This window comes from Schistocerca americana, chromosome 5 (assembly GCF_021461395.2).
Source record: "Schistocerca americana isolate TAMUIC-IGC-003095 chromosome 5, iqSchAmer2.1, whole genome shotgun sequence".
NCBI lineage: Eukaryota > Metazoa > Arthropoda > Insecta > Orthoptera > Acrididae > Schistocerca > Schistocerca americana.
Window position 1 is genome coordinate 269042651 of NC_060123.1, and position 288358 is coordinate 269331008.

Consider the following 288358-nt stretch of genomic DNA (forward strand, 5'->3'; position numbering starts at 1 on the left):
TTAATTGTGAAAAGTTTTGAACTATTTTCCCTGCTTATTAAATTGTTTTCTACTTCATTATTCATGATACTGTTTTCCTCTGTTGGCGAGTTCGCCATGTTAACAATTTCGTCATTCTCACTATTCATCATTTTTGCCTTTTTCGTCAATCGCGTAATCATTTACAAAACATACAAAACTCGTCACTATACGAAAATTACACACAATGAGACTTAATCTCCAACAATACCATTCACACGAACATTTCCCGACAAACACGCCTAACGAACAATTAGAACCTTCACAATTGCACAAAATTGTCAGACTTGTATACAAGACCTCAAAAATTAATTTCTGCCAATATACCATTAAAAGAATGACAATTGTCAAATCTACACATGCAATATAGACTACAATTACTAAACTACAAATTACTACAACAATACTACTGTCTGCTATTTTTACAATCAGAAGAATTCCAAGGGACGATCCGAAGCAGCGGTCGCCACGTACATGGGGGCTTAATTAAATATAATGCAAATAATTTTATTTTTTGTCGTTGTATGTCCGGCTACGAAGTCTCGTATCCGGTTGGCCCTGACTAGTATTACTCCGCAATCTGACTGCATAGAATAACAACAAAGAATGAAAGAAGATTTCCGTTAACACAATTAATTAATTAAGTCCCCAGCAACTATAAAACCTAGGAAACAACAAAACACAAGTGTAGCTGTTCTGTGTGTGGAAGTGAGATTCAACGTACACATCTGGCACGGTTCTTCCTCAATAAGACCAGATATTTTAAACACCATTTATACTGAAGTAATTAAAAAAACCAGAAATACTATAATTGCACATAGAAACCAGAAATACAGTCTAATACAAGAACACGAGCCAGATGCTTTGTTGACTGAACCTGTGACCAAGAGGCATTATTGTTTAAGAGATTGAAATAATGAAAAAAAAGGAATTTTTTTACCTTCATATATATTGACGAAAAGCACATTACAGCATCCCTAATCCAACAACATCTGGTGTCTAGCCCATCAAAACAATACTACTAGTTCTGAACAAGCACTCTCCAAGGGAACTTCTCAACAACGACTCACCACTGCTACATCTCAACAAGCACTGCCTACTGCTACTTCTCAATAAGCACTGCCTACTACGACTTCTCGACAAGAACTGCTAGTGGAGGCGGCTGAATAATACTCTTTGGCGCAACCTCTGGCGCTGTGGCTCAGTGTAGCCACCTTTCAACACGCCTTCCCCTTCACTGTCCAGCCTGTCTCTGCGGTATACATTCCAATCTGAGCTTAGGATTTCATTACTGTTTACGTCTGGTTTCAGCCAACTTTCTGTCCCTAGTACTATATGGGCGTGGTGACCGTTTATTAGTGAGAGCAGTTCTGGGACCTTTCTACAGACGCTCCTGCAGTTTACTATTAGCACATTAATATTGTTATTCCCTGTTGCATTTTGCCTACTCCTACCTTGCCGCGTCTCACGAGGCGTCTTGTCGGGCCTATGTAGGGAATTCTCTAACCTAAAAAAACCCACATGTGCACTCCACACGTACTCCGCTACCCTTGTAGCCGCTTCCGGCGTGTAGTACACGCCTGACCTATTCAGGGGGACCCTACATTTCTCCACCCGATAGCGGAGGTCGAGAAATTTGCACCCCAGATCTCCGTAGAATCGTCTGAGCCTATGGTTTAAGCCTTCCACTCGGCTGCAAACCAGAGGACCGCGATCGGTTCTGGGAACGATACTACAAATAGTTAGCTCTGATTCCACCCAGCGAGCGAGGCTTTCCGCCTTCGCCAATTCCGCCAACCGCCTGTACGAACTGAGGATGACCTCTGAACCCATACGGCCAACATTCCTGTCTTACACCCTTTTTAATCCGCACACTTTGTTTCCCCAAAGTTCTTGTGCATATTGTATATCACCTACTTTTTCCCGTAGTTTACCTATATTTTTCTCAGAATTTCGAACATCTTACATCATTTTACACTATCGAAAGCTTTTTCAAGCTCGAAAAGCCAAGTTATAGTGTTTCAAAAACCAGCCTCATGTTGTAAACCTAGGAGTATATTACAACCCCCTGTGTATCATTGGCATAGGCATCGCACGGAAAAAATCAGTCTTTTTATAGCGCGCACAGGTGTATTTAAGCAATCAATATTTCCATTGTGCGTGTGTGAACGGAACAGAAGCACCCACTGCAACGCGCTTCACAATGTCGTACAGAATACAGGTCTACATGTAGATGTACGGGATTCCCACAGCTGCAGCCTGAGAGGTTCCTTGCCCTTTTTTGCATGTCTCCTCTCATTTTCATCAATTTTATTAGTGTTCTACGTCATTGCACGGTAGTAACAGACGAGATAAGGTTACTACAATGAGATTATTTGTACTGAGAGCTAAAAAAATACTTTTCACTTGATTGCTAAAAATGTTGGGTTGCTTCCCTGGGTGACCTGTGCGAGACAAGCATCTTAGGACGCGCTACACGTCACTTCTGGCTGGGGGCTGCACTTCCCTGAATTCTGTGGGGTCCATACAACAGGCTTAAGGACCTGGCAGAACGACTGACGTCGGTCGAGTTTCGCCTGTTGTATGCAGGCCGAAGCGACGTGAAAGACGTCTGAGTGTGGCCGCAGTTTATGTGTTTACCGTTCTGGCGCGTCCGGATTGATTCTGAGAATACTTGTGGACCGTGCTTTGCTGGGTGCAACTGTCTGGCGCCGGATGGCCGGTGGTCCAGGCAGGTTGCTTTCGTAGCCGGTCAAACGGCAAGTTCAGCAGAGGCATGATTGGTCAACTTAAACTGAGGCTAGTTGACGTCATACAGCCCTGCTCGAAATTGGAGGGAACTGAATGCTGATTCGCAGTTTTTCAAGGAGAGTAGGGAGTAGAGCAAGTTGGCTTCGCTCTTGCGTTGCGCGGGCAGAGGATTCGGGGTCTGATCTTCGTCGGAATCGGACGGGCTTGCGACTTGGTCACTCTTTTTCGGTAGAACTTAGAATTCTCGGACAGCCTTAGTGGCCAGGGGTTGACACAGAGTTGCTGCACGGCAGAAGTCGGCGCCTACACCAGCAGGACGCTGCCTACCGACGGCGTGCTGCAGATTTCAGTTCTGGTACAGTATTTTGCGGCTCCGGCATTCTAGGACGCTATCAATTTTATACTGAATCCCTCAGCAGCACGCGCGCTCGCTTTGCTACAAGTCCACCTGGCTTGTTTCTCCATGTGATCCCATTTGAGCTCTCACTACTAACTGCGGTACTGCTATATAGTCGGGAGATTAATATTTGATTCATTAGGACCTCCAGTCATTATCGTCAGTATATTGCATCACAGAGAGTAGGAGCCCGTTGTTCTGGAGCCAACTCTTATTCTCATAATATTTCAGTATACCCTATCGTTTAACTTACTTTGTGTGTAGACAATCATGTGCATTTATATCTTGATGTATAATAAATCTCACTTCAATATTTAATCCACATATCCTTTCCTAGATATAGGCAAAATCCCATTTCCTGTTGTTTATTATGATAATTTTTTCTTTTTTAAGTAGATTACAATTTTTATTAAATTATTGTGAGTGCGCACTCCTTATTTTACCAACTAGCAGGCTCCACCATCATTTCCTTCCGTTACCGTTGTGCTCATAATTAATTAGCTGGTAGATAAGGAGGGGATCGAGTGCATGTCTCGTTCTCATGCAAAATTCGTCTGAATTAAAGAGGTACAAACTCTTCTCCATTCCGGCACCTCGCAAGCCAGCAAGGGCGCACAAAACGCACACTGGAGTTCTGTATCGTCTGAAACAGTTTTTCGTTCCAGGAGAGCGAGTGGTGAACTGGAGGTCCCGTCAGAATTTCCACCGCACTCCGACACGGCCGCTTCGTGGCAGAGGCGCGAGGAGAGGCGAGCCGAGCGCCGGGGCTATGATGGAGCGGCGGCGGCTGCGTCATCAGGAGGGCTCGTTAGGGCCGGCGGCCGAGCACCATCAGCCGCGCCGCGGTCGATACCAGATCATGACACGTGACGCAATTACGTGGGGTGGGTCGCGCTCCGCGCCGCGCCACGCCACGCAGCGCTGCCTCTGCCCTGCGCCACGCCACGCAGCGCTGCCTCTGCCCTGCTCCGCTTTGCTTTTATTTCTCCGGCTGTGCTGATCGGCCGCGCGCCTTTTCCGGGAAGCGGGCAGGTCTAACAACCGGCTCACCCCGACAGCCGGCGTCGAGCGCGTGCTGTTTTCCTGCCCAACTCCGCTCACATCTGCTCCACGAGTCGCCAGCAGCTCGGTGAATGGCAGCCTCGGCGAGGGCAGTGGGTTACTTCTTTTTTATCTACACCACTGTTGAAATGTTTTTGAAAAGAAATGTATGCTCCAACTACATTTCGTGTTTTTCGTTTACTTTAACATAAAATGCTGTTACCTGTTTTTAGGGTAATGTGTGCATCTCTAATGATTAATACACTCCTGGAATTTGAAATAAGAACACCGTGAACTCATTGTCCCAGGAAGGGGAAACTTTATTGACACATTCCTGGGGTCAGATACATCACATGATCACACTGACAGAACCACAGGCACATAGACACAGGCAACAGAGCATGCACAATGTCGGCACTAGTACAGCGTATATCCACCTTTCGCAGCAATGCAGGCTGCTATTCTCCCATGGAGACGATCGTACAGATGCTGGATGTAGTCCTGTGGAACGGCTTGCCATGCCATTTCCACCTGGCGCCTCAGTTGGACCAGCGTTCGTGCTGGACGTGCAGACCGCGTGAGACGACGCTTCATCCAGTCCCAAACATGCTCAATGGCGGACAGATCCGGAGATCTTGCTGGCCAGGGTAGTTGACTTACACCTTCTAGAGCACGTTGGGTGGCACGGGATACATGCGGACGTGCATTGTCCTGTTGGAACAGCAAGTTCCCTTGCCGGTCTAGGAATGGTAGAACGATGGGTTCGATGACGGTTTGGATGTACCGTGCACTATTCAGTGTCCCCTCGACGATCACCAGTGGTGTACGGCCAGTGTAGGAGATCGCTCCCCACACCATGATGCCGGGTGTTGGCCCTGTGTGCCTCGGTCGTATGCAGTCCTGATTGTGGCGCTCACCTGCACGGCGCCAAACACGCATACGACCATCATTGGCACCAAGGCAGAAGCGACTCTCATCGCTGAAGACGACACGTCTCCATTCGTCCCTCCATTCACGCCTGTCGCGACACCACTGGAGGCGGGCTGCACGATGTTGGGGCGTGAGCGGAAGACGGCCTAACGGTGTGCGGGACCGTAGCCCAGCTTCATGGAGACGGTTGCGAATGGTCCTCGCCGATACCCCAGGAGCAACAGTGTCCCTAATTTGCTGGGAAGTGGCGGTGCGGTCCCCTACGGCACTGCGTAGGAACCTACGGTCTTGGCGTGCATCCGTGCGTCGCTGCGGTCCGGTCCCAGGTCGACGGGCACGTGCACCTTCCGCCGACCACTGGCGACAACATCAATGTACTGTGGAGACCTCACGCCCCACGTGTTGAGCAATTCGGCGGTACGTCCACCCGGCCTCCGGCATGCCCACTATACGCCCTCGCTCAAAGTCCGTCAACTGCACATACGGTTCACGTCCACGCTGTCGCGGCATGCTACCAGTGTTAAAGACTGCGGTGGAGCTCCGTATGCCACGGCAAACTGGCTGACACTGACGGCGGCGGTGCACAAATGCTGCGCAGCTAGCGCCATTCGACGGCCAACACCGCGGTTCCTGGTGTGTCCACTGTGCCGTGCGTGTGATAATTGCTTGTACAGCCCTCTCGCAGTGTCAGGAGCAAGTATGGTGGGTCTGACACACCGGTGTCAATGTGTTCTTTTTTCCATTTCCAGGAGTGTATGTACTTCGAACTAAACAGAATGAAACACCAAATGCTGCGGGCATTGAGTCAATTAGAGCTTGGATGGCGTGTACGGGTGCAGCTGCCCATGCAGCTTCAACACGATACCACATTTCATCAAGAGTAGTGACTGGCGTATTGTGACGAGCCAGTTGCTCGGCCATCATTGACCAGACGTTTTCAATTGGTGAGAGATCTGGAGAATGTGCTGGCCAGGGCAGCAGTCGAACATTTTCTGTATCCAGAAAGGCCCACACAGGACCTGCAACATGCGGTCGTGCATTATCCTGCTGAAATGCAGGGTTTCGCTGGGGCCGGCCAGAGTGGCCGAGCGGTTAAAGGCCCACGACCACTACGGTCGCAGTTTCGAATCCTGCCTCGGGCATGGATGTGTGTGATGTCCTTAGGTTAGTTAGGTTTAAGTAGTTCTAAGTTCTAAGGGACCACAGCAGTTGAGTCCCATAGTGCTCAGAGCCATTTGAACCATTTTGATTTCGCTGGGATCGAATGAAGGGTAGAACCACGGGTCGTAACACATTAGAAATGTAACGTCCACTGTTCAAAGTGCCGTCAATACGAACAAGAGGCAACCGAGACGTGTAACCAATGGCACCCCATACCATCACGCCATGTTAAACGCCAGTATGGCGATGACGAATACACGCTTCAAATGTGCGTTCACCGCGATGTCGCCAAACAGGGATGCGACCATCATGATGCTGTAAACGGAACCTGAATTCATCCAAAAAAATGACGTTTTGCCATTCGTACACCCAGGTTCGTCTTTGAATACACCATCGCAGGCGCTCCCGTCTGTGTTGCAGCGTCGATGGTAACCGCAGCCATGGTCTCCGAGCTGATAGTCCATGCTACTGCAAACGTCGTCGAATTGTTCGTACAGATGGTTGTTGTCTTGGAAATGTCCCCATCTATTGTCTCAGGGATCGAGACGTGGCTGCACGATCCGTTATATCCATGCTAGTGGTACGAGGCCGTTGGGATCCAGCACGGCGTTCCGTATTACCCTCCAAAACCCACTGACTCCATATTCTGCTAACAGTCATTGTATCTCGACCAACGCGAGCATTGATGTCGCGATACTAGAAACCGCAGTCGCGATAGGCTACAATCCGACCTTCATCAAAGTGGGAAACGTGATGGGACGCATTTTTCCTCCTTACACGAGGCATCACAACAACGATTCACCAGGCAACGCCTGTCAACTGCTGTTTGTGTATGAGAAATCGGTTGGAAACTTTCCTCATGTCAGCACGTTGTAGGTGTCGCCACCAGCGCCAACCTTCTGTGAATGCTCTGAAAAGCTAATCATTTGCATATCACAGCATCTTCTTCCTGTTAGTTCAATTTCGCCTCTGTAGCACGTCATCTCCGTGGCCAACAGTGTAAATAGAGTAAGCTACGTTACGATAAAATATTTCCACGGTATATTGTGTTTGGACTGGTGCTGTTGACATCATTCATCCTTTACGGAACCATGTTACAAAATAATTAATATCTTTCTAAGAACGAATAAATATACGAACACTACATTATTCCCATTTTATCAGGCTGGTGCTTAATTTCGCTGCGTTTCCGTTTAGCACGCTTACTGGCCGATACTCATTTTTTATTTGTAGTTCACTACTCCTATTTGAATTTATATATTATCATTTTGTCTTTTAGAAATAATGAGTGGAGCTGTGGTCGCTATAAAATCGAATGCCAAGTGGAGAAATTGGAACATTTCCGACATATTGTTCAGCTTTCGTTTACGAGAGGAGTGATAGCAGCCCAGGCAGCCAGAAATATTTGAGCTGTGTATGGGAATAAGACCAGTGGACAGAGCACAGCAGGAAAATGATTTTCTCGTTTTAAGGAGAATCGTTTTGACATTAGTGACTCTCCACGTCCATAAAGAACTTCGGATTTTGATGAAGATCGTTCATACGCATTAATCCACAATAATCCCCGTCATTGTGTAAGTAGGCTGTTTAGGTTTTTATGTTGGTAACGCCACGTAGCGCTCTGTATGAAAATCACTGACTGCGCTTTGTGCAGTCTGTGGCTGGTTAGCATTGATGGAATATTCGCTATTGTAGTGTTGGGCAGTTGGATGTGACCAGCGCGTAGCGTTGCGCAGTTGGAGGTGAACCGCCAGCACTGGTGGATGTGGGAAGAGAGATGGCGGAGTTTTGAGAGCGGATGATCTGGACGTGTGTCCATCAGAGACAGTAAATTTGTAATACTGGATATTATTAAGGTAAATACATTGTTTGTTCTCTATCAAAATCTTTCATTTGCTGACTGTGTCTATCAGTAGTTAGTGCCTTCAGTAGCTAGAATCTTTTATTTAGCTGGCAGTATTTGCGCTCGCTGTATTTCAGTAGTTTGAGTAACGAAGATTTTTGTGAGGTAAGTGATTCATGAAAGGTATGGGATATTATTAGTTAGGGCCATTCTTTTGTAGGGATTTTTGAAAGTCAGGTTGCGTTGCGCTAAAAAATATTGTGTGTCAGTTTAGTGTTGATCAGAATAAGTAAATGGAGTAGTGTCTGAGTACGTTCAGTTTTGCTCAGCTGTTTGAAAATCAAATAACGTAAGGGGTTTATCAGCACAGTAATTCATTAATTTTTCAAAGGGGATGTTTCAATTGTACTGGATAAGTGGCAAACGTGAACTGTGATCACTGCACCATCGTGCGACTTTTGCATGCAGTGTGGAATGTTTAAAAATCGGGTTCATAGGTACTGCATTCTCTAAGGCAAAACCACAAAAAGCATTGACTGATCATACGTGCATTTCCTCTTACTTGTAATCAATTGGCTCGTGAACAACACCGACCTTTCCTATACTGCTTTATAACTGGTGACGAGAAATTGCTTCTTTTTGCTAACATAAGGAAGAAAGAACTGGCTGAGCCCAAACAAAGCAGCAACTCCCCGTGCAAAGACCTGCGCGCATCCACAAAAGGTAATGTTATGTATCTGGTGCAACAGCGACGGTGTGCTGCACTACGAAGTGCTCCACCGAGGAGTAGCCATTAGTACTCGCATTTTTTGTCGGCAACTGAGACGTCTCGCACACGCAATCCAAGAACAACGACCAGGAAGATTGTAAACTGATGCTACTTCACAATAACGCCCGCTCGCATTATGCTGTACTTACAAAAAATGCTATACAGGAGCTGGGTTTGGAAGCCATTACGCATCCACTTTGTTCACCTGATCTTGCGCCCTCAGTCTTTCACCTTTTCCAGCCTCTATCGAAAAATCTTCAGGGAACTTCGTTTCCGGATGAAAATGCGCTCCGAACATTTCTACAGTCGCGGAATCGGAAAGTTACCCCAGCCTTGGCAGACTATTGTAAATAGTGAAGTAGGATGTATTATTGATGACTAAAGTCTCTATTATGTGTATCTGTTGTGTTTATTAAACTCACGGAAAATTGTTACGAATTTATGCACGAACCTAATATAAGAACACTGCAATATGCCCTTTGTATTAATGAAAAGCAATGGTTACTGTTTCAAACAGGGCCATCGTGGACAATGACGAGAGTGCTTAAATTCACGTCTTTACCAGACAATAAGACGATTGGTTGGTTCTGTAGGAGATGCAGCTGGCTAAGTGACGAAGAGGGTACACAACAGACATTTACCAACTGGGCTGCAGCTTGGAGATGTGGGGCGTTGCGAGCCGGCCGCGGTGGTCTAGCGGTTCTGGCGCTGCAGTGCGGAACCGCGGGACTGCTACGGTCGCAGGTTCGAATCCTGCCTCGTGCATGGGTGTGTGTGATGTCCTTAGGTTAGTTAGGTTTAAGTAGTTCTAAGTTCTAGGGGACTTATGACCTAAGATGTTGAGTCCCATAGTGCTCAGAGCCATTTTTGGGGCGTTGCGTGTTTTGCGCCTCAGAGCTGGGAAGGGGCATACAATTACGTAGCACCACATACAATTCTCACTAGCAGACATTGCTCTCAGAAACAAAATGCTCACCGATCTTAGTCTTTCATCTCAACTTCGAAGCTTAGCAGTGACGTGTCTCATCGTAGGAGCGTACCTCCTCTACCATTAGACAAAGTTGTCAATTGCTTTTGTTGTTGTTGTGGTCTTCAATCCGAAGACTGGCTTGATGCAGCCCTCCATGCTACTCTGTACTGTGCAAGCCTCTTAATCTCCAAATAAATATTACAACTTACATCCTTCTGAACCTGCTTACTGTAGCCATTTTTGGACTCTCTTCACGATTTGTAACCCCCACACTTCCTTCAGCACTAAACAGGTGATCCTTTAACGTCTCGGAAAGTGTCCAACAAATTATTTTCCCCAGTTCTACTGAATATCTCCTTATTGGTTACGTGACCAACCCATCTATTGTCCAGCATTCTTTTGTATCACCACATTTCAAATGCTTCTATTCTCTTCTTGTGTAAACTGTTTGTCGCCCATTTTTCATTTCCACACATGGCTACACTCCATACGAACCTTCAGAAAAGCCGTCCTAACAAAATCTGCGTTAACGAATTTCTCACCTTTTCTCACCATTGCCAATTGACATGTTATATCATCTCTACTTCGGCCAACATCAGTTATTTTGTTGCTCAAATGGCAAAACTCATCTACTACTTTAAGTTTCTCGTTTCCTAATCTCATTCCCTTTGCATGACCTGATTTAGTTCGAATGCATTCCATTAGTGTTGCTGTTATTGATGTTCATCTTATATTCTCCTTTCAATACACTATCCATTCCGTTCAAATGGTCTTCCAAGCCCTTTGCTGTCTCTGACAGATTAACGATGTCATCCCAGAGTTTTTATTTCTTCTCCCTGAACCTTAATTCTTACACCACATTTGTCTTTAGATTCATATTCTGCTTGCTCAATCGGGGAAAGCCTACAGCTCTGACTACCTCCTCAACCACTGATTCCCTTTCTACATCTGCATCTACATCTACATTTATACTCCGCAAGCCACCCAACGGTGTGTGGCGGAGGGCACTTTACGTGCCACTGTCATTACCTCCCTTTCCTGTTCCAGTCGCGTATGGTTCGCGGGAAGAACGACTGTCTGAAAGCCTCCGTGCGCGCTCTTATCTCTCTAATTCTACATTCGTGATTTCCTCGGGAGGTATAAGTAGGGGGAAGCAATATATTCGATACCTCATCCAGAAACGCACCCTCTCGAAACCTGGCGAGCAAGCTACACCGCGATGCAGAGCGCCTCTCTTGCAGAGTCTGCCACTTGAGTTTATTAAACATCTCCGTAACGCTATCACGGTTACCAAATAACCCTGTGACGAAACGCGCCGCTCTTCTTAGGATCTTCTCTATCTCCTCCGTCAAACCGATCTGGTACGGATCTCACACTGATGAGCAATACTCAAGTATAGGTCGAACGAGTGTTTTGTAAGCCACCTCCTTTGTTGATGGACTACATTTTCTAAGCACTCTCCCAATGAATCTCAACCTGGTACCCGCCTTACCAACAATTAATTTTATATGATCATTCCACTTCAAATCGTTCCGCACGCATACTCCCAGATATTTTACAGAAGTAACTGCTACCAGTGTTTGTTCCGCTATCATATAATCATTTCGCAATACATTACATTTGTCTATGTTAAGTGTCAGTTGCCACTCCCTGCACCAAGTGCCTATCCGCTGCAGATCTTCCTGCATTTCGCTACAATTTTCTAATGCTGCAACTTCTCTGTATACTACAGCATCATCCGCGAAAAGCCGCATGGAACTTCCGACACTATCTACTAGGTCATTTATATACATTGTGAAAAGCAATGGTCCCATAACACTCCCCTGTGGCACGCCAGGGGTTACTTTAACGTCTGTAGACGTCTTTCCATTGATAACAACTTGCTGTGTTCTGTTTGCTAAAAATTCTTCAATCCAGCCACATAGCTGGTCTGATATTCCGTAGGCTCTTACTTTGTTTATCAGGCGACAGTGCGGAACCGTATCGAACGCCTTCCGGAAGTCAAGAAAAATAGCATCTACCTGGGAGCCTGTATCTAATATTTTCTGGGTCTCTGAACAAATAAAGCGAGTTGGGTCTCACACGATCGCTGTTTCCGGAATCCATGTTGATTCCTACATAGTAGATTCTAGGTTTCCAAAAACGACATGATACTCGAGCAAAAAACATGTTCTAAAATTCTACAACAGATCGACGTCAGAGATATAGGTCTATAGTTTTGCGCATCTGCTCGAAGACCCTTCTTGAAGACTGGGACTATCTGTGCTCTTTTCCAATCATTTGGAACCCTCCGTTCCTCTAGAGACTTGCGGCACACGCCTGTTAGAAGGGGGGCAAGTTCTTTCGCGTACTCTGTGTAGAATCGGATTGGTATCCCGTCAGGTCCAGTGGACTTTCCTCTATTGAGTGATTCCAGTTGCTTTTCTATTCCTTGGACACTTATTTCGATGTCAGCCATTTTTTCGTTTGTGCAAGGATTTAGAGAAGGAACTGCAGTGCGGTCTTCCTCTGTGAAACAGCTTTGGAAAAAGGTGTTTAGTATTTCAGCTTTACGCGTGTCATCCTCTGTTTCAATGCCATCATCATCCCGGAGTGTCTGGATATGCTGTTTTGAGCCACTTACTGATTTAACATAAGACCAGAACTTCCTAGGACTTCGACTTTTATGACTGCGTCTAGTTTCTCTACAATTTGTCAGTCGACGTATCAGTGTATCTGATTAGCATTCTCAAATTCTTTTAATTACCAACGAAATTAACTAACAACTTTCACAACTGTTTTGAAATACCCTCTTTTCCCTCCCTAAAACAGCACAAAAGAAAGGTTTTCTCTGAAACCATACCTCCGTTACGTCGAATTATGCGTTCTCAAATGTCTTCAGTCATTTTGGCTGTCTCCATTAATTAGCTCTCTCTTCGAGTAACACCTTTATTCTGCAAGTTATGTGTCTCTATGACCAAGCCAAGACACGTTACAACGCATATTTTCTGAGGCGTGCATTGAGAGCTTGGACCTGCGACTTGATCTTTAATGTTCTGACTTAATATGATTGTAATTTAACATGGAGCATTGAATTACTTCTGTATGACGTATTATTGTGTGGACAGTGTTAGATATTACATCTCGCTAACGAAGTACCTTATGGCAACCAGTTAATTATGAATGTTTGCGGTGTCTTGACGGAAGAAAATCGACAGATGTAAAGATAATTTTAGGAAGTGTGATAAGACCGTAAATGCTTACAAAATATCTAAATGAGGTAGTGAATAACATCTCAATCTCCGTGAGGCTGTTCTTAGATTACGCGGCCGCCTACAAGAAAGTGGAAACTGAAGAAGACGATAGCGAAGTGCAGGAGGACCTGCAGAGGAATATCGTTTGGTGCAGGAACTGGCGGTTGACCTTGAAGGTTAATAAATTTAATGTATAGCGCATGTAGTATTAGGTGTCCCCCAAGGTTCACTATTGCGTCCGACACTCTTTTCACTATATGTCAATGATGTATCATTTGTTTTGAGCTACTGTAAATACCACGTGTATGCTAATGGCCTTCAGTTATATCTTATATAGGCGTTGCCGAAGGCAGCAATGTATTCTACTTGTTTACATATCTTTGTATTTTTATACGTATGCCTATCCCAGTTTCTTTGGCGCTTTAGTGTACCTTGTATGAACTGATAACTTTCTCACAAAAGCAAATACGTCGCCAGTTCCTGATGGAATAACAGTTGGGTTCTACAAAGTCTAGTCTGCACCATTGGCCTCTTACTTTGTTTATATTTATCTCGAATCTCTCGTCCAGCGCAAAGTCCCAAGCGACAAGAAAGAAATCGGAGTTGGTTAGTTATATAAAAAGAGTGAAAGAACAGACGTGCAAATTACAGCCCAATATCCTTAACATTGGTTTGTTTCAGATTCCTTGAGCATATTCTCCGTTCGAATATAATAAATTTCCCTGAGAGAGAGAGAAAAGCTTCTGACCTCAAATCGGCACTGTTCTAGAAAGCATCGCTCGTGCGAAAATCAGCTTGCCGTTTTCTCACAAGAGATCCTGCGAACCATGGTTGAAATGCAACAACAGGATTAGTAACCCTAAATTTGACACGTTGCCACACTGCCGACATTAACGAAGCTACAAGTGTGCGGAAGAGGTATATGAGTGGCTCGGAGACCTCTTTAACTAACAGTACCCTCTACGTTGTCCTCGACGGCGAGTGTTCATCAGATACAAGGGTATCGTCAGGAGTGACAGGACTTCTATTATTTTCTATATACATAAGTGATCTGGCGGACAGGGTAAGCAGTAGTCTGCAGCTGTTTGCTAATGATGCTATGGTGCACGGTAAGGTATCGTCGTTGAGTGACTGCAAGAGGATACGAGGTGACGTAGACAAAATTTCTAGCTGGTGCGATGACTGATAGCTAGCTCAAAACGGTGAAAAATGTAAGTTACTGTAGATGAATAGGAAAAACAAACCCATATTATTCCAGTACAGCATTAGTTGGCTAAAATGGCTCTGAGCACTATGGGACTTAACTGCTACGGTCATCAGTCCCCTAGAACTTAGAACTACGTAAACCTAACTAACCTAAGGACAGCACACAACACCCAGCCATCACGAGGCAGAGAAAATCCCTGACCCCGCCGGGAATCGAACCCGGGAACCCGGGCGTGGGAAGCGAGAACGCTACCGCACGACCACGAGATGCGGGCTACAGCATTAGTAGGGTACTCATTGACTTCTTCACGTCGATTACATATCTAGGCGTCGTGCTGCGAGGAAATATTAAATGGAAAGAGCATGTGTGAACTGTATTAGGGAAGGGGAATGGTAAATTTCGGTGTATTGGGAGAATTTTTGGAAAATGTGATTCATCTGTAAAGATGGCCACTCGTGGGACACTAATGCGATCCTTTGTTGAGTGCTATTCGGGTGTCTTGGATTCGCACCAGGTCGGATTAAAGGAAGGCAGTGGAGCAATTCGATAGGTTCGAACAATACCCGAATGTTACGGAGATGCTTCGGGAATTAAAAAGGGACTCCCAGGAGTGACGATGACGTTATTTTCAAGGAAAATATCCAAAAAATTTAGAGAACCGGAATCTGAAACTGACTGCAGAAATATCCTACTTTCGCCAACATACATGTCTTGTTAAGGTAAGACACGACAAAATTAGGGCTCATACGGCAGCCTAATGGATAATCGTTTTTCCCTCGCTCTGTTTGCGAGTGTAACAGGAAAGGAAATGACCACTAGTGGTACAGGGTACTCACGCAAAGCCCTATACGTTAACTTACGGACTGTGTATGTAGATGTACTGTACTCTCCTAAACATGGCGATTGCCAGACTACAAGCCAAGAGTGCACAACGGTCATGTTGATGTTGAAATTCAAACTGCCTTTGAGCAACAGTCCATCTTAACAACTTGGTTCGGCAAGCAGTCGCTTAAAGCCTGGCCGACGCCTTGCGTCGCTGGTAAACAAGGCGAGTCGGGCTGAGCCGGCGTCGTAATCAGAGAGCCCGCCCAGGCCGGCGCAGCCCAGCGACCTCCGCAGTATTTGCCGGCGCGCGTCGCGTCGCGCCCGGGGCCCGTGTTTGGCCGTGATGTATGTTTGCCGGGGCGCCGAGATCAGTTTGTGGACTTAAGCTGAAATCATGACAGATGGCGGTACAGTCCCGGCCGGGCTGAATATGCAACGGGCCGCTGTCCTCTGTAAACACAGATACGCTGCTTCCAGCGCAACTCCGCTTGTTTGTGTTTTCCGTTCGCATTGGATCAGCGGACACGCGCTGCCGGCTTGGGGGCGGAGACTGAGGCGCCGTGTGGCCAGCGGACCGCCGTATCGTGACTCGACGAAAACAAGTGGCTCGGCAATAGGGGTGTACACTTCTGCGACCTTCGAGAAAATGCGCAGTCAGGCGATCGCTGACGTGGCGCCCAGAGTCTCCTTCCTCTTTCCTCGGGTGAAGAAACCATTACAAGACTGGCATTTACAGAAGGACGAAGAGGTAATTTTCGAGATTGAACTTAACTTGCAAAATTCTGCCCATAAGGTCTCCGACAACTCATCCATGTTTGGGAGTAAAGTGTGTTATTGAAGGGTGAACGTGTGGTAGGAAGACCTTCATGGTTGCAGATAGATTTTCTCGAGGTGAGATAGCGTTATGACTACCCCTCGATTTGCTATGCGTTCCCATCTGCTTGTTTGAGGCGTAATCGGAGTGAGGTCCGATCGGTCGCGAAATGGAAACCACTGTGAAAATCAAAACAGTATGATTTTCATGGCCGAGCGGTTCTAGGCGCTACAGTCTGGCATCACGAGACCGCTACGGTCGCAGGTTCGAATCCTGCCTCAGGCATGGAATTGTGTGATGTCAAATGGTTCAAATGGCTTTGAGCACTATGGGATTTAACATCTTAGGTCATCAGTCCCCTAGAACTTAGAACTACTTAAACCTAACTAACCTAGGGACATCACACACATCCACGCCCGAGGCAGGATTCGAACCTGCGATCGTAGCGGTCGTGCGATTCCAGACTGTAGCGCCTCGAACCGCTCGGCCACTCTGGCCGGCTATCCTTAGGTTAGTTAGGTTTAAGTAGTTCTAAGTTCTAGGGGACTGATGACCTCAGCAGTCAAGTCCCATAGTGCTCAGAGCCATTTTTTATTATTTCCTTCAGTTAGCTACACCTCCCTGTTGCTTCTTTGCATAATCGCCGTGCAGACGTAGAAATTTGTCTTAGCCTTGTACCAATTTCCTTATACCCACATCTTAGAAGGCAGCCGCCTGTGCTTTTTGCCAGTTCTCTACACTGCTCTGCACCTCGTTGTCTGTGCCAAAACGTTATCTTCATAGCCAGCGGTTCATGTCAGCAGAGGCGAAACTCAGAGGGAGCCATGTCCGTGCTGTATGAAGGGTGATTAAACACTTCCCATCGAACACGTTACAGAAGAATCTTCATTGCCACAGCAGAGACCGGCCGAGAATTGTCACGAAGAAGGACATGCATGAAAGTTGTGTTATGAGGGTTGCATGACATCAGGCGAAATCTGTCACCAGGCCTCGTATTTGGCGGGAGACACTTTATTCTAGGCACCTTCGCGTGCTCACCCTGCGCTCAGAACTGAAAAGAGCAATGTGACGCGACCGTTAAGCTTTATGGGATTTCCACTGTGGTTTCCATTTCACTCAGATCGGACACTACTTTCTGGATAGCTCTCGTATATCGTAATGAGCAAAGGGCTAACTTCTGAGTTATGCAGGTGGGACAGAGCCGGTTAGAATCCAGATGGTGATCAAACGATCGTTTGTCGGTACACTGGCTATCCTTAGTATAGCTTTTCGGTGGCTTCTACACCCGATTAGGCAAATTCTGCGCTGGTCCTCAAATTCCCGTTAGAGAATACAATAGACAAACAGCTAAATACGATACCGCACAGAACGAAGTTCACACGATTTACAGAGGGCACATACAACTTTCCTCCCGTAGGTTACCTTGACGCTCCTCTCGTCAGGAAGAACACCTGGCTACAAATTTAAATAATTAGAATAAACTTTGTCAAACCCTGAAAAATGGGACTCCGGAATAGACGGGATAAACGCTGCAGAAATGAAGGAAAGAAAATTTTTTGTAATGTGTTCCCGCGACGAGAGAATAATGGAAATTAGATCACGTCATTTATCAGGAGCAAAATTATTTTTGAGGACTTTAATTTTCATGCAGCTTCTGTCAATTTATAATCATTTATTTTACCATGATGACGGTAGTCGTTTGGTAACTAGCATTACGTGATGTAGGACACCATGACCTGTCTGATAATGGTGACCTAACAGACCTGCAGAATTCCTCAGAACACGCGTGTGAGAGTGACATAGTTTTTTTTTTCCTTTGAAGGACTATCTCACTTAGCAATAGAAAATAGTTTCAGTCAAACCAGTATAGTACTTCCTATATAATGCCGAGTCTTTGTATAAGACCCTTGACGATCACTAGATCTCATTGTTGTCAGTTTCCTATACTGACCAACATCTGTTGTACGTGCAGTGTAATCAGTGTTCAGCAGACCGGACTCCCGTCTTAGGCCCCAAGTCGCACTCGCAACGAAACATCACCAACTCGACCCCGTATTTTAAGGTTAAAATAGCACAAGTGCAAGATACCAACCGCAGCAATCGATCCTGCGAGGAAATTTGGGCTATTGTTCTGACAGTACGCAGTTCTGATCTTCTGCTAGTACAGCTTTTAAACACACGCGCATCGTTTGTCACTTGTTCCGCCCCGCTGCACGCGCTAAGGCCCAGTGGTGATACCTCTTTGCTCTGTCCGTAACAGAGGAGTGAATGAAAAGAACTGTCACCGTTTGGAAAAGTGGGAAGAAGGACAATCTGCCTTTCGAAACCGTCAAAGGGACTTTAAATTATTGAAACAAAAAAGATATCTGTACATGTGGAGTAGACACCTTGAAAACAGGGGAACGCATCAACAAAATCATCCCAAGCTCAACACGGTCTGTCTAGGTACATTTAATAAAGCATTCAAGAAAAAGCTGATGATACACAGTGTTACAGGAAAAGGGCGTTCAAGTCACAATGGAGGTGGGGCTAAAAACGGTTAAAGCACCTGCTGGATGAATGTACGCTTTCAGGAACAAACATGGTATTGTGTCTTGAAAAATAATCCACGTTACTAAAATTAAAAGAACTGGGTAATGAGACTACCATATTTAGTGCATGAGAAGAGTTTGTCGCTAAAATCAAAGCTATTGTGAAAAGGGTCGGTAGAAAGAATGTGTACACTATGAATCAGAGCGGTATTAATTTCGAAATCACATCCGGTCGATCTATTGCCAAAAAAGCGACGAGAGATGTTGACATAGTCGTGCAGTCCATCAGTAATACGACATACAGCTACACAGTAATGCCAACACCACCCGCAGACTGTCACTTGCTGTCACCTGTGTGGCTTTAAGAGCCAACCAGAACGTTTGGGGCGCAAGTAAAACAAAATTTGTTTCATATAGACAGTATTGTGGCAGTCGCATTTGCGTATGTGGCGACAGAACGTATTTTCTAAAATCGTGCCAGATGCCAGTAGAACTGTTTTAATTGTTGTTTCATTTTTCGGCGACAAAAGGTTGTCAAGGCATGGAGAGAACTAAGGAGAAGACACTGCAGTTTCCGTATTGACAATACTACCAGATGGAAGAAAGTATTGTCAATCTCTGGACATATTTGGCTTTTGCACGTTCAAGTGTTTTGTTCGCAGCTTTCCCAGACACGATTTCGGAGCGACGATGTGAACTTCGGTCAGCGTAACAACATCCTTCAAATGCAGCCTTTTTTTCACAGGTAGTTATGTACACCATTATTTTCTGTCAGTTTTCCAGTACGGTTGGTATCGAAGCGGCTACACTAGTGACCTGTTAGATTACTTTGAAGATCCATTGAAATATTGTTTTAACATTGGTAACGTGCTGTGTTCATTGTGTCAAAAGTGCACTATCTCTAGTGATATCTCTAATTTGAGCATTTCTAAGTTGCGATGAAGAAATACAATGTAAATCGATGAAACAAATGACTGTATTATTAAATAAGTAATGTAGCACTGTTTAATTACTAACGTTTCTTATTTCCTTTGGATTGTGAAGTACATTTACAGAAATTGAGGTATTCTTCAGTAGGAGAGTGTTGGTCATCGTTCCGCTGTATAGTACTTCGCATTAAGCGGTAGCGGTGTGGCGGAGCGAGTGCAAGCGATGTGCGCGTGTGTTTAAAAGCTGTTCTTTTAGAAGGTCGTAACCGCATACCGTCATAATAACGGCCCGAATTTTCGCACGGGATCAATTACTGGCGCTGAAATCCTACACGTGTGCTTTTCTCCTCTTGAAATACGATGTCGACTTTTTAATGTTTCCTTCTAAGAGCTCGTTCACTCAGAGGGTACTAAGAGGTATACAGGTCACAGCTTTTACCTTCGTGATCCAAGCGATGCCGAAGTCACCTACATGTCCACGAAACGTCAAGAGGATACCGCCTACAGCCTACATAACCTGTCGTCATGTTCTGCAGTTGCTTTCAATTTCCCTCATTTCTTTCTTTCACGACTGAATCGTACCCGAAGGAATTAAATTCTTAAACATTTCTTTCTAAATTAGTTTCATTAACCATAAAACCTAACAACCAATACTACGTACTCCTTTCCTCCGATTTAAATTCAAAATAATGTTTGATGCACAATGTATGTTAAGTGTGGTGCCAAATTTGGTCTCTTATTGTTGTGATGAAGCGGCACATAAAATGATCCCAGAATGAGATTTTCACTCTGAAACAGTGTGTACACTGATATGAAACTTCCTGGCAGGTTAAAACTGTGTGCTGGAACGAGACTCGAACTCGGGACCTTTGCCTTTCACGGGCAGGTGCTCTATCAACTGAGTTACCCAAGCATGACTCGCGACCCCTCCTCACAGCTTTACTTCTGCCAGTACCCCGTCTCCTACCTTCCAAACTTTACAGAAGCTCTCCTGCGAACCTTGCACAACTAGCGCTAGCACTCACAGTTTTAATCTGCCAGGAAGTTTCATATCGGTGCACACTCCCCTACAGAGCGAAGATCTCATTCTGGAAACATACCCCAGGCTATGACTAAGTCATGTCTCCACAATATCCTTTCTTTCAGGAGTGCTAGTTCTGCGAGGGTCGCAGGAAAGCTTCATTACTGAACGACGCGATAAGTTTGTTGATCTCACCTATAAATTTTCGAGCTGATTCCGCAGTTTTCTGTGTACCGTGAAGTTTACGTCTTTTTTTAAATTTCGTTGTCTTACGTCTCCCAATTCTGTAGCACTGTTTGACAGCCATCCATTGCTTCCATTGAAACCACAGTAATCAGCGTCGTATGAAGTCTGATGTGCATAATGTTTTAGATCACCTTCATGCACATCCTGGAAATCTTATCGAGCATTCTTGAAACACACAGACACCAGTTTGCACTCCCTTGAATCTCCGTTGTTTTTCTTATGCAGTACAAGGTCATATTGCTGCGAACTTACTCGAAATATGCTCGTAATTGTTCTGTTTCTAAGCTACGGATGATCTTCCATGCACGCAATTACGTTTAGCACCCACTCCTTCAACGACAATTGGAAACGGGATTAGTGACTGCCTGCACGACAAGGTTGATAACCTACAAAATACTTGGCTAGACGCCTGTTTCAATATCGCTTTCACTTGCGAAGCAAGTATCTTTATCATTGTACTCTTCATGTTCACCGTCCGCACAGTCGAGCGTCTACGACACCATACATTCTACTGACTTACCCAGCAGAAACACTAATATTTCATCTGCCACTTTCTTCTCACTCAGTGAAATTTCTTGGGTTCCCTTCTGACGATATGTCAACTTTTGCTGAAAGGGTACAGTACCGCCCGACATTGAAAATAGGTACAACATTCTTCGTTGTTGTTGTTGTTGTTGTGGTCTTCAGTCCTGAGACTGGTTTGACGCAGCTCTCCATGCTACTCTATCCTGTGCAAGCTTCTTCATCTCCCAGTACCTACTGCAACCTACATCCTTCTGAATCTGCTTAGTGTATTCATCTCTTGGTCTCCCCCTACGATTTTTACCCTCCACGCTGCCCTCCAATACTAAATTGGTGATCCCTTGATGCCTCAGAACATATCCTACCAACCGATCCCTTCTTCTGGTCAAGTTGTGCCACAAACTTCTCTTCTCCCCAATCCTATTCAATACTTCCTCATTAGTTATGTGATCTACCCATCTAATCTTCAGCATTCTTCTGTAGCACCACATTTCAAAAGCTTCTATTCTCTTCTTGTCCAAACTATTTACCGTCCATGTTTCACTTCCATACATGGCTACACTCCATACAAATACTTTCAGAAATGACTTCCTGACACTTAAATCTATACTCGATGTTAACAAATTTCTCTTCTTCAGAAACGCTTTCCTTGCCATTGCCAGTGTACATTTTATATCCTCTCTACTTCGACCATCATCAGTTATTTTGCTCCCCAAATAGCAAAACTCCTTTACTACTTTAAGTGTCTCATTTCCTAATCTAATTCCCTCAGCATCACCCGACTTAATCCGACTACATTCCATTATCCTCGTTTTGCTTTTGTTGATGTTCATCTTATATCCTCCCTTCAAGACACCATCCATTCCGTTCAACTACTCTTCCAAGTCCTTTGCTGTCTCTGACAAAATTAGAATGTCATCGGCGAACCTCAAAGTTTTTATTTCTTCTCCCTGGATTTTAATACCTACTCCAAATTTTTCTTTTGTTTCCTTTACTGCTTGCTCAATATACAGATTGAATAACATCGGGGAGAGGCTACAACCCTGTCTTACTCCCTTCCCAACCACTGCTTCCCTTTCATGTCCCTCGACTCTTATAACTGCCATCTGGATTCTGTACAAATTGTAAATAGTCTTTCGCTCCTTGTATTTTACCCCTGCCACCTTTAGAATATGAAAGAGAGTATTCCAGTCAACATTGTCAAAAGCTTTCTCTAAGTCTACAAATGCTAGAAACGTAGGTTTGCCTTTCCTTAATCTTTCATCTAAGATAAGTCGTAAGGTCAGTATTACCTCACGTGTTCCAGTATTTCTATGGAATCCAAACTGATCTTCCCCGAGGTCGGCTTCTACTAGTTTTTCCATTCGTCTGTAAAGAATTCGTGTTAGTACTTTGCAGCAGTGGCTTATTAAACTGATTGTTCGGTAATTTTCACATCTGTCAACACCTGCTTTCTTTGGGATTGGAATTATTATATTCTTCTTGAAGTCTGAGGGTATTTCGCCTGTTTCATACATGTTGCTTACCAGATGGTAGAGTTTTGTCAGGACTGGCTCTCCCAAGGCCGTCAGTAGTTCCAATGGAATGTTGTCTACTCCCGGGGCCTTGTTTCGACTCAGGTCTTTCAGTGCTCTCTCAAACTCTTCACGCAGTACCGTATCTCCCATTTCATCTTCATCTACATCCTCTTCCATTTCCATAATATTGTCCTCAAGTGCATCGCCCTTGTATAGACCCTCTATATACTCCTTCCACCTTTCTGCTTTTCCTTCTTTGCTTAGGACTGGGTTTCCATCTGAGCTCTTGATGTTCATACAAGTGGTTGTCTTATCTCCAAGGGTCTCTTTAATTTTTCTGTAGGCAGTATCTATCTTACCCCTAGTGAGATAAGCCTCTACATCCTTACATTTGTCCTCTAGCCATCCCTGCTCAGCCATTTTGCACTTCCTGTCGATCTCATTTTTGAGACGTTTGTATTCCTTTTTGCCTGCTTCATTTACTGCATTTTTATATTTTCTCCTTTCATCAGTTAAATTCAATATTTCTTCTGTTACCCAAGGATTTCTACTAGCCCTCGTCTTTTTACCTACTTGATCCTCTGCTGCCTTCACTACTTCATCCCTCAAAGCTACCCATTCTTCTTCTACTGTATTTCTTTCCCCATTCCTGTCAATTGTTCCCTTATGCTCTCCCTGAAACTCTGTACAACCTCTGGTTCTTTCAGTTTATCCAGGTCCCATCTCCTTAAATTCCCACCTTTTTGCAGTTTCTTCAGTTTTAATCTACAGCTCATAACCAATAGATTGTGGTCAGAGTCCACATCTGCCCCTGGAAATGTCTTACAATTTAAAACCTGGTTCCTAAATCTCTGTCTTATCAGTATATAATCTATCCGATACCTTTCAGTATCTCCAGGGTTCTTCCATGTATACAACCTTCTATCATGATTCTTAAACCAAGTGTTAGCTATGATTAAGTTGTGCTCTGTGTAAAATTCTACCAGGCGGCTTCCTCTTTCATTTCTTAGCCCCAATCCATATTCACCTACTACGTTTCCTTCTCTCCCTTTTCCTACACTCGAATTCCAGTCACCCATGACTATTAAATTTTCGTCTCCCTTCACTATCTGAATAATTCCTTTTATTTCATCACACATTTCTTCAATTTCTTCGTCATCTGCAGAGCTAGTGGGCATATAAACTTGTACTACTGTAGTAGCTGTGCGCTTCGTATCTATCTTGGCCACAATAATGCGTTCACTATGCTGTTTGTAGTAGCTTACATTCTTCGTTATTCTTGTCATAACAAGATATTTTTTGTAATAATAACTCAATTTCACTTAATACACCGAAGCCGGATACCAATGAGGAAATAATGACAATTTATTTGTTTAATTGATCACAATGCACTCCCACAAAATAAATCCCTTCATCCAATTTGGTGAGATCTGTAAAATGAATGAATGTATGGTCGTCTGCTAACCGCAGATAGTGAATGTGAATATATGATCATCTTTGAGACCATTCTTTGGTCACCTTAGGTGGAACCAAAGAGATGAAACTTACCGGAGCTTTGAGGGCCTGAAATGTGGCTGACCAATACGGTAGCATGGTCTTCCCCCACCTCGACAGAGGTGCGAAATGACCTGAAGAACGGCCATGTTTCAGCACTCTGCCGGTGGATCTAGTGTTGGTAAGACCTGTCTTAGGTGTGCTCCGTAAAGACAAAAGAGTGGAGACATGGTATGCATGTGAAATACTTAAGAGTAGTTTGGAATAATAGTTTCTCTATTTCAGGAACTTTTGGTAATCTTCGGAAGTGACCAACGGTCACAATGAAACCACGTGTAGCAATAAGTTTAAATACTTCCGAGTGCTTAATTTAAGCTGAATTACTAGCGTGTGTACTGTATGTTGTAAATATTTAAGAGCTGGCGTGTGCAGGACTTGAAATTAGAGACAGTACTTCCACGTGGTGAGTACTGTGTGAGTCTCAATCTGTGTATGAGACAAAGGATAAAGAGAAGTACTCGTCCATGGTATCAATTGAGGACTCGTGTGTGTGATGAATATGTTCTTAATATTACTTTGCGTGTTACGTTTCCGTGTGACGCTTGATTCAAACTATAATACTCAGCCGTCTATCCAGCAACGCCACTTGGCTTGCATTGCACAGGAAGACGTGCATATATCCTCCAGAGTTCGTAGTAGGAAAGAAAAGTTACGAAGTGGGGCAGTGTCGTGTGAAACTGGGATGAATTTTAATTGAAGTGGGAAAGCTGAAAGTGATGTGATTATAATGTTGTGACTATTCCTTGTTTTGTATTGTATGTTGCCAGTGTGATGTATTTCATGAAATTTAAGTATGTGTGGTTGGCATGGGAGAGTAACAAGATAGTTTCAGAGGCAGTGGGTTACGCATGTTCCGTTTTGTACCACTCGGTCTGGAGGAAAGTTTCGTGATGATGGGTGTGAGAGTCGAAGTGTGAGATATAGCAAAAGATCCACCATACTATCCAGAAAGTGCACTGTAGCGTTAAATAATTACGAGACCATAAGATAGAGAATCGCCAATGTAAAGCCATGCCCACTGGGTGGAATTTCTCATGTGTTATTGTTGTAGATTGTAGAATTTGTGTGTTTAGGTTATAGAATTTATCGGAATAAATAAGACAGTGAAAAAAAAAGATTGGTGGCCTTTTCCTTCGAATAGTATGTTGTCATGATACCCAGAATTTATAATGCGTGCGCCATTCATATTCAGTGCGATGGCCACGTGTTGATCAAAGCCGTTGAATAAGAAAGAAAATGTGGTATTGCCAGTGCGTAGTGAACAATCAGAGTTGTGTAAATTTTTAATAGTCAGATGTGAGTTATCCGTTTTCGTTGGTTAATATTCAAACAGGAGAATAATTTGTAACTTAATTGTGAGTACTAGAGCTCATGTTACTTGATAAATAAAAAATTAATCCACTCGTTTGGCAGACCGCTCATCTTGCAGGCCTGACCGCTTGATGCCACAGTATGAGCAAGGCATGTGGGTGCCTCTCACTGCAACTGTTGCTGTTGGCTCGCACTCAACGTGTTCCTTGTGAGTATTCAATAAGAAATATTCATAGATTCATTTCGATAAAGTGTTCACTTTACTTGTGAAACAATTTGAGAAAAATAATTTTATTATTTAAAAGAATTCAAATTCATTTGTTTTCCTTCTTTTCTTTAATCCTACTAAAAATTAGGTCAAGCGACCCATATTAAAAAATATGACCAATTTATTCTGCATAACTGAACAGTGCGTTCCATTGTAAGACAGGTGCGCCTGTACAGAAGAATGTATGTTTGGTAGGAAATCCAATTAATTTACATGACAAACGATTGATGAGAAGTACCCTCATTTAACAGTACTTTCAGTTACTGTGATTGGCTATTTGAAGTGTTAAGGCCATATAAGACTTACACTGGTTTGCATATCGTTTGTGTGATGCGCACGTAAACGTGGCAGGCAGATAACACTACCGAGCCCCAGCACATCACTCTCACAGCAGCGATCTTATAAGTAGCAGATTTCAGTGTGAATCACATAATGGCATAAATCCTTTCACGAATAGGTAAACTAAGATACCAGTGGGACTGGACATGTCAGTGGGTTGACTAAACGATAATGAAGGTAGCAGGAACGAGATCTGAGGAGTTGCCAGCACACCTTACTTTTATAAGAAGTTTTGGTTAGTACATAGTAAAAAGTGTCTTTGTACACTATGCATACGCAACACACAGGCAAGCGCGCGCGCGGACGCACACACACACACACACACACACACACACACTACACACACACACACACACACGCACACAGAATAGGCTACGCAGTGTACGATATCGGTTGTTGCAGAAGCTCTCTTGGAGATGTGGCTGACACAGCAGCTTAGTGACTTAATTGCAGCAGTACTGACAGCCGCCGTCGAGAACATCTGGCAGATGTATTAGCGGAGGACGGCTGCGACGGCGATGTATCGAATCTGGGCGGCTCTGCAGAGAGCTGGCGGCAATCATCCATCAGGCGCGTGGGCGGACTTTACATATTCAGGGGAATCTGCAGACACGGCGCAGCTCCGGCCGGTTATTGCGTTTTAAGAGGCGCAGATGGATTATGCAAATGGCGGCCATTAATCACGAGCGGCGCGTGGCGGAGGCAGCCGGGCTCCAACCAGCCGGCAGGAGCCAACTCTGTAAATAGCGAACTGCTGACAGGAAACCCGCACTGCGACTGCTGGGCTCTGTTGGAGTGGAGCGCGACGAGTCAGCAGCGATTAGCACATATCGTTTCTAATAGACTGACGGCAAAAATTAGCAACGCCTAGAAATAATTAATGTAGGGTAAACAAATGTCTGGAATACGTTTGTTAAGCTAACATTTTTAAGTGACTAACATTGCAAGTTCGCAGGTTAATGTAAATGATAGATAAGCCATTGCAAATGTGAAATGCTTGTACATTAGTAATCGGTGTAACTCCCAGGATGTTAAATGCAGCCGGCCGAGGTGGCCGAGCGGTTCTAGGCGCTTCAGTCCGGAACCGCGCGACTGCTACGTCGCAGGTTCGAATCCTGCCTTGGGCGTGGATGTGTGTGATGTCCTTAGGTTAGTTAGGTTTAAGTAGTTCTAAGTTCTAGGGGACTAATGACCTCAGCAGTTAAGTCCCATAGTGCTCAGGGCCATGTGAATCATTTTGTTAAATGCAAGCACGCATGCACTGTGCTGTACAGGAGCCTGGACTCACTTTGTGGGAAGGAATTCCACGCCTATGCAATTGGTCGGTCAACACAGCGACTACTAATATTTTTCGTGGATGATGCTGGAGTTGTCGTCCGATTGAAGACAAGTTTGGTGATTGGAGCTGCCAGGGCAACATGTCGACAGTCTGTAGAGCGCGCTGGGATACGGAGCGGTATGTGGGAGAGCGTTATCCTGTTGGAAAACACCCTCTACAGTGCTGTTAATCAACTGTAGCACAACAGCTCGAATCACCAGACTGACGCACAACTTTGAAGGCATGGTGCGTCGGATAACCACGACAGTACTCCTGCCGTTATACGAAATCGCACTCCAGACCATAGCTCCAGGCATGGGTCCGTTGTGTCTCTGCCGCAGACAGGTCGGTTGCTGGCCCTCAACTAGCCTACTTCTAATCAACACACGGCCATCACTGGCACAGACACAGAATCAGCTTTCACAGAAAACACAACAGGCCTCCACCCTGCCTTCTAATGAGCTCTCGTCCGGCACTGCTGAAGTCACAAATGACGGCGGTTTTGCGGTTAGCGGAATGCACGCTATAGGCCGTTTGGCTCAGAGCTGTGCCTGAGATAACCGATTTGTAACAGTTCGTTGGATCACTGTTGTCTCAACGGCTGCTCAAATTGCTGCTGGAGATACAGTACGATGCGCCAGAGCCATACACTGAACACGATGCTCTCGCTAGTGGCACGTAGCCGTCCGGAGTTCGCTCTTCTAGCAACCGTACGCTCTCGTGACCACCGCTGCCGGTAAACATGTGCAGTGGCTACGTTCATGCCCCTGCCACGTATTTTTTCAGTATCGCAAAAGCAACATCTAGCTTCTCGTAGCCTTATTGCACAATCTCGCTCAATCTTACCAAGATGTTGATAGTGACATATTTGTCGCCTTAAAGGCATTCTTGACTTACATTAACTCACGACGTCGAATCTCAAAGGTAACGCTCACAACCGTTATAGCGTGTATTTAACGCAAACCTGATTCGCATCCTCGTAGCGGCGCTCTTAACGCCACTCTTACGTGACTGGCTTCAAATCTGAATAGACAAAATCTCTCAGATATAGAAACACACCTACAACTTTCGTTTATGTCGCACAGCTGCTTCCTGGTGTTGCGTTTCTTTTTTCTTTTTTTTCCTCAGTGTATATCTGAATGAATATCTTACGCAGTAGATGTTACACAAGAATTTTGGTTTCTCGTCCACAGCGTACTAAAATTTAAGGAAGTTTTTCACCAGATGCAAACGTTGATGGAACATCATCAGACCTGAATTTGTAAACATTCCACATAGGTAACAGTCAGTTACATTTCGATTACTATAGACTTAAAAACAATTTTGATTATAAGTGTGAAGTTCTGTACACAATATTTTCGGCTTTTCTAGCACTGTTTTATTGCTGCATATTGCTAATAGTTTTCCCTTTCGTTGTTAGCACAGGCTACAGCCGAAAAAGCCTTGATGCCGCGTTTATACTCGCTATTCTTTCGAGTTTTACGGGCGCTTTCTTCGTTTATTTGGATTTGGTTTTGCTTGTATTTCACTCTAACTTTATGTTATTCAATACTTCACACCAATTTTAATGTAGGTGTATTTACTTTTATACTTTCTTTTTTGTGTTATTGTTTTTGATGTATTTAACAGGTATTACCAACATCGACAGTCTACGGCATCCGAGTAAATTTTCATCTTCCTGTTAGCGTCCGCGTTTTCATTGTTGCCACCACTTTTCCAAACATGTGTCTAACTCACGAGGTGTAATCACTCACGACGTATTTTTATGTTTTAAACGTTTCTTCTCTTACTTTTTTTGTAGCATTTCCTAGTTTCATCTCTTTCCCTCTGCCAACATTTCTACCACATACATGACTCCCAAGACCCGTATTTTAAAAGCATCGGTCTGTTCCATCTCAATTATTTCTGTCGACAATATTTGCTTTTTATTCCACACCAAATTTTAAAACATTTGTAACACTGAAAGGAGTGCATTACAGCTCATCACATCATCTCTGACATCGATTCATCATATACATAAGTTGTAATAAATTGCATTTTACAGCTCAGACAGATAAGAGTTGTCTGATATAATAGAGCCATGTGCTGTAAGGTTACGTTCAGGGGATATGTCTCGCGAAAACTGTAAAGAGGGCGTTAGGCCGGTAGTGCTTGATGCACATGTGTCTGCTGTTGGGATCGAGGTCTGCTTGCATACACAGTCTTGTGGTGTGCCGGATAGTGTTATATATGTGAATAGTATCTACACATAATTTCCTTCACTCTTTTTTGTATTTTTTGCTTCTGTGCAGTATCTATGTTTCGTCTATAATATCCTTATGATATATATCTACTGGGTATTTACTGGTGCGCTCTCCGCTCATTTGCTGTATTTCGAATGCCTCCAGCTATCCTTAATTGAAGTTAACCATACGTAGTTACCCTCACTTTGTGCATGTGAGGCAGTAGCGAGAAGATGCTAACATCTGTAGCTCAGGTCTTACTACCAACAACAGCGAAGGAGGGTCCGAGTTAGTTCTTCAAGATGCGTGCCCTACTGAATGGCATCATAAAACACGCAGAATGACTGGTTGGATTTAAGATAATCTTAATAAAAGGAATAACTAAAAAAAAACATATGGTAGTATAAAGCCGGTCTACTCTTCTCCATGGTTAATGTGTGACAGCAGGCATAATCCTTCTCCCATAGATCCACACAAAGTTTCATTCTCTGCACAGTTACATTCTACATAACATTTTTTTTATGATACGGTGCACCACTGACGGATTTTCCTACGCTTCAGACGTACGTACTTGTTGCATCCACTGAGCCTGTCGTTCCACCACTGCTTTGCACGCCGCTAGACATCATTACGCGAGCACTGCACGTGTGGATCCAGCGTCTGCGTTCCCAGAATCTTGTGAATGAAGCACTGTTAGGTCGTCTGTGCCCCAGAACGCAAAGCTATCGTGGTATAATGTGATGAGCAGCTGCCGAATGGGCCAGAGGAATTGATTTCCCACCCTGTCCTCTCGCTCGTGACTAAATACCGACAACACGCCGCGAGTTTGAGATCCTGGCCGGCCTGCGGAGTGGGCCCGCGTTCGATCCCCCGCTGCGGGGCTAATGTGTCGCAAATGGCCATCGGGCGCTCCTATGCGGGGACCGCGTGGCCCCGCCCGCCGCATTCCTGTCCGACACGCGCTGTAATCAGCACTCACGGGGCGCCCGGCCGCGGCCAGTCTATTGATTCCTGCGCGCCGCGGGCGGTCCCCTACATTAGCCTCACTTTTCTGCTTCCTGGAATGGGCGGAGACCGCCGAGTGCCCGCAGTCATCCTACTGCACCATTTGTACAGGGCAGGCAGTTGAATTGGAAACGTGGCAATGTCATTTGGTCGCTCCTGTCCTAATCTCAACTACATCATCGTTCATTAAGATTACACTCTTTTCACTGTGGCCAGGTGGCTCAAGGTTATTCGTCCCGCACTCCGCAGCTCATGTGACCACTTTCTCCTCAATGACTTTTACCCTCTCTCCCAGTACAATACGCATCACTTCTGCTGATATACAACAAATGTACGGGAGCGAGTCTACGCGATTACAGTAGAGTCTCGATAGTTCGAGGTGAACGGGACCGGAACCACCTCGGACTATCGAAAACTCGAACTATCGAAATTTAAATGAGAAAAAGAAATATTATGATATTGTAAGTAATACAGGTCAAAATATGAATTTTATTAAAAATAAATGTATTTACTAATGCATTTGCATTGGCAGAATAACAATAATTATTTACTTAGACAAGTAATAGTGATGTGTCTTTTGTTTGGCGAAGCTGCAACGTTTCCTCGCGGCAATGTCACGCCACCGTCTCAGGAGCAGTAGGTCAGTTGGTGTCTCCTCAGGCTGTTGTTCCACGTAGCATATGGCGGCCTCGAGTGCAGCGTAGCCATCGGTGTGACCCATCATCTGTGCAGCCTCTGAATCGTCATCCTCGTCACTCTCACACTGCGATGGAATGTTAACCATGTCACTTATAGAAGAGTATGTCACTTCCAACTGTTCGTCCGAATTTAACCGCTCGCTTACTGTTCCAATTTAAGTCTGTTTCTTCGCCAGTCATCAACAGTAACTTCACCGACACCATATTCTAGAGCACGTTTTTTGTCAAGTCGTCTTAGTGCTTCTAATTTCCTCTTTTTTGTTACAGCACTCATCTTTGTATGGTGTATAACGGAACACACAGTTAACAAACAAAACGACACACAACACTGTACAGTACCGGTACTGGCAACTACAGCAGCGTATGAACTCACCAATTTTGATCGGTAGCAGCCGGCAGCAGTCGGGGTGTTTCGTGCCATACTGACAACAGATGTTCGTGCAACAGGGCAGCGAGCTAATCGTCGGTGTTGATTGCATTGTTGTCTGCTTTGTCACTGAGCTGTACTCTCGCTATCTATCTTTTGCAATGATGTTTTCATTATTTATCATGTCAGTAAAAAAAAGAAAGTAGATCGTTGCAATTTTTTTTTTTAAAAAAAGAGGCTCGCATTATTGGAAACTCGAACTATCGAGACTCTACTGTATGTTTAAATTCTACTTGGAATTACAATGAAATGAATACCCCTGGTTGTATACAGGCGTTGATATAAGTCAACGGGGAGAGTTGAAAATGTGTGCCCCGACCGGGACTCGAACCTGGGATCTCCTGCTTACATGGTAGACAATTTATCCACCTGAATCACCGAGGACATAGAGAACAGTGCGACTGCAGGGAATTACCTGTGCCACGCCTCCTGTGAGATCCACATTCCCAGCTTACGAGGTGTGGCTAGAAAAAAACCGGACTAGTACTGGTGAAACAATAAAACGAATGCAATAAGGCTTAAAGTCGCGTGGCCTGTCACGTGACTCTCGCTCCGCCTACTGTTCGAGTTTCATCTGCCTCCTGCACTCAGTCTGCCCGTGGCGTCTGTTTTAAGTAGTTGACGTTTTGTCTGTGCGTCGGAAAATGTTGAGTGTACAGAAAGAACAGCGTGTTAACATCAAATTTTGTTTCAAACTAGGAAAATCTGCAAGTGAAACGTTTGTAATGTTACAACAAGTGTACGGCGATGATTGTTTATCGCGAACACAAGTGTTTGAGTGGTTTAAACGATTTAAAGATGGCCGCGAAGAAGAAGAAACTGAGAGCATAACACTAACGTATATAACTGTCGTATATATCACTCTAACGTTCCGTGAAAAAATCGGTAAACTTGTTCGACAAGACCGCCGTTTAACAATCAGAGCAGTGTCTCAGTTAACAAGAGTTGACTTGTTGTCTTGTCGAACAAGTTTACCGATTTTTTCACGGAACGTTAGAGTGATATATACGACAGTTATATACGTTAGTGTTATGCTCTCAGTTTCTTCTTTGTTTCTGTTATTTCAGCATTGTTTGTCTTTGCTTAAAGTTTTCTGTAAGCTCTAAATCCTTTGTATAAAAACAACCCCTTATATTCCAGGTACCTGCACATAAATATCTTTAACACCAACTCGTTTCCCTCTGTCATAGTCTTGTCGTCCACTTTGAGACACAAAAAATTAAAAGCAGCCTTAAATGTAACAAAAATAGAAAACTACTGGCCTACATTGCATTAATGCTGAATCAATCAAAAGTGGAGGGGCTACTTTAGAATTTTATTTCCTCCGTTTCTTAAATATGTATTGGAAGAAATGTTGTACACCTTAAGAAGTGAATACAGCTAAAGTAATTTCTATATTTGAGAAGGGCAATGGGAAGACACACAAAATTATGGAGAGATAAGTTAACTACACAATTTAAAATCTATGTGTAAATTCTTAATCAAAGGCTATAAACTATCGCTAATTCATTAATCCCAGAAGAAGAATGAGGCTTCACAAAGAGAAGTTCAGTTAATGATAATGTATTAATAATGAGACAAATTATTGAAAAATGTCGAAAACTTGGCTTAGAAACGCATTCAGCATTTCTTGATTTTGAGAAAGCCTTAGAGAAGGTAAACATACCTCTTTTGTGGAAAGTAATGGAAATAACAGGTTTCCCTAAACATCTTACTAATACCATAAAGAAACTGTTTGTAAACATAAAAATAGCTGTAAGATCAGGTTCGAAAACGTCAGATGAAATTTTATTAAAGTAAGGGTGCAAAATTCACACTGTTTTTTTTTTTCAAATGAACTTGGGCTAGAAAAAAAGTGTAGTGTTAGTTATTGAACGTCCATCACATACTCCAGAACGTTTTTTTTTTTTTCCTTTTTGGCCTTTTGACTGGTTTGTAGCTGTGCTCTGTTTTTCTCGAGGGAATAAGGTGGTGCAGTGGCGAGACAGTGGTCTAAGATTCGGAAAGATGAGGTTCAAATTCCCGTCCGCCCATCCAGATTAAGATTTCCCACGATTTCCCTGAATCACATAAAGCAAACACGGGAATAACTCCTATGAAAGGACAGGGCCCATTACTTTCTTCATCTTTTGGCAAGCCTAGCTTGTGCTCCGTCTCAGATGACCATTCCGTCGATGCACCTTAAACTCTAAGGTTCCTTTCCACATTTTTCTGTCTTTCATTTCACATTCGTACCTGCTGCACTAATTTACTAAGCTGCTACACGCCCTTGATTGCAATGATATTTTTTTTAGTTACACATCTTCATACAGAAGTGTTTGTGTATTTACTTATTTGTTTCTTTTTTTTGGGGGGGGGGGTGCCTTGTGACTATGTCTAGCAACAATGTGATCTCGGACTGCCGATTATTGCACCAGAAAGTGCTCTATGTTAACTAAGGTTTGGCGTTCGCAAGCTCTGGTCTGAAAGTATTGCTGGATTTTTTAAATTTTCTTTCCATTGTGCATGTGTGCATTACCATCATGGTGAAAACTCAGGAGTTAATCTCTAGAAAGAAAAACTGCAGTGAGGTTTTACATAACAAAGACGTAAGCAACAATGAAATTACGAAGAGATTAAACTGTTTGAAGTCAGCTGTCAGTGGAAATCTGCACAAGCTGATGGCCAATGGAAATACGAAAATTTACCACGAAATGGGCGTCCACGCCTTTCTTTGCCTCGGGAGGACAGGATACGTCGTCGAATAAGCCAGAAAAACAGGAGTTCCACTTCAGTTGAAATGGGGAAAGCATAGCAAGAGGCTACTAGAGTTGATTCCAACTCATCAGATGTCGTGAAAAGACTGTGCAATGAAAATGAATGCTAGAGTTGTCACAAGAAGCCATTTTTAATTGCTGCAGTGAGGAAAATAAGTCTGGCATGAGTTGTACTGCACATAAACTGGACAAGAGAGCAGTGGAGAATTGTGGTATTTTCAGATGAAAGCCGATTTCCTGTGATGAGTGACAGACCATACCTCGGATACTGACTGCATTGTGCGAAATATGATACGTTTTCCATCGGTAATGGTGTCGGAATCAGTGATGTACCAAGGTGTTGGAAGGGTGTACCTTGTTCAGCAAACAATAATCAGTTATCAATACGAAGTTGAGATCAGCGCTGCCCTCTGATGATCACTGCACGCCATGCTTTCCAGATGTGCAGTGGGTTTTCCAACAGAGTCTAGATCCATCCCTTACATAAAATGGTGAGTTTTGGTTATTTCATCTTTATAATACAATTTCCGAGGCTACTGGTGTTACAAATCGAATAAATCTATTATTTCAGACCCATTCTGTCATGAGTGAATTGGGCATCAGGAAAGTTCTTTTACTGAGAAACTCGGCAGACCTTAATCAAACTGAGAATTCGTGGTGACTTGTTGAGAAAGGGGTTCTGGAGATGTAGGCTGCAACAGAACAGGAGCTGTTGGAAGTGACTGTTAAAGTGTGGCATTGACATCACTATCATTAGGAAATTGATAGACAGCATGCCTGGCAGAGTAAAGGCAGTTTTAATAGCCAAGGGGCCTCCAACAAAATATTAACATCATTTGAAGTGTGACTACTGAATAATAAACAATATTTTACACTATGACCAAATTAAATAGAAATTTCATCAAAACATTCCATATTTAACTTCAGTATCAATGACGTGGCAAGTCACTGTACAGATGTGTACACATTGTTGACATATTAGCTCGAATTAAAGTATTTGAAAGAATCTTGTCCTTGATTATCATGTATTTTCTCACTTACAGACTGTCCTTCTTTAATAAATATTCGAAATTTCAAAGACGAATCTGTTTTTACAAGTTTTGTAGCAGAATCCTCAAAACTTTTTAGGGATGTGTAATACTTTAGAACAATAGTGTCCTGTATGTTCTGTATCTTTCTGGCAGTACCTGTACCCTCACTTTTCTCTGCAATACTCCTTACAATAAAACCAGCGCCTGCAAAGATAATTCCAGGTTATAATATTGAACATGGAACATGGAACATCAGTCAGCAAACACTCTGCTGCATAGTGAATGCTTCGTTCCAGAAACTATCCTCGAGGCTATGACTAAACCATTTTTATGCCATACCCTTTCTTCCACAAGATCTAGTCCTGAAGGGTGTGTAGGAGAGCTTTTGTGCAGATCGGAAAGCAGGTGAGAGGTACTTGCACAAATGAAGCTTACAAGACAGGTTACTGGGACAGTACCTGTCCGTCACCTGGTGTAGATGTAGCAATGTCACACTTCTGATATCAAATTGATATCAAATTAACTGAGTAATTAACTTAATTGATAAATTAATTACCCCTTGCCCTAACTGATCGGGGTCCCTCCCCCCTCCAATTCTAGGAAATCAGCGCTCCCCACCCCTCCCCTCTGGGAATCACCAGCCGTCTCATCTCTCCCCCTCCTATACACTCCCCCATCAGACATGGAAAAAATATTGGCACACAATCGCTCAGTCTGTGGTGAGCTGTGGGACTGGAAGCATATCACAACATGAAATGCAAATCAGTCAATTACACTGCAGAGGATATAAGAGAAGAGAGGAGCAGAAAATGTTGAATTGTGGTGCTTCAGAAGTATGCTGAAAGATAGATGGGTATAGTTCATGTAACTAACGTCGAGGTACTGAATAGAATTAATAAGAAAAGAAATTTGTGGCACAATCTCACTAGAGGAAGGGACTAGTTGACTTGTCACACTCTGAGACATCAAAATTAGTATTGAAAGGAAGTTTGAGTGACAAAAATGATAGAGGGAGAAAAAAAGAGGAATACAGTAAGCAGATTCAGAAGAATATAGTTTGCAGTAATTATTTAGAGATGAAGAAACTTGCATGGGATGGAGTAGCACAGAGAGCTGCATCAAACCAGTCCGTGGACTGAAGACCACAACTAAAATAAAAATAATATATTATTTATTTATAAAATTCAGTTTGCACATTCTATATTTAATCAGTTTGTTGAGGTGCTAGGAAAGAACTATTACAATCTGCACTGTTGGCAAATTTATTCAAGATGGTGGCAGTAGATGTGGCAAAATCACACTGATGATGCTACCTGATGACGTCACCTGATGATGTTATCGGCTTTCCTCCCTCCCCTCTTCTGCCCCCACTCCCCACACCCCTATCCGATTCCCTTCTGTTCTCAATCTGGAAAAATGGCGGATAACGCTTAGTCTGTAATCAGCTGTTGATGTGGAAGGACATGGGGTGTTCTTTTCTGTATTCCATAATTTTTAGGATATTATCATGTTAGAAAATGTTTCCTAAAATTTTTAATTTTGTGTGCGGAGACTGACTGACTTGGTAGATAATACTGCCATCAGAGAGCAGAAAACGTGATCTGGCAATACCACATCCTGTGATGTGATTGTGATATCATCAGTGAAAAACTGATGGGAAATGAATGTGTGTGTGCGTGTGTGTGTGTGTGTGTGTGTGTGTGTGTGTGTGTGTGTGCTTGTGTGTGTGTGTTTCACTCCTTGGCATCCGGGGGCTTCCTGGCCTAGTTTACAAATCCGCTTCAGAGGGCACTCGCAATTCAAGCTTCATAGGTTTCCTCCCCCCATTCCCTTGAAATTAGCAGCAACCACTGACAGCACTACGAGACGTTGTGTGATAACAGGACCTGAGTCACTGAAGTGCAGGGAAGAAGTGAAGTGCAGGGGAGAAGTTTCCTGCCGATCTACAAGTGAATAGCTGCTGGGAGACACATAATAATTGGTAGTAGTATTAAGACAGTGACACACTGTCCTAGTTATACTATAAATCACTCTCCCCTATACACAGGGGTCATGAAGAAATAGTATTGGCGAATGATACACACTTATCCACACTTACGTGTATTGGGTAATGAGAGACAATTATTCCAATTTACGAGTTGCTAGCCAACAGAAATGTGTTGCAAGCGAACAGAAATGTGGAAAATACATCATACGATATTTTTATGAAAGTAGTGAGTGGTATCCATAAAGAAACTGTATTTCTAGACGAGAAACTGCGTGCATTACTTCGGAATGATTTCTTGGGCACCAAGCGGCCATGATGTGAACTACTACATAGCAAAGTCGCATGAACATCACGCACGTGTTGTTGATGACTGGCGGAACTATCGATTGTAACGTGATTCGTGGTTCTGCATAAGGCCTCTCATCTGTCCCTCCCTTCACTCTTGGTTGGGACATGTCACAGCAGGACCATATGCTCTTGAGACATGCCCCATAGGATACAACACAAAATTGTGGCTGAACTCATCACATCCGATTCCAAGTCAAAGAAAAAATGTCTCTGTAATTTCCTATGACTCAAGCTAGGACTACACATTAAGCGACTCCTCAAATACGATCACATGCCCATAACAGATTTGGTCTGAGAACTGGTCTCTTGCAAACAGCACATGCAGCGGAGAGAGAGGTAATAGCTGTCGCAACTTGTTGAAGCCGAACAGTTTACCTCCCATGAAAGCTATTTTCTTTTGTAAACAAAATTCCTGCGTAGAACATCTCGCGCAAATCTGCTAACCATTAAGTATTCTGTCTTGCAGCTATGGCTTCAAAGACATTTTTGGAACACCTGGACTCTGAAGTAAATTACTTCTAAAAATCTAAACATGCCATAAATACTGACCTTGTCAACCACCCCATTCCAAACGTGTCTGTGCTCACAGACCTAGATTTTCACATGTATTCACTCTGTAGAAGTATTCCAACTGATTATTGCTAAATTTGTCACTGACTTCCAGATCTGGGCAACCCCAGCCCTATCCACCACTGCCCCTTCCCACTCTCATCCTCACCACTTCTCCATACCCCCTCTCCTCCCCTATCTGGAAATTGGTGGGAAAAGCTCAATCTGTGCTCAACTCTGCGTGTGGAAGCACTTGTGTGTGTGTGTGTGTGTGTGTGTGTGTGTGTGTGTGTGTGTGTGTGTGTTTTCAGTTGATGAGCTATTGGTCCTGGATGGAGAGGTCTGTAATAAAAGCATTACCTGTAAGCATTTAGTCAAGGACTGTATCCATTGCTTTCTGCACAAGATATGGAAAGAAATTATAGTCAAAGAATGTAAAAAGAATACTTTACGAGAAATAATGACGATGCAGAAGAATGATTGAAGATGCATTTCTCAACCGATGCAGACAGAAGGCGAACACAGTAGCTCACCAGTCCCAGCCGCCATCAGTGGAAGGTCCATGAAACGTCAGCAGCAGCTGAGTGTCAAGCAACTCCCAGCAGAATAGGAAGAAGTGAAGGGGGAATATGCCCTGCATAATAATATTACATCTATATCTGTTCCGTCGACTTCTCTAGTTGCTATTATTATTATCATCACACGTAATGTATCTTCTTCTTTTTTGTTCAGCGGCATAACCTGGAACTGCAGCAGTGGTGCCTTCCATCTTCTTTCCTTTTTTCTTTTTAGAAAATGCATACGACTGTCCTGTCTGTGTTAATGTTATTTATTCTGCTACCGGTTTCGGTCTTGAAGCATCATCAACAGAAGAAAAATTATCGCAGATTTGTCACATGTTATATATGCTCTGGCATATGGTACTACTGAAAACCATAATTTCCAATAAATGTAGTAACATATATCAAAGCATGTTCAACATGTGGTAAATCTTCGATAATTTTTGTGCTGTTGATGAATGTTTAAGACGAAACCGGTAGCACAATAAACAACATTGACACAGACATTACAGTGTTAATTATATCGTAGAATTCGTACACGCTGTTCACTAGCGCATAAACAAGATGTCCAGCCTTCCAGCTTCTCAGACCTGCAGCTGCACTACAGCCAAGCTTTTCAACACCTGTAGCAGCAGCAGCAATCTCTGGTATGTGTGATCCTGCAGAGGAACTGATCAGTGTGTTGGAGCAGCATGAGGATCGGTTATTGCCTCTACCACTCATTAATGAAGACAAAGTAAAGTACAGGTATACATATCACAAGTTGCGGAAGTGGGCCGGAGGCTTTCAGTTTCCGTAGCCACAATGTGCTAAACAGTATTGGTGGTGCACTTGGATTCTCAAACAGTATGACGCCAATCAGTACAGGAATCCAACATATGCACCATCCACTATACTGTGGCACATTGCAGTGATAGTGCAAGGACAGGGCGTGGATGTAGTGGTTGAGAAGATTTCATTAATCCCAGTGCATTACTACTACTACTATTCATTTCTACATATAATTTAGTTGTTAGTGGGTGCAAGCATCTGAATATAGGCATGGAAGTAGACAGTGACTGGTGGGTGGTGATGGCAATTGAAAGTGAGATGAAGGGTCCTAAAGTGCAGTTCACTCAGTCGAAATGGGAGAAGGGTTGTCACACAATGCCGTACTCCAGTGCTCAGATGAGTACAGAGTAAAACCATCTCTTTCTCCCCAAGGCATTAACTGTGCTGATCTGAGAGTATCATATCAATGTACGATGATGCAGCAATCAGGGAGAAATTTGGAGACCTTTCCATTTATTTGTGGTACTCTACTGTTACAAACTTATTTGGACAAAGGATGACGCTATCTCTTGTGTCAAAGAGACTTAACCACTAGCCACCATGTATACAAGCTGTATACAGTGATGTTCTAAACTATCTTTGTGTTTTGTGAATGATTTATAATAGGGTTTCTGTTCATGTATCCCTGCAGTGCCAAAGTCAGATACTATTTCCCAATATGTAAGGAATCCATCTGCATTAAATTTATGGCTTGAATTTGTAGTTATTTACAAAGAAACTGGTGGAGTTTAAGATATAACAGCGCAGAATACTGGTATACAGCTCCAAAATTCAGACAGTGAAATTGGTTCAGTTGACTCAGAATCCTGCCACTGTGCAGGAAAAGGTGCTGTAATAGTTCAAATGAAAACATAGTTGAAGAGCAGCTAAGATGTATCCACCACATATAGTCTCTTCATTGCAGAGTGCAAGACACACAGATATATCTCAACTGAACACTTAGTATTGCCTGCGGGAGGCATACAATCTTTCCCTCATTTCTCCATATGTAAGTGGAACAGAAAAAGGAACAAACTAGCAGTGATATAAGATATTCTCCACGATTTCTTGTATGCAAGTTTACTACTGACAGAGAATATCTTGGAGGAATACAACATCAAAAATTTTAATACCACACAGCTCACACTAGAAACTGCACATTATACCTGTGATTCCTGATGAATTGTGTTGGTGTTTGTATAGGAAAATGTACTATAATAATCCATACAGACAAGTGGGGCACTTTGGCTCAGTTGGTATAGTACCATACTGGCATATGTAGTAGTAGATTCAATAGATTCAAACTATATGCCCCTTGAAAGAATTCAGTGTGCTGTAGGTCCCCAACTACCAGTAGTATTCTTAGCCAGTTGTACCATAGCGACCCACACATTCTTTTGACTGATGGCAGTGTAGATTTTCTGATTAACACCCATTTCAGTGTAGACATTCTTGGTGTAATGGGAATTTGATACTGATGCAAACAGAATGTTAAATTCCATCCATCCCTCCTATAAACAGAATGTGATCTAATGTCTGTGCTGACACTGAATTTTTAAGTGATTTGTGTCATAAATTATGAGTGTTCTGTTTTATACATAAGGCATCTAAGACTTCCAGCAGATTTCTAGCCGCTACTCACCTGCTGCATCCAAGATTACTATCCATCAAGAACGAAGTCTCTGATATGAATTTTTAACATGTTTTTCTCATCTGACACTACAACATACTAAACTACAGAGTAGGAGGACCAGAATTACCCTGCAGATACTAATCTGCTTGATTCTATGTTTAGAATCCTTAACGTCTTCAGAGCAATGGAATGAGATGGGTGCAGCTTGTTCTCCTAAGTCTGTCAGAGCTACTCAAGTGCAATGACACTGTGTGTGGTACTCCCCCCCCCCCCCCCCAATTAACAAATGTTTCACTAAAACTACAGTATTTCATGTCACATACATGGATATGGACTCAATCCTAATTTTGAAATGTAACTTGCTTACAAAAACAAAATATCCAGTAATCATGTGGAGCAATGGAATCAGGTTCCAAATGACTGTCAGGGCTATTGAAGTAAACTGAAGCAGCGTAAGGTACTCCCTTCCACCATACACGAATGTTCCATTAAAATACAGTCTTTTGCATACTATGCATCAGATACTAATTTCCGAAATATAATTCCATATCGTTAGCATTTAGAAAGGATGAAACTATAACAATCCATTTCCACAGTTATAAATCAAAGATTAAATGCCAGATTTTTTGTGGAGGAAGATGTAAGCCTTTCTTGAAAATGTTATGTAGCCACAAATATCCGTTCTCATAAAAAAATCTAGTATTTTATTGGAATCCATAAGCAAGTAGTCATCTATAGAGAGGCATTTTAGTAGTACAGATTGGTAGTCCACTTCAGCATCCACCAGTTCTGTGTTTATTCCACATTATACCACATTCCATAGTCTGGGGCGTGGTGTATATTTGGAGAAATTGGTATGGGTGTAGTAAGAATGAAAAAAGGTATCTCAAGTCTGGACCACTATACCAGAATCTACACTGTTATAGTCCATCTCCTATTGAACCCATTTCTTATGCCTCTCCTCCTATACATCATGTTCAAAGTTAATGTCGTGTGTGTGTCTATATAACCAATGGCTCTGCTAGAGTGGTAACACTGGTTCCCATCAGATCACCGTAGTTAAGCGCTGTCGGGCAGGGCTAGCACTTGGATGGGTAACCATGCAGTCTGCTGAGTGCTGTTGGCAAATTGGGTGCACTCAGCCCTTGTGAGGCAAACTGAGTAGCTACTTGATTGAGAAGAAGCGGCTACGGTCTCAAAAACTGACATACGGCTGGAAGGGTGGTGTTAACCACATGTCCCTCCATATCCACATACAGTGGCCTATGGGGTACAAAGAAGGAGCCTCCTAGAAGATTGTGAGCCTAAAGACTGAAGACAGACACAATCGGGTGTACCCTGGAAACGGTGAAATATTTCACCGGCTAATCCTTCTAACACCAGATCAAGTTAAAGCCCAAAACCAAATTAACATCAAGATGCAACGGCCTTTATCAAGACCACCCCTTGTGACGATCTCGATAAATATTGAGGGATTCTCTAGTCATAAGAGTGTTTTATTAGGAGACATGTGCTATAAGCATAAATGCGACGTATTGCTGGTGCACGAAACACACCGGGGAGCCACCAGCCACAGACCTAAAATATCAGGAATGGATTTGGCCAGTCAAAGACCTCACGACAAGTATGGAAGTGCGATTTTCATCAGACCCGGGCTCAACGTAACATCAGCCACAATGACAGAAGTAAATAACATTGAAGTACTTACCATTCGCGCCCAGAAATTCTCTGTGACGTCTGTGTACAATCCACCAGATGTGGACTTTTGTTTTCCATGAACCAAACAATTTTACATATGGCCATAATAATTTTGTCATGGGCGATTTCAACTGCCATGGTGAAGATGGGGATATAATGAGACTGATGAGAATGGTATACAACCTGAATCCTGGGCTGACACTAATGGCCTACAACTCATTCATGACCCAAAACAGCCAGCATCGTTCAACAGCAGAAGATGGAGAAGGGGATATAATCCTGACAACATCTTTGTGAGTAGGAAGTTGGCAGCACAGTGCATGAAGCTTGTTGAAGAACCTATTCCAAGTACACAACACAGACCCGTCATTTGTGTTGTGAATGCCATGGTTAAACCAGAGGAGGTGCCTTTCCGAAGACGGTTCAATTTCAAAAAGGCAGACTGGCAGAAATTTAAAGAGCAATTGGACGAAGACATTGAGAAAATCCATCCTCGACCAGATGAGTATGGTAGATTTATCGATCTTGTGAAAGGGATCTCAAGGAAAAAAACATCCCAAGGGGTTGATGTACCCAGTACATCCAGGGTCTGACCGGCAGCAGCAAGGTCTTACTTGACAGGTACCAAAAGCTGTTCACTCAGGACCCCTTCAGCGAAGATACGATGGAGGCTGGAAAGGAACTAATGCGGGCTATTGCTGAGGATAAGAGATCACGGTGGTGCAAACTAGTCGTGAATCTTGACATGAAACAGAACAGCAAACGTGCATGGAAATTACTGAAAAACTTAAGTGGGGACCCAACTGACCACCAGCAGAAGAACAACAGGGTAACAGCAAATCAGATTGCTAGCCAACTTCTGAAGAATGGGAAAACCAAAGCGAAAAGAGAAAGGGAAAGAGTTATATCCCAAGAACAAAAAGATTACGGACTCCTCAATGCTTCAGTCACAGCAACCGAACTGGAAGACGCCATTCAGAGTATGAAACTGTATAAGGCCACTGGAACTGATGACCTTAGAACGAAGCAGATAAAACAGTTTGGGCCCAAAGCTCTAAACTGGTTATTACAAATGGTGAACACCTGTATTAAAGATCTGAATATTCCAAAACTATGGCGGCAGACGAGAGTGGTGGCTTTAATAAAACCTGGCAAGGAGATAAAGGACCTCAAAAGTTACAGACCAGTGTCACTTCTATGGCGTCTCTATAAGATACTGGAGCGGATGATTCTCAACTGGGTGGCAGAAACTGTAGATGGAAAGCTAATAAAGGAACAAGCCGGTTTGAGACCAGGAAGATCTTGTTGTGGGCAATCTGACGCAACATACAGGAGATGGGTTTGAAAAAAAATTAATAACTGGAGCAGTTTTCATAGATCTTACTGCTGCACACGACACGGTAAACCACAGAAAGCTATTGCGCAAATTATATCACCTCACAGGGGACTGTAGGTTGACGATGGTTATTTGTAGTCTTCTGCAGAATCGAAGATTTTGTGTCTTCCTAAATGTAAGAACAGTAGATGGCGACTGCAGAAGAATGGCTTACCACAAGGAAGTGTACTTTCTCCCATCCTTTATAATGTGTACACTAATGACCAACCGATACCTCAAGATGCAAGACTATTCATATATGTTGATGACACAGCTATGTGGTCCAGAGGTCCAATTTTGATGCAACATCTGGAAATCTCTCTAGAGCGCTTGAAGAACTGGCTCAATACTACGACGCCAATCACCTCAAACCAAACCCTGACAAAACCCAAGTATGTGCTTTCCATCTGCGCAATAGAGATACTGGAGTTGAGCTCGACGTTACATGGCAGGGTAAGAAGCTAAAGCTCTGTCCAACACCTAAATACCTTGGGGTTGTACTTGACAGAACGCTTTCCTTCAAGCAGCATTGCCAAAACACCAAGGCTAAAGTCTGCTCCAGGAATAACATCATCTGCAGGCTGACAAACTATGAATGGGGAGCTCAACCATCAGTACTGAGAACATCAGCACTTGCTCTGTCTGTTTCTGCAGCAGACTATGCAGCGCCAGTATGGGAAGCATCTGCACATGCTAAACAGGTTGATGTAAGTGTAAATGAGACAATGCGAATTGTTACAGGCTGTCTCAGACCCACACCAACGGGTAATTTGTACCTGCTTGCTGGAATTGCCCCATCCAAGATCAGAAGGCCGGTGGCAGCAGACGCTGAGAGAACAAAGAAAGAAACATGTTCTCGACACCCACTGAATGGACACGTCACTCAGGCTGGGAGGCTTAAGTCTAGAAATAGCTTTATTGCAAGAACCAAGATCCTTGACGGTTCACAGGAAGATAATAGAGTCCGTAAATGAGAGAATGAACAAACCGCCATGTAAATAATACCAAAAGAGCAAATGGCACCTGGAAACAAACTTCCTTATACAGTGTGGAGAACACCAAATAGGCTGAGGGCTGGTGTACCCAGATGCAAAACTAATCTGTGCAAGTGGGGACTGCTCACTAACGATGACGACGTTCTTTGCGGATGCGGAGAGGTACAAGACGAGGCACATCTGCTCATGTGCCAACTACTGCCGGAGCCCTGCAGTTTTGGTGATCTGCTACAAGCCAACGACAAAGCCGTAGCGGTGGCTAACTATTGGAAAAATAAAATTTGATCTGGACACGGAAAAGTAAAGTAAAGTTGCCTATGGGCTGAGGATGACACGGCGGCCAGTCGGTGTCGTTGGGCCTTCATGGCCTGTTCGGGAGGAGTTAGTTTTACCGCTGGATATATTTCGTAAACCACATCAAATCCTGACAAATCGATTCCACAGACCGAACGTGAGGAGAGGGGCTAGTGTAATTGTTTAATACAAACTATAAAAAAATGCACGGAAGTATGTTTTTTAACATGGAACCCCGTAGTTTTGTGTTAAAAACATACTTCCGTGCATTTTTGTATGGTTTGTATTAAACAATTACACTAGCCCCTCTCCTCACGTTCGGTCTGTGGAATCGGTTCGTCAGTATTTGATGTGGTTTACGAAATATATCCAGCGGTAACGTTAGGTGACTCACCCTATATATATATATATATATATATATCGGCAGGTATGACAGTTGCACACAGGACACACACACACAACACACACACACACACAAATTCCAGTAACTTCTGAAAGATTCAGAACAACCGCCAGGAACACCTTCAACTGTTCCACTGTCAGTCATCTTATTTTCACACCTTCAACTACTTCACTGCCCACCATGTTTGTTTTTACAGTTGGAAAACAGTGAAACAGTGACAGTGACAGTGACAGTGGAAACTCAATATATAGAGTTTGACACTGATGAAGATGAAGAACAAGAAAACGTAAGTGGAACATTATGTAAATAGGCACACACACAAACACACACACACACACACACAGAATTAATTAATTTCAGGTATAGAAATAACAATTTCAGATCGTAATTTTGGCTTAAACAATTTATCTACTTTACGGTGTAAGAGGTTGCGGATGACAAACTGTGGAACAAAACAGTCACTGTATTAACACAACACATCATAAAAACCACACCATGTGAGAAAAAGGTATGAATTATTAATTTATGTGTTTTTTCAAATATCTGCAAATACGATTTAAAAACTAATTGGTACATGTATACAAACAGTAAAGAACATTCATTATCTTTAACAGATTAGAAATAAAAGCCCACTGAAGATGCTGCAACTGCAGTGAAACATGTTTGGGTTAAAAAACAAAATTGTGTTTCGCTAAAGTCGGACCCTATCCAAAACATACGTATTATTATGTGATTCTACAGGAAGCTTTATTTTACACACAGATCCCACAAAGGCCCACAGTTAAAATAAAAGTACCTCGAAAGTGAATCAAATAACCTTAAGTTCCAACACTGTATGAGAGAGCAATCTCACGTCGTGTAATTTACGCGGATACTGGACTTACTCATTACCACCTGATAAGACAAAGGACCAAGTGTCGTGTAAAATTTCGAATTTCCTCTCCAGGAAGTTACTAGAACACCACTTATTTCGATGTAACGTACTGACTGGAAGTTACGAAGTACATAAACAAGAAGCGACCACAATAACATGTGAAATCACACAAAGAATCACGACATGATACTTGAATCGACGTCTTGGCACATTATTTAACAAAACGGAAACAAGGTACGGAAGGACGGTAATACAATAAGGGGCGGTCAGAAAGTTTGCGTTTGAGTGCGTTGCTGCGGCGTATAAGAAACGTAGCGAGACCTCCTTGCGGATGTGTAAGCACCGACGTATAGGCAAGGATATAGTGTAATATTCGTGTCTCTTCGATGCTCTTGTGTCAAATGCGGAAACGTAAACTATGGCGACAATATGACCAAATGCATGCAGTTAGTATTAAGTTACTGTTATTCTTTTCTTGGCTGCCGAAGGCCAAACACCGGTAGACATCCATCGGGGAATGGCAGATGTGTATGGTACAGCATGTCTGTCGAAAATCACCGCTGTGGAATGCTGCTGGTCGCGATTCGACACAAGACACCCCCAAATCGCAAATGTCGTAACGCAGAAGTCATGCCAGTTTAAGTGGGAGACACTGTACCACCTCCCCCCCCCCCCCCCCCATAGTCCATATTTCTCCCCAAGGCGATAATCATGCCTTCGGTCACTTAAAAAAGACCTCGAATGATCGATGATTCCTGTTGGAGGAGGAGGATAGTAATACGGAGGCGCGGACAGACGAAGGAGCTCTTGAGATTGTCAGGGGCATTGAGCAACACCTCAGCAGAGACACTGTGCGTGGTGTTTGGTGTTCACCAATATCAGGCTGCTTCCTACTCGCTGAAGGAGGTCAGCAGAAACGAGAAATACACGCCCTGGGGGTTGACATCAGGCAACGAGAGCTGGACTAATGTGACAAGCGTCGTAGGCTATACACGTTTTTCCCCGACATCAGGGAGCGGTTACGATTGAAACGTGCAAATTCGAACAGTGTGACCGAGTGGTTCTAGGCGCTTCGGTCCGGAACCGCGCTGCTGCTACGGTCGCAGGTTCAAATCCTGCCTCGGGCATGGATGTGTGTGACGTCCTTAGGTTAGTTAGGTTTAAGTAGTTCTAAGTCTACGGGACTGATGACCTCAGATGTTAAGTCCCATAGTGCTTGGAGCCATTTGAACCGAACAGTGACATGGTCAACTTCGTAGCTGGGCACAGCCCTTATCCAGCGCATTTGCAGCGCGTTTCGCTTGCTAATAGCAATGACCGCCATTGTTGGGAACATGTATCTCCAGTAGGTTTATCTCTTTATTGTGAGCGGTACAGCCAGTTACACAGGAACTATTAAACAAACAAACAGACCAAATCTGCAAAACTGAACACACTGTCTACAAAGAAATGAGAACGTATCGACATAGTTAGACAACAACGAGATGAGTGGGTTAGTTCAGATGGAGACTCCAGGGCAATGGATTCCTCTGATATTAATAACAATGAGGAGACAAATCAACAGTACCATGTACATGATGCATACACCACACTAAATTATGAAACAGTAATACACAGAGAAGTTAGAATAGAAACCTGTTAATCTGTTAACTAGACTAGTCCGTGACCGGTTGCTGCATCAGGCTCCACGTAAAACATTTAGCTGACTGCATTAACATACAAAAGCAAGTAATCTAGCTAATCGAAACGCATATGTTATAAAAACACTAACAAGGCGTAGATATTACAACATTTATGCGAGAGATGAATCAACCCGTGACATCCGAGACGTGAATTGCCTAGCGTAATACACTAACAATAGGACGCGCTGCCCAGGAACGTCCGGTTCGAGGACATATTCCGAGACCACCTCCCTGAGTATCGCTGGTGAAGAAACAACTGTTTTTCCTATTCTTAAAAATTAATGTTTCATTATTTTCCGTCTTCTAATTCAGTGTATTACAATTTCAAGAAGTAATCACACCGGTATCTTAAACAAAAAACGACAAAATACCTCAACACTGCCCTAAATCCACGTGGTGCTGCGTGGGCAACGGTGTCTGCAAACTCAGCTCCGTAGATAAATTGCGTTGAGCGGGGGGGGGGGGGGGGGGGGGGGGGGGTTATAGGTACCGACTACGTGAACTGAAAAACAGGCATATTCACTCTGGTTCGTAGATGGAATGATAGTGATAATGCTCACGAAGATTCTCCTTGAATGGTGTATCAACTCCGGACTCCACGGCCTTCGAACGGAAACCTCTTATAGCTCCATATACACTACGGGCCATTAAAATTGCTACACCAAGAAGAAATGCAGACGATAAACGGGTATTCATTGGACAAATATATTACACTAGAACTGACATGTGATTACATTTTCACGCAATTTGGGAGCATACATCCTGAGAAATCACTACCCAGAGCAACCACCTCTATCCGTAATAACGGCCTTGATAAGCCTAGGCCTCGAGTCAAACAGAGCTTGGATGGCGTGTACAGGTACAGCTGCCCATGCAGCTTCAACACGATATCACAGTTCATCTAGAGTAGTGACTCTCGTATTGTGACGAGCCAGTTGCTCGGCCACCACTGAACAGACGTTTTCAATTGGTGAGAGATCTGTAAAAAAAAATGTGCTGGCCAGGGCAGCAGTCGAACATTTTCGGTATCCAGAAAGGCCCGTAGATGACTTGCAACATGCGGTAGTGCATTATCCTGCTGAAATGTAGGGTTTCGCAGGGATCGAATGAAGGGTAGAGCCACGGGTCGTAACACATCTGAAATGTAACGTCCACTGTTCAAAGTCCCGTCAGTGCGAACAAGAGGTGATCTAGACGTGTAACCAATGGCACCCCATACCATCACACTGGGTGATACGCCAGTATGGCGATGTCGAATACACACTTCCAATGTGCGTTCACCGCGATGTCGCCAAACACGGATGCGACCGTCATGCTGCTGTAAACAGAACCTGGATTCATCCGAAAAAATAACGTTTTGCCATTCGTGCACCCAGGTTCGTCGTTGAGTACACCATCGCAGGCGCTCCTGTCTGTGATGCAGCGTCAAGGGTAACCGCAGCCATGGTCTCCGAGCTAATAGTCCATGCTGCTGCAAACGTCGTTGAACTGTTCGTGCAGATGGTTGTTGTCTTGCAAACGTCCCCATCTGTTGAGTCAGGGATCGAGACGTTACAGCTATGCGGATAAGATGCCTGTCATCTCGACTGCTAGTGATACGAGGCCGTTGGGATCCAGCACAGCGTTCCGTATTACCCTCCAAACCATCGATTCCATATTCTGCTAACAGCCATTGGATCTCGACCAACGCGAGCACTAATGTCGCGATACGATAAACCGCAATCGCGATAGGCAACAATCCGACCTTTATCAAAGTCGGAAACGTGATGGTACGCATTTCTCCTCCTTACGCGAGGTATCACAACAACGTTTCATCAGGCAACGCCGGTCAACTGCTCTTTGTGTATGAGAAATCATGTCAGCACGTTGTAGGTGTCGCCACCGGCGCCAACCTTGTGTGAATGCTCTGAAAAGTTAATCATTTGCATATCACAGCGTCTTCTTCCTGTCGGCTAAATTTCAAGTCTGTAGCACGTCATCTTCTTGGTGTAGCAATTTTAATGGCCAGTAGTGTATATATGTCTAGTGTCCACGTGAAATATGACGAAACCTCATTGAAACGATCATTATTTCCAGTTTTACGAATTACTGTGCGGAATTGACTGTTATAATTAAACTGAGATGAGCTACGTAATGACAAAAGTGATTATAAAGTTAAATGTCGTTCTCTCTCACGCAAGCATCACTTCACCCCAAATACCCGAGCAGCGGCGGCGGTGAGTTCCATCGCAGGCAGTGTGTTCAAGTCAGATGTTACCACCCAGGGCAATGCCACCTGGGCTGGAAGGTTTTGGACAGCGGCCCTTTGCCAAATCTTTTACCTGAGCATAGGCTATCCCACTTGGTAAGTGGTCACAGATTGTGATCAGCTCGACGGTCATTTGTCGTACTGAACACAGACAACGTGGCATCTTTGACCACACGAAATCCGATGTACGCGTGTGAAATGAACGAATGTTTACGATTCAAGCGAAGCTGTCTGTCTGTTCGAAAATGCCAAAGATGCATGTGACCTGTATTAAAATAGGTAAAATATTAAAATAGCACATAGCCAACATAGCAGTGACCTTTCAGGCTGTGCTCCAGACATACGCTTTCAATAACTTCTCTTCATTGATATATCAAAATATAGTACTAGTATGTATGCTGAAGAAAGCTTCCTTCCGCTTATGCGAATATAGTTTTGACATGAAAAAAGTTCCTAATCCCAGGCTACATTGATAATAACTTTTCTGTAGTATTTGTGATTGACCTCTCTTCGCAATAAAGCTCCAAAATCCTGGTGAAGAACCATTAAACAAATTTAACAGAGACAATCAGTAGATATCGGCCTGATAGTGAGCTCACACTGAATCTAAAAGTAGATCCAACATGGGTCTCCATTGACTCACTTCTTCTACACCGACAGAACCATCATCCGGCCTGAAATGTCATTAGCTTGTTACACCTGCACTAAGATATTATCAGTCTCATACAGACTATGAACAAAAATAAATAATTTGGAATTTTCATTCTTGTTGTTGTGATGACAGTTATCACTTTTGATCCATCTGTTTCCAACTGAATAAAATTAATTTTTGGTATCATATGAATTTTGCCTTTATTATTTGAAAGGCGTCAAAAGTGGCCTGAAATGCACCTTTTCCATTTTTTTAATACTGCCGATAGGCCATCTGAGGGCCACGGTCCGCTTTCAGTTCTTCATCCCCTGCTTTTCTGCCTTGGAATCCTTCCATTTTCAGTAATTTTTCCCGAAAGGCTTCTCTGTTGTCAATACCTTCTCTTCTCATATTGTTTCTTTCTAAATAATTTTTGATTTTGTTGACTCATTTGCTGTGGACGTCTTACCCTACAAATATTTGAAAGCCTTATCAGCTAATCTACTGTCTTGCAGTGGAAATAAATGTCCAAGAAACATGAGTCTTCTTCTTTTCATTACATTTTAAATATTATCGATTTTTGGTATATTTCAGCATTACTTCATAAGTTCTAATCTTCTGCTGTGTTTGTGGCTATACTTTTTTTACAGATTGGATATTGACCATTGTGGTAATAATAACAGCTTTAATCTGTACTTATAAATTTCGTATTTGCTGCTCTACAGTTATTCTTGTTCCGGTTTCAGTGCTATTGTTCCGGCATTCGAAATTTTATTTCCACAGCATTAGGCTATAAACACTCATTTTCCTGACGTTATCTTCTGGATGTTACTGCCAGCTGATGAAGTTTTGTCGTCGCAACTTTAACTTCGTGCCACGTATGGTTCAGGAGTCCTGCACGCGTTATTTTTCTATCGGCCAGATTCTTACTACAGCACCTCGTGAAGGCTGCCACAGCGTATGAGCCAATTTCAGCGCCACCTTTCCATCCTGGGACGAATAGGGGCGCAGCGTGTGGGTCCTCAAGCTGGCGTCCTCGAGGCGACGTGTCGGTCCTGCAGATATCATCGGGACACCCGCGGGTAGAGCCGCCATTATTTTAGTTCGTTACGCCAATTCCTGACGTGCCCCGCACTTCAGCGCACCTCACGCCCACCACAAGAATGTCCGTGGACAGATTTAAATTGCAAAAAAGGCCTGCTCCGTGAGTTCATGTCCAGAGCCTGAGATTTTAGCTGAGCCGCTCGTATGTCTCCTTCCATTCCAGGGTACGATTCAGAGTCCAGATACAGTGACCATGCAAGAGCGTGCAAGCTAGATTTATATCCATGAGATGCCAGTGCAATCACTAAACATAGTAAAAAATAAAAGCAGTTGAATTATGCTAGCGCTAAATGAAAAGTTAACTTTCAAACATGTGAAAATAGGGTCTGTTTTCCATGTAATGTGTAGAAGTTCGTCTGCCCAAGCAGATCATGTGAGCTCAGTTTATGGATGCATGACCTACGTAGGGAGGAAGACGCAAAAGGCACAAACATGGCGTGCTATGTAAAATACAGAAACGCTTTATCAGCATTGAAAACTGGATGCGGCGATATCTAATCCATAAATTTTGCGTCGGCTTCTTCGAGAAAGTCCACTACACTCCCACCACAAACATATTATTAGCATAAAAATTACCTTCAGTTGCTAGTGATTTCTTGTTTAGTAAATAAGAACCCTAAAGCTTCGTCTTTAGCTGCCATCAGATAATTATGGACACAAATCTGACAGGATGAAGCCTTTCACAACCGGATGATATTGCTGCTGCTAAAAGGGGTAGAAGGTCGTGGTCCACAAAACTCTATACCGTTCCTAACATGTCGTCGAGAACTGCACTGGACATCAGAGCTGCTGCTCCTCCGTTGACTGTTGCCGGCAAGACTCAACGGCGAAGCAGCTCCTCTGAAGATGTCCAGCGCAGTTCTGGACGAAACGTTAGGAGCAGAAGAGTTTCGTGGACTACGACATTATACGCGGAAAGATTTACCAGCAACAACATAAATGTGTGACAGTCGGGCCAGACGTATGTGTTTCCATAATTGTAGTGGCATCTGCAGGCAATCCTTACGCTTCGAAACAGGTCACGTAGTAAATAAAAAGTTGCTTGCAACTCAAAAAAAAAAAAAAAGCACTCCCTCGTCAGGCCACGAGTGGCCTACCGGGACCATCCGTCCGCCGTATCATTCTCAGCTGAGGATGCGGATAGGAGGGGCGTGGGGTCAGCACACCGCTCCCCCGGTCGTTATGATGGTATTCTTGACCGAAGCCGGTATTAATCGGTCGAGTAGCTCCTCAATTGGCATCACGAGGCTGAGTGCACCCCGAAAAATGGCAACAGCGAATGGCGGCTGGATGGTCTCCCATCCAAGCGGCGGCCACGCCCAAGAGCGCTTCGGTGATCTCACGGGAACCGGTGTATCCACTGCGGCAAGGCCGTGCTTGCAACTCAAACTTACTTTTATTCTTCTAATACGTTCCTCAGTCGAGGATGTTCCCTGTTCAAATAGTTTGTTTCTAATAGGAACGTCCACAACATCAAATCGGTAAGCGACAGGCGAGGAAGGAACGAATGACCATTCGAAGATACAGACTTCTGAAAGCTGCGGGTGGTCTTAAGTTTTGTCAAAATGGTGGAAGGCTTTTCACTTCCAGAATTGTTCGATGTGGCTATCGACTGACAAACTTCCAATTAGCTGTTGAGGTCCCGAAAGAAGCTGTTATGCTCATTTCACAGTGGTAGCTTATAAATGAATTACTTTCATGATGACGGGGAAACTCTTTCTACGTACACTTGCTAACTTAGATAATTTTACAAAATCCTTCTTTTTTATGTATTTTATGTTCTTAAAGGTTGCTACATTACCAATTTTCAGTATCCCATTCGACATCAAGTGACGATTACTGGTTCTTCAAGAAAATTAAGTTGTTGCTATTTTTTAACATCGAGGTATATACTAAGTGCCTGTAAACTCGTCGACATTAGAAAAGAGCGAAGAGTCATTTTATTGCATAACCATTAATTATAATTAACTGATTGTCGTCTGAAATATCTTTAAGAGAGGTAATGAAGACTTACGGGCCATCATTTTCTACATAATTTCCTTGCTTTTGAATTCAGTTTGGTCAAATTTCTACTAACTTCTTAACTGCAGAGGGAGAAAACTTCCCTTGGGAGCCTAGTGGCAACTGGGGAAGCCGTGCAATTAGTAGTCCACGGACACCCTACAGAATGAGTTACTGCGTTCCATTCGATTGAATTACAGCCTGCTCGCGTTAATTACGATTGGCGCTCCGTCTCTGTGGACGATTAGGGAATTCAATTAGGCTTTGTATCAGATTTGGAAGATGTGACGTTCCGTCCTATAATTCCGTTCCTGCAATAATCAGCACGTTTGACTGGGTGTTCTAGTAATGAACTGCATTTTAATGGTCATTTCACTCATACACCTGTCACGGCGAAGGCATTTACGAGACTGTCTATGGACATAAAATAAAACAGAAAAGTAAAACACCTTACAAGGAACTCCTTGAGTGCGAAGTCGCAAAAGTTCAGTAATATTTGCGGCATTCGACGCTCCACGTACTGTCTATCATGCAACAACAGTATTGGCCTCTAATGGCAACAGGAGGTGGGACTAGAGGCAACCAATGGAACGTTCAGCATCAGGCTACGGAGCGTAGTTGAACTGTCAGTAACTCGCAACAGCGGTACAGTGCTAGAGGTACTGATACAAAGTATAGCAATGGCAACAATAAAAAAAGTAAACATCGCATTATATCTATAACAACAGTTGCCAGATTTGACATATCGTCAGAAAGGAAGCCAAGGAATATCGCAGAGTGAGAAAAAAGTGGCAAATGAAATATTAACCTTTCAGTGAAATGCGTGGTGTTGCATACGCTCGACTTTGCAGACAAGGAACATGTGGTGTGCAATGATGATGATACGTGCTTAACAAATGAAAGTTATATTGAATCACTTGTCGAGAATGTAGTTCATCATCCTTGTCTGACGGGGAATCCACAAATCCAGTCTCCAGTGAAACGCAGTAAAGGACAATCGTTGTCCAAGGAGCGGGTACTAAACATAATTACGTACATGGAAGATCATCCACAGCCTAGCGAAAAACAGTTGAGAGCTGAGGAAAAGGCGCACTTGTTACAAAAACTGGTGTTTGCGCGTTTCAAGGATGCTCGATAAAATTTACAGGATGTGCATGATAGTGAGCTACTACGTAATGCTCATCAGATTGCGCTCTACATAGATTACAATAATTTCGAGGGATGCGGTGGATAGTTGCATAACTTCAAACGGTGCTACAGAATTGGAATACGTAAGATAAAGGAGTTTCCAACAAAGCATCAACTTGATAATGCTCAGTAAACTGCGGTATCGGCCTGAATACATCAAGATGAGGAAAAATGAAATTATCCTATCGTTCAGTAAGAATTTTGATTTAAACTATGACCAGTCGAATTTGAATAGGAAATAGATATGAAAGGAAACCTGGAAATTGTATCAAGAGAGTTGGACCCAGATTAACTAATGTTAATGATTAAGACATTCGCATAAAATTATGTTGCTGTTAATCTGGCTGGTAAATTGGCAGGAAAGTTACTTATTGTGCTCCGAGAAGTTGGAGGTGCTCTGCTCCCAGGATTCTTTCTCGTGTGCGTGATCCTGCGAGAGCAGTAGGGAATATTTACGTCACAGTAAGAGAACTTCAATCCTGCGAGAGCAGTAGGGAATATTTACGTCACAGTAAGAGAACTACAATTATTGTATGAGCAATGCGTTTGGCCAGTAGCTGGTCAAATTTACTTGCTTTTGAAACTTCCTGGCAGATTAAAACTGTGTTCCGAATCGAGACTCGAATTCGGGAGCTATGCCTTTCGCTGGCAAATGATCTACCATGTTTCTTCCTTTTTTTGTTTTTTGCTGGGAACAGGGTAAGTAAACAAAATATCTTTCTTTGTTTGTACAGTCATAAACACAACAGAAATGCCATCCTTTCGGCGGAATCAACATGAGACATTACACTCGAACGAGGGAGCGGAAGTCCTTTTTAACAAGGTGTCGGAAAAAATAATAACAATAATATTGAATTAAGCTAAGAGATGTGAGGCAATAGACGAAAAGGGAAGAAGGTGCGGGAGTATAATAAGACTTGAGGGCAACTGCACGGCAGGTGGAGCGTGGAGGCAGAGAGGGTAGGGGTCAGCATGCGGGGCGTGGCCACTGCGTCCCCGGCACCGCTACCGGGAAGAAGCGCCCAAAAGGTGGGTACAGTAGAGTTGGGGGAATCACCAGCGTGCTCTGGCATAGTGCGTAAAAGGAAGGAGGCGGTTATCCATGCGCTTACTCCACTGTGGGTTACGATACAGAAAGTAGCGCGGAGAGTCACAGATGTCAGTAAGGGGGGGGGGGGGGGGGAGGAGTGTCGTCCGTGTGTGGGCACGAGCCAGCTGAGCGGGGGTGACGTAAGGATCGAGTGTAGACAATTGGCGAAGAAGGCACGGTAGCGCCGCGGTCGGTGCTCGACTTCGCTGTGGGCGGTTTGCAGGTACTGCCAGAAGTCGAGGCGCGATTTGTCGCCATCATGATGCATGTAGGTGACCGTCCACCACTCGACCCATACAATCACATGATTTTTGGTGGCGGGGAAATATGTATCCTCAGGATGGATAAAAGTCCATGGGTCAATAAAATCAGGCGGAATGAGGGAATAGGCAACGAACTTTCACCCAAGTTTCCAGACGTCACTGGTGGCAGCACAAGTCAGTTGGTTGGCATCGTCATCCGTGAGGTGGCAAATTGAACAAAGCAAAGATTCCTTTAGTCCGATGGCGTGAAGACGTTGATCTGTGGAGAATTTTCCATTTGCGTCCTGTTACCACGTTGCCCGGACATTGGAGGGAAGGAAAAGCTGGTGGATATGACGCCTAACCGTGGGCCACCACGTGGATGGATGTCTGCGTTCTATGTTGTTGCTGGATATGTAACGAAGCAGTGGGGTATAGAAATCTTTAGGTCGAGGAGAACGCATGTTCGGTAAGTGTGTGTGAGCATAACTGAAGTCGACGATTAAATCAGTAATGTGGCTCAGATGGTGCTTGATGCGTCCGACTGGTACTGGTGGCGTTATGGTCACGTGCATAAGAATTTCCAGCAAGCTGCTCATAAGGGAGGGGCCTCCGTTTTACTGCTTGTGCATGGTGGACATGTTCAAGGACGCCGCTCGGAGTCGCACATTGACAAGGCAGAGGCCTCTCGTTTGCGGGGGAAGGGTGAGCGTTTCGTAACGGACCTTAAAGAGCGTACCGACCGTAAGAAAGTATCCGAAAGCAGCCGGGAGGTTGCGTCCAATAGTTGATGACAGCGAGAGGACCTGTGAGATGTGGACCATTCTAGACGCCACATGTTCATTGAGGTGTTGGACACGTTGTAAAGAATCAAGTCGCCGGAGGAGATTTTCTCGCACCGCTGTGCGGATAATTTGGAGTGCACGCCGAAAATTGATGGTAGAGGATCGGCGCACAGTGGAGCTTAAAATGATACCAAGGTATCATATTTTCTGTACACAAGGGAGAGGTGCTAAGTCGTCGTGTGACAGGGCGCGTCCAATGAACCTCGCCATGGATTTAGATACATTCATGTTACTGACCGCTGCAGTTCCGTACTCTGATATCAAATGAAACACCGTTTGTGTTTCATTCCGTGAGCGGACCAAGAGGAGGAGGTTGTCCGCATACGTACGACACCGAAAACTGTGCTGTCGCAAAGTGAAACCTGAAAGGTGGCTCGTCAGACGGCCGATGAGTGGCTCCAGGTTTCTGGCATACGGTAGGGTCGAAAGTTAAATCAGTGATTCTGCGGTGCCGTACAGGCCCCCGATGACATCGATAAAGACGGGTGGAAAACACATTTGGCTCACTACTGAGAACAGAAAACTATGCCGCACCTTGTCGAATGCGCTGTCAAAATCAATGGCAATCAACGCGGCGCGCAGTCTGCACGCTGCTGCCAGTGCAATTAAATCACGGCATTTTACTGTGGCCGTTTGTACACTAAATGAGTCACCCGGAGTTGTCTGTTCCGGGGATAGAATGCTAGGCGGGATCTTGCGGCATCGCGTCGCTGGGAGTCGTGTAAATATTTTATAGTTTGCGTTAAGCAGAGTCAGGGGACGTTAATGTGCTTTCGTCACTCCCGGTGTCGGTTTGTGGATGGGTATAATAATTTCTGTGACAGAGGACGGCGATACAGCGTTCCCCATCGTCATCAGTTCATGAAACATCGTCGTCCACCGTGAAGCAATTAGCACGAGGAAAGTGCAATAAAATTCTGTCGGCAATCCGTCGACACCAGGTGACTTATTCAGAGCACCTTTGTTGACTGCATCGTGGACTTCGTCGCGCATAACTGGCTCCATCAGCTCGTCCGTTTCGTCGCTGGCGAGGGTGTGGGGTCGTTTGGTAACACAAACTGCTCAGCATGACTGTCGGTAGTGTCCTCCTGGTACGTTGTGCGGTAGTGGTCTACAAAGGCATTCACTTGCTGGGCGCTACAGGTGGAGATCTCGGTGATCAGTTGTTGTAGTCGGTGTTTCCTATCGGCTGTGATATGATGCATGGTGGGATGTTCTTGTTCCGCCGAATCTTGACGTCGGGTCCACACCGTCGGCTCCTGCAGTCTACGATGTGTCAACCTTACAATTTGTGCCTAAATCCTGCTGCATTCCCTCTGGGTTTCGGGTATGGGCGGTTGGGCGTCCAGGCCGCGGAGAACGGCGTAGAAATAGTCGGTGGTGTGCCATACTGAATCCAGGTACGTCGAATGGCCGGTTTGGCATATTTCAGCCACCAAATCAAGGTTGTCCAGTAGTTAGGTAAGCGACGTTCACCGGTGGCCCATGTCTCGGTAACACGTTGAAGACATACTGGATCTTGAAAATGGGAGGTGCTTAGCTTCCACGGTACACGACTGCGCCAGACCACTTGGAACAGAAGGAGGATGTTGCAGATGTAGGCACAGTGTACGAAAAGGCCAAGGGCCAAAGTTCTGCACCTTGAACGGCACGTGTTTTTGACCCCGACCTGCTTCCTTCCTTGCTTTCTTCTCCCATCTCCAGACTCTGGGATTACCAGAACATACGTATTTCACATGGTTCACCAAAATGTCATACATTTACGAGATACTTCTCTATATCAAGCGCATAACAACACTGCTTGCCTAGCAGTATCGCTCGCACAGTATGCGACTAGTTCCGAAGATAGAGACTGGAAATTATTTCTCCAGAAATCCAAAACTCTAGCGAGGTGCAACGTGGGGTAAACCATGGAGAATTAGAAACTTAACTCGTCTGCGAAGACCTTTACATGAAAACTCGAAAAAACAGAAGAAACTTGTATTTCCACTTGTGAATACCGATGTCGGTGATATACCAGATTCCAAGTCTACCTTACAATTTACGAAGTCAAGTAATGTGCTTCTTATGTCTAGAGAACTAGCAAACGTGTCTTCCATTTGTTTTTCACCTACTAGATGCACACAACTCACACCATATTCGATGTCCTCTCAACCCAGTAAAGACGAGAAACGTGCAGAAACAGTCAACCGGACAATTTACATGGGAGGTAATAATGGTACAGCGCAAACACATGTCCATACTGAATGAGATTTTCAGTCTGCAGCGGAGTGTGCGCTGATATGAAACTTCCTGGCAGATTAAAACTGTGTGCCGGACCGAGACTCGAACTCGGGACCTTTGCCTTTCGCAGGCAAGTGCTCTACCATCTGTCACGACTCACGACCCCTTCTTCACAGCTTCAATGCTACCAGTACCTCGTCTCCTACCTTCCAAAATTCACAGAAGTGTTGTTCCAGTGTCTGGGATCATCACCAAGAAGATATTGGTAAGAAACAACATAAACACATGCAATGCTAAGGCTACACGGTTCTGCACATAAAACAGGCTATAATGTTAGATCGTTGCAATTTCCAACCTATCAGTCATGTGGAATGCAACGCTATTAATATTCCATTGTGAGAAATATATTTCCAGCGCATGACGTACATCCTTCTTGCAGGTTACTCTGCGATAAACTATGGCGACTAACTGTAAAATGATAAAATTACCACCTTAAAACATCGATTCTGTGTGAATCATGCACAATATAGCTTTCCAGACGTGTATAGCGTCCACCATATCCAATCACGATTCCTGTGCTTGCATCAGTCCTATAGGAAATGATCGTTAGTAATGGAGAATACCTCTTACAAGAAAACAGATAAACGCATAGCAGCGGCATTTGACACGTGAAATTGCACGTCTTTCTCCCCCCCCCCTCTTTATCTCTCTAAACAGAACATCAGAACACCTGTCAAACAGATGTATACATGTATACATGCGGATGGCGTGCCTTACAAACATCCGTCGCTAAGACGCTAAGACGCTAAGTCGCTAATTATGAAACTGAAGTGTCGATTTTACATCCAATATGCGATACATGATGGAGTACGTTGCATAAGTCTTCATTCGTTTAAAAGAATGTGTCGGAACAGGATGGTCACGTTTCATCACACATGAGATGGAACTCCTGTGATGACCGATAGGTTTGCTGTTAACTATCGCAAGTAGACAGTGCTCTAAGTCACACACAGAACACGCGGTTGTATATGAGTCGAACGCAGGCTATGTCACACAACTGTTGCATCCTGACCGAACAACGGAAAAAAATGGTCGGTTAACCTACAGCAACATCTCCCTCTCTGTCTAGAATGCATTATCAGTCTACCATTAAATAATATCTCGTTACAGCTCCATCTCAACCGATCACTCCATCCACTCTCTGTCATCCCTTAACGCAGATGCAAGTAAGTTTAGAGGCAGATGGTTCTCCGTTTTTCCAGGAAGGTATCAAAGACAGCTGTCAACTTGTGTGTATCACTATGTCCTCACTGGACATACAGTAGAATGCTACCTCGACGAAAAAAATGACTATTTCTTTGTTTCCCGGTGCTTCCATGTCAACGTTTTCTCGTTTCCTCTTGCTGTCGCATACTCGTTCCCATGTATAAGAATTGTTAGGCGCCAACCAGAAGACACGCAAGTACTTCCTGAGTTTTCCCACATTTTGGTGTATTTTCCCTCAATTTATACGTATTTTCCGTCATTCTTCGTAATTCTATCGATTTTATATCACTTCTGCCCTTGCGATCATTACATCAGTTCTCTTTCCGTGTTCTAAAATTGTTTGCAAATGTAGTGCAGCTGCCAACACATGGCGCAGATACACTATTTTTCTGATAGGGCGGCATAGTATAGCACTGTACTCGAATGCATCCAGTCACCTCCACCGACATATTCTACAGTTGCAGCGCGTTTGCTCCGTGTTCTGTATGTCTGTGTCTGTGCATGTGCATGCATGTAGCAAAAGTATCAGAATATTTTTGTTTTGTACCGTAAATGAGAGTCACATTGTGTTGACGAGCAGTTCAGTGGCTGGATCTCTGCGAGTACAGTGACACAGTTTCAGTCATGACCTTGAAAGACGAACTGCAGCCATGAGGCTTGGTGACTGTATTAGTCTTTCTTTGCCCAGTGACTCTTCAATGTCACGTATTTTTCACAACCATAGGTTACTTGGCGAAAGAGAAGATGTTTGCATTTTGGCTGTTCAGGAAACGTCTCCCCCCGAAAGCCGACTTGTCACCATTCTGGAAATTTCTTTCACGCAACGGATTCCTCATCCGAGGAAAGAGGAAGAAGACACTGAATGCCTTACCAGGACTGAGGTAAATATTGCTCAAGGAATTTGACATGTGAATGATATGCGACCAGCTCGCACTTTTTTCACGTATTATTCTGAAATCCTTAGATCAAGACAGTCAAGTAGATGCAGTACTTCTTGACTTTCGAAAATTGTTTGACTGTGTACCACATCTATGCTTATTATTAGAAGTACGATAGTATGGGATATCAAGCGAAATTTCTAACTCAAATGAGGTTTTCTTGATATGGAGGACACAGCAAGTAATCTTGGATGGAGAGACACCAACTGGTGTAGGAGTACTTCGGGTGCGCCCCAGGGAAATTTGCTGTTCATGTTGTGTAGTAATGACCCTGCGGACAGTACTAACAGAACCTCAGACTTTTTTGCAGATGATTCAGTAATCCATAATGAAGTAGTGTCTGAAAGGAGCTGAATAAATATCCAATGAGATCTTGATACGATTTCAAAGTGGTGCAAATTTTGACAACTTTCTTTAAATGTTCAGTAACGCAAAATTGTGCTCTTTACAAAAAGAGAAAATGTAGTATCTATGACTGTAACATCAGTGAGTCGCAGTTCACATCAATTAACGCTTGCAAGTACTTGGGAATAGCACTTGTAGAGATATAAAATGGAATGAGCACATAGGCTCAGTCGTGTGTAAAACAGGTGGTACACTTCGGTTTATTGGTAGGATACTACGGAAATACAATTAGTCTATTAAGAAGGTTACTCGTGCGGCTCATCCTATAATATAGCTCAAATGTGTGGGACTCGTACCAGACAGGACTAACAGGGGAAGTATAGGTATACAGAGAAGGGCAGCACGAATGATCACAACTTTGTTGGATCCATGGACGAGTGTCACCGAGATGCTAAGGAAACTCAGGTGGCAGACTATTTGGGATGGACATAGACTATGAGGGGCAGTTAAGTGAAAACCGAAATTGTGCAACAACGGCACCATGGAATGGTTCCATCCAAAAGAAAACACCACGCGTGTTAAGACATTTATCGCACAGGGAGACGAGAAGATCAATTCCTATTTCATAGAAAGTGGTCAGTTTCTCACGGGTCCACAACCGCATCCACTCTTGCACTTCCTCGTTCGACTGAAGCCGACATCCAAGCACGTCTGTCTTCACGCTGTCAAAAATGTTAAAATCACACGGTGGAAGATCGCGGCTGTATGAAGGATGTTGCAGCGTTTCCCAATCAAATTTCTGAAGCCTAACTAGCCTTCGTCTGATTGGCAATGTGGGTATGATGTCGTCATGCAACACGGCGATTCTGTTCGACAGATTTCTAACATCTCTAGGGCAAAGGGCAAATCCAATAGTGGAAACATGATACATCTCCCCCGCCGCAGAAATCCATAGCTGATCACACAAGTTCCGATAAAGTTATGAAAACTTGTTCTTCGACTGCAGAGCACTCTGCTCGTGGAGTTCGTCGTGCGTGGAATCACGATCAGTGTGCAGCGTTACTATGAAAAACTTTGCAGAAACTACGACGCCCCCCCCCCCCCCCAGGTCAAAACACCCGAGAATACTGTCGGATGGAATATCCTCTTGTGCGATAATGCCCTCTCTCACACTGCCAGTACGACTAAGCCTGCAATTCAGCGGTTTGGTTAGTTAGGAAACACTACTACATTCTGCGTACAGCCCAGACCTTTGACTGTGTGATTTTCAGATATTTGACGACCTGAAGAAAGACTTGCGTGGACGCTGCTTTCAGTCGGATGAGGAAGTGCAAGAGTGGGTGCTGTTGTGATTTTGTCACCGACTGATCTCGTTCTATGAAACGGGAATTGATCGTCTCGTTTCCGAGTGGGGTAACTGTCTTTAACACGCTTGGTGGTTACTTTTGAATGTTACCATTCTATGGTCCCATTGTGGTGGTCGTTCGATTTTCGTTTGACAGCGCCTTACATCCCAAGAAAGGTACTTACAAAATTTCAGGAACCGGCTTTGAGTTGTGTCCCAAGGAGCATATAGCAACTCCCTAATTATTGCTCGAATAGGGATCTATATTAGATTAATTACAGCACACACAGAGGCATTTAAATCTCATTCTCCTCACACAACACACGTGAATGGAACAGGAGAAATTATAACATTTCTCACAGTATCACCTCGGCTGCACTTAACCTGTCTCCAAGCGATTCCAGTTTCTTTGGAGAGAAATGAGCAACCAGTTCGTTATTCCTCAATCTGACTTGTTTGATCATACTGGAAGCAATGTATCGAATAAAGATGAATTGTTGTCGTACACTCCCACCAAATCAGCACTCATTGTTGCAGGGTTTTTGCCCTTTAAATACAGAGCGATATTTTTTGGGCTTTTCTCGGGGCGTGATACGGTACTAGGATGCGGATACTTGTACGTGAAACACGATTGGTAACGTGTTTCTGCAAGAAAACTAAACATTTGGAAGACCAGTTAAATAGAATGATGATGGTGAAGTAGAGGGGATATAAAATATTTCCGAGGAAGAGAAATTTGTTAACTTTTGATTTAAGAGTTAGGAAGACTTTTCTAAAAGTACACTAGTGGCCATTGAAATTACTACACCAAGAAGACATGCAGATGATAAACGAGTATTCATTGGACAAATATATTATACTAGAACTGACATGTGATTACATTTTCACGCAATTTGGATGCACAGATCCTGACAAATGAGTACCCAGAACAACCACCTCTGGCCGTAATAACGGCCTTGATACCCCTGGGCATTGAGGAAAACAGAGCTTGGATGGCGGGTAAAGGTACAGCTGCCCATGCAGCTTCAACACGATACCACAGTTCAACAAGAGTAGTGACTGGCGTATTGTGACGGGCCAGTTGCTCGGCCACCATTGACCAGACGTTTCCAATTGGATAGAGATCTGGAGAATGTGTTCGCCAGTGCACAGTCGAATGTAGGTTTTCGCAGGGATCGAATGAAGGGTAGAGCTACGGGTCCTAACACATCTGAAATGTAACGTCCACTGTTCAAAGTGCCGTCAATGCGAACAAGAGGTGACCGAGACGGGTAACCAATGGCACCGCATACCATCACGCCGAGTGATGCGCCAGTATGGCGATGACGAATACATCCTTCCAATGTCCGTTCACCGCATTGTCGCCAAACACGGATGCGACCATCATGATGCTCTAAACAGAACCTGGATTCATCCGAAAAAATGACGTTTTGCCATTCGTGCACCCAGGTTCGTCGTTGAGTACACCATCGCAGGCGCTTCTGTTTGTAATGCAGCGTCAAGGGTAACCGCAGCCATGGTCTCCGAGCTGATAGACCATGCTGCTGCAAACGTCGTAAAACTGTTCGTGCAGATGGTTGATGTCTTGCAAACGTTCCCATCTGTTGACTCAGGGATCGAGACGTGGCTGCACGATCCGTTACAGCCATGCGGATAAGATGCCTGTCATCTCGACTGCTAGTGATACGAGGCCGTTGAATCCAGCACGGCGTTCCGTATTACCCTCCTGACCTACAGATTCCATATTCTGCTAAGAGTCATTGGACCTCGATCAACAGGAGCAGCAATGTCGTGATACGATAAACCGCAATCGCGATAGGCTACAATCCGACTTTGATAAAAGTCGGAAACGTGATGGTACGCATTTCTTCTCCTTACACGAAGCATCACAAGCACAACAACGTTTCACCAGGCAACGCCGGTCAACTGCTGTTGGTGTATGAGACATCCGTTGGAAACTTTCGCCGTGTGAGCACGTTGTAGGTGTCGCCACCAGCGCCAACCTTGTGTGAATGCTCTGAAAAGCTAATCATTAGCGTATCGCAGCATCTTCTTCCTGTCGATTAAATTTCGCGTCTGTAGCACGTCATCTTCGTGGTGTAGCAATTTTAATGGCCGTTAGTGTACTTGCAAGGAGTGTAGAAATGTATTGAAGTGAAATATTGGCGATAAAGAGTTTAGGCAAGAGGTGTACAGAAGATATTGAAATGTTGTGTTACGGAGAATGTTGAAGATAAGATGGTCAGATCACGTGACTAATGCGGAGATACTAAATAGAACTGGAGAAAAAAAAATGTTGTGGCGCAACCTGGCTAGAAGAAGGGATCGGTTGGTAGGACACATTCTGAGACTTTATTGGACCACGAGTTTAGTAATGAAGGGAAAGGGGGGCGGTGGTGGGAACCAGAGTAAGAAGGATGTGGGTTGCAGTGGTTATTCCGAAATGAAACGACTCGCGCAGAATAGAGTAGCATGGACAACTGCATCAAGCCAATATTCGGATTGAAGACCACAGTAACAAAAACAGTATCCTTCCTTCGTTGAACTCTTTTTATTATGTTTTGCGATTAGTTTTTTCATTGAGAGAGGGGGAACTTGATCTCTGCAGACGCGCGCTGGAGACCGTGAGCGACTGCCGAGGGGTGCGGCAGGCATCAGCTGCCCGCACTTTGCATGAGAATCGCGCCGCGGATCGCTGCCGCGCGCGCCAATTACGCAGCGCAGCCCTGCTCTCCTCTCCTCTCCTCTCCTCTGCTGCGCCGCGCACGGCGGCCACCGCAGCGCGGCCCGCCGCTCGCAGTCTGAATGCTGCCGCTGCCGCTGCATCCGAACGTTAATTAAACGGACCGCCCTCGCGGGCGGTTGGCGGCTGGCTGCCGGCGCGCTGTAGCGCCTCGTTACCGGCCGTGCCGCGCGCGTCCTCGCCTCGCTCTTAAATAAAGATTACCATCGCACAGCCGCGCAGCGCGCCGCCGCGCCGCTGAAAGTTTCAGGAGGGCGCTGAGGGGAGCGACCGCAGCTCCGCACCTGACGCACCCTCCGAGGCAGCAGACGCTGTAGGGATGGCAGAAACCGTCCGGCTGCAAACGATACCAGTAGTTCAGTTCCGAATAACCGGCATTTTTCAGTATTTGTTGGTCTCTGCTACACTCCCTTTGTCAGAAAAATTCCAAGATATCTTCGTACATCCATATTTACATTGGACGATGGTGCGACATCAGCTGGTATTTTTTTTTTTTTTTGTAGAAAATGAAACTCCTCCAGCTGCATTTAAGGTTTCATATTTATTTGGCTACTAGTTTCGACGTTGCGTCAACGTCATCTTCAGGCCCCTACACTTTAATGATATCAGTTGTGTGTGGCTGAGTACTAGAAGTCCGCAGACTTCCAAGATAGGTTATTTTTTATTTTATTTGTTTACTTTTATTCCTGAAATTGCGGAACTCAGAAGGAAAAAACGTTGTTTTGTTTTTTTTTCTTACCTGGTATGTAGCATAATCTTGGCCATGTTTTCGTGCAAACTCACAAGGTGGCAGGGCTGTGTTTAGGAACACACTGTTTCCGTTCTTGACACATTAGTCGTCACAGTGGATGCTGATTGACAGCAAAGAGTGAACATTAAGTTCTGCGTTAAGCTCGGGAAAACCCCTAGTGAAACGTGGACAACGATTAAGCAAGCATATGCAGGCGAGGCACTTGCAAGAAGTCGTGTTTTTGAGCAGGGGTTTAGTGAAGCCAGAGATTCGGTGCAAGACGATCCCAGAGCTGGTCGTCCGTCTACAGCACATACCGGTGCAAACGTCTAGCGTGTAAGCAGTTACTGCAAGAAGACTGTCATGTAACTGCATATGCCATGTCAAAAGCACTTAATTTAAACCGTGATTTTGTGTCATAAGATTTTATGCGAAGCTATAGGGAAACGAAAACTTAATGCAAAACTCATCCCTCACACGCTAACAAGCGAGCAAAAAGAGGAAAGGCGAAGAATTTCTGCTGAATTACTGGACAGAGCCAGATGTGATTCCATTCCGCAATTGCTGGGGATGAAAGTTCGTGCTACCAGTATGGCCCTCACACGAAGAGTCAAAGTGCTGAATGGCGGAGTCCTGAGTCACCCGCAAATAAAAAAAAAAAATAAAAAAAAAACTTGCGGCATCATATAACCAGGAAACTTACAACTCAACAATTCATTCATTGTTTGCAATGAAAATCAAAAGTAGCTGACCCGTTGTCTGTGTGTAGGTAATATTATGAAATATGCCTTTATCTGCTTACGTTCAACGGACAAACTAATATTGAAAATAGCGTTCTTTGACCTTAATTTTTACCTGACTGTTCGTAACGCCCGAATATGGTATAGTCCTCGATTACAACATGGTTTCTGAGGAGAGTTTAAAAAAATTGAATCCGTAGGAGAATACCGATGACTTTTTGTTGTATTCAAACACATCACTTTCGTGAAAAGCAGCGAACAGTGAACCGACTAAGTTTCCTTTTATTTACTAGTTTAGTTTAGTAATTTTATTCTATGTATCTTGAAACTGAAGGAGTCAAAATTTTCGAACCTTTGTTCGATTCCTACATTTATTACAGTAAATAACTGGAATAAAACCAGAAAATCGGTCATTTCAGAAACCGATTGTTTTGAGCGGTATCAACCCTCAGGTTAACCGGGCGTTGAGAAGAAACAGATATAACCCAATAGCATTTGCTTCAGCGTTAGCCACCATCTCTCAGATGCGTAGATAACGTAGCCCTACACTTCTCAGTCATTTCTTTCATTTACCAGCCCGGATTTCGCAAAAATAACACGCACATTCTGGAGGACGGCGGTTCATTGCTGGGTGACGTGTGGACTCTATTACTTAAAGTTGTGGAAAATTGGCGTTGTTTATCTCATATCAATACATCTTACCCCTTCCAAAATAATGAATGAGGAAAGTTCAGCTACAATATTACTCAAGAATCGTAATTAATTCAGTTAATTACATCAAAATGCGATTTAATCACCTGACAAACATTGACAATATCAAACTATTAAGATACCAAATCAGGGTGAAAGATATGAGGTCTCATTCTAAAAAAGGGATGTTAATGTAAAAAACCATAACACGCACTCCAAAAAAAAGTATTGCATCACCTCAGTTCCGAGACTTCCGGAACCTGTACAGAAAACTCAAATAGAGATCAACATAAACATCACTTCCGCCCTTTTTATTGCTCATGAAAACCACACCGGTACATCTAATACCTCTTGCATTGATGCATGCCTGTATTCGTCCGCGTTTACTACCCACAAGTTCATCAAGGCGCTGTTGCTTCAGATTTTCCCATTCCTCCACGGCGATTCTGCGTGGTTGATGGGTTACGTCATCCTTAAACAGCCCTTTTATGCCATGCATGTTCGATAGGATTCATGTCTGGAGAACATGCTGGCCACTGTAGTCGAGCGATGTCGTTATCCTGAAGGAATACATTCACAAGATGTGCAAGATGGGGGCGCGAACTGTCGTCCATGAAGACGAATGCCTCGCCAATATGCTGTCGATATGGTCGCACTATCGGTCGGAGGATGGTATTCACGTATTGTACAGCCGTTACGGCGCCTTCCATGACCACCAGCGGCGTACGTCGGCCCCACATAATGCCACCCCAAAACATCAGGGAACCTCCACCTTGATGCACTCATTGGACAGTGCGTCTAGGCGATTAGCCTGATTGGGTTGCCTCCAAACACGTCTCTGACGATTGTCTGGTTGAAGGCATATGCGACATTCATTGGAGAAGAGAAGGTGATGCCAAATCTGAGCGGTCCATTCAGCATGTTGTTGGCCCCATGTGTACCGCGCTTCATGGTGTCGTGGTTACTAAGACGGACCTCGCCATGGAGGTCGGGAGTGAAGCTGCGCATCATGCAGTCTATTGCGCACAATTTGAGTCGTCCTGTGGTTGCACTTAAACCATTATTCAACATGGTGACGTTGCTGTCAGGGTTCCTCCGAGCCATAATTCGTAGGTAGCGGTCATCCACTGCAGTATTAATCCTTGGGCGATATGAGCGAGGCATGTCATCCACTGTTCCTGTCTCTGTGTATCTCCTCCATGTCCGAACAATATCGCTGTGGTTCATTCCGAGACGTCTGGACACTTCCCTTGTTCAGAAGCCTTCCTGGCACAAAGTAACAATGCGGACGCGATCGAACCGCAATATTGACCGTCTAGGTCTGATTGAACTAAAGGCAACATGAGCAGTGAACCTCCTTCCTGGTGGAATCACTGAAACTGATAGGCGCTAATAGGCGCTGCTCATGCATTGTTTTTTACATCTTCGGGCGGTTTCAGTGACATCTCCGAACAGTCAAAGGTACTGTGTCTTTGATACAATATCCACAGTCAACGTCTGTCTTCAGGATTTCTGGGAACTGGGGTGATGCAAAACATTTTTTGATGTGTATATTAGTTAAGTTTTACAGTGATTGCTGAAATGTTATTATTAAAAGACATATAGAAGGGTATGTGTTTGTATCTGTAGCCGGAACTGAAAGCATATTGATCGCAGAAATCTGCAAGCAAATCTTCAGAATGAAGCTTGAAAATTGCTGACACCCACTAGTGCTCATCTAGCTGTCCCTACAGTTCATCTCGCTGTCGTAACTAGATCTCACCACGTTTATCGCCAGCTGCAGATTTAAAATCAGTGACTGTTTTTGCACCAATAGCCAGCGCCTGTGGCTAAGGGCAACTCAGTCCGAAATATTTCAAAGCCTCCACTTCATCTGTTTGGAGAAGCTCATAGCTGCTTGACTGGGACGCTAGGGAGAAGGAGTCTTGCTATGAGGAAGGCTTTTGATAGGGACTGGCGATGAAATCACTTTGTTCTCTCTGCTTCCAAAGAGGAGTACTCGTGTTTCCACTTTTTCGTTGTCTGCGTCATTATGGATTGGCTGAGCTATGGATATCCTGAGGTCCGATCAGTGAACAGATACCTTAGAACAAACTGATCCATCTCCGTCAGGTGGATAACCAGTAAAACATCTGCTTATACACTACTGGCATTAAAACTGCTACACCACGAAGATGACGTGCTACAGACGCGAAATTTAACCGACAGGAAGAAGATGCTGTGATATGCAAATGATTAGCTTTTCAGAGCATTCACACAAGGTTGGCGCCGGTGGCGACACCTACCACGTGCTGACATGAGGAAAGTTTCCAACCGATTTCTCATACAAAAACAGCAGTTGACCGCCGTTGCCTGGTGAAACGTTGTTGTGATGCCTCGTGTAAGGAGGAGAAATGCGTACCATCACGTTTCCGACTTTGATAAAGGTCGGATTGTAGCCTATCGTGACTGCAGTTTATCGTATCGTGGCATTGCTGCTCGCGTTGGTAGAGATCCAATGACTGTTAGCATAATATGGAAACGGCGGGTTCAGGAGGGTAATACGGAACGCCGTACTGGATTCCAACGGCCTCGTATCACAAGCAGTCGAGATGACAGGCATCTTATCCACATGGCTGTAACGGATCGTGCAGCCACGTCTCGATCCCTGAGTCAACAGATGGGGACGTTTGCAAGACAAAAACCATCTGCACGACCAGTTCGAAGACGTTTGCAGCAGAGTGGACTATCTGTTCGGAAACCATGGCTGCGGTTACCCTTGACGCTGCATCACAGACAGGAGCGCCTGCGATGGTGTACTCAACGACGAACCTGGGTGCACGAATGGCAAAATGTCATTTTTTCGGATGAATCCAGGTTCTGTTTACAGCATCATGATGGTCGCATCCGTGTTTGGCGACTCGCGGTGAACGCACATCAGGAGCGTATATTCGTCATCGTCATACTGGAGTATCACCCGGCGTGATGGTATGGGGTGCCATTGGTTACACTTCTCGGTCACCTCTTGTTCCCATTGACGGCACTTTGAACAGTGTACGTTACATTTGAGACGTGTTACGACCCGTGGCTCTACCCTTCATTCGATCCCTGCGAAACCCTACATTTCAGCAGGATAATGCACGACCGTATGTTGCAGGTCCTGTAAGGCCCTTTCTGGATACAGAAAATGTTCGACTGCTTCCCTGGCCAGCACATTCTCCGGATTTCTCACCAATTGAAAACGTCTGGTCAATGGTGGCCGGGCAACTTGAAACGTCCCCTTAGAACAATTTATACATGACTGTGCTTAACCTGACACACAATATTTTGTTAGCGCAACGCAATCTGACTTTCAATAATCCCTACAAAAGAATGGCCCTGACCAACATTAAACTATACCTTTCAAAAATCACTTACCTCACAAAAATCTTCGCTACTCAAGCTACTGCAATACAGCGAGCGCCACTACTGCCAGTTAAATAAAAGATTCAAACTACTGAAGGCACTAACTACTGATAGGCATAGTTAGCAAATGAAAGATTTTAGTAGAGAACAAACAATTTATTTACCTTAATAATCATAATATATATAGCAGTTCATGACAAATTACAAAATTCCGCCATCTCTCTCCCCACATCCACCACTGCTGGCGGCTCACCTCCAACTGCAAATGCTACACGCTGTTCACATCCAGCTGCCGCTGCCCAACACTACAATGGCAGACATCAATGCAAACTAGACACAGACTGCACACAGCACAGCCAGTGATTTTTATACAGAGGTGGCGTTACCAATAAAAAAACCTAAACAGCCTACTTACATAGCCCCCATGCTCCCCACAAAAAATTTTACAAATTGTTTTGGGCAGTGGCCAATAATGATTTGATAAAATTTTTCATAATTACAATAACAAAGATATCAAATGCACACACTTATTGATACAATGTTGGTCAAAAGCTAAACTTTCTCGCAGTCCATAAAGACAGTCCTAATCGTTCATCACAGTAAAATAGCAGTGTTTTTCTCAAAGTCTGAGCAGTAAAAGAAAATGCACACGGAAGTAGTGGATTTCCATGCAGTCTTGAAGAAGTAGTGTTGTCCTTCCAACGGAAAGACAGTGCTAACTCTTGACATGCAGACAGGTAATGGGTCACAACAGAGCAAACCCACAGCAGAGTCATTCGAAGTTTTGAAGAATATTGGTAGGCAGGTCATCACAGAGCCAGACCCACTGTAGTCCTTGTAGAGATGGCCAGCAGCCATCTTTTGCGATCTGTTGCGACTGTGCAGGTGCACAATCACCATCGAAGAGTCTTGCGGATAATATAGCAAGTCCATAACCCACCACTTGTCCACTCAAAAAAATTTTTTTTTGAAAGTCCTTAGAACCAGCAGTGCTGTTATCCAGTCCCTTGCTGAATTTTTAACACACGTGCAAACACTAACAGTCCCTACTTCGCACATATAGCCCATGTACTATGACCAACAGAAATGTGAGCAGTGAAATGGAACTTACAAGTTACTTAATTTGATGAACTGGTGTCAATTACAATTTTATAACATAAGAATACAATAACAAAGGTACAAAATACATCATTAAAGAACATAACAATACAGATAACATTTGTAGTAAAACAGGCTTTACAAAAGAATAGAAATAAACATGTACATCAGTGTTACAGGAATTATGACATAAGTAAATATATAAAATAATCAGAATAGTTTTCGAAACATTAATTTCACACTTGAGCATAGAAACAGAACAGAATTAATAATGTCTATTCATCTTTAGAAAGTGAATAACATATTATTCATGCAAATTATATTTGAGGATAACAGTATTCCTCATCATAGTGAATGTACCTTAGTACTAAAAAAAATTCCACAACATAAATCGTATTAGCTAAACACATAAAGACAGGAAGAACACAAATACACAAGGGAACACAAACACATAGTGGGATAACACAAGGAAAGGACAGGGTTTCTTTTACTGCAGTATTTTGCAAACAAAACTTTCTTTACTTCTCAGAGATCTCCCTTCATTAGTCATTATTCCCAAAAAGTCCTATCTATGCCTGCTTTCTGTATTCTATTCATATTTTTTTCAAAATAATTATTTTTCAGTGTACAATACTCATTTTGGCCCAAATATTTTTCACGTAACTTCTCAATGCATTTTTTCCCTATTGTCCATAATCAGTTTCTTATATAGTCTCCCCACTCTTAAGCCAACTTAAATCCACTGAGCTCAGATGCTAAACTAAGGAACGAGGCAATGCAGCAGCACAAAACAAGTAACACAAACATCAATGACAAAAAATTCAAACTGGCAAAGCAATTGCAATATTACAACTAATATAAGGCACTGTGCAGCAAACAAGAAAAATAAATGCGTAGTAAACTGGCTTAACAGCGTAATACAAAGTCAAATTCAGTAACATTATGCCTGGCAGACAATAGCAGAAAATGAAGTAACTTATACCTAAACATGACATAGCTCAAGCAGAAAAAATAGTACACTAAAGATAACAATGCAGATAAGGGAAATGTATAATCACATCTTAATGTCTAAGTAATTAAAGTGGTGCACCACAACTATTTCTACAAAAGAAATTACCAAGTACTTGAAAAGAAAATTATGAATGCAGTTCCTGTGAAGGTAAACGTCTTTTTGAGCTCCCTCATTTTTAAAAAAAATTATTATTTACTCGATCTGTAGACAGAAAGTATTTATATTAGTACATCTATAAAATTTTATTTTAACCAATGCTGCAGTGCAGCTAGAAACTAGATATCAAATGAAATAAGCAACTATGTACAAAGCAAAGCATAAGAACATCGTTCAATAGCCATGTGGCATTTCATAAGTAGTAAAAAAATATCTCATCTAAAAAGACAGTAGTCATAATCAGGTGTGTAGACAAACTATTTCTTGTCATTTCATTAGGCATTTCAGTAAATATCAGAAAGTAAGATATGTTTCCAAGTAATGAGCGTGTCGTATTTGTGATGCTTTCTACAAAGGAATGTCAGAAGCGAGGTTAATGGCCTCTTTTTTTTTTCTCTCCACCTAATAGCTTTCTTTTGTCAGACGACTATCTCACAGCTGGGCGCTCAAAACGCATTATGTCACGGTCACTTACCTTTCTTACTGAAATATTTACATCAGCAGTTTCCGCTACAGTGGCAGTCTCACATAAAAAAATTCACAGGTTGAGAAATTGGTTACAAATGTGTAGAAACAAAATCCTGTAAATATAACAGCGTCCACAAAATTTTCGCCAGCATTGTGATACATTCACGCATATACACACATTTCATAACTCTTAAAGTATGATTCTTTGTTTCCAACATCCTTTTTCACAAGTCAGAGTCCCTAACCACTACTCCTTATTCCTTACCTTATTACACATATACATATTCATCAACACGTCTTCAGTATTTCGTCATAATAGATACGTAGCATAATCAAATAACTCATATAGCATCAGCTTATTGATCATAAACATATGGCAACAGAATAATACACATAGTTATCGTAATAATATCATAACACCTCAGTCAAATCTTGAAAATGTCGAAGCTTTCTGCAATAATTTCAAAACCTAAAGAAAATTCTCTGCTCATCTCAATAGTGTCATCTACCTCAAACGTACTTTAAAATCATGCTCCCTTACCAAACACATCATTCAAAGCTCTCATAGTATCACAATGGTTCCGAAAAATATGAAGAGTTCACAAAGTACAGACAAAATAGAATTTCATAAGTGTGAAGCTATCCAACTGTGTCATTACGCAAACATCTGTCAATGATGTAGTAAAAAAAAAAAAAAAAGTTTCTTTCTCTGTTAAATATCGGATAGCTGTGTAATTCTGTGTTAGAGAAATATGGTACCGATGTGTAAAGTTGTATAAGCAAATACCATATTAGCTAGGGCTCCTTGTGCTTGCCAAACACATGATACACATAGTAAGCGTGTACCCCCCAGAGGATTAATGTAATTATACCCTCAGGTGTTACAGATTACAGCAATGGAATGAAATGTGTCACGGAAAACCTTTGTATCATTGTGCTTCAAATATCTTTAAAAATAAATGATTTAAGTGCAAAATTAATCACTCAAATACGTGTCCTGTAGCGCTAAATGTGCATCTTGCTGTAAGATAATCTCTGTGGAAGTGCCGTAGTTATTGTCCTCCGAAAGCTACGTTCTGCAGAAGCCAATGTACTTACCTCATGATAAACAAAAGTGAAATGCTTTGCGTATAGATATCTTAGTTATTACGCTTATTGTTGTGATGAAGAAATTACTGTGCTGTAACGTATTGTTGTGCTACGGAAAAGGCTGTCTCATTGTAGCTATACCACAGAAGTTACTACTAAAACATGTTTTACTTTCCAGAATAATACAGAAAACTGTGCAGATATAAAACAGAAACACTGCGAAAGCAGCATTGTAAATTGTCACTCACTAGTAGCGTCGTGATAAAATCGTGTAGCTGTCACATAAACTAACCACTGTGTCATCTGGTATCTCACAGAAAGTACTTTAAATCCAGAATGTATTTTCAAGTAAACCAAAATGTTGCATTAAAATCTCATTAGCAGTACTGGTAAATGTTCTACGTATGTAAGCCTTCTAGTCGTTACGTAATCGTACAACTAACAAGCAAGAATGTACAAATAACAACATTGCGTCGTCTGTTGACTATAACAATGCATTCGTAATTTCTGTTTAAATAAGTTCTCTTGGTTCTTGATTGGATATTTAACTTCAAACATTGTTGCATATTAACGGATTCTAAGTCTGACAAAGCATACTAGAAATGTGAAGTGAAAAGTTTTATACCAAAGACTATGTTAAAAAGCAGATTATCTCTCAATAAACGGTTTTACATTTGAAACGTGGTACAATCTTTTACTCTTCAAAGTACTCAGAGTTTCAGCTTGAACGCAATTATCATGCAGTATACGTCGGTAAAGAATACTGGAATTTTTCTCAAGGTTAGCTTCTATGTTATTTTTCTCTGAGCCAGCCGGCGCAAGCGGCTGCCTGCGGTGTGAGTCATTGTCTGTCCCTTTGTTGGCGCGTGTCGTTATTGGGATTAGGAGACCTAGCTTCTACAAATTCACCGTGACGAGAGGGCCCTGCTCTGTTTGAATCCCGCCAGTTCTGATGCAATTCAGGTCTGTCGTTACGATCATATCGTCTGTCGTCATGTCGGTAGATGCCATAGTTTCTTTCTTGTCGGTCACGTGGTGGAGAATTTCTCCCTGAATCGTAACTGCGCGCTGGACCGTTGCGTCTAAAGTTATTCTGTCTCCCTTGATAATAATTATTTTGGTTCCCATATTGTCTGTTTCTCTGATTGTCTCTGCGATAGTCATTACCGCAGAGAGGTGATCTTTCCCTGTAATTGTTACTACTCTGTCATACGGGTGGTGTCTGTTTTGGTCACGATATGTGTTGTGAGAATAGCCTTGTCGTGTTCAGTTATTATTTCTGGCGTCACGGAATTGTGACGGATGTGACCTGTAGTGATTGTTTTCCTGTTTTCTCATCCCGCGACTGTCTGTGTCAATTTCTAATTCTTGTAAGAGTCCCTGAAAAGCTTCAATGTCGTCTTTGCTACGTCCTGGTAAAATAATATGTCGTAAATGTTCAGGTAATTTGATTAAGCAAATGCGGATGAGTTCTGAGGGGCTATATGGGTTTGACAGGTACTGATTCTTGTGCAACATGTCTTCAAAATATTTCACAAGACTGGAGAATTCAGATTGTTCAAAGTGTTTCATCATCATGATGCCATGTTTTACTCGGTCTTGTGTAGCTTGAGACCAATATGCTGAGAGGAAGGCATGATAAAATTCTCCTTCACTGTGACAATCGTGAATGACCGATCGCATTCTTACAGCTGGTTCATTCTGCAAGTAGCCACACATAAATTCTAACCTGTGCTCCAATGACCAGTTGGGAGGAAAACAATGAGAGAATTGATGGAGCCACGCTTGTGGATGAATGTCGTTGCCAGAATTCTTAAACGTTTTGAATTTACGTGTAGTAATGAACAGCTTATAGTCAAAATCATTGTGTCAGCGAGTAGCATACCGGTCATTGTTACGTCGTGTCGGCGGTTCCATCTCAAAATTCGGTGCACCTTGCCAATTTCTTTCATAATTTCCGAAATGCCCTGTGTTATTATTTTGTGGCTTTTCCGTATTTCTAAGTTCCTCTTCCCGTGTTGGAGCGCGAGTGTCCTCTGAAATATGAAATTTTTGTATTACTTGTGCCAACTGATCTCGTACTTCCCGGATTTCTCTTTTGTATTGCGTATTAATTTGATTCTGATTTTGTTTGAATTTCTTAATTTGTTCATACTCTTCTGTGTCAGTGATAGCTACAGGTCTAGTGTCATTCAGGTCATCATCTACCTTTGCAGATAAGTTAGTGAACTGATCCGAAAGTTCGGCTACTTTCTCCGATAGTGTACTTATTTCCTCAGTGTGTTTTTCTGAACCAAGTTTCAGAGTGTCCATTTGTGTTGAAATCGTATCTACTGTGTCCTTTAAGTTTTCTTGAGTTTTTGCAAGTTGCGTAACCGAATCGGTAGATGCAACTGAGTCAATTTTAGCTTGCAAGGTGTTGTGATTTTCGTGAACAATAGTTTGCAGTTCTTTTATGGCTGCTTCGTGATTCTGTAATGCATTTTCATGACGCGAAAAAATAGGTTGGAAATGCTCACAAATTTGTGTTTTTACGTCATTACAGACTTTTTGACATTTCGATTCGATGTTATGTAACTCAGTAGTTAAATCTTCACGTGTTTGTTCAAGCGTGGTGTGAAGATTTTGTTCCATTGCGTCTAACTGTTGCTGTGTTTGTCTCTGGTGTCGTTCCATTGTGTCTAACGTTTGAAGCTTTTGCTGTGTTTGTCTCTGATTTTGTTCCATTGTGTCTAACTTTTGAAGATTTTGTTCCATTGTGTACAACTTTTGAAGATTTTGTCCCATTTGTTTCTGATTTTGTTCAAGCATTGTGTCTAACTTTTGTAGCCTTTGTCCCATTTGTTGCATTAACTGTAATAACAATGCACTGGTGTCTGAAACATGTTCCACAGTGCTTTTCGGCAGTGAAGTTGCACTGGCAACATTTACATTTTGACAAGCGGGAAATGTGTCTTGACTCATTTGAGAAAACGGTGAGAACCCAAAACCTGAGTCTACAGTATTTGCAATATTGTGTCCTGTCATTTCGGATTCCTGAGGCGAGCTGTTGCCGATTGATCGATCGATAATGCTTCCCTGTTCACCAATTGTTTCACTGTGTAGACCATTATTTGCAACCCGCTCCATTTCCCTATGCGCAATTACCAAATTACTACTTTGAACATTAGTTAATTCATTACTCTGCGGCGCTAACACACTGCTTTCGTCTTCACTGTCATTTCTCAGTTTACTTTGGAGCCTAGTGTTACGTTTTTCACACGCCATTATTGTCAAAATATTTCACACGATAACACAGAAAAGCACAATTTGAAGAGCAAAAATAAGAGAACACATTAACATAGCACTGAAAATAATATCTAGTTAATTGCAGCTGCGAAATACTTGGTGCAAAACTGCATGCATGCTACAACTGTTTTGCTGTACCACAATGAAAGACTGCAAGTACAAAGGAGATTCTCTCTATAGTTCCGCGCTAGCAATAAACAAAAGCTACACTAATTACACAAACTACAAGAAAAAAATCAGAAGTTTCCAGTGAGACATCCTCGGCTAAGGGTCGACATATGAAACGTCCCCTTAGAACAATTTACACATGACTGTGCTTAACCTGACACACAATATTTTGTTAGCGCAACGCAATCTGACTTTCAATAATCCCTACAAAAGAATGGCCCTGACTAACATTAAACTATACCTTTCACAAATCACTTACCTCACAAAAATCTTCGCTACTCAAGCTACTGCAAATAGCGAGCGCCACTACTGCCAGTTAAATAAAAGATTCAAACTACTGAAGGCACTAACTACTGATAGGCATAGTTAGCAAATGAAAGATTTTAATAGAGAACAAACAATGTATTTACCTTAATAACCATAATATATATAGCAGTTCATGACAAATTACAAAATTCCGCCATCTCTCTCCCCACATCCACCACTGCTGGCGGCTCACCTCCAACTGCGCAACGCTACGCGCTGTTCACATCCAGCTGCCGCTGCCCAACACTACAATGGCAGACAACAATGCAAACTAGACACAGACTGCACACAGCACATCCAGTGATTTTTATACAGAGGTGGCGTTACCAATAAAAAAACCTAAACAGCCTACTTACAAACTGGCTCGTCACAATACGCCAGACACTACTCTCGATGAACTGTGGTATCGCGTTGAAGTTGCATGGGCAGCTGTACCTGAACACACCATACAAGCTCTGTTTTACTCAATGTCCAGGAGTGTCAAGGCCGTTATTATGGCCAGAGGTGGTTGTTCTGGGTGCTGATTTCTCAGGATCTGTGCACCCAAATGCGTGAAAATGTAATCACATGTCAGTTCTAGTATCATATATTTGTCCAATGCATACCCGTTTATCATCCGCATTTCTCCTTGGTCTAGCAATTTTAATGGCCAGTAGTGTATTTTCTGCAGAAAAAGCGCATTTTTCGCTTTCTCTGTCTGTCGTTTTCTGTGGCCAATGAGGTGAGCCATCAACAACACTACCAAGTCCCTTCTTCTAACTGCTAATTGGTTACTTTAGCCAATCCTGATGGTTCTTACAAAGCGTTAAAAGTCCAATTTTTTTCTGTGGCAGAGTTCAGCGGCCTCATGCTTACGAAGGTGGCTTGAATACGGATTGTCGATCCTCATTCCGATCTCTATCTCCAGAGATGCTTCGTTTCGAAAAAGGCCCTATTTTCTGCATGTTGCTCACGAAAGCGTGTTACCACCTTGGTAAAAACATTTCCCTACATTCGAGTAGTAAAACGTTTTGTGCTAGTATCCCTACGGGAGATGCTATTGTTACTTCAGTAACTAGTGCCCTGTGGTGTCTCCTCAAAGGAAAGCTGGTCGGCCAAGTGGCCTTCACTGTGTGCCTTACTTCTGGACTCACACAACATCATACATCTGCCTAATCAACTTGATTTTTGTTTCCTGTCATAGTCTTACATTACTGATGCCCATTTCTTGAGGCGAGGTCGCTTGCTCGCCGACTCAGCCAGTTCGAATCCTGCTGGTGAAAGAAATTTTCTCCACTAGTATTTGGCGGGCAAGTGATGGAGCGGTGATGGTGTGAATCTTGATCACCAGACTTTAGGCCAATGTTCTGGACTAGATTCAAGGTGTTAAGCTCAGAGATGTAGGTTGTGGATACTGTGGTAATGCACAGAGGTGTTAAGCTCAGAGACGTAGGTAGTGGATACTGTGGTATTGCACAGAGATCGTGTTGCCACACCAAAGTCAGCAAGACGAATCGACACCACAAACATTAGCGAGGGCTCCTGCGATCTGCAAAGACGTATAAGAGACACTCCAGAACCCCACACCTCCCCTCTCAGCATAGCAGCGTCGTCACACTGAGGTCAATATAATGTCGAGCTAGCGAGAGCTCTGCCATTTCGAGGTCCCAGCTTCAACAATCAAGAATACTGGGCTCGCCAGTCGTCGTGAAGTTCAAATGGGCATATATGTATTTTTGTCAAGGTTGAACATTGTTCTTCAAGAAAACAGTTTGTTAATCTGTACATCATGTGATGCTTTGCTAGCCCATGGCAGTTGTAAATTATCAAGTACTTCAGTGCCAAGAAGTGTTTTAAGCAAATCTTTCATTCATTTACGCAATAAATTGGACTAACATTTCATCTGTTGTGGTTAAATACGTACCTCCTCCCAGAGAAATCAAGGAACCCACTGTTCAGGCCGGATGAAATTAGTTCCGTCCGGTCACAACAGATATCTTATACCAGTTAATGGTACTTGTCAATAGTCCCAACACAAATTCCTATTGTGGCCTGAAATCGTGCTCTGATGGTGGTTATTGTAAATGAAAATCATTACCTCGAGGAAAACGAAAGTAAATTATGATTTGAGTGGTTAGTTAAGATCCGTATTCTGTTGTTCAAAATCTTTGAGTAGATTTCTTTCACAGAATTAAGTAGGCGAATACTTATTTATTTTAATAATTCACATTAATGTCCTTTGGAACAGGGGGATAACTGCTACGGACACGCATGAGTTTGCGATTTCACACCTACGTAGGCCTAATTTGTAACATATTTGTCCTTTTTGAACAGAGTGATCGCATCTTCTCGGAACCGATTACAGTGCCATCAGCATATCGAGACTGGACGGTGAAGGAACGAAAGAAGGTCTACACTTCACACTTGAATTTCGAATTAGTGTGCAGACTTTTATGTGTCGGACCTTCATCAGGAGAAAACTTACTAATCGGTTTCGGTACAGGAAGATTTTGGACGACGATATGGTCATGGTCTAGAGCCGAACTGCGAGGCTCTGAAGTTGCATACACATTCGTTGATAATCTAAAAAAATCTGCTCACGCTGAGTGGTAGAGGGATGTGGGTACAACCAACACATACGTCACTTCTCGCAGGTAGAAATAGTCCACAATTCACATACAGGAGCCGATAATAGATATTGATGCTAGGTGAGTACGTCCACAGGAAGAAACACAGAGGGTGTTGAATAGTTGCATTCTCGCGCATTTTTATTAGTTTGTATTGGGATAGTGTACGTCAGCGGCAGACAGTTATAAATCACAAAACGACTCGTGAGACCCAGATATAAGCAGTTGCAGTTTTTCAATTTCTTTTGTCACTACAAAGAGCGTTCTCTATGAAATTTAAGCTTTTTTTGGCAAATCGACTGTTCAAAAAACTTACTGGTCTGCAGCTGAGCACAGTCGTCGAAGACGTCCGATGTTTTAGCAGTAAACGTCGCCCGGTCCTCTTTACCCTCAAACCATTAATTGTAAGCGAGAATGCTGGTGTTTAAATTTAGATCGATCGTGACAGGGCGGGTTGTGGTTTCGGGAGGGAGGGGGGCGGGGGGGGCGGCGCGTGTTGGAGGCTGCGCTGAGACATAGAACAAACAGAGAGAAGTACTCTTAACAAAAGCAGGTGCCACCAGGCGCTAACCTATAGTTAACACCATCATTATCCATCATTATAACAGAAATCCCGTTCCTAGTAATAATAGCTTCCGGAAAGATTCTTTCACGTTTGACAGAGGCTAAGAGCAATGTCAACAAATCGAAAGTTTTCAGGTGTGTATCTCGGTTCGGTGTCCAGTTTAACTCTGTCAGAAAAATATGTTACACCAGTCTGTTCAGGTATAAGATTTTATATCGGAAACAACCCATAGATAGTGCCGTTGGCAACGACTTTTTGCAGTTTTCATCAAGTTCCCTGTGCATGAGGAGCGAAGAGACACCAAAATTTCTCTTAATATTTGAAAACTGCCTCCTTGCCAGTTCTAATCCCGCACTGAAAGAAATTATCGGAGTTGGGATTTCGTCTTTGGAGAGGTAGAGGGTTTGGCTATGACTTAATCCTAAAGTGGATTTTAGCGAAGGCTTCTTGACGTCTTACACATTAGCTCGTTAGGGAAGCAGAACCACTCAGGGGGACAATAGATCGCTAACTTGTATCGGAAATGGCACCTTTGTTTGCATAATTCTGTTTAGCGAAGCTACGGCAGAGATACGCGGGGAAAAGATTTGTCCTAATTCGTTTCGACTGCGTCCTTTGCCTATCTTCTGCACTTTCTCAGTTTGAAAGGTATTGTTGCTATTCGAGAGGAACGTTGTGGCAACACTGGCTTTGACCCAGCCCTGCATTCTACACCCGTTCGTAACAGTCGTTTATGTTAAGAAGCTGCATTTAAGACGCACTACTCCTACAGAATGAGTCAAAGCGCTTAATATAAGAGATCATTGTCAGGGAGGTTTAACTATGCGTCCGTATTAGAGATCAGAAACAGATCGAGTACAAGTCTAATGTTCGAGTCGGCGCTTTACATCACTGCTAACAGGCTTCCATCATTCCAGCTGTAGTTCTATGAGTGTGACGAGTCTGAAAACTGTGGCGCTGCGGTCGCCTTTTCTTCAACTCGTTCTCTCTTTGGTAACGTGCAGGCGTGTAAGACTGGTGGCAATACTCTCAGTATGGAAGTGGGGTACTCGGTCTTACAGCTGTAAAGTAGCACTGACAAGGCGAAATGACCGACTGTCGCGATTAGATGACCTTTGACGAAGCTGTGGTTTCTGAGACTGATGAGGGAGTAAGGTCAAAATTAATTTTTGCAAAGCACATAATTGCAAATGAGTTCCACTTAAAAGTTTTAAGTTCTCCTGCCATGAAACTGAATTTAGATTATTATGACAGGGTAATATGTAGTTACTTGAATGGAAACTTTTGGGTGAGAGAAGTCGCTTCCCCAGTATTTTAACACAAATGTCTCCCACACTCCCGTGTATAAAATTAATCCTCATTTTAATTCTCAAGTCAATAAAACAAAAGGATTAGACAGTTACAGTTTTTAATCATACTCTGTCTGCCTCTCGATGCCGAAATCAGAGCTTGAAATAAAATTTCCAAGACTGCAGAATTCCTGTGATCGTCGACATTGAAAATTCTCAAAATTGTCAGAGACACAAACGTACGCAGTGGGGAAGCCATATTGGGTGCTATGACGTACTCATTCTGCAGCAGAGGAATCAGTGTCCAAGTTGTGTATTAATTTCGATAAAAGTCCAGAAAATAATCTCTAAAAATAGAACACAAACGACCGTGGTGCCGGCTTTACTGAGTTCCCAAGATACAATGTTCCCTACGCACACCAAATAATGTTCCGAGCCACAGACAAGGGAAAGTTAGAATAACCAAGGAATTAAACGAATCCTTTCCATTCACGAAACTATATTTTTCCATAAATGATCTTCATAGTTACATTTCAGGATACATCATTCTCTGGTATGAGATGAAATGTTATCATAATTGACCAAATTACATTCCGTATTCAAAATGGCAGCTTACAACAATGCCGGTAATTATAGTTCCGCAGCAATCCTACTCTCCGCAATTGCTAAATCAGAAGCAAGTGAGTCCATAGTACATGTAATGTTCCACGTTATATCCACAGAGTTCTTATACCACGAGTCAGAGAATCTTTCTCTCGCAGTCGTAATTAGTCTCTAATCCTTATAGATGACTTGCGCAACCACACGTTCACCTGCCCATGTTAGGCAAAATTTTTCTGCCTGACTCATGTAGTACTATCACCGTGAGAGGGTGGTACGGGACTACAAGTCCCACCGCCACACCTCCAAAGTGATTTGCAGTGACGCAGTCACTGCCCTGTGGAAATTTACTGCCTCACCAACACAGTTAGACCGCAATACACCGGTGATGCTGTATTGTAACTTATCACCCCGGACTACAAGTCCATTAAAAAAAAAAAAAAAAAAACGCAACTTCTCATCCCACCCCTGCCCTGGCGTACGGGACTACGAGTCCCACCGCCACACCTTCACACGCCCATGTTAGACAAAATCCTTCTGCCTGACTCATGCAGCACTATCACCGTCAGAGGGTGGTACGGGACCACAAGCCCCACCGCCAGACCTCCAAAGCGAATTGCAGTGACGGAGTCACTGCCCTGTGGAAATTTACCGCCTCACCAACACAGCTAGACCGCAATAGACCGGTGACGCTGCATTGTAACGTATCACCCCGGACTACAAGTCCATTAATAAAAAAACCTCACCAACACAGTTCCCTGTGGAAATTTACCGCCTCACCAACACAGCTAGACCGCAATAGACCGGTGACGCTGCATTGTAACGTATCACCCCGGACTACAAGTCCATTAATAAAAAAACCTCACCAACACAGTTCCCTGTGGAAATTTACCGCCTCACCAACACAGCTAGACCGCAATAGACCGGTGACGCTGCATTGTAACGTATCACCCCGGACTACAAGTCCATTAATAAAAAAACCTCACCAACACAGTTAGACCGCAATAGACCGGTGACGCTGTATTGTAACGTATCACCCCGGACTACAAGTCCATTAAAAAAAAAAAAAAAACGCAACTTCTGTGATTTCTGCGTCTTACCACCGTATGAAAAAGTTACATCTGTCAACACAGAAAATTGCATCTCAACAAACCTGTCATTGGCAAGTACGTTTTACGTTTTTTCTTCCGTTGGTTTTAATTTTGTATTAAAGAAACAACTGTGAAAATATTAATAGTGTAATTAATATGTAAGTAGCCATACAATACCGCAATAGCTCGTATTTAGAAAATGAATTCTAACATATTGTTATGTTTTCAGGTACCTGAACTACATTTCAGTCACTCAGTAAAGTGATAACTCAAAATATCATTGTCAACAGATCTGAAGAAATTGCCACTGCGTCTTTAGATCGTTTTCGTCAGACGAGAGGATAGTTTCTAAGCGTTTCGATGGACTTAATTACTTCAGTGAGATCGTTCTTGCAAATATTAGCAATCTACTCTGTCCATTATATTGCTAGTAATTAATGACAGCAAAAATTGTTTAATAATCCTTGTGTTTTTGCAGACACAGTTCTGACTCAGATTACTGGTTGCTGTACGTATCTATCCACATCAAGGCTGTTGAGAGAGACTCGTGAAGATTCTAGACAGCTCTTAGAGGATTTGCAGTTTAAAAGTGAAATAAGTGTGTGAATGATTAAACTGTGTTTTATTGAAGTTGTTGTGCGATTTTAAAGGAATAATAAATGTCAAATACAGTGAGTGAATAATAAAAATCTCATTTTCCACATGTTTAAGCCGTCCTATACCCATAATTTTCCGCCACTTACTTATTGGTAAACACTTGTTGGAGAGTGACATACCGCCCCTCCCCCCCCCCTTTCTCCACAATCTTGGTGTGACACTGACCTGTAACATATCCCGAAGTCTACAATATGCATTTTGAGGCTGTTGATATGAAAGTGGGAAGTACAGATCTTCCAGGTAAATCAGGAATAGCTTAAGTGCATTACTTGAAAGTAACACAGGAAAAGCTTACTTATGTAGGTGGTTGTAGTGTCGGCAAAACGTTCTTGTGTGTGAAGTTGCCATGTAGAACACCAGGTGTAAAACTTTTCTCCCGAGCCTTGAACTGTGTCGGAACAAAAGTGAGGCATTCATATGACTGTTTTCATTTCTCTACACTTATACAGATGTCTGAGTTCTGCTGTGATAACATTGCAAAGTCCTGTAGTCATGTGGAGTATTAACCAAAATGTCCTATTGGAAACAGAATCAAACACATTTGTTACGTTACTTGATATTATCAGGAGAAAGAGGCAATGTTGCTTCTTGTTAATATAATACATTCAGAGTCACAGCAGTATTTGACCAACCATAACTGATGCTGAATGTGCATGTCGTCATATAATATGAAGGGCTTATTTCAATAGTGGTACAAGTCCATTACCTCCACTTTTCTGTCTATAATGCTTCTGAAATTAGTGATCCAAACAAACGTAAATAAAGGTTCATCTCTAGCAAGAAGCCATATGCTTGAATATTTCTGGTATGTCAACTGCAGATTTTTCAGTGCTCATTGAACTTTACGACTCTGTATCTCAAAATGAACAAAAATTGACTTGTACCACTATTGAAATAAGCCCTTCATATGCACACACAGCACATCGATCTCGTGAGGCACAAGGCTCTCATAACGAAGTACGTACGTCGGTCAACATATGACACTAGGAAAAGTATGTTAACTGCGCTTTTTAGTTGCTACTTGCGACTCTTAGTTGCGATTTGTCACAGAAATCGCAGTTTGACTCGGTAGCGAATAGCGTAGTATGAACTTTGCTCAACAGATGGCAGTGCTAACTGCGCTTTTTAGTTGCTACTTGCAACTCTTAGTTGCGACAGAGGAGGTTCGCGATGCCGACGAGCGAGGACGACGCGCGCGCGGCCGGGGCAGCCGCCTCGGACGCGCTGGAGTCGGCCGCTGGTCGGTCGGTTGGGCCTGGCCCGCCGGACGCTCCAGCGGCCGCTCCACACAGGACGGATCCCAGGTTGACGACCCAGGCTACGGCACCGGTTCATGACAGGATAGAACGACGATCGACAGGCGCTATTCGACCGCAGAAAACTACACACCACACGACGAAACCATATTCGGACGTCGGCCATACATCACCTCACGACGGACGCAGCAATGCAGACGACCGCCAGGACTACGCCAGAAGGCTCGATATATGTCGGGAGGAGGACAAAGAAACGCTGAAGGACATACAACGCCTTATCAGCTATTCACGGGAAACGCAAGAGCAGGAGAACGACACCTGTCTGGCATCTCCATCTGTGGACTCAGATGTCGAATCACAGCACTCCCACCAAACGGTCGACGACGCGGAGATGGCAGCGGCCTTTCCAGCAGACAACGACAACGACTCCCTACACGCAGAGGGGGACTTTACGCTCGTACACAACAAACGGCGCAGAAGCAACGCATTAGCCAAGGACTTAGCCAACCCGGCTAAGAGACGAACGGAGACCATCCCCACAACGAACCGATTCGCCCCACTGACACCTCAAGCTGCGCCTCCATCAACCAACAAGCCGCAGGGACAAACTTCTAATGTCGCAGAAGCCGTGGACAGAGACAAGAATGTGCTTCGCAAAGTGCCCCCAGTCACAATTTATTACACAAAGGATTACGTTCACCTCAACGAAACTCTCAACGGACTTCTAGAGGGCAACCTTAAAGCTATATACCAAAAGGACCGCATCAAATACCACTTTGAGTCCTTCGAAGACCAAAGGCGTGCAATAAAATTCTTCACGAACCACAACTTCTCCTATTTTACACATCAAGCACCAGAAGACAGGGAACTGAAAGTAGTTGTCAAACGCCTTCCGGCGGAAGTTACCGAAGAACAACTTTACTATGCCCTCAAGGAAAAAGGCTTCAAAGTGCTACAAGTCTACCAATTTAAGGAACGCGACGAGAAGACGAAACAATTGATACCGCAACCTGTGTACCGGAAAAGACAGTGACAAGATCTATGATGTCAAATACCTGCTCTACACACGAGTGATAATAGAAACCTATAACAGTAAAGAAGGACCAGTCCAGTGCCGACATTGCCAACGTTTCGAGCATACAGCGAACTACTGCAGCATGCCAGCACGCTGCGTCCGCTGCGGTGGATCCCATAAATCATCGAATTGTACCCATCCTAGGACGGCGCCCCCAAAGTGCGCCAATTGTGAACAAGAACATCCAGCGACCTTCCGTGGCTGCCCCAAATTTCAAGAACTCCTACGGAAATATACTAGAAGGACACCAAAGAAGTCGACCCCACAACGGCCTATAATTTTTAAGAACTCGGCCATGGCTGCGATTCCGGCCACCCAACAACAAGCGGCACCTCTCCCTGTGGAAACAATCGCCTCTCGACCACAACCGGCACCCAGAGTGACTCTACGGCAGACAAGACAACAGCGCACGTACTCCGAAGCACTACATGCCCATCCGCCGACTCCAACACCAGCGGAGACGTCATCTGCCTGGTCGACCACCTTTACACCAGCGTTAACAGATATTCTTCAACTACTCACCGCCCTCCAGCAGAAGCTGACGTCTATCCTCTCGCTTGTAGAAAGCGTACTGACAGCTTTTCAAACACCCTAAATGGATAGACGGCATCACGCGAGGAATCTTAACTTCTGCATTTGGAATGCCAATGGCCTGAAACGGAAGAAAATAGAATTCATGGACTTCTTACATCGCCACAAGATAGACGTAGCATTTGTCTCCGAAACACATCTTCGCGAGTCAACCGACCTGCGCTTGAGGAACATGCACATCTACCGGACGGACAGACGGGACCAACGGGGTGGAGGGACCGCAGTTCTGATCAAAAAATGTATTCGTCACCACCAAGAACGTTTACCTCAACTCCAGACTTTAGAGGCCACGGCAGTAACAATCCACACGACGCTCGGAAACATTACCTGTATTGCGGCTTACCTTAGCCCAAAGAAGCCTCTCCATCCAGAAGATCTTTACTCCGTTACAGAGGGTTACGACAAGATCCTCCTTGGAGGGGATCTTAATAGTAAACATGTTGCCTGGAATTCCCGTAAGACTAACCCAAAAGGACATATGTTGTTTGCACTGGCTGAGAATTTACATGTTTCCGTCCATGGACCACGGGAACCGACGAGGATACCTTACGTCCAGACACAAGACGCTGATGTTCTAGACATCGCCATAATCAAGAACATCAATCCGAATCTCCATCTGCGGACGCTGGATGATCTTTCGTCGGACCACAGACCGGTGTTAGGACTCATAGAGAGGGCTACTTTGCAACTCCCACTGCCGACGACAAGAACTTACGACTGGCAGCAGTTCCAAGCGTACCTCAACAACAATGTGCGACCAACCCAGGTTGTTACTACAAGAGAAGCGATTGATGTGGCAGTCGCAGTACTCACGAAGAAGATTACCAGTGCGAAACAACGAGCACTCACGGAGCACCTGCAACCGAAAGTCAATTATGACGAGTTTCCACCACCACTGCAGGAGCTTAAGACAAGGCGCAATCGCTGTCGGAAACGATGGGTCCGTTACCGTCATCCGGACGATAGACGGGAAACTCACAGACTAACCCGAGAACTCCGGCGGAAGGTTCAGGACTGGAAGCAACACACATGGGAACTCAAAATGGACAACTTTCTATTACGCACCAAAGATGAATGGCGAATAGTTAAAAGTCTCAGACAGCAACAGCCCCCCAAAAGGGCAATTCGAGGACCCCATGGCCTCTTGTACGACTCACTGGCGCAGGCGGAGCTGTATGCGGATACATACCAACAACAGATGACTACGCCCCCCACGGAGGATGGAGATGATGCACTCCACCGTGCAGAGGAGGCCACAGCGGCGGAATGGGAAGCTATTCGGGACGCCCCGACTAACACTATGCCCCGGCTGACAACGCCGGAGGAAATTCGGAGGATTATCAAGTATAGCAAACACACCTCACCTGGAGCAGATAGAATCAGCAATACGGAATTGAAACACCTCCCGAGAAAGCCTGTTGTGCTTCTCACCCGGATAGTGAACAGCTGCCTCAGGATTGGATACTTCCCAGAGGCATGGAAGATTGCCAGAATAGTGCCAATACCAAAACCGGGCAAGGATCTCTCACACCCTGGCAGCTACAGACCCATGAGTTTACTGTCGACGCTGGGAAAGGTACTGGAACGTGTCCTACTGAAACGCCTGCTGGACATCCTTGTGGCACACAACATCATCCGACCGGAGCAGTTTGGCTTCCAGGGGAAGCTATCGGCTGAGTTACAACTACTGCGCATCACGGAATCTATCCAGGACAATTTCAACAAGAAACGACATACTATTGGAGTCTTTCTCGATATAGAGAAGGCTTACGATAAAGTATGGCAACGCAACTTGATCGTCAAGCTCCGACGTACCACTCCCCTACCAGACTGCTATTTAAAACTTCTCGACAATTTTCTTCAGGATCGCAGATTATATGTTCGCATTGATGACAAGAATTCAACAACACGGCCTGTCCTTGAAGGACTTCCACAAGGATCGGTCATCTCTCCACTGCTGTTTAATTTATATATTAACGACCTCCCGACGGTGCCACATGTTACTGCCAGTTTCTATGCCGACGACACAGCGCTCCTGACTGCAGGCACCAGAATGGACCACCTCGTCACACGGATGCAGCGCCAACTAGATTTAGTGGACCACTGGACCCACATGAACAAAATAACGGTCAATGCGGAAAAAACCAAAGTTATTGTCTTCACACGTCGGAGACCCATCGTCAATGACCGCCTGCGGATATCAGACCAGCCACTCCCCTGGGCAACAACTGTAAAATACCTGGGAGTGCATCTAGACGCCAAACTGTTGTATAGTCATCACATCATGGAGAAGAAGACGTCTGGCCTCAAAATGCTGGGAGCTCTCCTCCCCTTTCTGAAGAGCTCATACCTCAGCCAACGCACGAAACTCCAGTTGTACCATGCCACAGTCGAACCATCCATTTTGTATGGATCGACCTCTTGGGGTACTACGTGTGCCACGAACTACAAGCAGTTACAGATTGTACAAAGCAGATGCCTGCGATGGATCACAGGAGCCCAATGGTGGATCCGAAATCAAGACATTCATCGAGCCTTAAGCGAATCTTACCTCTCAGACAAGGTCAAGGAGAAGGCACGAACCTTATTTCGGAAGTTGGACATGATACGTGACAGTACACCACAACTCACCACAGTAGGGGCGGTAGAACCCTTACGCAACCACAAATATAAAGTACCGAAGGCGATAGTATTTGAGCCTCCGTAAATGATATCCCTACGTAATTCTCCATAATTTAAGGACATATCGTCCTTTAGCACTTCTACACACATGTTTTCAAACACACACCAAAAGCAGCGAGTTAAAGGACCCTTCTGTGTGCCCAAACTAAAGCTGAAAGAAGAATAAATAAAGAAAGAGAAAATTTTTACCCCTTCCATTCCCTACAGAAGTAAAAATCAACGAAGTTGATCAGACTTCAGCAACACCACAAAAAAAAAAAAAAAAAAAAAAAAAAAAAAAAAAAAAAAAAAAAAAAAATAGTTGCGACTTGTCACGGAAATCGCAGTTGGACTCCATAGTGTATCGCAGAGATGGTCGTAGTACGAACTTTGACCCACAGATGTCACTGTTAACCGCGCTTTCTAGTTGCTACTTGTGACTCTTAGTTGCGACTTGTCACGGAAATCGCAGTTAGACTCGATACCGTATTGCAGAGATGGACGTAGTACGAACTTTGACCCACAGATGGCACTGTTAACCGCATTTCTAGTTGCTACTTGCGACTCTTAGTTGCGACTTGTCACGGAAATCGCACTTGGACTCCATAGCGTACCGCAGAGATGGACGTAGTACGAACTTTGCCCAACAGATGCAACTGTTAACCGCGCTTTTTAGTTGCTACTTGCGACTCTTAGTTGCGACTTGTCACTGAAATCGCAGAAAGCAGTGCTAAATTCGACCAATAGATGGCTCACGTCTCTGAATGTGGAATACTACTTGCGACTGCTAACTGTGACTGAAATCGCAGTTAGATTCTGTAAAGTTGCTACTGTGATATCTGTGACTTCTCAGTCACTGTGATCTCTAACAGATACGCGACTTCCTGCCCACCACTACTTGATACGAAAAGCGTAAAAATTTGGTCTTTTGTAGAATAACTGTATTCATGTCTATTCCATTTCCATCTTGAGGAAAAATGTATGTTTGTGAAATATCTAAGCTACATGTTCATCTAAAGATCTGTAAGCGCCTTTAGGCATGTGTGGCGACTCGTGCCACTCCCTCCCCTCCCTGTTGCTTTCTCGAATGGCGCGTGGAGAAAATGTCGGTAGAGCTCTAGAGCTGTGCATGACACTTCTCTGATTTTCTCGTTGTCACCCTCACGCGAGAGGTATGTCGGAGAAAAGAATATGTTACCCCTCCTCTTGGAAAGTAAGCTCTAGAAATTTCGATAGTACACCGCTAGGTGATGCACAGCGCCTTTCCTGTAGCATCTACCAATGAAGTTTGTTCAGCATCTCCGAAACGCTGCCCGGCAGAGTAAACAAACGTGTGACTAAACGCACCGCTCTTCGATTTCCCCTGCCTCTTGTATTAATCTAATTTGGCAAGAATCCCAGTTTGATAAACAATACTCGACAATCGGTTGATCTTGTGTTTTGTACGCCATTTCTTTCGTAGATCATTTGCACTTCCGTAAGAGTCTCCCTAGGAATCTCAGCCTGGAATCTGCTTTTCGAACAATTTTTTTATGTGGTCATTCCACTTTCGGTTGCTCTTAAAGGTCATGCCTAGATATTTTACCGTCGTTACTGCTTTGTGTGATTTGCCACAAAAATGTATTCGAGCAACAGTGGATACATTTGCTCATTTATGTGCAACACATTACATTTGTTCACTTTCATTGCGAGCTGCCATTCCCTACACCGATCATCGATCGTAGCAGGTCTTCCTGCATTTCTCCATAGTATTCCTGCGTTATAACTTTCCTATGGACAACAACATCGTTTGCGAATGGTGTCACGGAGGCTTCAGTGGTGGGCACGAGATTATTAATAGATACTGTAAACAACAGGATAGCTGGACATGGTGTGAAGAAATCCCAAAGAGAAACTAAGTCTTGTTGCACAGTCGTACAGAGTATCACTACATACAGCGCTGAAATAAGGGAGCTAATAAAAAAGGAGAACAAAATTATGTCCCTTGTGATGTATTTTTGATGAAGAAGTTGCATCTGCAGAAATGTCAGAATATGGGAACTTACAGAAGAAGGAACATTACTCTCGAAGTCATGGATAGCACAATATCAAATCGTGTAATGAATTAATATTTGTTTATATCATCAACCATTAGCTGCATAAGGGAATTTCCCGCCTTAACAACTTTTTTTTTTGTTTAATCGCAAGCAGTCGCCTTATCTCCTTTTTATTGGAGGACTTTTACAACATGAGCAGTAGAGGTCACCTTCTCCAGTCTGGTATGCCCCATCTACGAGGGAGGGGGGGGGGGGGGGAACCCGTGAAAACACTACCCAAATAACTGGCAAAAAGCTCGGTTGGCTATCCGTGCACACTTCACGGCCAGACTCAAACTTGCATGTTTCGTCGCTCTTGGGTCACAAGCTCGAAGGAATATTGCATCGTTCTTCTCAATAACACAGACCAAGTAATATAAAATTATTTAATTTCGTTTGCCATTTTCTTAATTGAGCCACAAAAAAGTCCTTCTTGTTACCTTTTGTGTTCTGCCTGTCTTCACGTAAGGAAACCATTTTTACGCGTAAAGAATTCTTTTATGTTCCAGCTAATGCCACCAGCGCATCATTGTATTTTCATTTGTATTTTTAAAATTTCTAAATTTCTTATTATGAAGTGCGATAGCTGCTTCTGTGTAAAGCAAATTCTTTGTTGCGTTATACATCATATCATCACAGTCCGCCGACACTAAGCTTTTCCGCTTCCCAATGACGACTCTGCTCCTGACTCTAAAAGTAATCCTAAAATAGCAGGTAAAGGAAACGTCTGGGAGAAGCAGCGTGTTTAATACCAGTTAACGTTGAAATGAGGATTATTCGTGCTTTTGATGTACTACTGCTGTGGTCGCTGTGTTGTGTCCGACTTCCGAATAATTCGTTTTCGGAGGATTAACGATCAATCATTTTATTATACATTCATTCTCTTGATTGGATACGATACATCTAGTGTGGACACTTCCAGCGAGTAGATGACAACCGATGGCCAAAAGGAGTCTATAAAATGTCATTGGGTGAGAGAATAAACCGTGGAAGATCACCTAGAAGATAGATGCAAAATGTTAAAGATGCGATGAATTCAGTGGACCTTCACCTTTAACGTATGTTGATTTTTTCCTGTATGAATGATGTGTTGACTTCTGTATGTAAAGAAATCTTGTATCCTGTCATGAACCTGCTTATTTACCATGCAATCCCGTATTTTGTTCGCAAAATGACAGTGCACAGCTGTATCGAATGGCTTATTATCAGAAATTTTTCTACGATGTTCTAGATTTCATAGATGAACAGAACGAGTTGAGTTCTGCAAGATCTCTGTTTTCAAAATCCTTGCTGATTCTTGAAGAGAACATTATCCGAGAACGTCATAACTCCTGAGCATAAAGCATATTACACAATATATTTAATTTTGGATAGGGCGCGCCTTGAGTAAAACACAATATTATCTTTTCTTCTGTTTCCCAAACATGAAGTTTTAGCATCATCAGAGGACTTTTATTTTCTTTCTGTTAAACAGGGAAAATGCTGTTGTTACTTATACGCATATAAATGTGAGGTTTTGAAGCACTGTTTACAAATTTGTAAGCCGGAAAATTTTCGTATATGTACCTTGTTACTACATGTACTGTGTTTTAATGTTTTTTATTGCACTTGTTTTCCTTCACAATTTGTCATCAGCAACAGTATAGAACCTAATTCAGAAAAATCATTTATTTTCAATTTGTGTGTGTGTGTGGGGGGGGGGGGGGGGTAAATAGAGGGGGGGGGAGGTGATAACGGGTTGGTGTTGTTCTTTGATAACAGATAACAGAGTTCCGCTGCAGTAATTGTGTATTAATTTACTTATTTGTTTTTCTTTAGCTATGTGTTTTTCTATTTTGTAGTTTTCTTCAATAACTAGTTTTTGTAGAGGGCTGTTGCTGCATTTGAAGATTTTAAAGTCAATGTTGATGTTTGTTGGGCTGTGCTTCATGTCCATAAAGTGTTCAGTAAATGTAGAATGACAGCTGTTACTTTTTAAAGCTCGTGTGTGATCTGTGTACCTTGCTGTTTGTCTGTCCTATATAAATTGATTTGCGGTCGAGGCATGTTCAGTTGGTTCCAAAGGTCTACACAATGTTTCACAATTCTACGCAATGTTCCACAGTTCTGCAACAAACTGACGTCAGCGATATAGGCCTGTAATTACGTGCATCTGCCTGGTGGCATTTGCTGAAAGCAAGAATGACCTGAACTTTTTTATTTACAATCGCTAAGTACACTTCGTTTTCCCAGTGACGTACGATAAATTACTAATATAGGCATTCGCCGCCGCTATTCAACGTGCAACTCAAAATACCAGAGTGGTGTGAGTCCTAAAAGCTTGCAACAGCGTTATAGCTTGAAATCGAAAACATTTTTTTCGTCGTGTTGCTAGCCAATATCATAATCCACTATAATGTGAATATAGGTCTCTGTCTCAATGTTAACTACGGGACAGCAAAATGATATACATAAATATATTCTGCAATCCTCCAGTTATGGATATTGTGGACTGTAGGTACGTTTTAGAAAGTGATAACAATATCATGTTTAGTGATTAATAAATAGAATCCTTGTGTAGTTCTTAGTTCGATATTTTAATAAATTATGTTTTATATCCTCCACGTTCTCTTCCACAAAGCTAATAATTTGCTCAACCCATCCCCACCCGCCCTTCCCACGCTGTAAACACGGTAAGCTAGTGTTTAATGTTTTAAATAGCAGAAGACAGTGGGACACTGGAAGTTTCTGTTTATCACTAACTCTTTCCCTTCCAGCCTGAAGCGTCAGCACTGGCGTAGCTGAGAAGTACACCTGCGTCCCCTAACCCAGCCTAACCGACGCGTGGGCAGTGACAGAGTGGTGGTCATGTGTCGCAGGGAGGAGAGCGCTGCACAGAGCATCGCTCTCAGCGGGTAGCCACTACAAGCCTCTTGCTGCGTCGGCCCCAGACGCACTTACCTAATGGCTACATTACTCTTCTCGCCGTGTGGTGCCAATTCCTAAGATCGCGTGGATAACATACTCAGCTGGTCATTAGTCCACTACAGTACAGTAACTGCCTAGTGCCTTGTATCCAGTTTTACTAATCACTGCCGTTGACACATGTTTTAGGGGAGGAGTTTGATTAAGGTTGAAGCAAGTGCACTCTCGACATCCCTCCCCCCCCCCCCCTTGTTATCCTAACCAGAGACATTGCTTTACATTCCAGGATTGTTGTCCACTATCTGTCCGAGTCTAACAAGCTGCGAGGAGCGCTCAGTAAGTAATTTAACGCTTTTCTTTCCTCGGCCAGTTTCGGCTGAAAAATGCGGAATTTTTTGTGGAACATTGTGGAATATTCCTGTTTGAGCCCCTAAAGTTTCATGTAGTTCCTCATACGAAGGTTTCAAAATGGTCTGTAAAGGAGGTGCATTCCAAGCAGAGAGCTGTCATTGAGTTTCTTTTGACGGAGAACCAGAACATCGCAGATATTCACAGGGGCTTTCAGAATGCCTAGGGAGACCAGACAGTGAACAAAAGCACGCTGAGTCGTTGAGCGAGACGACTGTCATCATCGCAAGAAGGCCGTGCAAACATGGATGATCCCCGCGTGCCCGCTGGCCGTACACAACTGTGACACCTGCAAGGTTGTAACATGCGGACACTCTCATTCGAGGTGATCGACGGATCATAATCGAACAATTCTCTGCTGAACTTCACATCTCTGTTGGTAGTACTAGCACTGTCGTCCACCAGTTTGGATACTAAGGCGTATATGCCAGCTGGGTTCTTCGCCATCTAACAGAAGACCATAAAGAGCAACCGAGGACCTTCTGTGTAGAGTTGCTTGCGCGTTACGAGGTTTATCGTGATAATTTTTTTATCATCGCCACAGGCTATGAAACATGGGCTCATCACTTCGAAATGGAAACAAAACGGCAGTCCATGCAGTGTCGCCATACCACCTCTCCTCCGACAAAACACTGAAAGCCGCACCCTCAGCCGATAAAGTCATGGCGACGGTTTTCTGGGGCTCTGGAAAGGCTATTCCGTTTGATGTCCCCCATCACGGAACAACTATCAACTTGCAGCGCGGTACAGATGGGGCCAATAACATGCCGAATGGACCGCTCAGGATTGGCGTCACGTTATATTCGCCGATGAGTGTCGCATATGCCGTCAACTAGACAATCGTCGGAGACTTGTTTGGAGGCAACACGGTCAGGTTGAACGCCTTCGACGCAGTGTCCAGCGAGTGCAGCAAGGTGAAGGTTCCCCGCTGTTTTGGGGTGGCATTACGTGGGGCTGACGTACGCCGCTGGTGGTCATGGAAGGCGCCGTAACGGCTGTACGATACGTGAATACCATCCTCCGACCGAAAGTACAACCATATCAGCAGCATATTGGCGAGGCGTTCGTCTTCACGGACGAAAATTCGTGCGCCCGTCGCGTACATCTTGTGAATGACTCCTTCAGGATAACGACATCACTCAACTAGAGTGGCCAACATGTTCTCCAGACATGAACCCTATCGAATATGCCTGTAATAGATTGGAAAGGGCTGTTTACGGACGACGTGGGACAATCTGGGCCAACAGTGCCTTGATGTACTTGTGGATAATATGCCACGACGAATACAGGCATGTATCAATGCAAGAGGACTTGTTACTGGATATTTGGGTTACCGGTGTGTACAGCAATCTGGACCACCACCTCTGAAGGTCTCGCTCTGATGATACAACATGCAACGTGTGATTTTCATGAGCAATAAAAAGGGCGCAAATGATGCTTATGTTGATCTCTGTTCCAGTTTTCAGTACGGGTTGCGGAACTCTCTGAACGAAGGTGATGGAAAACTTTTTTTATGTGTGTATGAATCCCCCGGATTGCGACCGACACATTCGAGAGATTTCCCTGGTCGCTAATGCAAACTCTGTAACTGATATTTCCCTCCCAAATATTCCAAATGGGAAACCTTCTAGCGTCATTCCTAGCTTAACTCTGGTAATTGCTTTGCGTTGTACACACACGTTCCGTCATACTCTTAAGGTACGTCACGAAAAAAAAAGAAAAGAAACACTCCTGCAGTGTAGCACTGTCCTGTTCTTTCGTGTCCACCGTAATCACTTTGTTGTGTGAAACCCAATATAACCTGAGAAAGCCAACAAATGGCTGGATTGTCGACGCCCTGAAAGTATGCTACTGTAGTGACCATTTTTTAAGGAGTTGGCGGCGATGGTCGGGGATGAGGAGTACGGTTTTTGCGGGAACCGCTGACTCTGGTTTCCCAGGTACGGAGCAGCTATTTTTAACTAATTAAGCTAGGGAATGACATTGCGCATCACGCAGCCTATTGCGCACAGTTTGAGTTGTAACACGACGTCCTGTGGCAGCAGGAAAAGCATTATTCAACATGGTGGCGCTGCTGTCAGGGTTTCTCCGAGCCATAACCGTAGGTAGCGGTCATCCACTGCAGTGGTAGCCCTTGGGCTGCTTGAACGAGGCATGTCATCGACAGTTCCTGTCTCTCTGTATCTCCTCCATGTCCGAACAACATCGCTTTGATAAACTCTGGGATGCCTGGACACTTTCCTTATTGAGAGCCCTTCCTGGCACAAAGTAACAATGTGGACGCGACCGAACCGCGATATTGACCGTCTAAGCATGGTTGAACTACAGACAACACGAGCCGTGTACCTCCTTCCTGATGGAGTGACTGGAACTGATTGGCTGTCTGACCTCTCCGTCTAATAGACACTGCTTATGGGTCGCTGTTTACATCTTTGGGCGGGTTTAGTGGCGTCTCTGAGCAGTCAAAGGGACTGTGTCTGTGATACAATGCCCACAGTCAACGTCTATTTTCAGGTGTTTTGGGAACTGGGGTGATGCAAAAGTTTTTTTGACATATGTATGTCCCAGATACAAATTCCGTTATGTAGTTTGTCTGTATGTGTATAACTGATAGAACACGTAAAAAGGAATATCTACGAATTTCACGACGTGGACTGCAGTGTACCTTGGAAAAAAAGGCAGCGTAAAGTTCAGAAATATGTTACCTTCAGACATTAGGACTTTCTGAAAAGCGACAGATCATGTAGACATACGTCTTGCATTAGTTCGCAACATGAGTAAGCGGGAAGAATATTTGGTTGATAGGCTAAATTCTGCGCAGAAGCTGGAGTGCCACCTCTTACGATCCGGCGAGAACACCTCGTGGTGCCACACGTATACAAGGTGTTTTAACGTCCTGTCGACATTGAGGTCATTAGAGACGGAGCCAAAACTCGGTTTGTGTCAGGGATGGGGAGGGAAATCGCCCGTGTCCTTTCAAAGAAACAATACTGGCATTTATAAAGGTAAATCATGGGAAAGCTAAATCTGGATGGCTGGACACGGATTTTGACCCGTCTTCCTCTCGACTAGAGATTAAGTGTGCCAACCATTGTGCCAACTCCATTATATACTAAGAGTGAGCCATTTCCAATCACTCTGTTGTCGGTATTGGGACTAAACATTCCGTACAGCGAAAGTTTACTGGTGACCGTGCTGCTAGGCCTTTTTATGTCTGTGCGAAGGACTACCTCGAGCAACTTTGTGCAGCAGAAATGGTTCAAATGGCTCTGAGCACTATGGGACTTAACTTCTGAGGTCATCAGTCCCTTAGAACTTAGAACTACTTAAACCTAACTAAGCTAAGGACATCACACATATCCATGCCCGAGGCAGGACTCGAACCTGCGACCGTAGCGGTCGCGCGGTTCCAGACTGTAGCGCCTAGAACAGCTCGGCCACTCTGGCCGGCTGTGCAGAAGACATACCAATTTTTAAACAGGGTTGGAGCAAATATCCTCTCTGGATGGCTGACAGGCCCACTGTTATCTTGGAAATGACGGAGGACAACGAGCTCAATATTTCGCTTATAATTTTAAAAACGGTTATTAAAGGAATTTTATGAGATTTCCTCGAGCCCATGGTGGTTTTCACCGATGGATTAAAGCAACGGGATAATGTCGGGTGTTCTGCTATTTTCTCACATTTTATCATTAAAATCCGCCTACGAAGACACTTATGGATGTACTATGCAGAGCTTTGAGTGGTCAAGAAGTCGCTGGAGTACATCTTGGTGGAGGAAGTTTCTTACCTGCACCGACTCTCATTGTGCTCTGACAGCTATGCAACAAATACAAAATAGCAATACTTGTATTACTAAGAAGCGCATTGCAGTGTTCTTTCGGACGACACTGCAGTAACAACAGCCGTCAAGAAATGCAGGAAATGTATTCGCAGCTGCGAATGTGAACCACCTTCGGCTGTATGTCCTTGCTGGACCGGGTATATATGAGTACGTAACGTATGAGTGCGGGTTGTGGCACAGGACAACTGAATAAGGAACTTTGACTCTAGCCGTGATTCGTGCTGGGATAGCTAAAGCGATTAAGGCGACCGCGTTAAACAGGAGATCCGGGTTCGAAGTCCGTTCCGAAAGAGATTTTCATTTACGTCATTTCAGTACACAGCCGCTGGTACACTTCCTGCATTTAGCAATTGTTCCCAGCAGATAGGACAATTCAGATGGTCGAGGACACTATCACCTCCTGCACAGGCAGAAGGAAGAGGTGGCCTTCTGCTGGGTTCCTGGGCGTGTAGGGATCGAGGCGAATGACGAAGGTGACAGAGCAGCGAAAGCAGCCTGCCAGGAATGTAACCACACTACCCCACTTGCTTTCTCTTGCGGCATGAAGACCCATGGGCATGCACCGCTTGCGGTGTCACATCACGGTGGACTATGTTTTAATAACACGTGCGGTGTTTGGTGACGGAAGGGAAGCCGAAGGACTTATCCTGAACGTCAGGCGATGACGGAACGATGGCAAGAAAATTGTTGATTTTTGCTTGGTATCAGGACTCTTGCCCATCTTAATTGGACGATAGTTTCTGGATGCGTGACTCAACCTATTAGTTCCGCGATCAACCAGCTATCTTAATGCCATCCGCTGTTGTATATAACGACATACATAATTATAGCGGATATTTTATGTGAAATTTGTTGTGACAGTGGCTGTAGTTTCTGGCCTTTGCCTGTCGTTTTTTAAGAGTAATTCCACTTAAACCTGTACTAAAGACCTTGAGAAAAGACCCTTACGATCACGATGTTATGCGCCCAACAATTTTCAGTTCATCCACCCATCCTATTCTGTAGGCTGTAGGCTGTCGCTACCGATAGGTTTCATGCATCGCCTACAGAAACAACACATCATATTTTCATATTCTCGCGCTCGCTAGATGCAAACTATCAATCCTGTAGAAAAAATTAAGAGGACATTTTTGTAGGAAATTTAAAGTAGTTAAATTTTGCACTGGGATGCGTTATCGCTAGAGGCCACAGTTTTCGAATTCGTCTATTGAAGAAAATGCATTTGGAGGTCACTTTTGTATGTTTTTATTCGATAATCGAAAACTACGACCTCTTGCGAAAACTTATATCCATACAGAATTTAATCATATAAATTACCTACAAAAAGGCCCTGTTCATTTGTTTCTATAGGACATAGTGAGGATAGAGAATATGAAAATTTTGCATTTACTATTTGTAGACGTCGTTGGTTGCATAAAACCCTTAGCTAGGGATAACAGAATCACCCTGTATGTACTATGCAAGCCACTGTAAAGTCCATGGCTGAGTCAGTATTAGCCACGGTCTGTCTTATCCCACTCGCATACTGAGCGAGGAGAAACGGCTTTATGTCACTTTTCGGGGGTAAATTCTCTTAATCTCATAATTCCTATGTGAGATGTACAACGATCAGTGTAGAATGATCGCATAGTCGTTCTCTAATACAGATTCTCTAAATTCATCCAACAGGGTTTCGTGAGAAATATGTACGTCGCCTTTCATCCCAAAATTCTCGTATAAGTTCTCCGACCGCTCCTGTTTCACATTCTTTCCGACAATAGGGAAGTCTTGCCATCCTATCAGAGCTCACCTACTACCAGAGTTGTCTCTCATATGAGAAGCTGTAGATCTGTGAACAAACATACAAATAAATAAAATTTTTGCTACAGGAAACACTCACAACGTAACATACGGCCATTTCTGCTATCCCCATGAATATTAAAGTTTCTCTGTTGGACACTATATATATATATATATATAGTCCAACAGAGAAACTTTTTATACGTACACTCCTGGAAATTGAAATAAGAACACCGTGAATTCATTGTCCCAGGAAGGGGAAACTTTATTGACACATTCCTGGGGTCAGATACATCACATGATCACACTGACAGAACCACAGGCACATAGACACAGGCAACAGAGCATGCACAATGTCGGCACTAGTACAGTGTATATCCACCTTTCGCAGCAATGCAGGCTGCTATTCTCCCATGGAGACGATCGTAGAGATGCTGGATGTAGTCCTGTGGAACGGCTTGCCATGCCATTTCCACCTCGCGCCTCAGTTGGACCAGCGTTCGTGCTGGACGTGCAGACCGCGTGAGACGACGCTTCATCCAGTCTCAAACATGCTCAATGGGGGACAGATCCGGAGATCTTGCTGGCCAGGGTAGTTGACTTACACCTTCTAGAGCACGTTGGGTGGCACGGGATATATGCGGACGTGCATTGTCCTGTTGGAACAGCAAGTTCCCTTGCCGGTCTAGGAATGGTAGAACGATGGGTTCGATGACGGTTTGGATGTACCGTGCACTATTCAGTGTCCCCTCGACGATCACCAGTGGTGTACGGCCAGTGTAGGAGATCGCTACCCACACCATGATGCCGGGTGTTGGCCCTGTGTGCTTCGGTGGTATGCAGTCCTGATTGTGGCGCTCACCTGCACGGCGCCAAACACGCATACGACCATCATTGGCACCAAGGCAGAAGCGACTGTCATCGCTGAAGACGACACGTCTCCATTCGTCCCTCCATTCACGCCTGTCGCGACACCACTGGAGGCGGGCTGCACGATGTTGGGGCGTGAGCGGAAGACGGCCCAACGGTGTGCGGGACCGTAGCCCAGCTTCATGGAGACGGTTGCGAATGGTCCTCGCCGATACCCCAGGAGCAACAGTGTCCCTAATTTGCTGGGAAGTGGCGGTGCGGTCCCCTACGGCACTGCGTAGGATCCTACGGTCTTGGCGTGCATCCGTGCGTCGCTGCGGTCCGGACCCAGGTCGACGGGCACGTGCACCTTCCGCCGACCACTGGCGACAACATCGATGTACTGTGGAGACCTCACGCCCCACGTGTTGAGCAATTCGGCGGTACGTCCACCCGGCCTCCCGCATGCCCACTATACGCCCTCGCTCAAAGTCCGGCAACTGCACATGCGGTTCACGTCCACGCTGTTGCGGCATGCTACCAGTGTTAAAGACTGCGATGGAGCTGATGGAGCTCCGTATGCCACGGCAAACTGGCTGACACTGACGGCGGCGGTGCACAAATGCTGCGCAGCTAGCGCCATTCGACGGCCAACACCGCGGTTCCTGGTGTGTCCGCTGTGCCGTGCGTGTGATCATTGCTTGTACAGCCCTCTCGCAGTGTCCGGAGCAAGTATGGTGGGTCTGACACACCGGTGTCAATGTGTTCTTTTTTCCATTTCCAGGAGTGTATTTTGACTGATTTGACGCTGCCTTGCTAGAACTCTTCCCTGATGAGAATGTCTTCACCAGGGAGCAGCAAGTTTTTAATGGAATTGACAACGAATTTAATTAATTAAATGCTTTATTTTGTTGTGAAAATGGTAAAATGTAGTCAACAGAGACGCAGATCGACATTTCCTGAGAAATTTGTAACATGCCTCGAGCTATATCCGGAATCCTGAATTTTATTCGGCAAAAAGAAGGCTGCCACTCATCTCTGCTTACAAAGTGCAATGAAACTGTCACACTTTCAGGTAGTGTGCTAAACTGTATCCTGAGCTTGCCTAAATCTTGAAGGATTTCCTGTAAAATAAAACGAGTGTATAAGGATTTCAAGGATTGTACGCAAAGATCTCAGACGGAAGAAGGGGAAAAGAAACGCCTAGTGGTCTGGAGGACCAAGTGGGATCAGAGAGGAGGTTCTCACAGTTGACAGTGAACAGCAATCCTCTTCTGGGACGCCATTATCCTGCCACCGGTGACATCGACTGGACGACGCGTTCGCCTGCCCTGGCAGCTGTGCTGGATGTTTTTCTATAGACCACACCGCCTGCCCTGCGCGCTCGGAGGCTGCGCAATTGTCGGCGGACCAGTTGTGAGGTCCCAGGCGGCCGCAGCGCGGCGAGAGTAAATAAAGTAAACGCTAGGTCCAGCACGCGGCGACCGAGCGGTTTGTCGACGCAGACTCCGGCTGCCTCTGTAACCTCACTTCTGGTTCTGCACCGCCCGCCTCTTGTCTCGTGGTACAGCGAACGTAGATAAATCCCATTTCTTATACTGTGGGTGAGTCGAAACGTAATTTTTAGAGAGTATATCATCTTCAAAGCCGCCATTCAGTGACATTTGCAGACCTTTTTGTAGCTACTGTCTCTCACAAACCAGCTTCCTGCTCGCTTCTTCCTCCATATCTGTGCTTCTTGAAAGGCCGCCTCGGTAGCTCAGTGGTCAGTGCGTCTGAATGCTATGTGGATCGATTCCCGGTAGTGCTAGGGATTTTTTTCTTGCTAAGAGGACTGGAAGTGGAAGGGGCCACACACAGTCTCGTGACGCCCACTGAGAAGCTACCTGAGTGAAGACTAGCGGCTCCAAAGTCAAGAAAAGCGGTAAGGCCGGGAGAACTGTATGCTGATACCACGCCCTTCCATATCGCAACCAGTGACGCCACTGGCAGTGGATGACATGGCGGTCGGTTCCGATTGGCCCGTCATTGCCGGAATGCAGACTTTTGCTTGCTAGTATTCTATAAGAATTGAGGGAAATGAATTACGGACCATGAGAAAACAGAAATAAAGGAAAGGGAAATTTTCGCATGTTATGGAGGGGAGAGTTGTACCTAGAGAATAATGTGCCAAGGAACACAAAACGTTTTTTGGTCGGTACTTCACTCTAGTGCCTCATCTTAGAATCACACGAAGGAATGCGTATTAGAGGTCGCCATAAGCGGCTTCCACCATTTTTTAGTATTTCTTTTTGCTAGAAATGAGGTTGGGTTTTGTGCAGCATTTGGAAATATTACGAGTGCTATACATTCAAGTGCTGAATAAAACATTAAAATATTAAGGATTTATACTAAATTTTCAGATACAAAATGTTACGCCAAATTAATTGTGCAAATTTGAAAAAATAATTATACAACTTCTGGACGGTAAAGTCATTCTCCGTCCGTCGTGCGCCATCTCGTACCTTGAAACAGGAAAAGGTATTTTACTATGGAACATGTGATATTTATGAATTAACTGAGTATCACTGACGTCTCAACAAATTTAACTGTCCTGAAAATAGAAATTTGTGTTAGTTTCCAATAGTTTCAATTTTAAATTTATACAATAAGACAAAAAAACTGAGAACAGAAAAAGACTTTGTTCTCGATGCCACAGACAGCAAAATACGAGGGTCACTCCAAAAGAAATGCACACTATTTTTGTAAAAATACAGTTTTCATTCTGCATATCTGAAAGTTTTACAGTGTGTAGATAAATCCTTCCCGCTTGTTTTCGAACTTAGTTCAACCTGTTCCCATGAGCGGCGCCGTCACAGCATGTCTTGAAATTGGCTGCTACACCTGACGTTCTTCAGAAGCAACGTGCTGTCATAGAATTCCTGTGCTGTGGGAAGCATCCACAAGAGGTTGAAAAAGGTGTATGGAGATGCTGCTGTCGATCGCAGTGCAGTTAGTCGGTAGGCAAGCAGGTTACGTGATGAAAGTGGGCACTGCTATATTGAGGATTGTCCTCGCAACGGCAGGCCTCGTACTGCACACATGCCAGACAATGTACCGAGAGTTAACGAATTGGTGACTGCTGACAGACGCATCACAGTGAACGAATTGTCAAGCTGCTTTGGGATAGGGGAAGGAAATGTTTGAAGAATACTGAAAGTGTTGGCGTTAAAAAAGGTTTGTGCCGGGTGGGTTCCCAGGATGTTGACAGTGGCTCACAAATAAACAAGAAAAACGGTATGCAGCGATTTTTTGGAACAGTACGAAATTGTGGAAGAATTGTGACAGGTGATGAAACATGGCTCCATCATTTTTCACCAGAGACAAAGAGGCAATCGATGGAGTGGCATCATGCAAATTTACCAAAAAATAAATTCAGAACCACACCTTCTGCTGGAAAAGTAATGGCTACGGTGTTTTTCGATTCCGAAGGACTCGTGATTGTAACATCATGCCAAGTGGAACCACCATAAATTATGATGCAAATGTGACGACACCGAAGAAACTTTAAACTCGACTGACTCGTGTTCGACCACATCGGCAAAAGCAGGATGTTTTGCCGTTGCACGACAATGCACGGCCACATGTCAGTCAAAACACCATGGAAGCGATCACAAAACTCGGATGGACATCACCGAAAAACCCGCCTTACAGTCCTGACCTGGCCCCATGTGACTATCATATCTTTGGGAAACTAAAAGACTCTTCGTGGAACAAGGTTTGAAGATGATGACTCGCTTGTACAAGCTGCCAAACAATGGCTCCAACAGGTTGGTCCAGAATTTTACCGTGCGGTTATACAGGCGCTGTTTCCAAGATGGCGTAAGGCAGTTGAGAGGGATGGAAATTATGGGAGAAATGAAAATATTGTTCCTAAAGTATGTACCTACACACCGTAAAACTTTCGGACATGTAGAATGAAAGATGGATTTTTAAGAAAATAGTGTGCATTTCTTTTAGAGCGACCCTCGTATTAACATGTGTAATAAATTCATATGCATTCCAAGACGAGAAAACTACGCACCACGAAGGACTTATTCGAGTGCGACGGAAATTGGTACATGGGCTGTACATGTACGATGAAACAAATGATTACAATTTCACAAAAATTTGATGATTCATTAAAGAGCAACTGAGCAAGTCAATAAGGGGTTGGTCCACCTCTAGCCCTTATGAAATCAGTTATTTGACTTGTCATTGATTTGGATGGCGTTGTTGGATGTACTCCAAAGGGATATTGTGCCATATTCCGTCCAAGTGGCATGTTAGATCGTCAAAATCCCTGGATGGTTGAAGGGTCTTGCCGATAAAGCCCAAAGGTTCTCAACTGGAGTATTCACCAACCTTGCCGTCCGAGGTACGATTTTCCAGCACGAAGACATGCAGTACAAAACTCACCGTGAGCGGGCGTGCATTATCTTGCTGAACTGTAAGTCCAGGATGGCTTGCCGTGAACGGCAACAAAACTGGGCGAAGAATATCTCCATTGTACCGCTGTGCTGTAAGGCCACTGTGAATGACAACCAAAGGGGCCCATCTATGAAAAGAAATGGCACCCCAGACAATTACTCCCGGTTGTAGAGTCGTATAGACACGCTGGTGTCCCACTGCTCTTCGGGGCGTCTCCGAACTCGTCTTCGCTGGTCATCGGGGCTCACTTTGAAGGAGACCACATCACGGAAGATAATTCTACTCTAGTCACTGAGATTCCAGGCCATCCAACCAACATGTTGTTGATTTGCTCGAACTGTGAAGCTCTCTCTCTTGAATTATCAAAAAATGGTTCAACTGGCTCTGAGCACTATGGGACTTAACTTCTGAGGTCATCAGTCCCCTAGAACTCAGAACTACTTAAACCTAACTAACCTAAGGACATCACACATCAAAGCCCGAGGCAGGATTCGAACCTGCGACCGTAGTGGTCGCGCGGTTCCAGACTGAAGCGCCTAGAACCGCTCGGCCACCCCGGCCGGCTAATAAATCATCCAGAAGCATCCACTTGTTCTGTCTTAGAATGATTTAACTTGTAACTGGATTTACGTACTGTAATTCCGCACAATTTGATTCACTTACTGATAATTGGTGTGTAGCAGAGTGACACTGTAACAGATTCAAGAAATAGTTCACGTAGGAGAATCGTACAAACATATTGACGTTTGACCATCGGCAAGACTCCATTATGGACGGCATAGTACTAAAAGTCCCTGGCGTAGAGAAACACCTGAAGGAGTAGCAAAAAAATAATTCACGAGCTCCGAACAGAATCCTAATTCGCAGGAGAGCTTCTGCAAAGTTTGGAAGGTAGGAGGCGAGGTACTGGCGGAAGTAAAGCTGTGAGGACGGGGCGTGAGTCGTGCTTGGGTAGCTCAGTTGGTAGAGCACTTGCCCGCGAAAGGCAAAGGTCCCGAGTTCGAGTCTCGGTCCGGCACACAGTTTTAATCTGCCAGGAAGTTTCATATCAGCACACACTCTGCTACAGAGTGAAAATCTCATTCTGGAAACATCCCCCAGGCTGTGGCTAAGCCATGTCTCCGCAATATCATTTCTTTCAGGAGTGCTAGTTCTGCAAGGTTCGCAGGATAGCTTCTGTAAAGTTTGGAAGGTAGGAGGCGAAGTACTGGCGGAAGTAAAGCTGTGAGGACGGGGCGTGAGTCGTGCTTGGGGAGCTCAGTTGGTAGAGCACTTGCCCGCGAAAGGCAAAGGTCACGAGTTCGAGTCTCGGTCCGGCACACAGTTTTAATCTGCCAGGAAGTTTCAGAGTCCTAATTCGGCTATTCAAAGAGTGCTCAAGGCATCGACCCATACTTAACTTGCATTCCTCGCGAATCTCTCGCCCAGCGCAAAGATCCTAGCGATTTGAAAAACGCATAGGTCACTTCTGTGTATAGAAAAGCAAAAGAACGGACCCACAATATCACAACCCAATACCTCTAACATCGGTTTACTGCATAATCCTTAAATACATTCTTAGTTCGGAAGTAAAGAATATTATTGAGACCGAGAGGCTTACCATTAACATGGTTTTAGGAAGCATCGTTTGTGCGAACCTCAGCTTGCCCTATTCTCACATGATATACTGTGAAGTATGGATGAAGGGCAAGGGAAGATTCCATTTTTCTATATTTCCAGACAGCGTTTAACACGGAGCCCCCCTGTAGGCTGTTAGAGGAGATATGAGCGTGTGGCATATACAGGGTGTTACAAAAAGGTACGGCCAAACTTTCAGGAAACATTCCTCACACACAAAGAAAGAAAATATGTTATGTGGACATGTGACCGGAAACGCTTACTTTCCATGTTGGAGCTCATTTTATTACTTCTCTTCAAATCACATTAATCATGGAATGGAAACACACAGCAACAGAACGTCCCAGCGTGACTTCAAACACTTTGTTACAGGAAATGTTCAAAATGTCCTCCGTTAGCGAGGATACATGCATCCACCCTCCGTCGCATGGAATCCCTGATGCGCTGATGCAGCCCTGGAGAATGGCGTATTGTATCACAGCCGTCCACAATACGAGCACGAAGAGTCTCTACATTTGGTACCGGGGTTGCGTAGACAAGAGCTTTCAAATGCCCCCATAAATGAAAGGCAAGAGGGTTGAGGTCAGGAGAGCGTGGAGGCCATGGAATTGGTGCGCCTCTACCAATCCATCGGTCACCGAATCTGTTGTTGAGAAGCGTACGAACACTTCGACTGAAATGCGCAGGAGCTCTATCGTGCATGAACCACATGTTGTGTCGTACTTGTAAGAGCACATGTTCTAGCAGCACAGGTACAGTATCCCGTATGAAATCATGATAACGGGCTCCATTGAGCGTAGGTGTAGAACGAAACTAAAATGAGCTCTAACATGGAAATTAAGCGTTTCCGGACACATGTCCACATAACATATTTTCTTTATTTGTGTGTGGGTAATGTCTCCTGAAAGTTGGCCGTACCTTTTTGTAACACCCTGTATTCACAGATATGTGAGTGTCTCGAAGACTTCCTAAGTTATAGAAGCCAGTATGTTGTCCTCGATGGCGAGTGTTCATCAGAGACAAGGTATCGTCAGGAGGGCCCCGGTGAAGTGTGATAGGCCCCCTATTATTCTCTATATACATAAATGATTTGGCGGACAATGTGGGCAGCAATCTTATGTTGTTTTGTAATGATGTGGTGTACGGTAAGGTGCTGAGTGCCTGTAGGAAGATGCAAAGTAACTTATACAAAATTTCTAGTTGGTGTCACGAATTTCATTTAAATCTAAATGTAGAAAAAAGTAAGATAATGCGAATGAGTAGGTGAAAGAAACCCATAATGTTAGTGTCCTGCTTCACACAGTTGCGTCTTTGAATCTCTGGGTGTAACACTGCAAATATGAAATGCAAATATGAAATGAAAGGAGCATGCAAGGTCTGTGGTAGGAAACGCGAGAAGTCGGCTTCTGCTTATTTGGAGAATTCTAGAAAAGTTTGTTTCATCTGTTAAGCGTAATATAGGACGCTAGTGCGACATAGAGTACTGCTCCAGTATTTGGGATCTGTAGCAGGTTGGATTAACGGAAGATATCGTAGAAATTCAGAGGCGGCTGCTAGATTTCTTACTAGTAGGTTGGAACAACGCGCAAGTGTTACGGACATCCTTCGGGAACTCGAATAGGAATCCCTGGAGGGTAGGCTACGTTTTCTTCGAGGAACGCTGTTGACAAAATTTACAGGAACGGTGTTTGAAGCTGACTGCAGAACGATTCTGTTGCCTCCAACATACATCGCGCGTAGGGACCATGAAGAGAAGATACTAGAAATTAGGGCTCGTACGGGGGTATATAGACAGTCGTTTTTCCCTCGTTCTGTTTGCGGGTGGAATAGGAAAGGAAGTGACTGGTAGTGGTACACTGTATACCCTCTGCCACGAGCCTTAAGGTGGATTGCGGAGTATCAATGTAAATGTAGATGCAGATAGGTAACTAAATATACACTCCTGGAAATGGAAAAAAGAACACATTGACACCGGTGTGTCAGACCCACCATACTTGCTCCGGACACTGCGAGAGGGCTGTACAAGCAATGATCACACGCACAGCACAGCGGACACACCAGGAACCGCGGTGTTGGCCGTCGAATGGCGCTAGCTGCGCAGCATTTGTGCACCGCCGCCGTCAGTGTCAGCCAGTTTGCCGTGGCATACGGAGCTCCATCGCAGTCTTTAACACTGGTAGCATGCCGCGACAGCGTGGACGTGAACCGTATGTGCAGTTGACGGACTTTGAGCGAGGGCGTATAGTGGGCATGCGGGAGGCCGGGTGGACGTACCGCCGAATTGCTCAACACGTGGGGCGTGAGGTCTCCACAGTACATCGATGTTGTCGCCAGTGGTCGGCGGAAGGTGCACGTGCCCGTCGACCTGGGACCGGACCGCAGCGACGCACGGATGCACGCCAAGACTGTAGGATCCTACGCAGTGCCGTAGGGGACCGCACCGCCACTTCCCAGCAAATTAGGGACACTGTTGCTCCTGGGGTATCGGCGAGGACCATTCGCAACCGTCTCCATGAAGCTGGGCTACGGTCCCGCACACCGTTAGGCCGTCTTCCGCTCACGCCCCAACATCGTGCAGCCCGCCTCCAGATGTGTCGCGACAGGCGTGAATGGAGGGACGAATGGAGACGTGTCGTCTTCAGCGATGAGAGTCGCTTCTGCCTTGGTGCCAATGATGGTCGTATGCGTGTTTGGCGCCGTGCAGGTGAGCGCCACAATCAGGACTGCATACGACCGAGGCACACAGGGCCAACACCCGGCATCATGGTGTGGGGAGCGATCTCCTACACTGGCCGTACACCACTGGTGATCGTCGAGGGGACACTGAATAGTGCACGGTACATCCAAATCGTCATCGAACCCATCGTTCTAGCATTCCTAGACCGGCAAGGGAACTTGCTGTTCCAACAGGACAATGCACGTCCGCATGTATCCCGTGCCACCCAACGTGCTCTAGAAGGTGTAAGTCAACTACCCTGGCCAGCAAGATCTCCGGATCTGTCCCCCATTGAGCATGTTTGGGACTGGATGAAGCGTCGTCTCACGCGGTCTGCACGTCCAGCACGAACGCTGGTCCAACTGAGGCGCGAGGTGGAAATGGCATGGCAAGCCGTTCCACAGGACTGCATCCAGCATCTCTACGATCGTCTCCATGGGAGAATAGCAGCCTGCATTGCTGCGAAAGGTGGATATACACTGTACTAGTGCCGACATTGTGCATGCTCTGTTGCCTGTGTCTCTGTGCCTGTGGTTCTGTCAGTGTGATCATGTGATGTATCTGACCCCAGGAATGTGTCAATAAAGTTTCCCCTTCCTGGGACAATGAATTCACGGTGTTCTTATTTCAATTTCCAGGAGTGTAGTATTGACAAGATTTTATCTATTTCAGTGCTTTAAAATTTAAACAGAAAATTCGTCGCTACATACAAGACCATATCGTAACCTGGAATGTGTTTTTGCTTTTGCAAAACCTTGATTTTCCCCAATAATCTTTATAATTTCGCAAAAGGACTGGAGCGCATAAAAAGTGGATGTCATCATTTAAAAACTGAATAAGAAACTGCATTTCACTTGTATTACAGAGCTGACTGGAAGCGAATATCTGATAAGTGTCCCAAGGTGCAACCCTCTCCCTTAATACAGAATGACATAAAAAGTGAAGTGTACAGATGAAGTGTCCAATGAAGAAGTAATGCAATGAGCAGATGGAGAACGAAATTTGTGAAAAACCGTTAACAGAAGAGCGGATAGATTAATGGAATATTCATTACGCTGTCTAGAAATGGAAAGATAGGCGATCAACAGCCACATGAAAATAGGGAGAGCCGGCCGGAGTGGCCGAGCGGTTCTAGGCGCTTCAGTCTGGAACCGCGTGACCGCTACGGTCGCAGGTTCGAATCGTGCCTCGGGCATGGATGTGTGTGATGTCCTTAGGTTAGTTAGGTTTAAGTAGTTCTAAGTTCTAGGAGACTGATGACCTCAGAAGTTAAGTCCCATAGTGCTCAGAGCCATTTGAACCATTTGAAAATAGGGAGCCGAAGAGAAAAGGATACCTGCACTAAATTATCACCGATGTTTTATATAATATACACTGCCGGAATAAAGTCGCAACACCAAAGAATAATTAACATACAGTAATGACATTTCGGGAATAAATTTATCTAGGTGACATATATTAATAACCAGTGTAACCGCCAGAATGTTAAATGAAAGCATGCAAACTTGCATCCATTGTGTTGTATAGGTGCCGGATATCAGCTTGTGTTACGTAGTTCAATGCTTGTTGTACATGTTCGGTTAATACAAGGACAGTTAATGCTGTTTGCGGATGATACTGGAGTTGTAGACCGATGATGTCCCACGTTTGCTCGATTGGAGACTGATCTGGTGATCTATCAGGCCAAGGCAACATATCACCGTTCTGTAGAACACGTTGGGTAACAAGAGCCGTACATGGTGTAGCGTTATCCTGTCGGGAAACACTTCATGGAATGCTGCTCATGAATGGCAGCGTAACTGGTCGAATCACCAGATGGACGTACAAATTTGCATTCAGGGTGAGAGGGATAACCATAAGAGTTCCCCTGCCATCTCTCGAAATAGCACTCCACGCCATAAATCCACATGTAGGTCCAGAGTGACTACCATGCAGACATGTTGGCTGCAGGCTGTCAGCTGGCCTCCGTCTAAACAACACACGGCCATCACTGGCACTAGAACCAGCTCTGATAAGGAAAGGCAGCAGACCTCCACCCTGCCTTCCTATTAGCTCTCGCTTGACACCACTGAAGTCGCAAATGGCAGAGGTTTTGGAGTCAGTGGAATGCACACAGCAGGGCGTCTGTGTCGGATATATACTTGAAGTAACCGACTTAGTACAATGTGCCACAGCCATACGGCGAACGCGAGGATCCTCGCTCTCGGTTTTGTCACAGGCGGTCCGGAGCCGGGTCTTCTTGCGATAGTACGTTCTCGTGATCACCGCTGCGAGCAGTCATGTACAGTGGCTACATTCCTGCCAGCCCCTTTCTACAGTACCTCAGAAGGAACTTCCAACTTTTCGTAGCCCTATTACTCGACCCCGTTCAAACTCAGTGAGGTGTTGATGACGCCATTTTTGTCGCCTTAAAGGCATTCTTAACTAACATCAGCTCGCCATGTCCAATGTCAAAGATAACTAATGCTCACGACTGTACAGCGTCTAATAAAAAAAAAAAAAGAGAAAACTCATTTGCGCTATTAGCGCCACTCTTGTGCGATTGGCATTAAATTTGGCTAGCATCATCTTTCGGATGTAGAAACACGGCTACCACTTCCGTGTATCTCGTATAATTCCTTCTTAGTGTTGCAATTTTTTCCGTCAGTGTACATACAAAAGTTAGCCAAAACTAGGAGACAAAAAATGAATTTTTCGGACCAACACTTGAAGATTCATTCATTTCTTGAATTCGGAAATCCACAGTTTTAAAAATGATCATCCAATTACTACTGACATTTAGAGGTTGTACAGCGGAGTCACAACGCCATGCCTGCAACAATGTCAGGCTTTCCTTCTGTGAAAAATGTTTGTCTGAGATTAAGTGGACGTCGGATCTTTATAAATAGGATTGGGTTTCTGTTCTTATTCTATCCATTGTTTCTGTCACTTCTCCCTTCTTACACCAGTGCTAATGAACTTTTCTTTTAATGTGAAAAATACCGGGTGGTTCAGAGCACATTTAAACTATAAGTCCCCCTACAACAGATTAAGTAGCCTCTTCAGAGGCAGAGCGAAGTGAAGATGTATAATCTGGTACAGGACGACGGCTGCAAAAACCATTGCAGGGTGACAATAATCTTAAGGCTATGGGCAGCTGTGGCCAGACATTTTCGTTACTCAGCAAATGGTCAATAGAAGTCTTGGTTCCAGGGTTATTCTCCCTCGCAGTTCCTACCCGTTACGTCAGTTAATTAATACTGGACAATAATAATGTCTTTCTGTTGTACAACGCTCGACAGCTAAAATTACTAGCAGGACGAGTTCCTGCATAGTGATTTCGAGTAGGCAGAGGCATGAAAGTGGAAAAATAAATAACAACTTGTCAAAGTGTTTCCAAAAGCGCTGCAACGAAAATACACAAACCTTGTAAGAAAAACGACCTTATTCATATTCACATTCCTATGAATACGGTTAACTCTACTGATGTTCAGCAGAATTTAGAGAAGTTCACTCCCTGTGTAAAGTAACGTCTTACTTCCAGTAACAAACTGGCACGACATTTTTCGTTATTTTGTTGCTTTGTAGTGAAACGTGACGTGCCTGTCCTCTGGTACGTCAAAGTACAGAGATTAGAGCTCAGTCAGAAGCTAATTGTCTGCCATCGAATTAGCGGACTAAAGGCGAATCATGCCGTTAGTACAGCTGCCACGTGTAAACGGACAATACACAACTCTCCCGTCTGTAACCATGGAGCCTTTAAACTAATTGTTGAATACCTGATCAAAGAATACCCCTAATGGTAATGTCCTATTAAGTTTCAAGTGTTTATACAAGAGAAACGTTTGGCGCTCAAGTACCTGCACTTTCTGTGTACGCCGGTCGGAGTGGCAGAGCAGTTCTAGGCGCTACAGTGTGGAGCCGCCCGACCGCTACGGTCGCAGGTTCGAATCCTGCCTCGGGCATGGATGTGTGTCGTGTCCTTAGGTTAGTTAGGTTTAAGTAGTTCTAAGTTCTAGGGGACTGATGACCTCGGAAGTTAAGTCCCATAGTGCTCAGAGCCATTTGAACCATTTTTTCTGTGTATAATTATGTGATCGAACCCTCCACATTAAATTTCCTTTGTTCTAACATGCCAATAGATAACAATTATAAAAGAAAAGTGACCATAACGTGCCCCAGCAGCCATTGTCTTGTGAAATGTATGCCGTGGCAAGACACCGCCCATCTCAAGGGCGAAACTGTGTATTTCACTTTACTGTGTTATGATTACCTAAGTCTCTTCTTCATTTATTTTAAGTCTGCAGTGACGGACAGGTATTCTGCGTTCGCTTTAGTGGACTAATTTATGCAGAAAAATTATAGAATACGATCATCAATAACGGACACGATCCCAGCGCCCGCGACCTGACATTCGCCGCAGTGTCTGTACGACGTAAATTCCAGCCCATATCTCTAAGGCACGTATCCTGCAATACAAAAATAATCAGCCTCGTAAAATTTCGCAATAATTTACAGGGATTTTACGGCAGAGCGGACATAAATAAATTCCAATGGACAAATTCCAGTTCTTGCAGCGTGAATGTGGGCATTACTTCTCGCCCGGTTTATTGCTCCGCTGCTTTTTTTGAGCGCGTTTATGAGCCGCCATCCTCTCAACGCCGGCGTAAGCGAATGCATGTGGTGCTGGCTTGGTAGACACAAACGAGAAACGGCGCGCCATCTGATACCGACAGCTTATCCGACACGGCGGGCGGCCACTCATTACGCTAAAAGTCGCTGCAAGAAGCAAAGCGCAGGAAAAGGTTAGTTTATTCGACAAAGAAATGCCGTAAAAGTCATCCCATATTCTTTGCTGTCACACGACACGGTCATAAGTGCCACTTGAGGCCTAGTTTGCTCGGGTCACAAGGGCACATTGTGCAATACGGTCGATTCGATATATTAGTTGACAGACTGGAAGGCAGACTAAAGCACACATTACACATCGTATGTTAGTAGAAACCGAAAATCACAGCAGCTAATTCTTTGGTCATCCTAAGTGTATACATAAAATGCTCTGAGGTATTCCACGTGCTGTACCACATTGCTGTCTACCTATACAGGGCGAAACAAAACTGTACAGACAAACTTTCAGAGGTACTAGTACTACTATGTACCATGAGGTGCTAGTACAAATATGGACATAAAATATGGACTCTAAAATACATACCTATGCTACGATAAATTGTTCATCTCCCATATTGAGAAACACATCCCTTCTACTGAAAACTGCATTTTTGAGCCCATGTTTCCTGTTCATTTTTTTCTTCTTCTGTTGCATAGTCTCCCAAAGTATGGAAAGCAAAGAGGTTGCAGTGGAAGAGGAATGTTTCACACTATCCACGACGAGCAAGTGCTCATAGCTCTTAACCAATGCGTTTTAGAGCCTACGTTTATGAGGAATTTTTCCTTATTTTGGTCCATACTACCACCATTGAAAGTTTGTCGGTGGAGTTTTGGTTCACCGTGTTTGTCACCCAAGTTTCCGCCCGGTGCCTGCTGGAAAGTGAATATTTGTCCTGTTTCATTCGTATATCAAATCACTGAGCAACAGAATCATGATTGTCTGTCACTTAAGATCTCGCCATATCTGTCTCACCTTTTTCTTATAGTCCATACATTATGAATGCTATGGGGCAACAGAATAGTCACACAGTCGTCCTCGAATATCGGTTCTCTAAATTTAAACAACTTCATTTCGTGAGATCAACGTCGTCTTACGTCCACAGATTCCCATTCAGTTCTTTGATCATTTCGCTTACAATTTCTTAGTGGCCAGTCGAACTCTTTCCAGTCTCGTAAACTGACAACGGTCGGGAGGTCGGTGTGTTGAGTGCATGACGCTCCATATCCGCATCCAGTGAAACCTATGAGCTTGGGATGACACGGCGGTTGGCCGACACCGTTCGGCCTTCAAGGACTGTTTGAACAGGATTTAGTACGCAATGCGTTCAATAAGTAGTGCAATACTTTTTCTTCTCAGCCAAATTTACTGAAAAAATTCGGAATTTGCTGTGGTAATATTCCCGATCCAGCCTCTATAGCCGGCCGCGGTGGCCGTGCGGTTCTGGCGCTGCAGTCCGGAACCGCGGGACTGCTACGGTCGCAGGTTCGAATCCTGCCTCGGGCATGGGTGTGCGTGATGTCCTTAGGTTAGTTAGGTTTAAGTAGTTCTAAGTTCTAGGGGACTTATGACCTAAGATGTTGAGTCCCATAGTGCTCAGAGCCATTTGAACCATTTGAGCCTCCATAGTTTCATGAAGTTCAGGTAGGTGCCGGTGCTATTCGTAGCCTTCAAAATGGCGTCAGCAACGGAGATTCAGTCCAAGCAGAGAGCTGTCACCGATTTTCTTTTGGTGGATAACAGGAGCATCACAGATATTCATCCGCGCTTGAAGAAGGTCTACGGTGACCGATAGTGAACAAAAGTATGGTGAGTTGTTAGGTGAGTGTCATCATCGCAAGGTCTCAAAATCTGTCCAGTTATCTACGTGCTAGTCGGCCTCACACGACAGTCGCTCCTGCAGTACTGAAACGCGCGGACACTCTCATTCGATGTGATTGACGGATCACAGTTTAACATCTCGCTGCAAACCTCTAAACCTCTGTTGGTAGTGCTGATACACTCGGCCATCAGGTGTGGTACTCAAAGGTGTGGGCCAGCAGTGTTCCTCTAAACCTAACAGAAGACCGTTGAGAAACGTAGGATCATCTGTAGACATCGTCACAGGCGATGAAACATGGGTTCATCACTTCGGACCGGAAACAAACGGGCAATCCATGGAATCAGCGGCACACTACCTCTCCTCCGAAGAGATACTTCAAAAAAAAAAGGCACTATCAGTCGAGTGGTACCTATTGACCATACATGCCCTCCCAGTAAGGTGGCATAAGACCGTAGCACTTAAAAGTGATTATGTTGAAATATAGGGCTTTGTAGAAAATAGAGTAAAGTATAATATCGTGTACTAGAAGCCTGAGTTAAATCAAGCTGCTTTCAGAAAAAAAGTCTAGCATTAGCAGTCTGAAAGCTGGTTGATTTTGTTCAGGATTCCCGTGCACCATATTATACTTCATTCCTTTTCCTACAAAACCTCACATTTCAACAGAATCACCGTTCAGTGCTAGGGCCTTGCACGAACTTACTGGGAGTCCCTGCATGCCCGCAAGGTACCACTCTACTGGTCGACGTCGGAGCCAAAGTCTTGATGCGTCAATGATCTCCTCACCATCACTAACTGAAAGTTTCGTACATCGATCTATTGCGGTCCCGGGAGCACGCCTCTGAATTCATTAGATTACTGCTATTTATCCTACTTAATAAGGATTCCAGGCGATGTAACATTACTCTAGAATTGTTAGTACCAGAATCAAGCACCCAGTTACCTTCAAAAGTGGACCTCACTTTTCTAGCGACGTCGCAAAAATGGAAGTGCTCCGTTTCCCCGTCTCTGTTACTTCATTTCGTGTTCATACCATTTCATATCACATTCAAGTATTACCACTAAATAAGTACACAATATGATCTACAGCAACTTCTCTGTAATCTTACAACCTGATATTATCTCGTTTTTGGATGCATCACCTTCAATTTATCCAGATTTTTAGGTGGTCTGCCATTAGTTAAAATAAGACTTTTCTATTCATGTCTTTTCCCGTTTCCTTGCGATTGTACAACAACAATATTTTTCTGAAGAGAACAACAATCTCGGCAAACAGTCTTATACTGCTTTTGATACACTCTGATACATGGCTTATGCACTGCATACTGAGAATATCAAGAGGTCCTATTACACTTCCTTGGGGCACACCTGATGTGACATTGTTGAATATTCACGAGTCGAATAACATGCTGGGTTCTGTTTTTCAACATTAATCGAGCCACTGCCATATCTGTGAGGTTACTCAGTAGCTTCGAGTCTTGATTCTTAGTCAGCGGTGTGGTAACACACCACATGTCTTTCGGAAATACAGGAAGACGAATGCTACCTGTTCATATGTATCTACCATTTGAAAGATATCGTGTGTGAATATAGCAAGTAATATTCGACACGAGTTCTTTATCCTGAACCTGTGGAGATTATTTTTTCTACATAAAGATCATAAAGTTTGCGTTCAAAACAACGGTCTGCATTTTTAGGTATCCATTATTTTATTCTTTTTATAAACGAGATTGACCTACGCCATTTTTCAGTCACGCGTTATTTTTCTCCTTTGTCTCTTATAATCCTTTTCGTATCAGTTTATGTTAATGCAAGGTGCAAATATGCATTTATAGGAGAAGAGGTAAATATTTCAGTGATATTAACTTGCGGTGTTCTAGAGGCAAATGGTTGCACAACCGTTGCGCTCATATTTATTGTAGACAGTTTGGTTCCGTAGTCGTCGAAAGGCAAGCTCAGTATAGCGTACGCCGTCTGACAGGTAATTCCACTCTGTGACAGGAAGTGCTCAGAAATCTACATGAAATGGTCAAGGAAATTTGCTAATAGACCATTTCGCCTAGCAAAGCCTAACGTAAGTCTGGGGGGTGCGAGGTTTCTTGGATAAAGGGAGTCAATTCTTGGGGAGGAGCAGCAATCAGAGCAGGCAACGATGTCTGGTGAAATGTAGGCGCTCTGAAATTCAAATGTCAAAGAAATGACTGTAAACAGGTGAGATCATAGTAAGTTATTTTCCAAAATTCGCAGCAAATACGAATGCTGTCTCGTACATTTTATAACGCTTATTTAAAATTTTTCTGAGTGCTCAGACTACATTTCTAGCTAACGAAATCTTCAAACAGACACTCAATCGCTCTCCTCGATGAGAACCACTCCCTAACCTCGCAGTTGTAGTGGAATGCAGTTCAAAATACATCGTACTAGTACATAATATTCAATTACGAAACAACACGTTGAATGGTGTACCATCGCTCCACAAAACTTATTCCCCCTTACTACTGTACTAGACACTACGTACTGAAGATTTAACGGTTTGGACCGGGCCCCCAAGTACTATGGCACGAAAATATATACAAATTTGTTACACGCAGCATTCAGCTTAATTGATCGGCCCAGAGATGTGGCTGGTCTCAATGTTTGGCTACGTTTTTCGTCATAGGATACCAGCTCACACCTGTCGTAAACTCAATTTTCAAGCTAAAATGAAAATATAGAAAAAACAATGCAGGCAGGTATTGCTGCGAAATTTAAAAAATATTGTAACTCGCGTTGATTTATAATTTGAACAAGTAGTTTATTTCTATTTTTCCGCGAAAGTCTTCAGTATATTCACTAAACACTTAAAATGCAGTCTGAAAGGCTTTTACGTAAGGGCGGCCGTTAATAACTGATGCAATAAACAGGTAGCCAAGATCGCAGGAATTCTTTTTATTCCATGATTACCGGTTTCGGCGAACTAAAGCTGCCATCATCGGATCTAGGGAGGACAGAAAACACTATAAAAGGGGCTTGGATCCACTTATATAACATGTATACATATAAATTTAGTTACATACCTTAGGACACATGCAGGTTCCAACATCCTAAGGTATGTAACCAAATTTATATGTGTACATGGTATACGCCGAGTGCTTCTACACTGCAGGCTTCCAAACCAGTTTGTCATAACGTAACAAAACTTAGTCCAAAATCTGCAATCGCGTAATAGCTGCGACGCTACACCTGTAGTATAGTTTACCGACTGCTAAGCTAGGACAAAATTTAAACCTTCACAGTTTAATAGTCGTAATGGAATGAATAATGATAAGCCCAGAAATTTCTGGTCTTAAATGACAATGGAAAATCCGCTATTTTAAAATCACTTCTCAAAATTTTTATTCGTAAGGATTTTCCAGGAGAAAGAGAAATATTTTTATTTGATTCGGAGATTTATAGCATTAATTTTGATAAGAGAAACTGTAACAGACTTACTTACTTTATATTTTAAGCGGGACCCCTACTACTTTTGATTGTTGTCGTTCTGTAAAGCATTAATGAGGTCTGTAAGTATTTTTTCTCTATTGTTTTCAATATGTTAACGTTGCTGATCTTGGATTATAATGATTTTGTATATACAGATGCAACATAATGTATGACGTAGGATCAATATTATGTTTTAGGGTGAATGTTGTTCTGATTTATTATGTAACTTCATTGTAATTAGAGGAGCTTTGGCCCGTTAGAAGAATTAATACCTGCGGAGAGGGCTATAAAAGGACAGTTGGGGAGAGGTAGTGAGCGATGTTATGTTGCAATTATTAGTAAAGCTGAACACTGTGAGTGAGATGGATTGTCGTCATTTCAGGCGGTGAAACGGTGAGTAGTCAGTTTCCATATGTTCAAAACTGTATCTGAAATTAATATGAGAGCCGATTTCCTACGCTAACCGTTCAGCCAATGCGGCGGACACTTTATGTAAAGCCCGGTCATCATTAACTCTTTAGTGCTGACATTAACTTTACTTCAACCAGTGATCATTTATTTGTTTATTGATTGTTCTACTTAAAAATTAAAGTTTCCCACCAAGACCATTCTGAAATCTAACAAGTACAAAGTGCTAACATTAATAAGCCAATACGCATCAAATTAATTAGTTCCATGAAAGGACTTTTCCGTACAAAGAACTTGCATTGCCACACAGATTTCCAAACTTATTTATTGTTAAAATAACTCATGCTAAATAGTATATCTGTTTATGTGTCTCGCTTACATGTATTTATTTTGTATGTAACCGAAGTGCACTTGTGTTCCATATCTGCGATCTCAGTCAGTCATTCTTACATATATTATCTAACAGTTGATTAGGCGTATTAATTCAGGACAGAAGCAGTCTGTATGGTAGCTGGATTATATAAACAGGTGTGATGTTTCAATCACAACAGTTCACGAGGTGTTTTGGTGAACACATTTGTACAGAACCTTTACGTGTTCCGTTCCGCAAGACACTTCCAAATTTTAGAAGCTAATTCACAAGGTGAGGGAATGTATCAGCTCAGTATTTACTTGTAGGACACTGTAGGGTACCATTATAGAACATATAGCCGAGTGACAGCGCCTGGAACTATTGCAAACAGTCTTAACCGAACAGCAGCTCTAAGAAAAAGTTAGGATCGTTTTAAAACTTCCCTATTTACTAACATGAGTGCGGAGTGTCAGCAGAATATTTCGCTGATATGGAGAAGGTATTCTCGCTTTGCAACACCTTGAAGAGGACCAGCTGGATCGTCAGCACCAAATAACAGATGATCATAAAGTTCACCACATCCTAACTTCTGAATTTAGGAAATCACCATCTCTGTCCACGGGAGCCAACCTATCGAGGGATTCCGGCCTACCCATCGATTTTGCCAAATCCTGACCACTCCATGAAATGATTTAACACTTGTGCTCTTCAACCAATTCGAATCAGAAACAGTATGTAGGCATTCTCATTGGCCATTTCCTGCCTTTGCTTGTAGCGCTTCTGTAAGTTACTGCATTCTGGCATCATATTTAGAAATTCCTCTGACTAAAGTGTTCCTAAACGGCGGCCGTCAAGGGTGAAATAATGGTCCTTAATATCATCCAAGTCCTCTCCAAGCAGTACCCATTTAGGAGGACTGGGGAAGACCAGTTCACCATCTTCAGGCCAAACAAAGATCCCTCTCTTACTGCAAGCGGAAATTAGCGGAGGCGATTGCAAATGCTAAGAGCGCTGTTACACATGAGAGTCTAGGAAATGTGTTACATTCTTGGTTGGTTGGTTGATTTTGGGGAACGGGACCAAACAGCGAGGTCATCGGTCCCGTGCGGTAAGGGAAGGATGGAGAAGGAAGTCGGCCGTGCCCTTTCAAAGGAACCATACCGGCATTTACCTGAAGCTATTTAGGGAAATCACGGAAAACCTAAATCAGGATGGCGGGACACGGGATCGAACCGTCGTCCTCCCGAATGCGAGTCCTGTGTGCTAGCCACTGCGCCACCTCGCGCGGTGTTACATTCTTAATAGGGGCATGTAACACATTCTGCTTTTTGAAAGGCATGCTTTTTCTTCAGTTTCAATATTTTGTTGATTTTATTCCGGCCTCCAGTACGTCATACTATTCCCCACTCTTTTGGCTGGAAAACCCTACCTTTCAACATAATCTCCGTTCAATGGGACGGTCTTACGCCACCTTACCGAAAGGGCCTTAGGCCCGCATGATACCACTCTACTGGCCGACGTGTGAGCCAACGCCTTCCTGCATCGATAACCTCCCCACCATCATCCACGTACTGCCTCCAATGGAGTGCATCCTTTATTGGGCCAAACAGATGGAGGTAAGAAGGAGCGAGATCAAGGCTGGGGGGGGTGGGGGGGGGGGGGCGGTGGATGAGGAAGAATAGGCCAATGAAACTTTGTGACCTCCTTTCGGATGAGCAGACTTGAATGACGCTTTGCGTTTTCATAGAGAAGGAGCATTTTTTTGCGACGAACAAGCTGAAGTCGTTTCTTCAATTTCACTGCAGAGCTGATCGTTGCACCGTGAGGGAGGACATCATACACACTAACCCCTTACTAAGCCCTTCGGAGCCCGAGAAGATCGTCTCCATGACTTTACCGGCTGAGAGTGCAGCTTTCAATTTTTTCTTCGATGGAGAGGTGGTGTGACACCACTCCGTGGATTGCCGTTTTGTTTCTGGTTCGAGGTGATGAACCCATGTTCTGTCGCCTGTGAATATGTTCGGCAAATAATTGTCCCTATCAGCCTCGTAATGCGCAAGCAATTCCTCACATATGGTCCTTGTTTGCTATGTATGGCCTTCTGTTAGGAGACAAAAAATCCATCGGGCACTCACCTTTGAGTTCCCAAACTGGTGTACAACGTGTCAGCACTACGAACAGAGACGTCCAGCTGTGCTGCGAGGTGATTGCTCGTGATCCGGCGGTCACCTCGAGTGAGAGTGTCCGCACGTTCCAACACTGCAGGGTTCACAGTTGTGTGCGGCTGGCCGTCACATGGGAGATCAGACAGGTTTGCGCTACCTTGTTGCATGACAACAGACGCCTCGTACTACGACTCACCATGCTTTTGTTCACTGCTAGGTCTCCATAGACATTGTGCAAGCGCCTATGAATGTCTACGATTCTCTTCTTCTCCGCCAAAAGAAACCAATGACAATGTTCTGCTTGGAAGGTGCCTCCGTTGCAGACGCCATTTTTAAGGCTACGTATAACGCCGCCACCTATCGGAAAGTCTGGGGGCTGAAGCGGGAATATTCCACGATGTCCCACAACAAATTCAGCATTTTTCCAACCGAAACTGGCCGAGAAAGAACTATGTGCATTACTTATTGAACGCCTCTCATATAAGATTATCAGAGGCTCAGAAGGCAATTAGCATCCGGTCAGCAGCTACACTACTAGCCATTAAAATTGCTACACCAAGAAGAAATGCAGATGATAAACGGCTATTAATTGGACAAATATATTATACTAGAACTGCCATGTGATTACATTTTCACGCAATTTGGGTGCATAGATCCTGAGAAATCAGTACCCAGAACAACTACCTGTGGCCGTAATAACGGCCTTGATACGCCTGGGCATTGAGTCAAACAGAGCTTGGATGGCGTGTACAGGTACAGCTGCCCATGCAGCTTCAACGCGATACCACAGTTCATCAAGAGTAGTGACTGGCGTCTTGTCACGAGCCAGTTGCTCGGCCACCATTGACCAGACGTTTTCAATTGGTGAAATATCTGGAGAATGTGCTGGCCAGGGCAGCAGTCGAAAATTTTCTGTATCCAGAAAGGCCCGTACAGCATCTGCAACATGCGGTCGTGCATTATCATGCTGAAATGTAGGGTTTCGCAGGGATCGAATGAAAGGTAGAGCCACGGGTCGTAACACATCTGAAATGTAACGTCCGCTGTTCAAAGTGCCGCCAATGCGAACAAGAGGTGACCGAGACGTGTAACCAACGCCACCCCATACCATCACGCCTGGTGATACACCAGTATGGCGATGACGAATATACGCTTCGAATGTGCGTTCACCGCGAAGTCGCCAAACACGGATGGGACCATCATGATGCTGTAACCAGAACCTGGATTCATCCGAAAAAATGACGTTTTGCCATTCGTGCACCCAGGTTCGTCGTTGAGTACGCCATCGCAGGCGCTCCTGTCTGTGATGCAGCGTCAAGGGTAACCGCAGCTTCGTCTCCGAGCTGATAATCCATGCTGCTGCAAACGTCGTCGATCTGTTCGTGCAGATGGTTGTTGTCTCGCAAATGTCCCCATCTGTTGACTCAGGGATCGAGAAGTGGCTGTACGATCCGTTACAGCCATGCGGATAAGATGCCTGTCATCTCGACTGCTAGTGATACGAGGCCGTTGGGATCCAGAACGGTGTTCCGTATTACCCTCCTGAAACCACAGATTCCATATTCTGCTAACAGTCATTGGATCTCGATCAACGCGAGCATCAATGTCGCGGTAAGATAAACCGAAATCGCGATTGGATACAATCCGAACTTTATCAAAGTCGGAAAGGTGATGGTACGTATTTCTCCTCCTTACACAAGGCATCACAACGACGGTCAACTGCTGTTTGCGTATGAGAAATCGGTTGGAAACTTTCCTCATGTCAGCACGTTGCAGGTGTCGCCACCGGCGCCAACCTTGTGTGAATGCTCTGAAAAGCTGATCATTTGCATATCACAGCATCTTCTTCCTGTCGGTTAAATTTCGCGTATGTAGCACGTCATCTTTGTGGTGTAGCAATTTTAATTGCCAGTAGTGTAGTTGTGCAACACACAAGTGGTACTCTGCGTATTTGTTGGCAGCCTGTAACGCCACGACGCACTTTCGAGATGTCGATTGTCGGCGCGGGTCAGAGGCTGCCATGTTCCTCGAGGTTCCAGTAGCCGGGAGATGTCATTCAGCGCCGTTGCCTGGCGACGTCCAATTAAAAAGCGGCGAGCACGGCGCCTTGGCTGCTGGTTCCCACAGTCGGTCACGCGCGCGGCGCACCTCTCGTAAATCGAAAAACAACCACGGGACGGGACTGGACGCGCCGCCGCGCCCGGACTGGTTTACGCAGCGCCCGCGTGAGCGGTCGCGGCCAGACGGCGGGCAGCGCGCGCATCTCGGTTTCCTTGGGAGCCGACCGGCCGGCGGGCGACTCAGTTTTTAGTGCGACACCGGCGCAGTAAGAGTTTTACACCGCCATAAACAATGCATCGGGCGTCGCATGCCACTTTGCCCGACTCGCGCCACGCTGGATGAGCACTGGGGAGAAAAAGAAATCCTCACGGCCTCAATTTACGCGTCACCGAGTGCGTTATTGAAGTCGAACAGTATTTATTTAATGCCCGTGACATTTTGGACCGCGCACGCTCCGACACTGTGATTTCACTGTAATAAAACTGGCAGTAAGTTACTCAAATGCAACGTCTCGCCGTACCAGGTACGGGAGAGCCTATTTCGGAACCGGCAGTATTTTATTCCTCCAGTGTGAGTGTTTTACAACAGTGGACAGAGATACCTCCCGATTATGTTTTATGTTACCGTCGACATCAGTGTGCGAAATACGACGCCGAATCTCTCGTTCCCATATATCACAGTCCAGATACGATCGCATGCGACCTTTACATCTTTACTTGGCTTTGCACACGTTGATCTGTTGCGGGAACTCCCACCATGTAGCAACACTTGTGCTGTATCGTGGAATGCGTCACGTCTGAAGGGTGACCTGCAAGAGGGAATGAAAAATCGCCGATGAATGATACACGTTCACTGTGTTCTCAAATGTCCTGCTCTCAGTCATTAGCTTTTTGTGTCCGATATTGGGTCTGTTCCCTTGGTGCGACTACGCAGACTATTCAGCCAACGGCTGATATGACCTTCATTAATCTCTCTTTCTTTGGGATTGCTACTGAAACACTGTACGTGACAACCTGCTCTCTGGCATCCTTATAACATCTCGGTCCCATTCACATTTGTGAGTTTGTACATCTTATGCCATTTCTTCTACATACGTGTCTTATATTTTCACGTCTTCCAAGTTCCGATTAATCTTAATTCTTCTCCTACTGCTTAATTTCGTCACGTACCGGATGATCAAAAAGTCAGTAAAAATTTGAAAACTGAATAAATCACGGAATAATGTAGATAGAGAGGTACAAATTGACATACATGCTTGGAATGACATGGGGCTTTATTAGAATCAAAACATACAAAATTTCAAAAAATGTCCGACAGATGGCGCTTCATCTGATCAGAATAGCAATAATTAGCATAACAAAGTAAGACAAAGCAAAGATGATGTTCTTTACAGGAAATGCTCAATATGTCCACCATCATTCCTCAACAATAGCTGTAGTCGAGGAATAAAGTTGTGAACAGCACTGTAACGCATGTCCGGAGTTATGGTGAAGCATTGGAGTCGGATGTTGTCTTTCAGCATCCCTAGAGATGTCGGTAGATTACGATACACTTGCGACTTCAGGTAACTCCAAAGCCAATAATCGCACGGACTGAGGTCTGAGGACCTGGGAGGCCAAGCATGACGAAAGTGCCGGTTGGGCACACGATCATCACCAAACAACGCGTGCAATTGATCTTTCAAGCATCTAACAATATGGGGTGGAGCTCCACCCTGCATACACATCGTACGTTCCAGTAGGTGTTTATCAGCCAGGCTGGGGATGATGCGATTCTGTAATGTATCGGCGTACCTCTCACCAGTCGCGGTAGCAGTTTTGCTGTCCAGCGCCATCTGTCGGACATTTTGTGAACTTTGGTTTTTTTTGTTCTAATAAAACCCCATGTCATTCCAAGCATGTGTGTCAATTTTTACCTCACTATCTACATTATTCCGTAGTTTATTAAGTTTTCAAATTTATACTGACTTTTTTATCACCCGGTATTTACGAGTTAGCTTGATTGTAGTGAAGTGTTTCGAATAAATTGGTTACTCCTAGCATGAAATACCGATCCAGGTAGACCCAGTGATTAGTTTCCGACCTCAGTGTCCCTTTCCTGCTTCCCTTGTGTGCACCAAATCCGCCCCCCTCCCCCCCCCCCCCCCCTCGCCAACCCTTTTTACTCTTTGAAGTTCTATAAAAGTTCCCGAATGACATAGATTCTTCTTCTGTTAACTCCAAGACAAGAGGTTTGCCTCTCCCTGCTTCACCATACTGACGGTTTCCTCTTCACGAACGATGCTTTTGAAGACTTCAAACGAAATCGTCAGCGGCCCAATGTGGGAACAATTGCAGATTTCCTCGTTTCCAGTTGCACTATATGCCCAGTCGTGTTAGAGCAAAAGCTAATGCCCGAGGTGACAACCCTGTTGGCAAGCAAGGTGCTCTTCGCCCTTGTGAGGCCAATTGAGGAGCTACTTGAATAGCTGTAGTGGCACCAGTCATGAAACCTGGCAACAGCTAGGAGAGTGATGTGCTGGCTACATGCCTCTTCGTATCCACATCTGGTGACACCTAAGGGCTGACGATGTCACAGCGGTCAGTCGGTACCGTTGGACCTTCAAGCTATACCCAGACGGTGTTTGCTTCTTTTTTTATACGCCCAAATCAACTACATATTTAAATCACTCATTCTTCCTACCGTATACGCTCAAGAAGTGAAATTTCTAGAAACTGACGGTGGAAGGGGGGAGGGGGGAGGGGGAGAAAAGAAAGGAAAGGGAAGGATCTACTGATGGCAGCTACATCGGGACGGTATGCGGAATGAGAGGCGACGAGTGAAAATACGCCCCACACTGTTATCCGAACCCGGAATCCCCCACTTGCTAGGTAGTTGCGTTAAGCACTGCGCCATCCAGACACGGTGTTCCTCGCAGTGACGTGGGTTATTTCGGCACTCCTTTCGGCCGACCCACACTCCAACCCAGCGCCACTTATTCGGAATCAACGCCCATGTCCTGCAAATTCACAGCTTAAAAATTCCCATTGGAGGTCGAACGTGCTGTGCATCTGCATTGCCCATCGAGTCAAATCAATTGTATGAATGCGTGGTGTCTCTTCTTTTTGAATGAGTCCGAATGAACAGACACCACGCATTCATGCAATTCATCCATATAAGTAAAATTTTGTTTTTTATGTACTATCCTTCCAAATGCAGTAATTGCAATGGCCAAGAGTGTAAATGATTGATTCTGTGGGGCTTGTAGTTATGTGAGCGACATATTTTTTAAATCTATGAATTACAGTCTTCTTCTATTTACAGACAATAATTAACATATACTTACATTAAATGTTACTGCTTTGTACGATTTGTGGAGCTTGTTTGCTGCTTCCTGCGGGAAGTGCAGGGAAAACCGTTTTGAATTCAGTGTCGCTGCATGTGTTATGGTGCTTTTGTTCTTTAACCCTTTCCACCCTGATAGAAAACTTCTTAAAACGTTATCTGATATTTACCAATTACCATACATTATTACGTGTAGAATCAGCTAAAAATACTGAAAAAACTCGCATAGTGATAGTTTATTCAAGAAGTCACCATCATTATCGGCTACCCAAAATTCAAACATGTATAAAACGCAAGTAGCACTTCATGAAAGTGTCTAGACACCTTACACACCTTAAGTGAAAGATTCTCACTCTAAAATGATGCAGGAATTTCCTTAAACTAATGAAATGTAGCAAAACAAAATGCATTTATCTCGGTAACGCATGGCTTTGTCTTGTCGTTGAAGTTTAAAATGATCTGTTGCTCTCTGGTGGTCACAGCATGAAATAAAACAGCTGCCAAACGGAAGCTGGGAGCTCGCACCATCGCTGCAGTCTGGAGTGACGCAGAAATGCGATGTAGCTGAAACACGAAAAATTTATAATCGAACCCGCACGATTGTGCGGGCCAGAGTGGAAACGGTTAAGGTGCTGTGACTTGAAACTAGATGTATAGCATCCGAGTGTAGTTGTCAGTCTAGTCTATATTGCGACAAGGACAAAAGAATACATTATTCATAGGAACAACTGACCCTACACCTACAAACATGGAGGACTTAGGTAAGCTTCAGTTGATCTCAGTCGATTCTACGACTATATGTACGTGAATATTAGTCTGACAAAGGCCAAGAGCTTCAAAAGTAGAGTATTAGATTAATTGAAGATTTGGAAAATGATGAATTCCCTATTATAAAACGAGAAAAAATAATCTGGGGACTCAGAGTGTCACAGAAGAATGGTAATTTTCAGAGGCAAATGCTATATAAGGATACAAAAACTGCGTACAAAAAGTGAAGACGTCTCTTGAAACATCGGCATCACGAAGTGAGACATGTACTACAATATGCAGTACTGAACAACAGTCGAAATAGTGGAATTCGCAGAAAAAATAACTGAGGCCCACAAAGATTCCACTGTCAGCGAATTTCTAAGATTTTTGTACAACAGCTTTGGAGTGATAGTTTTAGAACAGAAAGATGCGAAACACGACACGTAACATGTAATAAAAATAAACCAAATACGAAGTTTTGATGGTACTTGTGTTATCCGTAGGTGAGTGATTTGTAAGATTTTTAAATCTCAGGTAATGTAATGTTCTGTAAAGGAAATGATTTTGTATTCGAAAAATGGTAATAGAATTTCGCATGAAAACCTGTGTGACTGAATAGCCGTTTCAAGGATAGACGGAGCCTCAGAAATTTTTCACTAACGTTAATCAGAGTTATGAAATAACCCCGACCACACCCAGTTTGTCTCCTATACCCGTGAGTAGATTTTTGTGAGTGAAATCTGTCTGCCCCTATCTTTCTTCCTTAGAATAAGAGGAGACACATTGTGGCAACACGGGAGTATTGGGGCAATACTCTACCCCACTCTCCATTGTTGCCAGATGTATCCAAGTTGTCGGTGATGACGTCATCCAAGATGCCACCATGTAGACTTGGCCACAGCACAAGACATCATCCAAGATGGTGGCCATGACGTCACCTGATGACGCAAGTACCATTTTCCAAGATGGCGGCTTTTGGTGGGAGACAACGACGCCCCCTACCCTCCCCCAGAAAAATAGTGGGAAAATCAAATTCCAACAGGATAACGCATCACACCAAGACTATCTCTACAAACCTAAGAAAATCGCAGGAAGATAGGCCACTTGCGCTACCCCGACCAACCTAAGTTATCTGACTGCCACTTCTTTCTAGGAACTGGCTCCAAGTTTGAATTCTGGGTGTAAAGAAAGGTCAATTCATGTATCTCTACTTAGTTAAGAAAATGCCGTGAAAGAAAGGTTACCTCCGCTAACTTAAAGTCACCCGACCGCCACTTCCTCCTAAGGATTCATGGGAAAAGGACTCAACTAATGCTGGATGTAAGTATTTATTTTGCAAGCACCAGTCTTTATTTAAACAATTTCATGCAGCACAGCTATCCAGTGTGTTCACCAAGAGGTCCAAACTCCAATTGACCTAGTACACAGTACCACCACCAAAGGGCTCTCTCATTTGTGACAAAATCCAAAATGGCGGTGGAAAATGGTGACATACAGTACCTCCACCGTGAGATCTAGACGCCAACGCACCTAGTACACAGTACTGACAAAAGACGGTGCTGTCATCCCTCCTGTGATGTAATACAAGATGGGGGTCTGGAGGGGGAAAATGGTATGAAAAAAACTCAGCCTACTCTGGGCTGCTGGAGAGAGTACGGAAGGAGTGTATCTATTCTGGAACAATTTATTTAGGGATCGAGTATATTTATCACACCGATACAAAACACATGCTTGGGGTCACAAAAAACAGTCTGCAGACATGTAAACTACTCCTAAATAATGCTCTGCAGACATGTAAACAACTCCTAACTTACCGAAATAATTTCAGTACAGAGCTGCAAATAGCTCTTAAATAATGCAGTACAGTGATGTGTAGACATGCTCAGTACTCATAAAATGTCCAAATAGCGCGTAGCACACCCTACAGACCCACTCGTAAAATAATGCAACAGACACACTCACACACTGCCTGCCGACCCCTGCCCATTGGACAGGACATGTTCCCAGAAGTTGGGACGGACAGACAGCCCCACGAATTGATGTGGCAATCAGCAGTCAAACCACACAAAGGCGCCCATTCGGGTCCCACATGCATGAGGTGGGGGCATCCCTTTCGTTCTCAACACCTGGGAAATTTCTCTCAATATACGTGTTCACCTAGACGTCATTGATGACATGACTGGACGAGAGCTAAGACCTATATACAAAGTGCAAACACTCCAAGGTGGGGCACATGTGCTAGTCCACTGCTGCCGGTGTGAACCCTCCCTCTACCTGTGGTCCGGCGAAGAGCTTAGTGTCGAGTGACGCTGCAGACTGCCAATATACATCCCAGAAACTTTAAACGTTCACACAGTTAAAACCCTTTGCACACTTGCAAGAACATCCTTAATCCTAAGAGAATTCTCCTTGTTTGGAAATAGATCACCGTCTAAGACCAGACGGCGGCGTTTCAGAACAATTACACAACCAGAATTCAAAGCACTACCACACAGAAGAGAAATAAATGTTATGAGTTTTCGGTATCCTACAGCTAAGGGTCTGGAGATGCCCTAATGCCATAGTGCCAGATGAGTCATGGCTTCCCCACCAGAGATGGATGGTATGCTTCAACTTGTCTTTGAACATTTGCTTTCTCAGAGCTCTCTGTACATACCTTACCTCCATGGTGTTCGAATCAATTTGTAGATGCTTCTGCATCCTGGCACAAAGGTTGTCTTGTGAATGAATACAGCATTATGATCGGCTCTTATCGAATTTACCTGATGAATTACTGATGCCAGCAATGTGGAAGCAACATCAGCCTTTTTCCTCTTACACGTGGGACTTCTAGCGGTTATTTTACACAGACCACCACATTACATAGACAATTAAACCCTGCAACATGCAGTACATGTCGTCAAATACGGAAAGACTCTTACTCAATTACAATGATCGCCCATTGGGGAAAAGAGCTTGAATATTAGAACATGGAACCGAGTGGCGACCCATCAATATATCACCGCGTATATAACGTCAAATATGGGTGACTCCTACTCAATTACATTACTCTCCTATCGAGGACAGGACCTGAATATTAGAACGTGAAACCGATCTTCGACCCAGCAGTGTATCACCCCATACCATGTAGATGCAGTAAACATACAATTCGTATCCTATGTTATACGTAACAACCCCTTGTACAGCAGGAAGCCCTTGGGGAATCGAAGTCACTCTCAGAACTGTTGTGCAAAGATGGGCCCGTTTCCCCCTCGGTATAAACGCGCTACAATTTCTGGTCCAGAACTGCCTGCTTGCTGGCGTTTCTACATCGTTTGCCATAATATTATACCATTTTCGATGTACTTCTAGATATCAAGCACATCGCCCGTGCAACATAATTCGGAAGATACAAACTGGAGATTATTTCTCTACAAACCTGAAACTAAAACATTTATCCCGTCTCCAGGGACCTTTACATGAGAACTCGAAGCTAGAGGAAACTGATATTTCCACACTGTGGTCGAGCGGTTCTCAGCACATCAGCCCTGTACCGTGCAGCTGCTATGTTCACAGGTTCGAATCCTGCATCAGGCATGGATGTGTGTGATGCCCTTAGGTTAGTTAGGTTTAAGTAGACTATGGGACTGATCACCTCAGATATTAAGTCCGATCGTGCTTACACCCATTTGAACCATTTTTATTCCCACTCTCAAATACCAATGTTTGTGATTTAACAGATTCCTAATCATCCCTACAATTTACAAATTCAAATAACCTGTTTCTTATGTCTAGAGAACCTTCAAACCTGTCTTCCACATCCTAGATGTACGTACAACAATCGATGTTCTCTCAACTAAATAAAGAGGTGAGATTGTAGATGCAGTCAACCGAATAATTTACATGGGAGGGGATAATGGCCAAGCACAAACACATGTCCATATTGAATCTCGTCAAATTTCCACGCGATCAAGAAAGCTATCCAACACATACTAAGTATTAGTTCGATATTCGGTCGTCTAGAGAACAATCTGGTTAAGACGCTCTACATTCCTACGTTCCACCAGGTCTCCCCATTATGAGGTATTCTACTGTTAATGGGAAACGTGAGTGTCATTCTCGCACAGGTTAGCAGCGATGCACGCCAAGAACACACAGGTAGAATCATCACCCTAGGACACTGGTCCCATACATATTTTATCCACGTGCATACAACTAAATGTTATGATTGAGGTCTCAGTTGAACGATATTCGACAATGAGCGAAGTATCAGAAATACACCCTGTTGATGGCTGTGGCTCTGGAAATACAAGTATCTGTACCATTTATTATGACTTGACATACTCTTCCCTTTGCTATCACAGTACTCGACCTCAAATCCATACCTTCCTTACAACTGGACATAGTCATTCCCTTTTGAACATGTCAGAACACAAACACATACATTATAAGCCTGATGCTCAAGGCGAACCTATCACGCATCCCTTACTACAACAAAGTATAATACTTCACCAAGAAATGATTCCACAAGATGCAAAATAATACTGACCCAAAATCAACGATGGGTTGGCATGTCTCTTGTGAGTTTAACCACTATGTCTTAGAAACAGAGACATAATCGTCGAGATGTTAAAGAAAAAAGAACCAATCGCAGCAACTACTGTATGTTGCTGTCACATGCGGTCTTGGTTCTACAGATGGACACAAGTATCCACGTTAAAAGCTATACTGGCTTCATAAATCGAGGTACAAAATTACCTCTCAATGGGGTGACTTTTTCTGGACAAATGCTGAGACGGTGATAGTAGGAATGTGTATTACCAGACCAACACGTAGCCAATGATGCAACCTCGTGAAAAAATTACCACATTTTGAAAGTGATTCGGCTCAGGAACGTGGTATGTAACCGTTATTTGCGACTTCCTCACACCACCCCAGCTAGATAATTCTACAGTATTGTAACGCATTCTGTCTCAATACAATGTCAGAGGCTCGGTGATATTTCTATTGGGCTATAACCAATGGCTGATTGAGAAGGATCACAAACAGTAGTAGATAGTGTGATGATTGAGGTCATAATAAATGTACACAAGCTTTTCAGATCTCTAATGCCATGCTGTCCCCTAGAAATGCTGTCTGGGATTTGGAATCAAGTCTTTCCATTCAAGCAAATACCTGCAATGGGTCCTTTAATGATTACAACCAGTACTCAATCATATTTCTGGCACTCTCATACCTCCAAACGATCCGCCTTTCTTGGATCTATCTGCTACAGTAAAATTACCACATCATTTTAGTTATCCCGTATGCATCCTGCAAATGACTCCTCAGACTATACGCTACCACCTCTGCATCTCTGTGCTTGTGATCATTCCAGTGTAAGTTAGAGCTGAGTAGGGGTCAGAGGAAACTATATCTACCACCTCCTGCAATCCGTGCAGTAACAGGCGATGCTGAGCTACTGTGACAGAAATGTGTTTTGACAATTCGACGAAAATGAAGCCTGCTCCTACAGCATGAAGTAGTATAAAAAGCGGTAGGGGAACTGGGGGAAGGACGTGGATTTTGCTACTGCATTGTGCTGCTTCTCTAAACTACGTACAAATACTACAGATCCATGTCCATTCACATCTATCCCCCCAACAAGCTATCTTCGTTATTCTGTACCAACCATCAGAGAAAAATTACGACCTATAAAAGCTCAACTAACTTCATGCGATAGATAACAAGATAAGATTTTTACCACATCTTCCTCCTCCCATATATCGAAAACAAATACCGCATGCATGCAGGCATTGAGCACATGTGACAATCCTATTAAATATATAGGTTTTGATCAACTGCACAGACCAGTTTAAAGTTCCATCACCCATACTGTAGGACTGTAGTATGATGACCGTATCCCGTAGACCATACTGTAAGCAGCAAGAGACGCTCCCTGTGACCCTCTCTCGTTGTTTGAAACATTATTTTTTTCTGTTCTAACACGCTTTGTACACTGCCAAACATTTTCTTTTACTACCGTGACTTCGAGGTCAGGTTATAAACTGTCGTTAAGATGTTCTGATCCACTGCCTCTCGCAGACAGCAAGGACATCTCCCGAAAGTACCATTATCCAAGACGTCAGCTGATAATGTGATTGGCATCATTCAAGATGAGTGCCGTGACGACAGCTGATGATGCGAATACCGCTATGTAAGGTGGCTGGAAAGTGCCACATACCCACAGCCAAGCCCCTGATGGTGGGAAGTATGAATTTTGGAGGAAAGATAGGTCAATTGGGTTACCTCTAGACATCGCACTGTGTAAACCATATTATTACCGCAGTCACTATAACAATGGATGATTTTAAATAAAAGACAGATACAACATAAGGAAATTGGAAGAGTTTTGCTGCGTTTTGGAGAGTTTCCAAACTGATGTCCGAAAATGATTGACAACCTCTACATTTAAACACATCTCCCACAGTGACGGCCGGCCGCGGTAGCCGTGCAGTTCTAGGCGCTCCAGTCCGGAGCCGCGCTGCTGTTACGGTCGCAGGTTCGAATCCTGCCTCGGGCATGGGTGTGTGTGATGTCCTTAGGTTAGTCAGGTTTAAGTAGTTCTAAGTTCTAGGGGACTGATGACCACAGCAGTTGAGTCTCATAGTGCTCAGAGCCATTTTTAGCCACAGTGACAGAATAAATTATGGCTCTACATTCCCCTTCGACTTATTCCACATATTGCACTCATGTATGCCATCATTGTTTTGCTGCTAGCAACCCCTGCTAGCAACCCCCAGATGGTGTCACCCATCCATAAAACTCATTCCCCAACTCAAACATGTGCTGTCAGTCAATCATTATGTGACAATCAACTGCGCACCAATGCACGGATGGGATGGAAAAGACTCCACCAATGTACTGTAATAATAAGCATTACAGTTGATACCGCATACAGTTTTAGCAATTTTACAGTAACTTCTACAGCGGAAGATGATGTGACAGCATGTTTCCCCAATTTCAGTATCATAGCTAAACCACCCCTTCTCTACTTTGCGAGTACCATTGCGAATGTAGATAGAAGACTGTTCAGTACATCCATTCTGCGTTAATTCTCGAACACATAAATCATCAGAGCTTACCAGACAGTGCTCGAGAAATTTCTAAAACTTCGAGCACAGTGCTTCATTTATGATCTAGCTCCCTGCGTATGAGCATCACAGAGCATTCTCTCTGTCTTAGCGTAAAATTAGAGAGTTAAAGACCCTCATAACACTGTTATTGACCAACCCACACTGCAGCACCGTTACCGAATTAATCTGCAACCGATCAGAAGAAGATAGTTTCACTCCACATCTCGTGAATAAATGGAGCTTTCCGAGTCCTCACCCATCCCAATGCCCGAGATTTCTCGAGATGTGTCCATGTCAAGGCACTTAGCACTCCTTATCGATGTATAGTAACAGATTTCAAAGTGTCGTGATTTAATAGCAGACGGTTAAGAAGAACAAGAAACAAATGATTTTTATGGTCGATGGAGCTCCAGACGGATGGAGTTCGACTCATTTTTACATAAATCAACCAAGCTATCAACTCTAAAGTATGTTTCTAGAGTCTAGGATCGGTCCCCGGACGGTACTGGTAAGAGAGAACACAAACACAGGCACTCCTAAGACTAGAACGTTCTGCACTTAAAACGGGTTATAATGTTAGATCGCTGGCGTTTCCAACATATCAGTCGTATGGAATGTAGTGCTGTTAATAGTCCAATGTAAGAAATACATTTCAAGCGCAGGACATACAGCCTTCTTCCCGGTTTCTCTGCAATAAACTATGTAATCGAACCGTAAAACGAAAAAACTACGTCCTTAAAACATTCGTTCTGTGTGATACAAGTACAATATAGCTTTCCAGAGATGTATAACGCCCACTGTCCACATCCGATCACGGTCCAGAAATTTTACTATGCTTGCATTAGCACTATATAAAATGATCGTTAGTAACGGCAAATACCTCTTACTCGAAAACAGATAGACACATAGTAGCAGCGTCCGACATGTAAAAATTACGTCATTCCGTCACTAACTCTGTAAACAGCACACCTGTCAGGCAAATATGTACACGGGTTTGCAGTGCCTCACAAGCACCTATCGATAACTTAGTTATAACGCTGAAGTCTCGATTTTACACCCAAGATGTGACAGGTGGGATGGAGTACATCGCATAAAGCAAAGGTCGTATAAAATGTATCATCAGTCAACCATCAAATCATACCTCGCTACAGCTCCATCTCAATCGATCACCCCGTGCACTCTCTGTTATCCTTTAATGCAGATGCAAGTAAATTTAGAGGCGGATGATTCTCGGTCTTCCTGAAAAGCATCAAATACAGTAGTCAACTCGAGTGTATCACTGGTACCTCAATAGACATACGGTATAATGCTGTCACAGTACAGAAATATTAATTGAGTCCCTGAATCCCTTCGTTTCGATGTCGACGTTTTCTCGGATTCCTCTTGTTGCCGCTTACTTGCTCCCATGTACAAAGTGTTCGGCGCGAACCCGAAGATACGCAAATACTTCCTCAGTTTGCCCGCATTCCGATGTATATTGAATCAATTTATACCTATTCCCTCGTCATTTTTCGCAATTCCTTCGATTTTATGCACGTCCATCCACGCGATCATGACATAACCTCTCGTGCTGTATTCTAAAATTTCTTGTAAATGTAGCACAGCCGCCAACACCTACCCCACATCCACTGATCAGGAGATGTAATATAACACTGTACGCGATTGTACCCAGCCACCTCCACATTTGGAGAGCGTTTGCTTTGCTTTCTGTATGTCTGTGTATATGTATGCCTCGCAGAAAAATTCTACCTGTGTGCTTGGCGAGCAGTGCTGATGACCTATGTGGGGATGATTCACCTTTCCAATTAACGGTAGAAACGCTCGTCTTAACCGGATTCTCCTCTAGACGACCGAATAGCGAACTAATACTAAGTATGTGTTGGATAGCTTTCGTGATCGCGCGGAAATTTGACGAGATTCAATATGGACATGTCCATTATCTCTTCCCATGTAAATTGTTCAGTTGACTGCTTCTTCACATTTCGCATCTTTATTTAGTTGAGAGAACATCGATTGTTGTCCGTGAATCTCGGGTGTGGAAGACAGGTTTGCCTATTCTATAGACATCAGAAACAGGTTATTTGACTTTGAAAATTGTAGGGATGATTAGGAATCTGTTACATCACCAACATCGGTATTCGTGAGTGGAAATATGAGTTTCCTCTATTTGTTTCGAGTTCTCATGTAAAGGTCCCCGCAGACGGGATAAGCGCTAAGGATTCAGGTTTGTAGAGAAATAATTTCCAGTATGTATCTTCGGAATTATGTTGCAGGAGCGATCGGTAGGCTAATGCTGTGTGCTTGATATCTAGAAGTACATCGAAGATGGTATAATATTATGGCAAACGATGTGGAAATACTTGTGTTTATGTAATCCCAGAGTCTAGAGATGGGTGTAGAGATGCAAACAAGCAGGCAGGTCAAGACCAGAAATTGGAGTGCATTTGTACCGAGGGGGAAACGGGTCAGTCTTTGCACATCAGTTCTGAGAGTGACTTCGATTCAGCAAGGGCTTTCTATGTTTACTTCATCGACACGGTATGCGGTGATATATTGCTGATTTGGAGATTGGTTTCATGTTCTAATATTGAAGTTCCTGTCCTCGGCGGGAAAGCAGTGCAATTATGTAGGAGTCCTTCGATATTTGATGTTATATAGGGTACGCGGTGATATATTGGTGGGTCGCCGACCGGTTTCACGTTCTAATATTCAAGCACTTGTCCCCAGTGGGCGATCATTGTAATTGAGTAAGAGTCTTTCCGTATTTGACGACATGTAGAGCGTGTTGCAGGGTTTAATTGTCGATGTAATATGGTGGTATGTGTAAAATAATTGCTGCGAACCTCGTCTGAAGAAGGAAAAAAGGCTTACAGTGCTTCCACAGCACTGGCATCAGTAATTTGGGGGGTAAATTCGATAAGAGCCGATCGTAATACTAGATTCATTCACAAGATAGACTTTGTGCCGCGACGTAGGAGTGTCTACAAACTGATTCAAACAATATGCAGGCAAGGTATGTATGGAGAGTTCTAAGAAAGCAAGTGTTCAAAGGCAAGTTGAACCATACCATCTATCTCTGGTGGGGATGCCATCACTCATCTTTCATTATTGCATTAGGACATCTCCAGACCTTTAGCTGTAGGATACCAAAAAGTCATGACTTTTTTTTCCTTCTGTAAGGCAGTGCTTCGAATTCTGTTTGCGTAGTTGTTCTGAATCGCCCCTGTCTGTGCTCAGACAGAGACCTATTTCCATATAACGACAATGCTCTTATGATTAAGGGTGTTTTCACAAGCTTGCGGAGGCTTTTATCTGTGTGAAAGTTTAACGTTTGTCAGATATATATTTGCAGCAGAACGAGCATTCAATCACGAGTCCTCAGCCACGCTGGGTATGCAGGCTTGACACATCATGGATGGTGCATTAGAAAACGCTAGGGAGAAAGCAACTTGTTCTGTTCAGGGCACAGATTTCTGCTGTTTCACTTGGCAGTATGCTCTTCACCGGACCGCAGGTAGGGGGAGTGTTCACGACAGCAGCACTGAACATGCATGCGTGGCCTACCTTGGAGTGTCTGCGCTTTGTATATAGGTCTTCGCTCCTGTCTGGTCGCGACAACAATGATGCCTAGGTGAACACGTATTTCAAGAGAAATTCCTCAGGTGTTGAATATGAGAGGGTTGCCGCCACCTCATGGATGCGGGACCCAAACAGGCACCTGTGTGTGGTTTTACAGCTGATGGCTGCATCAATTTGGGGGGCTGTCGATGTGCCCTGGCTTCTGGGAGCATGTGCGGTCCAATGGACAGGGGGCGGCAGGCAGAGTATGCACATGTCTGTTGCATTATTTTACGAGCGGGTCTGTAGGCTGTGCTGTTCGCTACTTGTACACTTTACAGGTACTGAGGGTATCTACACATCACTAGACTGCATTATTTAGGAGCAATTTGCAGGACTTTGCTGAAATTAGTTTGGTAAGTTATGAGTTGTTTGCATGTCCGCAAAGCGTTGTTTAGATGTAGTTTACAGGTCTGGAGACTGTGTATTGTGACCCCAAGCATGTGTTTTGTATCAGTGTGATAAATGTACTCCATCCCTAAATAAATTGTTCTGGAATAAGTAAAGTAAACTCCTTCCTTACTCTCTCCAGCAGCCCAGTGCAGTCTGAGTCCTTTTCCTGCCATTTTGCCCCACCCTAGACTGCCATCATGGAACAGACAACAGCATCCTCTGCTGGCAGTACTGTGTACTAGTTCAGTTGGAGTCTAGATGATGTGGTGAACACACTGTATGTCGCCATTTTCCTCCGCCATCTTTGATTACATCTCAGAAGAGAGTGCCCTCTCTTTGTGGTACTGTGTACTATGTCAGTTGGAATCTAGACCTCGTGGTGAACACACTGGATGGCTGTGCTGTATGAAACTGTTTAAATGAAGACTGGTGCTTGCAAAATAAACACTTACGTCCAGCACTGGTCGAGTCCTTTTCCCACGAATCCTTAAGAGGAGGTGGCAGTTGGGTGACCTAGGTTAGTGGAGGTAACGTTTTTTCTTGCTATTTTCTTAGCTTAGTAGAGATTCATGAACTGACCTTTTTTACACCCAAAATTCAAACTAGGCGCCAGTTCCTAGGAAGAAGTGGCAGTTGGATGACTTAGGGTAGTGGGAGTAACCCAAGTGACCTATCTTCCCTTGATTTTTTTAGGTTAGTAGAGATAACCTTTGTGAGATGTATTGTCCTGTTGTAATTTGAACTTCCCACCATTTTTCTATGTTAAAGGAGGGGGCATGGCACTTTCCCACCAAAAGCCGCCATCTTGGATAATGGTACTTGTGTCATCAGCTGCTATCATGGCCACCATCTTGGATGATGTTATGTGCTGTTGCCAAGTCTACACGCCGCCATCTTTGATGATGTCATCGCCACCATCTTGGAGACATATGGCAACAATGCAGAGTGGAGTACAATCCGCCTTGTCCCAATACTCATGGGTATATTCAAACTATTAATTGGATCACAGGTTTTCGACACATAAAGTAAATTAACACACAAGTTAACCGACCCATCAACGAATTACTTAAGGCTTCCGAATCAGCTTCCATTGCTGATGTTTGGCATTACTCTAAATAAATGACTTAATTACTTCAGTTAATAACAGGTGGAAAAAACTATTAATGCAAGGAGCAAAAAATAGGTAGAAACACGTAGTTCATCTGAAAAGCACCACAGCAATAAACGCTCAGATTCGGTAGTGTAGGTTGCTTAATCAGACTATCCAGAGGAAGCGAACCATGCATTCAAAAAATTTATTACATAAAACATTCACAAAACTAACGGAAGACTGGAAACTCATGAAAATATATCATTGCAACACTGCATTCGAGAAGTTAGTCTGGCTTGGTTTACACAACAGTTTACAACAATATGGACAAGATTTAATAACCCACAAATAAAATAAAACAAATATCAAACATGAAATACTTCAATAAACCACTGAATTAATACGAAACACCCTTAAAAAGTAATCCACTAGGTTCGGGACTATGCCTGACTTTTTACCAACAAATGAGTAAATGATTAACATCACTTAAATGTGATCAAACATATAACTGGCCAAACATACTAAGCTTATCACGAACTTAAGAAAAGTAACTATAAAACAAACGAAACTTTGAACCAAACCGGCGAGTACAGTAATTAAAATTGACAGCTCTGATACAATTTTATATTGGTACACTATTAGCCTCTCAGTTCTCAAACTAATTACAAGTACAATTTGAAATAAATGACACATGATCTGCTTTAAATTAACAAAATAATTAATAAGTAAAATAAATAAATTAATAAATCTGCACGCTGCTTGGCACTGATTCTTTACGATTTCAAAAGTAACATTTTTTTTTTTTTTCAAAATCAGTAACGCTGCACGAGCAGCACAACAAGGCACCATAACATTATATGGAAGCAAGTTACTAATAGTTCGTTGCAATTAATGGGTGGCACTGACGACGTTAAGGGAGATGACCATTTTCAAGGCAAGAAATCGTTCACATGTAAACTGGTCGATGCTCATCGTTGCCAATATGCGGTGCTGTAGACTCCACAAACAGGTTCCATGAGCCAATTATCCATTCACTACGAGAGCTCGACAACTGTGAAGGATATAGCAGACGCCTCCATTATGCAAATTCAATCCACCAAACACTTTTTATCTTGGACTGTAAACGCCGTGCTTCAGTGGAGTCGCCAAACCACAATAGGCATGGTCTGACTTTCTCAATTCAAAACGGAAGCATTCAAACTAGCTAACAATTCAGCCAAGTTAAAAGGCAGATCCCGTCGACAGACTATCACCAAGCTGATCAGCGTACCAACTTCAACTATCGATGGCACGACTCACCCGCCAGCAGACCGTCTCAGTAATCACTTTTGTACTTCTGCCAGTATGTGCGGTTACTATGAGGTACTTACACAAGAGTATCAACAAAGTGGCCTAAAAATAATAATAAAGTCTTTAAACTATACGTAAACAAAATATTTTCTGCAGTCTGAGATGCTGAAAAAAAGGATAACTGAAGTCGATCGTTGAAAAAATCCTTAAAAGATTCATGTCCAATTTGTGTAGCAAATGTGAACTAGCTGTTGTCAAAAGATAAAAAGTGCTAGTCATTTGCAACCGACTTCACTTAAAAACATCTTGAGTCAAATATTTTATTTATGAAAAATCTGACGCATTTTCGGAATGAAGACAGGTAACTGAAGATAAAGAGCACTTAGCAAAAAGCTGTTACTTTTGTTGCCAGGTTGTTTACCACGTGGTCGACCATCAGAGTTAGTGGTATGTTCCCGGAAACAAGACATTTTGTTAATGCTGCCACTATTTAAATCTGAAAACAAAAAGTAAAGACGAATATGATGAAGAATATAGTAGATAGAGAAGTGAAAGATTCTTCTACCCAAGGAACAAGATAGCAAGGATGGGTGATGTGAGGATGATATTGTAAGTATATTGATATGGCCAAAGAATGATTTCCTCAACAAAAGAGCTGTAACGATCTCAAATATTGACAGCGAAATGAAAAACAAGATCCAGAAAATGAGCACCTGGAGATCATCATTCTGTGGATGTATAAGATGGACCATCGGAACTCTGGAGAACAAGAAACCTCCTAAATATGTTGCTATCGAAGAATATTAAAAAGCACGTGGAAATAGAAAGTTCGAAATGAAGAATCACTAAAAGTGAACTTGACCTCCTTCTAACAGCCGTGTACCGCTAGTCTCCAGAGGAACGGAAGGTTCCAAATGACTGGAAAAGAGCACAGGTAGTTCCAGTCTTTGCCCGCATCTCGTGGTCGTGCGGTAGCGTTCTCGCTTCCCACGCCCGGGTTCCCGGGTTCGATTCCCGGCGGGGTCAGGGATTTTCTCTGCCTCGTGATGGCTGGGTGTTGTGTGCTGTCCTTAGGTTAGTTAGGTTTAAGTAGTTCTAAGTTCTAGGGGACTGATGACCATAGATGTTAAGTCCCATAGTGCTCAGAGCCATTTTTTAGTTCCAGTCTTCAAGAAGGATCGTCGAGCAGATGCGAAAAACTATAGACCTATATCTCTGACGTTGATCTGTTGTAGAATTTTAGAACATGTTTTTCTGCTCGCGTATCATGTCGTTTCTGGAAACACGGAATCTACTCTGTAGGAATCAACATGGATTCCGGAAACAGCGATCGTGTGAGACCCAACTCGCTTTATTTGTTCATGAGACCCAGAAAATATTAGATACAGGCTCCCAGGTACATGTCATTTTCCTTGACTTCCGGAAGGCGTGCGATACAGATCCGCACTGTCGCCTGATAAACAAAGTAAGAGCCTACGGAATATCAGACCAGCTGTGTGGTTGGATTGAAGAGATTTTAGCAAACAGAACACAGCATGTTGTTATCAATGGAGAGACGTCTACAGAAGTTAAAGTAACCTTTGGCGTGCCACAGGGGAGTGTTATGGGACCACTGCTTTTCACAATATATGTAAATGACCTAGTAGATAGTGTCGGAAGTTCCATGCGGCTTTTCGCGGATGATGCTGTAGTATACAGAGACGTTGCAGCATTAGAAAATTGCAGCGAAATGCAGGAAGATCTGCAGCGGATAGGCACTTGGTGCAGGGAGTGGCAACTGACTCTTAACGTAGACGAATGTACAGTAATGTATTGCGAATACATAGAAAGAAGGCTTGTTTATTGTATGATTATATGATAGCGGAACAAACAATGGTAGCAGTTACTTCTGTAAAATATCTGGGAGTATGTGTGCGGAACGATTTGAAGTGGAATGATCATATAAAATTAATTGTTGGTAAGGTGGGTACCAGGTTGAGATTCATTGGGAGAGTCCATCAACAAAGGAGGAGGCTTACAAAACACTCGTTCGACCTATACTTGAGCATTGCTCATCAGTGTGGGATCCGTACCAGGTCGGGTTGACGGAGTAGATAGAAAAGATCCAAAGATGAGCGGCGCGTTTCGTCACAGGGTTATTTGGTAACCGTGATAGCGTTACGGAGATGTTTAATAAACTCAAGTGGCAGACTCTGCTAGAGAGGCGCTCAGCATCGCGGTGTAGCTTGCTGTCCAGGTTTCGAGAGGTTGCGTTTCTGGATGGGGTATCGAATGAATTGCTTCCCCCTACTTATACCTACCGAGGAGATCACGAATGTAAATTTAGAGAGGTCCGAGCGCGCACGGAGGCTTTCCGGCAGTCGTTCTTCCCACGAACCATACGCGACTGGAACAGGAAAGGAAGGTAATGACAGTGGCACGTAAAGTGCCCTCCGCCACACACCGTTGGGTGGCTTGCGGAGTATAAATGTAGATGTAGATGTAGAAAAGTAATGGGCGAGAAATGAAGTCTATAGAAGAATCTCACCAGAAGTAGGAGCAGATCAATGGGGCATCTGCTACAACACCGACGTAATTTCTTTTATCAAAAAATCTAGTAAAGAGCAAAAATATTCTTTTTAGAACTTGAAGAAAGGACAGATTAGTGGTGCATCTGCGCCCACGTACTACTTGCAGCTAGTAATTGTAATGGAGGGCAAAAGTATTAGGACAGACAAGGGCTAGAATACGATTAACGGATTTCAAAGTTTATTGGAGGCAGCAGTCACGTTGAGGTGAAAAGATCTCCACGGGGTAGGAGGAGGTGAATCACTGCACCAAATCTGGCAATTAACTGATGATTTAAGCAAAGGCAAAATTATAACATACATTGGTCTTTCTTTACGACCATCAGACATAATGTGCCTTCACGAATCAGAAAAACATCACAGACGGACGAGAACAATAATTAACGCTTTGGCATCCAGTATTTTTATCAATGGTGATACTGCTTATATCAGCATTACGCTGTGGTCTGTGGGATGTTTCTGCGCCTAACATTTCGTCCTCTACATTCTCAGGGACTATAAAGACGTAGGTAGTTATTTTTCATACGTAAAAGCGCACAGTCATGCCTCAGACCACGGCACATCGTCAGTCCGAAAACGACAGCCAAGTGTTGTACACTCTGGAACCAAGGTACAGAATTAAAACAGTCTTGTGAATAAAACGCATCACATTTGTGACTGATTAAGCTTTAACTCTCCATTAATACCATTATTAACTTATTAACGGAAAGTAAACGAAACAGCTCAGTCTGGGACATAGTTTCAGTTAGCAAATGAACTGAAAGACAAATTTTATGGAACACAGTAAATTAAAAAAGGAAAATGCTAAAACGACGTCTATTGAAATATAATTAAGTTACCGCATATGCTTCTGTGTCTGTACTACCAATTCGTGGTTGGCAAGAACAAATTTTCCGGAGAATAATCACAATCCTTTTTTTTTTCTTTTTTCCTTCTCTTTCCGATGCTACGTCGCAGCAAAGTTTGCCTTTCCTGATTCTGTGAACGGTGCTGAAGGTTATGGGCTGCGGAAAGGAAGGAGGAAAGGAATGGGAGGGGGGGGGGGCGGTGGGACACGACGTTAGGAGCGAGAAGGGAGAGGAGAACAGAGAGCAAGGATGGCAGCAGGCGGCTGGCGCCCTCTGACTGTCGCCAGCCAGCCACGCCGCTGATGGCCCGCGCTAATTGACTTCCCAGAAATCCCAACTTAGATTGAGGGCGTCAAGTTGGCAAGTTTCCGGCCTGGAATAGCAAACAGCCGCAGGCGGAGGTCCCGCCGCGCTCAAGGGGTGCGGAGAGCAGAGGAGCGGCCCGAGCACAGCGCCGTGCGGGGCGACACATGTAGGCCGCTCCCCCTGCCACGGCGGCGCGGCAACCCGCATGCCGCGCTCTGCTCCTATCGATTGCGACGCCAGTAATGAAGGACTTGCGCAGCGGGCCCGCCTCGCTACGGCGACGCCACGCGACTCTATACGCCGCGCTTTTTAATTAAAAGCGTCAACGGTCCGTGAACCGCCCGCGGCGACTCATTCAAAGAATTCATCTGCGTGGCGAGCGCGAGAATCTTTAAGGCCGCGCTGTCTATGCGATTCTCGGAAAGTCTACACCGGAGGTAGGATCACGGTTTCCTGGTGCGTCATCTGCAACGAGGCATTTCCAATTTCTGACATCCTTAACGCGAATATTGCGAAACCATGGCTGCTTCCACAAAAAGAAAAAAACGCGTAGAAATTTTTGTCTACTCTTCTGAATCGCAATTTTATATATCTGCTATGTCGGAAAAAGAGCGTACCCATCTCAACAACGAATGAAACAGTCCAGCGTGTATTGAGTATGTGGCTGTCTGCATGACAGTCAAGTATGGGATGTGCAAAACTAGTTACAGCAGCACATTTCATCTGCACCAGATCGTGCGTGACTGACCCGAGGGGTAACAAATGCATACCAATAGCTGACAAAAGTCATGGAATAGCGATATGTAAATATACAGACAGCGGTATTTTTGCGTACGCAAGATGTGAAAGAGTAGTGCATTGGCGAAGATGTCATTTTTACTTACGTTTCTGACGTGATCATCGCCTCACGATGGAGTTTCAAATGGTTCAAATGGCTCTGAGGACTATGGGACTTAACATCTGAGGTCATCAGTCTCCTAGAACTTAGAATTACTTAAACCTAAGGACATCACACACATCCATACCCGAGGCACGACTCGAACCTGCGACCGTAGCGGTCGCGCGGTTCCAGACTGAAGCGCCTAGAACCGCTCGGCCACTCTGGCCGGCCTCACGATGGGGTTTAACCGACTTTGAACGGGGAATGGTAGTTGCAGATAGACGTATTGGACGTTCCTCTTCGGTAATCGTTCAGTATTTCGAGATTCACAATGTCAAGAGTCCGCCGAGAAAGCCAAATTTCAGGCTTTATCTCCCACCACGGACTTCACGACCGAAAACAGCGGCGGGCGCGTAGAGTTCTCGATGCAAACAGATAAACAACACTCCGTGAGGCAATCCCAGACATGAATGTGGGACGTAAGGCGAAAGTAGCCGTTGGGACAGTGTAGCAAAATTTGGTGTTAATGGTACTATGGCAGCAGACGACCGGCGAAATTACCTTTTGCTAACAGAACGACATCACGATATCGGTAGGATGCTATACAATGCGCCATATGAGTACCGATTTCAGTTGGTAAGAGCTGATATCAGGATTCGAGTAAGGTGCAGACCCCACGAAGCCATTGACCCAAGTTGTCAAGTCACTGTACAAGCTGGTGGTGCCTCCATGGCATGGCCTGTAATCATCTTGTGGTGCAGTTCTTCTTGTGTCTGTGCTTTCTACGAAAATGGGATGAGAAGTTCCGCCTTATGCAAGACAGCTTCTTCTTGTTTTGTATCACCCATACATGTTTCAGCACTTTTGTGCCATCGTCAGTGGGTTCAATTTTTATTTTTACCTGTAAAATTGTTGTTACATATTAATATTTGTGTTGTTTACAACATTATGTAAAAGTTCCATTTATAGCTTAATTGGCGAAAAGTGGATGTAAGAATTGGTTAACATATCTTAAATAATTTTATTGTCCAATTATTTTGGTAGCTATTCTGCTACACAATATACAACTTGTCATCTGCAAACAGCAAAACGTAATTTATTTTTCTGTTTGTTAGTCATTTACGAGGGGAAATGAGTCTGTATCAAGTTTTTTGTGTGTAACGTACAGTTTTGAAGTTGTGGTGCGTTCTCTTGTGTTGTTGGCGAAATAAATAGGCTTTCTTCTTAACCTATGGCCGCTTGGCACTGCACTTTTTTCGATTTCTCAAAACATAGGCGGAGTTTTTGCTGCCGTTACGTGTTGTTGTGGCTGTGTGGTGTTCATTTGTTTCGTAGAGTGTTTTGCTGGGTTAGGCGCGCGAGTTTGAATTGCATTTGGCGTCAGTGGTGTATGGTTTGTGTGGGTTTGCGTGTGTGTTGAGTACTGGGGCAGAGAGAGAGAGAGAGATATGGATAGAGAGAGAGAGAGAGAGACAGACAGACAGACAGACAGAGATAGAGAGAGAGAGAGGGAGGGAGAGGTAGAAAGATTTTTATTTTTATTTTTATTTATTTGTTTTATGGCCTGTGTTTGCATGAAATGGACTGAGTCTTGTAGTGCAACCGAACCGACCATTGACTGGAAATGGTTATGTTCGAGTCGGCCGCAGTGGCCGAGCGGTTCTAGGCGCTTCAGTCTAGAACCGCGTAACCGCTACGCTCGCAGGTTCGAATCCTGCCTCGAGCATGGATATGTGTGATGTCCTTAGTTTAGTTAGGTTTAAGTAGTTCTAAGTTCTAGGGGACTGGTGACCTCAGATGTTAAGTCCTATAGTGCTCAGGGCCATTCGAACCATTTTTGGTTATGATCGGCTATTTAGAGACCATTTGCAGCCATTCATGGACCTCATGTTCCCAAACAATGGAGGATGACAATGTGACAAGTCGCTGGGTTGGCTTGAGGAACGTTCTGAACAATTTGAGTGATTGATTTGGTCACCCATATCGCCCGACATGAAACCCTTCAAACATTTATGGGACATAATCGAGACATCAGTTCGTGCACAATATCCTGCACCGCTGAATCTTCCACTATTATGGACGAATATAGAGGCAACGTGGCTGAGTATTTGTGCAGGGCACTTCCTACGACTTGCTGAGTCCATGCCACGTTGAGCTGCCGCACTACGCTGGGTGAAAGGAGGACAGACACGATCCTGGGATGTATCACATGACTTTTGTCATATCAGTGTATGCGTACTGAGCAATATGGGAGCCAATGTATGTATGTCGATTCGAGGTAAATATCACCCCTCCAATTTCAGTCTCCATTGGTGAATATTTTACCAGTAGATAGGCAATTCACAGGGCAGCTGCTCTCTCACCATTTCAACCTGCGACAGTATCTGGTGAGCAACCACACCAATTATACCTTCCCCCTCATTATATGGGTTATCACACACCACAGTACGTAAAGGTACAGGGACTGCACAAAAGTATGGAAACTCAGAGGGAAATGCACTGTTGAAAATCAATGTAGATGCAAACCAAGCCAGCAGGTGGTGCTATTATATTTTACCACCAGTAGCACCTGAGCAATGTCCTTAATAAGTCACAAGTGTCAGTCGTGGTCAGAGATGAGTTCTGTGTGGTTGTCAGTGCTTTATGTCGGAGGTTAGTGAATTCGAATGGCGTAAATTGTTGGTGCTCGTATGGGGTGCTTCTATAATCAGGGTATCCGAAGTGTTTGGTGTCTCAAGAGACATCATATTGACTATTTATATCGCTATAAGGGACAGCTGGGAAAACATCATGCGGTGAATCAAAACGCAGACGAAATTGTGTGTTGACTGATCGTGACAGACGCGCATTGAAGATTACTATGACGAAAAATAACAACTGCAGAGCTGAATGTGGGAATACTAGCTACTAAAATGTAGACTTTCACGGCCGGAAATATTACGTCCATTATAATTATCCGGGCTGTTATTCCGTGGTCGGTTGATGAATTCTATGTCAATTCCCAATTCATCAACCGACCACGGCGTAACAGCCCGGATAATTATAATGGACGGGAATACTAGGTGACTGGTATGGGTAGATAAATACGATACTGCAGCACTTGTGTCGTTTAAATGTACTGTGCAATGTTCTTTCGGACATGCTTGCACTCAGAATGCAGGTTTTCACATTAGCAAAACGTACCGGCAGGCAGCAAGCCTTTCAGGGATTGTTACGTGGGTACCTCGATAAACGGATGGTGGAACGGTTGACTGGCGTTCTCTGTATCAGAATGGGAAACCAATGGTGGAAAGGCTGAGAACTCCTCCTGCCAGCAAACTTTCGGTGAGATCCTCAGCTGTACAACTATTGCTAAGACAATGTAATTTGTCTCCAGACACCGTTTCCAGAACCTAACGTATGATCTCATGTGGATGTGTGAAATTTCCAAACTGTGCCTTATCAGCAGGAACACTCTGCATAGCTCTACAATATCTCCAAAGTTTCCCATAATCAAGTCTGGTCGCGGGAACGGGGCGACACTTGATTCTCGTTTCCATAAACAAGAGTCTCATTGGCGGTTACGTTTTTACGTGATGTTTGTAGCTACTGAATGTACTTCCAGGTGGCTCACTGGAGGAGCACTTAGGTCTTTTTTGGGATTATTCTCGAGAAGGAGTGCGCCGGGTGCCTTTCTGACGTCAAAATTTGCAGAGGCATGCTCGTTCTGAGTGTCAACCTGATTGTGTTTTCGGATTCTCATGCGGATACTGAACTCGATGTCGCATTCCGCACTTGTACGCGTTTTTACGTACTTTGAACCTACTGGAATCCGCGATCGGTAATCGGGAAGACGATAAGATCCAACACTCGCGACTGCACCATATGAGGCCAGGCCAAGAAAATTCAGTAGCCATTACAGCATGGCGTGTAATGACTCGTCTTAAGCTACCTGAACTGTATTCACAGTGCGGTAACATCTCTAGAGCGTACTCCCGACTTCAGTGGTGGCGATATAATGAATGGAGAGGAATTTCATACCCAGTTTTACACTTTCAGTTTTCATAATTTGTCCTACGCTCTTCACGGACCAGTATGTGTGTTTGCTGCAGTCCGAGTCCTGTTACAAAGGGGATATTTTTCGTAACCACTGATTGATACGGCGCGCGCCGCTATCCTGTGATCTTGTTTAGAGCGCGCGCTATAATCGATTATACACTCCTGGAAATGGAAAAAAGAACACATTGACACCGGTGTGTCAGACCCACCATACTTGCTCCGGACACTGCGAGAGGGCTGTACAAGCAATGATCACACGCACGGCACAGCGGACACACCAGGAACCGCGGTGTTGGCCGTCGAATGGCGCTAGCTGCGCAGCATTTGTTCACCGCCGCCGTCAGTGTCAGCCAGTTCGCCGTGGCATACGGAGCTCCATCGAAGTCTTTAACAGTGGTAGCATGCCGCAACAGCGTGGACGTGAACCGTATGTGCAGTTGACGGACTTTGAGCGAGGGCGTATAGTGGGCATGCGGGAGGCCGGGTGGACGTACCGCCGAATTGCTCAACACGTGGGGCGTGAGGTCTCCACAGCACATCGATGTTGTCGCCAGTGGTCGGCGGAAGGTGCACGTGCCCGTCGACCTGGGACCGGACCGCAGCGACGCACGGATGCACGCCAAGACTGTAGGATCCTACGCAGTGCCGTAGGGGACCGCACCGCCACTTCCCAGCAAATTAGGGACACTGTTGCTCCTGGGGTATCGGCGAGGACCATTCGCAACCGTCTCCATGAAGCTGGGCTACGGTCCCGCACACCGTTAGGCCGTCTTCCGCTCACGCCCCAACATCGTGCAGCCCGCCTCCAGTGGCGTCGCGACAGGCGTGAATGGAGGGACGAATGGAGACGTGTCGTCTTCAGCGATGAGAGTCGCTTCTGCCTTGGTGCCAATGATGGTCGTATGCGTGTTTGGCGCCGTGCAGGTGAGCGCCACAATCAGGACTGCATACGACCGAGGCACACAGGGCCAACACCCGGCATCATGGTGTGGGGAGCGATCTCCTACACTGGCCGTACACCACTGGTGATCGTCGAGGGGACACTGAATAGTGCACGGTACATCCAAACCGTCATCGAACCCATCGTTCTACCATTCCTAGACCGGCAAGGGAACTTGCTGTTCCAACAGGACAATGCACGCCCGCATGTATCCCGTGCCACCCAACGTGCTCTAGAAGGTGTAAGTCAACTACCCTGGCCAGCAAGATCTCCGGATCTGTCCCCCATTGAGCATGTTTGGGACTGGATGAAGCGTCGTCTCACGCGGTCTGCACGTCCAGCACGAACGCTGGCCCAACTGAGGCGCCAGGTGGAAATGGCATGGCAAGCCGTTCCACAGGACTACATCCAGCATCTCTACGATCGTCTCCATGGCAGAATAGAAGCCTGCATTGCTGCGAAAGGTGGATATACACTGTACTAGTGCCGACATTGTGCATGCTCTGTTGCCTGTGTCTATGTGCCTGTGGTTCTGTCCGTGTGATCATGTGATGTATCTGACCCCAGGAATGTGTCAATAAAGTTTCCTCTTCCTGGGACAATGAATTCACGGTGTTCTTATTTCAATTTCCAGGAGTGTAGTTCGCTGTTCTGGTGCGGGTGGCTCTCTGGTGGTGATCTGGTGTTACGTCGCTGGCGTGTGTTTGCGATGGCCGGCGGAATGCGAGAGGGTAGTCGGTTTCCGGGTGTTGCACGGAACGAGTATTTCGCTCTGCCTGACCTGCTGGTGACTAGCGCTAAGGTTGTTCAAATGGTTCAAATGGCTCTGAGCACTATGGGACTTAACATCTGAGGTCATCAGTCCCCTAGAACTTAGAACTACTTAAACCTAACTAACCTAAGGACATCACACACATCCAGGCCCGAGGCAGGATTCGAACCTGCGACCGTAGCAGTCGCGCGGTTCCGGACTGAAGCGCCTGGAACCGCTAGGCCACCGCGGCTGGCGCTAAGGTTGTTGTGCCTCGCAAGATGAGCAGAGTGGTCTGGGGCGGAGGCGACTCGCCGCTGTGCTGGCCATACGGTGGTGATTAATTGGAGTCGGTGTACTTGTTCTGCCTGCCTGTCTGATGTAAAGGTCCGGTGGGGTTCTGTGATATTCTGGCCCGGAGACAACTAGTTGCTGAATATTGGAGTCGTCTCGCAGAACATAACCAAGGTGCATAAGTGATGGGGAGTTGTGGGAGGCATGTCGGGGAGCTCTCAGCGGTTTATTTCGAGGACCGTTTCTAGTGGGAAGGCTCCGAAGTGTTGAGAGCTCGCTCGCCTGTGATTGCGTTGGGAGTTGCCCTTGCCCTTTGGTTGCATCAAATTATTATTTTGTTATTATATTTATTGGTTGTGTGTTGCGTTTCTTTGATTTATGGTGCTAAGTGCCATTATCTTTCTCAAAGTTTTTTATATAAATGATTTTAAATTGTAATGCCAAGTTAACGTATTATTGGATCTTGGCCTGTGGAGTAAAATCATTTAAAGCACCATTGTAATTTGGTCTTGCAACAGAAATTTCTCTAATTTTATGTCGCCTGCACTTATCGGTTCCGCTACGGCTCTCACCTCGTCCAGGTCCGCCGACCGTTAAATTGCCAATACTAAACTCTTTTAAATAACAACAAATTCAAATAACTTAAGACTTAACAAATGGTTAAAGGAATGAGCTTTAAAAAACAATAATGGCAGCTTGCCACCATAAAATAAAAGAAACTTTTACAGCTGTGCTTTCAGAGTTTACCCAAGAGACAATATCCAATAATAAGTTAAACTGACAATACAACTTAAGGTCATTTACAAAAACCTTTAAGAATGAAAATGACACTCGGCACCATAAAATCGGAAAAGATTAAGAGCAGTAATAAACTTAAAAAAATAATAATAATGCCAAATTGACACCATAAAATAAGAGAAATTTCTTCTGCAAGAACAAATTACAATGGTGCTTTAAAAGATTTTACTCCACAGGCCAAGATCCAATAATAAGTTAACTTGGCATTACAATTTAAAATCATTTATATAAAAAAACTTTGAGAAAGATAATGGCACTTGGAACCGTAAAATCAAAGAAACGCAACACACAACCAATAAATATAACAACAAAGTAATAATTTGCTACAACCAAAGGGCAAGAGCAACTCCCAACGCAATCACAGGCGAGCGAGCTCTCAACACTTCGGAGCCTTCCCACTAGAAACGGTCCTCTAAATAAACCGCTGAGAGCTCCCCGACATGCCTCCCGCAACTGCCCATTACTTACGCATCTTGGTTATGTTGTGGCAGACGACTCCAAAATTCAGCAACTAGTTGTCTCTGGGCCAGAGTATCACAGGGCCCCACCGAACCTCCACATCGGACGGGCAGACAGAATAAGTACGCCGACTCTAATTAATCACCACAGCATGGCCAGCACAGCGGCGAGTCGCCTCCGCCCCAGACCACTCTGCTCATATTGCGAGGCACAACAACCTTAGTGCTAGTCACCAGCAGGTCAGGCAGAGCGAACTTCACGTTCCGTGCAATACCCGGAAACCGACTACCCTCTCGCTTTCCGCCGGCCACCGCAAACACACGCCAGTGACGTCATAGCAAATCACCACCCGATCGCCACCCGCAACAGAAAAAAAATGGATCTGAGCACTATGGGACTTAACATTTATGGTCATCAGTCCCCTAGAACTTAGAACTACTTGCACCTAACTAACCTAAGGACAGCACAGAACACCCAGTCATCACGAGGCAGAGAAAATCCCTGACCCCGCCGGGAATCGAACCCGGGAACCCGGGCGGGGGAAGCGAGAACGCTACCGCAAGACCACGAGCTGCGGACCCCGCAGCAGAACAGCGAACTGTAATCGATTATAGCGCGCGCTCTGAACAAGATCACAGGATAGCGGCTCGCGCCATATCACTCATATTTCATTTCGGTGTTGACTTAATTCATTGGTTTTTACCCGTCTGGTCATGTTTGCTTTTGTTCCTCCTTTTATTTATCGACCTGTTGTGTACTGTGTTTTGGATTCATACATTTTTTGAATAATTGTGAAGTTTTACAATCACAGTAGAAAACGTATTTGACGTCCTTCATGTGACGGGGCACCGTCTCATCTGTAATTATCCACTATCATGGTGGTGACGACACTAACAATAATTCATTTTTCTGATCATTGGTTTATCTTAATTATGTAAAATTCATTCTCAAACTGTTTCTAATCTCGACGTTAATGTGTTTTGAGTAGACTGCATATTCTTTCAATAAATCTTATTTTTTTCCCAATGATAGTTTGTCATTCAGCAATCAGTAGAGTAAATTATTCATCGGGAATGTGGCGGTCCTGTAGACGTAAGCGATTGGTGGCGCCTCCTGACGAGTTCAGAGTTTATCAAATAGCGTATCCAATGTGCACGTCAGTTGATGTTTCAAGCAGCCTATTAACTTCGTGGGCTAATCTATCAGTTTACTAGGTCTGGGTTGATAGTATTACAATCAGTCTAATCTGCATACCCACGAGGCACCTCTTGAGCAAGCGGTCGTGTTCACAACACACCTAACTTCTGGCATCCTCACTTGAGTTCTGCTGGTTGACACTATTAATCTTGCAAGTTCCTGGGCTGGCGAAAAACAGCAAAGTTCCTGAGCAGCCAGAAAGAGAACACTTCTTTTTAGGCTTCTGAATAATCATAACCTCAGAGTTTTAAGACTTCAGGTTAGGATAGGAGAGACGACTAATGAGATAAGCTTTGCTGCGACTTAAAGGATGTCTGTATGTACTTAAACTCTAAATACAGCGAGAGGACGGAATTTAAATTCTCCTCCCACTGCTGCCAACGGCTCCCTTATTTACGTCCTGTGCATCTGGTAAAATGACCGATCGTTGTATGTGCGGTCACCGTTCCGACGCGAAGTACTTCAGGAGCCGAGTACGCGATCTTAAAGTCACACATCCAGATTGTAGCTCTCAGTGCACATTTTGGCCATCTTATGATGTTCGCTCCTATCTTTCTGTGTGCTTTCGGTATTTAAAGTACAACATTTTGAGTCCCTGGTCATGTCCGTGAATTATTAACGTCATTGTACTTCATCCTCCCACACACTTGTGCCAAGATTATACTTCAGAGTTGCTATCCCTTGTCCAGTTGTCAGTGGTTCTTCATTAATATCAGTGGTAAGTATCATATTTAAATAAAACTAATCTACTGGTAATAGTGACCAATTCCTTCCCTTCATAGCTAGAAAATCACTCCTCACAGTAGTACATACAGGGTGTTGTAAAAAGATACGGCCAAACTTTCAGGAAACATTCCACACACACAAATAAAGAAAAGATGTTACGTGGACATGTGTCCGGAAACGCTTAATTTCCATGTTAGAGCTCATTTTAGTTTCGTCAGTATGTACTGTACTTCCTCGATTCACCGCCAGTTGGCCCAATTGAAGGAAGGTAATGTTGACTTCGGTGCTTGTGTTGACATGTGACTCATTGCTCTACAGTAATAGCATCAAGCACATCAGTACGTAGCATCAACAGGTTAGTGTTCATCACGAACGTGGTTTTGCAGTCAGTGCAATGTTTACAAATGCGGAGTTGGCAGATGCCCATTTGATGTATGGATTAGCACGGGGCAATAGCCGTGGCGCGGTACTTTTGTATCGAGACGAAGGTGTCCCGACAGGAAGACGTTCGAAGCAATTGATCGGCGTCTTAGGGAGCACGGAACATTTCAGCCTATGACTCGCGACTGGGGCAGACCTAGAACGACGAGGACACCTGCAAAGGACGAGGCAATTCTTCGTGCAGCTGACGATAACGCTAATGTCAGCGTCAGAGAAGTTGCTGCTGTACAAGGGTACGTTGACCACGTCACTGTATGGAGAGTGCTACGGGAGAACCAGTTGTTTCCGTACCATGTACAGCGTGTGCAGGCACTATCACCAGCTGATTGGCCTCCACGGGTACACTTCTGGTTCATACAACAATGTGTCAATCCTCATTTCAGTGCAAATGTTCTCTTTACGGATGAGGCTTCATTCCAACGTGATCACATTGTAAATTTTCCCAATCAACATGTGTAGGCTGACGAGAATCAGCATGCAATTGTGCAATCACGTCATCAACACAGATTTTCTGTGAACGTTTGGGCAGGCATTGTTGGTGATGTCTTAATTGGGCCCCATGTTCTTCCACCTACGCTCAATGGAGCAGGTTATCATGATTTCATACGGGGTACTCTACCTGTGCTGCTAGAACATGTCCCTTTACAAGTACGACACAACATGTGGTTCATGCACGATGGAGCTCCTGCACATTTCAGTCGAAGTGTTCGTACGCTTCTCAACAACAGATTCGGTGCCCGATGGATTGGTAGAGGCGGACCAATTCCATGGCCTCCACACTCTCCTAACCTCAACCCTCTTGACTTTCATTTATGGGGGCATTTGAAAGCTCTTGTCTACGCAATCCCGGTACCAAATGTAGAGACTCTTTGTGCTCGTATTGTGGACGGCTGTGATACAATATGCCATTCTCCAAGGCTGCATCAGCGCATCAGGGATTCCATGCGACGGAGGGTGGATGCATGTATCCTCGCTAACGGAGGACATTTTGAACATTTCCTGTAACAAAGTGTTTGAAGTCACGCTGGTACCTTCTGTTGCTGTGTGTTTCCATTCCATGATTAACGTGATTTGAAGAGAAGTAATAAAATGAGCTCTAACATGGAAAGTAAGCGTTTCCGGACACATGTCCACATAACATATTTTCTTTCTTTGTGTGTGAGGTATGTTTCCTGAAAGTTTGGCCGTACCTTTATGTAACACCCCGTATATGTGAGTGGTGTGGCAGCCATTTGTTTCTTGCTTAATTAGGCCACTCCTATTAACATTTGGTTAAATAACACATGTTCCGTTGCGTGACAATGTCCTTGTCTTAAATTAATTTCCAAGTTCACTTGAAGCGGTTCCTCGATCTTTGGTCACCAGAGTGTGCTACTGTGCATCCTAAGAGTATGCACCAGCCGTAACCGACACCCCACATTGCCATAGTCACCAGTTCCCATATTAATGAGTCTTTTGTGTCTGCTTTGGACAGAAAGTTGCGTGATTACTAATGCACCTCCGTTACTGTAACCTGAATTTTCCACTATTTCACAGGAAGAATGGTATACGTTTCCCTTGAAAACCGTACAGCAGCTGTATATGTGGTAAGCACACCGCTCTCCCCGCCGTTGCGAGTTTTCGTGACCAGTGCCGATACTTCTCAGTCTAGAAGCTCATCGATTGGCCTCACAAGGGCTGAGGCACCACGCTTGCCAACAACGCTCGCCATACTCGGACGGTGACCCACCCAAGTGCTAGCCAAGTCTGACAGCACTTAACTTCTATGATATGACGGGACCCGGTGTTACCACTGCGACAAGGCCTTTGGCTCTGGCTTACTGAGCTGGATCTAAAAGTCTTATCTCACATTCTCAATCAAGAGATGACACATATAGCAGTTTTGATCATGCGTCCTGTAAGGTACATGAAGATAGAGCTATTTCGCTGTGAAATCCGCAGTATGTTGGTTTCACGTAAATAAACACACGAGAATAGAAAAAAGATAAGAAAGGGGAATTAAAAATGTTTATTTTTTTCCCGTGAATTCGTTATTATGTGACATCCACCCCATCTGACATCACCATCGGAGATGCAAGAAGTGAATCCTCTATATTTCTTCTTTTCATGAAACACTGTTGTTATACTTAGAAATTGGCAACTTCCTTCAAATGTTCAGAAATGCAAAAATGTACATTCCACAAGACGAAAAATCGTAGGATCCTATGGATGTAAAAGTACTAAATCCCAAATGGAATCGTAGAGACATGAAATGGAAATATCACTCAGGCTCAGACGTGGGTAAAGCAGGTAGCTGATTTGGGTTGACTGACAGAATAATAGGGAAATGCATTTAGTCTACAAAGGAGAATCCTTCAAATCAGACGTGCGGCAGTTCATTTGTTTTACCTGCGGGAGAGATATGGAAAGTATTGAACTGGCCTGGCAGACTCATAAAGATTAACTTTAACTCCTCCGAGAAGGCCTACTTACGGATTAGATGAGCATTCTCATATCCAGTACTAATGGAACGTTTAACAGAAAGCTGGAATAGACGCTTTCATGAAAATATCAGTCACTTAATTTAAGTTAAAGCAAGCATGTCGGAATGATGTAAGATGTAGAAGTCCTGCTCCGTAACGTACAAAGTTAGCGAGTTGTTTTTGCTCTTAACCGATTTACATGCTCGCGTTATTACTGTTTTATGACTCCAGAATAAGCAGAAAGTTCCAGCATTAACCCGGCAACTTGCTACATTAAGAGTACGTAACTTTCACTCTGTTCTCTCGCAGGCTCTGTGTGTCGCTGGGAGTTTGCGTAAGAGCTTGCTTAACGAGGACAAAACTAGATTAGAAACGATAAGATGCATTCACTTAACGTCCTGCTAAAAAATATGCGACTGTTTCTATAACATCATACTGCAAATTTGGAAAGTATGTAGATTGACTGTCATTCGTGATATAAGCTCAGTAACATAAGTGGGGTAGTATATTTTAACAATATTTTATTTAGAAATGTCTGCATAAACTGAGCAACAATGTTAAACTAAATACAGAATATGTAAAGAGATTGATTGAAGTATTTTATTTTAGTATATACCAACATTAGACGGAATTTGAAAACAAAAGTAATCAATGTCGGTAACGAATCCGCAACGAATTTATAGATGAGTAATACCTATCCCTAATTTGTGTGGAAGTACACGTGGACACTCATATGTGAATGTAATTGTTGATAACTGAATGAGTGCAGCTTGTGTGCCGTGAGCTAATGAATGGTCGCCCATTCTTTATTCGTAGACGTGTGTGCGCCTCATCTGCTGTAAACATGCATCCTCCGTTCAGAAGATTCCCTGCTCCGAGCCCTGTTCTAATAAAATTGGAAACGGACAGGAAAATTACCTGTCGTGACGCGGTTCACCAACGCATCGAATTGCTGTTCCTACTGGCTGAGAGAATTTATGTCAATTCGTTCCTCTAAATCACATTTATCGTAGTTAGATACACTTATAGAAATATAGAAAATTAAAGGCGCTTCACTCTGTCAGAGAAAAGTCTTACGTCGACAAGGGAAAATAAACAGATGCGCAGCAGTTGATTAAATAATAAATCTCTGATGAACTGGAAAAAGTGTATAAATCATCGCACATAAACACAACGACGACTTCGGCAGACAGTGCCTGAATAACAGAGTAATAGATTCACTGCAGTCAAGAAGAGTTAGATAATGGGACGAATGAGAGAATGTCGGATCATAATCAGTAGCCGCGGAATATTTTGGCTCTTACCTGGTAGAAGCTTGATTTATCTCGAGATTCAGCAATGACCGTACAGTAGTGCTACCACCGTTGTACTACCAGATGTGGTATCGCGACTTGCAAATAGTAGAACTAATAAATTATTGTTCGTCAAATTAACCGATTTTCATAATCTTCTTGCACTTCAGAACTCAGCACATTGTCAAACCACTAAGCCACCTATGTCGCATATCGATGTTGTTTGGGTGCAGACTATATCGGTCATGAATTCCAGCTGAATAGTGAGGGATGCCTGCTCTTTATGGGTCGTACGTGAGGACTCATCTCTACAGAAAAACAGTCGACCAGCGAAAGTGGAACTACTTCTTGTGATTAACCATCTGCGTGCTATTGCAGCAAGTGCTGAGGAGCCTCTCTGTGATATTAGCCTGCTAGTTTCTGGCGACTTATTCTGCTTATTTCAGTTTTCAGTTGGATCACTGCTCGTAAAGGTGTGATGCTTGTCGTAAAGAGTTTTGCTTTAATGTAAATCATCACTTGGCGATTACTGAAACTTATTTATGCCAATACTTACGGAGCCGTAAAAATCAAGAGAAAATATCTTAATACCTCTGGAACATTTTTAAATTATCGTCATCTCCCAGTCAACTCGGAAACGAACAAAAATTTAGTATTCAGATTGAAGTATTCAATGACTAACAATTATTTCACATCATCTTTTAGCTAAGCTCACTTGATACATTAGTTCTCTCATGATTCCTAAATGTAATTTATCATATTGTCACACTTAGTGGGTGTGACTTCGCACACCTATAGATATATTTCTGTTTAAAAGAATGAAGGAACAGCAGACTCTGTCTTCGTAGAAAGCTCGGCGAGTGTATATCGCAGTGCTTTGCAACTTCGTGACTTGAAGCAAGAGATACAAGAGACCGTGAAAGTGATCAGATACAAATCACGAGTATGACATGGTCGTGGACGTACTACTCCAGGTACGATTTTTCGTCTTGTGCAGTGTACAGTTTTGCGTTTCTGAACATTTAAAGCAAGTTGCCAATTTCTAAGGATAGCAACAGTATGAGATTTTCACTCTGCAGCGGAGTGTGCGCTCATATGAAACTTCCTGGCAGATTAAAACTGTGTGCCGGGCCGAGACTCGAACTCGGGACCATTGCCTTTCGCGGGAAGTGGAAGGTAGGACACGAGATACTGGCGGAAGTAAAGCTGTGAGGACGGGGAGTGAGTCGTGCTGGGGTAGCTCAGTTGGTAGAGCACTTGCCCGCGAAAGGCAATTCTCCCGAGTTCGAGTCTCGGTCCGGCACACAGTTTTAATCTGCCAGGAAGTTTGATAGCAACAGTGTTTGATGAAAAGAAGAAACATAGAGGATTTTCTTCTTGTAACTTCACTGGTCATGATAGGCGGGGTGGACGTCATGTAATAAGGAATACAAGGAGGAAAAAAAAAATTTCTTTCTCTAAATCATTCAGTATGGGAACATGTTGGTACCAACAATGTACGAGTAATGCTCCGAATTATTCTTCCGTGGTCTATACGGTGCCATCAGTCAGAATGTCTGAACAGCCCTCCGCTATCACATTTCCAGGGAGGACCCACAAGACACGGCTGTTTCACTGCAGGCATTAACGACACAGAAATATGCCACTAATTAGACACTTTTCAAACTTGTTCTCTTCCATAGAAACAGTACATTTTATACCGTGATTCAGTACTTAAGTAACTTCTTCCTCGTTTCTGCGGCGGTACCCACATACAGAGCTTCTGATGTCAATGTAGAAAATTTTTTACGGACAGCTGTTTTCTTGTTGCCTGTCGTATTCATACCATTTCAGCGGACAACGGTGGTTGACTGTGTTCTTAAGATACCGAAACAGGTATTTGTATCCCTTGTTAATGATGCACTGTGAACCGTAACTCCAATGTATACTTAGGATGTTCGATGAAATACATAATGGGAATCATGCAGTTGTGTAAAATGGTTTTATAAAAATCTGTACCTCTCCCCATGAACCATGGACCTTGCCGTTGTTGGAGAGGCTTGTGTACCCCAGCGATACAAACAGCCGTACCTTAGGGAGGAGGGGTATCTATTGAGTGGTCAGAATAACGTGTGGTTCTTGTAGAGGGGCAGAAACTTTTTCAGTAGTTGCAGGGACAATAGTCTGTATGATTGACTGATTTGGTCTGGTAACATCAACCAAAACGGCCTGGCTGTGCTGGTACAGCGAACGGCTGAAAGCAAGCGAAAACTGCAGCCGTAATTTTTTCCGAGGGCATGCAATTCTAGTGAATGGTTAAACGACGATGGAATCCTTTTGAGTAAAATATGCAGAAGGTTCAAAGGATCGGAGCGTGGAACGTTACATATCCTAGTCGCACATGTAGGTTGGAAAATTTAAAAATGAAATTAGACATGTTGCCGTTAGATGTGATGGGAATCAGTGAAGTTCGGTGGCTGGTGGGACAGGATTTATTTTCAGGTGAATTCAGGTCTATAAATACAAAATCAAGTAGGGACAACACAGAAATGAAATATAATGAATAAGAAAATAGGAATGCAGGTAAACTACTATGAACAGCGTAGTGAACGCATTACCGTAGTCAAGATAGACACGAAGCCCACACCTACCACAGCTTTGCAGGTGACGAAGAGAGGGAAGAAATATACGACGAAATAAAAGAAATTGTTCACGTAGTTAAGGGAGACGAAAGTTAACACTGGAGAGGAATTTGACAGTAGGAAAAGGAAGAGAAGTAAAAATTGTATGTTAATATGGACTAGGGGAACGGGATGAATTTTGCACGAAGCATAATTTAATCATCGCTAACACTTGGTTTAAGAATCATAAAAGGAGGTAGTACGCGTGGAACAGGCTTGCAGACATAGGAAGGTATCATACTGATCATATGATGGTCAGAAAGAGATATCGGAGCCAAATTTTAAATTGTAAGACGTTTCCAGGATCGGATGTGATCAGTGACTACAGTTTATTGATTACAACTGCATATTAAAACTGAAGAAACTACAAAAAGTAGGACATTAAGGAGAACGGACCGGGATATGTTAAAGAACCAGAGATCGTTGAGAGTTCCACAGGGAGCATTATGCAATGATTTACAAGAAAAAGGAAAAGGAATACATTAGAAGACGAATCGATACCTTTGGGAGATGAAACAGTGCAGGTAGCAGAGAATTAGATAGGTAAAAATGACAAGGCCTCGTAGAAATCTTTGGATAACACAGGAGATACTGAACTTAACTGATGAAAGGAAAAATCTAAAAATGTAGCAAATGAAGCAGACGAAAGGGAATACAAACGTCTGAAAGTGATATTGACAGGATGTGCGAAATGGCTAGAAGGAATGGCTATAACGCAAACATAAGGATTTATAGATATATATCATTAGGGCATAGGTAGACACTGCTTATACGAGTATCAAGAGCTCAGATGGAAAAACAGTCCTACGCAAAGAAGGAAGAGCTGGAAGGTGGAGGGAGTAAACAGAGGGTCTTTACAAGGGAGATGTACTTGACGGCAATATTACAGAAATGTAAGTAAGTTATGATGAGGAGGGAGATCTAATACTGCAGGAAGAATTTGATAGAGCACTGACAGACCTAAGTCGAAACAGGGCACCGGGAGTAGACGGCTTTTTGTCACTACTGACAGCTTTGAGAGAGTCAGCCATGACAGAACTATGCGATATGGTGTGCAAGATGTATGAAACAGGTGAAATGCCCTCTTTCGTCAAAATTATTCCTGTTTCGAAGAAATCAGATCCTCATAGGTGAGAATTTTACCATACTATCAGTTTAATATGTCATGGTTGTAGAATACTAGCACAAATTCATTACAGAAGAATGGAAAGAGTGGTACAAGGCGAGCTCGGGGAGGATCAATATGGATTCCGGAGAAATGTAGGTACACCTGAGGCAATACTGACTTTACGACTTCTCATAGAACATAGGTTAAGGAAAGGCAAACGTTCGTTTATAGCATCTGTAGTTTTAGAGAAAGCTTTTGACAGTGTTGAATGGGATACTTTCTTTGAAATTCTGAAGGTAACAGTGGTAAAATACAGGGAGCGAAAGGCTATTTACAACTTGCACAAAATCCAGACGGAAGTTACAAGAGTCGAGGGAGGCATGAAAGGGAAGACAGATAAACAGGATTCTAACGTATCCCCGTTATTTAATCTGTACATTGAGCAAGCAGTAAAGAAAAGTAAAGAAAAATTAGGAGTAGGAATTAAAGTCAAGGGAGAAGAAATAAAATCTTCGAGGTTTGCAGATGACATCGTATTTCTGCCAGAGACAGCTGGGGAGGTAAGGATTTGGAAGAGCAGTTGAATGGAATGGACTGTGTCTTGAAAGGAGGTTACAAGATGAACATCAACAAAATTAAAACAAAGATAGTGGAATTTAGTATAATTAAATCAGATGATGCTAAGCGACTGAGATGTGAAAACGGAACACGTAAGTTGTGGATGAGTTTTGCTATTTAGGGATCAAAATAACTAATGACGGTGAAGTAGGGAATATATAAAATGTAGACTGCCGATAGCATGAAAAATGTATCTGAAGAAGAGAGATTTGTTAACACTGAGTATAGACTCAAGTGTTAGAAGTCTTTTCTGAAAGTATTTGTATGGAGTGTGGCCATGTATCGAAGTGAAACGTGGGCGACGAACAGTTTAGAGAAGAAGAGAATGAAAGCTTTTGAATGTTGTGCTACAGAAGAATGTTGAATATTAGATGGGTAGATAACCTAAATAATGAAGAGGTATTGAAAAGAACCGAGGAGAAAAGAGGTAAAGCTGGGCTAAATTACATACAAAAACACGTAGTGAGAAACTTACAAGGCTACCGATAATCGATCTTTCCATGCACTACTCGCACATATAATAGCAAAGAGGGAAACGATATTGTTGACAGAAGTGCCCTGCGCCTTACACCTTAAGATGGCTTGAGGAGTATTGACTCCATATCAGTACCAGGTCGCAGGTGGCCCACGGGCCGCGGTCTGTGCACCCCTGCGCCTAACGCTTACTAAACGCGCCCGTCACGAAATATAGCGGCATTCCTCTGACCTTCCCTAGTCTTCAATTAATAGATCTAATAATCATGTCACAATGACTATTAATACCAACGAGCCGGTAGAAAGTAGTTCCGCAAACCATTTTTTTGGGGTGAGTTTACACTTCTGATTCCTCTAATGAATCTGTGATTGGCATCTACTATCCTAATCGTAGTTTCATGCAGTCATTCCATTTTAGATGAAACCGGAAGGATACTGAATATATTTTATTGTTGTTACTGTTTCCAGTAATTTACAACCAATTCTGTAATCGAACAGTTGAGGATCCTTTGTCGTACCTATGTGTTTGAGAGTGAATTGCTAGGCCGTGTACAAAGTGTCGATTTTCTGGAGTTCTTCATGCATTTCACTACAGTTTTCCGGCATTCTAAATTTGTTCCACGCAGCAGCAGCACGCACCAACAGCGTGAAGAAACTTCTCAGGTTATCCGCCAGATAAGTTACAACGCCTGACAAAAAAGTGACTACAAAATCGAGTGAAATTTACACAAGAATTTGACAGGGTGACACTACTTATTGGTAGGACTTTGCAGCTCCTCTGACTTGGATCCACGTAATAGTTCTGTAGGGAAGGATAGAAGAGTAGTACCAACTTCTGAGGCAAACTGGCCCAAAACCGTCGAACAGGTCATTCTTATAATGGATACTGGCACTGAGATGGGTTTGACTTCCGATCTGGTCCCACACATATTCAATTGGGGACAGATCCTGGGATCTTACTGGGCACTGGAGTCATCAGATGATCAAAATCAGTTACAAAATGTCTTAGACAAGACGTGTATGGTAAGAAAGTGACAACAAACTCTAAATAATGAAAAATATGAAGTCGTCTACATGAGTACTAAAACCAAAAGATAAATTACACTAAATGTAAAAGTTGTGAATTCAACTGAATACTTAGGGACTACAATTGCGAATAACTTAAATTGGAACGATTCCTGAGACAAGAGCTGTGGAGAAAGCGAACCAAAGACGGAAATTTATTGGCAGAATTCTTAGAGTATGCAACAGGTCTACTAAAGTGACTGCCTATACTACGCTTGTTAATCCTCTTCTGGCGTACTGCTGGATGGAATCCGAATCATACAGGATATATGGAGGACGTCGAAAAAACTCGAAGGACGGAAACTCAAATTGTATTATCGTGAAACAGAAGACATAGTGTCACGGAATGGGGTGGGAATCATTACAAAAAAGGTGTTGTTCATTGCGCCAGGATCACCTCAAGAAATTTCAATCACCAATTTTCTCCTCCAGATGCGAAAATATTTTGTTGGCGCCCACCTGCGTAGGTAGAAATTATCATCAAAACAAAATACGAGAAAATGGTTCAGATGGCTCTGAGCACTATGGGACTTAACATCGGAGGTCATCAGACCCCTAGACTTAAAACTACTTAAACCTAACTAACCTAAGGACAGCACATACATCCATGCCCGTGGCAGGATTCGAACCTACGACCGTAGCAGCAGCGCGGTTCCGCACTGAAGCGCCTAGAATCACTCGGCCACAACGGCCGGCTAAAATAAGAGAAATCAGAGCTCACGCAGGGAGACGTAAGTGTTCGTTTTTCCTGCGCGGTGTTTGAGACTGGAACAGTAGAGAAAAAGCTTGTAGATGTTTCCATTAACCCTCTGCCAAGCACGTAATTGTGAATAACAGAGTGAACATGTGAATGTAGATGTAGATGTAATACTTCAGCATCACTCAGTTCATACAGAGGAGTGTGATATGTGGACGCGCAATGTTGTGTTGAAAAACGGCACCACGATACTATCGCATAAGAGGTAACATGAGGTAACACGATGTCGGCAACGTGCCGTTGTGTCATCAGGTTTCCTTCATTCACAACCACCCGTAACCAGAAGGCGTAACCATTGGTTCCCCACTCCACGACGGCAGCAGTAACCCCCCCGTGCCTCTCTAAAACACTGGAGGAATGTTACCTCTACGCAGATCACCGCAATACTCGATATCTACATCTACATCTACCTGATTACTCTGCTATTCACAAGTAAGTGTCTGGCTCAGGTTTCAATGAACCACCTTCAAACTGTCTGTGCCGTACCACTCTCGAAGGGCGCGCGGGAAAAAAGGGCAGCCGGGGTCGAACAGAAACGCGATTCTTCGCAAAACACAATGCGACGCCATCACAGTCCACGCTTTTTTGTTGCAGTAGCATTTCAAACGCAGTCATTTTTGTTGAGGTGTCAACGATGGGTGCCGCATAGAACGGTAATTCCTTCGTCTGACTTTTGTTGGTCTCCACCCAATGGTGCGGGATAAGACATAACGTTGAATGGAGTTCATTACTTCTTCTCAGAGGGCATGTGCAGATACGAAGGGATTACGATGAGCTTGGTGGACAATACGGCGATTCACCGTTGTAGTGGTCAGACGTGGTCCACCAGAACCTTGACGACAAGTATAGCTGCCCTTACGTTCCAATGTAGTCCAACAGACCAGAATGACCGACAAATCTGGATATTACCAAAGGCATCCAAACAGCTAGCAAAATATATACCCACAACGAGGCTCCTTTCAAACTGTCCCATGTGCTGATAAAGCTGACTCACTCGAGTACACCTCATCTACGTGTCCTTCACAAGGCCGTTTTCAAGGCTGGCTGCAGTTTTTCTTTGCAAGGCTGCCTTTGGACAACTAGGGCCAGCCATCCGATAAATTTTATGCGCGCCATAGTGCTCCATTCGGTCCATTTAGCCGGTACATACAGCCCCCACTACGCAAAGAAATTTGACTACGCAGCTGAGGCTGCGGGCACCATTGCCTATGGAGTACCACTTGGAGCTGGGGTTGCGTGGACGTCTTTTCTCCATTTTGTTTAAAATGCAACTGTGATTTCCTCTCGAAATTGTAATACACGGAACTGTAAAATTTTATTCTTGAGATTTTTTTCACAAGGCGCATTTCGTCTTGTTGAGGTAGAGCATCATCAGTGGTCTGTAATTAAGTTATATACATTCTAATTTGCTTTAAGACAGGAAAACTGTTCGTTAAGAATATGTTGATTTGTACTTGCGGTGATTTTCGCTTGATTTCTCACTTACTTAGGGAAATGCCTTCTGCTAGCACATCTCTAACATTCTGCGTGGTGTCTGTTTGTTCTAAGTCGTGTCTCCCTACCACTTTCGCGCAACGACGCTCTGAGCGTGTTTTTTAGGGAATTGACTAGTTTGAACCTGGGACCTGTTGCTGGTAAGGAGACGCCAGATCACACATGACGTGAAGAGTTCAGAAGAGTTCAGTGAGACTAGCGATGATATAATCAAATACTTAATGATTTCAGCGTCAGCTCCACTGCACTCCCTGTAAAAGAATCTTAGTACTAACTAAATTTAGTGGAAGGGTTTCAAGGCTTTCCTATTTTTAGTTAGCTGGTAAAATAACGTCGAAAAAGCAGTTAAGTTTACCATTGGAAATTTTATTCTCCTCACAAAACATTCTTTATAAATTGCAATATTGATAAAAGGAAATATTTTAATAGAGGATGATAGAAACCAACTGCGTTCACAAAAATGTGAACGAATATTCCCTGAATGGGTTTCCAAGTTCTACAATGCATGGAAGGATGAGCTATGCCATATCACATCTATAATCTAGGTTTAAATTAAGTTTCACAAAAGAGAAAACTATCAAAATGGTCTACAGTGACCCTCAATTATCTTTAATTACTTATCGAACTTGTCGTAAATTACAGTGGCTGATGTGGCTTCTCAATAATTATATAACAGAAAAATGATCGCGTTTCAGATTTTTACTTCAAGTAGTAAATGTGAACACCATGAGATTTAATTGACGATCGACACTAGTATTACGTAAAAAGGGGGTGTAACAGATGAGACTTCTGCAGTTCTCAGTGAAGCTTTATGCGCTGTTATGCGGCATCGCGTGCGTTCATTACCTTGTCGTTGCTTGAACAGCGTCAGGGGGCGGCGGCCGGCGCAGCTCCATACAGCTCGCCTCCTTGGAAGCAACTCTCTCCTAACTTCTCCTTACTACAATTTACCGAAGTTTTTTTAAAAAAAAACTATCTGGCAGTGTTTTCATCTGACCAATCAGGGTCTCAATGTTAACCTTAAGCTCCGCCTACAAAAATTCTGTCTATCCAATGAGAAACATTATACTTTGCATGGTGGGGCAATGTTTTTAACGTTTGCAACGTAACAGAGACGCGAAAAAGTCTCACGCTAAAACTTGCAGCTGGTGTGGCCCTTTTAGTGTTATCATAAGATCTATACCGTTCTTCTGGAGGGCTATATCTTTTAACATGGGCTGGGGCGTGGTCCTGGCGGTTGGCTGGCGACGTGCGTGTCCGTCCCTTATTGTAGGGCCTTCTAGCTTAACACGGTTCTGCTCTCGGCTTCTGTTCTCGTTTCTCCCCTCGGAACTGCGCCTGTTTCACGGTGGGAAGGTATGACATGCATTTAGGAATTCTTGTGTTAGTCTGTGGTATTCCATTTGCTCACTCGTTAATCGTATTACTTTGGTTAATTTAATGTCACGATTTATTCGGAGCTATGTGACATACTGCTGGATTTGCTTATCATGTCAGGGTTTTCATTGAAGGTGTTGGATTTGCTTGACACCTTACACATCGTTGATGTTTTTCTGCAATATAAACTGATAATTTTGCTCTAATTTCTAGTTTTTCTGCAGCACTATGTATTTCTTATGTTTTTCACAGCACAATTTTAAGCACACAACTGTTTTCTGTTTGTTTTTGTACTTCTAAGTACGGGCTGTGGTTTGTGTTTTTTACAGTTGCCAACATAAAATTTCCACTAATTTGTCTTTGATCTACAACCTTTCTTTTTCTTTTTCTTATTAGGTTATTACATGTGAGTAATTATATTTAATTATGTTGCTGTCTATTTACATATTGCGTAAGAGTAGTTAAGGAATAGTGATGAAGGTTTTTTTTTTTTTGGTTTGGGGAAGGAGAAACCATAATGAGTGGACTTAAGTATATAGTAGTGTAATAGCGCGTGTGTTAGAAGACAAGGTGAGGAGCAAGAAGTGAAATGGAACTGTGAGTGGAGGGGGGCGGGAAGAGTTTTGGGATGGTTGGAGGGGGGGGGGGGAAGAGCTGTGAGAGAGTAGGATGGTGTGGAGGATGGGAAAGGCTCTTTTATTTTTCATGGAATTTCACCAATTTTTTACATAGAGTCTGGTTTCCAATATTTTTTGGTCATTGAGAAACTGTTCATTTTGTGTTAATTGCTCTGTGTATCGGGAAATTTTCTTGGGAGGAGGTGTCCGTCTTTACTGATTTTATAGTATTCTTATTTTTTCAGCATTGCTTGGTTTATGGTGTTCTTGTTTTAGATGATCTGAAAATGTTGAACGGTTTGTACCGTATTTAAATACTCTGATATGTTCTTTATATCTTGTGTCGAATGTCCTGCCAGTCATTCCAAGGTATATCTTTTCACAATCTCTGCAACTTAACTGGTAGATACCAGATTGTTGGTATCAGTCTGGTTTTGATTTCAGTTTTGGGTTGCACTTTTGATTGAGGTGTTTGTTTTGTAAGCAATTTTTACGCCTTTATTCTTCTATGTGTACTTATTTTATATGTGAATTGTTTTGGTAGGTCGTTGTATGTCTTCTTTTGTAGTAGTGTAAGTTGTATGAGTTGGAGTGGTTTGGTTAGTTTTTCGATTATTTACCTCTTTATTTTTTTCTCTAGTTAGTCTACCATTGTTTATTTGTGTCCATTTTTATAAGTGTTTAGGGGGATCCTGTTCACTCTGTTTAATATGTACCTGATTCCTTCCTTTGTGATTCTGTGGGTGGTTTGAGGTTGCATTTAAGATCATGTCACTTGTTGTGGACTTTCTGCATATTTCAGATGTGTATTTATTACTGTTTTTTCTTATGTTTATGTCTAGAAAGTTGAGTGAGTTTTCTTGTTCTTCTTCTATTGTGAACTTAATGTTTTTGTGTACAATATTTATGTCTTTGTGAAGTTGCTGGAAAATTATAAAATAGTAATTGTTAAGGAGAGAAGAAAAAGTAGACAGGAGAGATTAGTGTTGGGGATAATTGTCCCTTCACCGGTGCTGCTCAGGGACGTGCTCTTGGAACGTGTCCTCGACCCCGACGTGACTGGGCAGCGCGTCTGATAATTAGTTTATCATACGAGACACTTCGCGTCTCGAATGTCGCGAGTCGAGTCATCTCTTGTATAACTGTTCTGATACCTACATTTTGTTAGTGCTTTGTACTGTGCGTTTTTTGATTAGCTAGGTTACTTGTATTACAGTTGTTCTACATTTATGTGGTCTAACTACAGGTTTAATGTAGCGCCTGGTACAACAACTGGCCACGATCTATCACACTTAATCTACTGACAGTCTCTGTTCTACATTTACACTGATCATCAGAACATTATGACCATATACCTAACAGCCGTCATGTCGCGCCTGTCCTGTTTTACCAGTCCGCCCAGCCTACGACATCCGACATCTTTAATGATGGGCAGCCGCCCGACCCCACAACTTCTGAGCCTGGTTTCACTTTGGTTTCGCCACGTGTTGAAGAAACTCACTACAGCTCTCCTCGAACGCCCAAAATGTCGTGCAGTTTCCGAACCACTCGTGCCGAGCCTCCGGGCTATCACACTCTGCCTTGGGTCAAACACAGATCGCGCGCCTTCCCCGTTCCGCACACTGACAGCGCGTTCGCTGATACTACATACACCGAGCGTGTGTGTAACTGGCAGTCACTCCTCGCCAGATGACGCCTCTAAAAAAAAATATCACCTGGACTGGTTTATATCGATACTAGGTCGGTGGTCATAATGTTCTGGCTGATCAGTGCAGTGAGCTTTGTTGTATCCGTTGAGTGTTATGTTTGTCTATCACTATATGTGTGTTAAATAACTAGATCGGTTGTGTTATAGCTTTTCTCTGTTAATGTAGTCAGTTACATGTTTTAGGTGGCCCTTGGTACAATAACAAGCCACGAACAATCCTGCTTAATAAATTAACTGGTTTCTATTCTAATTTCTCCGTGTATTGCTATTTCACCATTTAGTGTTTCTTGTAGTGTCTGTGTGGTGGTTTCTGATACGTGCAGTCGCCGCTATCAGCAAGCAAAAAGCGCTGCAAATGCTCTGGACAAGGGCCGAGCCGGTTCTCACGTTTCATCCGTGTCCGCTACCTGATGTTTAGGGAAAGGGTGTACAGCCTACGACCCTTACCATTTTGGTTCCACTCTCATTGCCAGACGTCAACCCGACAGGAGTTTATTTGCCGTTTCTGCTCCATATTTTGTTCTGTAATTTCCCTGGACTTATTAGACCTTCCATTCCACAGCCAGTAGGATGCAGCTCGATATTTGAGGTTATATCTCCTGGAAGGACACCAAACTCCACACACTGTGCCACTACTGAGATGATTCTGGATGCCCCTGCCAATGTCAGGAGCACATTCTTCTATCCGCACCTCACAATTATCCTGTTCGTTGCAGGGATGAGTCTACGCGCCCGCACAGTTGGCGCGAAACACAATGCTGACTCGTAGAGAGCTACTTATATGCTCTGATATGCATGTTAGGTAGTCTCTTGTGTGTGATATTTAAACGTGCTAATTTGTGTAAGATTTTTTCGGCCTTATCCATATGCTGATTGAAGTTATGTTTGTCATCGACATGTGCTCCCAAGTAACATATGATCTTTTCACTTTTGATGTTTGTGTTGTTTATTTTATCGCTGGGTATGCCTCTTATTAGTATATAAACTGTTTGTAGGCCGCAGTTGTTAATTTTTTCGTATTGTATCAATTCTGTATAGTGTTCAGGATACCACTGGCTTCGCTCTCTAATATCAGTGTCTGCTGATACCACTACAAGCAGGTCTTTAGCATAGCCTACGACTTCGTCAGTCCACTCGTGCCAATCTATTAGATGTAGGAGAGGTTCGAATGTGATATGCCTCAAGGTGGGACCGCGAATCGAAGCTTGGGGTCATCCGTTTGTAATCCTTTTGACTATTCTGCAATAGCCCACCTGCCAATCTGCTACTCTGTTTTTACAACAGTCGAAGAAACTATTTTACAGGGTTGCGGGTACCTGAGGTTTTGCGAAGTGGCGCCAACAAAGCAGGCCTCCAAAGACTGTCCAAGGTGCCTGCAATGTCAATTAAAATTCCTATTGCGCGTTGTCGTGGGGTGTGCCCTATAATCTGGAAAATTTTATTGATTGCGTCGTTGATTGAATCCGTACTGATGTGGGCCAAGGCTGTAGAGCTCTCTGTGCACCTGTATGCGGTTGCACAGATTCCGTTCCTGTAACTTAGTTAAAAAGTTTAAAAGGGATATTATCCGGTAAAATTTCGGTTCTGTAGGGTTTTTGTCGGCTGATTTTTTTTGAATGATTACAGTTGTAGCTGTCTTCTACGACCCAGGTACCCTGCGCAGCCGCAGGTCGTCGTATAATAAGTCTGTTGAGTGTGGTATTACTAGAGGTGTAATTTGTTGTTTATTTCTGTGTGTACTTTGTCTGGGCTTAGAGCGTTCTTATTCTTTAATCTGGTTACTGCTAATGCAACCCCGTTCCGCCCGAATGGATGGATTGTCGTTATACTTCCTGTTTGATTTCTGTCTTAGGCTGTGCTGTGCTGATGTATTTGTGGCTGGATCATCAACTGATAGGAGAGTATTGAACAGGAACTGCGCTGTATTTCTCTTTCATTGTGTCACTGTTCTGCCACCCTGCTTCATTGTTGGTAGAACTAACGGGAAGGTAATTTTTTCCGCAGTTATTTTGTAGGGCTGACCTCAGAGGTTGGTTTGCAATTGCGTTCAGACGTGTTTCTCCCAGTGCTGTTTCCTTGTCGTCTGAACTAGATTATTAAGTAGGTCCTTGGCTTTTAAGTAGTCCTATAATCTTATCTGTCTATGCTGCTTTTTGTTACAGTTCTCTCTTCTGTCTTACGTTCTGTCTAAGTCTTGTTATTTCAGTGCTCCATAAGGCTTTCGTCCTTGACTTACTTGATATTGGTGGTATAGCAATGTTTTGTGCAGTTTATAATATTTCGATTAATTTGTGAGTCCAGTAATCAATACTACCGCTTCCATTGTTGTTTAGTTCCTCTTGTACGTACGTTGTTATTTCATTCCAATCCGCTTTGCTGATACTGAGTCGACTGAAACTTGCTGGCAGATTAAAACTGTGTGCCGGTCCGAGACTCGAACTGGGGACCTTTGCCGTTCCCGGGCAAGTGCTCTACCAACTGAGCTATCCAAGCAAGACTAATGCCCCGTTCTCACAGCTCTACATCTGCCAGTATCTCGTCTCCTACCTCCCAAACTTTACAGAAGTTCTCCTGCGAAACACGCAGAACTAGCACTCCTGAAAGAAAGGATATTGTGCCAAAGCCCAGGGGATGTTTCCAGAATGACTCGGTCCAGCACACAGTTTTAATCTGCCAGGAAGTTTCATATCAGTGCACACTCGGCTGCAGAATGAAAATCTCGTTCATAATGAGTCTATTGTCTGTAGGGTGGTATGTAACATTGTCATGAATGTCTATAATGATTATGCTATGGTTACTAGCCACATAGTGTGCTGTGACCGACTAGATGACTTCCGTATTTATACTTCTGGCATTCTCTAAACATATGCCAATGTTGGTCGTCTCACCGGCTTACCAAATGTAAATACAGATCGTGTTTGAACTACCGTGCTACCGTAGTCCCATTTTCTCACTCTTTCTGTACCACTCATTACCTTCTCCAGATTTGATTCATTCCGTCTTTCGGCCACACATTCCTGTGATACGTTCCACAGAACAGTAATGAGGAAATAACAAAATGGTTCAAATGGCTCTGAGCACTATGGGACTTAACATCTGATGTACAGGGTGACAATTATTGAACTATATGAAATAATATCGTCATAATATCTGAACGATGCGTTAGGACTTTCAAACTGCACGGTTCGCCGCGGAGCATTATGGGAATTAGCGTGGTTTGGTTTAGCGAAGCCCACTTTCATTTGGATGGGTTCGTCAGTAAGCACAATTGATGCGGTGACTATGTTGTGTGAAACGTACAGTCACGGAATAATCGGTTGCGATATTCCCTGATGGCACGGTGCATACGGGGTGGTCCGTGAAGGTTTTGGAAGATGATTTCATCCGCGTTATCCAAAGTGACACTGATTTCGACAAGATGTGTTTCATGCGAGACAGAGCTCAAGCCCATCGAAGCAGGAGTGTTTGATGCCCTGGTGGAGCACTTTGGGACGGCATTCTGGCTCTTGGGTACCCAGAGGCCACTGGAAAGGGTCTCGATATGCCGCCATATTCTCGGGATCTAAACATATCCGATTAATTTTTGTGGGGCTATATTAAAGACATAGTGTACAGCAGTAACCCCAAAACCATTGCTCAGCTAAAAACAGCCATTCAAGAGGTAATCCAAGGCATCTATTTTTCGACACTTCAGTGGGTCATGCAGAATTTCGGTATTCGCCTGCGTCACATCATCACCTATCATGGCAGGCATATCGAACATGTCGTAACCTAAATACGAATATCTGCAGTGACGTTTATATGCGGAAAAATGTGTGTGCCCGCGGTAGTTTGTAACTAATTTACGTTTTTTTCGTGTAGTTCAATAATTGTCACTCTGCACGTACTTCCAATTGTGCCAACTATTACAATTTCTTCCCGTTCCAATCACATATGTAACGCGTGAAGGACTTCTTCAGTGTAATTACAACCGGTATAATCTCGTCTTCCTGGTTCCTATCTTCGAGGTCCGTACGGGAGCGATCGACAGGAAACTGTGGTACAGTCCCAGATTCCTGGTATCTGTGGAAGTAGGCTTTGGCGGGATTATCTGCGTTGTCTGCTGATTCAGGATTTTCAGCATATCCATGACGCTCTCCGGAGGGTCAAATAAATCTGTGACTGCTCGCGACGCCATTCTCTGTATCCGTTCAATATTCTACTCCTAGTCCTATTTTCAAAAGTCCCACACTCTTCTGCTACGCTGTAGGAGCATTCACACGAATGTTTTCTAAGCAATCTTCATTTCAGAATGGTTGCATTTTCCAGTGTATGTTCAAACATACACTCACTAAAGATGTTTGATGAGACATATGCGAGGAGAAATAAAAACGGAAATTGATTGAACATCTCGCTTGGACAAGTGTGGCAATAGCAGGCGAATCATTTGGTAAAGAGGGTGTATTAACATTAAATATGAGTATTGTAGGAGAATTTTCTATCAGAAATCACGATCGTTCTGTAGATTGGCCATGCCAGTCGTGCAAATGCTCGTTAAGTTGACAACAATATGTTTTTCGCTTGTGAGAAAGTAATATGTCAGTTGGTACTGAGTGAGGCTCATTTAGCTGCCTTTCGCGCTAACGTTAGCCGAAATGCTTACCAGCTGAGGACCTCAACTGTTGATATCTGCAATCCGTTGATGATTACGAAATGTGGTCATTTCTGCATAACCCATGCATTTTTCTTTGAAAATTGGCTTGCTCTGTCTAAGATGCCTCAAAACCAATGTTTGTTGCTCACAAATGTCGTGTGTGGCGACACCTATATGATTTGAAGTAACTTACACCGGTACTTAAACAAACTGTTAGTGAACAGAATTATTTTCCGTAACTTACCTACAACCTATCTGCAGTTATGAAAAGAACATGGAAGGGAGGCTTGTAATCTGCCCCCTCCGTCCTACTTGTAGCTATTATCTACAATACGGAAAGTAAAATTTGATAAGAGCGAAGATTACAGTAAACTTTCTAGTTGACTTTGCTCGTCATGTTGAGTTGGCTCCAGTTCTTCATGTATAGAAGTCTAATTCTTGATGCTGAAATTATCGCATTTTAGGTCCTCACGGTTGAACTTGAAGACTGTTGTTGCAGAAAATTTTTTTAGGTAAATATATTTTCTCGCATTTTAGTATATCATATAGTCTTTTGATTTTTTACATAAACAAAGCCGGAATTAAATTTTTCGCACAAAAACACAAAAATACGTCCGATCATAACAGAGGCATGCTTACGACTCCAACACTCTGTGGAAATAACTACATTCCAAAGCGTTTACAATTTTTCTTAACAAATGAATTTATATTAGTTTCTGATTCATTATTACTTTCGATTATTATTTCATAAATGAAACCAGAAATGAACATAGTAACCAGTATTGTTTTGCTTAGTTAATTATAGAAATTTTAAGTGTGCCACTAATTCGTAATTTCAAACTTTTCTAAAAAAGATAATTTTAACTGTACATTCAGAACTACTACGTATCTATTATAACATTTTATAAAGTAACTCATTTCATAAATTTTAACTTGAAATATAACATACTGTGTATAAAACTATATGGAAGTTTGCAGAAATGCAACTGAGATGATATTGGCTTGTCCATAATTCGAAAGATATTACTGTTATCGACAACTACTGTTGAGGAAACGTAATGCCAGAGGAGGACGTCCCGTTACAGGCTGTAGTAGAGAAGGGAACAAGACTGGCTTGAACCCCGTTCCCAGCGTTATTTATTCGCTATGAGGAGGATACAATAAAAAGATCTAAGGATAAATTTGGAAAATGAACTAAAAATTGGAGAGAAGAAATAAAACATTAAGTTTTTTCGACGACGTTCTAAAGTTGTCAAAGACCTCAATGCACATGGAAGAATAGTTGAATGGTATGGATTTTTCTTGAAAATATACTGCAAAAAAGGAACATAAAAAAGAGCAAAACAGGAGTAATGGAGTATAGTGTAACTAAATCAGGTTACTCTTCGAAAATCAATTTAGAAAACGAGATGCTAAAAGTAATAATATCATTTTACTATTTACCAATAAGTAATCGATATCATCAGAAGTAAGGACCGAATAAAATTCAGACTGGCAACAGTGAAAAGCTTTTCTGGAAAATTAAATACAAATGTAAGCATTGGGAAGCCTTGGAAGTATTTATCTGGAGTACAGTCTCATACTGAAGTGAGGTGTGGACGATAAGTGGTTGCAACATTGATATTGAGATATTAGCGACAGTGCTAAATTACTCGTCGCCATATCCGTTTCTCCGCTCCGCTAATCATATACTCTGTGAGACAAAAAAAAGGAAGAACGACGTACCACGAAGGAATTATCCGAATAGGACGGAAAGTAGAGAAAGAGCTTCACAAATTGAGCAAGTCAGTAACACGCTGGTCCACCTCTGGCACTTATGCAAGGAGTTATTCGGCTTGGCATTGATTAACATAGTTTGTCGCATGTCCTGCCGAGGGATTTCGTGCTGAATCCTGCCCAATTTGCGGTTTAGATCGGCAAAGTTAAGAGCTGGTTGGAGGATCCTGTCCATAATGCTCGCAACGTTCTTAGTTGGGAGAGATCCGGCGATCTTGCTGGTAAGGTACGGTATGGCAAGGATGAAAACAAGCGGTAGAAACTCTCGCCTTGTACGGGCGGGCATTTTTTTGTTGAATTGTAATCCCTGGATGGCTTGCCCTGAAGGCAACAAAACGGGGCGTAGAATATCGTCGACTTACCGCTGTGCTGTAAGGATGTCGTGCATGACATCAAAAGGGGTCCTGATATGCAAAGAAATTGCACCCGAAACCGTCACCCCTGGTTGTCGGGTCATATAGTGGGTGACAGGTTGGTATCTCTCACTTTCCAGGGCGTCTCCAGAAAAGTCTTTGCTGGTCATCAGGACTCAGTCGAAGTGGGACATATCACTGAAGACAGTTATTCTCCAGTCAATGAGATTGCAGGACGAAGACGTGTCTGTAGACGCCCATGGCTGTGGTGGTATACCAACCTGACTGACGCCCGCTATACAAGCCGACGACCATGAGTGGTGGTCTCGGGTGCTATTTCTTTCCATAGCTGGACCTCTTTGGTGGTCATCCGTGACATTGCCAGGCAGAATAGCTACTTGCATAAGGGCCGGAGGTGAACCACAGTGATACTGACTTGTGAAGCTCTTTGAATAAATGATCAAATTTTTTCTGAAACTGTAATCATGTTTTGTCTGTAGATGTAAATCACATCTACCGATTTCCCTCCCATTTGGAAAATTACTTCATGGTGCGTATTCTTTGGGCTTAGAGTATATTGACATCCACCCTCCAGTAGCATATTGCGATAGGATCAATAACGGATTTAACTGACGACAATTGATGGCGAATCGCAAAATGTATAATTTTTATTAGAGCATTTCCTTCTGCGAGAACCATATAAAACTTGACTCAATTTAGAAAACACCTTTATGCCACAACACATAAAGAAACTTCTGACACTGAAATTTCAGATATTCTGCAATCGCGTCACGAGTAATTAAAGTGAACATAATCTCGAGGAGTTGGAGTTACATCACCATTATATTGAAACACACAGGGCTAAACACGCTTGCATGTCAAGAACGCTGGTGACACTCTGGAACTGATCAAACGTTACGCCTAGTTCGCGAGCAACAACAACAACAACGAAAATTCACAAACCACTGACAGCAAACAAAGTTTATTTGTAAAGCTGATAGTGTTTAACCAACTGTTTCTGTATGACTACGGATGCTGAGTATACTATGAAACTAAAGAATAATTTTAAAAGTGTCTTGAATAGTAAATGTGTCGGAGAAACCATAGTATTATTTGGACTAGACAGTAAAGCCAATTTAGAAACAGTCACCAAACTCCAGGAAGCGTACAGAATAACATGGAATCATTACAATAACCGACTTACATCCCGTAATGCGAAACTTCGGCATTACAAGCCAGTTTTCTTGTCCGAAGCAGTATGCCTCAGAACCTGCATCTCGAAAGGGCCATTCAAACTGTGTGAATATACGAAGGAAGAGCGGGAAATTCGCAGAAAAATTTATGGTGCACTAATATAAATGGCATATGGATTAAAAGTAAAACTACGAGCCTATACAAAGCACTAGGAAAGTTCACTGGTGCAATACGTAGAAGTCGCTTGAAGTTCCATGGTCACATGTATAGAATGAACAACATTAGATTGATAAAATATTACCTAAAATAATAAATTCAAAAAATATAAAAACTACATGGTTAGAAGAAGTTAAGTACGACTTACGAGAAATGAATGCCACGGATGATACCACCAGAGGACGCAAAGATTTTGGAATCCTTGAAATCCTAGTTGTAAGTTACACTGTCGCAGAGAAAGCTACAAAAAACTGAAAGACAATGTATAGAAGAAAGCAAGAAGTAACACAGGAAATTCACAGAGATTTTGGGAAGAGAAGAAGAAAAATAAGCTGTTAGACTAAGGTAACATGGCGTTGAGCGCCCGTAATCTCCAAACACAGATGCAGCAAGATAACAAGTTCAAACGCGCTCTTTAACTGGGCATAACGAAGAAAGAAGAGGACTGTGACATGTAAGAAGATATGATTCTCACTCGCATTGGTAACAAGCGGAGATTGATGAAGATTAGATGACTAGATTGGGTAGATAATGAACAGATAGCGAAACGTATCGGAGAGGAAAAAGCTTTGTAGCACAACTTGAATAAGATAGGGAATAAGCTGACGGGACGCATCCTGAGAGATCAAGAAATAGTTAATTTGATAATAAGGTGTATAGGGAGTAAAATTGTATAGGAAGATAAAGACTTGAATACAGTGAACAGGCTTAACCTGATGTAGGTTGTAGTTATTATGCAAAGATACTACTATAGATAACTGCATCAAACGAGTCTACGGTCTGAGCTCTATCAACATTCTTTCGTACTTCATTCTGGGTAGCTGCGACGCTGCTTACAAATAACGCTTCCCTGACAGGATCAGAGGGTCATTTATTTCCTCTCCCTTCCACTAAATGATAGCTTCTCCGAACGTATATCAGATGATAAATGTATGGATTCCATTTGGACTGCTGTTCGGCAAATATGATGATCCGATGGTCTTCCACTGATTAATGTGAGAATGCGGACTGTCAAGGGGGCACTTGACAATCCACCCTGGCTGGAATTATTCCGCCGAAGGAGGGAATTCGAGTACGTCACTGGTAAGGGGTTCTAAGATTACGGACACAGTGAAGGGTGCAACGGATTGCCTATCCACGTCGACGCCCAGAGTGAGTATGAGAAACGCCTGCCTCAAGACACGAAGCAGGAACCTCGCAAGCGAGGCCCTGTGGTTCCTTTCTCACGTCCTCAAACCTGCCAGCGCGCAAGCACTTAACTTTATGGCTGACCCTAAAAAGTGCCGTTAAAAACGCCACGAGTTATTACTCATAACGAAATCCGTTTCTAATTTTCTTTTGAATAGACAACAGTACGAAGAAGGGATGTACCGTTAACCAATCTTCTGACCTTCCTTGTCTGGGCGAGTGTCCTCTGGACCCCACAAAAGCAAAACCTTGTGCCTGCAGTCTGTATGCTCCCACCTAACGTGCAGGCGGGCTAGTTTTATTAAGAAACGAGACCCGGTATGAGATTAAATAACTGTCAAAGTAGCATAAAAAAGTTCTTCTGTTACAGTTATTGTGAAGTACACGGCTAAAGCACAGTTATGTTTGTGCTGTGTAATCTGCTATTGACTTTCTTAATGTGTTTATTTCATGATTTTGCGTCAGATTAATGGCCCAATACATGTTTGCGTGGTAAGATTAAACGTGCGACTGGGGTGTTACACTTCATGTTAAATGCACCGATTACATTTAATGAGCTTAAAAAAAGGTGATAAACTGCAGTGGCAACCAGAAACTGCTTCAGACCGTTTGCATATGACACGGTTCAAAGATTCTTCAAAGAATTCCGAAGTAGCCGTGTCTCCCACGAAATTGTGCCCTATAGGCCTGCATTACAGACAGTTGCCGAAGACAAACTGCGAGCTGTGATACAATGAACCATCGCAGTCTTCATAATAAAAATGGAAATCACTTTAGGTGGACATTTGTATTGAGTTGCCACGTACTTACAAGAACTTAGGACGAGTATCACGAGGAATAATTAGATCATCCAAAAGCTAGCTAAACGAGACGCAGCATGTCGTAAATATGCCGGACACAAACCGCAGTAGAGAGAAATGTTTCTTTTTCACATCGGGTTCAAATGGCTCTGAGCACTATGGGACTTAACATCTTAGGTCATCAGTCCCCTAGAAGTTAGAACTACTTAAGCCAAACTAACCTACGCACATCACACACATCCATGCCCGAGGCAGGATTCGAACCTGCGACCGTAGCAGTCACGCGGTTCAGGACTGAAGCGCCTAGAACCGCACGGCCACCGCGGCCGGCTCACATCGGGTAGCACTCGACAACATATTCATAACGTCCTCATTTATAACAAATAAATAAAGGTGGCTACAAAATAAAAAATATGTAATTTTTCCGTTGAAGTTGACTAATCTTACACAGCATTAACACAAAGGAGGAATTCGTTGACCATGACAGGTATTAAAATTTTCATTAAAAAGATGAACTGTGATTAACAGCAGAAAAGTAAAATACTTCATTAGAAGGGTGTGGTGAGCTGATGATTCGTCGAAAGATGGAAGAGTAAGTGATTCTGTTGGCCTTAAGTACCGTAGAAACCTTACGCTAGGGTGCTACCAAATAAATATAATGTAAGACGCCTAACACCCTGTCCGCAGTTGCATTTAACGCGGGGGAGGGTCTGTTAACTTTAATTCTGCCTTCTGGGCAAAATTTAAAAATGGGTATTTTTATTAAATTGCGGCTTACTGAAATGAGTACTCGGACATCACCCTCTAGCTCGCGCAGAAATCAATCCGAGAGCGCTGTATGGAGATGAAGGAACATGACTTCATCCTCCTCTGCGATAAGAAATAGGAATGCAGTAGCCAAACCATCGCTTTAGAATGCCCACAACTTCTTGTCAGACAGCCTGGTGGCCAGGAGGGAAGGACACCCTATTTCAACAAGCAAAATACTTCTTGCGTGTTCTCTGCTGGACACATTTGAAGCACCAGAGGGTAAGCCTCAGCCTTCAGGATCGAATTCAAATCCGCGTATATCTACACTGAAGACATTATCAGAGTATAGTTCTGATCAGTCAAGCCCTTCCTTCCCTGTGACACACGAAGTTCCATCGTACTCCGTACGGTGATCGCCGATGCACGCTCATGCTCTATAGTTAATAGAGGAGTGTCGGAAATCGCCATTCCCCAGGATCGCATTGTTCAAGTGCATGCACGCTCCCGACTGATGATTTCCCTGAGAAATTCGATATCTGACGCGACCCAGGAGGTAGCGTGGCTTTAAAATGCTACCGTCACGGTGAGCATTACATCCCCCCTGTCATTCAACGTTCCAACCCGGCATTACAACCCCTCCCCCTCATTCAGAGGCAGCTCACACTACAAATCAAAGTGTTTCGTTATGGACCCCTAAATGGTCCAAGATATTTTCATCATTACTTAATGCGATTCGTGTCTGTGGTAGTATCAGAAGAAGAAGGTATGGAAAGACTAGCTTACAGTCTACTTAAAATTAGAATAGGGAAGGACGCCTAACCCAAAATTGGGTATGATTGTGATCCCTCTGGTAGTACCTTGCGAATAAATTTCCAGGAGAAACGTTTCCTCCGTTCTCATGCTGTAGTAAGTACATGAAAACTTTCCAAGCTAGTAATATTATTCTAAAACTATGCACTATATCGGTATGCAGTATTTAAGCAGTCTCTGTCCCCTTCTTTACGAACCTGAAACTCTAGCTGATGTCTTCAGATATCTTGCACCGCTTCGATCGTCGATGACTTTATTTTTTTCTATTATTATTTCGTCCCTCTCGCCACATATGGTCTCGGGTGTGTTGTCCGTTGTACATTCAACTCGCTCCTCAGCCAAGAGACAAATAAGGTAACAGGGACGAAGAAAACCCAAATATAATGGCGTTACTTACAAATGAACTTAAATGTGTTGAAGGATGAATTCATGGAAGTTTTTATACATGTGACATGACTTCCTTCTTTTTTTTATTAAAATCAGAAACAACAAAAGGTAAAAAAGAACTCCGCTATTACAGGTACCAAGCCAGGGGTCCAATCTAGCAAGTGTGGGGGATGGGGAGGAGTAGCAACCTGGGTCCATCTGGCTTCGGATGGAAGTACCATGTGAGGGCGCCTGCCTAGGGTTTCAGGTGAAATCCGGCCAACGGTCTCGAAGGCGGAAGAGAAGTCTGATTTAATTCCCAACGGTGGAGAGCACGGAGGAGCCTAATGGAGTGAACTACGAAAAAAAATCAAATTTCAGACTAACAATTCGATCTTATCTTGGAATTCAATTCCTTGCTTTGACTGTAATACAATTTCAATTGACCTACAGAAAATCTGCAAAATGAATGCACTATCCCATGTGGTAGCTTGAGAGAGAAATCCACCTTTAGGTCAGGCAGAGATCTGGACCAAGGATTCTGGGAGTCCCAACAGCTGCAATCAGTAGGAGCAACCTTGGAATCCTTCTGAAATAAAATTGAAAAATAAATTCTTTCTAGGCACTATAATGTAAATTCTGTAATTAAGACTGGCAAACAAAAAGAACTAGAAATAGTTTTAGAGAAAAACAAAATTCAGTTTTTAGTAGTTTAAGAAACAAGGTTCCTAGATGAAAATGTAGCAGATACTTGTAACTACAGAATCTTCAAAAACAAACCAGCAGTCAAAATTATGAATCAAATGTCATTATTGCGTACAGCTTTCTATGTTCATAGAGGTACAATAGGAAATGTTACAGAATTTAAATCCACCTCAAAGAGAGTCTCTTTCCTATCACTTAAATGCAAAAACAAAGTATACACACTTGTTAATTACCATGCACCAATAAATGAAGACAACAGGAAAAATTCACAAAAAACAAAGGAATTCTGGGATCTTTTAGAAACCGAAATAGCTAAACTTCCAAAGATGAACACCATATTACTATTAGGCGACTTCAGTGCATAAATAGGCCGAGAAAAGTAATTTAGAACTGTAGTAGGACACTGCCAAGCTCATAGAAGAACCAACATATGGTATGAGGCAAATCAGCTTGCGTCGAAGCTCTGACCTGAAAAGAATGTCAGCCTTTTTTAGGAAACTCTCAAGAAAAGTTAAAGCATGGATATCTCCCAACCCAATTTTGGGAGAATTTCAATTAGATCCTGTGGATATTTCACATAAAAGTACAATGGAAATTATGAATGAGAAAGCAGTAAGGAATGGCGAATGTGACTCTCTACAATTAAAATCAATCTACTACCTAATTGAGAACAAAGAAAGTCACAAAAGTTAATAAAATATAATACAGACAGGCTTACTGTAACAAAAGAATCAATTAGAAACTATAAAGACGAAATGAAGGTGGGGGAACATGGCAACTGGCAAGAAATATTCATAGCAATTAAAAATGTTGCACCGAAAATATTTGCGTCAGTAAAAAATAAAAGGAAAATACAGTGGAATGAAATATGCAAAGAAGCCATAGCAGAGAGGACTAAAAAGCGGGAAAAATGGAAGTGCGCAAAGAAAATTGAAGATTACAACAGAAAAGCAAACAGTCAGAATAATCAGAAATACCAAACGAGCTTTTGAAAAGGAAAGCTATTGACAACAGACAAAACTTTTGTAAAAAATACTAGTCGTAACTTTTACCAATCTTTTAAGAGCAAGTTAAAGCGTTACGAAACTCCAAATGTCTGTTTCAAACATGAAAACGGCAAAACTGAGTCAAACAATACTGAACATTGGGAAATAATACCACGATATTTTCATCAGCTTATGAACTGTCCAGGACCAAGTCATAAACTGGAATTCTCAGACATTTTTTTATGAAAATTTGGAAGAAGATTTAGCACCAACTACAGAAGAAATTCAAGAAGAAATTAAGACCCTCAAAAACACCAAAACTAGTGGAGAAGATTCTATTACACCTGAAATTTTGAAGTAGTCCTTGCCAAATATATCAAAGAGCTAAATTTATTCTTTGTAGAAATATAGAAAATAGAAACAATCTCAGAGGAATGGAAAGTTTCCCTGATACACCCACTCCAAACAAAAAGGTAATAAACGGGATGTAAACAACTACAAAGGAATCTCTTTACTGCTAGTAATTCGCCACAGGTTACTTAAGTCAAAGGATATTGTATTTAAATTATGGATTTTCAACATGCTTTTGATTATTTTGGCAAATTCGAGAATTAGGCGTGAACACCAAACAGGTAATCCTAATCCGAGAAATACTTACAGATACAGTCTGTGAAGCAAAATTTATGGGGGAATTTTCACAGCCTTTCAAAACTAAAGCTGGTATACGACAAGGTGACGGTCTATCCCCAATTCCTTTTAATAGTGTGTCAGGGAAAGTAGTAAGAATCTTAAATGAAAAACTTATTGAAATAAACATCTCACCTGTAAGATTACGAAGAGGAAGCAAAAAGATCAAAATCAACTGTCTTCCATTTGCAGATGATTCCGAAGTACTTTCCGAAAATGTGGAATCTTCTATAACACAAATAAATCTCCTGGAAGAAATAGCCAGCAGAACTGGCTTAAGAATTTCTGCAGAAATACAAAATCTGTAACAAACGTAAAGACTGCTCCAAAATTTCTGAAAACATATTTTCCAAATAGGGGAGGTAAGAAAATTCAGATAGCGAGGGGAGATAATCCAAAAAATGCTTTGGATAAATCTGCAATACAGGAAAGGTTGCGTACAATGAGGAGAGCATATGGCGTCACCAAAGACCTCTACAATAAAAAGTGCCTATCCAGGAATGCAAAAATATAGCATTACAACACAGTAGTGATGCCAGAATGCATATATGCAAGCCAGTGACTGGTATTATCATTTAGATAAATTAGAAGTACTAGAAAGGTGAATTATAAGGAAAATATTAGGACCTCAAAACACAGCAGACGGTTAGAAATTACGAATTAATGCTGAAATATACGAAACTATAGAAAATTTTTGAAACCTTATGACAAAAAGAAGTTCAAGTGTGTTGGACATCTTTTTCGAATGCAAGACAGTAGATTAACTAATAAGATTTTCAAATATTTGTGGGGTAAGAAGCCCACAACAAGCTGGGTCCACGAAGTTAAAACAGATTTAGAAAGACACAATATATGAATAGAAGGTATAAATAACTGAAAAGTCTTTCGGGAAAAAGTTTTGAAAATGGAACGATTCCAAGGCAGGGTAGCTAAAAAGACTGATTCAGAATGGTCTGAAGACAGAAAGAAGAAACATAGCGAACATATGAAGACGTACTGGAAGAAAAGGAAAGAACAAAGAAATAAGAATTGAAACTGGAACGTGGTCCTCAGACGGCCTATTCGATTTAAAAAATAGGTAAAAAGTGGAAAAACAATGAGAGTACATTGAAAAGAGATTAAAACATGAAGAAAAACACTGATTTTAAAAGAAGCACTGTCACCAAAACAGGAAGACCCTTTTCTGGGATAGGTAGCCAGTTTCTGAAGGGGAGGAAGTTGGTCATTGAGGAGGTAGGATGGTGGTGGTGTAATGATGGAAGACTGGTATTTGGTATCAGTGAGGCTAAAATCTGGCTGGGCAAATGGAATAGAAAAAGACGGGGGAAAAGGGGTAGGAAAATATGAGGAGGGAAAGAAGAGGGAGCTGTTGTGATATTGAATGGGTCCGTTCGGTTTAAAGTTGGTACGATGGGTAAATGTCGCGACGTAGTTCATGATTTGAGAGCGGGAGACGGTTGACATTTCTTTGGGGGATTTGTGGGGAGGATACGTAGCAGTAGGGTTGGTGGGTGTGTCGATTGTGGCGTGGAAGCGTACTAGAATTGGAGACTAGACGGGAAACTATAGAATTATAGGAGTCAAGTTTACAGCTGGTTTGTTCGGAGGTGTTCAGCGTGAGTGAGTAGAGGCGGGAATTTGATGTGTTGGTAAAGGATCCTTGTGGACGACGGTAAACGGATGTGGAAGCGAGACAGAGTGCATTGCGTTGAAGGACCCGAAGAAACTTAGATGAGGTGGATATCCATGCAGCATGTGCATAGCGAAGGATAGGTGGGATCAAGATGTTGTAAGTGCGGAGGACAGTGGAGGGGCACAATCCTGAAGTTAGGGCAGTTGGTAGTTTTAGAAGTTTAAGTCTACTCTGAGCTTTCTCTTAAATCGTTAGTGGGTTAGTCCAAGATATTTTAGTGTATTAGTTGACTGGATAGGACGTTCGTAAATGTTACGGAAGAACTCACGGAGATGGAAAGTGCAGGTGGTGCGCTCCATAATTACTTCCTGGGTTTTGAAAGAGTTGTCTTGAGGAGCGATTAGTTACACCCGGAGGTACAGTGATTGAGGTGGGTTTGGAGGAATCTTTGGGATTTCTGGATTGTAGGATAGAGGGCAATGGAATCATTGTTGTCAGTGTACTGACAGAGACGGACTGGTGGTGGTGGTTTGGGCATTTCAGCGGTGTAGAGCAGATAAAGGATTAGAGAGAACATGGAACCCTGGGACAGGCTTGCAGTGCAATGATCGTTTCGGAAATCTCTGTTGTTGGTAGTGAGAAATGTTGGGCGATTACATCCGAAGGGTGCAATAAGTTTGGAGCCTGAAAAGGATGCACAGTCGTCGAGGGGACGAAAATAGCGGATTTACGGTTTTTGAACTGGCGGGATAGGAAATGGTGAGAGGTATAAGCAGGCACGACTTTACCACTAGCCTTAGTTGAAACGTCTTAATGGTCACATCACACACATCCATATTTCACTGAAAAGTTGAATCACAAGTTTTGTTTATAACGTAACTGCACGGTGTTTCTAAAAGATTCATACAGCTTCATAAAGCTACTACCTGCATGAAAATAAAAACTTAGGGTGAATCTTAAAATAAGAATCGTAGCTTTAAGGTGACCTTGAACCCAGTTGTAAGTTGCTGGTTAAAGTGGTTGCTTGCAGCGGCCACCTTGGTGCAACTAACTGTTTCGTCCGATCGCTCCTTCATTACCTTTTGAGCTTCGAGCTGAGATAGTGAGAACAGCGCACGTTTTGCGTTCTTCGTCTGAACAGCTGCAGTTCAGTAACAACAAAGCAACGTGAGTTTCGTTGAGAGAACGCAACGACACCTCTTTCGGAGTAAGAGGCGTATGGATTCCGCATTGTGTCATTGGCATCCACGGCCGCTATCTCTCACGTTATACGATTTTTTGTGTCTTTCGTAGGGATTCGCCGAAGACTGTTTCTGTGCTTCCCTTTCCAATAACCACGGGTGAAATGTGACGTCGCAAAGCATAGCAGTGAATGTTTTGCCTCCAGATGTACTTGCAGAAGTACAGGACGGGATTGACTATGGCTTGGATCTTGGTCGTGCGTTCAGTGGAGCGTATATTGAGTGTTTGTGAAATGTAGGTGAAAACTTAGTTCTGTGTAAAATCCGATAGACTTGTAGTCCTGTAGGTAAGTTATAATTCACCCAACGCTTCTATCTTTATTCATATAGGATATACATTGGATATACCTCTTAAGGGTAGTCAGGAGCATTTTCTCTGGAGTTGCTACGCATATTTGGAATTTCGTTCTTTCAATGTGTAGATGAACAAATGAAGATGGCCGCGCGGGATTAGTCGTGCGGTCTAAGGCGTTGCACTCATGGACTGTGCGGCTGGTCCCGGCGGAGATCGAGTTCTCCCTCGGGCATGGGTGTGTGTATTTGTCCTTAGGATAATTTAGGTTAAGTAGTGTGTAAGCTTAGGGACTGATGACCTTAGCAGTCAAGTCCCATAAGATTTTTTTTTAATGAAGATGATCTCGTCTTTTAAAAGACGCCCAATGTCGACGAAAAATCGTCCGTTTGTTTCTCTTTCCAAACAAAAAAGAAAACAGGTTATTAGCCGGTATTGTTACGATACAGCCTAGAAACACCGGGAACTACGGGACGGTGCTAATATAGATCGTTTCCGATATCTTTCACTAGCTGCACTAGGCGTGTCTTATACTAAAACACTTCCTTTTTTAGACAGTATGCCATGTACATGGTATGGTATTAAGTTGGGCTTAAATTACTCTGGGCGTCCCAGGGCTGTGCTAGAATACACACACACACACACACACACACACACACACACACACACTTATAGCCAAGTAAAGAGATGGATAAATTTTAATCTCACTTTTTGGGCATTTTTTTCATGATTTGTACAAGCGGAAAGAATGCTTTGTAGCGTTGTTTCAGGTAGCTGTTATTTCGTAAAAGGAGGAATTACACAGCGAACTAAATAGCCAGACGCTGGCTAATTACGGTGGAATGGGAGATGTGAACAGCACCACTGCGGTCCTAATGGAGCCGTTAACTGTGTAATCGGTTCTGCTTGCATGTCGCCGCAAATTGACGGCACCGATTGCAGTCACAAACGACGTAATTTCATCGTTTTAAATTCACATAGCCATTCGGCGCTTGGCAATTCTCATCGGCAACGGCCAGGAAATTCGGCAGCGTTGTCATACGGTACTACGAGAGGCTAACGTTCTACGATGGCTGCAGTTGTTGCTTCTATAGATGATCACTTTAATGGGAATGCATGCGGCCAATCGCCATTACCTGGAATCGGACACCAGACACTGAATCCGAATAATGCCTTTCATTTCTCCATTTGAATTGGTAGTCTCTATCAGCTGCATCTTAACTCTGTAAAACCAGAGCTGTTCTTATTTGGTTTACACGAAACAAAAAATCCATTTAATTTTGATTGCATAATAGAAACGAGGCAAAATAGTAGTGCAATGTCCTCAAATAGAGTCAAAATTTATATGACGATACTATGAGGAAACATTAGATGGCAAATTTTGATGTTAACGTGCAAGAATCAACGACCAGAAGTTCACAAGAGGCAGTATTATTGCACTAATATTGTATTTTCCCCCTGTACAAGTACTTCGGCCCCTTTCCGATTTGAAGACTTCGGATTCCTGAATAATTTCTAGTTGTTTCATTAGAACTGGATTCCGACTATGGGAAGGCGAACCAAAGGCTGCGATTTATTGGCGAACACGTAGAAGATGCAACAGATCTGTTAAAGAGACTGGCCGTTCGTCCTCTTTTAGAGAACTGCTGCACGGTGTGGGGTCTTTACCAGATAGGATTAACGGAGTACATCACGAAAGTTTAAAAAAAAAGCAGCATGTTTTGTATTATCGAGTCATAGGGGGGGGGGGGGGGGAGAGTGTCACTGACATGATACAGAATTTGGCGTGGACGTCATTAAAACAAAGGCGTTTCCCATTGCGGTGGAATATTCTTACGGAATTTCAATAACCACCTTTCGCCTACGAATACGAAAATATTTTGTTGACGCCGACGTACGTGGGAAGAAACGATAATCATAATAAAATAAATCAGAGCTTGCACGGAAGGATATAGGTGTTTGTTTTTCGAGATTAATAGAAAATTATTGTGCAGGTGGTTCAAGGAACCGTCTGCCAGGCACTGACGTGCGATTTGAAAAGTATCCACTCAGATGTAGATGGGAATTCCAAGCAGCGAAACTTTGGGAATTCTGTGGAGGCAATGGAAGAAGTAAATAAGTACCGCAATGTTTGAGTAGTTTTCCACTGCCAGAAAATCTGCAGGTTACGGTTTCCTGATGACGTATCTGTGGTCGTCTAAAGCGAACAGGAACGGAGTCGCATGCTTAATGAAAGGAAAACGTGCACTAGCTGTTGGGATAAACACGCTCATCAAGAAAACGTACGTTGAGGATCGAGTGGACATACTTAATGGCTAAAGTTAGGGTTAAACTTGGAAAAGAGATCTTTGAAGAAATGGATGAATTTCATTATCTTTTAAGTATCCTAAATGTAGATGAAAGATTAAAAAAACATGTGGTAACAAGTTGTGCCACATGCGAAAATACTTTCTATAAAACGAAATAGCTGCTAAGAAATATAAACCTTAAAACTAGAAACAGAAAATCTATAGTGGGAGCATAGCCACGTATGGGTGCGAAACTTGGGCTTTCGTGGCCGAACTAAAACGACAATGTGGTGCTATAATATACAGTTGAATATTAGATTAGTTGCTCGAGAAAGGAATGAAGACCTCACCTCCTGTAACGAAATACCTACAAAAATTTTAAAGGATTAGTTAACTGTAATTGCAACGTGAGCTGTTGCAGAAACTGTAGTTAAATGAATGGCTGAAGAAAAGATTCACAGGGGCTGCTCCAGAAATCGGTAGTGGAAGCCAGATCGTTGACAATGTAGATTGAAGCAGTTCTGCTGAAATGAAGAGGATAGCCGGCAAGAAATTGGCTGTTAACCCAGACAAACCAAGTGAAGGAATGAACTTTTGTAACTCGTCTAGTGGAAAGTTCCCTTATTGACACCGATTTGGCCGATCTGCGTCCGTGCTACCTTGGTTGCAACGAGTAGATAACTGATGAGAATGTTTAAATTGTAGTGTCATATTTTGTGTCTTTTATGGTAGTGAAGTGAGTACTACGGAATATTTGAAGGCTTGTCACTTCGTGCAGTTCATTTACTTCGGTGAGGAAACTGGGAGCGATACAAAGGGATCCAAGTTGAAATTAACTGTGAATATCGATAGCCGAGGAACACAGTTTAAGAGACAGGTTTTTCCAGTAGGTTAAAGAATTTATCAAGAACAGGGAGCTTAAACATAAGTCAAGCGTTAAACTGACTATAAAATTCAAATTCGTGTGTGTAACATAAAGGCAAGGCCAGTCTTCAGTCACAAATTATTAAATGTAAATTTAAATTTGTGGTAAGTTCCTTTGGGACCAAACTGCTGAGGTTATCGGTCCCTAGGCTTACACACTACTTAATCCAACTTAAACTAACTTACACTAAGGACAACACACACACACACACACACACACACACACGCATACCCGAGGGGGGACTCGAAACTCTGACGTGGGGGTGCCGCGCGAACCATGACAAGGCGCCTAAGACCGCACGGCTACAACGTGCTGTCAAATTTTTAAGTGTCGTTTCCTGATACGAAATGCAGTGAATCCGTAATCGACTCTAAGTCAGTGTCCGATATCCAATGACCATTAACCTTACGTTAGTAGATACACGCCACGCAGCAGCTTTAATTCAATGTGTAGGTTTAAAATGTTCAAATGTTCTTGAAATCTTATGGGACTTAACTGCTAAGGCCATCAGTCCCTAAGCTTACACACTACTTAACCTATATTATCCTAAGGACAAACACACACCCATGCCCGAGGGAGGACTCGAACCTCCGCCGGGACCAGCCGCACAGTCCATGACTGTAGCGCAAAAGACCGCTCGGCTAATACCGCGCGGCCAATGTGTAGGTGTCAGTCTCTTGAGTAAATTATTGTTTTCTGTTAGCTTTAGCATATTCTGATGAGATTTTAGTGGTGATAATAGTAGTATATTGGCATATAAATTTACTTTGTCTTCTCCGCAAAGTAACTTAAAGTTCGGCTTTCATTTGAACTTAAAGAATATGTACAGTTATTTGAAGTACTTCCGGTGTTGCACGAGACAACAGTATAAAAATTACAAGCCATTCAGAAAATAGATACTAATTAGTTCTTAAGTCGTTTTACAGATGCTCCACATGGAAAAAAATTGTGACGCGTTCAACGTCGGCATGTCGTTGAGTCGCTCACAGGAATAGCCCGGGAATATGCGACAGCACCCTCTTTGAAAATCTGTTCATTGAGTTGCCCATCTACAGGCACGAATTAATTCAATGCGACAAAATGAAGCAGATGATTTGTCTATATATTTTTGACACGATGCCCCCTAGTGCTACTACATTATGGCTAGAATTAGCAAGTAGAACGTGGAGAGGTGCTATATTGTGCGTCATTTTTCTGTATGTCTAGTAGTTTCCTCGCAACCATCTTCTGAAACCATGGAGGCACTTACAAATAACCCTGCTTATGATTCAAATACTATAAAATGTTGATTCGCACACACATGAAGCGGAATCAGTAACACCTTTTCCGTGCAAGCGACTGAGCATGTTTATTGATGAAAGTGAATCGTCACCATTTAAGTTAGGCATCCTCTACTGCATATTCACTCCGTAAATAATGACCTACTGGGGGAAGCTGGTGCACCTTATAATATTGGCAGCGACTCCTTACCATTTTTCGTCGACTTGTACACTCACACTGTAAGCTGAAGGTTTCTGCAGGGCGCCTTGAAGCAAGGGATAAGTAACTACATTTTGTGCATTGCAATCTTCACGAGGAGGTACATGGACTCATTATGTTGATGGTGGTGGTGCGTTGGTGCGATAGAATCTAGAGTATGTTCATTGAAGCTGGATACTGCTGTGGTTGAATCACCTTCTGTATTATCTTCATCATACACTGAAGCGACAAAATTCGTGGGATACCTCCTAATACCGTCTCTGACCTCCGTTTACCCAGCTTAGTGCTGCAACCAAACTTGTCGTTGAAGTCCCTAGCAGAAATATTGAACCATGCAGCCTCTACGGCCGTCCATAATTGCGAAAGTGTTGGGGTACAAAATTTTATGCACGAAATGCCCGAAATGTCCAAAATGTTCTCGAAACCAATCTCGAACAATTGTGGCCCGGTGACACGACATCGTTGTTTGTGAACATGAAGCTCAGAAATGGCTACTAACGGTCTCCAAGTAGCCGAACATAACCATTTCAAATCAATGATCAGTTCAGTTGGACCAGAGGACGCAGAGCATTCCATGTAAACACAGCCCTGATCATTACGGAGCCAACAAGATTTTGCACATTCGGTCTAAGGCGCTGCAGTCATGGACTGTGCGGCAGGTCCCGGCGGAGGTTCGACTCCTCCCTCGGACATGGGTGCGTGTGTTTGTACTTAGGATAATTTAGGTTGTGTGTAAGCTTAGGGACTGATGACCTTAGCAGTTAAGTCCAATAAGATTTCACACACATTTCAACATTTTTTTCTTGCACATTTCCTTGTTGACAACTTGCGTCCATGGCTCCATGGGGTCAACGCCACACTCCAACCGTACCATCATCTCTTACCAAGTAAAATCGGGAATCATCCGAGAAGTTCACGGTTTTCCAGTCGTGTAGGGTCCAACCAATATGGTCACGATCCCACGAAACGTGCTGGAGGCAATGTCGTGTTGTTACAAAAGCACTCGTGTCGATCGTCTGCTGCCACAGCCCTTTAACGCCACATTTGGCCACTTTCGTCATACGTCTCTCATTGACGGCGGTTATTTCACGGTGTTGCTTATGGGTTAACAGTGACAGCGGTACGAAAACATTGCTGCTCTCGGTCGTTAAGTCAAGGCCGGTGGACACTGCGTTGTCTGTGGTGAGAGGTAATGCCTGAAATTTGGTATTCTCGGCACACTCTTGACACCGTGGATCTCAGACTACTGAATTCCCTAGCGATTTTCGAAACGAATGTCCCATGCGTCTAGCTACAACTATTTTTCTGTGTTCAAGTCCGTTAATTCCCGTCATGGAGTCATAATCACGTCGGAAACCCTTTTACATGAATCATCAGAGTACAAATGACTGCTCCGCCAATGCACTGCTGTATTATACCTTTCGTACGCGATACTACCGCTAATTGAATATGTGCATGTCGCTATCCCATGACTTTTGTCACCTCAGAGTATGCACGCCGTTGTCCCTCTGGTTACCGATGCAATAAGAGCTGATGAGTCCCACGTTCATTCCAAGTGCCTTGGAGAGCTAAAGGCCCTGCATAGTGGCCACAGCCTCTGTTACAGAAACAGACGCGTTCTGAGAGAGCGAATAAGACGTCTACACTCGGAGAGCGAAAGGAGACCCCTTCTATGTGCGATTCATCAATGGTTCAAATGGCTCTGAGCACTATGGGACTTAACTGCTGAGGTCATCAGTCCCCTAGAACTTAGAACTACTTAAACCTAACTAACCTAAGGACATCAAACACATCCATGCCCGAGGCAGGACTCTAACCTGCGACCGTAGCGGTCGCGCGGTTCCAGACTGTAGCGCCTAGAACCGCTCGGCCACTCCGGCGGGCTACGTGCGATTCATCAGTCATTTTCGAACTAACAGAGTGAATTGTTATAGTGCAGTTGTGTTGAATATGTCGTAAATGTTCGATGTTTCTCTCGTTGTTAGTGAGTTTCGACAGCGACGGAGTGGAATGTCGGCCTCTGGCTGTGACGAGTATCGACTGCCGAGAGAGATCCGGCAGCTGGAGTTGCCCTTCCCGAGGGTGGAGGGTGGAGGGTGGCGCTAGCGACGCGGCGTCACGCGATCCCTGCCGCCGCCCCTCATCTCGCACAAGCGGCCTGCCGAGGGGGAACGGCGTCCCGCAAAAAAACTGCTTGCTTACATCTGCCGTGGCCAGTTATGATGGACGCTCTGCTCACAGAGTGCATCGCGGCAGGAGCGAGGGGGCTGACAAGCAACGGACTGTGTTCACAATCAATTATTGAAGTTATTTTCCGCACTATCCAACACTTAGTTCCCCCTTGCTGTTGTTAAGACTTTGACGAAAAACTCGTAGTTATATATGTTTCTCACGAGGTAAACGCGACAGTGCTCTATGCTGCACAGTTTTTGTCCGAATTTTTCCCTCAGTGTCTTTCGAATGGTCAGGTACTATCTTCCATCCATCCTAACTGATATTAATTGCTTAATCTTCACGTAACTATTCACTCAACGTCCGATATGTTAATCCCCCTCTGCCCCCCTCTTTCAAATCTCCTTCCAGCGCCTAGTAGATTGTTCCTCGTAGAGTCATATCAGATATACCTACTGGCCTAACCTGGCTTTTCTTCCTGTAAGGTCTTCTGGAGACATGTTTAGTCGGCTCTTCTTGTTAGAATTTTTTCATTTCGTACCTTATATGGCTTCTTAATGTTTAGCAGTCCTGGATATTAACATGTTTTAAAAGGTCCCAGTTTCTGCTACACCTGTTTTCCGATAGTCCACTTTCATTTCGACACAATGTTGTGCTCAGACGTACACTTTTAGCAATGTCTTCTTCATTTCTATGTCAGTATATGATACCAGTAAAGCTCTACCTTCTCCCAAAAGATGTTGTGATATAGCATCGATTTTCATTGGATTATCTCCAGATGGGGAACATTATATGCGCTTTTGGTGGACAAGTACAGGCATCGTTTACAGTGAACCAGTTTATTTCTCTCTCATAACCTTTTTGGGAGAAACGATCGTACTCAATAAAGGCATTTTAACAATTTGTACCATACGGCGGTGTATTTTATGTTTTGATTTATCAGGTTGGTGGATCATCCGTTAATTTTTGACATAGGCAAAGCCTATGGTGAGCAGCGGTGACTTTGAGATAGTCATGCTCAGAAGCATTTTGGGAAGTCATATCGTCGAACGTCGACACTGAGAACCAGACAAGCAACTTTCCATGAAATGGCCACAGAAATCAGTATGAGACGTAAGATGAAATTATACTTAAGGTCATTACGGTAAAAATTGGCGTTACTGATCTATGGCAGCAGATGACCGACGCGAGGGCCTTAGCTAGCAGCACCTCTCGTGGGCTCGAGACGATATTAGTTGGATGCTAGACAACTGGAAAACAATGGGTAGTCAGACAAATAGCGATTTCAGCTGAGGGAGCTGATGGTGGTTTCCGAATGTGGCACAAACTCCACGAAGCCATGGACTGAAGTTGTCAACAAGGCACTTTGCAACTGCTGATGGCTCCATGATGGTGTGGGCTATATTTACATGGTACAGACTGAGTCCTTTGGTCCAGCTGAGCCGATCATTAATTGGCAAGGCTGGACTTCATGTTCCAAAGCAACGGAGGAATTTTTGTGGATAACAATGCGAAATGTCAGTTGTTCGCTGTTGGTTTGAAGAACATTCTGAACAGTTCAAATGAATGATTTGGCCACCAATATTACCAAAAATGAATCCCATCGAACATTTTTCGGACATAATTGACAGGTCAGTTCGAACAGAAAAGGCTGCAACGACAACACTTTCCCCATCTGGATGGTTGCAGAGATTACGTGCCTCAGTATTGCTGTAGGGGACTTCCAACGATTCGTTGAGTCGTTGCCACGGCGGGTTGCTGAAATGCCTCAAGCAAAAGCAGTTCCGACATGATATTAGGACACACTCTGTAGGGTCTTGCACCACAAGAACGCAAGGGAGAGGATGTTCTTATGGGTAGCCGGGATCCTCTTTCTACAACACAAATGCACACATGGATTTATACAGTTCTTTATTTACATTAACTGGAAACATTTATTTAACTTGTGGTACAAGCTCGTCAGTAATAGTCCTCTTGCATGCTGATTTAATCTCAATATCGGTAATCCTGCTATTACAAATTCTACTTTGTCACTGTTAGTAGAGTACAATCCTGGATGAGGTAAACTAGTCCCGCTATAGTCACTAATCTGGTCGCTATGTACTATCGTAGCATGTGACGAACTCAACCCGCTCTGTTAGTAAATTGGAAGCCGGCAAATTGGATGCGGCGGTGGCAGCATAAATACGTGCTGTCGAGAGGACGTTGGCAGCGTGTTGGTTGTAGGTGTGTCTCTGGCCTCTCTCGTGATAGATATGCTTGATCCAGCGCCTACTAATCGATCTTCGCTTCATCTTTGCCGACCAATATGCTGGCTGCAGCTTAAGCCACCACATATCCCATGGCTTTTGTCACCTCACTGTGTGTCGACTAGGAGTAAATGGTTTCTGCCACGGTGCCTGACATACGCGTAACTAGTGCTACCCATTATTTTCCTCTGACGGTGGAACACAGTCTCTCAGTTATAGGACGTCATAGTATGAAAGACAAACACTTGGTTTCAGCAGTTCTTTTCGGTTTTAAAGACCTTGGGGGGAAAGGGGGCAAGTGCCCTTCGTGTGATTCTGGACGCGTACCAGCAGAGTCCGCCTCCTGCCGGATACTTTTTTTCCGAAGGGCATCGCCGCCGGAGCGTGGCAGCGGCGGTGGCAGTCGGGCGGACAGACTGAGGTGGCAGTGGTGGTGGCAGGAGGCGGCGGGGGCGGCGGAGGCGGAGGCGGAGTTATTCCGCGCGGCCGCCCCCGTCACGTCGCCCGTGAAATTGCCGCACGGGATTTGCGAGCGCCGCGCAGCCCGCGGAAATTCCTTAATAACCGGCCGGGTCCGCTGCCGGAGACCGTCCCGTGCCGGTGGACGAGCGAACCGACCAACTGGCGGGCGGCGGCCGCCGGATCGCCGGACGCCGTAACGAACGCGGCCCCAGTCCGTCGACAAGGCACTCATTAAAAGTTGAAAGGCAGCTCCGCCTTAATCCTGGAATTGCTATCCGAAGCAATACTCATTTCTCTGTTATACATTTTCAGGGAACAAGCCGTGGGGATTAACCAAATAACAATAGCTGCTTTGGGTGCTGGGCTCTCTCTGCCAGGTTGACTGTGATTTTCATCTTCCAACAGTCCCTACTATGGAACACATAGAACACAGTGGTTGAGAATTATCGTAATCATCGTGATAATTAACGATTGACCAAGCAGTAACGGAAAATCAAGAAAAATTCGGAGTGGGTATTAAAGTCCATGGAGAAGAAATAAAAACTTTGAGGTTCGCCGATGACATTGTAATTCTGTCAGAGACAGTAAAGGACTTGGAAGAGCAGTTGAACGAAAAGGACAGTGTCTTGAAGGGAGGATATAAGATGAACATCAACAAAAGTAAAACGAGGATAATGGAATGTAGTTGAATTAAGTCGGGTGATGCTGAGGGAATTAGATTAGGAAATGAGACACTTAAAGAAGTAAATGAGTTTTGTTATTTGGGTAGAAAAATAACCGATGATGGTCGAAGTAGAGAGGATATAAAATGTAGACTGGTAATGGCAAGGAAAGCGTTTCTGAAGAAGAGAAATTTGTTAACATGGAATATAGATTTAAGTGTCAGGAAGTCGTTTCTGAATGTATTTGTACGGGGTGTAACCATGTATGGAAGTGAAACATGGACGATAAATAGTTTGGACAAGAAGAGAATAGAATCTTTCGAAATGTGGTGCTACAGAAAATGCTGAAGATTAGATGGATAGATCACATAACTAATGAGGAAGTATTGAGTAGGATCGGGGAGAAGAGAAGTTTGTGGCATAACTTGACTAGAAGAAGGGATCGGTTGGTAAGACATGTTCTGAAGCATCAAGAGATCAGCAATTTAGTATTGGAGGGCAGTTTGGAGGGTAAAAATCGTAGAGGAAGACCAAGAGATGAATACACTAAGCAGATTCAGAAGGATGTAGGTTGCAGTAGGTACTGGGAGAAGAAGAATCTTGCACTGGATAGAGTAGCATGGAGAGCTGCATCAAACTAGTCTCTGGACTAAAGACCACAACAACAACAACAATTAACGATTAACACAGATTTCTCAATTTCCATGCGTTACTTGCAGCCATGCAAATCCATATTATTACTGCATGTTTTCTAATGTCATTCGCCTACCTTCGATTATATGGTCACATCAAACTTCTCTTATCTCTTGGAACTCGGCGAGAAACTTCTTTCTTCCATTTACCAGTCATTCGCCTGGCTACGTGTCCCACCGCCTTACACATGAGTTGGTTCCCTGTCTCTCGGTACAGTGCTGGACATGGAAAGTGAAACACCAGGGAGGGAAGCAGGTAACGAAATGTTTCCTTTTTGCAGAGAAAATACAGTATGAATAATATAAGTGGTAAGTGTAGGTGACTTTGAGGTAAGCCTGCACGGGTGGCAAATTTAGTCTCCTCTGCCAGCGACTGCTGTAACGTGGTTGGGTATCGACACGAACTGTGCTTCACAATAGACACGGGTCCGTCACTTTTTATTCCTTAGACACTGACACCATCACTGGCAGGGGTGTCACCCTTCGGCATTCCATGACCAGACTTCTTTGTTTCCTGTCCACTCAGTTGTCTTCGTCTGTACGTGATCTCACCCACTATTTGTAAGCCTACATCATTAAATCGTATAACTTTGTATAATTTCCATCATTACTGAGATGATCCCTGTTGCGTATAAAAGTGCAAGCCAAAGGATGATAGGTGGGGCATGGTGTAAAAGCTGGAAGATGCGTGCAGCGCCTAACGTCGTTGACGGAGCTCTCCTGCACGGCCCTCTTACACCACAGAAGTACCACTGGCGCCACAACCTCTGTCACAAAACATAAACACAAATGCCACTCCTAACAACACACCAATACCCGCACAAGCGGCCGCTAACTCCACAACAGCACCTCAGGCTGCCACACCCAACACCAACACATCACCTGGGGGAATACTGGAAACACTATTCCCTCGACACACGACCGTTCAAATCCTTACCAAGGTGCTGACGGCCGTCACTACACTCATCACTCAGCTCATGAGCGCCGAACCCGGGCAATACTGGGCTGTCATACACACTGCCATCAAAACACTCTTTCACACTCTTACATGAATAATATACCACACCCGGCCCATAACGCAAACCCGCACACACTATCACTGATCCTGTTCTGGAATGCAGACTCGATCCACAACAAAAGGGCAGAATTTGCCGCGTTCATGGAGCGCAAGGGAATCCTTGTCACGCTACTGAGCGAGACTAAGCTTAAACCGCACAAACAAACTTTCCTGGCTACTGCGTCTATCGTACCGACCGACCGGGCGACGCCGTGGCAGGTGGAACTGCAATCGTCATACACAAAGACATTGAGCACACAAACAGAGCTCCCTGAACTGGAAAAAATCGATGCTACGGCCGTCAGAGTCAAGTTCAATGGAGCCTACACCACACTGATATCGATATACAGCAGCCCTGTAGGCATTTCAACACGCGATATCAGCGCACTACTCAACATTTCACCGCGAGTAATAGTCGTTGGAGATCTGAACGCAAAACACCCAGAATGGAATTCACGCATACGAAATCCCAACGGCAAAAAACTGTACGAACATTCACTAGGCAGAAACTACATTATACTAGCGCCGACTGAACCGACGCACATTCCCTATCAGAGAGGACACAGGCCAGACGTGATAGACATGGCCCTCATCAAGGGCATTTCATCGACACTCAACGTTGCCGTTGAAAACGATCTGTCCTCAAACCACCAACCTGTAATACTATACATTGAGGAAACACTGCAGCACATGGAACAACGCAAGATGTTGGACTACGGGCGTGCGAATTGGACATTGTTCAAGGAAACGCTCGATAGCCACATCGCACCCATACACGAAATTAATGAAACAGCACAAATTGACGAGGCAGTAGAAATCCTCACTAACGCCGTCCAGGACGCAATGGCAGGCACCATACCTGATCGCACCTCACAACAACACAGTGCGGCCCTGCCCCAGGAAATCCAGGGCCTAATCTCAATGAGGAATCGCCTCAGGAGACAATGCAGCGCACCAGGCGTCAGTACTTCAAACGGCACATTAACATGCTACAGGGCTTCATACACGATAAAATACAAACACATGGAACACAACAGTGGAACCAAAAACTCGAAGGGCTGAACACCGCACGACCTGGCGTGTGGCAACTAGCCCGACACTTCACCAGGAAGAAAATATACACCCCAACGCTTCAAGGGCCTGACGGACCTGCATACTCAGCGGAAAAGAAAGCAGATCTAATGGCCCGCACACTCGCAGCGTCATTCACACCGAACCTGGTACCATCAGATTCAGTGTTCACAGTTGCTACTGACCAAGAGGTTACACACATTCTAGCCCAACCATCGCGCGACGACGTTCGACATGCTAGCACAGCCGAAGTCTCCTGGGCTATAATGCATTCCGCTGCTAGGAAAGCCCCTGGTCGTGATGGCATTCAAAACCGTGTCCTCCAGGAGTTCACGGATAAAGCATCTGAGTACCTAACACACATAACGAATGCCATACTAAAACACCAACACTTCCCCGCCTTTTGGAAGACGGCCAAGGTCCTGATGTTCAGGAAGCCGGGGAAAGACCATAGCCTCTCACAAAATTACCGACCCATCAGCCTTCTGAGCTCGCTCAGTAGGATTGTTGAGAAGGTGATTCTCAAACGCATCACTAGGCACTCCATAACAAATGACATACTGAGACCGGAGCAATTTGGCTTCAGGAATCACCACTCCACAACACAACAACTCTTACGGGTCGTTGAACATATAACATATGGCTTCAACATAAACAAAGCTACAGGAGCGGTGTTCCTGGACATCGAAAAGGCTTTCGACCGTCTACAGCACAACGGCCTCATTCGCAAATGGTTCAAATGGCTCTGAGCACTATGGGACTTAACATCTGTGGTCATCAGTCCCCTAGAACTTAGAACTACTTAAACGTAACTAACCTAAGGACATCACACATATCCATGCCCGAGGCAGTATTCGAACCGGCGACCGTGGCATCGCAAACTCAGCGACGCGGGATTCCCCGACGGGCTGGTGCGTCTAATACACTCATACCTCACAGACAGGAGTTTCAACACTTACGTGCAGGGAAAACAATCAACACGACACGGTATACACGCGAGAGTACCCCAGGGAAGCATCCTAGGGCCCCTACTGTTTAACCTCTACACAAACGATCTCCCAACCACACACAACACAACGATGGCAATGTACGCGGATGACACAGCCATCCTCGCGCAAGATTGGAAACCATCAAACATTACGTCACGCCTACAGACTGCACTCAGAGTGGCTGAGCCTTGGTTGGAGAAATGGCGTGTTATAGTAAACGTCGACAAGTGCGAAGCCGTTCTGTTCACTAGAAGACCGAAGCAACTGCGCAAGCACCGATACTGCGGACCAATAACTCTAAATGCATGCCCAATACGTTTGCGTGAGAAAGTCAAATACCTCGGTGTCGGGCTGGACCGGAAATTACTCTGGGGGACCACATACGACACATGACCAACCGAGCTAGCGCGAGGCTCAAACAGCTCTACCCTATACTCAACAGGCGTAGCACACTGAACAGAAGGGTGTCGAGGTCCATGTACATGACACTTATCCGACCCCTGATGACGTACGCAGTTCCTGTCTGGGGATACGCTGGGCCTACACGCCTGCGCCGTCTGCAGCCCATACAAAACAAAGTACTCAAAGTCATAAGCAACGCTTCACGATACACACGCATCGCGGACCTTCACCGGGAATACCGACTTGAGACTCTCACGGAGGTATTCCACAAACTCACTACAAGACTATACAGAAACTCCAGACATTCTCAGAACCCGTTTATTCTGAATCTGGGGAACTACGACCACAACCATAGATGGAAACAAAAAAGACCAAAAAACATACTTGTAAGGACCTAACATCTATGGCCAAGCATACGCAAACATAATGGTACAGGTGAGCCCCTGTTAATCAGACGCCATTACTAGATATCCAGCTGGAATGCACTGCCGAGTAACTGGCAGCACGTAGGGAAGCCGTACCGTACGCTGCATGCAGACAAGCTCCACACACACCCCACACAGTGAGATGATCTATGGCCGATCTCCCACTACTGTATAACGATCTTGATTGTTCCAGGAATGTAGCGGCTGCAGCAACTGGGATACATCGCCATCGCTTGCCACGGCAATGATGCATGATACCCATACTAACAAATCCAACTTTGCATGAACTATCGCAGCTAGTAGGCCACTACTGCTCTTACTACCCATCCCACTGTCGCAGAGGTTCTTTCCCACGGCACGAGCCATGGCACTTTTTTCCCTCTGCTCTTCAAATCGCTACCCTCACTCGCGTTTCGTCCACTATCTATCCCCTGATGGACCGTGTCAATGCGCAGTCTTATCCAGACGCACGGATAACATCACAGCCCAGCATCCTGTGATCCACTTACTAGATAACTAACATGTTTACGGAAGTGACAGTAGAACTTTTGGTTTGGTCACCACGTTGGTGCGGGCGTGGGGGGGGCCCCATCTCTATTTTTTTTTTTTTACCCACGGCGATGGACATCAGACGACTGAACGGCTCGCAGCACATCGAAATAGCAGGAACCACGGAAGCAGACCATGGAGGAAAACAAGTCTACACCAGCGCCATGGATATAGAAATCAGTCTACACCAGCGCCATGGACATAGAAATCGCCCTTTGTTTTAGATCGTACAAAAATGATAATTTGATTCTGTATTTTAATTTTGACAAGTACAGATTTTAACCTTAACATTTATAGATTTTAATTACGTATTTCTAGAAATAAAAGTAACTTTCAAAAATCTACTTAATACAGTACGTACATATGTGATGTAACAAATGTACCAGACGCCACCTCTTGGTGATAGTTTTATAATTAATATAAATGATGTGAATTTTACCAACCACTTTTATGTGACGCAGCATGTGAAGGTTGTTGGGTGTGGACGGGTTACCCCTGTAACCGAAATTGCAAGTATGTTCTGGTACATTTGATGCTGATCGGATAGGATGAAAAAGGTTTGCATTTGTGAAATAGTAAATTAGTATCATTTTAGTTTCAGATCTGAAGCTGGTTCTAGAGGAACCGAAACCGGTCATGTGAATAAACATTTTTGCAATCAAGACGGATTATAATCAACATTGTACAACCAATGCGGTACCCCATCAGACATTACGTCTGTTTTTGCAAAACATTGAGAATTTATACCGCAAACAGAGAAAGCTGAGAAAGAAGATCCCCTGAGTTACAACGCGGATGAAAGTGTTCGTTGAATGATCACGCTGGATGGTAATTGAAGAGGATTGTGACGAAAAATAAGAGGACGACAGCTGCAGAAGTAATTAAAGAACCGAATACTGCAGTCGAGAACCATGTAAAAACAACACGGGGGGGGGGGGGGAGGGGGGGGACGGTGGGGGGTCTAAATAAACTAAAATATTGAACTTGTGGGCTATGTAAGCACAAAGTCAACACGAAGGACTCCATAAACTGAGAGCTGCAGGAGGGCTGCAATTCCGAAACCATACATCAGCGATACAAATAACCTGACAGGAAAGCCTGGTGTCAAAACCTTGAATATGTCGCAATTGGGAAAAAAAGCAATTTGGTCGGATCAGTCTTGTTGCACACTATTTCCAACATCTGCCCGACTTTTTTTCCTTTACGTCCCAAGAGTGAATCAAGGTGGGCCTTCGGTGATGATTTGGGCATCCATGTCGTGGTATTCCATGGCGCTCCAATATCACATCACAGCCAAGGAATATGTGACCAATTTGGTTGATCAGATCCATCCCATGGTTCAGTGCTGGCTACCCAACGGTGATAGTGTGTCTCAAGAAACCAGGGCCGTTATTCACACAGCTCTCACGATCTAGCACTGGTTTTGTGAGCACTGAAATGAATTGTCGCATATCCTCTGGCCACTGCGGTTACCAGGCCTCAATGTTATTGAGCTTTTGTGATCGACTTTGGAGAGAAGGATGTGTGATCGCTATCCACTACCATAATAGTTACCTGAACTTCCCACTATTTTGCAGGAATAGTGGTATAACACTCCCTTGAACTCCACAGAGGATCTGCATTTGTTCACTCCGTGACGACTGGAAGTCTTTCGTATGCCAACGGTTTTCCTACACAGTAATAGGCATGGTAACACTGATTTTTGGTATTTGCCCTATGTACGTAACAGTGCTGCAACCGACGTGTAGAAACGAATAACGCCAAAGCATTAGATTCATGTTGACGCTTTCCAGCACATAGTCATGAAGCTCACTACTTTAAAATTTGATATGTTATTTTTTCAAAGTCAGTTCCTCGAGACATGCGAGCACCCATGTCTGAAGGAAGACAATCTGCAATTGTAGTAATATTGCAAAATTCTTTCGGAATTCAGAATTTTTTGATCTCAGCTACACTATGTGATCAAAAATATCCGGACACCCCTAAAAACACACATTTTTCATATTAGGTGCATAGTGCTGCTACATACTACAAGGTACTCCATACCAGCGACCTCAGTAGTCATTAGAAATCATGAGAGAGCAGAATGGAGCGCTCCACGTTAACTCAAGGACTTCGTCATACGCCTGCACGCGATATTCCCACACTTCTAAACATCCCTAGGTCACTGTTTCTGATGTGATAGTGATGTGGAAACGTGAAGGGACACGTAGAGCATAAAAGCGTACTGGTCGACCTCGTCTGTTGACTGACAGAAACCACCGACAGTTGAAGATGGTCGTAATGTGTAATAGGCAGACATCTATCCAGACCATCACACAGGAATTCAAAAGTGCATCAGGATCCACTGCAAGAACAATGTCAGTTAGGCCTGAGATGAGAACACTTTGATTTCATGGTCGATCGGCTGCTCATAATCCACGCATCTCACCGGTAAATGGCAAACGAGGCCTCGCTTGTTGTAAGGAGCGTAAACATTGGACGATTGAACAGTGGAAAGACGTTGTGTGGAGTGACGAATCACGATACACAATGTGGTGATCCGATGGCAGGGTGTGCGTATGGCGCATGCCTGGTGAATATTATCTGCCAGCGTGTGTTGTGCCAACAGTAAAATTAGGAGGCGGTGGGGTTATGGTGTGGTCGTGTTTTTCATGGAGGGGCCTTGCACCCCTTGTTGTTTTGCGTGGCACTATCACAGCAAAGGCCTACATTGATGTTTTAAGCACCTTCTTGCTTCCCAGTGTTGAAGAGGAATTCGGTGATAACGATTGCATCTTACCACACGATCGAGCACCTCTTCATAATGCACGGCCCGTGGCGGAGTGGTGTAATGGACTGGCCCGCACGGGGTCCTGACCTGAATCTTATAGAACACTTGTGGGATGTTATGGAACTCCGACTTCGTGCCAGGCATCACCGACAGACATCGATACCTCTCCTCAGTTCAGCACTCCGTGAAGAATGGGCTACCATTCCCCAAGAAACCTTCCCGTACCTGATTGAACGTATGCCTGCAATAGTGGAAGCTGTCATCAAGGCCAAGGATGGGCCAACATCATATTAAATTCCAGCATTACCCATGGACAGCGCCACGAACTTCACAGTAATTTTCCCCAGGTGTTCGGATACTTTTGATCACATTGTATTAGGCAGGGAATTCGTACCTACTGTGGACACTTGAAAATTTGAGGTGGAATATTACTCGAAAGCGAATTTCCTAACTGTCGCGAATGGTAGCCTTTACAATTTCTGCTGTCCATGCGTTCTTCGAGGACCGATCCAAATTGTCATCGGCGTATGTCACACTGTCTGCGCCTTCATTGTTTGCGCAGGGTTGATGACGCAAACGTGTTCAGCGTTAGTATTATCGTCGTTTCGTCCGTCTAGGCTGCAATACAGCCGGTCAGTTCCTTCAGACGTGCATGCACACATGTCTGAAGGATCAGGTGTTGTTGACAATCTGCATCTGCAGTAATGTTACGAAATTTTATAGCAAATGAGAATACTTTTCACATCAGTTGTGTTAAGCGTGGAATTCATACGTATTCGTGACACAAGAAATTTTGGCCTCACCGGGACTCGGACCGAGGTTTCACGCTTGTGACGAGCGGTCGCCTTAACCATCCCGACGATCCACTTTCCGGACCGATCAAAACTTCCATATTCCACTATGTCTACGCTTCAATTGCCTGCAGCCTACCCAGATTCCCGCAACGGGTTTTCTGAGACAAACGTGTTCAACATTAGTATTATCGTCGCTTTGCCGTTTCCAGCATCAATACTTATTGTTGCAATGTCTGTTCCTTCAGACACAAAATAGGCTACTTATTATTATAAGGGGCGACCAAAAAGTTTCCGTTCAAAGGTCGTAAGTTCAGAATCCGGAAAAATCGTCGTGAGCACTGAGTCAATAAACTCGCTAAAGCACCAGGTAGAATATATCCGTTTGGTAAAACACGATGTCCTGATTTGGTAAGACACTATCTATAACTGCCTTCTGCACATCCTCATCCAACAAGGTTCGCCGACCTTTCAAAGTTTTTCTTTAAAGAGCCGAAGGCTTTTATGCATTTGTGTAGGGACACACATTGTATACGGGCAAAACGATGAAAATACTAACATTGAACACGCTTGTCTCATCAACCTTTTTGCAATAATCCAAATAAACTGCGAGCAGTGGGGGCGTAGAAACCATAGCATATGGGGTTTGGATCGGTCCAGGAAGCATGCGTGGACAGTCGAACAGTTAAGATGACCACTCGCGATAAGCGACAAATCCGGATTTGAGTCTCGGTCCGGTACAAATTATCGTGCGTCACTAACGGTATGAGCTGCATGCCTAATTCAGCTAACGTCAAAAACGACAGCAATTGGTACAACGTCTCAATCGGAAGAAAGCAAGGCATTACGATGTCAGATGGCACGAGGCCAAACTTACGAACAAGAAGCGCGTAAACGGGACTGTACTGACAAGACCCCAATCTCTTCATGTCGCTATTTGGCGATTCCGTAGTTGCATCCTTTAGTATACAATCCCATGTGTGCGCTTACTGTTGGTAAGTTCAACCTTCTGCAACCTGACATCGCAATGGATTGCTTTCTCTCGACTGAACTGTTTACGTACAAGATGATATTCAGTCCCATTATTGGACTCGTCAATTGCGTGTTGTGTCTTAAAATAATTTATTCTGGATACTTTTGGTTGGATTAACTACAAATTCAAATTTAATAACTGGGTCTTTGCCTATATGTTGCTCAGTCACTTATAGCTGCTCAATTTTTGCATTATTCCGTAGATGATAATGTAAGGTCTGTATTTTGAGCATCATTTTGGCACATGGGAACTCTGCTAGCTCACCGGATGTTGTTTCTCATGGTGAGTGAAATTTATTAGTATTTTACGTACCTGGTAGTCCCTTCTTATTAGTTATCTGCTTTCTATATATCATGGGAATTGTCTATGCGCTTTTATTTTTGACGTCTGCTGCTTACCGAAAATTTTCTGATTTTGAACGCTGCGTCATCCCATTCTCTCTTTTAACTCTGAAAATGATTTTGTGAGCGTGTTCATCCCGTACGTACTTTCTCGTTTTAGTTAAGTTTTCTTGCCGCTTCACATGAGTCTTTGTCTACCAGTTCCTACAGACCCACCTGGTGCCGGAGCTAAGCTCCTGCGAAATCGGTCGTGCCTATAAATAAAGAATTTACAGTTAAGGCTGTCTCACCTTTTCTAAATGATAAACCGAGGCTGTGGCTAGCCTGGTTCCATCGTTTGGTCTATCCGAGTCCGAGTATGATTCGTAGCAGTTAACATTGGTTGGATTGCACAAATTCAAATTTTTTGCTGGACCATGACTGGGAACGATAACCCTACCGTTGATGGATCTGGGAGCTCACTGATGCCCATTTCACACGATAAATTTGCAAGTATACTGAAGTGCCAAGAAAAGTGATATAGGCACTCGAATATAAGTTTAGAGATATGTAAATAGGCAAATACAGCGCTACGGTCGGCATTGCCTAGATGAGACAAGTGTCTGCCGCAGTTGTTAGGTCGGTTGCCGCTGCTACAACGACAGGTTGACAAGATTTAAGTGAGTCCGAACGTGGTGTTATAGTCGGCGCATGAACGATGGGACACAGAATCTCGGAGACAGCGATGAAGTGGGGGTTTTCCTGTACGACCATTTTACTAGTGTACCAAGAATATCAGGAATCCGGTAAAACATCAAATCTCCGATATCGCTGCGGCCGGAGAATGATCCTGCAAGAACGGAACCAACGAAGACTGAAGAGAATCGCTGGCCGGGGTGGCCGAGCGGTTCTAGGCGCTACAGTGTGGAACCGCGCGACCGCTACTGTCGCAGGTTCGAATCCTGCCTCGGGCATGGATGTGTGTGATGTCCTTAGGTTAGTTAGGTTTAAGTAGTTCTAAGTTCTAGGGGACTGATGACCTCAGAAGTTAAGTCCCATAGTGCTCAGAGCCATTTGAACCATTTTTGAAGAGAATAGTTCAACGTGACAGAAGTGTAACCCCTCCGCAAATTGCTGCAGATTTCAAAGCTGGGTCATCAACAAGTGTCAGCGCGCGAACCATTCAAAAAAATGGTTCAAATGGCTCTGAGCACTATGGGACTCAACTGCTGAGGTCATTAGTCCCCTAGAACTTAGAACTAGTTAAACCTAACTAACCTAAGGACATCACACACATCCATGCCCGAGGCAGGATTCGAACCTGCGACCGTAGCGGTCTCGCGGTTCCAGACTGCAGCGCCAGAACCGCGCGGCCACTTCGGCCGGCGCGCGAACCATTCAACGAAACATCATCGATATGGGCTTTCGGAGCCAAAGGCCCACTCGTTGACCCTTGATGACTGCACGACACAAAGCTTTACGTCTCGCCTGGGCCCCTCAGTACCGACATTGGACTGTTGACGGCAGAACACATGTTGCCTAGTCGGACGAGTCTCATTTAAATTGTATCGAGCAGATGGACGTCTATGGGCATGGAGACAACATCATGAATCCATGGACCCTGCATGTTAGCAAGTCACTGTTCAAGTTGGTGGAGACTCTGTAATTGTGTGGGGCCCGTGCAGTTGGAGTGATATGGGACCCCTGATACGTTTAGATGCGACTCTGATAGGTGACACGTACGTAAGCATTCTGTCCGATCAACTGGACACATGTTCATCGTGCATTCTGACGGACTTGGGCAATTCAGCAGGGCAATACGACACCCCACACTTCCAGAAATACGACAGTGTCTCCAGGAACATTCTCCTGAGCTTAAACACTTCCGCTGGCCACCAAATTTCCCAGACGTGAACATTACTGAGCACTTCTGGGATGCCTTGCAACGTGCTGTTCAGAAGAGATCTCCAGCCCTCGTACTCTTACGAACAGCCCTCCAGGATTCATCGTGTCAATTCCCTCCAGCACTACTACAGACATTAGTCGAGTCCGTGCCACGTCGTGTTGCGGACTACTGCGTGCTCTCGGTCCCCTACACGATATTAGGCAGGTGTACCAGTTTCTTTGACTCTTCAGTGTAAAATTACTGATCTACTGGATCCGCAAGCATATAGGAAGCTGATTAAGGACCCCACTAACAACGTTCTTAGAACTGTTGCGGTTAATAAAAAAAGTCCTCCATTGAAAAAAGTGTACAGAAAGGTCTCTACAATTCGGTTGCGCTACCACCGAGGCATTATGGGTTGCCCAAAATTCATAAAGAAAATGTACCGTTAAGACCGATACTTAGTGCCATTGGTTCGCCCACCTACTCGTTGGCCAAGGTTTTGACTACGCTGTTAAAACCACATGTGGGCCGTTAGGGCTCTTATATAAAGAATTCGACACATTCCATCACCAGATTGAATGTCATAGTGGTCCAGCCTGAGGACATATTGGACAGCTTCGATGTGGTATCGTGTTTACCATGGTTCCACTTAATAATGTAATGGAACAGCTGGATCGAAATTTTCCTGCCGATATTTCGGAACTGTTTAAGTGTTGTTTGACGACCACATACTTCAAGTGGAATGAACAGTTTTATGAGCAAACGGATGGCGTGGCTACTGGAAGCCCCCTATGTCCCATAATTGCAAACTTCTTTATGGAGAAATTCGAAGAACAGGCCTTAGGTACTGCCAGCAAGATACCAAATGTATGGTTCCGATACGTGGATGACTCGTTTGTGCTGTGGAGACATGGCAGGGAGGAACTAAGCCGGTTCCACGAACATCTGAATAGCATAAACCCGAGAATTCAGTTTACAATGGAGGAGGAGGTAGACGGCAAATTACATTTCCTCGATGTGCTTTTTTTTAGAAACGAAAATGGTAGTTTGGGCCACTCAGTATACCGCAAACCCACGCACATGGACCGTTATTTGCACCGGGATTCGAACCACCACCCACAACAGAAGCGGGGTGTTATCAAGACGTTGGCGGACAGAGCTAGAAATATTTGTGATCCTGAGTTGCTCGACGCTGAGATGGAGCATCTCCACAATGCACTAATGAAGAACAGATATTCGTCCTCCGAAATAAAACGTGCGTTGAGACAGTCACGCAGAAATCATAGTGATGTACAGGCTACTGCAAAATCTAAAGTCTTCCTGCCGTTTGTTAAAAATGTAACGGAAAGAATAGGGAGGATCTTGACGAAGCGGAATATTACCGTAATTTACAAGTTCACCAGGAAGATACAGGAATACCTTAAGCCTACCAAGTACGCTCGCAAACCATTGGAAAAAGCTGGTGTGTATAGGATCCCATGCAGCTGTGGAGATGTTTATGTGGGTACCACTAAAATAACTGTTTCAAAACGTTTGGAAGAGCACGAGGGAAATTGTACAAGAAGAGAAACGGAGCGATCAGCTGTTGCAGAGCATGCTTTCCAGCCAGGGAACCTCCATATTGGTTCAAATGGCTCTGAGCACTATGGGATTTAACAGCTATGGTCATCAGTCCCCTAGAACTTAGAAATACTTCAACATAACTAACCTAAGGACATCACACAACACCCAGTCATCACGAGGCCGAGAAAATCCCTGACCCCGCTGGGAATCGAACCCGGAAACCCGGGCGCGGGAAGTGAGAACCACCATATTCGTTTCAAGGAGACGCAAGTACTAGCCGCCACAAGCGGATACTACGAAAGGCTCTACGGGGAGGCAATCGAAGTCGCCAAACACCCTAATAATTTCAATCGAAAGGAGGAGGGCGTGAAATTAAACGGTATATGGATGCCGGTGTTAAAGAAGATGTGTACCACCCGTCCACTACTGGGTGATGGCAACGGCGATCGACGGCAACGGACAGCGGCCAATTTCACTGACGTTTTCAAAACACGTGACGTCACGCCGCGGTGCGGGAGCGCGCGGACCCGGAATTTAGCGGCAGTCAGTAGCGAGCCAGTGGGTGTGTTGGACCTTCCGTCGAGCTACAGACCCCCTTGAAGGTGTCTCCCGCAGACGGGGACGAAACGTTGGGAATTAACACAGAATTCATCAACCGACCACGGCATAACAGCCCGGATAATTATAATAGACATAAATAATTGTAAGCCTTTAGGCACATGCTGTCGGAACGCAAACAGCGTCACCAAATGTGCAGGAGAATAATTTAATTCTCCAAGAATACGTACAGTTAACCCTACCGAAATGAAGTGTTAATTGTCTGCGCGAACTTTGCAACTCGCTCGCCGCCAGCAGGAGTTTATTAGCGGGAGTGCGCTCGCCCGCGGCCGGCCGAGGCTGATCCCCGGCTGCATATTTTGAGTCGGCGCGGGGCGCGCGCGGCCAATGTTCGGCCCGGCGCTAATGACGGGGAAAACTCTGGCCTATCAGCTGTGCCCTGCTCTCCCCGGGCCCTCGCCTCGCCTTGCCCCGTCCCGTCCCGTCCGCTCCTTTAATTACAACCGGGCTTACCCCGCAGCCGCCTGCTCTGTCGGAAGGGATTTGCATTTTTAAACAACGTCTTATCGGACCCCTTTTTTCCTCGCTTTCTGCTCTGGAGGGTGAAATATGAATGGGGAAACAGCACTGTGTATGATTAAAAGCTAAAACAACCGTGAAGGAATGCCTGGAATTTTTATTTTGTCTACACGTTTCCCTCCAGACAAATACTCTCGGTGAGGTCTTCGCAAGAATAAAAGTTCTTTTGCCTCTCCCTTTTTTTTCCCCTATTTTCCTCTCAGCTCACCCTTCTTTCCTCCACTACGCCAACCGCACTCCTCTTTTGCTGCCTTAAGAGGGGCGGTGTGAGACCGTGGCTGTTGCGGACAGCGGGAAGGCCGTGGGTGTAGGATATATTTACGACCAGGTCGCCCTCGCATGACTTTTACGGAGTGACCGCCAGCTAGTAAGTATTCCTTGTCGTTTGGTGTCGGGGCGTCTGGGCCCTGCTACCGAAACAGCCACGTGTACTATCTCCAAAACTGAAGGCTACAGCGGGATTAAGCTGCTAAGGTTGAACAATGCACCATGCACTCAATGGATTCCTCGCAGAAACACCTTTTAGCATGCCCTGATTGTATTGAAGTCCGCAACATTCCAGTTTTTTTCTTCCATTTCAATTACTGCGTGGTTTTTGCTTTAAAATATATTTAGTTATGTTCCCTATAATATTGTTTTTCAACATGTGCTGATGACCATACCAGCGAAAAAAATAAAAAAAGATGGTTCCAATGGCTCTGAACACTATGGGACTTAACATCTGAGGTCATCAGTCCCCTAGAACTTAGAGCTACTTAAACCTAACTAACCCAAGGACATCACACACATTCATGCCCGAAGTAGGATTCGAACCTGCGACCGTCACTGTCTCGCGGTTCCAGACTGTAACGCCTAGAACCGCTCGGCCACACTGGCCAACCCTTACCAGCAGGTCTGAATTTTTGGTAGTCCTACACACAAGGTCATGAACGTGACAGTTTCCAGACAAGTGCAATATCTCGTAAAACGGTCATATCATATACTGGAGACACTTTCCGAAGCTGTGTAAGACCTAGAATTCCGCTCTACCAAAACAAGGTTTCGGTAATTTTGATACACGACATAAATGACGCAGTAAATGGTAGGATTATCGATAGTATTGGTAGAATTGGTAGAGGAAGAAACATAAATCAATGGTAACAGAGAAACTAGGAGCCGACAACTGCTCTTTGATTTTTTGTTTGTTCTGCACATAATGAGAACCGTACATCATTCAGTGTTCTTTCACTGCGTATTGTATAGCCTTGCGGAATATAAGGTGCACTTTATAAGTAACAAAAATTAGTTCATGGTGTACTTCTGCGCCTTTAGTTAACCAAAGCAATTACTTTTGATCCAAGCATAGTTTACACACATAAACAGGCAACACACACACACACACACACACACACACACACACACACACACACACACACACACACAGCGGCGCTTTATTTTATATCCAGCAGAACGTTCTTCATCATGAGCAAATGAATATTTTTGCTATTATTAGTGACAAACGCGAAAGTTGTTTGTGAATAACAGAAATATGAATATAAGTTTTTTTTTAATTTTACCATTTTGTTGAAGAAATGGTGTTTTCAAGCATTATCTGACGGATCAGTATTGTTTTCTTATTTTTTGCTGCAAGATTCCTCTGTTATAAACCAACAATTTTCGAATAAAACCTGAATTAAAAACTGAAGATTTCAGTTTTGCTATAAATACTGTTTATTTTTAAATAACAGACAGAAGGATGACCATAAGGAACAAAAATGTTCCGTAGGTTACCTGGCCCTTTATGTATTCTCGCTCCGTTTCCAGACTATTCAAAATTTCTGGCTTTTAGGGAATTTAGTAAGACACTGATTGCACACGTAAATAAAGAGATCGTTATCTATGCCATGCTTCCATGGGGAAGTCTCTTAGAGTATGGTGTGTCAATATAAGTTCAGTATACTGGATATTAATTCGATACGAAAGGTTGCTGGATTGCCCCACACTATAATGCCATACTCCAGGATCGATCCCCCTGACTTCAGTGTATACTTTAGTATAGGTACGTTTTTGAGATTTTTCGGAAGTTCATGAGTGTCTTGCATAACATACTATGCTTTGTATCTATCCTTTTGAGTTACAACTGCGTTTTCTACAAATATATTGTTTGGTCAACTCTGACTGTTGTCAAGCGATTGGAAGTTGCTGCGAATTTGGGTGTTGCGAGGGCTACCGAGAGAGCCAAAGATATCTAGGTATCTGAAATACTGTCCCCTGCTGTATAAACTGTCTCTTCTGCGGTGGGCATATGATGTATCACCACCCGACCACTTCACTATGAGCGGTATTGGTCCTGTGTAGGAGGTACAGGGACCCAGGAGAACGCTAGGTGCTATACCCACCTGCCTAATCAACAAGTTCAAGGTGCTGTCGTTCACTGAAACTCAAAGTAAGTAAATGAGACACGCTTCAGCTTTTGAAAAGCGCACTGCGTCCCGTGTGAGCGGGCCCCGGTGCGACGGGTAGAGGTCTCTTAATCGTCCACAGTTCGAAGTTATGGTGAATAACGATAGCAGCTACAGAAACAGCAGCAAGGGATTGGAAGGATCACCTTGCGCATTATGTGTATGCGGGGGGGTCTCATTCAACATGTTGAAGTCGCTGTTCTGGCAGCCTGTAAAGGAATATGGATAAAATTCTGCAATTTTTTCTACCCACTGCCGTGCGGAAACTATTAGTCTTAGACGTCGTAGGACACGAGATACTGGCAGAAGTAAAGCTGTGAGTACCGAGCGTGAGTCGTGCTTCGGTAGCTCAGTTGGGCAGTCTGCGTTCGGCAGGGCAGCAGTGCGCACCGCGCTCGGCCGTCCACGCCGCTGCGCGCGCGGAGTGTTTTGTTTACTTCCTCGTCACAGCGCTTCTCAGTCGAACAAGCTGTAATGGCCAACTCTTACAGGAAGAACACTCTTAAGTTCACCTTCTCAAACGAATACGCACGACCCAAAGCACTGGCCGTCGAACGCTTCCTACGCGAAGATGTGAAGATCCCGCGTGACGAACTCATCGGCATACACCTATCGATCATTAGCAGCGTCGTTTATGTTAAGATGACTTCCGACGCTGCCTGCAACGAGATCATTCAAAGGACGCGACATGGACTAAAATTTCGGCACTCCGACGGAAACGTCGGGCCTGTGGATGTCGACCATGCAGGACTTGGCCTTCGGACGATCCGTGTATTCGAACTGCCTTTCGAGGTGACTGAAGACGAAGTCATCGCGGCGCTAAGTCCGTTCGGAAAAGTCCAGAGCCACGTAGCCGAGACATGGGCACAGTTTACGACGTATCCGGTGCTTAATGGTGTGAGACAAGTCCGAATCGATCTCAAACGGCACGTTCCATCGTACATTTCTATCGGCGGCTGCCGTGCGGTGGTCATTTACGACGGACAACCTCGAACATGTTCCGGTTGTGGCCAAGAAGGCCACGTCCGTAACGAATGCCTGCAACGCCGCATCACACAACTAAGGCCCGACGATACGAACACCGACAGAACCGCGACCACCCTTCCAGTCACCTATGCGGCGACACTGCACGTCCAGCCCTCACAAGGCGCCGTTCACGAGCGTCTCTCTGGTCCGATACACCCGGAGGCGTCCCAGCACCTTGACACCGGCGATGCCGCCCGTGAACATGTCCAACAGCCGGACACACCCACGCTAGAAGATCAAAAGGATACCAATGAGAGTGTTCTGGAGAATGAAGACCGCATCATAGCACCCGCGGCTTTTTTACCGGAACGACGTGAATCTCTTCCTTCCTCAGACACCGAAACTAATTGCCGAAAGCAGAAGTCGCCCAAACGACGAAAAAAACGCCGCAAGACATCAGACTCGACCATTGAGCCTCCTCCGCAGGACGAAGAGATGCCACATCACTTCGACGGAGAACACGATAACACCTTCTCCTCTGCCACGGAGACACGTCATCCACAAGACGGTGAACCGTCCAACGGAGATCGTGCGCAAGCCCCGCGCCCAAAAGCCATGGAACATAGCACGCCTGTTGTCACCGACGCCATTGAGCCGACTCGGCCAGCGCTGCCACCTCTCGCCGATGTCAAACCTGTCGGACACCTTTCATGGGCGGATGACACGGATTTCCCAACTCCATCTGATGCGGAAATGAGATCTATTTCTCCGTTAGACCAAAACTAAAATGGGGGAAGTTTCTACGGCGAATCCTGCGACTTCTATGGACTTCCAGCATCCACCACAACAATCTTCACCAGCAACGACCCTATCAACAGCACGGATCTCCCATCAGGCGTACCGAATAGCTACTATCAATACTAATAATATCGGCTCCCACGCTAAACTTCAACTGCTCCGTGACACGCTAAGAGCAGCGGACATCGACATCACCCTGTTACAAGAACTGAGGACAGCGACTTGGACTGGGTGTTATGGATATGAGACGTACGCCGCCCCTGCAGCTATGGAACACACAGGCGCAGCCATCCTCCTCCGAGAAGGAATTGCAGTTTCCGATGTCGCATACCTCCCAACAGCGCGAGGGGTGGCCATAACAGTTAAAGGACTCAAAATCATAAATCTCTACGCCCCATCGGGCACTGATAAACGGAGGGATCGCTCCCAGTTCTACGCAGAAGATACCACGCCTTTATTCCTCGGTCGATACGATCATCTCATCGTAGGTGGAGATTTCAATTGTGTTCTCGAGCGCACAGACCAATACCCCCATTTCACCACATGTCCCGAACTTCGCTTCCTCGTCCGCCGCTTTCGTCTCCTCGACACTTGGCGAGTGGTACACGGCGACCGCCCGGGGTATACACACATCACGAGCCACTCCGCCAGCCGACTTGATAGAATATACATCTCTAACGCTCTAAAATCAGTTCTCCTCGACGCGGAACGTTGGCCGTCTGCCTTTTCGGATCATGACATCTATATCTGTACCATGAACCTACGTCGACAATCTATATGGCGCAGTACAGGACCCTGGAAACTCAATGTCGCGCTACTGCGGGACCCTGAATGTCGACAACAGGTCACCGACACGTGGCACACCTGTGTTCAACGCATTATGCGTTACGAGACCACACTGCAGTGGTGGTTGCTGTGCGCCAAACCGGTCATCCGACGCACATTGACACACTATGGGAGAGCAAAAGCCAGGTGGAATCACCATACAACTGATTTCTACTATAGCGCTCTACGTGAACTCATGGATCATCCTCCATCCCCGGATCGCCTCAAAGAAGCTCAACGCATCAGGGCAAAGATTCTATCCTTGACCAGATGCCGTCTAGAGGGAGCCATTGTACGAGCCCGCAGCCAAGACAGGGTTAATGGTGAAGAACCTTCTATGCATCATATTGTTCAAAATGTTCGTCGACGCCGACAGGCTTTAATGACAACTTTAGACTTACCTGATGGACGACGGCTGACTTCGCAAGCTACCATTGCGGATGCATTCACAACGCACTATAGACTTTTCTATCAAGAAGTACCTGCCGGTGCAGAGGCCATTGCTGAGGTTGCCCATGAGACACTTGGTACTCTAAACACAGCAGCTGCAACCCTCCTGACTGCTGAAGTGACCACCGACGACGTCCAAGGCGCTGTGGCCAAGGGGTCTCTGAATCGATCTCCCGGCCCGGATGGTTTACCTCTCGAATTTTACAGAACCTTCCAAGATTTGATGATGCCACGATGGAGGGACATGTACTGGGAACTTTTGTCCGGCGCGGCGAACCCGCCACCAATGTTCATGGAAGGCTTACTTGTACCAGTCCCGAAACCCGCAGGAGGAACACGACTCGACAGTTATCGGCCGATCACGTTACTCAATTCGGACTTCAAGATTTTCACACGCCTTCTGGCAGTGCGACTCAAACATGTATTACGGGACATTGTCTCCCACGAACAAACATCCTTAGGCGCCGATCGTAATATACAGACGGCCCTCAGTGAATTTCGAGATGTGATCGCTGTGGCAACACACTCGCGACTGCCAGGCGCTTTAATATCCATCGACTTCAAACAAGCGTTTGACCGCGTCAATCATGCATTCCTCAACGCAGTGATGGACCGAATGGCAATTCCCCCGACGTTCACGCAAGTGATTATGCGGCTCCTTCGTGGAGCAACGTCCAGACTTCTCGTCAACGGCAGACTTACAGAACCTATACGGATTGAACGCTCAGTACGGCAAGGTTGCCCTTTGTCGACGGTACTTTATGCCATTGCGATGGAACCACTCATTTGCGGATTACGGCGACGTTTGACAGGTATTCCACTCCGGGATCATATGCTCCGCTGCCGAGCTTACGCGGACGACTTGGCCCTCGTCGTACGTTCAGCGGCTGAAGTACAAGCTGCGATGCAGTGGATTACCCGTTACAGTGCAGGGGCAGGGAGCGCTATGAACGTGGCAAAATCATGTGCCATGAAGATCGGCCGCGGCCTTCCCGCAGACAGCGTAGTTCCATTTCAACTGGTAGACACCATTCGTTGTCTCGGATTGGTGTACACGCGAGACATTCGCCGCACCTCGGCGATCAATTTTCGTGCGCTGCTGCAACGCATCCGGGCCAACATACAAAATCACATACTACGCCCGCTGAATATGTGCCAGAGAGTCACCTTCGTCAATACCCATCTGGAAGCTCGGATACCCCATATAGCGCAGATTCTGCCCATCACTGCGACAATGGCGGCCAGGTTACAGGCGGCATTCGGCTATTTCATTTGTTCTGGACACATCTTCAAAGTCCAGTATGAAGCTCTCACCTTACCGAAGCGGGGCGGTGGCCTCGATCTGGTTAATGTGAGAGCCAGGACAACGGCACTTTACACCAATACTATGCTCCGGTTATGGAAAAGCCAAAATGCTAGTTTTACTGGAATGTTGACCACCGAGCTCGCGCCTGTTTCGAGACGCCCACCGACGTCTTTGGCACACATACCACCTCCGATGTCACATATCGGCCGTTTCTTTTTGGAGTACAGCTACATATGCACCGAGCTCCCCAGGACCAGGAAGACGACCACCCGCGACATCTACCGCCTTCTACGAAAGTACCCACCCCGCAACCCCGTCGAAACACGTCACCCCCAGGTTTCATGGCCTACAGTTTGGAAAACGATCCACCAACCATATCACACCACTGACACCACCTCTATGTGGTACCTTCTCGTCAACGGCAAGTATACTACAAGACAGAAACTGCATCGCATAGCACTGGTGGACTCACCCCTGTGCCTCAAGTGCAATGTCGAAGATACAGATTTCCATCGTTTTGAGTGTGGGCCAGCAGCAGCTGTTTGGACCCTCGTACAGAAGATTGTGGCTTTCTACCTCCGAGTACCACCACATCACGTTTCTCCCACTATGATGATATATCCCGACACTACCTACTTTCCATCCGCTAAGTGGCACGCCATCACATGGATCAGTGGCATGGCTGTCGACTACCTCTTCCGAGACGACATCGTCGATCCGGCGGACTTTTGGACACGCCTCCAAGTGTATCACCACACCCTTCGCCGGCATCGACACTATCGGGCCACTTTCGCGAACTATTTACAGAGCATTTTCACCAACCCGCCTCAAAGCTGGAATCTCAACGAACCGTGCCAGCCAAGGCTGGACGATCCCACGTTCCCCTTCAGTGGTCAATGATAGAATGCATTTTGTTCTGCTGGCGCGCCAAAGTTGAGCATGGCGCGGAAAGTATTCCTATTTTATTTCAGTTCTCTTTTCTCCTCCTCTTCTAAGTTTTTTTTTTCTCCTTACACATGTTTATCCCTTTCACACATAGCTCTCTATCTGCAGCCTATTTGTTTTCTTTCTCTTGTGCTCCAAAAAAAAAAAAAATAAAATAAAAAATAAAAATAAAAAAATAAAATAAAATAAAAAAAGAAATGCCGCTGATGGTGAGACTGTACACTCATTTATGTTACAAAAAAAAAAAAAAAAAGTGGTCAGCGCGACAGACTGTCAAAAAAAAAAAAAAAAAAGTTGGTAGAGCACTTGCCCGCGAAAGGCAAAGGTCCCGAGTTCGAGTCTCGGTCGGGCACACAGTTTTAATCTGCCAGGAAGTTTCATATCAGCGCACACTCAGCTGCAGAGTGAAAATCTCATTCTGGAATTTAATGTAGTTTAATTTTGCACCAGGAAACATTTTCCCTGGAAGCGGCGGTCTTAGAGGCAGTCGAGAGAAAAGTAAAGAAGTGAACTTTAAACACGTCTCTCCCCCAAGCTCACACCTCACCGGTCAGCATGCTAATCAGTACACTCCCCTCCACCACTACAAAAAATTTGCGACTACACAATTTTTTTCTCCTGATTTTCCTTTGTTGACTAGAATTATTTCCTGTACTTGCACTGTTGGCTTGAGAAATGTAGCACCCTCCTAAATGGGTCAGGAGTGCACATACAAACAGACTACTACCCTGATATTTGACTGTGTAGTTGGTGCTCACAAGGGTTTTTTACGTCAGCAACTCTCAGTCCACTCCTAATTATGGTAGCTTTAGGAGACTCTGAAGTATTGATGTAGGATCGGAAGAAATGACCCCACCTACGAGACAAAACCCTTATTATCAACAAAGGGAGTATTGCCAACATAATGCGAAAGTCTGAATCTTATTATCAACTAATGAAGTATTTTCAGCATTGCGTCAAAGTCTTAATCTTTCTTAAGCAGTAAAACTCACCTATCTTAGGCGAAGAAAGCCAACTGAAACTCAGAACTGATAGTGCGATTTTTTGAGTAAATGTAAGTGTATATCGAAATGATAGGGTAATGGAAAATTGTGCTGCTGTATTTTTCGCAGCAGCCAGAAGTTTCTAATGCAACGAAATAAAAATTAATGTTGCATGTAAGACTTTATGGACTAAACTTAGTGCCTAGTGCAGGAAAAAAAATGTGGGACTGAGTCTCTCTAACGACTAGCTAAATATCTCCTCGGTCTATGAACTTAGAGAAAACTTCAGCTAAGTGCCCCAACGGCACTCTTACCGATGAAGGAGAATTTTATCATCCAGCAATCTGCTGGGATAGTTGCAATTTTGTTAAAGGTAGTTAGTCACATTTTCAGTAGATGAAGTGAACGAATTTTTTATCTAAATTCTGTGAAACGATTCATTTTACAGGATATGCCAATATGATTAGTTTTAAAACACACACACACACAAATTTGGAGCGTTCTATGCAGTTTGCTGATTTCGTTTGATGTGCAACGTCAACTGCTGCTATCACAGTATTTGTTTTACCGAACTGAATGAATTGTGCTTTATCAAAATTTAAGGATAGCCTATTGCAGAGAGCCACTTAATAATTTCATGAAAAAAATTAGCAATTTCTTTTGGAGGTTTCGCCCAAACGGAATTTATTATAACACAAGTATCATCTGGAAAAAGTGCCAATACTGCTTGATCAATGTTACGTGCAAGGTCGTTCACATACAGAAGGAATTGGATTGGACTCAAAATTGAACGTTCTGGATCTCCGTTCGTGATTTCTCCCCAGTTACTCAAATTTTCTATGCATCCTACACTGCGTTATTTAGTACCATTCTTTACATTCTTTTTCTTAAATGCGATTCAAACCAGTTAACTGTAAAGCCATCAGTTCCACAAAATGTAAGTTTTGCTAAGAGTATAACACGATCTACACAACCAAAAACCTTGGAATGATCACAGAATTATGAACTGGTGATATCTTATTGTTTAACAGTTGTGATATTTGGCGTATGAATGTGTGCATATTATTCTCAGTCGAACAGCCCTTGTGAAGTCCATACAGCGATGTGCTAAGTAAACTGATTTTACTTAAATTATTATTATCTCCGAAAAAGACGCAAGTAAAGAAATTGGAAGATAATTGTTTAACTATTTCTTGACAACTTTCTTAAAAAGAGGTTTTACAATGTCTCGTTATAAAATGATAAAAAGTACGCTGTGAAAATGATAATTTACGTATCTCACTAAGGACTTTACTTATTATGTTAGAATAACTCGTAAGAACTCTGAAAGTCCAGCAACAACATAGGAACTTTTGTTTTTGAGTACTTTTACTATTTTATTAAATTAATTGGAGGATGTTGGTGCCACTTTTAGTTACTCATATTCTGGTGGAATGACTTTTCAGTATTTTCTCTTGCTTCTTCAAACGGACCATTTAATCTTATTTTTACTACTACACTTACAAAGTAATTATTAATAATACTCTCAACTTGCTAGCTGTCTCACACAACGTTGGCGTTCAGTGTAATTGTGGCAGTTTCTTGTCCATTAACTAGTTGTTCTGTTTCCTGTTTCACAATATCTGTTGTAGTTTTACTCTTGTGCACTAACTGGTTGTCCTGTCTCCCATTTCACAATATCTCATACAGTTCTTCTCTTATGATCTGCGCTATTAATTTATATCATGCTGTGAATATTTCTGTAAAATTTAATGGTTTTCCTTAAAATATTTCAGTATTTTATGTAGAAATCGAGTGACATCGGATCCTGACTTGTTCCGAGTTTTACATGGATTTACCCTTTCCTCTGGCATCATAGTTTGAAAGCCTTCTACTTACGTTTCAAATCTAGACTTTGATAATAAAATTGGATGGTACTGTTAACCAGAGCACAGGGAGAAGTTGTGATCTAAATGACAATAGATTTATTCATCCTTAACATCACAAGACAACAAAAATGACTAAAGAAACATCATACAAACATTTTTATTTGACAAGCGCTTTCACTGACATGGGGTCTATGGCGGACAAGGTGATCAGCTGGTGATCGACACACAACACTAGCGGTAGCACTAGTCGCTTCATCTGACTTCACACACGAGAATCCGGGTTATGGCACAAATACTACGCCACCATCAAGCATCTGTGTCCTACCATTCCAAAAAAGAAAAATGTGGTTAGAAAGAACAGGGTGCTGAAAAACATATATTGGAGCCCTACGCCATAGCAGTGAATACTTTACCCTCCTGCAGGTCAAGACTACTGGAGTCATGGACAGCCGCAAGCTGTTATTAATGGCACACGCCCGAAGAATGCAAGTACGCGGTCTCGCTTTTGGTTACTTCAGAAAGCAGGTACTTTCCTATGAGCCTCTGAAACCCTGGTGGATTCCAGTGTGCAGGTGGACCCATTTGCTGGTCTGCCAAACCAATCTGACTCCATGCCACGACCATGTGTGACGGAATGAGTCAAATGTTTAGATGCCCAATTGTAGACAAATAAGTACAGCCACGCATCACTCGTTGTGTGTGTGATGCTAGAAGCACTACCTCTGACGGTTCAGAAGGTGACTGGCACAGGCTCTAAGTGGCACGCTAGCAAAGGACATAAGTCCCACCGTTTAGTACGGACCTGCAGTTCTTTAGTAGCAAAGTACCAGTACAAGAGTGACCTCTTTCTGTCTGCTTCGTCTTCAGCTTGGTAGCAAAAGCCCATTTACATCTTAGACTCCTCCCCTCCTGTAGCACAAGCCAATCACGAGCTGGAGCTCGGCATTCGAAGCTGGGAGAGCGCCCTTTTCTCTGCATACACCGATTTGACCAATCAGAGACTTTAAAGTTAATTGGGAGAAAATGGAAAAAGATTCAGCTTCGTGGCCTCTTTCCCACGCATTTATTCTGTGACTTTTACTAACAACGTGGCCAGGATGGAATCACAGTCCTCCATAAGAAGCTTGTTATCTCTCCTGTTGCACCCATTTCGAAGTTTCCAAAGAACGGCCATAAACTCGCTAAAAAGCTCGTGCTTTCACAAATATGCTTTGTAACAGAGTCTGGACGTCTGGGCACCAGTGGCTTGCACCACAGAAATTCGCAGAACGCACACAGATGTCCCATCGGCTTCCTGCCTAACAAGGCCCCATCCTCTGCTTTATTGCTGGTCTACAGCGTGTTGGCCATTGCAGTGGCGACTTCTCGGCGCTGTTCATTGTACCTGGACGTGGATGCCAGCTGACTGGCGCCCACCAACGTGTCTGCACAATGAGACCTCAGAACTCGGCCGTCCGGAAATTTTTCCACCCAGGTTCCCCAGAAAAAAACGGGTTTCCCTAGGCCCACCGCCGCCGTGCGCTTTTATTGCAATCGTTTAAATCGGCACACTATTCCTTTGAACGCAGGTAAAGCTTACCGTTGTTCCTTCCCTAGAGCGCGCAAGCTAGAGCATTAATTACTCCCAACCATTTCATCATGATGTATGAAGTCAAAACGAAATAAAGATAATATTCCCCAAGAACATGAAGCGGCATAACATAGAATCAGAAGTGAGAGTGCCCTGCAATCTCCCAACTTTAATTGCTTTAATTATCCATGGCTTACTCGCATTTTCTAATGGACTAGCGAAGGATGATACAACCGGCTGCAGTGCGGAGCTAAGGGAGTTCACACTGGGCAGATTTCCACAGCGGGACGGATGAAACCCGCCATATGTCGCCAAGTGTCTCAGTCGAACGTGCCCACTGTTGCCTCGCCCTGCAACACTTCCACAGACTTTGACTCCATCTACAGTGCTCACCGACGGGGAACTACCGTCTGGAAGTTACCTGGTCGCTTACGAAGTACCCTTGTCTAAGTTAATGCTGCTGCTTCGCAGCAAAGACTGATTTGATGCAATGCTCCATTCTAAACTGCATTGTTTGAGCCTGCTGACCATATTCTTTGGGGACACCGCCAACCGAACGACTGTTTAATAGCCTATGTGTAAGACTGGAAACATACCATTAATCTTATGGAAAATATCATCCGCACAATAACGAGAATATCAAGGACAATTAAGTGTGTAGACAATCGCACACTCAGCTTAACAGCTGATGCCTCCATATTGCTGCCACTATATTGCTGACAAGAATAATACAAAATAAAATTGAGGATCTTTTTTATGGCGATCATAAGTTTGCACTTCATAATAGTAGCAAAACTTAAGAAATATAAGGATACCCTCATCGGATATGTCGACCTAGGAAAGCGTTCGGCAATGTAAAATCATACGAGATGTAAATTCCCGGAAATACAGGTGCAAGCAATAATCAAAGACTCCTAATCTGCAATGTGTACAAGAACCAAGAAGGAACAATAAGAATGGAAGGCCAAGAATGAAGTGCTCTGATGAAAAAAGATGTAAGTCTTGGGTGCAGTCTTTCGCCCTACTGTTCAAGCTGTGTACGGAAGAAGCAGCTACGGAAATAAAAGAAAGGTTCACGAGTGATATTAAAATTCATGCTGAAATAATATCAGTGATAAGATTCGCTGATGGCATTGGCCTTCTCAGTGAAAGCGAGGAAGAATTACAGGATATATTGAATAAAGTGAAGTCTACTGAGCACAGAACGTGCACTGAGAAAGTAATGAAGAGTAGCAGAAACGGCATTAGCGATGAAAATATCATGCAAATTGTAAACCATGCTGTACACAAGAGAGTTCTGCTGAATTCTAAGCAAAGTAACGTACGACGGACGAAGCAGCTACAAATGAAAAGGAGGCTAGCGCAGACTAGGGCATTTCCGAACAATAGAAGTATACTAGTATCAATCATGGACCTTTATTCAAGAATAAAATTTCTAAGAATATACGTCTGGTGTGCAGCAGTCTATGGGAGTGAATGGTGGACAATGGAAAAAGCGGAGAAAGAAGAACCTAAGTGTCTGAGATGTGGTACTGTAGACAGATATTTAAAGAAATGAGATTCTTCGCGGTATCAGAGAAGTAAGGAATATGTGGAAAACACTGACAGGGAGGCGGACAAGGATGACAGGACGTGTATTAAGACACTACGGAGTAACACGACCAGTGCCTGAAGGGGCACATAAAAGACCCAAGGTAAGATTAAAAATTTGACAACCTATGTCCCCTAGACCACCGTCTAGTAATAGTAAAATACTGCTGTCGGAGAAAAAGGCGCGTTCATCGATGCATAAGGAGTACGCTGTGCTACGTCGTAGTAACCTACGTCTTATTACTATGCTACAGTGCCCCTTACAACCATTCTCTGTGACGTCTAGCGAGATCATGTTTTTGGACATTTTTTTGTGTCGTCATCGTTAGCAATAACAACCAGTGAAAGAGCTCACCTGAAAGCTGTAATGTGAGCAACGATGGACGATGGATAGTGTTTTTTTCTTCGCTGACTTAAAAGAAAGCAATACAGTCAGAAAAATGTTCGTATCGAATGTCAAGTAAAACGTTTATAATTCAGTTGCGAAAGTAAAGTAAGTTGTTATAGAGTGAACTCATTTTGTACTAGAAACGTCTTAGCTCACGCCTTCACGAGGTTAGCACCCACTCTCCAAGGTTTTACTAGTATTCTGACTGGTTTGACACAGTCCACCACCATTTTCTCTTCAGTGTCAATCTCTTAATACCGAGCGAGGTGGCGCAGTGGTTAGCACACTGGACTCACATTCGGGAGGACGACGGTTCAATCCCGTCTCCGGCCATCCTGATTTAGGTTTTCCGTGATTTCCCTAAATCGTTTCAGGCAAATGCCGGGATGGTTCCTTTGAAAGGGCACGGCCGATTTCCTTCCCAATCCTTCCCTAACCCGAGCTTGCGCTCCGTCTCTAATGACCTCGTTGTCGACGGGACGTTAAACACTAACCACCACCACCACCACCAATCTCTTAATCCCAGATTACCACAGATACTCAGCGTATTTGTGGCTTATTACAATCTCTGGGCTGCTGCCTCCTACGACTCCCTGATATAATAACATGTCCCCTATCTTTTTATCCTTTCTCCTTTTTAGTATTTTCCTCAGTTTCGTCTTAACGGATTCCACGGAGGATCTCGTTATTACTTAAGAGTTCTCTTAACTCTCACACTTCACATTTCAAACGATTTGGTAGTCTTTTTTTCTGAATCCCCAAATTCAATGATGTACCACAGTATACCGGGTGATCAAAAAGTCGGTATAAATTTGAAAACTGAATAAATCACGGAATAATGTAGATATAGAGCTACAAATTGACACATGCTTGGAACGACATGGGGTTTTATTAGAACCTAAAAAATACAAAAGTTCAAAAAATGTCCGACAGATGGCGCTTCATCTGATCAGAATAGCAACAATTAGCTTAACAAAGTAAGACAAAGCAAAGATGATGTTCTTTACAGGAAATGCTCAATATGTCCACCATCATTCCTCAATAACTGTAGTCGAGGAATAATGTTGCGAACGGCACTGTATAGCATTTCCGGAATTATGGTGAGGCATTGGAGTCGGATGTTGTCTTTCAGCATCCCTATAGATATCGGTCGATCACGATACACTTGCGACTTCAGGTAACCCCAAAGCCAATAATCGCACGGACTGAGGTCTGGGGACCTGGGAGGCCTAGCATGACGAAAGTGGCGGATCAGCACACGATCACCACCAAACGACCCGCGCAAGAGATCGTTCACGCGTCTAGCAATATGGGGTGGAGCGCCATCCTGCATACACATCGTACGTTCCAGCGGGTGTTTATCAGCCAGGCTGGGGATGATGCGATTCTGTAACATAACGGTGTACCTCTCACCCGTCACGGTAGCAGTTACAAAACCAGAATCACGCATTTTCTCGAAGAAAAAAAGCCCGATAACGGTAGATGTGTTAAATCCAACCTATACCGTGACTTTCTCGTCGTGCAATGGAGTTTCCACGACAGTTCTAGGATTTTAGGCAGCCCAACTTCTGCAGTTGTGGGCGTTGACAGACCCTCTGAGCGTGAAATGAGCTTCGTCGGTCCACAACACGTTACTCAACCAATCGTCATCTTCCGCCATCATTTGAAACGCCGACACCGCAAATGCCCTCCGCTTCACTAAATCACCAGGTAACAGTTCATGATGCAAAAGGATTTCGTACAGATAGCATCGCAGGTTACGCCTAAGTGCCAACCAAACAGTAGTGTATGGAATGCCGGTGCGACGTACGACTGCACGAGCGCTGACTTCCCCGTGCATAGACGAACCCGCTACAGTCTCCATTTCTTCCTAAATTGTCGCAGCAGCATTACGCCTTGTACTCGGTCAGCCACTACAGGGTCTATCGTCTAAATAACCCGTGGCTTCGAACTTCGAAATCATTCTCGCCACAGCTGAATTTGTCAACGGACCTTTACCCGTTCGAATCCCCTTCCGATGGCGATAGGATCGCAACGCTGAACTAGCACATTCCCCATTCTGATAATACAGCTTCACTAAAAGCACCTTTTCAGGTAACTTCAACATGCTGCGACTGCTGGCGCATCTGATTCACTCTCCCATTACAGCTCTTTTTATACACGATTGCCATGCGCAGTCACTGACGCTTTGCTGTCCAGCGCCATCTGTCGGACATTTTGTGAACTTTTTTTTTTTGGTTGTAATAAAACCCCATGTCATTCCAAGCATTTGTGTCAATTTTTACCTCTCTGTCTACATTATTCCGTGGTTTATTAAGTTTTCAAATTTATACTGACTTTTTGATCACCCGGTACTCGTACGCTTATGTTGTACTTTCTCAGAAATTTAGCTCTCAAATTAAGGCATATTTTTGACACCAATTGATTTATTTTTAAAGAGTAATATCCTCTATGTCTGTGGGAGTAGGATTTTTATGTCTTCATTCCTTCATTTGACATGCATCCGATATGCATTGTTTTGCTTCTAAGGTATCAGAGTTCCTATACCAGAGTTGATACACTTTGTCATCTAATAAGTAATCCTCTATCCTTTCGTTAAGTTTGTCACTTATCTCATCGCGTAATGGGCTTAGCAGTGGCCGGACGGTGTGGCCGAGCGGTTCTAGGCGCTATAGTATGGAACTGCGCGACCGCTACGATAGCAGGTTCGAATCCTGCCCCGGGCATGAATGTGAGTGATGTCCTTAGGTTAGTTAGGTTTAAGTAGTTCTAAGTTCTTGTGGACTGTTGACCTCAGATGTTAAGTCGCATAGTGCTCAGAGCTTAGCAGTGGCGAAGATTCATTGATTTTCGGTCCAGTTTTTCAAATGGTTCAAATGGCTCTGAGCACTATGGGACTTAACTTCTGAGATCATCAGTCCCCTAGAACTTAGAACTACTTAAACCTAACTAATCTAAGGACATCACACACATCCATGCCCACGGCAGGATTCGAACCTGCGATCGTAGCGGTCGCGCGGTTCCAGATTGAAGCGCCTAGAACCGCTCGGGCACAACGGTCGGCCCAGTTTTTCACTAAGTACAGAAGTTGAAAGTTTGTCTAGAATGGTTCTCAGGTCCACAGACCGGAGTGGTGCAGTAAGAAACGTATACAGTGAGTTGAAGAATTCTCGTACTGAAAAGCTGACTGAATTGCTCGTTTCTCGGGCGTTTAACTGGCTGCAGTATGCACGGACCTCTCTGCTCCCCCAGCCGCACGTCGCGGTCTGTCGAAGCGCGAACGGCCGCCCCCCAGCAGGATCAATACGGTGGCGGACCCCGGCGCTCCGATTGATTGACGGCTGCGTTTATCTGGCGAGATAAGCGGCCACTCGGCCCTTATTACGGCGCCGCGCCGCGTCGGGCCGGCCGCTAACGAGATTCAAACAAATGCGCGCACGCCTCAGCCGCAGCTGACGACGGCGACGCGGGAAAGGCGCCGAAACGCGCGGGCCCTCAGATTGATGGCTGCTCGCTGCCCACCTGGCCGCAGTTCTGCCAGTCACGCAGGTCATTAGGACCGCCGCCGCCACGGCCACTCGGCGCGCTCCCGTAAGGCGTGGCGTCCAAAGGCTCGTGACGCCACTGCGCCCGTCCTCTGTTGTTACACACAGGAGATAAAAATGAATACCAAATCACTCCCTCCGCTGAGCACATCTTGCTGCTTTTCCATTTTCCGAGGCAAAATTTCTGTTCACCTAGAAAACACTTTTTTTCTGCCGACAAGTAACCACGATGACTAAAGTCGACTATTATGTGATTTTTTGACTTCAGAATTTCCTACTGTTGACATTAACACTCTGCTTCATAAGTCACAAATCAAAATGTTTCTTTAAGTGCTGTTCAGTGGTTCCTCTGCCACCTTACACTGAGGTGACAAAAGTCATGGGATATCTCCTAACAACGTGTCGGACCTCGTTTTGCTTGGCGTAGTGCAGCAATTCGACGTGGTATGGACTCAATCCTTCGATGGAAGTTCAGTGCTGAGATACCGAGCCAAGTTCCCTCTGTTGCCGTCCATAACTGCAAAAATGTTGTGCACGAACTGACTTCTCGATTGTGTCCCACAAATGTTCGACGGGATTCATGTCGGGCAATCTACGTGGTAAAATCATTCGTTCGAATTGTCCAGAATGTTCTCCAAACCAAAAGTTGTGGCCTAGTAACATGGCGGATAGTTATTTCGGAACGTGACGTAGATAAATGGCTGTATATGATCTCCAGCCAGACGAACATAACCATTTCCAGTCAGTGATCGGTTCAGCTGGATCGGAGGACCCAGATGAAAACACAGCCACATCATAATGAAGCCACCAACAGCTTCCTCAGTGGCTTGTTTGCAACTTGGGTCCATGGCTTCGTGGGATCTGCGCCTCACTCGAACACTACCATCAGCTCTTACCAACTGAAATCGGCTTTCATCAGACCACTCGACAGCTTCGCAGTCGTCTATTGGTTCAAATGGCTCTTGGTACTACGGGACTTAACATCTATGGTCATCAGTCCCCTAGAACTTAGAACTACTTAAACCTAACTAACCTAAGGACAGCACACAACACCCAGCCATCACGAGGCAGAGAAAATCCCTGACCCCGCCGGGAATCGAACCCGGGAACCCGGGCGTGGGAAGCGAGAACGCTACCGCACGACCACGAGATGCGGGCTCACAGTCGTCTAAGATCCAACCGATACGATCAGGAACCCGGGAGCGGCTCTGCAGTAGATGTGCTTTTAACAAAGGCACGCGCGTCGGTCGTTCCTATCATGGCCCATTAACACCAGATTTTGCCACACTGTCCTGACGCACACGTTTATCAGTGCGGTTACTTCATGCAATGTTGCTTGTCTGTTAGCACTGACAGCTCCACTCAGACACCGTTGTTCCCGGTCGTTAAGCGAAGACCTTCGTCTATTGCGTTGTCTGTGGTGAGAGGTAAAGCCTGAAATGTGGTATTCTCGGCTCACTCTTGACGTTGTGGATCTCGGAGCGCTGAATTGCCTAACGATTTCCGAAATGGAATTTCCCATGCCTCCAGCTCCAACTAACATTCCACGTTCAAAGTCTGTTAATCCTCGTCGTGCGGCCACAGTCACGTCGGAAACTTTTTCACACAAGTCACCTGAATGCAAATGACAGCTCCGCCAATTCTCGGCCCTTTTACAACTTGCGAACAAGAGACTACTGCCATCTGTATAAGTGCATGTAGATATCCCATGACTTTTGTCACCTCAGCCTTTCCCTAAAAACACTGTGAAATGATGGAACAAAATGGTTACACCTCACGGATAAAGTATCAGGAATCCCACGAAGATCAGTTTTGTGTCCGTTACTTTTCTCAGTATATGTTAATGATGTATAGACGTCTGTCCCATTGCGAATATCGCTTGTACGCTGATGAACTTGTTATACCGAAATGCAAGTAAAAGAAACCTGTACGCAGCCATATAAAAAGTAACTGAATTAATGGCCTCATCAGAGTGAGCGCACAGGATTGAAACTTAATCCTCAATCTTAAATGACACAGAAATCACTTCTGCTTCTTCCGCAAAGAATACGGAGATAATTATAATCCATCACTTAGACGGTCTACAGCTCGTAGTCCAGTGGTTAGCGTTGCTGCCTAGATCTTGGAGTCCCAGATACGATACCCAGATGGTGTGTGTGTGTGTGTGTGTGGTTTGAGGTTTTCGGGCGCTAAACAGCGTGGTCATCAGCGCCCAAACACATAGAAACAGGAAGGGACGAACACGGACAAAGAACAAGGAAAACGGCTAAAAGACACAGACCTGACGCAGCTCCAAATCCTCACATACAGAAGCAAAACAAGAGGAGAAGAAACGCACTAAAAAAGGAAAGGAAACACAAGGAAAAGAGAAGAGAAATCGAAGTGAAACAAGTAGGTAATCGTGACTGGCGGACCTCTTACCTAAAACTTGGGTGAGCCAGTCACCCAGCAGCACATTAAAATCCTCTCCCTAAAATCCGAGGCAACAAATTGAACAGGACACAAAACCGTAAGACCTTAACCACAGTCGTTGCCTCGTCTTGCAAAATAGAGAGCAAATCCGGTGGCAAGGTAACCACCGCCCTCTGGCCAGAGAATAAAAGACAGTCAAGTAAAATGTGGCGGACAGTAATCTGGACGCCACAAGCGCTGCAGATGGGGGGGGGGGGGGGGGGGGGGGGGTCCTCCCGCCGGAGTAAAAAACCATGCGTTAAGGTACTGTGCCCGATGCGGAGGTGAGTAAGGAGAACCTCATCCCGCCTGCATGACTGGTAGGACGTACGCCATGGCTGCGTCGTGGCCTTCACCAGACGCAGCTTATTTTCACCGACTGCCAGCTACTCCTCTTCCCATTGACGCATAACACGAAAACGCAAAAGGGAGGGGTACGGCACATTCAACAACGTGAGGGAGGGAACAGGCATATTTGGCAGCCACATCCGCCATTTCGTTTCCCCTAATACCCACGTGCCCCGATTCCCAGATGGGTCAGAGAGTTGCCCTTCTCAGGGATTGAGTATCTGTACTGTACATTTCATCTCATCATCACGGACGAGCAAGTCGGCAAAGTAGTTCCATACAGAAAGAATTGCACTAGACAGGAAAACTTCCCCAAACGCGGTTTCGCAGCCAGTAGTGCCATATGAAAGATTACACTGAAGCCGTCTATGAGGGGGAAGGCTTGTTTCATGACGTGAAAGAAGAAGAAACAGGAATCGATATGGAAGAGAGAGGTGAGTCAATGTAAAAAGCAGAATTTGGAAGAGCTTTAGAACACTTAAGATCGAATAAAGCAGAATGGATAGATAACATTCCATTAGAATTTCTAAAATCATTGGGAGAAGTGACAAGAAAACGACTGTTCACATTGGTGCGTAGAATGTATGGGTTCGGCTACATCTGACTTTCGGAAAAACATCATCCACATAATTTTGAAGACAGAAAGAGCCTACAAGTGCATTAGTCATCGCACAATCAGCTTAATAGCTCATGGATTCAAGTTGCTGGTAGGAATGATATACAGAAGAATGGAAAAGAAAATTGAGAAAGCGTTAGATGACATCAGTTTGGCTTTAGGAAAGGTAAAGGCATCGGAGAGGCCGTTATGACGTTGCGGCTGATAATGAAAGCAAGAATAAAGGAAAATCAAGGCACATTCAAATACCTGTCGTCCTGGAAAAAGCGTTCATCATCGTAAAATGGTACAAGATGTTCGTATTTATGAGAACAATAGGGGTAATCTGTAAGGAAAGATGGGTAATATACGATATGTACAGCATCCATGAGTGAACAAGAAGAGTGGACGACCAAGAACGAAGGGCTCGGATTAAAAAATATGTAAGACAGGGATGTAGTCTTTCGCCCCTACTGTTCTCGCCATACATTGAAGAAACAATGATGGATATAAAAGAAACGTTCGAAAGTGGAATTAAAATTCAAGGTTAAAGGATATTAATGATACGATTTGCTGATAACATTGCTCCTCAGTGAAATGAAAAAGAATTACTGGATGTGTTGAATGGAACGAACAGTCCAATGAATACAGAATAAGAATTGAGAGAATCGAAGAATGACGAAAGTAATGAGAAGTAGAAGAAATGACAACCGAGACTACCTTAACATGAGAATTGGTGACCAAAAATTCTGGTACGTACGCAGCAAAAATAACCGATAATGGACATAGCAAGGAGAACATAAAAGGCAGACTAGCAATGGCAGAAAGGCCATTCCTGGCAAGGGAAGTCCACTGACATCAAACATATGCTTCAGTTTGAGGAAGAAATTTCTGAGAATGTACGTTTGGAGCACAGAATTTTACGTTAGTTAAACACAGGTTGTAAGAAAACCGAAAAAGAAGAGAATCGAAGCATTTGAAATGTGATTCTACAGAACAATGTAGAAAAATGGATGAACTGATAACGTAAGGAATGAGGAAGTTAGCTGCAGAATCGCCGAGCAAAGGAATATATGGAAAACACTGACAAGAAGAAGAGACAGGATGGTAGACATCTTCCATGGTATTAGAGGGAGCTGTAGAGGGTAAAATCTGTAGAGAAGGACAGAGATTGGAATACCTTCTGGAAATAAGTGAGGGCATAGGTTGCATGTACTATTCTGAGAAGAATTTGTGGTGGGGCTACATCAAACCACTCAGAAGATTGATGACTTAAAAAGAAAGTGCCATATGATCATTTAATTTCATCGCTTAGACTGGACTGGACACACAGCTAAAGTCTGTGAGGTTTCAGCATCATTGCATTCAGTAAAGAGATATAAAAATTATTTCCTTGAGCTTCAAAAGAAACTCTCAGAATCGTTGATATTATGGTTATCACATTCGTAGATTAATTTCATGCGAAGACGTACTGTAACTTGAATGTTGGTGTGGCATACTTTTGTGACATTCTCTCTTTCGACCCTATCACTTCTTTTTGTAAACAGCGATCATGATTACATGCCGATGACTGTAGGAATAGTGCAACGGAATAGAAACTCTCAGAGGCATGATCAGAGCACAAGGACCTGTACACCAATCTTTGTTGGACAATACAGTTACTCAGTAGAAGCTTGTCCATGACCTGGGATAGCGACCAGCCTTCAGGAAGATTCTGCAGTTTGCCACAATGCTGCATGACGGTAGACGACTTTTGCTCTCTGACCCAATTCCAAACATTTCCATAGGGATATACAAATGCATGCACTTCTCTACCATCATCCCAGAGCAGCTGCAGTGAAACCCAGCCACAGTCAGCCGTTGGTGGTCGGTTAGCTGGGTAATGTGCTCAGTTTGTGTCAAGTGTAGCCTTGGGATCCCCAACACATTCAATGACTGCCTACTTCATTGCCCAGGACCTCACAGTCAACACCCTTCTGCCTCTTCTATGGGACTGCTTGACATCTCTGGACTCCGCCAGCCATCTACCACTGCTCTGTAACATTCGCTTCACAGACTCAGGGCAGTGCCATGACCTTCTGCATGTAGGGCACATTGCTGCTTTGCCTCTCGTCCATGGCAGGGTTGTATCCTGCCATTGGCTGACTCAGACCCGCAGCAGTGTTGCTGTGTACTGCCCCTGAAGCTGTCGCTGAGTCAGCACAAGTCAGAATTCCCATACAAGCAGCTTGCCTCCCAGCGTATGCACACTGCATTGCCACCCCTATTCTGCTGAGTGGAAGTACTGTGAGCCAGCACTAAAAACTGCCAGACATTAGTCAATACCCAAATGCCTGTCCCAGTTGAATGAATTAAAAAAGAAGTGTTTATGTTCACCGTTTGTTTATCTATAGCTGCCTACAACACCACTCCCATCTCCCAAGCCTTCTATGAACCAACAGCGAGTCAGCAGACCAATCACCCTTCCGAATGCAAGAAGAACAAGTCTCCCCCCCCCCCCCCCCCCGCCCCCCCTCGTCCTCCATAGTTGCCGTTGACCTCCAACTCACTACATTTTGGTGCCCAATGGGGAAATACTTGCTACAATGTCATGCCTAGTGTTTCTTCTATCGTCTTCACAATATTCAAGCTCCCTCTTCCTTCAGCTATTACCCTACTATCTGAACAGCACAGCAGAAATACTTCTTATAAACAAAGTAAAACCCATATTGTACCACTACGTCAGGAACCGAACTTTGAAATGATTCTCTCCAAAATATCACAGAAATTAAATTCATTTAAACTTTAAAAGATAATTCATGGGTCACAATAGTTCTCTTTTCCATATGCTTGTCTGTAGCTTACTCTTGTTAACGCTGCCTCCCTCGCTACTTTCCCCTTCCTCTTTTTACAGAGATCTCTACTCAATGTGCGTTCTCCGTAACAGCTACTGCCTATGTCATTTCAGTCTTCTTCTCTTTCATTACTTCTTCTTTTTCTGATGAAAAGCACAGTGTAGCACGTTAGGCTGCCAGCCCTTTGGTTTCATTTTTGTTTATGTGTACTAGTTACTCCGTATAAGTACCTTAGTGTTCCAGCACCAAATTCTTTTCGTTATTGAACTAATCTGTATCTGCAGTCCTGCTCAGTATTAGTCTGTACTAGATATGAATTTTATGTTTACTAATTTTTTAGGCTGCTCGTACAAAGAGCGGGCTTGCTTTTGAGTCTACAAACTCCTCTTACGCTAGTCAGCCTAACGGTTGAATAGCAGTTACGGGATGTTGTGATCACGTGGTGGCGATGTAGATCTGAACGTGATTCACCTTCCTAACCGCGTCTGTACCCACATTTAGACCTGGACGTACATAGGAAGGTGCGCCAGATCTGGATCGATATCGCAACCTACAGGAAACTGAATCAGACGAGAATTGGATAGCAATCTGAACATCCAGCAGACGTAACATCGAGATTGATATTTCTGCGTGGAGCATGGTTCGGTCTGGGAGCCGTATCGACTATTAATCTGGTTCACTGGATAGCCTGAAAAGAGTTCTTAAACTGTTTTCAGCACAGATGTAGGGAAATGATATACTGGTTTCCTATCTCAGCCTCACAAACACACACAAAAAAAAAAAATGAAAATGAGAACACAAACATAACAAATTGTACGCTATTCAGAGGGGAATGATGCACAGGATATTTTTCCCATTGGAAAATTAGCGATTGCGTCCATAGGAAAGTCATCATGTAGGAAAATAACGAAATACTCAATTTATATGCCACATTCTGCAGAGTGAAGATGATGAAATCGCAAGGGGTTAGACAGGCGAGGGTGGATGGGGAACAGTTGTCATGCTGTTATTTTTGGCTAGAAATTTCCTCATAGTGAGGGAGGTGTGTGCAGATTGGACTGTTACTGTGCAGAAACCAGCTTTCTCCCGTCCCTCAGGCCGTTTGTACCTAATATCTCTTCAAAAAATTGAAATTCTAGTAAATTTTGGATGAAACCTGGTGTATATACAGGAAATATTGTTACAAATCTCGAGCGGCTGTAGAGGGTGTCTTGAGGAACAAGTCGTGGGTAGGATCCCGCGTCTGGGAACGTCTTCCAATGACGCTACGGAGCGCGGAAGTTACACCCGTAGACGCCGGCGCCAGGTCCTATGCCATCCCTTTCGCAGCAAACGTGACTCTGTACTTTGACGGACTGCAGGCGGAACGTCTCGCAACGTTGTTTGTTATTCAGTGATTGCGACCGAATTCCACAACTGCAAATGGAGAAGGTGTGGCTAGCTGCTGTGTAGAAAGCCCTTGTCTCCTGTAGATGCTGTGTTCTGTCTTCTCGGTGGGTGTGGTTTTGGACACGGGTTTCCATCCTCAGTTTATTTTTCTACTGGAACATTCTAAGATCTCTAGGGATTTTCGGTATACAGGAGAAAAGTAAACTGAAGATGGAAAACTGTGTCCAAAACAATTATCCACCAAGGCACTAAAGTACTGCATTCATAGGAGACAATGCCCGTCTACGCAACAGCTAGCTCCGTCTTCTTCACTGGCTATCGCGGCAGTCAGACGCATAACAAACAAGCGTTCTGTCTATAGTTCGTCAGCGTACAAAAATTTACTGTCATCGGGGCGGCCCCGTGGCAGGCGTCAACGTCTGTAACTTCTAAGCTCTGTAACGTGGCTGGTCGACCGTTACGGACACGGATTCCTACACAGAATTTGTTTCTCATTATACTCTCAACAATCTCTTGAAGTAATCGCAACGTTTCTGGGACACTTCATGCAACGTTAATCATTAGCAGCTCTGGTGTTGCAGAAGAGACAGACAGCAAATGACACATATCAGTGGGCATAGCATCCACCCACGTTTATAGCTCATAATGCAAGTGATATATACGGCACGGTTTGTGACGCGGCAAATGTCAATATGAGTGTGCAATTAACAGAAGTCGCCTGCAAGCGAGCAACAACAGTAGCCCGCTAGGGAGAGTTGTCTATTTGTTTCCCTATCTGCAGGCGCGAACTAATTTGATGCGACATTACGGAACAGATGTTTTGCCTACGTGTCCTGACACGCCTGCCTCTTACCATTATGAGAAAATGAATAATTCACAGGAACAGAATCAGATTCATCGATATTGCCGGAATCTCTTTCAAAAAATGGTTCAAATGGCTGTGAGCTCTATGGGCCTCAACTGCTGAATTCATAAGTCCCCTAGAACTTAGAACTACTTAAACCTAACTAACCTAAGGACATCACACACATCCATGTCCGAGGCAGGATTCGAACCTGCGACCGTAGCGGTAGCGCGGTTCCAGACTGTAGCGCCTAGAACCGCTCGGCCACTCTGGCCGGCGGAATCTCTTTCAAACATTGCCACTTTATGCATCTTTTCAGCTCTAATGGTGTCACTGTTACTTGAATCGTCTTCAGGACCATAAAAACATTCGTCACACGGTCATCCGTATCTTCAGTCTCACAAGGAACAACTGAATAATGATGACGAAAAACCTCCGAAAGTGTTTCAGATTCATTCATTGTATTCCGTTTTCTGGATACGGCCAGCTCTAAAAGCAGGAGAAACTTCAAGATTAAAATAGCAACTATTTGAAGTATCAAAATACGATCAAAATATTAAATAAGCACAAAACAAAAGAAAAAACGAAAAAAGGAAGGGAATCAACTTTGAAGCCTTGACTCCAGGAGTAATCCTCTAAATGTACGAAGAAATTAAAATACATCTCAGCAGACAGCGTATAGAAAACACGAATTATCTCGAGATTCATCTACAATAGATGGTTGGCGGAGCTGGAACTCGATTAAACACGGCATTCATCCGAAATGTGAAAATCATGCTCTCTGCAGCTACACCGTATTGCGAATCGAAATTAAGAGAGATACGCTGTCCACTGACATATGTCGTTCGTCTGTATGTCTTACAGCTTCCACACAATCGTCTTCTGCAATTCTGGAGCCGTTTCTGAATGTCCTCTTAAAACGTTAGATTTTTTTTCCAATGATATTCCAAAAAATATTTTTTTATTAATGGAAAGACGTCCTATAATGAATGACATATAGTCATATAAAGATAGCTTTTAAAGCTGAAAACAATGAATTGGAAAATTCTGATAAGCACCAATAATACAACCCCGAGATATTCGTGCACTGGAGTTTAACTAAAACATCCTGAAACTTGAAACCAGTTTATAGTTTCCGTGTAGCTATGAAGTCTAATCATGTGTCTCACAACGGTTTCTGGTAAACATAAATCTTGGAGGAGCTAGCTAGAGCATTCTGGATGTGTTTCTCTCATACCACTGACGAGCAATTGTTACTTAACTGGCGAACTATTGTCACTTTCAGTCTCGAATTAAGTAACGTTACATTCTTCTACTTTCTGAGCCACTAAATTCGATGCCAAACTCTTGGATCACTATAACCATCCTTTTCTGAAGCATTGTCCCAACAACAATACAGGAGAGAGGCTGATGGGGCGCGTTTTGCTGTCGAGTGTCCAAGGCTGAACACGGTATAGACAATGTCTAGTGGCAACGACTCAACCAAAAGACGACAGCCAGACTACAAATGTAGAACCAGATGTTCTCCAGAGGCCTAGCAGTGCTGAAATGGGTATAAGTAGCGTATTACTTTTTCGAAGGTTTTTTCTTAAGTTGCCCGAGTATACTAGGGATTTTAAGTTTCCAAATAATAAAAACGAGATGACTCGGGGTTTTATGTTAAGGGGCTATTTTGCGTTAATTCATTTCCAGTGTCTTGGCTGTTTTACGCTCTTGTGCAGAAGTTTATGACAGTCGCTGAACGAGACTAAGGCTCACAAAACACTGCAGGGACGCCATGGCGGAAGTTATATGGACTGGACGCGCCGCGCGCACAGCAAATGAGAACGCGGCCGGTTGACCAGTGGCTGGCTGCGCCCGTGGACGGCTCCATTATAAATCGGGACGCGGCCGTTTCATTAGGCCAGCAGCCGGCGCGGCCTTTATAATTGCGCGCCTCGCTCTGCCTTATTAGCCCCGACAAACGCGAGCGCGTTCCCGCGCCGTCCTTTTTTAACGCCGGCACATGCGACACGCATGCACACACAAACACGCACACAGCGACTCGTCCGTCCGTCCGTTATTTAATCCCAGCGAGCCCGCCCGTCGCCGGCAAGTAGATGGCTGCAGTCCGCGCCAGTATACGTCAGACTGCGCACTAAAATGGCTTCGGTGACACGTGTCTGCCATCGGAACACAGCTGCAGAGGTCGTGCCACTGGCCAGTGTACTTTTCGCATAACGAGAGCGACTGTGTTCCCCGAAATAGCAAAAATCTGAGAAGCTTTTTCAAAATGAATTCCCCAACGGAATAAATATGTGATTTTACGGGAGAATTTCAGAAAGACTCCACCTGCTTCATTCACTAGCATTTCTCTTTCGTACCTCAGCCACTAAAAATGGCACCATTATAGAATCACTTTGTTGTCGGTCTGTGCGTCTCTTTGTCCGATTGTTAAAAACCTTTATTGTCAGGAGCAGGTTACCGTATGAAGCTGAGATGTACATCACATACTAGAGTCCATGGTCCTTAGACGGTGAAAAAGTTTCTAAGTTAATGCAATCAGAAGACACAGCCATTTCTGAAACACGTTTCGACAACTGCAAACTCACAAATCAAAACCTATAGGGTACTCCCCTTGCCCTAGAATCATGAAATTTGGCAGAAAGGAAAGTTTCACAGTAAAACCAGAGGAAACAATTCGAAAACTGTAAATCTGTACTGATATAACTAAAAAAAATTTTTTTGTAATTTCTTATCTGACTCTCCGTCTTTTCGTCCGCCTGTTAACTCCTCTTTTTCTCAGAGATGGGTGATCGTATCAAGTTGAAATTGTCACATACTAAGGTCTTCGGTCCCTTGGCGGTGTAAGAAATTTGAAACCTCCCCTTAGAAAAATTATACATGACTGTGCTTAAACTGACACACAATATTTTTTAGCGCAACGCAATCCAACTTTCATTAAACCCTACAAGAGAATGGCAGAGACTAAATTAACCTATACGTTTCACAAATCACTTACCTCACAAAAATCTTCGTTACTCGAACTACTGAATACAGCGAGCGCCACTACTGCCAGCTAAATAAAAGATTCAAACTACTGAAGGCACTAACTACTGATAGGCATAGTTAGCAAAAGAAAGATTTTGATAGAGAACAAACAATGGCCGACCGAAGTGGGCGAGCGGTTAAAGGTGCTACAGTCTGGAACCGCACGACCGCTACGGTCGCAGGTTCGAATCCCGCCTCGGGCATGGATGTGTGTGATGTCCTTAGGTTAGTTAGGTTTAAGTAGTTCTAAGTTCTAGGGGACTTATGACCACAGCAGTTGAGTCCCATAGTGCTCAGAGCCATTTGAACCATTTGAACAAACAATGTATTTACCTCAATAGTGTTCAAAAATCATAATATATATAGCAGTTCATGATATCCAATATTACAAATTTACTCTTTCTGATGGACATACGCCCAGACCGTCCGCTCTCAAAATTCCGCCATCTCTCTCCCCACATCCACCACTGCTGGCGGCTCACCTCCAACTGCGCAACGCTACGCGCTGTGAACATCCAGCTGCCCAACACTACAATAGCGAACAACAATGCAAACCAGCCACAGACTGCGCACAGCACAGCCAGTGATTTTCATACAGAGCTGTAGACTGCGCACAGCACAGCCAGTGATTTTCATACAGAGCGCTACGTGGCGTTACCAGTATAAAAACCTAAACAGCCTACTTACAAATTGAAGCTTCTCAGTAAATGCAGTCAAAAGAAACGGCGAATTATGTCACGTATTTTGATACTCACAAACTCACTATTCCTGTGGGTAGTTCCCGTTGGCCTAGAATCCCGAACTTTGGCGGGAAGTGAGTATTGTATCCCGCCTGGAAGGCGGCGCGTGGGTCTGCTCCTGAAAACTGAAAGGTTGGCCGAACGTAGGAGGTGAGTAGGAGCAGGGAAAGGTGAAAATCTCTCGGTACTGCTCTTAGAAATGGTTTTACTATTTCACAATATTAACTGAATACACAACTTGGCACTGAGGTGCAAAGCCTTAGACCCGTCGCAGGTGGTAAATAGTCTAAATAGCAAGCCAACACCCCGTGAGGTTGAAGCGATGTTTCCAGGCCGTCTGCTCTTGATGAAATAGGCGTATCTGCAGCGGAGCTCGTAGATCTGAACAGCGCCTGCTAGAGGGCTATCGATACCACAGTAAGGTTTCACACTACAACCAAGGAAAAAATTAGACAGGTATAAATTTGTTATTATATCACACAAAAAATATGCCTTTTGTCATTTGCTTGCCGACATCACACCTGATGTTAAAACAATCAGTAATTCTTCATTCAGGCTGACTGGGTCGCAGACTAGTCTGCAAGTGTTTGTTTTACATACAACTTGAAACGCCATATCTACAGGCAGCAATCGATCGTAGATGTCTGTTGATTGATAAATTCCGAAAGGCGTCATAAGAGCCGTAAAGTCAATCCTTGACTCATGTTTGATTTTTACCATTGCGACCCATTCAGGCTGGATGCAAAACTACTCATTAATATAATAACGGTCGCCTGCCTCCTGCATGATTTTATGTCACGTCTATGCTATTGAAATTAAAACTTCTCTGAAATCTTAGAATTGCTAGTATCAAAGTCAATTACAGGAAAAATAGTCGAGATTTTCGATTCCCGATATTGATGAACTGTCTTTATACATAATTAAGTTTATTTGGAGCCGTCAGTGCGCGAGTCCCAATTGCATCTGACCATTTTTTAAAGTAATTATTCTTCCGATTATTTTGATGCTGTAATCTGTCGTTTCATGTTTCGTGCTTATCGTCTTATCTCCGTATAACTACTGTGTCCAACAGTATCTGTAGACTGTTTTCTATATTTTAGGCTTTGATAGTCCCTGGTTTTTATCTTTTCTACAACCTTTATAATTACCAAGTGTAAGCATTCCTTCAAGTCATATCAGAATCTGGAAATCTGAAAAACGCAGAAATAAGAGATTCGATACGTCTGAGATGTAGAGCTACAGAAGAACTCTGAAAGTCATATGAACTGCCAAGAAACTAGGAGCTTCTCCGCAGAATCGGCAAGGAGATGGGCACTTGAAAAACGCCGGCGAGAAGAAGGAACAGGATGACAGGACAAGTGTTAACACATAGAGGGATAACTTCCACAGTATTGAAAAGTTCTGTAAAAGGCAAAACCTGTAGGAAAATTGTCTGGAATATATCCAACGGATAATTCAGGACTATGGACAGAAGTGCTACTCTGAGATGAAGAATTTGGCGCTGGAGAGGAAGTCCTGGCGGGTGCATCAAACCAGTTAGTAGATTAGTGACCAAAAAGACTTAGTTAATGTTGAGATATCAAGTTAGTTTACAGTATTTTATTCTTTTGTCGTTAATTAGTGTTTTCTGTCAGCACCTTCACCTGTAAACTGTTTATAATAAGGAGACAACGTGTCGAACACACTGTGTACCTAATAACCTGCTTCAAGAAACTAACAAATTCCAAAGCTGGAAGAAGTGTTAAGTCCCATATGAGAATACTACATCTGTCTGGGTATCTAAACCCAGACCGGACGACACCTACTCTGCCAATCGCCATGTCACAGTCAACAAAAGGAACTTTTGAAACGCATGGCTGGTGGTATTTATGGTTGGCTGGACCACAGAACGGCTACCGGGAACCTTATCATTTAACACTGAACTAGATGACGTGGTGGTAAGAACAAACCTCGTATTTAGGAAAGGCAGCGTTCATTACCTGCCTGGGTGTACTAACATAGGATGCCTGCGAATCCTCAAAAACGCTGTTGATGAAATACCCTGACAGTTCCATAAAAATACCATGGTCCATTTCCTTGGCACACCTGTTCCGTCTACTGTAGAACCGTAGAACCCCTTCTGCAATGACTTCGCCATCGACGGCACGCAGAAATAATCTATCATTCCTTCTGTCGTCAGCAATCATAGAGAAGTGGGAAGGGAAATACCATGAATGTAAATCAACGCTTTAAAAAAAAAAAGTAATAAAGAAAGAAAAGGAAATGTGGTTTGGGGTCTGTAAGTTGGTTTGCGGTTGTCTCGGAATTTAATTTCAGCTAAGGCACCATGGCAGTGAGACTTTGAAGATACTGATGAGAACGTAGACTACATAATCTAAAAGAATGTCATCTCGGAAAATAAAACCGAAAGGTGCCTGATAAATACATGGAAGAAAATTGAGACTGTGCTGTATAAACGATCAAGAGGCACACTGTTTTCTTTGAATGCTGTGAAAGCGCGTTAATTAGTTAATAAGACAGGTATATAGTAAAATGGCTCTGAGCACTATCCGACTTAACTTCTGAGGTCATCAGTCGCCTAGAACTTAGAACTAACTAAACCTAATTAACCTAAGGACATCACACACATCCATGCCCGAGGCAGGATTCGAACCTGCGACCGTAGCGGTCGCTCGGCTCCAGATTGTAGCGCCTAGAACCGCACGGCCACTCCGGCCGGCAGGTATATAGTACACCTGGCCTATACGATCTATGAGCCATGGAAAGACCATAACGTTGACGTCATACGCAAACAGCTGCGGGTTGATTGTTGAAAGTCTTCTAAGAATTCCGCATTTTTATCCAAACACTCGTCCTTAGAACCTACGAGCATGCGAGAACTATATGGTAAGTAGTAACTATCAAGACTAGTATCAGGTGCAATTCACGCAAACGTCCTTGACGCCGCTGCATCTTTCCATTTCGATGAGCAGTTTTGTCATTGTTGGTAGTCATACCAGATCTTAATTATTGTCATTTCGATTCAGTATAATGAGATGATGCAGATATTTGTTGCACATAGACTGAACCAGTTTTCGCAATCTTGCTATGACAGATTTTACTGGGTTGTGTTAAGTGCCCAAAAATGAATACCAGATGTTCAGAGATGTTTCATGTAATTACAGGTGGCGTTTCCTTGATCCAAGATTAATGGACTCGTGTACCTTTTTATGATATGATCTATTCTCCGAGGAGCCAAAAAGACTGACAACAAGATCGAAACATCTCAGTCTAAGGAAGGATACTCGTTGAAATACTAAGGGCCACTCGCGGACGATTTTTATTACTCTGATTTGTATCCGAACGCGCTAAGGGAGATGTGCTAATTCCATTCCTGTGCTAACCTCTTCATCTCAGAGTAGCACTTGCAACCTACGTCCTCAATTATTTGCTTGACGTATTCTAATCTCTGTCTTCCTCTACAATTTTTGCCCTCTACAGCTCCCTCTAGTACCATGGAAGTCATTCCCTCATGTCTTAGCAGATGTCCTATCATCCTGTCCCTTCTCCTTACCAGTGTTTTCCACATATTCCTTTCCTCTCTGATTCTTCGTAGAACCTCCTCATTCCTTACCTTATCAGTCAACCTAATTTTCAACATTCGTCTATAGCACCACATCTCAAATGCTTCGATTTTCTTCTGTTCCGGTTTTCCCACAGTCCATGTTTCACTACCATACAATGCTGTACTCCAGACGTACATCCACAGAACTTTCTTTCTCAAATTAAGTCCGGTATTTGATATTAGTAGACTTCTCTTGGCCAGAAATACCTTTTTTGCCATAGCGAGTCTGCTTTTGATGTCCTCCTTGCTCCTTCCGTCACTGGTTATTTTACTGCCTAGGTAGCAGAATTCCTTAACTTCATTCACTTCGTGACCATCAATCCTGATGTTAAGTTTCTCGCTGTTCTCATTTCTACTACTTCTCATTACCTTCGACTTTCTACGATCTGCTAACAAACCACACTGTGTACTCATTAGACTGTTCATTCCGTTCAGAAGATAATTTAATTCTTCTTCACTTTCACTCAGGATAGCAATGTCATCAGCGAATCGTATCATTGATATCCTTTCACCTTGTATTTCAATTCCACTCCTGAACCTTTCCTTTATTTCCATCATTGCTTCCTCGATGTACAGATTGAAGAGTAGGGGCGAAAGGCTACAGCCTTGTGTTACACCCTTCTTAATACGAGCACTTCGTTCTTGATCGTCCACTCTTATTATTCCCTCTTGGTTGTTGTGCATATTGAATATGACCCGTCTCTCCCTATAGCTTACCCCTACTTTTTTCAGAATCTCGAACAGCTTGCACCATTTTATATTGTCGAACGCTTTTTCCAGGTCGACAAATCCTATGAAAGTGTCTTGATTTTTCTTTAGCCTTGCTTCCATTATTAGCCGTAAAGTCAGAATTGCCTCTCTCGTCCCTTTACTTTTCCTAGAGCCAAACTGATCGTCACCTAGCGCATTCTCAATTTTCTTTTCCATTCTTCTGTATATTATTCTTGTGAGCAGCTTCGATGCATGAGCTGTTAAGCTGATTGTGCGATAATTCTCGCACTTGTCACCTCTTGCCGTCTTCGGAATTGTGTGGATGATGCTTTTCCGAAAGTCAGATGGTACGTCGTCAGACTCATATATTCTACACACCAACGTGAATAGTCGTTTTGTTGCCACTTCCCCCAATGATTTTAGAAATTCTGATGGAATGTTATCTATCCCTTCTGCCTTATTTGACCGGAAGTCCTCCAAAGCTCTTTTAAATTCCGATTCTAATACTGGATCCCCTATCTCTTCTAAATCGACCCCTGTTTCTTTTTCTATCACCTCAGACAAATCTTCACCCTCAAAGAGGCTTTCAATGTATTCTTTCCACCTATCCGCTCTCGCCTCTGCATTTAACAGTGGAATGCCCGTTGCACTCTTAATGTTACCACCGTTGCTTTTAATGTCACCAAAGGTTGTTTTGACTTTCCTGTATGCTGAGTCTGTCCTTCCGACAATCATATCTTTTTCGATGTCTTCACATTTGTCCTGCAGCCATTTCGTCTTTGCTTCCCTGCACTTCCTATTTATTTCATTCCTCAGCGACTCGTATTTCTGTATTCCTGATTTTCCCGGAACATGTTTGTACTTCCTCCTTTCATCAATCAACTGAAGTATTTCTTCTGTTACCCATGGTTTCTTCGCAGCTACCTTCTTTGTACCTATGTTTTCCTTCCCAACTTCTGTGATGGAGCTTTTTAGAGATGTCCATTCCTCTTCAACTGTACTGCCTACTGCGCTATTCCTTATTGCTGTATCTATAGCGTTAGAGAACTTCAAACGTATCTCGTCATTCCTTAGTACTTCCGTATCCCACTTCTTCGCGTATTGATTCTTCCTGACTAATGTCTTGAACTTCAGCCTACTCTTCATCACTACTATATTGTGATCTGAGTCTATATCTGCTCCTGGGTACACCTTACAATCCAGTATCTGATTTCGGAATCTCTGTCTGACCATGATGTAATCTAATTGAAATCTTCCCGTACCTCCCGGCTTTTTCCAAGTATACCTCCTCCTCTTGTGATTCCTGAACAGGGTATTCGCTATTACTAGCTGTAACTTGTTACAGAACTCAATTACTCTTTCTCCTCTTTCATTCCTTGTCCCAAGCTCATATTCTCCTGTAACCTTTTCTTCTACTCCTTCCCCTACAACTGCATTCCAGTCGCCCATGACTATTAGATTTTCGTCCCCCTTTACATACTGCATTACCCTTTCAATATCCTCATACACTTTCTCTATCTGCTCATCTTCAGCTTGCGACGTCGGCATGTATACCTGAACTATCGTTGTCGGTGTTGGTCTGCTGTCGATTCTGATTAGAACAACCCGGTCACTGAACTGTTCACAGTAACACACCCTCTGCCCTACCTTCCTATTCATAACGAATCCTACACCTGTTATACCATTTTCTGCTGCTGTTGATATTACCCGATACTCATCTGACCAGAAATCCTTATCTTCCTTTCACTTCACTTCACTGACCCCTACTATATCTAGATTGACCCTTTGCATTTCCCTTTTCAGATTTTCTAGTTTCCCTACCACGTTCAAGCTTCTGACATTCCACGCCCCGACTCATAGAACGTTATCCTTTCGTTGATTATTCAATCTTTTTCTCATGGTAACTTCACCCTTGGCAGTCCCCTCCCGGAGATCCGAATGGGGGACTATTCCGGAATCTTTTGCCAATGGAGAGATCATCATGACACTTCTTCAATTACAGGCCACATGTCCTGTGGATACACGTTACCTTATCAGTATTTCGCATATATTTCCTTCCTCGTCTGTTGTGTGGAGAATCACCTCATTACTTCTATTAACAGTGCACCTAATTTTCAATATTCTTCTGTAGCACCACATCTCAAAGGCTTCGCTTCTCTTCTGTTCTGGTTTCCCGTAGTCCATGTTTCACTGCCATACAATGCTCTAATCCAAACTTTCATACTCAGAAATTTCTTGCTCATATTAAGGCAAATGAATAATAGTAGACTTGTATTGACCAGGAATATCTTTTTTTCCAGTGCAAGTCTGTTTTTTTGTTCTCCTTGCTCCACCCGCCATGGGTTACTTTGTTGCCTAAGTAACAGAATACCTTAACTTCACCCACTTCGTTAATTCCAATTCTGGTGTTAAGTTTCTCTCTGTTTTCATTTCTGCTGCTCATAATTACTTTCGTGTTTCTTTGATTTGCTCTCAGTCGATATTACATATTCGTTACAGTGTTCATTCCATCCAACAGATCCTATAATTCTAGCTTCAATTTCACTGAGGGTAACAATTTCATCAACGAATCCTATCATTGATATACTTTCACCGTGAATTATTATCCCACTCTTGAACCTTTCTTTTATTTCCGTCGTTTTTGCTTCTTCGATGTATAGATTGAACAGTAGTGGTAAAAGGCTACATCCCTGTCTTACAACTTGTTTAATCCGATCATTTCGTTCTTGATCTTCCAGTCATATTGTTCCTTCTTGGATCTTGTACATATTCTTTACAATCCCCTTTTTCCTATAGTTCTATTTTTTTCAGAATTTCGAACATCTTGCACCATTCCACATTGTCGAACGCGTTTTACCAGGTCATGTGGACGCGTCTTGATTTTTCTTCAGTCTTACTTCCATTACCAATGCAACGTCAGAACTACTTCTCTGGTGCCTTTATCATTACTAATGCCAAACTGATTGTCGTGTAACTTAACCTCAACTTTCTTTTCCATTCTTCTGCTTATTGTTCTTGTCAACAAATTGGATGCGTGAGTTGTGAAACTGAATGTAAGATAATTCTCGCAACGGTCAATTCTTGCTACCTGCGGAAATGTGTGGACATATCGACAGTCTCGTACATTCTACACACCAATGTTAATAGTCTTTTTGCCACTTCCCCCAATGATTTTAGAAATTCTACTGTAATGTTATCTATTCGTTCTATATTACTTGATCTTAAGAAGTCCAAAACTCTTTTAAATTCTGACTCTAGTATTTTATCCCCTTCTGTTTCTATCACGTCGTCAGGCATGTCTTCCCCCCGCAGAGAGGCCTCCAACCGACTCTTTCCACCTATTTGCTCTCTCCTCTGGCTGTAATACTGGAATTCTCATGACACTCTCACTGGTACCGCCCTATGTTTTAATTTTACCAAAGGCTGTCTTGACTGTCCTACATGTTGATGCACTGCTGCCAACAATCATTGCCTTTTCGTTAGATGTACGTTGGGGCAGCAATATATTTGTTGACTCTTCTATAAACGTACCTTCTCTGAACTTAAACAATAAACCATACCGTAATACAGAGCTCTTCTCTTGGAGTGTCTACTACTGGAGCTTGTTGATAATCTCCGTGACGCTTTCGTGCTTGCTAAATGAACCTGTAACGAAACGCTCTACTCTTCTTTGGATTTTCTCTGTTTCCGCTATCAGTGCTATCTGGTACGGAACCCAGACCGCCGTGCAATATTCAAGAATTCTTCGAACCCTCATTTTGTAAGGTACCTCCCTTGTTGATGGACTACATTTCTTGAGGGTTCTTCCAGTGCATCTCAGTCTGGTATCAGCCTTACTCGCGAATAATTTTATTTGGTAATTCCATTTCAAATCGCTGCGTTCGCACACTGCTAGGTATTTTATGGAAGTACCTGCATTCTGTGATTGCTGTGCAATTTTGTAATCACATGATAAACGATATTTCTATCCAAGTATTCCAATGTGTACTTGGTTATGTCGAACTTAAATTGCCAATCCCCGTACCAGACATCGATCCTCTGCAAATCTTTTGCATTTTCCTACAATTTACCACCGTCGCAACTTCTCTGCATACCATAGCAACATCCACAGAAAGCTTGTTGCAACTTCCGACATTATCACCTACGTCATTTATATATATCGTGGAGAATAATTGAGCTATTACAATACTCTGGGCCGCCCCCGAAGTGACTTCTACGTCTGAAGACTTCTCTCCGTTCTGAATGACATACTGTGTTCTGTTTTGCTAGAGTCTTCAGTTCATTCACACAGTTGGTCTGATATTCCGTACGCTTGTATTTTGTTCACTAACCAGCAATGCGGAACTGTATCGAATGCCTTCCGGAAGTGAAGGAACGCGAAGTCTACCTGGGAGGGAGTCTGTATCTGCTGCTTCCTTGGTCCCGTGGGCGCACAGAGCGAACTTGTTTTCAGAAGATCTTTGTTTTCGGAATCCGTGTTTGTTCCTACATGGGAGTTTTTCGGCCTCCAGAAATGTCATAACACGGGAGCGTAATACATGTTCCAGAATACTACAACTGACCGACGTCAGAGATGCAGGCCTACAGTTTTGTACGTCTGTCCGACGATTCTTCTTAAAACCAGGAATACCCTGTGCTTTCCTCCAGTCGTCAGAAACACTGCATGTGACTGTTAAATGTGCTGATTACTGCTTCCAGCTATCAAAACATTTACCTGTTGCAATTGTAATTTCGACCAATTTACATTTTCGGGCCACTGACAGCAGTCTCTTTATTTGTCCTGAATTTCGTTGCACTGAGAGAATATCATACGTCGGTTACGTACCTGTCACGAGAGTGGTGTCGTGACTTCGCTATCGGAGATCTTCGTAGATATGAAAGGAGGACGCACCGAGCTTTTCGGGAGCCAACTTACCTTGAAACCAAAGCGTAGTCGTCAACTAACAATGTAGGGGAGGGTGTTGCATATTGGTACATTTCTCAGACTTTCGCCTCTAGCCATCACTGCAGTAAAAATTTAGAATTTTTTTGTTCTGTTTTGAAATGACACCATTCACTTTATTTGTGCTGCAAACAATTCCTGGTTTTACAAAAATTACTCTGGAAAATTAAAGATTTTTTTCCCAAATGTGCAACATGAGTATGGAGCTGGGAAAACATATTCTATTCCAATTTAAAAGCGTTGCAATCGACAATATCTTGTCAATACTGTATTTAATAGTTTTCGTGGTACATTAAGAGAAATATATTAAGTTGAACAGAGGCAATTATGAGAGATGTGAGAAGTTGCTGTACTTGGGCGTGCTGGTTACGGAGGAAGCAGAATAAGAGAAGAAACAAAATATAGGATTGCTGCAGGAAATAGAGCTTACTGGGCTCCGATCAAGATCCTTCAGTCACGTAGGCTGAGCAGAAAATTGAAGGTGACTATCGAATAGTCATAAGACCGGTGGTAATGTATGGCTCAGAAACATGGACAATGACTGTGGCAGAAGAGGAGCTCTCGAGGAGATGGGAGAGGAAAGTGTTAAGAAAGATTTTTGGAGCCGTGTATGAGGCCGGCCAATGGAGGATAAGGAGAAACAAAGAACTGGGAGAACTGTATAGAAATCCTGACTTGGTGACTGAAATTGAGTGTAACAGATTAAGATGACTGGGCCATGTAGAGTGAATGTCAGAGGATCGAGCTGTCAAAATGGTTTACACAGGAAATCCAGGTGGCAACAGAAACAAAGGGGCCTTCCTCAGGCATGGGAGTGTGTGTCGTTCTTAGCATAAATTAGTTCAAGTTAGTTTAAGTAGTGTGTAAACCTAGGGACCGATGACCTCAGCAGTTTGGTACCTTATGAATTCACACGCACAAACAGATGTGTGTGTGTGTGTGTGTGTGTGTGTGTGTGTGTGTGTGTGTGTGTGCGTGCGTGCGTGTGTGTGTGTGTGCGTTCCTCATCGCCTCTTAAACCACTTGATGGGTTCCAACCAAACTTGGTACACATATACTTTACTGTCAAACGACAATCACTAGGAGGTAAGAACCACCCGCCTATCAAAGGGGCGGGGATTGAGAAAGGATCGAAGGGTGCGATGAGTGAATTCCCAGACATTATTCATCCAGTATTTGAGAATGAGAGTACTTAGCGACTTAATTTCAAAGCCTTACGAATTTTTTTATCAAAAAAATGGTTCAAATGGTTCTGAGCACTATGGGACTTAACATCTGTGGTCATCAGCCCCCTAGAACTTAGAACTACTTAAACCTAACTAACCTAAGGACATCACACACATCCATGCCCGAGGCAGGATTTGAACCTGCGACCGTAGCAGTCGCGCGGTTCCGGACGGAGCGCCTTAACCGCGAGACCACCGCGGCCGGCAATTTTTTTTTTTTTATCGCTTCTAAACACTGCCAGATGACGAAAGGAAGAAGTTTATCGCTTACAGCTTTTCCGCTGTTCATTCCGTGAAAGTACTGCATCATACATGACATTATAATTTATTGCTTCATTACTAAAAACTGTATTCACGAAACATTGTGCAATGAGTATGCACGTATTGCACTGAATGTAAACTGAATGTAGACATTATTCATCCAGTATTTGAGAATGAGAGTACTGAGCGACTTAATTTCAAAGCCTTACGAACTTTTTTATCGCTGGTAATCCCTGCCAAATGACGAAAGGAAAAAGTTTATCTCTTACTGCTTTTCCGCTGTTTATTCAGTGAAAGTACTGCATGATACATGACATTATAATTTATTGCTTCTTTACTACAAACTGTATTCACGAAACACTGTGCAATAAGCGTGCACATATTTCACTTAATGTAAATGAACCATTACGCGATTGTTAACCCGCGTCAGGTCTACTGGAACACGATCTTTCGCATAATGGCTCAGTCCTTATACTGCCCGGTCCTTCCACCCTCAGGCAGCCTTACGCCAATAGTGCGTACCATTCTGGTTGTTAGACCGTGGTTGTTTCTGAGAGCTGAAGGATTAAATTGTATTGAATATCATTTGTATACCAGAATATTTGTTTTACGTCTAGCTAGGCAAAATCTGTTGTTATTTGGATTTGGATTTCAGTTGCATTTGTCCATTATGGAGCCTCGAGTCGTGGTGGGAGTGGACTGCCTTCGCAAGGACCAGTTGAATACGAGTATAAAATCCGAGAATTGGCGGAGTATGGGGACGTCGCAGAGCTACCGGCGCGTCTTCGTGCAGTTATGAGAACAGCGGAGCATATTGGTCAGGTGAGGGCGGCCATCGAGCACTGCGTCGCTTTCCGGTCAGAGATACAGCAGACTTTATTCATGAGTTTACTGCCCTACCACGCGCTCAGCTGTACCCCATGCAGGCGCAAATCACATACTGGTTGCGGCGTGTTGAAGACCTGGGTTCAGGAGTTACGGATTCCCAGTTCAAACCTGAGGTTGATCAATTCCATAATACTGCGACAGATTAGCAAATTAGTTAAATAGCCTTAGAATGGGAGAATGATCAGTGGTTCATTGAATTGCAAAATGCGGTGGTTACCGAAAACGGCAAAGTTTCATCAGGTCCCAGAAGTGGTGATACAGAGAATCCGCATTTCAGTTTCACTAAATTACCTAACCTCTTCTTGAATGGGTCGCACGAGATAGAATGCTTAGTTTCGATATCAACAGGAATAGGTTAAATTTTTCTTGTTTACTGTCACCTTATAAAACAAATTAGCGTTTTTAAAATGTCGTGGGAAACGGTTTTTCAGTTGATTTATCATTTGGGTCAAGGATCCTAGGCCGTAATAGTTCGTGAAGAAGGCTGTTTAAGGTAACTGTGCGCCCGTGTGCTAAGGGAGCACCTATCTGCCAGGAATAACACCGACTTCGGTAACCAATAGCTTTTTATTTTCCAACATAATGAGGAGATCCTACTTGAGCATATTCGTGAAGTACACATGGCCACTGCGGCCTTTGATCTAGTGTTGGCTGAACATCAATTTGCAAGAGATTAAACCTGAGGATCATTGTAGGGTCTTGTTCGTCGAAAGGTCTGACTTGGAGAACTAAGTCATCCTTCGTGGAGGGTGTTAAAGCGATCAAAGAAAAGTCTGTGAGAAGGCTTCATCTCAGTCTTACGCCAAGGTAGGTGTTATCGCTGTGGTCGGCAGCGACATTTTTCTCGCCAGTGCGAGAGCAACGGAAAAGGCGTTTCGACAGCTGATGCCATAGGCCGGGATGGCGTGGCACCTTTTTCTTTTTGGCGAGTGGATGTAATAAAGTAAATGGTATGGCCCATAATCCTCTTCCGTTTCGGGTGCGCGTACGTCACTCGTGAGTTTCTCTGTGCACTATTAGTTTCTGGCAAAGAATAAGACGTAGGTGGCACTCTAGATGCCGGATCATTTGTAAGTTTGCCAATTTAAAGCCCATGGCTACAACTTGTAGAATCGTCAATGGGCAGGCTCCTCCTTTGATAGAGTCTGCGCACATTTCTGGTCGTGTCGGTGAATTTTCTTGATCCATGGAGGTGTTGGAGGCCGAGGGTTTAAGCACTGACCTACTCTTTGGGTGTGATTTTGTAAGTAAAATGGGATTAGTTTTGGGTTATGGCCTTGGGAAATTTTATTTTGAATTTCTTGTGTCACTAATTTATGAGGGCAGGTTTCTGTAACACTAACGTTAGTGAGGTGGAGGTTGACGTTGCGCACTTACCTCCTGACGAGGCTGAGCCTCTGCTTTAGATGTCGCGTGGTTTCCAGGAAGTGTTGACAGATGAATTAGGTATGACTAATCGTATTGAATATCGGATTTTACTTCCCGACCATCTTCCAGCCAGGCAATCACCCCACCGGCCATGTCCGCCTAAGATGAGGGTTTTGCGTGAGTTGCTGGATCAAATGCTCGCTCAGGGGGTTCTAAGGCAGTTCACCTCGCCGTATGCGGACCTGTTGTGGGCTTGTCCTTAATCATAATCTTACAGTCTGTCCCTCTTCCTGATCTACAGGGATGTTTTTTCGTGGTTTTCCAGGGCGCATTGCTTTTTTTTCGTTTTCGATCTCAACCAGGCGAATTATCACAGCTATTCCCTTTTGCACTGACTGAACATGAATTACATGAATTTAATCGGGTGCCCTTCAACCTTTATCCCTGGGCAGCAGTTCTTTCTAGGCTGCTTGAGATCTGAAGTTCAAGCGTGAGTATAACTACATGTACGATGTTGTCATTTACGGTGCCACCTTCTCACAGCATCTGGAGCATTTGCGACTGGTTTTGGAGCATCCGAGGCAGTCTTGGCTAACTGTCAAACCGTGTAAAGCTACCTTAGCTCAGATATCTTTTCTCGGGCACCTAGTCTCGGCGAAGCGGGTCGGGATTGATCAATCTAAGACCCATGCTATTTACAGTTTCTGCCCTCCTAAGACTAAAAAGGGGTAGCACATTTCGTTGCATGGCGAACTTCTTCCAAAAATTCGTTCCAAAGTTTGCTGAACTAGCCGCTTCGTTAAATCTGTTGCGAAAGAAGGGCGAGCCGTTCTTCTTCAGCGATAGCCGCAGGTTCCATTTGATGGGCTTAATATCGCTTTGAGTAATGCCCCTGTTCTGGCTGTTACTGACTTCAGTCAACGCTTCATCGTCTAAACCGATGCCTCTAACTCATGGCTGCCACTGTGTTACTTCAGGAGCAAGATGGCGAGCAGAGGTATTAAGCCAATGCCTCTAGGTGCCTGTCTCCAGCTGAGATGAAATATTACACCTATGAGATGTAAGCGCTGTCCTCTTCGAGCTAGAGAAATTTAAATACAACCTCAAACACCGGTAATTCACTCTGGAGATGGACAATCAAGCCCTTAGTTGGGTTCTGTATCTCCCTTGTAAAACGGGGCGTATTGCGAGGTGGGCTGTCTGAATTTTGCCTTCCGATTCTACGTGCGCCACATTAGGGTGTTTTAACGCTGTAGTGGATGCCTTGAGCAGCAGGAGGAGGAGGCGGGTTCTTTTCCCCACAATGCTGTGGTGGAAGAAGGTCTTGTTAATTCAGTAGTTACTGAGGTTCCAGTATTGTTTGCTCAATCTGAGCAACAACAAGAGCAGGGTCCGAAGCTGGGCACCATTAAGCAGCAGTTGAGAGCTAGTCAAAAAGTTCCTGGGTACGAATTGTGAAAAGACATTCTCAGCCCCTCTTGGTGCCAGGATGAAGAGCTTAAAATCTCAGTACCACACTTGTCCCAGTTCTTGTTTGATATTACCATAATTCTGTTGTGGGGATCATCTGGGGATATATAAATCCATTCACAAGATCCTTGAGTCCTTAACCAAGCCAATCCTGTATTGTGATATTAGAAAAATGGTTAGTCGGTGTCGGGAATGCAAGATGGCTAATCTGAATTCCGATCGGCGTAGGGGGCTGCTTCAGTCCACTCCGATGGGGGTCCCCATGGAGCGTCTCTTTTCCTGATTAGGTCAGTTGCCTTTCGCAAGCCAAAGGTGGCAGCGCTATATATTGTGGCTGTTGATGATTTTACTCGTTTCAGCTGGTTGCTCCCCTACAGTGGTATTACCGCCAGACAGAGTATTAGGCATTTGCGTAAGATTTTCTCTTGGTTCGGTCCACTGCGATCATTAGTAGCGATAATGCACCTTGTTTCTCTTCGAGAGATTTTCAAAACTTTCGTTTATGCTCGGGGCTTAAACTTGACACCAAGAAACCTTATTAACCCCACCTTTGATCGCGGAGAGTATTAATCATAACCTAAAGTCCTCTATGATTGATTTCCACTCTGAGGTTCAAACTGAATATGATCTTTCATGGCTAGATCTAGTCTTTAATACTGCCAAACATGAGGCATGAAGAGCTATCCCTGCTTCTCTCATGTTTGCCTGTCCACTTAATTGCCTTTTATCAAATATCTGACCCATACATGATATGTTACCCAGTGATATTAGTCCTGAGCTAATCAAGGATAGTTGGCGTTGTTTGTTGTTGTGGTCTTCAGTCCTGAGACTGGTTTGACGCAGCTCTCCATGCTACTCTATCCTGTGCAAGCTTCTTCATCTCCCAGTACCAACTGCTACCTACATCCTTCTGAATCTGCTTGGTGTATTCATCTCTTGGTCTCCCTCTACGATTTTTACCCTCCGAGCTGCCCCCCAATGCTAAATTGGTGATCCCTTGATGCCTCAGAACATGTCCTACCAATCTATCCCTTCTTCTAGTCACGTTGTGCCACAAACATCTCTTCTCCCCAATTCTATTCAATACCTTCTCTTTGGTTATGTGATCTACCCATCTAATCTTCAGCATTCTTCTGTAGCACCACATTTCGAAAGCGCCTATTCTCTTCTTGTCCAAACTATTTATCGTCCATGTTTCACTTCCATACGTGGCTACACTCCATACAAATAATTTCAGAAATGACTTCTTGACACTTAAATCTATACTCGATGTTAACAAATTTCTCTTCTTCAGAAACGCTTTCTTTGCCATTGCCAGTCTACGTTTTATATCCTCTCTACTTCGACCATCATCAGTTATTTTGCTCCCCAAATAACAAAACTCCTTTACTACTTTAAGTGTCTCATTTCCTAATCTAATACCCTCAGCATCTCCCGACTTAATTCGACTACATTCCATTATCCTCCTTTTGCTTTTGTTGATATTCATCTTATATCCCCCTTTCAAGACGCTATCCATTCCGTTCAACTGCTCTTCCAAGTCCTTTGCTGTCTCTGACAGAATTACAATGTCATTGGCGAACCTCAAGGTTTTTAATTCTTCTCCATAGATTTTAATACCTACTCCGTATTTTTCTTTTGTTTCCTTCACTGCTTGTTCAATATACAGATTGAATAACATCGGGGAGAGACTACAACCCTGTCTCACTCCCTTCCCAACCACTGCTTCCCTTTCATGCCCCTCAACTCTTATAACTGCCATTTGGTTTCTGTACAAATTGTAAATAGCCTTTCGTCCCCTGTATTTTACCCCTGCCACCTTCAGAATCTGAAAGAGAATATTCCAGTCAACTTTGTCAAAAGCTTTCTCTGCGTCTAGAAATGCTAGAAACGTAGGTTTGCCTTTCCTAAATCTAGCTTCCAAGATAAGTCGTAGGGTCAGTATTGCCTCAAAATGGTTCAAATGGCTCTGAGCACTATGGGACTTAACTTCTAAGGTCATCAGTACCCTAGAACTTAGAACTACTTAAATCTAACTAACCTAAGGACATCACACACATCCATGCCCGAGGCAGGATTCGAACTTGCGACCGTAGCGGTCGCGCGGTTCCAGACTCTAGCGCCTTTAAACGCTTGGTCACCCCGGCCGGCAGTATCGCCTCACGTGTTCCAATAACTCTACGGAATCCAAACTGATCTTCCCGGAGGTCGGCTTCTACCAGTTTTTCATTCGTCTGTAAAGAATTCGCGTTACTATTTTGCATCCGTGACTTATGAAACTGATAGTTCGGTAATTTTCACATCTGTCAACACCTGCTTTCTTTGGGACTGGAATTATTATATTCTTCTTGAAGTCTGAGGGTATTTCGCCTGTCTCACCATATGGTAGAGTTTTGTCAGGACTGGCTCTCCGAAGTCTGTCAGTATTTCTAATGGAATGTTATCTAGTACCGGGGCCTTGTTTCGACTCAGGTCTTTCAGTGCTCTGTCAAACTTTTCACGCAGTATCATATCTCCCATTTCATCTTCATCTACATCCTCTTACGTTTCCATAATATTGTCCTCAAATACATAGCCCTTGTATAGACCCTCTATATACTCCTTCCACCTTTCTGCTTTCCCTTCTTTGCTTAGAACTGAGTTTCCATCTGAGCTCTTGATATTCATACAAGTGTTTCTCTTTTCTCCAAAGGTCTCTTTAATTTTCCTGTAGGCAGTATCTATCTTAACCCTAGTGAAATAAGCCTCTACATCCTTACATTTGTCCTCTAGCCATCCCTGCTTTGCCATTTTGCACTTCCAGTCGACCTCATTTTTGAGACGTTTTGTATTCATTTTCGCCTGCTTCATTTACTGCATTTTTATATTTTCTCCTTTCATCAATTAAATTCAATATTTCTTCTGTTACCCAAGGATTTCTACTAGGCCTCGTCTTTTTACCTACTTGATCCTCTGCTGCCTCCACTTCTTCATCCCTCAAAGCTACCCAGTCTTCTTCCAATGTATTTCTTTTCCCCATCCCTGTCAATTGTTCCCTTATGCTCTCCCTGAAACTCTGTACAACCTCTGGTTTAGTCAGTTTATCCAGTTCCCATCTCCTTATATTCCCACCTTTTTGCAGTTTCTTCAATTTTAATCTACAATAGATTGTGGTCAGAGTCCACATCTGCCCCAGGAAATGTCTTACAATTTAAAACCTGGTTCCTAAATCTCTGTCTTAGCATTATATAACCTATCTGAAACCTGTCAGTATCTCCCGGCTTCTTCCATGTGTACAGCTTTCTTTTATGATTCTTGAACCAAGTGTTAGTTATGATTAAGTTGTGCTCCGTGCAAAATTCTACCAGGCGGCTTCCTCTTTCACTTCTTGCCCCCAATCCATATTCACCTACTACGTTTCCTTCTCTCCCTTTTCCTACTACCGAATTCCAGTCACCCATGACTATTAAATTTTCGTCTCCCTTCACTATCTGAATAATTTCTTTTATTTAATCATACATTTCTTCAATTTCTTCGTCATCTGCAGAGCTAGTTGGCATATAAACTTGTACTACTGTAGTAGGCGTGAGCTTCGTGTTTATCTTGGCGACAATAATGCGTTCACTATGCTGTTTGTAGTAGCTTACCCGCACTCCTATTTTTTTATTCATTATTAAACCTACTCCTGCATTACCCCTATTTGAATTTGTCTTTATAACCTTGTGTTCGCCTGACCAAAAGTCCTGTTCCTCCTGCTACCAAACTGCACTAATTCCCACTATATCTAACTTCAACCTATCCATTTCCCTTTTTAAATTTTCTAACCTACCTGCCCGATTAAGGGATCTGACATTCCACGCTCCGATCCGTAGAACGCCAGTTTTCTTTCTCAGGATAACGACATCCTCTTGAGTAGTCCCCGCCCGGAGATCCGAATGGGGGACTATTTTACCTCCGGAATATTTTACCCAAGAAGACGCCATCATCATTAACCATACACCAGTAGAGCTGCATGCCCTTGGGAAAAATAACGGCCGTAGTTTCCCCTTGCTTTCAACCGTTCGCAGTACCAGCACAGCAAGGCCGTTTTGGTTAGTGTTACAAGGCCAGATCAGTCAATCATCCAGACTGTTGCCCCTGCAACTACTGAAAAGGCTGCTGCCCCTCTTCAGGAAGCACACGTTTGTCTGGCCTCTCAACAGGTACCCCTCCGTTGTGGTTGCACCTACGGTACAGCTATCTGTATCGCTGAGGCACGCATGCCTCCCCACCAACGGCAAGGTCCATGGTTCATGGGGGGGGGGGGGGGGGGGGGGGATAGTTGGCGTAGAGCCAGAGCAAACATTCAGACCGCGCATAGAGAGGAAGTGGCGTGGTATAACCAGGGGCGATGTCCAGGCAACATTCAGGTCGGGGATATAGTCTTCGTGAGAAATTTGAAGGTAGAGGTTGTGCGTGTAAGGCATACGGAAGACTGCCACCCCACTTTGTGCCTATATAAGGTGTTAGAGGCATCCACTTCCGCCACACATGGGTTCCTTAATTAAGCGTGTGGGAATCAGTTTCAGATGCACCTTAGCCAAGTTAAGAGAGGTAGTATATATTAAGTCTCCTCTGTGAGCCCTATCCTTCCCAGGGATCCTTCTTTGGCAAGAGGGGCTGAACCATTGCAGGATCGACAGCTCATGCCACGTCTCCTGGAACACGATCTTTGGCATGAAGGGGGAGAGGCACGTTTGCCGCGAGCGACGCTGCGGCCGTTTTTCGGGAGAGGCAGTGTGTGAAGCAACACAGACAGTGCAGAAAAAATGTGTGTGAAATCTTATTGGTCTTAACTGCTAAGGTCATCAGTCCCTAAGCTTACACACTGCTTAAGCTAAAGTATCCTAAGGACAAATACACACACCCATGCCCGAGGGAGGACTCGAACCTCCGCCGGGACCAGCCGAACAGTGCAGATCTTCAGGGCAACGGACCTGCTGTTTGTTGCTGTTTCCAACTTGGTCTGGCTGAGCATCTTCTGGACATGAGGGATGTATACCAGAAATGGGAGTGGACACATTATTCCTTTGGCCAACCAGATTTGGAGGCGGCTGGTGGGTCGTCATCATTCACACATTTCCTGGCGGCTCCAAGCTTTTCCACTGTATGTCACTGCACAGCGGGTTTGGATGCTCGGTGAGTTACTTTTAGTTCTTTGCTGTGCTGCTGAGAACACGCAGCATTCGTAACGACTGATATTGCTCCCAGTTATGAGCGTGCAGATAGTGAGTAGTTCGTTTACTGTGCTCCTTTGTGTCTTGTGTTTCTATATCAGACTCGGTTCAGCCTCCGGTTGTCCTTGTTTACTATGCCAGCGTCCAGCCAGGGATTTTAGGAACGTGTCGCTCTTATGAAGACATAACAGCTTCAATGTAGTACGTATCATAAAGTTGGGATTTTATTGTGCACTTTAAATTATTGGGATTATGTAAAAGATTATTTATGTTCAACGTGTCATTATTCATGACGTTCAATATATATACACTGCCTGGTAAGTTGTGCTCTAAATAAGCAAGTCGCGTTCTTTTAGTTATTTGGAGCAAACAATCTTATGCGCCTTGCTGGGGCAAATCTTGTTGCACGTATTTTGACGGGTTATAGTTCCAAGACAAGCTTGTGTTTTATGTAGGTGAAATTCATCAGCAAACATTTCGTGTCTTCCTTCCACATATGTTTTCGGGCCCGCATGACAATTAAATATATTTACCGTTTCCACCTTATGGCGTGATTTGAAGTTTAATCTCGGCTGCCTACTGGACTTGTTTACAGTCAGCTGTAAATGGGGTTGGTTTCCTTGGTCACTTACTTAGCATATTTTAGTGACTTGTTACAACTATTTTGTCTACGTTGCCGGCGTGTAATCTGATGGGAAGTTTTATTCGTTTTACTTAAAGGTCACTTCTCTGTTCATCAGACTATTAAGCATTGTGGCGTGCAGCCACTGGTTGCTTAGGAAAGGAAGAATGTAATGTCTGCCAGAAACTGCAAAATTATGTCATTGTATAACACATAGTCCAGGAGATGACCAGTGACATGCGTAAAAAAACTGCTGCATCATGTATGGCGTTTAAATCTATTACTTCGTTGCCAAATCCATTCCCAACGCATTATGCAGACAGTACCCACGTATGCCACTAGATATAGCTGCAAAATTTTATCATTGTGCGACACACAGTTCAAGGGCTATGACGTCATAAACATTAAGCACAAGGCCAGACATTGCATGATGCGGGCTTGGACGAACAGTTATAAATAAATACCTGGGCAACACCGGCAAGTATTCAAAAAACACGCAACACGACTATACAGGAACTCGAGACACTCGAACAATCCTTTCATCCTCACTCTGGGAAACTCGACCATAACCATAGGTGGAAGCACAAGTGGCCAAAGACACTACTAGCTAGGGCATAGCCACCTATGGTAAACTAACTTACACAAACAAGCGACAAACGTCGGCAAGCCCCCCATATCAGCAACACTGACGTAATTACCAGCTGCTATTAGAGCCGACAAACCGGCCACAGCAGGGGCACCGACGAGCTCGCCCAGTGACGCACAAACAAACCGCCATCACCCTACACTGTGCATCCCGTATATGACCTATCGGACACAAAAACAATAATAAACCTAGCTGTTGCCGGTTGCTGACGCTGGACGATAGCTCAACACCGGCACTCAGTGGCAGCCGACGAGCAACACCACCGCACAACGTCAAAGGTATCGACATGCATGATACTCACTACTAAGAAAGCCTACCCTTGCACGATTTATCACAGGCAGCAAGACATCCGCTACTGCTCTTACCACCCGACCTAACTATCGCAGAGGTTTTTTTTCCCTTGGCTCTTGCCTTGGCACTTCTTTTCCTCTGCCCTTCAAACCGCTACCCTTCGTTCGACTTCGACCCTGTCTGTCTCAAGATGAACGAGTATTAATGGTTAACCTTAACCAGACGTACGCAAAAATCGCAGTATCCACATCCTGCGACACGCCACTTTAGTGATAACAAACTGCAGATGGCAGTAGACCTTTTGAGTTGGCCATCATGCCGGAGTGAGCCTGGAGGGGCTCCACCTCTTTTTAAATGTGCTTCTTCGCTAGTTTATCGCTACTTTATTAACACGGTTGTTAATCTCGAAGGGTCTTTATCATTAGAAATTAGCATATCGTGATAAAGCGATCGTCGTATGTGACGAGCCACGCGACACCTGCTGATTTCCGTTTTGCAGGGCCTGTGTACGGCGCTGCTCGGGGCGGCAGCTGCACATACGCGTCGGCGGCGGCCGGGAATTACACGGGCCAGGCGCCGGGCCGGGCAGTGGCGCCGGCAGGAGATGGGGCGGCCGTGATTTATGTCCGGAAGGAAGCAGGGCTGCCAAACGCGGCCAAACATCGCGGCCGCCATTACAGGCCGCCCCACACCTCGGTGCCAGCGCCAGCCTCCGGCTCCGCCAAACCGGCAGCGGCGATCGCACCCAGCGGGATGTCTCGCAGCACTGGCCTCACCGCAGAAAAGTAAGCAGCGCGACCTCTGGTCCTAGCTGTAAGCACGCCTGTGGCGGCCTAAGATTACCTCAATTATTTGTACGCTTGTGGCCGCTAAAACTGCAAACTCACCAAGGCAGCATGCAGCAGACTCCACAAAATGGGTGGCACTGCGAAATCTCCGAGAGGCCGACGAATGTAATGTAATTGTACTGTTCCCGCATTGTCTGTACGTTGAGGATATGCTTGGTCTATTCTTTAAGCTACAAGAAGACATTATAGCTCTACAGAATGTGTGCAGTGGAAAATTTCTGCATACCTTAATTCACTGTCGTTACTTCAAATGTTTCATACAACTCGGACTATGTGAGCCTCTTAACATTCATAAATAGGGTTTAGCTTGACGATCAGTATAAGCGTCACTGGTGCAGCAATTGGCAATAAGTTTCAAAAGGATATCACTGCTTTGTTTTACATGCTGTTTACCTTTGTAGCGTACGTTCAACCAATCGATACCTCGAGCAGACTGACAAGGTCCCATGGTGCCAACGATTTTACGGAGGTCTTTGAGGAGAGAGCGCTGGAATCAACAGTCCTTGAAGCAACTCTATTTTTGGGGTATGTGTTCGATACTTTTATAATATGACATCATTGGGAACATAAATTATCGGAAAAATACATCACCATAAATTAGAAACTTCAAATCACCATGTAAGCCTCGTAATCTTTCTGTAATTGATCTGAGCAAAAGAAAATAAGTCCTCAGAGAAATGCTCTGAATGTGTGCCCGTATTTACACAAAACTAGCTGAGTGCTCATCGTTAGGCGATGAAGCATTTATTCCAGTTACCCATCTCATTCTTTCCCCTCCCTTTGTCCATCACTTCCACTCTAATCTCTGTCCATCTTCTTCTCCACCTCTCTCTGTCGATTTCCTTCATTCCGTATTGTTGTTGTTGTGGTCTTCGGTCCATAGATTGGTTTTGGTCAGGTTCTATCATAAATTTTTCTTCTCACCAATTCTATTCAGTATCTCCCCATACGTTACATGATGTACTCATCTAATCTCCAGCATTCTTCTGCCTCACCACATTCCGAAAGCTTCTATTTTCTTCTTGTCTAAACTATTTATCGTCCATGTTACACTTCCATACGTGGCTACACTCAATAAAAATACTTTCAGAAACGACTTCCTGAGACTTAAATCTATACTTGACGTTAAAAAAATTCTCTTCTTCATTAAGGCTTTCCTGGCCATTGCCAGTCTACATTTTAGATCCTCCCTACTTCCACTGCCATCAGTTATTTCGCTTCCGAAATAGCAAAGCTCATTTACTACTTTCAGTGCCTCATTTACTAATATAAATCCCTCATCATCATCTGATGTAATTCGACTACATTCCATTATCCTCGTTTTGCTTTTGTTGATGATCATCTCATATCCTCCCTTCAAGAAACTGTCCATTACTTTCAACTGCTCTTCCAGGTCCTTTGCTGTCTCTGACACAGTTACAATGTCATCGGCAGACCTTAAAGTTTTTATTTGTTCTCCCTGGACTTTAATTCCTACTCCAATTTTCGTTTGTTTCCTTTACTGCTTGCCCAGTGTACAGATTAAATAACGTGGGGGATAGGCTACAACCTTGTCTCACTCCCTTCTCAACCACTTCTTCCGTTTCGTGGGTCGTGCGGTAGCGTTCTCGCTTCCCACGATCGGGTTCCCGGGTTCGATTCCCGGCGGGGTCAGGGATTTTCTCTGCCTCGTGATGGCTGGGTGTTGTGTGCTGTCCTTAGGTTAGTTAGGTTTAAGTAGTTCTACGTTCTAGGGGACTGATGACCATAGATGTTAAGTCCCATAGTGCTCAGAGCCATTTGAACCATTTTTTTCCGTTTCGTGGCCCTCGACTCTAACAACCGCCATCTGGTTTCTGTACAAATTGTAAGTAGCCTTTCGCTCCCTGTATTTTACCCCTTCCGCCTTCAGAATTTGAAAGAGACTATTCCAGTCAACTTTGTCAAAAGCTTTCTCTAACTCTACAAATGCTAGAAACGTATGTTTGCCTTTCCTTAATCCATATTCTAAGATAAGTCGTGGAGTCTAAGATAACTCGTGGGGTCAGTATTTCCAAACGTGTTCATACCTTGCGTCCCCGAGACCGACTTCTACGAGTTTTTCCATTCTTCTGTAAATGATTCGTGTTAGTACACTCCTGGAAATGGAAAAAAGAACACATTGACACCGGTGTGTCAGACCCACCACACTTGCTCCAGACACTGCTAGAGGGCTGTACAAGCAATGATCACACGCACGGCACAGCGGACACACCAGGAACCGCGGTGTTGGCCGTCGAATGGCGCTAGCTGCGCAGCATTTGTGCACCGCCGCCGTCAGTGTCAGCCAGTTTGCCGTGGCATACGGAGCTCCATCGCAGTCTTTAACACTGGTAGCATGCCGCGACAGCGTGGACGTGAACCGTATGTGCAGTTACGGACTTTGAGCGAGGGCGTATAGTGGGCATGAGGGAGGCCGGGTGGACGTACCGCCGAATTGCTCAACACGTGGGGCGTGAGGTCTCCACAGTACATCGATGTTGTCGCCAGTGGTCGGCGGAAGGTGCACGTGCCCGTCGACCTGGGACCGGACCGCAGCGACGCACGGATGCACGCCAAGACCGTAGGATCCTACGCAGTGCCGTAGGGGACCGCACCGCCACTTCCCAGCAAATTAGGGACACTGTTGCTCCTGGGGTATCGGCGAGGACCATTCGCAACCGTCTCCATGAAGCTGGGCTACCGTCCCGCGCACCGTTAGGCCGTCTTCCGCTCACGCCCCAACATCGTGCAGCCCGCCTCCAGTGGTGTCGCGACAGGCGTGAATGGAGGGACGAATGGAGACGTGTCGTCTTCAGCGATGAGAGTCGCTTCTGCCTTGGTGCCAATGATGGTCGTATGCGTGTTTGGCGCCGTGCAGGTGAGCGCCACAATCAGGACTGCATACGACCGAGGCACACAGGGCCAACACCCGGCATCATGGTGTGGGGAGCGATCTCCTACACTGGCCGTACACCACTGGTGATCGTCGAGGGGACACTGAAAAGTGCACGGTACATCCAAACCGTCATCGAACCCATCGTTCTACCATTCCTAGACCGGCAAGGGAACTTGCTGTTCCAACAGGACAATGCACGTCCGCATGTATCCCGTTCCACACAACGTGCTCTAGAAGGTGTAAGTCAACTACCCTGGCCAGCAAGATCTCCGGATCTGTCCCCCATTGAGCATGTTTGGGACTGGATGAAGCGTCGTCTCACGCGGTCTGCACGTCCAGCACGAACGCTGGTCCAACTGAGGCGCCAGGTGGAAATGGCATGGCAAGCCGTTCCACAGGACTACATCCAGCATCTCTACGATCGTCTCCATGGGAGAATAGCAGCCTGCATTGCTGCGAAAGGTGGATATACACTGTACTAGTGCCGACATTGTGCATGCTCTGTTGCCTGTGTCTATGTGCCTGTGGTTCTGTTTGTGTGATCATGTGATGTATCTGACCCCAGGAATGTGTCAATAAAGTTTCCCCTTCCTGGGACAATGAATTCACGGTGTTCTTATTTCAATTTCCAGGAGTGTATTTTGCAGCCGTGACTTGGTAAACTAATAGTTTGGTAATTTCCATATCTGTCAGCAGATGATTTCTTTGAGATTGGAATTATTATACTCTTCTTGAATTCTGAGGGCATTTCACCTGTCTCGTACATCTTGCTTACCAGATGGAAGAGTTTTGCCATGGATGCCTCTCTCAAGGCTATTAGTAGCTCTAACCGAATGTTGGCTGCTCTCTGTGCCTTGTTTGGATTTGGGTCTTTCAGTGCTTTGTGAAGTTCTTCAAACATTTCTATATCTCCCTTATCATCTTCTCTACGTCCTGTTCCTTTTCCATAATATCGCCCCCTCCCGCCCCCCCTCCCCCCTATGAACCATGGACCTTGCCATTGGTGGGGAGGCTTGAGGCTTGCGTGCCTCAGCGATACAGATAGCCGTACCGTAGCTGCAACCACAACGGAGGGGGTATCTGTTCAGAGGCCAGACAAACGTGTGCTTCCTGAAGAGGGGCAGCAGCCTTTTCAGTAGTTGCAAGGGCAACAGTCTGGATGATTTACTGATCTGGGCTTGTAACAATAACCAAAACGGCCTTGCTGTGCTGGTACTGCGAACGGCTGAAAGCAAGGGGAAACTACGGCCGTAATTTTTCCCGAGGGCATGCAGCTTTACTGTATGATTAAATGATGCTGCCGTCATCTTGGATAAAATAATCCGGAGGTAAAATAGTCCCCCATTCGGATCTCCGGGCGGGGACTACTCAAGAGGATGTCGTTATCAGGAGAAAGAAAACAGGTGTTCTACGGATCGGAGCGTGGAATGTCAGATCCCTTAATCGGGCAGGTAAGTTAGAAAATTTAAAAAGGGAAATGGATAGGTTAAAGTTAGATATAGTGGGAATTAGTGAAGTTCGGTGGCAGGAGGAACAAGACTTCTAGTCAGACGACTACAGGGCTATAAACACAAAATCAAGTAGGGGTAATGCAGGAGTAGGTTTAATAATGAATAGGAAAATAGGAATGCTGGTAAGCTACTACAAACAGGATAGTGAACGCATTATTGTGGCCAAGATGATACGAAGCCCACACCTATTACAGTAGTACAAGTTTATATGCCAACTAGCTCTGCAGATGACGAAGAAATTGAAGAAATGTATGATGAAATAAAAGAAATTATTCAGATAGTGAAGGGTGACGAAAATTTAATAGTCATGGGTGACTGGAATTCGGTAGTAGGAGAAGGAAGAGTAGGTGAATATGGATTGGGGCTAAGAAATGAAAGAGGAAGCCGCCTGGTAGAATTTTGCACAGAGCACAACTTAACCATTGCTAACACTTGGCTCAAGAATCATAAAAGACGGCTGTACACATGGAAGAAGCCGGGAGATACTGACAGGTTTCAGATAGATTATATAATGGTAAGACAGAGATTTAGGAACCAGGTTTTAAATTGTAAACTTCAAAAAGTTGGGAATTTAAGGAGATGGGACCTGGATAAACTGACTAAACCAGAGGTTGTACAGAGTTTCAGGGAGAGCATAAGGGAACAATTGTCACAGATGGTGGAAAGAAATACAATAGAAGAAGAATGGGTAGCTCTGAGGGATGACGTATTGAAGGCAGCAGAGGATCAAGTAGGTAAAAAGACGAGGCCAAGTAGAAATCCTTGGGTAACAGAAGAAATATTGAATTTAATTGATGAAAGGAGAAAATATAAAAATGCAGTAAATGAAGCAGGCGAAAATGAATACAAACGTCTCAAAAATGAGATCGACAGGAAGTGTAAAATGGCTAATCAGGGATGGCTAGAGGACAAATGTAAGGATGTAGAGGCTTATCTCACTAGGGGTAAGATAGATACTGCCTACAGGAAATATAACTGACATTTGGAGATAAGAGAACCGCTTGTATGAACATCAAGAGCTCAGATGGAAACCCAGTTCTAAGCAAAGAAGGGAAAGCAGAAAGGTGGAAGGAGTATATAGAGGGGCGATGTACTTGAGGACAATATTATGGAAATGGAAGAGGATGTAGATGAATATGAAATGGGAGATACGATACTGCGTGAAAAGTTTGACAGAGCACTGAAAGACCTAAGTCGAAACAAGCCCCCCGGAGTAGACAACATTCCATTGGGACTACTGACGGCCTTGGGAGAGCCAGGCCTGACAAAACACTACCATCTGGTGAGCAAGCTGTATGAAACAGGCGAAATACCCTCAGACTTCAAGAAGAATATAATAATTCCAATCCCAAAGAAAGCAGGTGTTGACAGATGTGAAAATTACCGAACTATCAGTTTAATAAGTCACGGCTGCAAAATACTAACGCGAATTCCTTACAGAAGAATGGAAAAACTAGTAGAAGCCGACCTCGGGGAAGATCATTTTGGATCCCGTAGAAATGTTGGAACACGTGAGGCAATACTGACCCTACGACTTATTTTAGAAGCTAGATTAAGGAAGGGCAAACCTACGTTTCTAGCATTTGTAGACTTAGAGAAAGCTTTTGAAAATGTTGACTGGAATACTCCCTTTAAAATTCTGAAGTTGGCAGGGGTTAAATACAGGTAGCGAAAGGCTATTTACAATTTGTACAGAAACCAGTTGGCAGTTTTAAGAGTCGAGGGACATGAAAGGGAAGCAGTGGTTTGAGAAGGGAGTGAGACAGGGTTGTAGTCTCTCCCCGATGGTATTCAATCTGTATATTGAGCAAGCAGTGAAGGAGACAGAAGAAAAATTCGGAGTAGGTATTAAAATCCATGGAGAAGAAATAAAAGCTTTGAGGTTCGCCGATGACATTGTAATTCTGTCAGAGACAGCAAAGGACTTGGAAGAGCAGTTGAACGGAATAGATAGGGTCTTGAAAGGAGGATATAAGATGAACAACAACAAAAGCAAAACGAGGATAATGGAATGTAGTCGAATTAAATCGGCTGATGCTGAGGGAATTAGATTAGGAAATGAGACACTTAAAGTAGTAAAGGCGTTTTGCTATTTGGGGAGCAAAATAACTGATGATGGTCGAAGAAGAGAGGATATAAAATGTAGACCGGCAATGGGAAGGAAAGCGTTTCTGAAGAAGAGAAAATTGTTAACATCGAGTATAGATTTAAGTGTCAGGAAGTCATTTCTGAAAGTATTTGTATGGAGTGTAGCCATGTATGGAAGTGAAACACGGACGATAAATAGTTTGGACAAGAAGAGAATAGAAGCTTTCGAAATGTGGTGCTACAGGAGAATGCTGAAGATTAGATGCGTAGATCACATAACTAATGAGGAAGTATTGAATAGGATTGGGGAGAAGAGAAGTTTGTGGCACAACTTGACCAGAAGAAGGGATAGATTTGTAGGACATGTTCTGAGGCATCAAGGGATCACCAATTTAGTATTGGAGGGTAGCGTGGAGGGTAAAAATCGTAGAGGGAGACCAAGAGATGAATACACTAAGCAGATTCAGAAGGATGTAGGCTGCAGTAGGTACTGGGAGATGAAGAAGCTTGCACAGGATAGAGTAGCACGGAGAGCTGCATCAAACCAATCTCAGAACTGAAGACCACAACAACAACAACATTGCCCCCACGTGCATCTCTCTTGTGTGAACCCTATATATACTCCCTTCACCTTTCTTCCTTCCCTTTTTGCTCAGAACTAGTTTTCCATCTGAACTCTTGATATTCGTACAATTGGATCTCTTTTCTCCAAAGGGCTCTTTAATTTTCCTGTAGGCAGTATCTATCTCATCCCTAGTGATATATGCTTCTGCATCTTTACATTTGTCCTCTAGCTAGTCCCGCTTAGCCATTTAGCAATTTCTGCCAATCTCATTTCTGAGAGGTTTGTATTCCCTCTCGCCTGCTTCATTTATTACATTTCTATATTTTCTCCTTTCATCGAATAAATTCAATATCTCTTCTGCTACCCATGTATTTCTACTAGCCCTCTGCTTTTTACCTACTTGATCCTCTGCTGCCTTCACTATTCATCTTTCAAAGCTATCCAATCTTCTTCTGCTATATCCCTTTCCCCTGTCCTTTTCTATCGTTTCCTAATGCTCTCTCTGAAACTCTCTACAGCCTCTGGTTATTTCATTTTATCCATGTTACATCTCCTTAAATTCCTCTCTTTTTGCAGTTTCTTCAGTTTTAATCTGCAAATTTTAACCAATAAATTGTGACCAGAGTCCATATCTGTCCCTGAAAATGTCTTACAACTTATAATCGGGTTCCTAAATCTCTGTGTAACCATTGTATAATCAATCGGAAACCTTTCCTTGTCTCGAGGACTCTTCCACATAGGCAAGTGTTGGCTATGATTGAAATGAGCTGTATGCAAAGTTCCGCCAGGCGGTTTCCTCTTTGAGTCCTTTCCCCCCCAGTCCATACTTACCTACTACTTTTCCTTCTTTTTCTTTTCCTACTATGGAATTCCGGTCTCCTCCTCATCTGCAGAGCTAGTTGGCATATAAACTTTTACTAACGTGGTGGGTGTAGGCTTCGTTGCAATCTTGGCTACAATAATGCATTCACTACGCTGTTCATAGTAGCTTATCCGCGTCGCTTTTGTTTTTCTTTTGTTGTAGTCTGATTAAACCTACTCCTGCATTATCCCTAACTGATTTTCTATTTATAACCCTGTATTCACCTGACCAGAAGTCCTGTTCCTCATGCCACTAACTTTATTAATTCCCACTATATCTAACTTTAACCTATTCATTTCCCTTTTTAAATTTTCGTAAATCCCTGCCCGAGAGAGGGATCTGACATTCACGCTCCGATCCCTAGAACGCCAGTTTTGTTTCTCCTGATGACGTCGTCCTCCTGAGTTGTTACCGCCTGGAGATCCGAATAGGGGACTGTTTTTCCTCCGGAATATTTTACCCAAGGGGACGCCATCATCATTTAACGATACAGTAGAGCTGCATGTCCTCGGGAAAAATTACGGCTGTAGTTTCCCCTTGCTTTCGGCCGTTCGCAGTACCACTACAGCAATGCCGTTTTGGTTGATGTTACAAGGCCAGGTCAGTCTATCATACTGACTGTTGCCCTGTAACTACTAAAAAGGCTGCTGTCACTCTTCCGTAACAACACGTTAGTCTGGGCCCTCAACAGATACCACTCAGTTGTGGTTGCACCTACAGTGTGGCTATCTGTATCGCTGAGGCACGCAAGCCTCCCCTCCATCGGCATGGTCCATAGTTCATGGGCGGAGGGAGGATGGGGGGTGGGTGTTGGGGGAGAAAGACCATGGCCTCTTAAATTCAAACTCTATTCTTATTTGATTACTTGTAAACAGAGCAACCCAGCTAGCAAAATTCCACTCACACGTAAGGTACAATTTTACAAATGGCATTGCCTTCAAGGTCTCAGTCACATGTGGATGGATTATTAGTCAAACGTCAGGTCGCCCGCATCGTTGAATAAACAGATACTGAATAAATGCTTACACTTACTATATTACTATGACTAATCATTCACACTTTCACTCAGGGCAAAATATTGAGAACATAATGCCCTTAAACATGTCAATATATCATACAAAATGTCATTCGTCAATACAAAATTTCACATGAATACTTACTGTCATTAGTCAAAACATAATAAAATTCTTGAATATCTGGGCTTGTGTCTCTGTACGCTAAAGTCATGAACAAGTTGGAAATTTTATGTGAGTGGTTTGATTGGTATTTGGCTGGCATGGCCCCATCTGGTCCCTTCACACATCGTCATGACTGCTTTTCGACTTACTCCTTCACCCTAGGTAGTTCTTCAGGGACTCGGATTTTCGTTTTACTGGCTGTCACAATGTTCTCTTTTTACGTTGTCATCTTTTTTTCAGTTCGTCAGTGGTATATTTTACCTCTTGTCCCCGTGTACCTACTTTCTATCACACTCATGTGTCTGCTTATTCATTTTCCGGTTTATTGTGACTTCCAGCTATTTAACGTCTTCCTCAATCCTCTTACCTAATTTGGCGATCTGCTCATCGCTCTTTTTTCGTGATCTGTTCTATTTTTGGGAAATTTTCTTTTCTCTTATTTAACATGTTCCTTTATCTCTATCGTCTGTTCTTTCCTCTTACAGTTTAGACTCGTGAAATTTTCTTCCGTCTTTTTGTTGTTTTCTTGGGACATTTTGTACTGCTCTTTACTTTCCAGTGCCATCTCAGTGCCAAAATAATGAAAATATAATTGACAACTTTATCGTATGACAATCTTAACAAGAAGTAGAGTACTGCTTCAGTAAATTAATTGATACAAATTACTGTAAACTTGTGGCTGTTACAAGTTGTGTTCCAAGGCCCGTCCTCACCTTTGGAGGCAATGCCCCACTCGTCCTTGCAATGAACTCTGAAGCTTCTGAAATAAAAAAAATGTTCAAATGTGTGTGAAATCTTATGGGACGTAACTGCTAAGGTCATCAGTCCCTAAGCTTACACACTACTTAACCTAAATTATCCTAAGGACAAACACACACACCCATGCCCGCGGGAGGACTCGAACCTCCGCCGGGACCAACCGCACAGTCCACGACTGCAGCGCCCAAGACCGCTCGGCTAATCCCGCTTAAACTTCTGAAATACAACCAGATAATCTCACAAATATCGACAGCACTATACAGTTCGCTGCTCCAGTTCTACAATCATATCAGAAGGACTGCTGTACACTTCACTTTTGAGATAACACCAGAAAGAAAAATTCTACGGATTGAGGTCAAATGGCCTCTGAGGCCAAGGTCCATACACCCCTTTCGACATATCCATCTTGAACAGTACTGGCGCGCTGTATGAAATCTTATACCAGCAAAATTATGTAGCTGTGCCACATCATGCATACACCAGACCTCCAAATACTGGACAAGATAAGCCAGGCCATTGGTGAATTTGTCAAACTACATGGGATTTGGTCGAAAAGTTTACATTCCGAATATATGTGTAATGACTACCACCATATTTCATATTTGAGAGAGACGCAGCTTGTAACCATACTACTGCAGTTATCTCGCAAATGTCTTGTTAGCAGATAAGTCATTGCTGGAACACTTCTGTTTTCAAATACTTTGACAGTGCCAATTTTCACTATTAATTGTCATTCATCCTGTATATACAACAACAACACATATTTTAACTACACGTTTCTATAGATCTTAAGTATTATTTTAAATGGAAATAAATGATTACGTAGTGCATGTTATAAATTGAAAAAATACCGACACCTCGATAACAGTATTTAGATTCATTTTAAAAGTCTTATCAAGGGCCTGACAGAAGTCAACTTATTTCTGAGACAAGCGAGGGATGAGATGGCCACCGAATGATATGTTGCATCTGGGGAAAAAGTTTTTCAACTGACCCTGCTGGTAAATCTAACTTCCGGGTACACATCAATCGTGAAGAAAAACTTTCTATCGTATGTGTGGAGACACAAAGCTGGATGTCTGTGTGGCGACTCGCCGCGTTGTCCAACACAACTATACGTACCCACATGTGCACAAAGAGAATGCTGGTTAACCACCGTCCATGGCTGTAGCAGTGCCATAACGAGCAGAAAATAGCGCGCACTCCGTTAGCTCTGCAGTCTTCGTCACACGATTTTGCAGATATTATTCGGTAAAAAAATATTTTTCCATTACTTATAGCTTTCTACATCAGCTACATTCTGAAGCGTGCATAACTTCGTTAATGGACATAGTTAGTTTGACATTTTGTGTTTAAGTAACGCACTGCACGAAATTCGAAAAGTCGGCGATGAAAGTCACGTAACTTATAGGGCCATTCTGTATATAGATACGCTTTTGGCATGCTCTGATCAGTCACCAGGAGGCATTCCAGGGATGGGTACAGGTTGGGGGCCCCACGGAACAATTCTCCACTGTGGACCATGTGACAAAATGTAGTGCATATGGCACCTTGGCGCCTGGGCTGTATTTAGGTTGGCTCTAGAGCCACCATGAGCACTTTCACTATGAGTGGGCATCGTTGGCGAGGCACCGAACGCAGTCTCATTCCACCAATCAGAAACTCACTTTCAAGCCACTGAATGCCGACACTGTGTTTCATGTCACTGGTCCGTTACAGGGTTTGTAAGATTTTTAGTCTTTGTTTCTACCCTAGTATTGTCTGTTGTTCATCATACTGGAACGTTGAAACTAGTCTGTCCTTCTGGGACTTTAACTCACACAGAATCTAAGTCCACCAGAAATTTAACTTTCGACTCGCCCATGGGGACCTGAACGTAGTCTAGTGTAGTGCATTGTGTATTGATTAGTTAGGGCAATTTTCCAAAAGTTGTTAGTTCCCTAAAGGGCTTCAGCTTTCAGTCAGTAGTTCAAGAACAAGATGTGGTTGTTTGCGTTAAGGCCTTAGCCCTGTAAATATTAGTTATTTCATTAATGGAGAAGAGACTTTCTTCAGATATTGTTTATTTCAACTTTAGGTTGTAATGCACCAGAGTCAGAGTAGAGTGCTTTTTCTCGTGTTAAATAAACTGGGTCTACAAAGTGTACGTGAACATTTCTTGATTGCCAAATCAGGCGGACACAGAAGGAACCATGCAAAAGGGAAAGTATTTTTCCATATGGTTAACATGAGGAACTTTCTTACATACCACAATATGTGAGCAACTGCAGACTTTTTCGTTAAATAATGTACCTCTCTGTCAGTAATAACTGGTGAAATGAACATCATTGTGGCTTTCATAAGTGAAGAAACTACACGTTTCTTTTTATACCAACGGTGTGATTTTTCATACGCTGTTGACGTGTCTTGTTCAGTTTCACGTTACTAATCCACTGTTTTAGGATTCTGCCACAGTAGCAACTGCGCTAACATTTTAGTGAGGTGCCACTGCGTAAACTGCGCTACGTTTTGGCAAAATGTTATATTTTAACAAGGCAACAAGAAAAACGCATGTTTTTTGGCAAAGTTCGCAACTGATGATGCTTCTCTGAAGAAGAAAAAGGGTAAGAAGCCTAGCGCAGTTAAATCACGCTTTTTGTTACAATTTCAGGGGATTCCTGTAACCCAGTGTATTTTTGACGAAGAACGTTTAGGACTGAAACTTGCTAAAGGATTTCCTATATACACTTCTCTTATCTTTGAAATAGAAAAGTACACGAAATAGCACATCTTTCCGTTTTCATCCCTGTATAAAATGAAGGAGTGAACCTTTCAACTTCAAATATCTATATTCGTCAGTTGTATTGACTTTAACGAATAGCTCTCAAGGTTCTGAAAATCGTCAGCGTGTTCACAGTTTCGGAGTTACGAAACCATTTTACTGCCTCCGGGGGCAAAAAAGCAACATTTTTCTGATAGAAATAACAAATTCTGTCTTTTCTCCTAAGCATGATAAGGTTAATAAACCATGTTAGTTGTTACTTTATAAACCACTTGAGACTACGTGTTACGGTGAAAATAAACTGAACTTCGTATCGTTGATGATGACGTCCACAATGGGCAAACAACCGACTAGAGCAATTTTTGTTATATGTGATTCTTGGAACAGCTTCTTCAGTCTGGAGCTCTGATCTTACACAATCGATGACTGCTTGTGATGCCAGCAAGAAGTCTTCTCCGAGAGTAACCTCATAACAACATTCTACTAACATAACAAATCTGTCACTGATCGTTCGCTGGCGTTAACAGATCAAAAGACAAAGTTCCCCACATCAATCGAAATGGAGATAGAATCAAAAATATGGTGTGCCGTTTGCTATGAATTATCTTCATATTCCTCAGATAGTTAATCTTGTGAAACCTGTTACTATCGGCTGAACATATTTCCCATTTGCGAATTTCAACACACTTCCTTTAATGTTATGAAAAATAGTGTTCTACATTTACATTTATACTCCGCAAGCCACCCATCGGTGTGTGGCAGAGGACACTTTATGTGCCACTGTCATTACCTCCCTTTCCTGTTCCAGTCGTGTATGGTTCGCGGGAAGAACGACTGCCGGAAATCCTCCGTGCGCGCTCGAATCTCTCTAATTTTACATTCGTGATCTCCGCGGGAGGTATAAGTAGGGGGAAGCAATATATTCGATACCTCATCCAGAAACGCACCCTCTCGGAACCTGGCGAGCAAGCTACACCGCGATGCAGAGCGCCTCTCTTGCAGAGTCTGCCACTTGAGTTTGCTAAACATCTCCGTAACGCTGTCGCGCCTACCAAATAACTATGTGACGAAACGCGCCACTCTTCTTTGGATCTTCTGTATCTCCTCTGTCAACCCGACTTGGGACGGATCCCACACTGATGAGCAATACTCAAGTACAGGTCGAAAGAGTGTTTTGTAAGCCACCTCCTTTGTTGATGGACTACATTTTCTAAGGACTGCAATGAATCTCAACCTGGCACCCGCCTTACCTTCAATTAATTTTATATGATCATTCCACTTCAAATCGTTCCGTACGCATACTTCCTGATATTTTCCAGAAGTAACTGTTACCAGTGTTTGTTCCGCCATCATATAATCATACAATAAAGGATCCTTATACATTACATTTGTCTATGTTAAGGGTCAGTTGCCACTCCCTGCACCAAGTGCCTATCCGCTGCAGATCTTCCTGCATTTCGCTGCAATTTTCTAATGCTGCAGCTTCTCTGTATACTACAGTACCATCCGCGAAAAGCGTAACAGAAAAATTAGCCCTTGATTACAGTAGTGCCCAGACAGGTAGGTCATCGATGATAACATCGATGATATTTCCTGTAATCTTGGCAACTGTCGCCCGTGAGCGGTTATCATTTGTGGCAGCCTAACCTCCATTGATGGTCGGCTCACAGAGTTTTCCTGAATTCGGTGGATAGGCGAGCTGCTAGTTGCACTGTGCGACGACGAGGAACGAACGGCTACTGCAAAGTTGCAGAGTGACATCGCCCAGGATACAGCAACGAGCTTCAGTCCATAGGTCAACTAGAATAGTCTAGAGTTGCCTGGAACGTGTAGGACTGTTGTGGTCGATGATGTCTTGCAGCATAATAGTCGTCGAAAACTAGTCTTCTATCCCTGCAGTAGCGCCCAGCCTGTGCAGTGTGTCCGTAGTGGAAATACTTCAGCATGTTGTTCTCCTTCTTCCGAATGTTTGTTCTTCTGTTGTGTGTTTTAATTGGTGGAGGAAATTCCTGTACCTGCGTTGGTCGGATACTGGACTGTCGTTTTACAGTGGTGCAGTAAGTCCGCGTCGGCCGAGTCCATTCTTAACGGCGCACTTGGCTGGTGGTGGAGATTCTCAACGTTCCATATTACCTCCCGACGTATTAGTCGAAATTTATGACTGCTATCTCTTTTGCACTCGGTCCCACAGTTGACTTTTGGCGCTATTCTTTAATTGTTCCTTTGCTAAGCGGTCTAGCTACCAATTGCCATAAAATGTTTTCTTCAGGTCTCCAAGGACCTTGTCTTAACTGTTGAACTTTCCTTTGTTGACTCGGACCATTGATTGGCTGTGCTGTCCAAGTGGGTGCATACATTTGCCAGACACATCATGTCGTCCCATCTGTCGTGTTTGGTGACTCGGTTGAATCCTCTCATGCTTACCAGAGTGTACGGGAAACACTGACTGCGTATGGCACTCATAAAATTTTATATTGTTTTCGGCTTGTATCGCTGTCGTAGGGTTTACAATTTGTAGCTGTAGCACTTTCAATAGTAAAACTGCGCCTGAACAGGTCTCCGAAGGCCAGACGGTACCGGCCGACCATCGTGTTATCCTCAGCCCATTGAATGCGGATATAGAGGGGTATGTGGCCAGCACTCATCTCTCCCGGCCGTTGTCAATTTTCGTGACTGGAACTGTTACTCGTGAATAAAGCAGTTCTTCAATTGGCTCCACAAGGCCTGAGTGCACACCGCTTGCCAACAGCGCACGGCAGACCTGGACGGTGACCCGTCCAAGGTATTTACGCAAACATCGAAAACTCCAGAATACTGCTATTTATACAAACACTGAATATTCCAGGACAGGCAAGCATTAAAAAATCTTCCAGCAAACTTTGAAAATGAAAGATACTTACTGAATCGTTTATTTCAGAAACCCATCAACTGACAATTTTTTCCCCAACATGTTGTTTTTACAGAATCGATAACTCATACTTAAAACACACATTCTAGTGCAGAAGTCCGTCAACTGTCATTGCACCTTATGGGTTGCTATACAAAATGTACGAGAGCCAAGAAGGAATAATAGGAGTAGACGACCAAGAATGACGTGCTCGGATTACAAAGTGTGTAAGACAGGGATGAAGTCTTTCGCCCTACTGTTCAATCTGTACATCGAAGAAGCAATGATGGAAATAAAAGAAAAATCCAGGAGTGGAATTAAAATTCAATGTGAAAGGTTATCAATGATACGATTCGCTAAAGACGTTGCTATAGTGACTAAAAGTGAAGAAGAATTAAATGGTCTGCTGAATGGAATGAACAGTTCAGAATATGTACTGAGAGTAAATCGTGAACAGACGAAAGTAATGAGAAGTAGCAGAAATGAGAGAAGCGAGAAACTTAACATCAGGACTGATGGTCATGGAGTAGATAGAGTTAAGAAATTCTACTACCTAGGCAGCAAAATAACCAATGACGTACGGAGCAAGAAGAACATAAGAAGCAGGCTAGCATTGTCAAGAAGGGGATTCTTGGCCAAGAGACGTCTACTACTATCAAACATAAACCTTAATTCGTGGAAGAAATTTTGAGATGGTGCGTTTGGAGCACAACATTGTATGGTAGAGAAGCATGGACTGTGGAAAAAGCAGAACAGAAGAGAATTGAAGCATTTGAGATGTGGTGATACAGAAGAATGTTGAAAATGAGGTGTACTGATAAGGTGAGGTATGAAGAGGTTCTGCGCAGTATCAGAGAAGAAGGGAAAATGTGGAAACACTGACAAGGAGAAGGGACAGGTGATAGGTGGCACAGGAGAGGAATTCGTGGCGGGCCGCATCAAACCAGCCAAAAGACTGATGACTCAAAAAAAGGAAAAAAATTATAAGGAGTTTAGTGCAGAAACGCATCACGTGATATCACATAGCGTGTTTCGCAGTTAAGTTTCACTTCTCTTGTGAACGCTGCACTTTGTGTCAACCGTGTCTTTTGTCGTGGTTTCTAAGCAGTCATAACTGAGCTGTTGTGTGGAGGCTAAACTAATGTAGTTCTAATTTTACACTGTTTCACAGTTTGTTTACAGTGTCTAATAGCAGCTGTAAGGATGAAACTCAGGCGACAAGGAAACATAGTATGGTTAATGAAGAATTCTAAATTTTATACGAAATTCAAAGGTAAAATGATGCGGGCGAAAGTTGCTCCTGATGAAATTATGTGCCACTCCAATTGACGAGGAAGCAGAAAATAAGACTTTGAATTATTTTATGGATTGGGTACGAAAAACAATACAGATACACATTTTCAGACATTAATAGAAGTAAATCGAGTAGATTGTACGGTTGAAACAATGAAAGACCAAGGTCAATTTGATCTGTTGCAACTGAAAGTTTACCCACAAATAAAAGAACTTCTAAGGATTGTGTATAGCTTCGTGTTTCTCCTTTCAAGACAGAATTCAACTCCAAAATTAATCATTTAGCTTTCAATATATGCTTTTCTTAGAAACAAAACTTTTATTGCAAAAACCCGTTAACTGAAGCAAAAATTTAAAAAAAAAATTTGTTGTAATTTAGGTATAGGCAATATCTACTTTGAAAGCGTGTCAATTACTACTATAAGTTTTTTGAAGGCAAACAATGTGTTGTCATGAACAATAACGTGTTTTCTTTGGCATCCCGAAAGTTTCACTAAGTGCACTTAGCAGGTTTCTGAGATAAATGTTTCAAGTGCATGTGGACTGTTTTGAACTGGCTACCCGCGACACACCAGGAAGCAACGATAATCACTGCGCTACACTACAGCGCATGACAGCCCGTAGCAATATAGATGTAAAACTGGCTTCATTAGATCATTTGGGTGACAGCATTCATAATGTACTAGTTAGTTTCCGGTATGTGTTTCAGCGCCACTTTCAATAGTTTTGTAATTTGTTGACAATAGATACACGCGAACGAAACGGACAGTCTTACATGTAAAAAATAAATCAAATTATTTCTTCATTATTGCGCTGTATGGGAACAAGCTCATCTAAGTGCTCTGGGATATACAAAATTTTTTGTCTTTCCGTCTTGTGCAAAAATACGAAATGTTGAGAATTGCAGCAGTGTCTTTCTCGCAGTCGGTTTTAACGGAAGACCGATTCATGGTCGCCATAAAAGCTGTGTAGCTACTAACTTTCTCCAGGCAATGTCGAAAATTTTGTAAATAACCGCTCGAGTTCCTTCGTTCCCAGCAGACAGACGGACATTCATCCTTGTAAGAATTTAGACAAAAGGTCAGACAAGAAACGAAATGCTGAAAAACGATGGCCCTTGCTGGGAATCTTCATGTGAGTGAATACTCAGTGCATACAAAAAGAACATTACGTAAATAACAAAGTGCAGAAGTGAAATTTCAAAGAGGAATGAAAGGCTACTGAAGAACAGAGCACATAAGAAACATGACAACATGATAAGAAATAAAAGCAGAACAAGTAAACACCGCAACACCGTATAAACAATGTACAGCAAACGAGTTCCCACTCTAGCTTTAGCTTACAAGCTGGCAGGAAGAAATGGTGTTGGAAAATCTAAGAAGAGATGGACAGACAGTGGGAGAAAAGAGAAAAGCACAATGACTAATCCAGAATTGTATAAGA